At 41.2% G+C, this 246,316-nt stretch overlaps 1 protein-coding gene and 1 non-coding gene across 3 annotated transcripts; one reads left to right on the plus strand and one right to left on the minus strand.

Moving 5' to 3' along the window:
* The first annotated feature begins 36,130 nt into the window (after positions 1-36,130).
* Trnat-ugu lies at positions 36,131-36,204 on the plus strand. Its single transcript has one exon. It is a non-coding gene; the product is annotated as a tRNA-Thr (tRNA).
* A 53,816-nt stretch (positions 36,205-90,020) lies between these two features.
* LOC124593815 (protein O-mannosyl-transferase TMTC4-like) lies at positions 90,021-225,600 on the minus strand. 2 transcript variants are annotated; one of them, XM_047132163.1, is made up of 13 exons: positions 224,992-225,600; positions 215,045-215,276; positions 212,253-212,436; positions 199,728-199,907; positions 193,169-193,474; positions 179,746-179,954; positions 159,448-159,625; positions 140,976-141,175; positions 140,577-140,684; positions 133,615-133,756; positions 112,915-113,029; positions 92,298-92,480; positions 90,021-90,543 (listed from the first exon to the last, which is right to left on the minus strand). In XM_047132163.1, exons 1-13 carry the CDS (start codon positions 225,119-225,121, stop codon positions 90,350-90,352), a joined length of 2,361 nt encoding a protein of 786 aa, XP_046988119.1. In that variant the 5' UTR covers positions 225,122-225,600; the 3' UTR covers positions 90,021-90,349. The 2 variants fall into 2 exon arrangements, with proteins under 2 accessions (XP_046988119.1, XP_046988120.1); XM_047132164.1 differs by lacking the exon at positions 224,992-225,600 and adding an exon at positions 224,621-224,645.
* Between the last annotated feature and the right edge of the window lie 20,716 nt (positions 225,601-246,316).

Here is a 246,316-nt window from a genome sequence, read left to right on the forward strand (position 1 = left end):
TCATACTCAAGACAATACAAAAGTAATTAAATGCCACGAAATAAAAAGAAATAAATCTCACTACCCCAAATACACTAACTCTTATTCTGACAAAATAATAATACAGGGTGATTCAAAAAGAACACCACAACTTTAGGAATTTAAAACTCTGCAACGACAAAAGGCAGAGCTAAGCGCTATCTGTCGGCGAATTAAGGGAGCTATAAAGTTTCATTTAGTTGTACATTTGTTCGCCATTTCGGCCAATAAAGTTTTTGGTCCCTTTTTCTTCGAAGGTGCTACTGTAACTGGACTACAGTATCTGGAGATGTTAGAGAATTGGCTGTTCCCTCAGCTCGAACAAGAAGCACAACAATTCATATTTCAGCAGGATGGAGCGCCACCACATTGGCACTTATCTGTCCGTAACTACCTGAACGTCAACTACCCGAGGCGATGGATCGGCCGCCAGGCAGCCCATGACAGAGCACTTCATCACTGGCCTCCAAGAAGCCCTGATCTTACCCCCTGCGATTTTTTCTTATGGGGGTATGTTAAGGATATGGTGTTTCGGCCACCTCTCCCAGCCACCATTGATGATTTGAAACGAGAAATAACAGCAGCTATCCAAAATGTCACGCCTGATATGCTACAGAGAGTGTGGAACGAGTTGGAGTATCAGGTTGATATTGCTCGTGTGTCTGGAGGGGGCCATATTGAACATCTCTGAACTTGTTTTTGAGTGAAAAAAACCTTTTTAAATACTCTTTGTAATGATGTATAACAGAAGGTTATATTATGTTTCTTTCATTAAATACACATTTTTAAAGTTGTGGTATTATTTTTGAATCACCCTGTAATATGCCTATGTAAAACATCTAAAATGGCCTGCTATGACCCATACTCAAAAATACACAAAGGCAAGAAAACGTCCAATACTCAAAAGAAAACTGGTCAAAACTCACCATGTCTTGTGAATGTAATGCGGCTGGTGGGCTCAAATGTCGTGCTGGAGAGACAATGTCCGCTATTCTGACACCAAATGTAGTGGCAACTTCTATCACTGAATGTATCAGGACGACCAAATGTAGCAGGAAGAGGTAGAAGGCACCGTATTAAGACTCGTCCGAGCTTTCCAAGTGATTTATTGTTTCCAACTACAGTGCCCCCATTCTTCTCGATCTGCATCAGTGGGTCCCGCAATGCTGAGGACACCACTTTGCTGTCTGCAAATGGCTTGGCGTGGAATGGCTGCCTCAGCAACCCGTGCTCGCACTGTGTGTCGGCCTTGCACGCCAGCGAAGTTGCGGTGACGTCAGGATGCCAGCAGTCGACTCAGCGGTCTGTGTCCCAGCCGACTCAGCACTACTCAGTGTGAGACACAGGCAGCCAACTGCATGCTTCTTGCCGGCGTGGTTGAGATCGCGGCGACAAGAAGAGCCCGCGATCCATCATCCAAATCTGCGGCTGTAGCCTCAGGATGCTTCCCGCATGTGTTGGAAGTCAGGGCGCCTGTCTGTAGTAGCGAGCTGTGGAGTTGCCTGCCACTAGCTGGCTACGGACCCTGTGTTGCCTTCGGAGGGTCGAACCAGTGAGCCACCTTGGACTGGAATGCTAGTGCCCCATCTGCTGTTGCATGTAGCTGGTGGTGTGACATGCCCTGCGGTCCAGGAGAGCTGCCACACTTGAATGAATCTCGTTAGAAAACCGCACCTATTTATATGCAGCTGTGTGCCTCTGTTCATCCATACACGCCACTTGGCGTCACGTACTCATAATGCGCTAGGTTGGCCAGTGGGCCCCTTCTGCCTGTGATTTGTGACATGCAAAACTGCTACGTATACTCTTTCAGCAATTTGACGGCCTTATGGCCTCCATTCTACTTCGCAACTGTTGGTATGCATAACTCACTGCAATCTGGCCCACACCTGGCTGTAACTTGTGCTCAGAATATTGCACAAAACTAACTTCCCTATCCTAAACTGTGGTGCCGCTACAGTAGTAACAAACTTATCATGAAACATATAAATATTCAATACACTGAGGTGCGTACGATAATTCTTAGGCTGATGTAGCCGTATCCATGCATCATCAAATAGAAAAATCATTTTATGACACTTGTTTACAATAATTGTATGACTGCACTGAATTTGTACAGAAGTCAGACTGTACTAATACTCTCGTTATTTCATGTTATAAGTAACATACACTGTTAGATTTTCTGTGGAAATAAATGTACACTCCTGGAAATTGAAATAAGAACACCGTGAATTCATTGTCCCAGGAAGGGGAAACTTTATTGACACATTCCTGGGGTCAGATACATCACATGATCACACTGACAGAACCACAGGCACATAGACACAGGCAACAGAGCATGCACAATGTCGGCACTAGTACAGTGTATACCCACCTTTCGCAGGAATGCAGGCTGCTATTCTCCCATGGAGACGATCGTAGAGATGCTGGATGTAGTCCTGTGGAACGGCTTGCCATGCCATTTCCACCTGGCGCCTCAGTTGGACCAGCGTTCGTGCTGGACGTGCAGACCACGTGAGACGACGCTTCATCCAGTCCCAAACATGCTCAATGGGGGACAGATCCGGAGGTCTTGCTGGCCAGGGTAGTTGACTTACACCTTCTAGAGCACGTTGGGTGGCACGGGATACATGCGGACGTGCATTGTCCTGTTGGAACAGCAAGTTCCCTTGCCGGTCTAGGAATGGTAGAACGATGGGTTCGATGACGGTTTGGATGTACCGTGCACTATTCAGTGTCCCCTCGACGATCACCAGTGGTGTACGGCCAGTGTAGGAGATCGCTCCCCACACCATGATGCCGGGTGTTGGCCCTGTGTGCCTCGGTCGTATGCAGTCCTGATTGTGGCGCTCACCTGCACGGCGCCAAACACGCATACGACCATCATTGGCACCAAGGCAGAAGCGACTCTCATCGCTGAAGACGACACGTCTCCATTCGCCCCTCCATTCACGCCTGTCGCGACACCACTGGAGGCGGGCTGCACGATGTTGGGGCGTGAGCGGAAGACGGCCTAACGGTGTGGGGGACCGTAGCCCAGCTTCATGGAGACGGTTGCGAATGGTCCTCGCCGATACCCCAGGAGCAACAGTGTCCCTAATTTGCTGGGAAGTGGCGGTGCGGTCCCCTACGGCACTGCGTAGGATCCTACGGTCTTGGCGTGCATCCGTGCGTCGCTGCGGTCCGGTCCCAGGTCGACGGGCACGTGCACCTTCCGCCGACCACTGGCGACAACATCGATGTACTGTGGAGACCTCACGCCCCACGTGTTGAGCAATTCGGCGGTACGTCCACCCGGCCTCCCGCATGCCCACTATACGCCCTCGCTCAAAGTCCGTCAACTGCACATACGGTTCACGTCCACGCTGTCGCGGCATGCTACCAGTGTTAAAGACTGCGATGGAGCTCCGTATGCCACGGCAAACTGGCTGACACTGACGGCGGCGGTGCACAAATGCTGCGCAGCTAGCGCCATTCGACGGCCAACACCGCGGTTCCTGGTGTGTCCGCTGTGCCGTGCGTGTGATCATTGCTTGTACAGCCCTCTCGCAGTGTCCGGAGCAAGTATGGTGGGTCTGACACACCGATGTCAATGTGTTCTTTTTTCCATTTCCAGGAGTGTATGTGTGTGTGTGTGTGTGTGTGTGTGTGTGTGTGTGAGAGAGAGACTGCAGGCACAGATCAAGCGTTCGATTCTGGAAGCGGATGAAACTTTGTTAATGTCTCTCTCCAAACCCAGTATAGCATGGTGTTACTTTAAGCATGCTATGATTTTATTAATAATAGCAATAAAAATGTTTTAATGTAATAATAACATTGCTTCTTAACAAAAAATGTTTTAATATAATAAAAATAATTTCTTGAATTAGTGTTCAGTACATTGCTTTAACATAATGTCTAAGAAATGCGGTTTAGAAATATAACTCATTTGAAAATCATTCATCCAAAAATCTGAGTAGCATAGCTGTCATAAAATTAATTTTAAAACTATTACAGCAACAAAGTCTCACATCTTTGACATCATAATTTACACAATATAAAATCGAAGTGCGTACTCACTATACCTGTAGCTCACTACGCAGTATGATTGTGAACAATGAAACTGGAAGAAAAAAAAAAGAAGTTCTCGGATTAAAAAAGGGAATATGGCAGGGATGCAGTCTTTCGCTCCCTCTCAGCAACTGTATACACTGAAGAAACAATGATGAAAATTTAAAAAAGGTGAAATGATATCAGTGCAAACATTCGCTGATGACATTGTTATCCTCAAGGAAAGTGAAGAAGAATTACAGAACCTGTTGAATAAAATGTGGCTTAGCAGTAAACCTACTTATGGAAGTAAGAGAAGCAGCAGAAATGAAAACTGCGATAAAGTTAATGTCAAAATTGATGATCTCAAAGTAGATGAAATTAAAGAATAGAAGAATGACGAACCAAGGAGCACATAAAAAATGAATTACCACAGGCAGAGATACATTCCAGTCCATGCACTTCTGCTAGTATCAGATACAGGCCTTAATTTGAGGAAGAAATTTCTGAGAATGTACGTTTGGAGCACAGTATTGAATGATAGTGAATCACGGACTGTCAGGAAACCGGGACAGAAGAGAACTGAGCGTTTGAGATGTGATTTGAAGGTCAGTACGCTCATGCAACGCCGTAGTACCTGGACCAACATCATGATCATGTTTTGGCAATGATGAGTCAGTAAGATGCGATATTGTAATGACATAGCGGGAGGAGACATATCACACCAGATGAGTGTCACCAACGCAGAGGGTAAGAAGTATACTGGATTGTGAAAAACTGTTTTTTATGGAACATGATTATAAATACATTATGCCAATATTACCTGTTCGCGTCTATGGCGCCGGCCAGTGAACTGCAGATTATTATAACAGCATGTGACGATATTGAAGTTTATTTGACCTGTGCTGGGATTAAACGTCAAGAGATGTTCATGACAGTGGTAGTGACACATAGTGCAAATTTTTGGGCCCTTAATTTCTGCAAAACCTCTGTGCTCTGAATGCACCACTCAGTGGCGGATTTACATATAGGCCCACTAGGCACAGGCCTAGGGGCGGCACCTTAAGGAGGGAGGCATTTTTTGCTGTACTCATTTTAACCTTTCACGTTTTAAAATAACTGCGCTTACAATCGACAAAATTTTTTAATATAGTTAAACAACTTGCTAGTTTAAATAAGACTTAAGAACGAAATTCGACGATACAAGCTTGGAAATATACACAGTTTACTTGGTGACTGAATGGAAATTTAACGTTGGGTTTCTGTCTGGTATCATCTTCATGACTGTTCAAAATATTTTGAAGTAAGCTATCAGCATTCCGAGAATGTTGTTGGCTTCTACTTAAACCTACCATATTTTCCCCGAGAAAATACCGGGACTCCTATAATCAGCAGTTTCTTAAATACTGTAACATGTGTGAGTCTCAATATGTATAACCCGACTCTACTTAAATTTCTTATAGAAATTACGGGGAAGTATCAAATCAGCACGCCATTACTGTAATTAATGTGAAAGCTGTGTGGCCTTCAGTATCTGAGCTTTGATTTAATGACATCCGTTTAACAAAACATATTGATACTGGGAATGTTTTACTTTTTTAAACACATGTTTATACGAAAAGAATATAAGCAGAATATCTAATAATGTGTGAAATACACTTGACAACAATTTAAAAATTTTGACGAAAAAAGAAGAAACCAACTTTCGTTTCTCTCATTTATTGTGCTGCAGCCTGCACGATATCAAAGTTCCCACTCTGTGCAGTCGAATAGTACGTGGAATTGCAAATTTTATATTAAACTCCTTAACCCTCCTAATACCGTGGGGTCTATAATGACCCCAGGCCGTAATTTTCTGTAAAATATTCCCTATTTCCTATTCCTAAAAATTATGAAAAATTCGGACTTTTCCTGAATTAAGTAATGGGTTCGAAATATATTTATGTAATTTTTTGAAAAATATTTCTTTTTGCCGAAAATCAAAAGAGAACCACTGAATACCATTGGGGTTAAATGCGACCCCATTTCTCTCTTGTGGTATTGTTACTAGTGATGGGGAGCTCGTGAATGAGTCGTTCAGGAACGCTTCACTCCAGTGAAGTGTGAACTAACCACTCAATTTCAATGAACTGGTACTTCAAACTCTTCACAGATAACACGCTTTTTTCTAGTTCACTCACTCTCTTCCCCTCTCCCTCATCCCATTACATCGGCGCTACGTCACTCGTTCTCCCTTCACTTCAGTTCCCCCTCTACTGCCTGTCGACGAATCGCGCGGCGTTTGTGGGAAACGGTCGGTTTGTTGCTGGTTGTTGCGTTGAGGGGCGAGGGGAAGGTAGCGTCAGCTGCTTCCTGCAGTGCTGACGTCATTACCCGTGACTATTTGTGGAGTTCAGTTACACTTGGCGTCTACCGGTAGCCTACCGTTGGCAGCGCTTGCGGACCAATGAATATTACAGATACAAACGAAGAGGCTGGCTGTGCGAGCACGCACAGCCAACATGAAAATAAAAGGTTTGTTAATAACACTGAAAGAGAGATTTTACCTGAAATCGTACCAATGACTACAGGTGACAGTTTAAACTGTTTTGAATCTGGAGGGGTATTATTCTCAACAAAAATAAATTCTACAGGAAAACTTCTGAACAATTACTTAACGTAGATATATAGACTTTGTGACAGTGGTAAACATACACATTCTATTTTGGATTAAATTTTAAAAGGAAAATAAAATTGGACTGCATTTCGTTGGTAGCCCTAGTTTTCAGTCCATGAATACAACAAATAATGTTTCACTTGGCAGATAAAGACTTTTTTGGGCGCTTCATGAGGAAATGTCGAGCAAGATTAAATGTAATACCTTCTTTATATGTGACAGGCTTCTCTGTTTATCTTTCCTTTGTCCCCTTCGACCATGCTCTATTTAAGTTAGCTCAGACGCTGTAAGAGCGTAAAACGTTGCGTGCACGTTACAGCATAGTGCGGTCATCTGTTGGTAAAATTATGAAGTATTCCGAAGCTTTATTGTACGAGCGAGGCGAAGCGAGCGTAGCCGCGGTTGAGCGGCGAACTGGGCAACTTCGCCAGGCTTACGTACTTCGTGAATGAACTACTTCATTTGAACGCTTCACGGCAAAGAGTGAAATGAATGAAGTAGTTCACGGGAATGAACGAGTTCGACCCATCTCTAATTGTTACCCAATAATGCTGCATTGAATCCTTAACTGTTGCTGTACTTTGTTTTATTCTTGTAAATATTGTTGTGAGGTGTAATTGTTGCCAATACCTTATAAGCCGACAGTTATTTGTTCCATACGAGTTTATACTACTATTGTGTGTGTTGCACTTAGTGGAAAATGTCCCGTCACCTTTCCGAAGACGAAGTGCTTGAAATATTACTGCATGACAATCCTCTATCTGGAGAATCAAATAGTGATATCAGCGATATAGTTTCTGATGTCTCAAGCAGCGATGGAGAAATTGACGTCTCAGAAGAGAATATTCCTCAATCAGACGGAAGTCCAGAAGAAGATTTGGACAGCGCAGATGTCCAGCCTGAACCGGAAGTAACACATATTTCTGGCTGTTATATGTAAGTACACATCGTATTTTTGTAAATGTGCGTTAGGGTTTAGCGCCAAGATATACCCTTTGTATTTTTTATTTTTTTTAAATTTTGTTCGGGTCTAAAAGCAAAGAAGAATTGTGGCACAAACACGAGTTGAGAAGAGCTTGTGGATCAGAAGAGAAATGGAACATAATGCGAGTAAAGCCAGGTCCAACAAAATTCGCAGTGAAAAATGTAGACTCCATAGAATCAGCTTTTCAGTTGTTTCTTAGGAGAAAAATTGTTGATTTAATTCTAAAGTGGACTAACAAAAGGGTAGTCTTGTTTACAGTAGTAAATGGAAACCAACAGATACCATTGGACTGAAGTGCTTTATTGTTGTCTTGATCCTAGCAGGTGCTTACAAGGCCCATAATGTAGCAGTTACACATCTGTGGAACCAAGAGGATGGTAGACCCATTTTTAGTGAAGCAGTGGCTAGAAATCACTTTACGCAAATTTCAAGGTGCATCCGATTTGATGACGCAGATGTGAGACGTCACAACCGTGTGCCTGACAAGCTGGCTCCCATTGGAGAAATATTTGAGATGTGGGTACACACATTTCAAGAAGCATATGTTCCTCACAACAACGTAACAATTGATGAACGACTTGTGGCATTTCGTGGTAGATGTCCATTTCGACAACATATTCCTTCAAAACCAGGAAAATATGGGTTGAAATTATGGGCTGTATGTGATAGTGCAACGTTTTACATTCTCAATCTTCAAGCTTACACTGGTCGACGAGAAAATGAATCTCATGAAGTTGGTCAAGGCCAGAGAGATGCTTTAGATATGGTGAAAGGCTTAGAAAACAGTGGCAGAAATGTAACAACTGACAATTTTTTCACTAGCCATAGTTTGGCGAGAGAACTCTTGAAAATCAATCTGACACTCTTAGGAACAATTAGAAAAAATAAAGGAGAACTACCAAAAGCTTTCACTCAGACCAAAGGTCGACTCAAATATTCATCTATTTTTGGATTCCAAGAGCATGCTTCAATTGTTTCATATTGTCTGAAAAAGGGAAAAGTTGTAACTTTGCTCAGTACAATGCATTCAAGGAAGGAAGTGTAAGATTGTGAAGAATGCAAGCCTTGTAATGATTCTGGATTATAATAAAACAAAATCAGGAGTAGATATCATGGACAAGCTGGTTAGAACATACACTACAAAGAGGATGAGCAGAAGGTGGCCAATGGTATTATTTTACATGATTGATATCAGTGCACTGAATGCATTTATAATATGGCTACATCTTACACCAGACTGGGCAGAAAGGACGAACTAAAAGAGACAGGCATTTCTCATAGAATTAGGAAAGCAGCTCGTCGGAAGAAAGCCAGACAAGATTATTTCCCCAGTGCTTCCATCAACAGTACAGACAAAAAAAGAGGAAAGCGTCCGTTTTGTAAAAGGCCTGAAGATAGAAAATTCACCAATAAATGTTCAAAATGTGGATGTTCTGTGTGTAAAAACCACTCTTCAATTTATTGCTGTACGTGTAATGCGTCATAAATGTCAATTCGGGATTTAATCAAAAATATTTTTAGTTTCATGAGAATCGTTTGTAAATTGTATTGAAGTAAATAATTTTAAAAAATAAGCATTTTAATTTAATGTAATGTCACTGACATCATGTTTTAGATTGTGGAAAAATAAGGAATGTGATTTTATTCTACCATTATTAAAACTATCCTTAATAAAAAATAAATTCCGTTGGGGTCACTAAAGACCCCAATGGTACTCAGTGTAACAAAAAATACTCGGTATTAGAAGGGTTAACTAAGCTTATTTTCTTCGAGGAAAAGTTATTTTTATTTTATGTTGGAACAAAAGGTGCATTTGCGTGTAAACGTAACAGCAGTGTTCACACAAATGACAACACACCACATCAACTGCCAACAAGACTACTTAAACTTTGCAGTCTAGCTTCTCTGCCCACAGAAAACCCTGAAATGTTATAAGAGTAAGTGGGGTAAGAGTCGATCCAGCACACCTCACTGCAAGAAACTGCAAAAATTATTTGCGTTTTAAATTAGAAAGACAGTGTCAAGAACATTCAGAACATATTTTCGTCCCAGCTAAAATTCCGGCGACGTGGGAAACACAAGCCAAAAGGGGACTGTTACGTTTTCTTTACGAGACGAATTCCAGCTGGCAGGTGTGCTTCTACTATTCACTGACAACAGAGAAACTGCCGACAATGAAATCAAATTATTCTGCATTGTCGTTCTTTCATAGCACAGTCACGTCTCAAGTTGGTCAGTTCATCGCTCCGTGTTTAAAGGAAATATCTTTGTGCTCATGTGCCATATTTAAAGTAAAAAGCTTTGTGCTGATGTGCAGTGTAGTACGATTGGAACTGGATACAGTCTTTCTTTCCTTTTACAATTTTTTTTCTTTTGTTTTGACTGTTGGTTGACATTTTTGTAAGTGACTTAACAAGAACAACAGTGAAAAAAACAAATGTGCAAAATTGAGTGGGGGGGGGGGGGGCATTTCGGAAATTATCGAAGGAAAGGCGACAACGAGAAGCCAATGTTCTAAAAACGCTTGCCAGAGTAGATAAATGTTTCGCAAAAAAATTGCTGGTTCGACTTCGTGTTCCAGTAGTGTAGATGATATTTCTGGCGCGGCAGCTGTTGTAAAAGAAATAAATACAAACGAAACAAAAGTTAAAAATGGAGAACAGCAAATTCTTCCTGATTTCGAGTTTCACGAAAAACTAAGTGTCGAGTCAGACATTACAAAAAGAAATAACCTCGAAAGTGATGATCCTGCAGAATGGCGTGTCAATGAATCAGCAATCGCGATTCTCTTACAACGTGGCATCAATCAAAATTGTAACGGTGATTTTTCTAATTCAAGATCAATAGGCGATAAAACCAGATTTTTGAACAAAAATTTATTTTACCGTAAACCTTTAAATGGTGACTCAACTTTGCATAATTTTCTAGTACACCCTTGTAGCACCGTGTTGTTTTTGTGCACCATGTAATTTGTTCAAAGGTAAGGGCGCGACTGCAAATTGGATAAATATTTCTATTTTATCAAAAATGTTTCAAATGGCCCTGAGCACTATGGGACTTAACATCTGAGATCATCAGTCCCCTAGAACTTAGAACTGCTTAAATCTAACTAACCTAAGGACATCACACACATCCATGCCCGAGGCAGGATTCGAACCTGCGACCGTAGCGGTCACGCAGTTCCAGACTGAAGCGCCTAGAACCGCTCGGCCTCACCGGCCGGCAATATTTTATCTCATCATGAGAATTCACTTGAACACAGAGATTCTGAGTTATCACTATTATCAAGAAAAAAGTCACTTGGAACAATAGATAACCATTTCGAGTCACATGTTGAACAGAAAAAATGTACTGGCGCAGTGTGGTGAAAAGAGTGTTTGCAGTAGTGAAGAAGCTAACAAGTCGTGGACTTCCCCTGTGTGGACATGTTGTTAGATTCCATTCATTACATAATGGTCAGTTTATGATGTCTCTTGAACTTATAGCCGAGTTTGATCTTTTTTCTCGCAGAGCACATTGAACGATAGGGAAATCCAGGGCAGGGACATACGAGTTATCTTTCTTCAACAATCTGTGATGGAATAATAGAGCTTTTTTCTGAACGAATAAAGAGAATTATTATAAGTGAAATAAAACGGGCCAAATATTTCTCAATAATAGTAGATTCTACTGCAGATATTTCACATATTGATCAATTATCTTTCATATTAAGATATGTGAACGAGAATGGAGTATCTGTTGAACGTTTCCTTCTGTTTTTACCAAACCCAGGACACAAGTCTGAAAACTTAGATGAGGCCGCACTAAAATTCCTGTCTACAAATTCCACTGATATTACTGACTGTAGAGGCCAGTCATATGACAATGCGAGCAATGCCGGGAACCTACAATGGTTTGCAGCATGCATTACAGAACGAAATCCGAAAGCGCGTTATGTGCCTTGTGTAGCACATTCTTTGAATTTAGTCGGCAGTAGTGCTGCAAGCTGTTGGGAAGCATGTTCATTTTTCAATATAGTGCAAAACCTTTATAATTTTTTCTCTGCTACTACACAGCGCTGGGATAAACTTGTTTCTTTCATGAAACCAGGAAGTAAGTTAGTAAAAAGTTTATGAAGAACACGTTGGTCAGCAAGAGAGGAAGCGTCTGTAAGTCTGTATGAAAAGTGGGAGGGCGTTATCAGTGCCCCCACGCATATTGCCAACAGTACATTTGAACAACCACTTGCGCGAATATGAGGCTTCAGCTTTATTGAATCAACTCAGCAGACTAGAAACAGTTTTGGTGACGACAGTTTGGAAGGACATACTACAGGGATTTAATAGTGTAAATCTGAAATAGCAAAGTGTAACTATTGATACTAAAATAGTGAATGAATTATATGAATCACTTGTACGACTTATTGCATCTATTCGTGGTATGTTCGACTATTATGAAAATAAATCCATGGAGACTGTGACTAATATAGACTATGAATGCACCTATGAAAGATCACGAAAACGCAAACTTCATGATGACGAAGAACCGGACTCTGAAGAAATTTTTCTGACTTGAAGGGAAAAATTTAGGGTCGAAATCTTTCTCCCAGTACTCGACAACTTGTACGTTGAATTAGTGGGGAGAAAGGAAAGCTACAGAACACTGTTGGACTCCTTCACAGTTTTCAGTAACCTTAAGAACAGTTCACCTGACGATATTGCTGAACGTGCAACAAAACTCCAAGCATCATATGACACAGATTTAGAACCTTCCTTCCCTAGTCAATATGTACATTTCGCAGAACTTTTGAAATCTTCTGAGATTAGTGATATACCAGTCGAAATGAGTAAGTTTTTACGAAAAGAGATGTTACAGTCCGTGTTTCCGAATGTTGACATTGCTCTTAGAATATTTCAATGTATGGCACTTACAAACTGTTCAGCAGAACGCTCGTTTTCGGCTCTTAAAAGACTGAAATCGTTCTACGTTGTCTGAGGAGAGATTGAACGCCTTGTCCATTCTTCACATCGAAGCCGACCTCCTAACTGATAACCGTCTGAAGTATGAAGACACGATAATGAGTTTTCTGCCGTCAAAGCCAGACGTAAACTTTGCTGACTGATGAATTTGTTTATTTACTCATATTAGTTTTCAAAAATTAAGATTATAATGTGATTTTTATTATAACTTAGAGCACATTCATTGGATTTACAAACTGCGTATTACCTCCAGAATGAGATTTTCATTCTGCAGCGGAGTGTACGCTGATGTGAAACTTCCTGGCAGATTAAAACTGTGTGCCGGACCGAGAAGCGAACTCGGAACCTTTGCCTTTCGTGGGCAAGTGCTCTACATCTGAGCTACCCATGCACGACACACAACCCGTCCTCACAGCTTTAATTCTGCCAGTACCTCGTCTCCTACCTTCCAAACTTCACAGAAGCTCTTCTGCGAACCTTGCAGAACTAGCGCTCCTGGAAGAAAGGAAATGCGGAGACATGGCTTAGCCACAGCCTGGGGAATGTCTCCAGGATGAGATTTTTCACTCTGCAGCGGAGTGTGCGCTGATGTGAAACTTCCTCGCAGATAAAAACCTGTTTGCCGGACCGAGACTCGAAGTCGGGACCTTGGTTTTTCGCGGGCAAGTGCTGTTACGTTTTACCTGTTTATTTTTTCAGTTCTGTCGATAAATAAGTAAAAGCTTTTCTAATACCGTTTGAAAGATCTATGGTGAGAGCAGTAGCTGCAGCACAAAACTGTTCAGCCCTTACATGGATTAAAGGTATTGTGTACACTTATTATGCAGCATCTGACTACACAGACCCTAATGCTTTACACGTTAATTATTAGATTATAAAACAAATTTGATTTTTCCACACTAGTCTGTAAAATTAGATAACAGCAAATCCAGTTCTGTGTTTGTTCGTCTGTATTCAGTTATTAGTTCGTGCACCGAAATCTCTATTTCATTTTCATTTCTTACGCTTTCCTATAGATTCACATATTAATACCGAACGTGTTTTTTTTGTCTGCTACACATTCAAGTTAATACATCGTAAAACGACAGTTTAATTTTAATTTTGAACGAATCTCTGTAAAAGTATGAATTAATTCCTAGTGTATGACACGTTCGCTTCAATTTTTAGATCGTAACACAACTTTTTTGTTTTCATTTTCAACGGTTTCGTGTAAAAGAACATATTAAAAGTGATTCTATAACAAAAATTCATTGTCTCCTATACGCTCTGCTGAATTTTTAAGCCATAAAAGCTTAAGTTATTTTCCTTATGTTCGTTTCTGCTGTCTTTCGACAGAATAGTATGTTAACACAATGCAGTTTTAATTTTGTTTTATTCGCTCCCGTACACCAAGTACTGTTCACGAACCATATTACATTTCGATTGAGAGCGACTAGACCGCTGACGCGTCCGTTAGAACAACGATTAGAAGAGTACGGAGACAGCTCACAGCGCTCCCACCCAAAACGGCAATTGTGAAGTGATCGGGTAATAGATATTATTTAAAACATGTTTTCTATGGGGGAGGATGCATATAATATAGTGTGCCTATGGGCGCAAAATTTTTAAATCCGCCACTGGCTCCACTACTGAGCAACCAGAATCCGATTGCAGCAACTCCCATAGCGGTTGAAAGCGATTAGCACTTCTCCGTTTGGACACAGTCATTAAAATAAAGGTTAGGCTGCTACGTTGCTCGACCGCCAACAATAGCAAATTTAATCGGGGGTGTTTCAATGTGTTAACTGTGTGGGGAGGCATAATTTTGCATGGACTTATTGCCATCCAAAGTTTTGAATGCGCTACATGCAGCAGTCAACGATATTTAGACACTGTACGCCGTCCCCACGTGCGTACTTCAGGAGTACATGTGGCCCTACTTCACTTTTATGCTATGGCGGCTGCTGTGTAGGGCTGAGAGCTCATGAACACCCTAACTTTCGACACCTTGTGGATTTATTGGTTATTTTTCTTTGGATACTGTTAAACTTAACACAGATGCTGCAGCCTGAAAGACATGGCACTGAAATCTAGCGCGCTGTTGCTCGTTTAGAGTACGTGAAGCTTAGCATAAGTTGTGCACGTTTTAAGGAGCTTCCACGCACGCGCAACTTGCGTGACATTATTGCCTCATGAGCCAAATGCATACCGATTTCATCAAAAACGTGCACGGTTCGTGATGTGCACAGCTAGCCCTTGCCACTCAACTAGATGTTTACGTCAGTGCCACCAGATGGTAGTACACTGCGGCAGACTTTTATCCCCATTCGCTTAGCATAAATCCTGCTAGATGATAGCACACTCCTCGGATACATGCCGAAGTAAAATTAGATTGAACGCCAGTATATGTTAAAGTTGTACCAACAGTAATCTCTTTGTGGGTTTGTGAATGAGTTATTGTATATTAAGTTATGAATTTTATCACACAGGAATCCATTTGAGGCGCTGAGAATCATAACAGCCTAAAGCACATCACTGTCGATTGTGAGACTGTTTATTCATGTTTGTGAAATCTGTTGATCTTGTGGTGGGTCAGACTTGTGTGTGCTGTAGGCCCACATTGGTATATATGAAAATTCACGAAAAGTTGTATCACTGGTTTTGTAAGTAGGCTGTTTAGGTTTTCTTATTGGTAACGCCACGTAGCGCTCTGTGTGAGAATCACTGGCTGTGCTGTGTGCAGTCTGTGGCTAGTTTGCATTGTTGTCTGCCATTGTAGTGTTGGGCAGCGGCGGCTGGATGTGAACAGCGCATAGCGTTGCGCAGTTGGAGGCAGTGTTGCCAATTTAGCGACTTTGTCGCTAGAAATGACGACTTTTGCCTTCGTCTTAGCGACCAAAAAAACTTTTTAGCGATAAAAATTATTTAGCGACTTATCTGGCGACTTTTGGAGTACTGACGACTTTTGAAGTACAAATCAAAATTATTTTTGGGCCAGTATTTTTATTAACAAAACTAATAAGATTTTAACTATAGAATGGGTACTACACTGACTTTGTTCTAGATTTATTAAGTTAAATTAAGTTCTTAGCAGATCATGTAGCATTGTTCAGCATTTAGTAAACCTGAATGTGGGAATTGCCTACAGAATAAGAAAACCTTGACTATAGAACAATTCTATTTTGACTAAAGTTCAGTCTTGATCACATCATTTATGTTTCAATGATATAGGCAACCGGTTTCGGTTATTTTTACATAACCATCATCAGACCCATGGTTCCCTTAGGATGGTAGGCGGAGCAGCTGAGGAGAGCTCCGAAACCGGTTACCTATATCATTGAAACATAAATGGTGTGATTAAGACTGAACTTTAGTCAAAATATAATAATCTATTGATCGCTGTATTCCAAAAATGTTTAAAAAAAATAGAACAATTCATTATTCATTACCTACTAGTCTGTTATCGTCGATAGCGTATCGATCTATAATTCTTCAACTTTCGAACTCCCTTTATTTTTCGATTTGACAAAAAACATACGTAATATTAAATATAATAAAATACGTTTCTGTTTAGCAACCTCTAATTTTTCGAAATGTTAACTCGCAGTCAAATTATTACCACATGCACAGTGGTAAAGCAAGAACAATTCGGTGGGGGTATCTCAGACATTATTACGTTTTGAACAATGAACAACAGGACTGATATCGAGTGACCGAGTGAGTAGATTGTTTCATAACCTCTGGTTCACCTGAGTTTTAATGTATTTTCAGTGATTATAAATTGGTGAAACTTACGTTGTGGTGGCTTACATAATGGATTTACCGCAGAAGAAGAAGCAGCACGCTCAATAATATCAGGATGGGTGGGAAGCAGAACCTGAATTCAATGGGTGGCGGAAACCAGTCGTTGGAGACTTATCCAAGACAAGATGTCAAGTATGTGCAAGAGAGTTTTACGCTAAATTGTGTGATATTAGAAAGCATTCGAAAACTATTAAGCATAAACAAAAATTGATTAAAAAAACACAAACCACCTTATCTGTGAAAATTGTTCCGAAAACTATATTTAGAGTAGCAAGCAGAGCGGAAGGCACCCTTTCTTTATTTATTGCTGAACATTGTTCTATTTTAGCTGTAGATCATTTAGGAATACTGTGAAAGAAGGTGTTTTCCGGTGATGAGGGCGCTAAATACACTCCTGGAAATTGAAATAAGAACACCGTGAATTCATTGTCCCAGGAAGGGGAAACTTTATTGACACATTCCTGGGATCAGATACATCACATGATCACACTGACAGAACCACAGGCACATAGACACAGGCAACAGAGCATGCACAATGTCGGCACTAGTACAGTGTATATCCACCTTTCGCAGCAATGCAGGCTGCTATTCTCCCATGGAGACGATCGTAGAGATGCTGGATGTAGTCCTGTGGAACGGCTTACCATGCCATTTCCACCTGGCGCCTCAGTTGGACCAGCGTTCGTGCTGGACGTGCAGACCGCGTGAGACGACGCTTCATCCAGTCCCAAACTTGCTCAATGGGGGACAGATCCGGAGATCTTGCTGGCCAGGGTAGTTGACTTACACCTTCTAGAGCACGTTGGGTGGCACGGGATACATGCGGACGTGCATTGTCCTGTTGGAACAGCAAGTTCCCTTGCCGGTCTAGGAATGGTAGAACGATAGGTTCGATGACGGTTTGGATGTACCGTGCACTATTCAGTGTCCCCTCGACGATCACCAGTGGTGTACGGCCAGTGTAGGAGATCGCTCCACACACCATGATGCCGGGTGTTGGCCCTGTGTGCCTCGGTCGTATGCAGTCCTGATTGTGGCGCTCACCTGCACGGCGGCAAACACGCATACGACCATCATTGGCACCAAGGCAGAAGCGACTCTCATCGCTGAAGACGACACGTCTCCATTCGTCCCTCCATTCAAGCCTGTCGCGACACCACTGGAGGCGGGCTGCACGATGTTGGGGCGTGAGCGGAAGACGGCCTAACGGTGTGCGGGACCGTAGCCCAGCTTCATGGAGACGGTTGCGAATGGTCCTCGCCGATACCCCAGGAGCAACAGTGTCCCTAATTTGCTGGGAAGTGGCGGTGCGGTCCCCTACGGCACTGCGTAGGATCCTACGGTCTTGGCGTGCATCCGTGCGTCGCTGCGGTCCGGTCCCAGGTCGACGGGCACGTGCACCTTCCGCCGACCACTGGCGAAAACATCGATGTACTGTGGAGACCTCACGCCCCACGTGTTGAGCAATTCGGCGGTACGTCCACCCGGCCTCCCGCATGCCCACTATACGCCCTCGCTCAAAGTCCGTCAACTGCACATACGGTTCACGTCCACGCTGTCGCGGCATGCTACCAGTGTTAAAGACTTCAATGGAGCTCCGTATGCCACGGCAAACTGGCTGACACTGACGGCGGCGGTGCACAAATGCTGCGCAGCTAGCGCCATTCGACGGCCAACACCGCGGTTCCTGGTGTGTCCGCTGTGCCGTGCGTGTGATCATTGCTTGTACAGCCCTCTCGCAGTGTCCGGAGCAAGTATGGTGGGTCTGACACACCGGTGTCAATGTGTTCTTTTTTCCATTTCCAGGAGTGTACATGCAATTACATCGTAAAAAGTGCACTAACATTATAACTGAAGGTTTGGCTCAATATTTTACACAATCATTGGTTGAAGATATAGGTAACCAAAAATACAGTGTACTAATAGATAAATCCACAGATGTATCAATATCTAAAATGTTAGGTATCGTTATACGGTACTATAATGTAAGCAACCAAACCATTAGATCAGCATTTCTCAAACTCGCTGTAGTAGATCAGCATTTCTCAAACTCGCTGTAGTAGAAATCTGCAAGAAATCTGGCTGCTGTTCTTGTGAATTCTTTGAAAGATCTCAAACTTCCAATCGCTAATATGGTAGGAATTGGCACAGATAATGCTTCTGCAATGGTTCGAATAAACAATGGGCTTTTCGAACAACTCAAGAGAGAATACGGTTTGAAGCATTTGGTATTGATCCGCTGCATCTGTTACTCCCTTCAGCTTGCAGCTTCGCACGCCTCAGTGAATACCATACCTAGAAACATAGAGTTTCTTGTACGGGAAACCTACAATTGGTTCTCCATTTCACCCAAAAGACAGGAGGAATATAAAAAGGTTCATGAGACAATAAATTGTGGAAAACAGCCACTAAAAACTTTGAAGGTCTGTGCAACACGTTGGCTTTCAATTGAACCAGCAATTCGAAGAATTCTGGAGCAGTGGGAAGAACTAAAGCTACATTTTTCACTTGCTATGGTGCAAGACAACTGTTACGCTGCCGATCTTTTGTACAAGATGTATTGTGACGACTCAAATAATCTTTACATGTTTTACCTTAAACATGCTTTAAAAGACGTACAAATAACAATAAAAGCTTTTGAAGGAGAAGACAATGACCCCACTAAATTACTAGATACACTTGTATTACTCATGCAGTCACTCGGACAAAACAAAGTTTTTCCAACTGTTGATTTGTTGACAACACCAGTTCCAAGCGAATGTATGTACGCAAATCCCAACCTTGGCTTTATGTTTGAACAGAAATTGTCTGAGTCAAGTTTGTCTGAAGAAAATAAAGTTTATTTGAAGAAGAGATGCATTCAGTTTAGTCTGAAACTCATAAAAGAAATTCGACAAAGACTGCCAAGTAACGTTACGATCCTGAAAAAAAGTCAATGCTGAATGTTGAAGAAACACTAAAAGTGAATAAAAATAATGCTGTAACGGATGTAGCCAAATATTTGGGTTTTAGTGGCGATTTCATAGACGCTATGCTGCAAGAATGGCATAATATCAACTTCATTAGGTGGAATAACACTACTAACACTGTTGGATTTTGGAGTGAGGTTTTGCAGTATAAAAATGCCGCAGGGGAGAATCCTTTTTCTTTGATTTCACAGCTAGCAATGACTGTTCTATGCCTACCGCATTCAAATGCAGAAGTGGAAAGAATTTTCAGTTCTATGAACATTATAAAAACTAAACAACGTAACAGTTTTTCGTTAAAGACAATTAATGCTTTGATCATATTAAGAGACCAGCTGAAGAAACAAAATAAAGATTTTGCTTCATTTGATCATTGGAAGTAACTCTTTTGCAACAAAACCAGTAGAACTGCAACATCGCCTTTTGGGCGACGTTCAGCCCTCTACATCAACTACAGTTCTGTCAGAGCATGAAACAGAAGAGTTATTCTATCTTCTGAGTGATGACGATGGATAGCTCACATACCGGTATGTATATATTTTGCAACCTAATTTGAGTTCTTGATTTCTTTTGTTACAAATATAGTTGTATATTTCTAGTATATTTGACTACTGTGATTGAAACAACAATTTATGTGTTGCGTCAATTATGATAACATGTTTAATTAAGCGTTAGCGTATTTTATATGTATGTTGTTGCAAGCGATGCGTCATTTAATTAAGACAATATAGCAATTACGTATGAGACAATTTTTATTAATATTTTATTACACCGCCCCCCCTCCCCCCACTGGCTTATTGCACTATTCACAGCATGAAATTTTCAATGCACCCCTAGTAAAATCAGTTTTAGCGACTTTCTAGCGACTTTTGATATTCAATCTAGCGACTCGGGTTTTTTAGAGTTGGCAACACTGGTTGGAGGTGAGCCGCCAGCAGTGGTGGATGTGGGGAGAGAGATGGCGGAATTTTGAAATTTTCTGGATGTCATGAATTTATATGTATATTATGAGTTTTCAACATTATTAAAACACATCCACCACTGCTGGCGGCTCACCTCCAATGCGCAACGCTACGCGCTGTTCACATCCAGCCGCCGCTGCCCAACACTACAGTGGCAGACAACAATGCAAACTAGCCACAGACTGCACACAGCACAGCCAGTGATTCTCACACAGAGCGCTACGTGGCGTTACCAATAAGAAAACCTTAACAGCCTACTTACAGTTTCTCTGATATTCACTTATGTGGGATCGACGGTGGTGTGCTTTAGGGCGTTATGGATCTCACTGACAATGTAGGTAGACATTACTACTTGAGTTTAATCATTTTCACGGCACTTTGTACTTGGAGTTGGTTGTTTACTGAATCGAAAAATTTGTGAACACCCAGAATATATACTCACGAGCTGCCACTGATTTTATGTGCAACGGCATCACTCAGCACAGATGCAAGACCTTATGGAATGAGTGTGATGTGTGGCATCTTGCAGTGTGCCGGTAGAAGTTGATCAACGCAGATACCTTTGTACAGACGATGAGTCACTATTCTCGCGACAGAGCTTATTCTAAGCTAGTTCAAAGTAGTTAGTTGTTACGGTTGTGGCTGAAGGTTGTCACTATCATACAGACTATGAAATGGAAAGCAGTCAAACTAAGGTATTTCAAAAACTAAATGTTGTCTTCTGTGAGTATTATGTCTTTTATTAATTATAGCTAATTTAATATGTTTAGTCATTGGTATGAATGAAGGTATAAATGCGAAGTAATATGTGATAAAGGAATGTTCTTATGACTATTAACTGAATAAATGGTAGTGTGGAAAATGTATCTTCGCATCGTAAATGAGTAATACACTCACAGGAAATTTGAAATGTATAACTCGCCAGTTTATGGTACTGGGAAAACAAGAAACTTATTCAGATAATTCAGTTGGATAAAGAGAGGGCAATTTTGATATTTGTGGGTTTTCTGAATTTCTCCATTTAATAAATTGCTCTGGAAAGGTATTGCATCGAGATTGGTTCATACCAGCAGACTTGGAATAGCTCGGTTTAATACTGATAAAATAATATTAAGTACATATTAACATAGCGTTATGTACTGACGAAATTGTATTAATGGCAAATTCTGAAGACGAACTACAAAAATGAATCCATTATCTACATTTATACATCCAATATGGCGGATTTTGGCGGAAAGATAGGTCAATTGGGCTACTTCCACTTACCTAAGTCATCCGACCACCACCTCTTCCTAGGGATTGGTGAGAAAAGGATCCAGCCTGCACTGGGCTGCTGGAGAGAGAAAGGAGTGTATTTTATTTATTTTGGAACAATTAATGTAGGGACGAATTTTGAGAGATAGTATATTTATTACAATGATACTAAACACACACTCTGACATGCTTGTGGTCACACCACACAGCCTACAGACCTACAAACTACTCCTAAATAACTCATGTATAATGCACTGCAGATGCGCTTGCTAATTGTAAACTGTCGAAATAATGCATTGCACAGCCTACAGACTTGCGAACCACTCGTAAATAATCAAATACGTTTATGACCAGAGAGCCAAACAACTCGTAAATTGTCGAAATAATAATCCATCTAAAAGACTCCTCAAACATGTTTGCTAATTGTCAACTCTTGACATCCTGCACCAATCTTTATTTAAACCATTTGAGGCACTACTGGTATCCAGTGTACTCACCACGATGTCCAGAGTCCAACTAACCTAGTACACAGTACCAACACCAGAGGGCGCTATCGTCCGTTCTTTGGCGTAATCCACGATGACGGCCATGACGTCAGCTGATGTCACAAGTACCGTTATCGAAGATGGCGGATTTTGGCGGGAAACAGTGTGTTCACCACGAAGTCTGGACCTAGTACACAGTACTGCCACCAGAGGGCACTGTTGTCTGTTCCATGACATAACCCAAGATGACTGTCTGGAGTGGAAAATGACTCAGCCTGTGCTGGGCTGGTGGAGAGAGGAAGGAGTGTACTTTATATATTTTTGAACAATTTATTTAGTGATGGATCTGAGATAGCATATTTATCAAACGGATACAAAACACATGCCATTACATGCTTGGGGTCATGCCACACAGCCCACAGACCTGTAAACTACTCCCAAATAACGCTCTACAGACACGCAAATAACTCCTAAATTACCGAAACAATTTCAGTACACAGCACACAGACATGCAAACTCATCCGAAATAATGCAGTACACTGATGTGCAGACACGAAATCAACTCGTAAACTGTCCAAATAACGCATAGCATAGCCTACAGGAGTGCTTGCAAAATAATGCAACAGACACGCAAACAACGTGCACACCCCAGGCACCGCCTGCGCCCCCTGTCCACGGGGCCACACATGCTCCCAGAAGTCGGCATGCACTGGCACCCCCCTGCGATGTGACCCACAGGTGCAAGTTTGGGTTCCTCAAGCATGAGGCGGCAGCATCCCTTTCATAAGAGACACCTGACAAAACAGAACAAACGCTCTCCAAATGTGGAGGTGACTGGACACATGAGTACAGAGCTATACTACATCTCCCGATCAGTGTATTTTGGCTAGGTGTTGTCAGATGTACTACATTTGCAAGCAATTCTAGAACACAGAACTAGAGGTTATCTCATGATCGCATTGATGGTACTGACATAAAAAAATCGGTAGAATTGCGAAAAATTGTATGGGGATAGGTATAAATTGACCGAATATACAACGAAATGCGGGGAAATTGAGGAAGTACTTATGTATCTTCTGGACGGTGCAGAGCAATTTGTACATGGGAATAAGTATGCGGCACCAAGAGGAATCCGAGGAAACTTCAACATGGAAGGGAAGGGAATCAGGGAAGCCGTCAATTTTTTTCCATCGAGGCAGCATTACACTGTATTTATATTGAGGTACCAGTGATACACGTGAGTTGACTACTGTATTTGACGCTTTTCAGGAAGGCAGATAACCATCTGCCTCTAAACTTACATGCATCTGCGTTAAAGGATGACAGAAGGTGGACGGGGTGATCGATTGAGATGGAGCTGTAACGAGCAATGATTTAATGATAGACTGATCATGTCTTCCAGAGAAGGGGAAGTTGCTGTAGCTCAATTTTTCCACTGTTCTGTCAGGACGCATCAGTCGCTTGTCATAGCCTGCATTCGACTCGTATGCAGCCACATGTTCTGTATGTGATTTAAAGCACTGTCTGCTTGCGATCGTTAACGGTAAACCTGTCGGTCATCAGAGGATTTCCATCTCATGTGTGACGAAACGTGACACATTCCTCTAAACGAACTACGATTTATAAGATGTGTCGCATGTTAACTGTAAAATCGATACTTCAGTTACAAAATAAGTTAGGAGTAGGTGTTTGTGAGACATAGCAATCCCCTGTGTATACATCTGATTGACAGATGTGCTGTTTACAGAGTTAGTGGCGGAATGACTTGTAATTTTCACATGTCGGACGTTGCTGCTATCCGTTTATCTGTTTCCTTGTAAGAAGTATTCCCCGTTACTAACCACAATTTTATATAGGGGTGATGCAGGCATAAAATAAGCCCGGGTTCCCGGGTTCGATTCCCGGCGGGGTCAGGGATTTTCTCTGCCTCGTGATGGCTGGGTGTTGTGTGATGTCCTTAGGTTAGTTAGGTTTAAGTAGTTCTAAGTTCTAGGGGACTCATGACCATAGATGTTAAGTCCCATAGTGCTCAGAGCCATTTGAGCCATTTGAGCATAAAATAATTTCTGAAGCGTGATCGGGTGTGAACAGTGGACGCTATACATCTCTGGAAAGCTATATTGTGCTCGTATCTCACAGAGCCAATGTTTTAAGGAAGTAGTTTTTTCGTTTTACGGATCGATAACATAGTTTATCGTAGAGAAACTGGGAAGAAGGATATATGTCATGCACTTGAAATATATTTCTTACATTGGAATATTAACAGCGCCGCATTCCATATGACTGATAGTTTGAAAACGCAAGTGATACAACATATAGCCTGTTTTAAGTGTGGAATGTCGTAGCCTTAGGAGTGCATGTGCTTATGTTCTCTCTTACCAATACCTCCCAGGTACTGATTCTAGACTCTGGAATAATACTTTAAAATTGAAAACTTGGTTGATTTATGTAAAAATGCTTCGAACTCCGTCTGTCTAAAGCCCCATCATGCATAAAAATCACCCGTTTCCTGTCCTCCTTCAGTGTCTGCTATTATATCACAACACTTTCAAATCTTTTACTATACATCGATAAGGAGTGCTAACCTCCTCGACATGGCCGCATCTTGAGAAATCTTGTGCACTTGGATGGGCGAGGACCCGGCAAGCTCCATTAATTCATGAGACGTAGGATGTAGCGGTCTAATTCTGGTCGATTGCAGATTAAATCGGTGATGGTGCTGCAGGGCGGATTTGTCAATGAGAGTGTGAGGGGGGCCTTTCAGTCTCTAATTTTACCCTAAGACTGCACGAATGCTCTGTGACTCCCGTCAGCATAGAGATAGATCGTAAATTAAGCACTATGCTCGATGTGTTAGAAATATGTAGAGCACTGTCTGATATACTTTGATGATGGATGTGTTCGAGAATTAACAATGGATCAACGTACTGCACAGTCATCTATCCACATTTGCAATGATACTTGCGAAGTGGGGGAGGGGGGTAGTTTAGCTATGATACTGTAATTGGGAAAAATGCTGTCACATCATTTTTCGATGTTGAAATTACTGTAAAATTGGTAAAATTGTTCACACAGTCAAATGTAATGCTTCTTATTTCAGTACATCGGATGTGTCTTTTCCATACCATCTGTCCACTGGTACGCTGTTGGTTACCATATAATGATTGACTGACATCGCTTGTTTCAGTTGGAGAAAGAGCTTTGGTTGAGGGACAACACCTCTTGGGGACGGATAGCACCGAAACAGTGATTGCGTACATGACTGCAATATGAGGAATCAGTCGAAATGGAGTGCGGAGCAATCAGCTTTTCCGTCACTGTGACAGATGAGTTTAATTGTAGAAGTCGCCAACCACTTTTGGACAGCGATTTGGAAACTCTCCACAATGCCGCCAAACTCTTCCAGTTTCCTTGTATTGTAACCGTCTTTTATTTAAAATCATTCAGTGTGTGTGGCGTGTTATGGTCACAACATGATTTACACCATGTGACGTCTAGTTTTCTCCGAGCGGCAATGGGTCAGAAAGTGTTAATGTCAGTTTAGCAACTGACACAGACCTTGAAGTCATCGCAGAAAAACAAAATGAATGGCAGTGTACAGAGCGTGTTACAGCAGAAAAGAAACAATGTTTTAAACAACTCAGGGTCACAGGGAGCATCTCTTGTGACTTACAGTATAGTCTGCATCTACATCTACATCTACATCCATACTCCGCAAGCCACCTGACGGTGTGTAGCGGAGGGTACCTTGAGTACCTCTATCGGTTCTCCCTTCTATTCCAGTCTCGGGTTGTTCGTGGAAAGAAGGATTGTCGGTATGCTTCTGTGTGGGCTCTAATCTCTCTGATTTTATCCTCATCGTCTCTTCGCGAGACATACGTAGGAGGGAGCAATATACGCAATTTACTGCTTGACTCTTCGGTGAAGGTATTTTCTCGAAACTTCAACAAAAGCCCGTACTGAGCTACTGAGCGTCTCTCCTGCAGAGTCTTCCACTGGAGTTTATCTATAATCTCCGTAACGCTTTGGCGATTACTAAATGATCCTGTAACGAAACGCGCTGCTCTCCGTTGGATCTTCTCTATCTCTTCTATCAACCCTATCTGGTATGGATCCCACACCGCTGAGCAGTATTCAAGCAGTGGGCGAACAAGCGTACTGTAACCTGCTTCCTTTGTTTTCGGATTGCATTTCCTTAGGATTCTTCCAATGAATCTCAGTCTGGCATCTGCTTTACCAACGATCAACTTTATATGATCATTCCATTTTAAATCACTCCTAATGCGTACTCCCAGATAATTTATGAAATTAACTGCTTCCAGTTGCTGACCTGATATTTTGTAGCTAAATGATAAGGGATCTTTCTTTCCATGTATTCGCAGCACATTACACTTGTCTACATTGAGATTCAATTGCCATTCCCTGCGCCATGCGTCAGTTCGCTGCAGATCCTCCTGCATTTCAGTACAACTTACCATTGTTTCAACCTCTCGATATACCACAGCATCATCCGCAAAAAGCCTCAGTGAACTTCCGATGTCATCCACAAGGTCATTTATGTATATTGTGAATAGCAACGGTCCTACGACACTCCCCTGCGGCACACCTGAAAACACTCTTACTTCGGAAGACTTCTCTCCAGTGAGAATGACATGCTGCGTTCTGTTATCTAGGAACTCTTCAATCCAATCACACAATTGGTCTGATAGTCCATATGCTCTTACTTTGTTCATTAAACGACTGTGGGGAACTGTGTCGAACGCCTTGCGGAAGTCAAGAAACACGGCATCTACCTGGGAACCCGTGTCTATGGCCCTCTGAGTCTCGTGGACGAATAGCGCGAGCTGGGTTTCACACGACCGTCTTTTTCGAAACCCATGCTGATTCCTACAGAGTAGATTTCTAGTCTCCAGAAAAGTCATTATACTCGAACATAATACGTATTCCAAAATTCTACAACTGATCGACGTTAGAGATATAGATAGGTCAATAGTTCTGCACATCTGTTCGACGTCCCTTCTTGAAAACGGGGATGACCTGTGTCATTTTCCAATCCTTTGAAACGCTACGCTCTTCTAGAGACCTACGGTACACCGTTGCAAGAAGAGGGGCAAGTTCCTTCGCGTACTCTGTGTAAAATCGAACTGGTATCCCATCAGGTTCAGCCTCCTTCCCTCTTTTGAGCGATTTTAATTGTTTCTCTATCCCTCTGTCGTCTATTTCGATATCTACCATTTTGTCATCTGTGCGACAATCTAGAGAAGGAACTACAGTGCAGTCTTCCTCTGTGAAACAGCTTTGGAAAAAGACATTTAGTATTTCGGCCTTTAGTCTGTCATCCTCTGTTTCAGTACCATTTTGGTCACAGAGTGTCTGGACATTTTCTTTTGATCCACCTACCGCTTTGATATAAGGCCAAAATTTCTTAGGATTTTCTGCCAAGGCAGTACATAGAACTTTACTTTCGAATTCATTGAACGCCTCTCGCATAGCCCTCCTCACACTACATTTCGCTTCGCGTGATTTTTGTTTGTCTGCAAGGCTTTGGCTGTGTTTATGTTTGCTGTGAAGTTCCCTTTGCTTCCGCAGCAGTTTTTTAACTAGATTGTTGTACCACGGTGGCTCTTTTCCATCTCTTACGATCTTGCTTGGCACATATTCATCTAACGCATATGTACGATGGTTTTGAACTTTGTCAAAAATGGCTCAAATGACTCTGAGCACTATGCGACTTAACTTCTGAGGTCATCAGTCGCCTATAACTTAGAACTAATTAAGCCTAACTTACCTAAGGACATCACACACATCCATGCCCGAGGCGGGATTCGAACCTGCGACCGGAACTTCGTCCACTGATCCTCAACACTATCTGTACTTGAGACAAAACTTCTGTGTTGAGGCATCAGGTACTCTGTAATCTGCTTTTTGTCACTTTTGCTAAACAGAAAAATCTACCTACCTTCTTTAATATTTCTATTTACGGCTGAAATCATCGATGCAGTAACCGCTTTATGATCGCTGATTCCCTGTTCTGCGTTAACTGTTTCAAATAGTTCGGGTCTGTTTGTCACCAGAAGGTCTAATATGTTATCGCCACGAGTCGGTTCTCTGTTTAACTGCTCAAGGTAGTTTTCAGATAAAGCACTTAAAAAAATTTCACTGGATTCTTTGTCCCTGCCACCCGTTATGAACGTTTGAGTCTCCCAGTCTATATCCGGCAAATTAAAATCTCCACCCAGAACTATAACATGGTGGGGAAATCTACTCGAAATATTTTCCAAATTATCCTTCAGGTGCTCAGCCACAACAGCTGCTGAGCCAGGGGACCTATGGAGACATCCAATTACCATGTCTGAGCCTGCTTTAACCGTGACCTTCTCCCAAATTATTTCACATTTCGGATCTCCGTCAATTTCCTTCGATACTATTGCACATCTTACCGCTATAAACACGCCTCCCCCTTCACTGTCCAGCCTGTTTCTGCGGTATACATTCCAATCTGAGTTTAGGATTTCATTACTGTTTACATCTGGTTTCAGCCAACTTTCTGTCCCTGGTACTATATGGGCATTGTGACCGTTTATTAATGAGAGCAGTTCTGGGACCTTTCTATAGACGCTCCTGCAGTTTACTATTAGCACATTAATATTGTTATTCCCTGTTGCATTTTGCCTACTCCTACCTTGCCGCGTCTCAGGAGGCGTCTTGGAGATATGGTCATCCTCCTACTGGATAAGTGACGAAACTTTAAACTGGTCTGCGCAGTGGATCACTGCATGTATATTTAATAGGATCGTCACATGTGCTTGAAGGTGACATGCATGCGGTATTTGTTTTTGATATATGGCAGGAGAGAGATGCGGTAAATGGTTCAAATGGCTCTAAGCACTATGGGACCTGACATCTGAGGTCATCAGTCCCCTAGACTTAAAACTACTTAAACCTAACTAACCTTAGGACATCACACACTTCCATGACCAAGGCAGGTTTCGAACCTGCGACTGTAGCAACAGCGCGGTTCTGGACTGAAGCACCTAAAACTGCTCAGCTACAGTGGCTGGCGAGAGATGCGGTAAAAATCTTATCGAATTCTCTATCGGATGAAGTTAGTGGAGCTTTTATAGTTCGTAATTTTTCTCTGGTGGATCGAACAGAACAACGATGATAGAATGTTGGGGTGGTAGGCATGAATGGACCCTGAGGGATGTGGATCTGTAGTACCTGCTTGTAGTTTGCAGAAGCACCACAATGCGGTAGCAAATTCCACGTCCTTCCCCAGTTCCCATACTCTCTTTTATATACGTTGTGTTGCAGGAGCAGGCTTCATTTCCATTGAATGGTCAAAACACAGTTCTGTTGCAGTAACTCAGCTTTGCCGGTTTCTACACGGGTTGCAGAAGGTGGTAGATATAGCTTTCTCCAACTTCTACTCAGTTCCGACTTACATTGGAATAATCACATGCGTAAAGCTGCAGGGATGGTAGCGCAGAGTCTGAGGGGTAGTTGCAAGATGCATAGGGGCTACCTAAGCCCATGTTGGAATTTTACAGTAGCAGATAGGTTTGAGATATGAGAGTGCTAGACATATGATTCACTAGTGACTGTAATCGTCAGAGGACTTCTTCATAGGTATGTGGTTGAATGGAAAGACTTGATTCCAAATCATAGACAGCAGAAAGCATAACACTAGAGATCTGAAAAGCTAGTGTACATTTCTTACGACCTCAATCAGCACACCATCTACTACTGCTTGTGATCCTTCTCAGTCAGTCATCGCCTATAACTCAGTGGATATATTGCAGAACCTCTGACACGGTATTGAGACAGAATACGTTACAGATACTGGAGAAATATCTAGTGGCGGCGGCGTGGGGGGGTGGGGGTTTGGGGTTGCAAATAGCGGTTTCATACCACGTTCCTTAGCCGAATCACTTCCAAAATTCAGCTACTTTGTGACAGGGTTGCATCGTGGGCTACGTGTAACTGGACTGCTGGTCTGATAATATACACTCCTACGATCACCGTCTCGATATTTGTCCGGAAAAAGACCTATTCATTCAGAGGTAATGCCACACTGCGATTTATGAAGCCAATATTGCTTTTAAAATTGATACTTGCGTGCACCTGTAGAACCAAGACCGCTTGTGACAATAACATACAGTAGGTGCTGCAATTGGGTTTTTTAACATCTGGGGGTTTGTAAGACGATTATGACTCTCTTTCTAAGACACAGTGGTACCACTCACAAGAAAAACTTATGAAACATGTCCACCCATCGCTGATTTTCTCTCAGTATTATTTTGTATCGTCTGCAATCATTTATTGGCCAAGTATTATACTTAGTAGTAGTAGGGGGTGCGTGATAGGTTCACATTGAGCATCAGGCTTATAAAATATGTGTTTGTGTTCTGATATGTGCAAAAGGGAATGTCTATGTCCAGTCATAAGGGAGGTAGATATATTTCTGTTTCCAGAGCCATCAGCAGGATGCATTTCCGATTTTTTGCTCATTGTCAAATGTCGTTCAACTGAGATCATGATCGTAACATTTAGTTGTAAGTACAGGGATAAAATATATATGTGACCAATTTCTGAAGATGATGATTCTACCTGTGCATGCTTTCATGCAGCACCTGTGACCTATGCGGGGCTGATTCACATTTCCCGTTAATGGTAAGAGCTGTCCAAATGGAGAGGCCTGATGGAGTCTAGGAATGTAGGTGAGTTAAGCGTGTTGTCCTCTAGATGACAGAATAGCAAACTAATACTTAGTATGTGTTGGATAGATTTTGTGATCACATAGAAATTTTAGAAGACTGAATAGGGAGGTGTGTTTGCACTGGACCGTTATTCCCTCCCATGTAAATTGTTCGGTTGACTGCTTCTGCACATTTCGCGCCTTTATTTAGTTGAGAGAAGATCAATTGTGGTGTCTTCATCTAGCTTGTGGAAGACATGTTTGCTGGTTCACTAGACATGAGAAACACCTTAGCTGAGCTTGTAAATTATAGGGATGATTTGGAATGTGCTACATCACCGACATTGGTATTCGTGAGTGGAAATATCAGTTTTCTCTGGGTTTTTTTTTCAAGTTTTTATCACATAAAGGTCTTCACTGATGGGATAAGTTTCTAGTTACTCAGTGGTCTAGAGCACGCTCCATCTCGCTAAAGTTTGGGGTTTGTAGAGAAATAATTTCCAGTCTATATCTTGAGAATTATGTTGCATGAGCGATAGGTAGGATACTGCTGTGTGCTTGATATTGGGGAGTACCGCGAAAATGGTATAATATCATGGCAGACCATGTGAAAATACATGTGTTCTTGTAAACGCAGAGTCTGGAGATGGGTGTAGAAAAGCAAGCAAGGAAGCAGGTTCAGATCAGAAACAGTAGTGTGTTTGTGTCGAGGGGGAACATGCCCGAATTTGTCGAACAGTTGTGAAAGTGACTTTGGTCTGCTGAGGGTGCTCTGGTTACCCGTCGGGGGTGGATGACCGCCAAACTCGCAGAAAAATATCCAGTGCTGCAAGGAGTGAATATGGTGCTGTCTTCTTTGCGGTATATGTACAAATGATGTAAAAGGACTGATTTTGTATGGCGCAGGATACGAATTGTATGTTTACTACATCGACACACAACACGAAGATGTATTGCTGGGTTGGAGATCGGTTTCGTGCTCTAATGTTCAATCTCCTGTCCTCAGTGGGAGAGCAGTGTAATTGAGTAAGAGTTTTTCAATATTTGACGAAATGTAGGGGTACTGAGCAAGGTTTAATTGTCGGTGCAATATGCGCTCTGCAAATAGGTCTTCACCCCTGTCTGGATGCGTGAGCAATGGTGCCTAGGTGATCAGGTATTTCAAGAGGAATTTTCCAGGTGAAAGGGATGCCACCCCTTCATGCTTGAGGGACCCAAACAGGCACGTATGCGTCACTTTGCTAGGGCTGCCGGTGTATCCCGACTTCTGGGAGTGTGTGCGGTAGCCTTTTGTGCGCTCCAGTGGACAGGTGGCGGCGGGCAGTGCCTGTGCTGTGCCTGTGCTGTGCACATTGTTTGCGTGTCTGTTGCATTTTTTGGGAGCAGGTCATGTCTGCACATCAGTGTACTGCATTATTTAGGAGAAGTTTGCATGTCTGTGTGCTGTGCACTGCAATTGTTTCGGTAATTTACGAGTTGTTTGCATGTCTGCAGAGCGTAATTTAGGAGTAGTTCACAGGTCTGTGGGCTGTGTAGCGCGACCCCAAGCATGTCAGAGCGTGTGTTTAGTATCAGTATGATAAATATACTATCTCAAATCCATCGCTAAATAAATTGTTCAAAAATAAATAAAGTACACTCCTTCCTCTCTCCACCAGCCCAGCGCAGGCTGAGCCATTTTCCCCTCCAGACAGTCATCTTGGGTTATGTAACGGAATGGATAAGAGTGCCCTCTGGTGACAGTAGTGTGTACTTGGTCCAGACTTTGTGGTGAACACACTGTTTCCCGCCAAAATCGGCCATCTTGGATAACGGTACTTGTGTCATCAGCTGACATCATGGCCGCCATCTTGGATTACGCCACAGAATGGACGACAGCGCTCTCTGATGTTGGTACTGTGCACTAGGTCAGTTGGACTCTGGGCCTCATAGTGAATACACTGGGTGGTGGTAATGCCTCAAATTGCTTAGATAAAGAGTGGTGCATGATTTCGAGAGTTGATGATTAGCAAGCATGTTTGCAGAGTCTTTTAGATGGATTGTTATTTCGACGATTTACGAGTTGTTTGGCTCTCTGGACATAAATGTATTTCATTATTTACGATTGGTTTGCAGGTCTGTAGGCTGTGAAGTGCATTATATCGACAGTTTACAATTAGCAAGCGCATCTGCAGAGCATTATACGTGGATTATTTAGGAGTAGTTTGCAGGTCTGTAGGCTGTGTGGCGTGACCCCAACCATGTCAGAGCGTGTGTTTTTTGTATCAGTGTAATAAATATACTATCTCTCAAAATCCATCCCCAAATAAATTGTTCCAAAATAAATAAAGTACATTCCTTCCTGTCTCCAGCAGCCCAGTGCAGGCTGGGTCCTTTTCTCGCCAATCCCTAGGAAGAGTTGGCAGTCGGATGACTTAGGTTAGTGGAGGAAGCCCAAGTGACCTATTTTCCCGCCATTTTCTTAGGTTAGTAGAGGTGTGTTGCATTGTCCTGATTTAATTTGAACTCCTGGCCATTTTCTGGGGGAGGGGAGGAGGGTTAGGTTGGTAGAGATAGCCCAATTGACCTATCTTCCCACCAAAATCCGCTGTTTTGGATGACGTCATGGCCGCCATCTTGGAAGACGTCATGTGCTGTTTCCAAGTCTACTAAACACCGCCATCTTGGATGACGTCATCGCCGCCATATTGAATACATCTGGGAACAATGGAGAGTGGTTTGGCACCTCTGTAGCCCCACTGCTTGTGTTCTGCTACATGGTTGTGAAGCATGAGTTATGAAGAGGAAAGAGTCTAGAGATGACCAGGCAGCTAAAATGAAATTTTTACGAGCAGCTTTCATAACGAAAACAATAGATAAGAACTGAATATTTTTGCAGTAAATTACAAAATAGAAGATTATGAACAAAACTCGAAGGAACAGCTCGATAAAATAGAAGAAACAAAGACTCCAAAGCTATCCTTATAATACAAAACCACAAGAAAAACAGGGACAGGTCGGCCAGTTAAAAGATGGAACTGAGGTCAGAACAGGTCGATGGGCCTAATCAATGAAAGGCAGAAGAAGAAGAAAAAGCAAAAAGTCCTTTAGATGTTTTTTGAAATGTGTTGTTAACCACATAGTTTTCGTTTCCTAGGGTGGTATGTCGTATGTATATCAAGTTTATTTGGAACTGAGGGCAGGAGCATTGTAGATTTCCCACCTCTGCTCTAGTCCAATATGGATGAACTGAAAAGAATGGAGAAACTGAAACCTTATGCAGGCGGAAGTTGTTACCTTCCTGTCCCGATCAATACACGGCGTCCTATGTGAAGAACGGATTACTACTAAAGCAGAGAAGAGCCTCGGAATTTATTTCCAGAACACTGCCGTACAGTACACTGGCCAGAAACTACAAGTTATCCCTGTGGTTAATGATGCAAGTTGCACAGCAAACTCAGGAAGTTTACGCCATTCCTGTGGTTAAAGATACCGTTAGAACCGCAAAGTACAGGAAGGTAGCCTCCAGTATTGCAGATGTGTAAAGACACACCGCAAAGGGGAAATGAAGAAACTTTCGCCAACAATAGGTGACTTCGAGTGGTTGCAGTGGCCATTATTAACAACTTGTCGACAAAGCAGTGCAGTACACATCAAAACACATCCATAACAAATTTATTTTCACCTAAAAAGGAGTTTCGCACTCGTGTGAAATGATGTAGAAACGAAGCACATCTTGAAGAGCATCTTCATTTATGTTTGACTTTACTAGGTGTTACTACAGAAAGTGATCTATAGACCTGGGAAAGAAAAGGGGGCGAGGGTTGGCCATTCATATTGGTTTCACGGTCCATGGGGAAGTAAAATGGAGATTTTACGATTAATATTGTACATGTGCAGTGACATTTGGGGGAAAATTTAAGTGTATATCGAAAGAATATACAAATGGGAAATGGAAGGGTGTATTTGTTGCAGGAGACAAGAAGCTCAAATCCATCGAGATAGAAACTGAAGCTGAATTGTGAGATTGTCTGGGCAAGACTCAGTATCAGGGGTTGGCATAAAATGATAATTGGATCCTTCTATCGCCCACCAGACTCATCTCTTGATGTAACCGTAAACTTAAGAGAAAACCTCACTTCTCTTGTACGTTAAGTTCGCCGTCATACTGTAATCATCGGTGGAGACTTTAATCATCCGACAATTAATTGGGAGAATTACAGTTTTGTTAGTGGAGGGCGTGATAAGACATCATGTATTTATTAAATGCCTTCTCTGAAAACTACCTAGAACAGATACTTAGGAACCCCACTCATGATATAATTATATTGGATCTAGTGGCAAGAAACTGACCTGACGTCTTTGAGGATGTCAACTTCGAAACTGGTATCAGTGACCCAGACGCAGTTTCGACACAAATGGTTACCAAAATGTAATGCCATATCCCAGTGAGGAACTTGAAACTTCCAGCACAGGGCAGGAGCGTGTAGAGGAGCTATGGCTCAAGCTTAAGAGGGAAATCCACCATGCACTAGATAGGTATGTACCCAGTAGAGGAGTTCATAATGGGAGGGAACCTACATGGTATACAGTCCCTGTAAATAAACTTCTAAAGAAACAGAAACTACTGCAAAATAGATGTGTAACAAAGCATAGGGCTATAGATAAAGAGGGGCTGAATGAAACGCGTTTGGCTGTCGAGAGAGCGATGGGTCATGCCTTCAGTGACTACCGTAACAGAATATTGTCAAGTCATCTTTGACAGAAACCAAAGAAATTCTGGTCGTATGTAAAGGCTGTTAGTGGCGCCAAAGGTATTGTCCAGTCCCTAGTGAATGAGATTCAAATGGCTCCAAGCACTATGGGACTTAACATCTGAGGTCATCAGTCCCCTAGACTTATAACTACTTAAACCTAACTAACCTAAGGACATCACACACATCCATGCCCGAGGCAGGATTCGAACCTGCGCCCGTAGCAGCCGCGTGGTTCCGGACTGAAGTGCCTAGAACGGCCCGGCCACAGCGGCCGGCAATGAATGAGAGAGGAACTGAATCTGAGGATAGCAAAGCAAAAGCTGAAATGCTTAATTACGTTTTCAAATGTTCCTTTATACAGGAGAATTGTCCCAGTTTAACCCTGGTACCACTGAAAAGCTGAATGAAATAAGCATTAGTGTCAGTGGTGTGTCCCGTCCCCCCCCCCCCCCCCCCTATCAGATTCACTGAATTTGTAGCTGTTAGCACCTTTTCTACCTATAATCTATCATAGATGTAGTGCGGGACAATACATTGAGAATGTGGGTTTCTCGGGAGGTGAGCCAGAGATAAATCCCTGCAGTCGCGCTATTCTCTGTGTCCTCGGTGGCTCAGATGGATAGAGCGTCTGCCATGTGAGCAGGAGATCCCGGGTTCGAGTCCCGGTCGGGGCACACATTTTCATCTGTCCCCGTTGATGTATGTCAACGTCTGTAAGCAGCTAAGGGTGTTCATTTCATTGTAATATCATAGATCCCTCGAACAAAATCGGAGCTCAGTTCCTGGAAAAAGGCACAGGTCAAAACCGTCTACAAGAAGGATAGTAGAAGTGATTCACAAAACTACCGTCCAATATCCTGTACATCGATTTGTTATAGAATCTTAGAAGATATTCTGAGCTTAAACATAATTAGGTGTCTTGAACAGAATGACCCACTGAATGCCGACCAGCATGGATTCTGATAACATCGATCATGTGAAACCTAACTCATGAAACCTTTGGATCAAGGCAGACAGTCAGATGCTGTATTTCTTGATTTCCGAAAAGCCGTTGACTTAGTACCACACCTACGCTTATTGTCGAAAGTATGATCGTATGGGGTATCAAGTGAAGTTTGTGACTGGATTGAGGACTTTTTGGTAGGGAGGACACAGAATGTTATCCTGGATGGAGAGTCTCGTCAGAGGTAAATTTGTGTGTGCCCCAAAGAAGGGTATCGGGACCTTTGCTATTCATGTCATATATTAATGGCCTTGCAGACAGTATTTACAGTAAAATCAGCAGTTACCTATAATGAAGTACTATCTGAAAGAAGCAGCATAAATATTCAGCGAGATCTTGATATGATTTCAACGTGGTGCACAGATTGATAACTTACTCTAAATGTTCATAAAAGTAAAATTTTGCACTTCACAAAACGAAAAACAACAATGTATCCTTTGACCATAATATCAATGAGTCACTGTTGGAATCGGCCAACTCATAGAAGTATCTAGGTGTAAGACTTTGTAAGGATATGAAATGGAATTATGACATAGGTTCAGTCGTGGGTAAAGCAAGTGGTAGACTTCGGTTTATTGGTCGATTACTGGGGAAGTACAGTCAATCTTCTAAGGAGATTGCTTACAAATTACTCGTGCGACTGGTCCTAGAATATTGCTCAAGTGTGTGGGACCTGTACCAGATAGGACTAAGAGGGGAATTGAACCTATGCAGAGAAGGACACCACGAATGGTCACATGTTTGTGTAATCCATGAGAGAGTGTCACAGAGATACTGAAGGAACTAAACTGAAAGACTCTTGAATATAGACGTAAACGATCCTGAGAAAGTGTACTAAGGAATTTCCAAATGGTTCAAATTGCTCTGAGCACTATGGGACTTGACTTCTGAGGTCATCAGTCCCCTAGAACCTAGAACTACTTAAACCTAACTAACCTAAGGACATCACACACAACCATACCCGAGGCAGGATTCGAACGTGCGACCGTAGCGGTCGCGCGGTTCCAGACTGTAGCGCCTAGATCCGCTCGGCCACAGCGGCTGGCAAGCAAGTTTCAAGAGCCGGCTTTAAATGATTGCTCTAAGAATATACTACAACCCCCTACGTATTGCTTACATAGGGATCGTGAAGGTGAGATTAAAATTATTAGAACATGCACAGAAGTATTCAAACAATCGTCCTTCCCGTGTTCCACGAGTGAATGGAACGGGAAGAAACCCTAATAACAGGTACAATGGGACGTACCCTTTGCCATGCACTTCACAGTGGCTTGCAGAATATAGGTGTAGATGTAAATGAAGATATAGATGTAAGGTAGGCCACGGGCGGAATTAGAGCTCAATGAAATTAATCGAGAAGTTCATATTTCAGATACATCTACTGTACATCGGTGGCGGCAGGTAACCACACATTCGCAGTTGTTTCGCAAACGACTCGCTTGCGGCCACGTGTTTAGGACAACGTTTTTGGTTCGGCTACGATAAAGTTTCACCAGTCTCAGTTTTCGCTATTAACTGTGATCAAGCCTATAGATATAATAAGTTCTTTTAAGGGAGATTTATAAAGAACTCTGAAAATACATTAAAAAGGAAATGACTTCGTTTCTTCTAATATTCAGCACTAGAATAAGATTTAGAAACTTATTTCTCTCATAAGGGAATGAGTACGTACTACTTATATATAAAAAAAGAAACACGATCTCTAGCTTTAAATTTATTATTAAAGGTCTTCTTAAGATCCCAGGGGAAAGGCTACCAATATAGTATCTGAGCGGGAGGGAGCGACAAATGATATGGTGCTTGTCGGAGACAACTATTGTCGCGCCGGTTCTGTCTGTTTAGCAGAACCGTTTGACAGCTTGGTCCGACCGTAGTTCATGTGTCATCATGGCGGCTGTGACGTCCTGTGTCATCATGGCTTTGCTTCGTGAGGTAATCTCTCCAGTTCGTTCCTGAGTTCACTGTTGGCCGGTTTGAATGTAAACAGTGTCGGTCAAGGCATCACACCTGAGGTAAGAGTTAAATACAAGCAAAAGAAAATGGATGTCGCGCAGGAAGAAAACATGGGTATCAATAACGCTTGGGTAAACTCGAAGGCGAAAATGTTCTTTGCTGTGGCGAACCAACGAATACTTCGCTTTGTATATCATCTGCAGACGCACCACTCCCGAGATTTAAAATTTTATCGTATGCTTAACCCTGGATTATTAACCTTAGTAACATTTATATATCACGAAAAGATTTTTGAAATCGTATGTGCGGATTGTGGCATGCTATGGGTGTGAAACATGGACTCTCGGGACAGAGGAAGACCAGAAGCTAAATTCTTTTGAAATGTGGTGCTATAGACGCATGCTCAAAATAAAATGTATAGACAAGGTCACAAACAAAGTGGTTCTGGAAAGAGCAGGTGAGAAAAGAAGCTTCTGGAGTTTCATTGTTAAGAGTGCAATTTACAGGCCATCTATTAAGACATAAAGGACTCCTGAACACAATCATAGAGGGATATGTCGAGGGAAAAAGACCAAGAGGAAGACCACGATTGAGGTACATGGATCAAATCGTGAAAGATGTGGGATGTAACACCTATAAAGAAATTAAGAGAAAAGCTGAAAGACGCACAGAATGGAGACAAGCTGCCATTGTAGCTGTTGCAAACCAATCCTTGGATTGACCACTACAGAAGAAGAACATTTATATTGCAGTAGGTTATAAAACAATATATTTTGCATTTCATTTATTATCATCCTTTGCATCATTTACATGATATAGGAACTGTCATAATACTGTCCAGAATATACACAGAAGAATATTACAAATTTCTATCAAACACCTAAAATTAACATTTATAATATGTTGAAAATTAAAACATTGAATTAATGGGTTGTTCTTTTACATGTTCTTTTAACAAGTACCGTATGTGATGAATTTATATATATTTAGTACATTTTGGAAAACACATATTACACATACTTTAGAGTTAAAAAGAGTATAAACGAGACATAGAACTGACAATGAGAACAACATGATATTGACAATACAACTATCAGTTAGTGATTTAAGGATTCAAAATATTCCTCTATGCTATAAAAACATTTACTTATCAGATACTTTTTTAATTCTGACTTAAATTTTCCTTCATCTTCTGTTCCCCCGATGCAGAGTGGCAGAGCATTATAAAGCTTCATTCCATAGTGGCTTACATGTTTTTGAGTTTTTGTTTTTCTTGTTCTTTCTACATGCAGATTCTTACAGATACGTGTATTGTAGTCATGAAGATCTGAATTTACACTTAAACTACTCAAGTGTGTTCTTGTATGCAGTATGCTTTTTAATATGTACAAAGATGGTACTGTAAGTGTGTTTAGCTGCATGAACAAGGGCTTGCAGTGTGTTTGTGGAGAGCTGTGTGTAATAATCCTAATGGCCCTTTTCTGTAATTTAAAAACCTCTCTCAAGCGACATTTAGTTGCACCCCAGAATGTTATTCCATAGGATATAATAGAATTTAATTTGGAATGTAACGTACAAGTGGAGATATTATAATGGTAATTAACTAAAGCGTAATCTATAAATTACGTGTTCCTTTCAATAAAATGGTAGTAGTAAACACAGCAGTGCTTTGCTAGTAATGTAACATTTTCCCTCCTTTAGTGTTCCACGGTTAATGAAGGCATTACGAATACTTCTAATTTCTACATTCGCAACTGTCACATCACACTGTATGGCCATTCTCTACATACAAGTGCTTGGTCTCTCAAATCACAGTATTTATACCAGTCGCTGATTTGTTTCCGTATTTATTTTATTTAATTTATTCATTTCAAATTATTGGGGTAAGATCCAAAGACGGGGGAATAGAAGGGTTTATATAACGTATAAAGGGTGTCCCCAGAGGAATGATCAATGTTCAACGATATGACAGGAACGATCATTTCAAGTAAAAAAATTCATGTGGACTTATGCCCTACTTCGAATCTTTTACGACATAGAACACATTTAATGTACATTTGTTGATAGGACCTGTCATTTTAGAAGGGAATGACGGAAGAGAATAACTTGAATTTTTTGGACACTACTTTGGACGCGTGGACTATGATTTACGTCCAGCATGACGAACAGCATCCACATTTCACAGACATCTACATCTACACTCTACAAACCACCATGAGGTGCGTGGTAGAGGGTACGTCCCAATATACCAGTTATTAGGGTTTCTTCCTGTTCCACTCAGATATGAGGCACAGGAAGAATGATTGTTTGAATGCCTCTCTGCGTGCATTAATTATTCTAATCTTATTTTCACGATATCTATGTGGGCGATATATATGATGTTGTAGTATATTCCTAGAGTAATCATTTAAAGCCGACCCTTGAAACTTTGTTGACAGACTTTCTCAGGATTCTTTACGTCTGTCTCAAAGAGTCTTCCAGTTTAGTTTCTTCGGTGACACTCTTCCACGGATCAAACAAACCTGAGACCATTCGAGCTGCCCTTCTCTGTTGTTGTTGTTGTGGTCTTCAGTCCTGAGACTGGTTTGATGCAGCTCTCCATGCTACTCTATCCTGTGCAAGCTTCTTCATCTCCCAGTACCTACTGCAACCTACATCCTTCTGAATCTGCTTAGTGTATTCATCTCTTGGTCTCCCTCTACGATATTTACCCTCCACGCTGCCCTCCAATGCTAAATTTGTGATCCCTTGATGCCTCAAAACATGTCCTACCAACCGATCCCTTCTTCTAGTCAAGTTGTGCCACAAACTTCTCTTCTCCCCAATCCTATTCAGTACCTCCTCATTAGTTACGTGATCTACCCACCTTATCTTCAGCACTCTTCTGTAGCACCACATTTCGAAAGCTTCTATTCTCTTCTTGTCCAAACGAGTTATCGTCCATGTTTCACTTCCATACATGGCTACACTCCATACAAATACTTTCAGAAACGACTTCCTGACACTTAAATCTATACTCGATGTTAACAAATTTCTCTTCTTCAGAAACGATTTCCTTGCCATTGCCAGTCCACATTTTATATCCTCTCTGCTTCGACCATCATCAGTTATTTTACTCCCTAAATAGCAAAACTCGTTTACTACTTTAAGTGTCTCATTTCCTAATCTAATTCCCTCAGCATCACCAGATTTAATTTGACTACATTCCATTATCCTCGTTTTGCTTTTGTTGATGTTCATCTTATGCCCTTCTCTGTATACGTTCAATATCCCCTGTTACTCCTATCTGTTATGGGTCCCACACACTTGAGCAATATTCTAGAACCAGTCGCATAAGCGATTTGTAAGCAATCGCCATTGTAGAGAGATTGCTCTTTCCCCGTATTCTATCAATAAACCGAAGTGTACCACCTGGTTTACCCAGTACTGAATCTATGAGATCAATTCATTTCATATCCCTACAAAATGTTAACACCCAGGTATTTGTATGAGCTGGCCGATTACAACAGTGGCTCATTGATATTATAGCTATAGGATATTAAGTTTTCTCGTATTGTGAAGTGAAAAATTTTACATTTAGGAATATCAAAAACATGTTGCCAATCTTTGCACTATTTTGAATTCTTATCGAGATCTGGCTGAGTATTTAAGCAACTTGTTTCAGATAGTACTTCATTATAGATAACTGCAGCATTTGTGTGAGAGAACATCCCAATCCCACTTACATTAATAGCTAAATTGGTCGTGGTAGTACAATTAATGGCCACCAAGATCGCTAGACCTTACACTCTGAAATTTTTGTTTCTGCGGTTGGGTGAAATGTGAGGTGTACAAACGAAAGGCGAATTAGTGAGTTGAAACACTTGGTAGCATTATGGGCAGCGCTGTCCTCATTAGAGGATGTGCAGAGATTTTCAGGCAAGGAACACAACATGTTTTCCCAAGAGTGCACAAATGCACAGAAGTTGACGGTGGGATATTCGAACGTTTGCCGTAAACTGTACAACATCTGTAATATGACGTGTTTGATAATGGTTAGAGGTGAATGTGTTAAAACCATGTATTTTTCAATTGAATTTTTGTAAAATTCGTGTTATAATGTTTGCTAACTTACGTATATGTGTAAACCTGACAATGTACTGAATAATACAGAAAATAAAGAACAAACAACATTAAATATGTTCTGTCTCGGAAACCATTCGGAATAGGACATATGTCCATATGAAGCTTTTTGCTTCAAATGATCGTTCCCGTTTCGTCCCTGAATATTAACCGTTTCTCCTGGGGCACCCAGTATATCGATATAGACATTTCACAGTTAACTTTCAGAGAATAAAGAACCACCAAAACTACCAATTCTAAAAAATGCAAGCTACGCTTAATACAGGATGCGCTTCAGTCGCTTTCGTTGGGGACTGCCCGCGTGGGCGTAACTTCCTGATCAGCAACAGTGCAGCCAGGTAAAGGTGCTCATACCTGACCACATCTGCTCTCAACAAAAAATGCGACGTGGTTTGTGAGTAACCGGTTGATCCAGCAAATCACACGAAGTTGGGTGAGGCAAGATGGAAGGAGAAGGATCCGCCACTAAAACAGGAAGCTCGACATTCCGAAACGTAGACAATCCGCTCCAGATACGATCTAGAATGTATAAATACATCGAGGTGCGCTTTTCGTCAGGTTACAGTCGACAATATGCAGAATTTCCTGACATTCGTAAATGATTTTTATCTTTTGTAGTCGCCGAGTTACAACATCGATTCTGCTTTTTTTTCTAATGGAGCTATATACTTTATTCTGTGGCATTTGATAGAAGCTTCTAAGAGCACTTCAATGACGTAAGACGCATGGGACTCGACCAAGTAGCTTCAAGATAACAGCGCTTGAAACCATTGTTCCGCTGTCAGGAGTAGAGGTTCCACGAAGTCTGCACTGTTGTAACAATGCAAGTAAGCACGTAACTCAGGTACGTCTCTTGTGTGTACCTGTGCGTTTGAAGGCAATCAGACTGTGTTCTGCTATTGCAACAATCTGATAACTCGCCCGTAGAGCTGTTGAGTCGTTCACAATGTATACAACAGACGGAAAAGTGAATACCGTTAATGGCGAATGTCGTCAAACTGTTAGTACAACGGTGCGGGTGTATGCTGAACAGTATCCAGATCATGCCAAGCACTCACGGTCTGTCTTTGCAAACAATGCAAAAAGAAGTTCTAACTGGAATTGTGGAGGATAAAATACGCCAAGGAAAGAGACGAGCAACTGATGAAAGAAATGAAGCTAACATTTTAGCAGCAGTAGCACAAAATGCAAATGTCACTAAAGGACATCTCGGAATTACGAGAGGGATGAACGAAACGAGTGTTTTGCGAACATTATATTCCATCTCATTTCAGCCTCTTAAAAATTTCGCTGCACCTACAGCTTAATAGCAGTGACTTCCAAAATAGGTTACAATCTTGCAAATGTTAACTATGAACAGAACAAAGTGATGCAGCATACATATGTAAAATTTTGTTTAAGGAAGAACCATCGTTTATAAATCACGGGCAAGTCAATCTTCGCAATATGCGCTAATCGTCAGTTGAATATCCATTCTGACTCAGAGAAGTGGATAAAAGCAATGCTCTTGGTCCATCAACGTTTGGTACGTGTCTTTCGAGACCTGCCTCTTTGGTCCCTGTTTTATTGACGTGAATGTAAATACGCTCAGATATCTCGAGTTCTTAAGATATCTACATCGTACTTCCTAAGCCGCCTAATGGTGTGTGGTGGATGATAATTCTGGTACCACCAACTGATCCCCCTATGCTGTTCCACTCACGGATCGTGCATGGGAAGAACTATTGTCGGTAAGCCTCTGTATTGGTTTAATTTGTCGAATTTTCTCGTCGTGGTCATTACGCGAGATGTATGTGGGAGAAAGTAATATGTTGTTCGACTCTTCCCGGAAAGTATTCTCTCGAAATTTCACTAGTAAACCTCTACGTTACGCACAATGCCTCTGGAGGACGACGGTTCAAACCCGCGTCTGGCCATCCAGAATTAGGTTTTTCGCGGGGTTCGTAAATCGCTCCAAGCCATTGCCAGAATGGTTCCATTGAAACGGCACGGCCGATTTCCTATCTAATGACCTCGATTTCAACGGGTCGTTAAACCCAATCTTCCTTCCTTCGTTCCTTCCTTCCACAACGCCTCTCTTGTTCTGTCTGCCACTGGAGTTTGTTGAGCACCTTGGTAACGCTCTCGTGCCAACTAATCGATCCCGTGACGAAACACGCCGATCATCGTTGGCTCTTCTCTGTCTCATTTATCAGTCCTACCTGGTAAGGATGGCAGATAGATGAACAGTACTGAAGAATCGGTGGAATACGAGCCTTATACGCCACTTCCTTCGTGGGTGAGTTACATTTGTTATTCCAAAGTCACAGTTCACACAGAAAATTCGGAATTTCGCGCATTCGTCTTTATCACTCGTCCGCAATTACTTTACGGTGCCGCGCGGACGCGACCCAAGACACAGTGGCTCAAATGGCTCTGAGCACTATGGGACTTAACATCTATGGTCATCAGTCCCCTAGAACTTAGAACTACTTAAACCTAACTAACCTAAGGACATCACACACATCCATGCCCGAGGCAGGATTCGAACCTGCGACCGTAGCAGTCGCGCGGCTCCGGACTGAGCGCCTAGAACCGCTAGACCACCGCGGCCGGCGACACAGTGGCCTCGAAGGACCAGCAGATCCCCGATCAGCATCTGATTGAGCTGCTGATGGGAGAGAGTGGGGGGGGGGGGCAACATGCACAAACACAGACACACGCTCCACACACCAACGCCTGCCGCAAACAAGAGAGATATGCCCTTGCTCTCGCCTCTGGCGGCTCAGGCACCGACCCAAACGGAGCCAGAGCCGACAGAAGACGGACTGTGGCAGCAGGTCGGTCCACGACGCAAACCGCTTCAAAACACACAAACAAGTGAGTCCACAAACTCACGAGGCAACCGCAGAGTGCTGCTGCCAACTCAAACTACATTGGTAAATAGCAGCACCAGCAACACAGGGACCAATGCGAACAACCCTGCGACTGCAGCACACACAAACACACACGCAGCTACGCAGATTCCAAACAAGTCCTCGGCTGGCTTCCCACCAGTCATTATACACAACTACAGAGACCTTAGTCTCCTAAAAAAAGAATTTAATAATAAACACAACCCCCCAACATTCTACTTTAAACTCACTGGGGACCACGCCGCACTGTAAGTGGTGAACAAATCAGATTACACGAATCTACTGGAAAAATGGTTCAAATGGCTCTGAGCACTATGGGACTTAACATCTGAGGTCATCAGTCCCCTAGAACTTAGAACTACTTAAACCTAATTAACCTAAGGACATCACACACATCCATGCCCGAGGCAGGATTCGAACCTGCGACTGTAGCAGTCGCGCGGTGCCAGACTGAAGCGCCTAGAACCGCTCGGCCACTCTGGGCGGCTGAATCTACTGGAAGGTAGAACATTTTACGTACAGGACAGTCCTGGGAAAGACACAGCAGTACGTGATCAAGGAGATAGACTCAAGAACCTCGATCGAGACAGTACATGAGGAACTCACTGCCCTCAGATGGTAGTGCATTCACGTAAACCGAATGACAGAGTTTGGTACAGTGAGACCATCTCACAACTACATGGCGGAGTTGGCCGACATGGCCAAGTCCCGCGACCTGCTGAAGTTAAAATTATTTCTTCACCTGGTCGTCAATGAAGAAATCCACAACGTGCCGCGCATCCCCCAACAGTGCCACAACTGCCAGCGCTTTGCGCACGCGGGTGTCCGATGCGGTCTCGCTCCCCATTGCTGCAAATGCGCTGGTGATCACACGACCCAACAGCACGAACTCCCCAACACAGCACCACGAAAATGCACCAACTGTGGTGCATCTCATCCAGCCAACTATAGGGAGTGTACTGCTTACAAAGAAGCTTTGAGGCGCAAAATAGCGAAACGTACCAAAACTACCGCCATCACAGATCCGAAACCGGCCCCGCGCCCAGTAAGGATTGGAATATCCTTTTCTGGAGTGTTTGCTGGCAGCCCCAGCAGTGCGGGACGGTCAGAGGAGCCCCAGAACTCAGCACACGCATAACAAACACCCCCAATACACACGACGCCCAACACCACACCCTCACCATATAGACCATACAACACAAATAACAACACCACCCTACCCCGAGAGATCGTGGACTGCATCCCACCACAACCTACAGAAGACACACCAACACAGGGACAACCACAACGCCAGAGAAGGAGAGGGAGAAACAACCAGAACTGGAGGAACGCGACCATACCACAACAAGCACTCAGACAACACAACACCAATCCCCACGAATTCAATTCGGACACCAGCACAATGACCCACAGAACACATCCACTCACCACAGAGACCACACAGGCGCCCACAACCGTCACTCAAATAGCTGACACACAAGCCAGCCCTCACCAGACGCCAACACAAGCACCAGCAGCTGCCAACACAACCAACGTCTCACAGGCCGACACGTCCAACATTACCTCAACATTCCAAAGAATGATGGAGACATTGTTCCCTGGACTCACGACCACCAAAGTAGTCATGAAGATTATGGGGTGTGTCTCACAACTCTTCACGCAGTTCATGTTGGGCTCAATCAACTGGACCAGCTTACAAGCCACTATCACGCCACTATTCTACACCAATTCGTGAATAACACGCCACACCAGCCCCGAAATGCAGACGCCAACACAAACTCACAGATTCTGGTTTGGAATGCCAACGGGATCGCAAACAAAAGAGCCGAAATGGTTGTGTTCGTGGAGTGAAGGGTATCTGAATCACCCTAGTGCACGAAACACTGCTCATGCCTCGCAAACAGCTAAACATCCCAGGCTATTGCGTTTATCGTACCGACTGAGCGGATGGCAGGAGGGGTGGCAGCACTGCAATCATCATACACAAAGACACAGAACACACGAACATCGAGCTCCCAGTGCTTGAGAGACAAGAGACCACGGCCGTCAGGGTCAAGTTCAACGGAGCCAACACCGCACTGGTATCGCTGTACAATCCTCCTACAAACATAGTAACATGCAATATCAGTCATGGACTGTGTGGCTGGTCCCGGTGGAGGTTCAAGTCCTCCCTCGGGCATGGGTGTGTGTGTGTTTGTCCTTAGGACAATTTAGGTTAAGTAGTGTGTAAGCTTAGGGACTGATGACCTTAGCAGTTAAGTCCCATAAGATCTCACACACATTTGAACATGCAATATCAGCACAATTATCAACATAGCATCACGCTTAATCGCTGCTGGACATCGAAACGCAAAACACCTCGACTGTAACTCACGAATACGTACCTCCAACGGCAAGAAACTATACGAACACGCACTAGGCCGAAACTATATTATACTTGGGCCGGACGTCCCCACGTTCGTGCCTACACAGGCCCGACACAGGTCAGACGTGCTAGACATAGCCCTCATCAAGGGCATCACGTACACACTCAACCTTATGGTTGAAAACTCAGACGACATGCCTGTAATACTGCACACAGAAGAAACACTGTAGGAAACAGAACCATGAAGGATACTGAACTACAAGCGCGTGAATTGGACACTGTTCAAGGAAACGATTGATAGCCGTATTCCGGACACCCATGAAATTAACAACACGCGACAAATTGATGAAGCTGTGGAGGCTCTTACTATTGCCGTCCAAGATGCAATGACTGACACCATTCCACGTACAACACTAATACAACACTTGATGGCTCTGACCCAGGAAATCCTGGACCTTATCTCAATGAGGAACCGCCTCAGGAGATACTGGCAGCGTACCAAGAGCCCATTCTATAAACTGCACCTAAACAGACTCCAGGGTATAATACAGGACAAAAAAGAAACATTTCGAAACGAATAATGGAGACAAACTCGCAGGGCTAGATACCACCACACGTCCTGGCGTGTGGAAGCTAGCCAGACACTTCACCAGGGAGAAACATAACATTCCCACTCTACAAGGACCAGACGGCTCAGCTTACTCCACGATGGAGAAGGCGGAAATTATGACCACAACACTTGCAGCGCCTTTCATGCCGAATATGGCTCCTTCAGATTCAGTATTCACACTTGAAACAGACCAGGAGGTTACACGACTTTAGCCCGGCCCACACGTGACGAAATTAGACGCACTAGTACAAATGAAATTTCATGGGTTATCAAGCATACCAACGCTAGGAAAGTCCCTGGGCCTGATGGCATTCAAAACCGTGCCCTCCAGGAGTTCACGGTTAGAGCCATAGAATAACTTGCACACATAACGAATGCCATCCTAAAACACCAACACTTCCCTGAATTTTGGAAGGCGGCCAAGGTCCTGATGTTCAGGAAGCCAGGGAAAGACCGCTCCCTCACACAAAATTACCGACCCATCAGTCTGCTGTGCTCTCTCAGGAAAATTGTTGAGAAGGTACTATTAAAACCCATCACTAGGCACTGCACCGCCAATGACACCCTAAGACCGGAGCAATTCGGCTTTAGGAATCACCACGCAACAACACAACAACTCCTCCACGTAGTTGAACATATAACACACAGCTACAACATGAACAAAGTCATAGGTGCCGTGTTCCTAGACATCGAAAAAGCTTTCGACCATCTTTGGCACAACAGCCTTATACACAAACGAGGCGAAGCTGGTTTCTCGGACGGACTCGTACGTCTGATACACTCATATCTCATGAACAGATGTTTCAACACTAACGTGCGGGGCAAACAATCGACACAACGCGGTATACATGCTGGAGCACCCCAGGTAAGCATCCTAGGGCCCATCTTGTTCAACCTGTATATTAACGACTTCCCAACAACACAAAACACGACGTTAGCCATCTACACAGATGACACAGCCATCCTTGTGCAAGATTGGAAACTATCGAACATTAATTCAAGAATGCAGACGGCACTCAAAACTGCCAAGCCTTGGTTGGAACGATGGCTTATTAAAGCAACCGTCGACAAGTGCGAAGCAGTTCTGTTCACACGCAGGCCGAAACTACTGCGCAAACATCAACACTGTAGACAAATAACACTACATACACGCCCAATTCGTTTCTGAGAGAAAGCCAGATATCTCGGTGTCTGGCTGGACCGGAAACTTACATGGGAAGACCACGTCGAATACATTGCCAACAGAATGCATGCAAGGCTCAAACAACACTACCCAATGCTCAACAGAGAAAGTACACTGACTAGGAGGTTGTCGAGGTCCATATACATGACACTGATTAGACCTCTGATGACATATGCAGCTCCCGTGTGGGGATATGCAGCTCCTGCAGGACTGCGCCGCCTGCAGATCATACAGACAAAGTGCTACGCATCATTAGCAACGCCCCACGCTACACATGTACTGTGGATCTTCACAATGAATACTGCCTTGAAATCCTCAAGGAAGTATTCAAAATACACGCCACATGACTGTACAGAAACTCGAGACAATCAAACAATCCTTTCATACTTACTCTCGGAAACTATGATCACAACCATAGATGGAAGCACAAGTGGCCAAAGACACTACTACCTAGAGCATAACCACCTATGGCGAGCTAACATACACTAACAAGCGACTAAAGTCGGCAAGCCCCTGCATATCAGCAACGTTGACTGGATATGCCAGCTGCTATAAAAGCCGATCGACAGAGTAATGAGCTCGCCCACTAACACACAAACAAATTGCAAACATCACCCTACACTATGCATCTGATATATGACCTATCGGACACAGAACGATGATGAACCTAACTATTAGAGGTATGCTGACACTGACCGAGAGATCAACACCGGCACCCAGCGGCAGCCGCCGAGTACAGCACTGCACAACGTCGAAGGTATCGACATGCATGATACCCACTACTAACAAAGCCTGCCCTTGCATGACCTGCAGCAAGACATCTACTACTACTCTTACTACCCGACCTAACTATCGCAGAGGTTTTTTTTCCCTTGGCTCTTACCTTGGCACTTTTTTCCCTCTGCCCTTCAAACCACTACCCTTTGTTCGACTTTCGATCCAATGTATCTCCAGATGAGCGCTTATTAATGGTTAACCTTAACCAGACATACACAATATTAGTGAAAACTCACTCACATTTGTGAAAACTAACCCTTATGCAGAGATGGCAGTAGACCTTTTGAGTTGGCCATCATGCCAGTGTAGGCGTGGAGGGAGTCCATCTCTATTTAAAGGTGCCGCGCAGTTTTGAGGCGCCATGTCATGGACTGCGCAGCCCCTCCCACTGGAGGTTCGAGTCCTCCTTCGGGATGGGTGTGTTTTTTATTCTTAGCATAAGTTGGTTTAAATTAGCTTAAGTAGTGTGTAAGTCTAGTGACTGATGACCTCAGCAGTTTGGTTTCACAGGAATTCACACACGTTTGAACATTTTTTAACTTTATGGCACTCCACAGTCAAGTTTAACTCCGAATCCCCCAAATTTACAACCACATCCGAGAACTCTTACTAGACCTACATGTATCTGAACATTATGATGGTGGAGTTCTGAATCTTTTCTAGAGTCCACAAAGCAATTCTCCTAGCTCACAAAATACGCGCAAATCTTCTGACTGACTGAGAAACATCATACCAGTGATCATTATTAAGCCATGAAAGAGCTGTGCAATGTTCTAATACTTTGAGCAGTCTCATTCTGTTTTTGGCGCTTTATTATATAGCGCTTCGAGCTTGATAAATTAAAACAGTAGTCGTTTTAAAATGTCTCGGAGCTAGAACATGCAATCAATGGTTTATGATCGGTACGAGAAATATACTCAGGAAAAACATCATGGCAACCGCTTAGCGCAACGGAGAATTTAAGTCTGCGACACTACTGTCTTCCCAGTGACATCAGGGAGCGCAGGTCAATAACACCGTACTAAGGAGCCTCCCAGGGTGTGCCAGAAACATCTGACTGTTTTGAAAACAAAGCACATCAAGAGAAAAGTGGAAATACTTACTTTCATTTTTTTTATGGAGAATTAATATCACTATTTCTTGAAAATAACATTTAATAAGTGCCCACTGATTTATCTAATGCCAGTGAGACATCCACGAAAGAGGCAAGTAATTACAGAAACACAGGTTTATTTCTTGAACACAGCTTAATCACAATTTTCAGTGTATAGTGGAAGAAGGTTTCTCTTTAAGTATGAATTTTAAACAAAGTCCTGCCACAAGTGAAACAAAAATAAAGACTGTTCTCCAATAGCAAACACAATTGATGTACCTGATACCAAAATAAAATTATTAAGTTCCTCAACACTTGAAAATAATCACAACGCCCTTCACAGTGAGAAAGCCTTGAGATCTTAAATAACCTTAAAATAACCTAAAGCAAATTCTGCAGTTCTAGTTGCATTGAAGTTTTATTAACGAAAACAAACACTTTTAAAGTATCTTATAGCTGGACTTCACAGGAAAGTACCAGATGATCAAACGCACAGAAAAATTTATAATCCTGACGAGGATACACTGATGTGGCGTGACTCATGGGATAGTGAGATGCACATATACAGATGGCGATAGTACCGTGTGCACAAGGTATAAAAGGGCAGTACACTGGCGGGGTTGTCATTCGTACTCAGGTGAGTCAAGTGAAAAGACTTCCGACTTGATTATGGCCGCACGAGAAGAATTAACAGACTCTGAACACGGAATAGTAGTTGGAGTTAGACACTTTGGACGTTCCATTTCGGAAATCATTTGGGAATTGAATATTCCGAGATCCATAGTGTCAAGGTGTTCTGAGATTATACATCGAAGCGTCAAAGAAAATGTGTAGGCATACGTTTTCAAATACAGAGGTATGTGAACAGGCAGAATACGATGCTGTGGTCAGCGACGCCTACATAAGACGGCAAGTATCTGATCCAGTTATTAGATCGGTTACTGCTTCTAAAATGATAGGTTACCAAGGTTTAAATGAGTTTGAACGTGGTGTTATAGTCGGTGCATGAGCGATGGGACTCAGCATCTCCGAGGAAGCGATGAAATGGGAATTTTCCCGTACGACCATTTCACGAGTGTATCGTGGATATCACGAAGCCGGTAAAACATCAAATCTCCGACATCGTTGCGGCTGGAAAAAGATCCTGCAAGAACGAGACCAACGACGACTGAAGAGAATCGTTCAACATTTCAGAAGTGCAACCCTTCCGCAAATTTCTGCAGGTTTCAATGCTGGACCATCAACGAGTGTCAGTGTGTGAACCATTCAACGAAAAAACATCGATATCGGCTTTCGGAGCCGAAGGCCCAATCGTGTACCCTTGATCACTGCATGGCACAAAGCTTTACACCTCGCTGGGCCCATCAGCACTGACATTGGACTGGAAACATGTTGCCTAGTCGGACGAGTCTCGTTTCAATTTGTATCAGGCGGATGGACGTGTATGGGTATCGAGACAACCCTATCAATCCATGGACGCTGCATTTCAGCAAGGAACTGTTCAAGCTGGTGGAGGCTCTGTAACGTTGTGGGGCGTGTGTAGTTGGAGTGATGAGGGACCCCTGATACGTCTAGATACGACTCTGAGATGTGACACATACGTGAGCATCCTTTCTGATCACCTGCATCCATTCATGTCCATTGTGCATTCCAACGAACTTGGGCAATTACAGCAGAACAATCAGAACAATGCAACACTCCACACGTCCAGAATTGCTACAGAGTGGCTCCAGGAACACTCTTCCGAGTTTAAACACTTCCGCTGGCCACCAAAGTCCCCAGACATGAACATTATTGAGCATATCTGGGATGCCTTGCAACGAAACTGTTCAGAAGAGATATCGCACTCTCACGAATTTATGGACAGCCCTGCAGGACTGATGGTGTCAATTCCCTCCATCACTACCTCAGACATTAATCGAGTCCATGCCACGTTGTGTTGCGGCACGGCAGGTGTGCCAGTTTTTTTGGCTCTTCAGTGTAAAATTTCAGGCAATACGTCTCACCAAGGACAACACAGTGGCCAAAGACCTTCACGTAACGACAGAAAGCGGTGGCGTTTGTGTAGAGTTGTCAGCGCTATCAGAGAAGCAACATCGGATGAAATAACGGCAGAAATCAATGTGGGACGGTTGACGAACGTATCTGTTAGGACAGTGCGGCGAAATTTGGTGTTAATAGGCTACGGCAGCAGACCAACGCGAGTGCCTTTGTTAACAGCATGACATTGACTGCACTGCCTCTTCTGGGCTCGTGAGCATTTCAGTTGGATCCTAGATGACTGAAAAACTGTGGCCCGGTCAGATGAGTCCCGATTTCAGTTGGTAAGAGCTGGTAAGGTTCGAGTGTGGCGCAGACCCCACGAAGCCACGGACCCATAATGTCAACAAGGCACGGTGCAAGCTGGTGGTAGCTCCATAATGGTGTGGGCTGTGTTTACATGGAAGGGACTGGGTCCTCTAGTCCAACTGAACCAACCCATCAACTCGAAATAGGTGTGTTCAGCTACTTGGAGACTTAATGTTCCCAAACAAGAACTGAATTTTTATGGATAACAATGCTCCATGTCACCAGGCCACAATTGTCCATGACTGCTCTGAAGATATTCTGGACAATTCGAGCGAATGATCTGGCCGCACAGATCGTCAGACATAAATCCTGTCACACACCTATAGGACATAATCGAGAGGTCAGTTTGCACACAAAATCCTGCACTGGCAACACTTTTGCAATTATGAATGGCTGTAGAGGCAGCATGGCTTAACGTTTCTGCAGGAGACTTCCAACAACTTGTGGAGTCCATGCCATGCCGAGTTGCTGCACTATGCCAGGCAAAAGGTCTGATATGGTATCAAGATGTATCCCATGACTTTTGTCATCTCAGTGTAAAAGCACAATGTAAAGTCTTGGCATGATCTTGTTAGTGAGGGAAACAAAACAGTAAAATTATACCAAGTCCCAGTGCAAACAAACACATCACCGATAACTCTGAATCCCAGCAAAGGAGGTGGTGGACTTTAGTGGACGGTGGTGACTGAGTCCATGATGCAATGTGGTGGAGACCTTCTGCTCTTTTGTTCACCGTGACAGAACTGCTGTCTGGAGCTCGTGTAATGGCCTAAATAGCTGCCTCGCAGACATTATATAGGTCTTATTATCGGCACGTGACCTGTAGATACAGGAAATTGTGCTATCCAACAACATCCTGTACTGTCGCCATGCTTGCTGCATTGTGGCCCAGCCGGAATGGTGTTGTCACCCTCTGTTGGTCTAGCTTCGGTGTTGCGGCATTCTACACTCCCGGAAATGGAAAAAAGAACACATTGACACCGGTGTGTCAGACCCACCATACTTGCTCCGGACACTGCGAGAGGGCTGTACAAGCAATGATCACACGCACGGCACAGCGGACACACCAGGAACCGCGGTGTTGGCCGTCGAATGGCGCTAGCTGCGCAGCATTTGTGCACCGCCGCCGTCAGTGTCAGCCAGTTTGCCGTGGCATACGGAGCTCCATCGCAGTCTTTAACACTGGTAGCATGCCGCGACAGCGTGGACGTGAACCGTATGTGCAGTTGACGGACTTTGAGCGAGGGCGTATAGTGGGCATGCGGGAGGCCGGGTGGACGTACCGCCGAATTGCTCAACACGTGGGGCGTGAGATCTCCACAGTACATCGATGTTGTCGCCAGTGGTCGGCGGAAGGTGCACGTGCCCGTCGACCTGGGACCGGACCGCAGTGACGCACGGATGCACGCCAAGACCGTAGGATCCTACGCAGTGCCGTAGGGGACCGCACCGCCACTTCCCAGCAAATTAGGGACACTGTTGCTCCTGGGGTATCGGCGAGGACCATTCGCAACCGTCTCCATGAAGCTGGGCTACGGTCCCGCACACCGTTAGGCCGTCTTCCGCTCACGCCCCAACATCGTGCAGCCCGCCTCCAGTGGTGTCGCGACAGGCGTGAATGGAGGGACGAATGGAGACGTGTCGTCTTCAGCGATGAGAGTCGCTTCTGCCTTGGTGCCAATGATGGTCGTATGCGTGTTTGGCCCCGTGCAGGTGAGCGCCACAATCAGGACTGCATACGACCGAGGCACACAGGGCCAACACCCGGCATCATGGTGTGGGGAGCGATCTCCTACACTGGCCGTACACCACTGGTGATCGTCGAGGGGACACTGAATAGTGCACGGTACATCCAAACCGTCATCGAACCCATCGTTCTACCATTCCTAGACCGGCAAGGGAACTTGCTGTTCCAACAGGACAATGCACGTCCGCATGTATCCCGTGCCACCCAACGTGCTCTAGAAGGTGTAAGTCAACTACCCTGGCCAGCAAGATCTCCGGATCTGTCCCCCATTGAGCATGTTTGGGACTGGATGAAGCGTCGTCTCACACGGTCTGCACGTCCAGCACGAACGCTGGTCCAACTGAGGCGCCAGGTGGAAATGGCATGGCAAGCCGTTCCACAGGACTACATCCAGCATCTCTACGATCGTCTCCATGGGAGAATAGCAGCCTGCATTGCTGCGAAAGGTGGATATACACTGTACTAGTGCCGACATTGTGCATGCTCTGTTGCCTGTGTCTATGTGCCTGTGGTTCTGTCAGTGTGATCATGTGATGTATCTGACCCCAGGAATGTGTCAATAAAGTTTCCCCTTCCTGGGACAATGAATTCATGGTGTTCTTATTTCAATTTCCAGGAGTGTATTTCTGAGGTCCTGTGGCGTGTGCTTCAAAGGGTTTTAAGAATGAATTCAAAACAGTCTTGACTTCAATAAAATATTTATTAGTAATTTTACAGATTTTTAAAAATATTTTAGCCAGACTGCTGTTTTCGTCCATGAGAAATGTTCTCAAAAGTTACTGCTTGAAATCCTTCCCCCCTCCCCCCCCCCCCCCCCCCCCCACCGCCGCACATGCCCTAGGCAATGGAAGACGGGTGGAGGCAGATGTATGTCAGCCAGCAGAGTCGCTGGGGAGGTGGCACCTGTGGGAGGATCCAGGCTCAGATGCATTTCTGTAACAGATTGTGGTGTATGATTTCCAGCAGGAGACGTGAGACCTCGATGTGACCAAACCCAATTGCCATGTTTTCTGGACTGATGCCATCCTATAAACCAATTTTGAGCATGGCGCGGCCAGAGAAATGTGTGATGGTGGCAGGAAACTACTAGGGATTACCCTGGGAGTGTTCTTCTGTTGTCTTCTTGCAGGAGGATAGCCCTGTGGAGAATGGAGAGTTCCTGCTGTTGGGACCAAAACTCTGGAGATCTGGTGGACAGAAGGGCTCCTTATTGGAGGGCCATCCCTGGTGAATGTAGTGTAAAATTCCCACAGCATTGGGTCTTCTACTGCGTGACACTGGACAAAATGAACATCCTAGGGGAGCTTGGTGACTGTGTCATCTGCATCTGAGTCCAAGTGGAAGCATACTTCAGAGTCTGCATCAAACTCTGGGTCCTGACCTAGAGGCAGGTGTGACAACATGTGCTGCTTTTGTACCTGTATTGTATATCATAGATGTAGGTGGAAATAAACAGTGCCCATTGTTGGAGGTAATGTGCCATCTTGGTTTAGACAAGCTGAAAAGCTGAATATACATTCATGTAGTCTGTCTGGAAGAGATAATATAACTCACTGCAACATTTCAAGATTGCATTTGGAATATCTTGAATACACTCATGAATTCGATCATTTAGCTCATCAGTACTGGTTCGGAAATTAGTGTTTAAAATAGCCCTACAAAAAATAATCAGGTGCTGTGAGACTGGGTGAACAAGCAGGCCTGCTGACGCCTGCAAAGTAAAAAATTACTCTGCCTGGAAACATTTCATTCAGGACATCCCATGGAAAGACATGCATTATGGACTCTTGCTCCATCATTACAGTATGACCCTCATTTTCAAAAAACTGTGGACCAATAATGTACTCTGAGGAAATGGCACATCATACTGCCACTTTTATACTATGCATAGAATGCTCCAGCAAATCACATGGGTTGTGCACTGTCCAGAACTGATAGTTCTGGTTGTTTACATATTCAGCAGCCCTCATCTGACATCAGTAACATGTTCACAATGTCCTCTTCACTTGCAGTAGCTCCAAAAACTCTTTGCAGAATTGAAGTGTCATCAGCTTGTTGATTTCAGTAAGCTTATGGACAACTTTGATCTTCTACACATGTTGGTGCAGATCTTTGTGCAGGATTTGGTGAACAATTGTAACCACCAACCCAAGTGCGATAGCTTGCTACCGAGCTGACCATTGAGGATTACACAAGAGCTTGTCCCATTCACAACTCACACTTTTTGAGGTATGCACCGAATGAGGATGCCCTGCAACTTAAACAACAGTTCCATCCTCATGCTGTTTCAATATCCATTGCATTGTATTGCAACTTGGAGGAAGATGTTGAGCAAACCTACATCTACAGTTGCATCATGCAGATGTGATAGAATCTGTCTTTATGAACTGCTCTGCCACCATAAAGTGATATTCCACAGACCAGTTCTCCATCTCAACTAAACTCTAGAGGACAGTGTTCAACATAGAGAGTAGTATTACAGTGCGACATAATACATGTCCTGTGAATGAAAAGCTCCAAACTGTCTACATCTATGCTCCATAAACCACTGTGAAGTGCATGGCAAAGGATGTGTCCCAGTGCAACAGTTATTAGAGATTTTTCCTTTTCCAATCACATATGGAGTGTGGGAAGAATGATTGTTTAATTGCCTCTGCAGGCGCTGTAATTGATCTAATCTAGTCCTCAGAATCCCTGTGGGAGCAATATGTAGGGGGAGGGGGGGTTATGTATTCCTAGAGTCATTGTTTAAAGCTGGTACTCGAAACTATAGTAGTAGGTTTTCCAGAATAGTTGCTGGCTAACGTCAAGAATCTCTACTTCAGTTCTTCCAACATCTCTGTGGCACCCTCCTGTAGGCGAAACAAACCCATGGCAGTCATGCTGTCCTTCTCTGTATATATTCAATATTCTCTGTTAGTCCTACCTGGAAGGGGTCTCACATTCATGGGCAGTACTATAGAATAGGTCGCAAGAGTGTTTTGTAAGTAATCTCTTTTGTAGATTGATTGAATTTCACTAAGTATTCTATCAACAAACCCAAGTCTACCACCTTTTTTTACCCACAACTGAGCCTACATGATCACTGTATTTCACATCCCTACACTCAGGTATCTAATATTGTATTTATAGGATGCTATGTTCATTTTGTGAAGTGCACAGTTTTATATTTTTGAACATTTAGAGCAAGTTGCCAATTTTTGCACCATTTTGAAATCGTATTGAGGTCTGTATGTCCAGCTTCATTCAGACTGTAATCCATTGTAGATAATTGCATCATCTGGAAAAATATTGTCATCATCTGCAAAAGTATTGTCCACAACGTCACTAAGCAAGGGTCCCAACACACTTTCCAGGGGTACACCCAAAGATACTTCTACATGTGTCAATGATTCTGCTTCAAAGATAAGATGCTACATCCTCTGTATCCATCCAGTGACAAATTTCGCCTGATATTTGTATGATCATACTTTTGATAAAAAGTGTTGGTGTGGTGTGAGTCAAACGCTTTTCAGAAATTGAGATATACTGTTTCTACCTAAATATGTAGATCCATGACTTGCAGGATGTCATGTGAGAAAAGTGGAAGTTGGGTTTTACATAATGTATGTTTTTGAAATCCATGCTGCTTGACATGGAGGAGGATGGCCTGTTTGAGACACCTCATTGCATTTGAACTCAGAATATTTTCTAAAATTCTACAACAAATGGATGTCAAGGATAGTGGGCAGTAGTTTTGCTACCCTTCTTGTAGGCACGTGTGACGTGTACTTTCTTCTGTCTACTGGGTTCAGATTTTGTCTGAGGTATCCACAACAGATTATACATGACAATAATGTCTATTTCACTTATCTTTTCAGTGATAAGAGGGTTAAATTGGGGCAATACTTCTGTCCCCCCTTTTTTTAAGGAACATTTGAAAATGGTGTTGGCATTTCTGCTTTTGTTTTGTTTCAGTTTGTTTCTCTCTTGTCCATGAGTGCCTGGACACTAACTTTGGTGCTACTAATAGCCTTAACATACAACCAGAATTTCTCTACCTTTTGCAAAAGATCTTCAGGTGTTTCTGATGCAGCCAGTATGTACATATCGGAAGCCCTGCTGCAGTCAAAGAGAGGCCTTCTGCGCTTGCACGGAGGGAGTGGTGCTGCTGCTGGACACTGCTGTTGTTAAATAAAGACTAAATCATCTCTGAAGTGTTTTTTATTATGTCAGATGTCAGAGGTTCTTGTTTCTCCCATTTTAATTTAATGGCAGTCAGTGCTGGATTCCATGCAATACTGTATTTAACATGAGCTCATGCACCTCTGTTGGTAAGACAGTCTACTGTAGTGATATTTATGGCCTCTTTGATAATACACTTCCAGAATGATGATGCTGAGGAGAAAACATTAGTCTTCTCATAAGATATGCAATGCTCCATGGCACAACTTGATAAGAAGAAGGGATCGGTTGGTAGGACATGTCCTGAGGCATCAAGGAATGACAAATTTAGCATTGGAGGGCAGCGTGGAGGGTAAAAATCGTAGAGGGCGACCAAGAGATGAATACACTAAGCAGATTCAGAAGGATGTAGGTTGCTGTAAGTACTGGGAGATGAAGAAGCTTGCACAGGATAGAGTAGCATGGAGAGCTGCATCAAACCAGTCTCAGGACTGAAGACCACAACAACAATGTGTTCGGGCAGTGCTCCACTGCCACTGGTTTGTCATGTTGTCCAGGGCGTGTATGTCAGTGGTGTTCGGTAAAATGTTCTTTCACAGTGTGACATGTCTACCCAATACCACATTTTCTGCACTGGCATGGGATCTTATGTAGAACTCATTTTCTAAAGGTAAAATCATCTTCACAAAACATAATAAATTTCTCGGTTTTGCCTGTGGACCAAAAACACACTTAATGTTATATCTCTTGAAGAGCCTTTTGATTATTTAAAACATGTCACCAAAATACGGCAAGAAGATCTGTCAGTGTCTCCACATCTCCACTTACATCTCTACATTGAACTCTCTTTCATCAGAATGCATTACACTTCTATTTATCAGAATAACCATTTTATTGAAACACCATTTGTTGATCTTCCAGTCCATATGACAGAAGTTTTGCTGGGAAGCTCTTACAAATCCTCCATACAGTCCTGATCTCTTGCCACGTGATTTCCATATTTTTGCAGCCATGACAAAAGACATTTGTGGCCATTGATTTTCTTTGGACAAAGAGGTGCACTCATGGGTACAGTCATGGTTTCGTAGGCAACCGCAAACATTTTTCTATGAAGACACTGACTGCATTGTATCACAGTGGGATGAATGTACTAATCATTATTACCATTAATCTTGAAATAATAGACAGTTTAATTACTTTTCTTCCACCAATTTTTATTTGACTATCCCTTATACTTAAACAACAACACAGATATAATAGGTTTCCATAATATTTCAAAATCATTTCTGATGCTGTCTAAGATCACAGTTCACAGCTTGACAAGCAGTGTGAAAATCTTGTACCTACAAGCACTGCAAATAGCTCTAGATGTGGAAGAGTACCTCTTTCAATTGATGAAGCTCTCATCTTGTCGCATATTAGAGGAATCATGACAAGAGTCACAGGTTTGTGATCAAAAATAGATGGTAGCACAGTACACCCATTCAGAAGTTTTGGAGAGGACACGCAGTGAATTAAGAGTCAGTACAACAGCTGCATCATATGATTTGTGCCACCAACACTTCTTGAAAGTATCCACCAACCTCTGCAGTGAAGAACCTGCCATGGCAATCTTACTGATAGGAAGTTATTTTCAGTCATCAGAGATGTGTTAACACAGAAATGCACTAAAGCTATAACTTTCAAACGGTTGTGGGGGCTATTTCAGCCCTCTTAGTCATTAGGAATGTGACACTATTAACATTGCAATGCAGGAAATCTATTCCCAGTACCTGACATACTTTCATCCAACAATATTTTTTCTTTTTTCTTTATAGAGTTCCTCACACATTGGTGGCAAACTTTAAGGTATGCTGCAGCCAATGAAAACAATCAGCATTCAAATGAATCACGTGTCTAATTTCCACTGCAATACACCAGCAAAGCAAGACACATCACTCATCCACATACATATCACAAGGTGGTGACAGCATACTGGATCGCTCTAACTGTGTGAGCGCTATGCTGTCATACTTACGTGAATGTATCCTTCCTTACAATGTCCTGAAATGATGCTGCTCTTTGTAGCACATTCCCTGCAATTAATATATACATAACTGCAAAACTCTACATTCAATAGCACACAGTTAATATAATGGGTAGCAGGAGTGTATTGACTGCATGTATTAAACCACCATTACAGCAAATAATGTATAAACATAGTAACATGATTTGGCCCTTTATAACACAGACATCCATTCTGCTGGAAGTACAGTGCATACACACAGTGAATTTTACTGTGTAATTGGAATGGTTATTATCAACATACTGGACAGCACCATTTGACATCTGAACTTAATAATATGTTATCACATTACCCATTTGCTAATTTCTTTAACAGACTCCAATGTCAACTGGGAATGCAACTTGATTTTTCAAAATCTGCATGAAAATAAATGAATTTTAGGTTGAAATAGGTGTTCCGGCAGTTTGTATCTAACCTAAAGCAATCACGGAGCACATAGTCCCTTTCCTATGATCATAGTTAGTAACGTGAACATCTTATTTCTAGAAGTATTGCAAATTGCTCTAGATGTGACAGAGTAGTCCTTTTGATTGGTGAAAGTCTTGCATTGCTGCGCACTAGATGAACAGTGACAAAGTGCCACAGGTTTGTGGTTGAAGGGGACGAAAGACAACAATCCAGAATACCAGAATGGGAAATGGAGATGGACACTATAGTGCCTACATACAGCAACTCAGTCAATTTTGTGTTTAAGTGAGTGAATTTCAGGTCAAAATCAGCTAGTATAAAAGGTTCCAAGAGAGAAGTGCTTGGACTAAATGGGATAGTCACATTAGTCTATGTGATACACATCTAAAGATAAGCGAAGTCTCCACAGCATTTCTAAATCATGTTGTTATGGATGCCTGTATGATTCTTTTCACCAAGGACACTTGTGCAAGAGATCTTCTGCTGGTCAAACATGTGGGTGTCAGGAGATGTGATGTGAAATGATTGATTTTATGAAAGATACTCTGAAATATTTTGGATGAAGTTTGGGCTTTGAGATATCAAACAATTCTTAAGTTGATCTATGGACATTATATAAAATGTAACCCCATATGTCTACTTGTTATAGTGTAATTGTAACAAATAACACCCATGTTATAATGAAATTGTAACAATATGCCCCGAAAAGCATAACAAATTGTCACCAAAGTAAAACAAAGTGCTCCAAAACTGTAACAAACTGCCCCAAAACTGTATTGACTATCCCCAAGGCTGTAAAAAACCAAGTCATATTACAGTGAAATTGTGACAATTTGCCCCATGTTTCAACAAAAATTGTAACGAAATTCCCCTAGAACTGTGACAAATTTCCCCATATTACAGCAAAAATTGTAACAAATGGTCATGTTTCAGCAAAATTTATTGCAACATATCCCATATTACAGTGAATTTATAACAACGTGCATCTCAGTATACAGACTTTTTACAGGACTAGCACAATAATTGTTGCCTTACACGAATATTGCTCATCTGTTTTGGGAACAAAGTGTAGCTTTTAAGGCTTTTGTGAGTGGAACTCTACAGCCGACAGGAGAGTTGCCCACCTAAGCCTGTCCAGCACACATTGTAACATATCTTGATAGTTTTAATTTTGTTGCTTGAATTTTCACAAGTGGGTCAACTTATTGTGTAAGTGACAGTACAAACGTACTGGATTTGCATCTCCAGGAAATAGTCATGTATGGAAAAGCAATACTGGCCTCCCTAGTGTGATAATTATTTCAGGATGAGAGCTACGATCATCATAATGTTCTTACCAGGAAGCATTCTTCTGTCTGGAAAATTGTAGGGGAAATGACAACTGTTGGTCTGACTTTTAACCTGAACCAGCTTGATAGGCAAACTCATTTCTGTCTTTTGTATAAGAGTAAAGTGCTGAGGTTAACTTGCCTGATGAGCCTTCTGTGGTTTCAACAGTGAATTCGCAAATAATTTCTTATATTCATCTCACTGGATGCCTTATCTTTCCAAATTCATTTCTTGAGGCTTGACCATGGCTGCACTGTATAGGTTTTTGTAATGAGTATCTATAGAGTGTAGTGGTGTTTTGTTGATGATCAGAGAAAGAAAAATGGGGGGAAACCTGGTGACAGCAAAAGAGAAGAATCACTATGAGACACTGCAAAGACTTGCAAATTTTAGTCCCTTGTGAAGGACTCAGATATTTTAGAGTTGGGTACTCAAGCATCACCATGGGCACACACTAACCCAAAATTCTCCCACTTGACAGAATTTTGATATTGAAGTATGGACTGTTGTTAACAGATGATTGCAGAGAACACTGTTTTAGTATTTTATGCTAATGGTCATGAATATTTTGTTATATGGTTGAAAAACATGCGTTATTTGTCTTTAATGTTGCTTCAATGGTCTGAATATGCTTTATTTGTTACACTGACTGTTCTGTTTGATGCACATCCTATGATTTCCAGAGATTACCTATAATTGGCAGGGTTTCTTTCAGAACATAAATATAAGGAGGATCCTGGTTTCAATTACACAGAAAAACATTATGCGGCCTTACTTTACAGCTATGAGGCATTACTGTAAGGATGTAATACATACTGAAGGTAAAGATGACACCCCACATGATGTTCTGTGGGTAAGAAGGTTTCTGACTTTCTTCTGTCCTTGTGCAAAAAGCAGGGCACACAGGATGAGGAAATGGAGGGGGACATGGCCATTCCAACTCAAGCAGAGCACAATTTGTTGGTGAGCCACAAAGTCAGATATTGATAATATGACGTAAAATGCAACAGGAAGGTTTCGTAGATGTGAGAACACAATGTGTTTAACTGTAATTACTTCTGAACTACACACTAAGTTTAATTATGACACTTCGTCTTTGTATTCCAGCTATCATGTCACTGTGTTCTAAATGTAACCAAATTTTATAAGATATATTCATTTTAATTAGAAAACATACATTTATTTATCTGCAGTTGACTGACAGCTTTAAGCCACTTATAAATGTTGTTGTGGCCTTCAGTCTGAAGTCTGGTCTGATGCAGCTCTCCATGCTGCTCTATTCTGTGCAAGCCTCATCATCTCTGAATAACTACTGCAACCTATATCCCTTTGAATCTGCTTAAGGTACTCATCTCTTGGCCTCCCTATACAGTCCCCCCCCCCCCCCCCCCCGCCGACACACACACACACATACACACACACACACACACACACACACACTCTTCGCTCCAGTACTAGATTAGTGACACCTTAATGTCTCAGAATGTGTCCTATCAGCTGATAACTTCTTTTAGTCAAGTTGTGCCACAGATGTCTTGTTTCCTCAGTTCTATTCGGTACCTCCTCATTAGTTATGTGGGGTACAGAAAGGAGCCTCTGAGTAGATTGCGATGATCTGCGATCAAGATGATAAAAGCAACCGGGCGTACCCTGGACAACATCATAATATGATTCAAAATAATCTGATGACTGATCCTTTCACACCAGAAACATATGTACCTGAAGGTTTTTAACATGGCTGTCAATCAGCGACTGTTGTATAATACAAAATTTTGAAAAACACAGCCCTCAGTCATGAACACAATTAATTTGTGACCTAGGTTTCAGTGTCACAAGGGACACCTTCTTTGGACAAAATTAAAACTAAAAAGTTACAGCATAATATACCAAAAAATACAAAAGCTGTGGTCATACCTGACAGCTGACTATCTGATGCTGTCAGGTATGACTGCAGCTTTCGCATTTTTTGGTATGCTATGCTGTAACTTTTAGTTTTAATTTTGTCTGAAGAAGGTGTCCCTTGTGACACCGAAACCTAGGTCACAAATTAATTGTGTTCGTGACTGAGGGCTGTGTTTTTCAAAATTTTGTATATGTACCTGAGCCCTTTTCAGTGCCACAGTTAACTATTATATCTATTAACACAGAACACATAACACCAGCCAGAGAAGAACTGCTATGAGAACTATGCAGTTAGCACCAGTGCCATATACAGGGCATAGAGGAGACACATAGAAGTTGTGACATGAGCAGACCAAAAATATACAGAATGTGTCTCACCATCTAAAGACCACATGATAAATTTGGGAGTGCTATCTTTGTTGATCCAGATATCCAGCTCCTATCTACAGCAGTCATGGAAGAAAACAACATTGAAATTCTCACTCTAGAAACAGTTAACTGCACCATTACATCGCTTTATAAACCACCTGATGCTAAATTCATTGTTAACAAACCACTCAATTTTCTAACTAAACATGTGCAGACTGTGATCGGTGATTTCAACAGCCATAGTACCATATGGGGCTATGTTCATGAAGATGAGAATGGGACAGCAATGAAAGTATGGGCAGAACCAAGCCACCTGACTTTAATCCATGATGCAAAACTGCCTGGATCTTTCAACAGTGGCAGATGGAGGCAAGCTTACAATCCTACCTAATTTTTGGTAGCAGCAGTATCAGCCAACAATGTGTAAAATCTATATGCTCTCCAATACACAACTCGCAGTATAGACCAATAATGTGTTATTTATTTGCTGCTATAAGACCACAGAGTCTTTCTTTTCAGAGAAGGTTTAGTTTTAAGAAGGCTGATTGGTCAGGATTCGCAGAATTGTTGGACATCAAAGTATCTCATACAGAACCAATACCCGAATGCTATGACACCTTCATGGCGGCGGTAAAGAGATGTTCGAGAATGTCTATCCCTCGGGGCTGTCGAACATCTTATATCCCTGGGTTTACTTAAGATCAAGCCACCCTACTAGTGGAATACAGCTACTTATTTGAAGAAAACCCTTTCAGTGAAGCAACTGTGGAAGCAGAGAACAAGCTTATTTCTTCTATAAGGGAGACAAAAAGGGATAAGTGGATAAAAACTATAGAAAACTTGGATCTGAAAAGAGACAGCCATCAAGCTTGGAAACTTCTGAGATGCCTAAACAATGATCCAACTAAAACCATTACGCATCATAATATCACTGCCAATCAAACAGCACATCAGCTACTGATGAACTGAAAGCCAACACACAAATCAAAAAAACCAAAATTGCAAAGAGTAGCAATTCTGCAATTCAGCATGGAAGAACTACAGAAGGCTATCAAATAAAGTAAAAATTGCAAAACACCTGGCTTGGATTATATGAACACTTTGGCTTAAATACAAAGAAATGCATTCTCCAACTTTTTGATAAATGTGTAAGCAGAAACCAAATTCCAAAGATACGGCAGAAAATTGAGTGATTGCTTTGCTGAAACCTGACAAAGAAGGAAATTATCCAAAGAATTTCAGACCAGTTGCACTACTTTGTCATCTTTACAAAGTGCTGGAGACACCAATTTTAATTCATCTATCACCTGCAATTGACCCCTCACTTATAACTCAGCAATCTGGATTTTGTCCAGGTAAAAGCTGTACTGGACAATTGCTAAATATCACACAGTTTGTAGAAGATGGCTCTAAGGATCGGAAGGTGACAGGAGTTGCATCTGTCAACTTACAAGGAGCATATGATACGATCAATCGCCAGCTACTACTGGTTAAGGTCTACAATCTGACCAAAGATTTAGGTCTAACCAGAATCATCGCCTCCCTTCTGCAGAATCGCTGGTTGTTCATCGACTTTCAAGGACAGCATAGTCGATGGAAACTACAGAAGAAGGCCTCGCGCAAGGAGGTGTTTTGGCTACAATTCTGTTTAATATATACACGAACGACCAACTTATAGCCCCAAACATCAGAAGCATCTTATATGCTGATGACTTCACTCTAGCCACCTAGAGCACAGATTTTGAATCAGTGCAGAACAACCTCACAAATCCCCTTGAAGATCTGTCCAGATGCTACAACACAAACCAGCTTAAACCAAACCCTTCAAAGACCCAAGTGTGTGCTTTTACATTTGAGAAACAAGGAAGCCACTCTTAAGTTGAAAATAGTATGGTTGGGGGTTGAACTGTAACACTACAAGACTCCAAAATAGCTAGGAGTGACATTTGACAGATATCTCACTTTCAAAAAGCACTGCATGAAATGCAGATCAAAAGTTTCCACCAGGTACAATCTCCTGCAGAAATTGGCTGGATCACAGTGGGGTAGTCAACCTGAAACAATCAGAACATCTGCAATAGCACTATGCCATTCTACAGCAGAGTATGCCTGTCTTGTTTGGTATAAATCAGCTCATGCCAAACAGGTGGATGTAGCTCTCAATGAAACCTGCATTATTATAACAGGTTGCTTGAAATCCACTCCAGTTGAATGGCTTTACCACCTTGCAGGAACACCACCAACACCTGTTCAAAGAGAGATAGCTGTGAACAAAGAAAGAAAGGAAGTGGCACAGGAAATTACCCATCCTCTGTATGGGCATGAACTGTATCTGCAATGACTGAAGTCAAGGAAGAGTTTCCTTAGAACATCAAAGGAACTTAGAACCACTGCTGAAAAAGCTAGGTTACAACTATGGAGGGCTACAACCTACCTTACCCCTGGTTAGAAAAGTCATTGAAGCTTTACCTCCAGGCCATGACAGGGAATGGAAAGCTTGGAAGTCCCTGAATAGACTGAAATCTGGAGTTGGAAGATCAAAAGTTAACTTCGCAAGATGGGGATACACTGATTCAAATGGTATTTGGCGTGACTGTGGAGAAGAACAGACAGTTCGGCACATGCTTTGGTGTCGATTGTGCCCAGTCTCCTGTACAGAAGATGATCTTCTGCAAGCAACAGAAAATGCACTAGAAGTGGTCAAGTCTGGTCAAAAGTAATTTAACTGTAACTGTGTAAAATGTATGTAGAGTACCTGAATGTTTCTGACATGAGAATAATAGTAATTAGTTACTTGATCTACCCATCTAATCTTCAACATTCTTCTATAGCACCACATACCAAAAGCCTCTATTCTCTTCTTGTCTAAACTGTTTATATCCACGTTTCACCTTCACATGGCCACACTCCAGACAAATATCTTTAGAAAATACTTTCTAACACTTAAATCTATATGGATGTTAGCAAATTCCTCTTCTGCAGAAATGCTGTTTTTGCCATTGCCAATCTAATTTTATATCCTCTCTACTTTGGTGATCATCCTTTATTTTGCTACACAAATAGCAAAACTCATCTAATATTTTCACAGTCTCGTTTCCTAATCTAATTCCCTCAGCATCACCTGATTTAATTTGGCTACATTCCATTACCTATTTTTTGCTTTTGTTCATCTTATATCCTCCATTCAAGACAATGTCCATTCCATTCAACTGCTCTTCCAAATCTTTTGCGGTCTCTGACAGAATTGAAATGTCATAGACAAACCTCAATGTTTGTATTTCTCCTCCCTGAACTTTAATCCCTACTCCACATTTTTCTTTTGTTTCCTGTACTGCTTGCTCGCTGTACAGATTGAATAACATCAGGGAAAGGCTACAATCCTGTCTCACTCCCTTCTCAACCACTGCTTCCCTTTCATGGCCTTTGACTCTTACAAGTGCCATTTGGTTTCTGTAAAAGTTGTAAATAGCCTTTTGCTCCATGTGTTTCACTTCTACTGCCTTCAGAGTTTCAGAGAGAGTACCCTAGTCAACATTGTCAAAAGCTTTCTGTAAGTCTACAAATGCTATGAATCTAGGTTTGCCCTTCCTTCACCTATCTTGTAAGATAAGTCATAGAGTCAATATTGCCTCACATGTGCCAACATTTCTCCACAGTCAAAAGTGATGTTCCCCAAGGTTGGACTCTACCAGTTTTTCCATTCTTCTGTAAAGAATTCATGTTAGTATTTATTAAACTGATAGTTCAGTAATTTTCACACCTGTCAGCACCTACTTTTTTTTGGAACTGGAATATTTATATTCTTCTTGAAGCCTGAGGGTATTTTGCCCATTTCATACATCTTTCACACCAGATGGAAGAATTTGGTCATGGCTGTCTCTCCCAAGGCTCATCAGTAGTTCAGACGGAAGGTCATGTACTCCCAGAGCCTTGTTTCTCACATACATTTACATCTACATGATTACTCAGCAATTCACAGCTAAGTACCTGGCAGAGGGTTCATCAAACTGCCTTCATGCTGTTTCTCTACCGTAACTCTCTCAAACAGTGCGTGAAAATAACAAACACTTAAATCTTTCTGTATGACCTCTGATTTCTCTTATTTTATTATTATGATCACTCCTCCCAGAGTAGGTGGGTGCCAACAAAATATTTTCACACTCTGAGGAGCTAGTTGATGATTGACATTCCATGAGAAGATCCTGCCACAAAGAAAAACATCTTTGCTACAATAATTACCAACCCATTTCACATATCATATCTGTGGCACCATTTCGCAATAGGCCTAGTACAAAACAAGCTGCCCTTCTTTGTGCTTTTTTGATATCCTCCATCGATTCTATTTGCTGCACATCCTACACTGCACAGTGATACTCCAGAAGAGGACACACATGCACTGTGGAAGCAGTCTCTTTAGTAGACCTGTTGCATTTTCTCAGTGTTCTGCCAATAAATTGGTCTTTTGTTTGCTTTACTCGCAACATTATCTACATGACTGTTCTAACTTAAGTTATTCATGATTGTAATCCCTAAGTATTTAACTGAATTTACAGCCTTTAGATTTGTGTGATTTATTGTGTAACTGAAATTTATCAGATTCCTTTTGGTACTCATGTGCATGGCTTCCCCTTTTCATTATTTGGAGTCAATTGCTACTTTTCTAACTGTAAAGATATCTTGTCTAAACCATTTTGCAATTTGGTTTGATCATCTGATTCCTTTATAAGATGGTAAATGAGTGCTCTCAGATTGTCCCCTAAATCATTTATGTAGATCATGAACAGCAGTGGGCCTATAACACGCCAAATATTACTTATGTTTTATATGATGACTTTCCATCAATTACTGTGAACTGTGACCTTTCTGACATGAAATCAAGACTCCAGTCACACAACTGAGATGATAGCCCATAGGCATGCAATTTGATTAGAAGTCATTTATGAGAGACAGTGTCAAAAGCCTTCTGGAAATCTAAAAATATGGAATCAATTTGACATCTCCTGTCAATAGCACTCATTACTCCATGAGAATAAAGTTAGTTGTGTTTCACAAGAATGATATTTTCTGAATCCGTGTTGGCTTTTTCTCAATAAATCATTTTCTTTGAGATAACTTATAATGTTCGAACACTGTATATGTTCAAAAATCCTATTGCAAATTAATGTTAGTGATAAGGATCTGTAATTTAGCAGATTAATCATATTTGATTTCTTGGCTATTGATGTGACTTGTGCAACTTTCCAGTCTTTAGACACAGATCTTTCAACACATGATCGGCTGCATATGATTGCTAAATATGGAGCTATTGTATCAGCATACTCTGAGAGAAAGCTGACTGGTATATAATCTGGACTGGAAGACTTGCTTTTATTAAGTGATTTATGCTGCTTTGCTGCAATGAGGATATCTCATGTTGGCAGGTGTTCTTGGTTCGAGTTCTGGAATATTTACTTTCTCTTCTTTGCTGAAGGAATTTTGGAAAACCGTATTTAGTAAATCTGTTTTAGTTGCACTGTTTCAGTAGCATCAACATTGTTATCATGCAGTGAAGGTATTGATTGCTTCTTTTGCTGGTGTACAACAATCTCTTTGGATTTTCTGCCATATTTCGAGACAGAATTTCATTGTTGAAAGTAATAAAAGCATCTCACTTTGAAGTTCAGGCTACATTTTGAGCTTCTGTAAAACTTAGCCAACCTTGAGGTTTTTTGCATTCTTTTAAATTTGGCATGCTTTTTTCATTGCTTCTGTAAGAGTGTTCTGACATGTTTAGTGTACCACGTGGGATCAGTACCATCTCTTATTAATTTATTTGGTATATGTCTCTCAGTAGCCACTGATACTATTTCTTTGAGCGTAAACAGCATCTGGCCTACACCTACATATTCAGACTGGAAGGAGTGGAGACTGTCTCTTAGGAAGGTCACAAGCAAATTTTTGGTTTTTAAATAGACATATTTTGCAGTTATTTTTGATGGGTTTGAATGTTAGTCATCATGTTCCCTACTTCCTAAAGGATTATTTGTGGCTAAGAGGTCAAGTACACTTTCGAACCATTTACAATTCGAGAGCACTTCTGAACTGACTGTTTAAGATAATTTTCTGAGAATGCTTTCAGAATGATTTCTGATGACGTTTTATGCCTACCTCCTACTTTAAACATGTATTTTGCCAACATATCGAGGGTAAACTGATGTCACCACTGTATGGGTTGGATACTTACTTGAAATTAGACTCAAATTTTGTTTCAACTGTTCAGCAACTGTGTCATCTTGTATCATCCCCTCTGCGGAATGACAAACCCTAACTTATATCATACTGGATCCCTTGGACTGTCTGTTACGGTAAGTAGTAGATTTACAGGGGTGCGTGGCAGGTCCTGTTTGTGACTTACCTGTGCGGTGGCAGGATAGACAGCCTCCGCACTTTCTCGACCTGTAATCTTACCTGCCCTTACCTGTAGTTCAGCCGCTCGTAAGTTATTCAGCACCCTGTAGATTCTGGACTTATCAAATAAGTACAATTAGGATTTTGGAGAGGAATTCCAGTCCTACTAAAGAATGCAATGCAGCTCTGATAAAAGCAATTATATTCAAGGGACTCAATGGCCTCAAAATCCTTTGATACAATTTACTACAAACAAGTTGCAAAATCTTAGTTTGCATACCAGAACCAACTAGATAGCAGTCACATGGATATGCCCCTCAAAGTGGGTTTAAGACCACTGTTGGATACCAATTGCCTTTGGTTGTTGTCTCAGTCAGGCTAATCCCAATCATTCTCTCAGCTACCACGCAGGTCTTTTAGTGCACAAGGCCAGGATCTTGTATTACTGGATGCCACGGAACTCAGTCTTTACTTACACTTTATACCCCACATGAAAATAAGCATGATCATAACCAATTGGTCATAATGATCATTGGCAGAAAACAAAAACAGAATTTGCAACAGCAGGAGTGAGCACAGCAGCTGACTTACTGTGGTCAATGACTGTTGTGTTGTTGCACGCAATAAGCTTTGCTCTATTAACTATTTGCGTCTATACCTCAGTAATTGTCACATATCACATCATTCACAGTCAAAATAACAGCATCACCTATGCGAACATTACATTGTCACGGTTTTGCGCAGATTTTGCCAAAAAGCAAAGCTTCATTGGTAATCTTGTGGGAGCACAACTGCCGGCCATCCATACTGCTCCCCAGTCTAACCGCCAGTCCTCAACCATGGCGAGCTGTGCGCTCCTTCTCCCCCACTAAACTGCTTGTGACATCAGCCACCATCTCTGCCCTTAAAACAGACACATTTTACCTTATACTTTCCCTATTGGTTTCTGTGCAAATACACTTTTGATTTACACTCTTCTGCAAATTTTACTCAGGCCCTCTGCTCTAATTTAAAGTTTTCTCAAATGAACTACTTTTTTACCCTCCAGCAGCCTCTGGTCGGACCAGTCCACCTTCTCCATCCTCAAGGGATGTTAGACTGTGGATGCAGTGTTGTATTTCTAAGCTACCTCTGGCTTTTCTGTGTCCTTCTGCTTTCATGTTCTTGCTAGTCACCATGCTGGCCTACTGCGCCCGACTTGGCTCTTATCGTAACCCTTCAGCACGCTACCTCTGCTCTGGCCGTCCGCCTGTCTGCCATCCTGCTGCATTCTAATCAGTGCTCACTTAATTAAAAAGGCTGGAACTTTAGTTTTTTAAAATTATTCTTAAAACAATTGCTTATCTGAAGCATGGTCAATCTTCCACAGCATATTGCCATGTTTCATCCCGTCTCCACTCTTTGTGTAAAACAATCTTGCGTTTTTCAAAAACAATGTAATAGATATTTTACCTCTGTTGTGCTTTAAAATTATGCCTTTATGATTACCCAATTTCAATCTTTCACTCCTTTGTTTCTCATTAGGTACACCTTCAATCTGCCTTTTTGATGATTAAGTTAAATACTATTGACTCTCATTTCTCCTCCCAACACACCAATTCCCATCACACTTAATACTGTTGTCACTTAAATACTAGTCATCAATAACTTTCTTAATAGATACTACACAGACTATAACTTTGCTCTATGACTACTATCATTTCATGACTCCAGTTTCTAATTACTGTCTGGTTGTCTATCACACCAACTGTGAACCTACAAACCTACTGATCTGAGGCCTGGGCATCATTCATGCCACCTCTTACTCTTCTTTTTCTGTTTGCTTATATTTGTTACTTTATCCTGTATAATACACCTTTATTCACAACCTTCACACTGGCATATTACTTTTGTATGTCTGCCAGAACTGCACTTTCAGCTACTCTCTTGCATGCTTGAATTTTTGAATCACTTTAATATACTGAATATATGTACAAGACTATTCTAATTTGTCTCTGGCGCTCATGGCTGCTCACTCCATTCCACACATCCTACAGGGATCTACTTCCACATCTTACAACTATGTCAGAGCGTCTTGCTCCCTTAACTACCACAACAGAAAAACGATATGCTTCTTTAATAGCTAGTGCTTTCTGTGGGCTCTGATCATTATTCCTCACCTTTGCTCTCTACTTTCAATTCATCTCACATTCTTGCAGTGCCTCACATATAGTACTAGACTCTATTCTAAAAATTAAACATTTTCTTTAACTTTAAATACCCCTTTACTGCATGTAATTCCATTATTTTGCATTTCCACAACTACTTCTCTTCACTCGAGCTATTGTCCTCCCTCCTTTTACAGCACTGTGAAGAATTTTTTATAGACAAATGGTTAGTAGTAGAGATTGAAGCACAGAAAGGAAGAATTGCTTTAGATTGCTGAGGTGCGCACAGTTGCAAACTGTGGTCTCCCCGAGACTGAGAGACTCCCTACGCTTAATTAGCACTCTCTACAGTCACATACATCTTCAATTCTATTACATTCCTTAGTCCAAAAGCTTATTTGGAACTAGGATAGATGAGTCAATAGGCATTAATATGTGGTGAACTCTGCACCAAAAATTGGCCATGATACCCTAGCAAAAATTTCTTTATCTCTTTGGACACCTTATTCGATCACTCTTTGGTCTTAACTTATACCAAATCCCCTGGTTTAAACACAGTTGCCTGAGCCCTAGCATCATGTCTTTTCTTTCTTTCAGCTGCACGTTGACACATTCTTTCTCTGGCCAACTTTTCTATTTCATCTTTAGTTAGAACTCTGCTCACTGGAAAAACTGTTCACCCCCAATAACATTCATTGGTTTATGCCCAAATATAAATTCACATGGCGCAAAACCTGTTGCTTCATGCCATACATTATGGATTATCTCTTCAAAATTTACAAAAAAGTTTGCCCAAGTTGTGTTTCTCCTGTGACAATAAGTCCTACATAACTGGTTCAACTCCTTCATGACCTGCTCACTGGAATTCTCTTGATGGAAATATGGCAAAATTCTGACATGTCTCAGTCCATGTCCCTCCAACATTTCTGTAAACTTGTGGGCTGTAAACTGAGGACCATTGTCTGACAATAAAGCAACTGGCTTCCCCACCTGCACAAAATAATCTTTCTCCAGTGTTTCACTCAATATCCTGGAATTTGCCCTCCTGATTGGATACAACTTTACATGTTTCGCAAACACATCTATCTCTACAAAAATATAGGTTCAACCACCCCTGGATACTGGGAGAGATCCAAACAAGTCCACTGAAATCAATTCTCAAGGTCTTTCTACTTACACATTCTGTTGAAAACATTGAATGGGAACCGTAACTGCTCTCTCCTTTTGACATTGTTCACGAGCTTGGACTTGTCCCTGCGCCCTTTGCCACATGTTCTCAAATATTACCACTTCTTGTAACTTTCCAATCCACTTTCGTGCCCCATAATGTCCATGATTTTCATGCACTAGGTCTATTAATTCACCTACAAATTGCTGCAAAAACAGAGTTTCCATTCCTCCTGATCCCCTCTCCTCCTCTTAAACAATACCCCTTGATGAATTTTGTAAAATATTTTTACTTTGCGATGTTGCTTTGATCCTAAAATTTGCTTAACATATCTTGCATGTTCATCCTGATTCTGCTGTCTTCTCATATCCTTACATACTCACCTAATTACAGCCTCATGCTTTGATCCTCTGATCATCAACACCCACAAACCATCCAAGTTTCCCTTTTACTCAAGCTCTGTTCCTCCTACCGGCATTCTGGATAAGGCATCTGCAAAAATGTTATCCCATACTTTAATGTATCTAATTTCCATATCAAACTGCTGTAGATACATCGCCCAACGTCCCAATCTAGCATTACGCAAACGACATCTCTTCATAAAGCTTAATGACTAATGGTCAATAAGCGCTATTGTGTGATGACCCAACAAATAAGCCTCAAACTTCTGAAACCCATACCACATAGCCAGGGCTTCCTGTTCTGCAACACAGTAGTTCCTTTCAGCTTCCATAAGCGTTCTGCTAGCAAATGTGATGGTTGATGGCTGGGTTCTCCCTCCTGAATTATTTCTACCCCCAAAGCCATAGTCACTAGCATCAGAAGACATGTAGGAAGGTCTACTGAAATCTGGATGATACAGAATTTTGCTACTTAATAGTTGCATGTTCCGTTCCTGAAAAGCCACCCCACATTCCTCTGATCACTTCCAGGGCACACACTTTTTCAATAACTGATTCAATGCTGGGTTATTAAATGCTTGTGATGACACAAAACGCTGATAGAACCCAAGCAGTCCATACACAGCCCTCAAATCTTTCTTATTCTTTGGCCGAGAAAACTCCTCAATGGCCCTAAGTTTTTCACTCTCTGGTTCTATTCCTGTTTGATTAATGATATGCCCCAAAAATTGAATCTTTTCCTTCAGCCAATCTCCCTAACTAAACAAGTTTCATACCCCCTTCCTGCATGGCTGCCATTACTTTTTCCAATAATGCACAATGCTGTTCCCACATCTCTGTGGCTATTAATATATCGTCGACATACACAGTAAGCTGGTACATTAGCTCAGGTCCTAACACCTGGTACATGGCTCTTACAAAGACACACAGAAATGTAAAGACCAAATGGCAAGATGCAAAATTGATATCAGATTCCTTTATGCAGGAATGCTGTATATTTCCTAGATTGTTGTGCTAACCTTATATTCTAGTATCCACAGGTCACATCCACGGATGAAAAAAACTTTACTCCCTGAAACTTTTGGAAAAGTTCATCTATTGATATTGGCCTATCGGTCTCTCATTCCACAATTGCATTCAATCTTCTTGCATCCAAGACAAGTCCCACACTGCCATCCTTCTTGGGTACTACAAACAATGGATTGATGTACGAGGGCAGTTCAATAAGTAATGCAACACATTTTTTTTCTCGGCCAATTTTGGTTGAAAAAACCGGAAATTTCTTGTGGAATATTTTCAAACATTCCCACTTCGTTTCGTATAGTTTCATTGACTTTCGACAGGTGGCAGCGCTGTACGGAGCTGTTAAAATGGCGTCTGTAACTGATGTGCGTTGCAAACAACGGGCAGTGATCGAGTTTGTTTTGGCGGAAAACCAGGGCATCTCAGATATTCATAGGCACTTGCAGAATGTCTACGGTGATCTGGCAGTGGACAAAAGCATGGTGAGTCATTGGGCAAAGCGTGCGTCATCATCGCCGCAAGGTCAAGCAAGACTGTCTGATCTCCCGCGTGCAGGCCGGCCGTGCTCAGCTGTGACTCCTGCAACGGCGGACCGTGCGAACACACTCGTTCGAGATGATCGACGGATCACCATCAAACAACTCAGTGCTCAACTTGACATCTCTGTTGGTAGTGCTGTCACAATTGTCCACTAGTTGGGATATTCAAAGGTTTGTTCCCGCTGGGTCCCTCGTTGTCTAACCGAACACCATAAAGAGCAAAGGAGAACCATCTGTGCGGAATTGCTTGCTCGTCATGTGGCTGAGGGTAACAATTTCTTGTCAAAGATTGTTACATGCGATGAAACATGGGTTCATCACTTCGAACCTGAAACAAAACGGCAATCAATGGAGTGGCGCCACACCCACTCCCCTACCAAGAAAAAGTTTAAAGCCATACCCTCAGCCGGTAAAGTCATGGTTACAGTCTTCTGGGACGCTGAAGGGGTTATCCTGTTCGATGCCCTTCCCCATGGTCAAACGATCAACTCTGAAGTGTATTGTGCTACTCTTCAGAAATTGAAGAAACGACTTCAGCGTGTTCGTAGGCACAAAAATCTGAACGAACTTCTCCTTCTTCATGACAACGCAAGACCTCACACAAGTCTTCGCACCCGAGAGGAGCTCACAAAACTTCAGTGGACTGTTCCTTCTCATGCACCCTACAGCCCCGATCTCGCACCGTCGGATTTCCATATGTTTGGCCCAATGAAGGACGCAATCCGTGGGAGGCACTACGCGGATGATGAAGAAGTTATTGATGCAGTACGACGTTGGCTCCGACATTGACCAGTGTAATGGTACCGTGCAGGCATACAGGCCCTCATTTCAAGGTGGCATAAGGCCGTAGCATTGAATGGAGATTACGTTGAAAAATAGTGTTGTGTAGCTAAAAGATTGGGGAATAACCTGGTGTATTTCAATGCTGAATAAAACAACCCCTGTTTCAGAAAAAAAATGTGTTGCATTACTTATTGAACTGCCCTCGTATTAACTATTTGCTCTTTCAATTACCTCCCAGGACAACATGTGGTTTATCTCTTCTTGTATTGCTTCTCTCTGGGCAAACAGTATTACGTTAGTCTTGGTGGCATAGACCCCATGTGGCTTAATAGTCAAACTGCACTCAAAATTCTGTACTTCACCTGGTCCATCAGAAGAGACTCCACAATTCTGTTTTACATTTTCAATCAGTTCCCTTTTCTGTTGTTCAGACAAACTCCCCAACTCTGACACCCTCTCTCGTATTTTCTCTTGAATTGTCTCCACAGCATCGTTACCCCGACTCAAGCTATGTATCGTTACTAATTTCACTTCTGTTGAATCGCCTCCGTCTCCTACTATAGGACTATTAAATATCTCCTTTCTCTTAACAAAGGGGACCACTAGTTTTCTACCTCCTACTTGGAATCTCAACACACAGTCATCAAAATTTAGTTCATCTTTAAAAGCATTCAGGAATTCCAGGTCCACTAATAACTCTACAGTCAACCCGAGAATGAGGAGAAAGGAATGTTCTACCATTACTCCCTCTAACTGCACTGGCATTGCTACTTCCTATCGAATAGCCTTTGACAACTTCCCAGTAGCAACAAATATTTTCACTGGGGACACTGGCCACACTGCCATATCTTCTATTGCTGGCAAATTTGCAAAGCACTCTTCCAAAATTCTGGAAATTTCCAATCCGCTGTCCACTAACACCTGACTTATCTCTCTTCCAACCTTCACCTCGGCAATAGGCTCACTGTCTGCGACCATGAGAATGACTTCTGTTGTAACCACGACCGTTCCGGTCGCGGGGTTGTTGAGAACGAAAGCGCAGCGGGACCAAACAGGAGTGCCCCGCAAACAAACAAAATGAATGGGGAAGGACGGACACGAACAAAGACTGATGACAGAGCAAGACCTAACGAACAACAACACGCAAATAGCAATGGGGTCACAAGCAAAACCTTATGAGTTCGCAATGTCCACTTGCACAAGGAAACCAAGTAAACACACTGTCTGTAGGCGAGATGCCGATAGACTGATGCGAATATCAGACTTGCTGCTGAGCGAGAGGCAGGCACTTGAATACCTGTTAAGAGTACATTGCTATTGGCCGCTGGGACCATGTGCTTCACCGTGGCGCCCTCACATTATACGAGGGCCAGGAGTACTGTAGTGCCCCCAGAATTTTACGAAAGTCTGGAGACAATTGTGTTCCAGCCGTTTCGAACACGCGTTATTTTAAAGCAGGGTGTAAGGATGAGCATGGGATACTGCACCCATTTATTGTTTGTGCAGGCGAAACTGGAAGGGAGATAATTCGTTGGTACTGGCAAGTGTTCAGCGCGACCTGCCAAGAATAATTAAATACGGCCCGGAAGCTCCGTGGCCGGCTGCAAAGAGGAATGTAGCTTTGTACTGTTGAAAAACAAATGGAGTGACTTGAGATAATGACTGTTTATTAGACATTGAACTGCTATTGAGAGTACATGGACTGGACATGGATAGTCAGCCACAATAAAAGATTATGTATTAATTGTGTTCAAAAATGTGTAATTAACTGATTCTGGGTGCCCGGTAATGTGTGGGCTTACGTCATAAACTTTAGTTGTTTTTTTGTACAAAGTGGAAATAAACATGTTCTGGTGCATTGAATGATATTCCAAGAGTAGCGTATTTTTTAAATAAGAAGAGAGAGAGCGATAGAGTGAAAATTTCCCCTTCTTAGCAGTGAAATCTTTGGAGAAGCGCCCAGTGCTAGCAGAAGACATCGGCGCTGCAATAGAACAGAACCGGCATTCTTCAACAATTAAGTCCATGAAAATGCTTAACATTACACTGGGCCACCGCAGTACGCGTGCAGCATCACTTCTAGTGATAATCAAGGTCCATGCTGTTTGGCGTGGATTAGAAACCCGTGGCACTCGGCACCAGAGCTTTCTCCTCTGCTATCAAATTGGCAGTTATCTCTCGCCAGCCAAATTCTTGAACAACTCTAACAATTCCGGATTGAAAATTACCTAACTGCCAACCCAAAGAACCTTCAAGCAATCTGTCATGAAGCGACAGTTCGCACATATGCTCAACTTCTGTCCATTCAGCATGAGATTCGAGGAGCTCAACTTCTCCATCATTTAACCTTAAGGGTTGTCCATGTTGCTTATCTCCATTAAAAATGAACAAAAAAGCAACGTCACTCTCTCGCTATTTGCTTCCTCTGATGGTTCTGCTATTGCAACATTAACATTTCTATCCGTACTGCCAGATTCCACATTTGCTCTTGGATGCCATAGCTCCCACACTCTTTGACTAAATGAGATATTACTATTTTTATTGCCCTCAGGTCTCCAAACAATCAAGCTATTCCATAAGTTCGCTCGCCTCCTGCACTTAACATGGTGTTTTCATTATCTCTGACATGCTCCTGGTGCTGCTGATGGCCTGTCTGCTGCTTGTATTCTTCCCTGTGCAAGGGACCCCCTACTGCTGTTCTTCTCTCACTCTCTCCTTCTGTATTCGCTGCGCACGCATCCACTGTCACCTGTGTCCAGCCAGCACAAGCTGACTCTCGCTCCTCCAGTGCACCTTGCCAAGTGTCGAGGTCACCTCTTACAGCCTCAAAAATGGCTCTGAGCACTATGGGACGTAACTTCTAAGGTCATCAGTCCCCTAGAACTTAGAACTAATTCATCCTAACTAACCTAAGAACATCACACACATCCATGCCCGAGGCAGGATTCGAACCTGCGACCGTATTGGTCACGCGGTTCCAGACTGTAGCACCTAGAACCGCACGGCCACCTGGGCCGGCTCTTACAGCTTCTTCGCTCTTTCCTTCCACTTCTCCCCCCACCAGCTCACACAAGAACACCCGTTTCTATATGGGCCCTTCTTGTGAGCTGTCTCCAGTCGGCCCACCACTAAGACACTATTTAGTTTAAACTCTCTCCTCTCTCTTCCCTACGCCTGTCTCTTGCATTCTGAGCATGAACACCTCTCCCAACAAATCTTACCAGCTGTACGTCTTCTTGCATCGAAAGCCACTGCGACTGAGATGATTAGCGTTGCACAAATGTAAATGCTCGAGTCTCTCTAAGAAACTCACATATTTTTGATAGCTGACCTGTGGTGCTGCTACCGGTTCCTTCCTCACATAAAAAGGCAACATCCGCTCTATCCCAGCGGCAAACAATTCGACTGCCATACCTCCATCTATGTGCTTTATGCGGCGCCACCGCCAATCACAAAACTGTTTCATAGTACCACACTCTGCTTGGTACATCCTGCCTCCCCAAAAATCCACTAACAATTGTTGCTGAATTTCTCCAGACCAATATTCTTCTAAAAACCTTTTCTTAAAATCTGTGAGATCTTTGCAGTCCAGAGCTACCTCATCAGCCCAGTGAAAGGCATCACCCTTTAAGTGACCCACTACATACGAAATTTGCTCTCATTCTGTCCAGTACCCTGGCATTACCCCATCAAATTCCTTAAGGAATACTTTAGGATTAATGGTTCCCTGTAGCTCAAAGGCACTAAACTTATGACACTGAATACAAACTGCTTCTGCTGAATTGCTCGACGAAACGTGGCCTGCCCTTGTGTCCAGTTTAGCAATTGCTTAATCATTTTGCATTATTTGAGCATCCATCTGCTGATTATGTATCTCTTGATGTTTCCCAAATGAGTCACATGTTGCTCGACTAGCTGCCAACGCCTGAATCATATCCTTAACATGCAACTTAAAACTAGTACCTTATTCAGATCTTATCTTACCACTTATATTACCCACTTCCATATTCATTTTCGCTTTAAAATCCCTCTGTTTAACTACCAACTCAGTTGTGAAGTTTTCATATGCAGTAGCATGCTCAACCAATGTTTTGATTACTTGTTCTAACCCTTCTTGTGCCCTTTAGCACATTCCTTCTTCACTTGGTCCAGCTCAGTACCCACTTTAGATACTACTTGTTGTAGTTTAATGCCTACTTGCTGCTACAATTGCAATTTACACCGGGTGAACTGCTCAGCGATGTATTTCTTCACCTCCTTATGCAAATTCGACACTTCCAATGCAATACTGGAGTTTACTTGTTCATTACCTTGCTTAATATCTTTACTGATTTCTTCCTGAAATTGCGTCAAGGTTGCAAGAAGTGACAGCAAGAAGACATTTGTCTCTTCCCCTCGTACTGTCGAGGTCATCTGGTCTACTACTGACTCTGACCTGCCTTGAGTAGCCTCAACCCCTTCAGAGATTGAAACACTCAAGTTAATAGTGGCACCTCTTTTCTCTGTTTGGTCTCTACTTTGCTATCAACCGCCAATAAAATTCTCATTGAATGCAGATCGGGGCTAAACACCTCTGCTCTGTCTAATTCCCTCGTTTTAACAACCTCCTCAGTATCACCTTTGGCTTTCCCTGCTATGCTACTTTTATCCTGCGCAGCCATTCTCTTTTCTAAAGTTAACACGCTGTTCAACAGTTGGTAAAGCTTTTGGTTTCTTAGCTTTCGACAATTTTTCCAACGTACTGCCTGTTTGCTGCATGACCCACCGTCCACTTTGTGCAGAGCTTCTGCACCGGCTTCACCCTCATGTGGTCTGTTGTCCACTGGTCTTCTGCTTCCACCATGTGCTGGCGCCATTCCTCTTTGCGCGGCTGTTCATCATGCCCAATTCAAGGCTACTACGCAACCCTTTTCGACCGGTATTGTCACCATGTACAAAGCGCGCAAGCCAAACTACTGAGCCACTCTGCTGCTGCAATTACTTACAGTGCACTATCCTACTATAATGCTTATACTTTTGCATAAATTACTTCGTACTAGTCAGTGATGCATCTCCGTTTACTCGTTTCAAGGCTGATCACACTTGTAACACTTCCCTAGGCCTATGCACCACTTTGTAACATCCTCTGCAGAATGACAAACCCTAACTTCTACATCTACATCTACATCCATACTCTGCAAGCCACCTGATGGTGTGTGGCGGAGGGTACCTTAAGTACCTCTATCGGTTCTCCCTTCTATTCCAGTCTCATATTGTTCGTGGAAAGAAAGATTGTCGGTATGCCTCTGTGTGGGCTCTAATCTCTCTGATTTTATCCTCATGGTCTCTTTGCGAGATATACGTAGGAGGGAGCAATATACTGCTTGACTCCTTGGTGAAGGTTTGTTCTCAAAACTTCAACAAAAGCCCGTACCAAGCTACTGAGCGTCTCTCCTGCAAAGTCTTCCACTGGAGTTTATTTATCATCTCCATAATGCTTTCGCGATTACTGAATGATCCTATAACGAAGCATGCTGCTCTCCATTGGATCTTCTCTATCTCTTCTATCAACCCTATCTGGTATGGATCCCACACTGCTGAGCAATACTCAAGCAGTGGGCGAACAAGTGTACTGTAACCTACTTCCTTTGTTTTCGGATTGCATTTCCTTAGGGCTCTTCCAATGAATCTCAGTCTGGCATCTGCTTCACCGACAATCAACTTTTATGATCATTCCATTTCAAATCACTCCTAATGCGTACTCCCAGATAATTTATGGAATTAACTGCTTCCAGTTGCTGACCTGCTATATTGTACCTAAATGATAAGGGATCTTTCTTTCTATGTGTTCGCAGCACATTACACTTGTCTACGTTGAGATTCAATTGCCATTCCCTGCACCAAGCGTCAACTCGTTGCAGATCCTCCTGCATTTCAGTACAATTTTCCATTGTTACAACCTTTCGATATACCACAGCATCATCCGCAAAAAGCCTCAGTGAACATCTGATGTTATCCACAGGTCATTTACGTATACTGTGATTACTTCAGAAGACTTCTCTCCATTGAGAATGACATGCTGCGTTCTGTTATCTAGCAACTCTTCAATCCAATCACATAATTGGTCTGATAGTCCATATGCCCTTACGTTGTTCATTTAACGACTGTGGGGAACTGTATCAAACGCCTTGCAGAAGTCAAGAAACATGGCATCTACCTAAGAACCCGTGTCTATGGCCCTCTGAGTCACGTGGACGAATAGCGTGAGCTGGGTTTCACATGATCATCTTTTCCGAAACCCATGCTGATTCCTACAGAGTAGATTTCTAGTTTCCAGAAAAGTCATTATACTAAAAACATAATATGTGTTCCAAAATTCTACAACTGATCGATGTTAGAGATATAGGTCTATAGTTCTGCACATCTGTTCGACGTCCCTTCTTGAAAATGGGGATGACCTGTGCCCTTTTCCAATCCTTTGGAATGCTATGCTCTTCTAGAGACCTATGGTACACCGCTGCAGGAAGGGGGGCAAGTTCCTTCGTGTACTCTGTGTAAAATCTTATATCGTACTGGACCCCTTGGACTGCCTGTTATGGTAAGTAGTAGACTTACAGGGGTGCGTGGCAGGTCCTCTTTGTGACTTACCTGTGCGGTGGCAGCATAGTCAGCCTCCGCACTTTCTCGACATGTAATCTTACCTGCCCTTACCTGCAGTTCAGCTGCTCATACGTTATTCAGCACCCTGTAGATTCTGGACTTAGCAAATACACTACTGGCCATTAAAATTGCTAAAACATGAAGATGACGTGCTACAGACACGAAATTTAACCCACAGGAAGAAGACGCTGTGATATGCAAATGATTAGCTTTTCGAAGCATTCACACAAGGTTGGCGCCAGTGGCGACACATACAACGTGCTGACATGAGGAAAGTTTCCATCCGATTTCTCATACACAAACAGCAGTTGACCAGCGTTGCCTGGTGAAATGTCGTTGGGACGCCTCGTGTAAGGAGAAGAAGTGCGTACCATCATGTTTCCAACTTTGATAAAGGTTGGATTGTAGCCTATCGCGATTGCAGTTTATCATATCGCGACACTGCTGCTCGCGCTGGTCGAGATCCAATGACTGGTAGCAGAATATGGAATCGGTGGGTTCAGGAGGGCAATACAGAATGCCGTGCTGGATCCCAACGGCCTCATATCACTAGCAGTCGAGATGACAGGCATCTTATCTGCATGGCTGTAACGGATCGTGCAGCCATGTCTCAATCCCTGAGTCAACAGATGGGGACATTTGCAAGACAACAACCATCTGCATGAACAGTTCGACGATGTTTGCAGCAGCGTGGACTATCAGCTCGGAGACCATGGTTGCGGTTACCCTTAACGCTGGATCACAGACGGGAGCACCTCCGATGGTGTACTCAACAATGAACCTGGGTGCACAAATGGCAAAACGTCATTTTTTTGGATTAATCCAGGTTCTGTTTACAGCATCGTGATGGTTGCATCCGTGTTTGGCGACATCGTGGTGAACTCACATTGGAAGCATGTATTCGTCATCGCCATACTGACGTATCACCCGGCGTGATGGTTTGGGGTGCCATTGTTTACACATATTGGTCACTTATTGTTCACATTGACAGCACTTTGAACAGTGAACGTTACATTTCAGATGTGTTACGACCCGTGGCTCTACCCTTCATTCGATCCCTGTGAAACCCTACATTTCAGCAGGATAATGCACGACCGCATGTTGCAGATCCTGTATGGGCCTTTCTGGATACAGAAAATGTCCGACTGCTGCCCTGGCCAGCACATTCTACAGATCTCTCACCAATTGAAAACGTCTGGTCAATGGTGGCCGAACAACTGGCTTGTCACAGTACGCCAGTCACTACTCTTGATGAACTGTAGTATCGTGTTGAAGCTGCATGGGCAGCTGTACCTGTACACGCCATCCAAGCTCTGTTTGACTCAATGCCCAGGCATATCAAGGCCATTATTATGGCCAGAGGTGGTTGTTCTGGGTACTGATTTCTCAGGATCTATGCACCCAAATTGTGTGACAATGTAATCACATGTCAGTTCTAGTATAATATATTTGTCCAATGAATACCCATTTTTCATCTGCATTTCTTCTTCTTGTAGCAATTTTAATGGCCAGTAGTGTATGTACAATTAGGATTTTGGAGAGGAATTCCGGTGCTACTAAAGAATGCAATGCAGCTCTGATAAAAGCAATTTTATTCGAGAGACTCGATGGCCTCAAAATCCTTTGATACATTTTATTACAAACAAGTTGCAAAATCTTAGTTTGCATGCCAGAACCAACCAGATAGCAGTCAGATGGATATGCCCCTCAAAGTGGGTTTAAGACCATTGTCGGATACTGATTGCCTTTGGTTGTTGTCTCAGTCAGGCTAATTCCAATTTTCATCTTTTTAATATCATTCATTCAGCTGCCACACAGGTCTTTTAGTGCACAAGGCCATGATCTTGTATTACTGGATGCCACGGAACTCAGTCTTTACTTACACTTTACACTCCACATGAAAATGAGCATGATCATGACCAATTGGTCATAATGATCATTGGCATAAAACAAAAACAGAATTTGCAACAGCAGGAGTGAGCACAGCAGTTGACTTACTGTGTTCAATGACTGTTGTGTTGTTGCATGCAATAAGCTTTGCTCTATTAACTATTTGCGTCTATACCTCAGTAACTGTCACATATCACATCATTCACAGTCAAAATAACAGCACCACCTATGCGAACATCACATTGTCACAGTCTTATGCAGATTTTGCCAAAAAGCAAAGCTTTGTTGGTAATCTTGTGGGAGTGCAACTGCCAACCATCTGTACTGCTCCCTGGTCTAACCACTAGTCCTCAACCATGGCGAGCTGTGCGCTCCTTCTCCCCCACTAAACCGCTTGTGACGTCAGCCACCATCTCTGCCCTTAAAACAGACACCTTATTCTTTCCCTATTACTTTCTGCACAAATACTCTTTTGATTTACACTCTTCTGCAAATTTTACTCAGGCCCTCTGCTCTAATTTAAAGTTTTCTCAAATGAATTACTTTTTTACCCTTTGGCAGCCTCTGGTTGGACCAGTCCACCTTCTCCACCACAAGGGGATGGCTTTTCTGTGTCCTTCCACCTTCATGTTGTTGCTGGCCTACCATGCCCGTATCAACTCTTACTGTAACCCTTCAGCACGCTACCTCCACTCTAGCCGTCCGTCTATCTGCCATCCTGCTGCATTCTAATTGGTGCTTGCTTAATTAGAAACTCCAGAAGTTTAGTTCTTTTTCATTATTATTAAAACTATTGCCTATCTGGAGCGTGGTCATTCTTGCACAGCACATTGCCGCGTTTCAATCTGAGTCGGAGGGTTGGTAAAAGGAACCAATTATTAATTTATTCCAGTTATCAAGTAAAAATTCCACCCATACTAACTCACAGGAACTGTCTACTTCAATTTCACTACAAGGTAAACTACTACTGTCAGCAATAAACACTACAGCACCAACTGTATTTAATCTATCTTTTATGAACGTGTTTAGGTCCTTCGTAAAAATATCATCTGATTTTAGTTTTACCTTTGGCCACCTCTCTGCATGTGTAACACCTATCAGCCATCTAAATTTCCATAGTGTTAATTGTTTGGGCTGCCAATTTCAGCAATATACAGTGTCATCTTCAGGCCCCCTGACTGACATGAAGGAAGACTCCCACCTTTCGTCCAGCATTCAACGACTGGTATCCATAGATTTCTACTTGAGGCAGTGATCAAGTGATTTTGGAAGTGAGCACTGTCTCAAGTAGAAATCTACAGATACCAGTCATTGAATGCTCAGCCCTATTTTTGACTGGACCAAACATGGGGATCTTCCTACACATTAGTCAGGGGGCCTGAAGATAGCTTATTGTCAAAACTGGTAGCAAAAAAAAGTAACAATATGGAAATTTAGATGGCAGATAGGTGTTTCATTTGACATCTTGTTTCACAAGATGGCCGAAAGCAACACTGGTAGCAGCTGTCTCAGTAGAAACTGTGGGAAAAGTGTTAGCTGGTGACTGATTCACACATTTCTGATTTACACAATTGATCACGACAGATAACTTTGTCACTTCGAGTCACAACTCTTCATGGAAGTAATGAATATCTGTGGCTGCAACCATCTACATACAACCAGTTACCAGCTGTTAAGTAATGGGGCGCAGGAAAGGTTTCACTGTATGTTAAAGGCAGCACTTACTGGTACGTACTGCAAGGTGACATGAACCAAGGCATTACCACTTGTAGTATTAGGCTTGCATGCAGCAGTGAAGGAAGATATACTAAATTCACTGGTACACTTGCTTTATGGTGAATGGTTGTGAATTCCTGGAAAACTAATAACACCAGCGACACCCTCAGCTGCGCAAGAGCTGAGAACAGAATTTGAGCACATGAGACAGTTATAAGAAGTGTCACCCATAAGGCATGGGGACAGAAGGGACTTACAAACATGCCCCTTTGTCTGGCTGCCTGATGACACTGTGCGACTGCCACCACAACTGCCTTTTGTGGTTCCTCATACAGTAAAACGAAGGATATATTTTTTTACAGTAGACATAAATGGGAAGCAAGAGACAGTAACAGTTGAATGGTTGAAACCATGTTACCAGTGTACGGATGGAACATTATGATGTGAACAGGCAAACACACCTACTGGCAACAACTTGCTGACAGCAGCAAGTGGAGTAGACAGTCACTTGGCAGAGAAAACCTCAGAACAGGAAGAAGACACTCTGGTGCAGCAACCACAGGTTTTTATCACCAGGGCAGGCTGTTGTATCAGCTCCAGTGCCCCTACATACCTGTGGCACCAAGTATTTGTTTGTTTTTTTCTTTTTTTTTTTTTTTTTTTTAAAGGGGCGTATAGGGCAGAGGGGGGAGGGGGGGGGGGGTGTAACGATAGAAGCATATAAATGGCAAGTGTATGATGCAGTAGATGATGATAGCTGGTTGCAGTATGGAATTATTATTATTGTTATTATTATGGAACTTTTGTCCTTGTTATTTTTTTATGATGGAACTTTTGTCCTTGTTATTTTTTGATTTTCCTTAGTGTTTTGTTGATTGATTACATGAATAAGGTACAAAAAGATTACTTACCTGTTTCTTTCATTTGCTATTATTATTCTCACCAAACACTCAGTGGTTTGTGTATACCTTCCACTGCTCGTTCCTAGGTCAAAAACTAGTTCACATTCCAAATTGGTACTGTTAGAGCAGTACAGGTCTAATAGCAAAATGTGAACACTGTTGCCATTTGCAGCATTAATATTATGGAATATCCAAATCTCATGTTCATAGATAAAGAACATTACATTTTGCCACAGCAAAACTGATTGCTAACTCCTGCAGTTCTATTATGACAATACACAAACTGTAAAGTGTGATGGATATATTCTTTATCATCAACATAGCAGATGGCAGTGTTAGAACAGTTCTAGTGCATGTCTGGCTTTAATGACAGTATTCATTATATTTTAATAATAGTATACATTATAAAATTTTTAATGGGACTATAATCACTTATGTGAAGACAGATAACTGGGTGGGATCTGTTCAAAATTTATGTGCCACTTTTTGGGTTGTTAGCTCTGAGTGAGTGTTAAAACATACAATATTAGGATGAATGGAAGGGGAAATACATTACAACTGGTTAACACAATCCCAGCCTTTATTTCTAGTAACCAAACACTCGTTCTCCAGGAAGATTTGTTGGATCCACAGCACAACAAAGCAAGCCACAGCTGTAACTATTTATAAAAACAGATAAAAAAGACTAAACCTATCACTGACAATCTTGTATTATCACATTTGGTTACTGCATGAAACATCTACATGGGCAGTGACAACAGATATATTTCATTGTTACAACAAACTGTGAGGACTCCAGGAATAATCACTTTTCTGATTCCACACATGATTCAGTTACAATGAGAACATAATTAATCCAGTCTTTTCTTGATATTAAAAAAAATGACATTGTCAAGCATTACAGGTATTTACCTCTTTCTTTCCCTTTTTTGTCTGTTTAGCAAGTGAATAATCTTGTTTTGAACGAAATGTACGGACCACATTCAGATTATCTATTGTACTTTGCATTGTAGGGTCTATGGCCAGTGCTATTTTATACAACGTTTCTGCCTTTGGGTACTTCTTCCAGCGATGGTATAAAACTCCTGAGGAGAAATATGTATGTGAATACAAAATGAAAATGAATTCATGGAGTACATTCAAGTATCACAGTTTCATAATGGAATAAATTAGCATCAAATAACATGAAAATATATTAAACACAACTGTCAAATATAGCTATCTACAAAGCTACACTTAAAAGTTTGTGAGCAAAAATATTTCATTCCCTCTCCTACCACTGCCACGCTACACTGTTGTTGTTGTCGTCATCACTGTGGTCTTCAGTCCAAATATTAGTTTGATGCAACTCTCCATACTGATCTATTCTGTGCAAGCCTCTTCATCTCCAAATTACCACTACAACCTACATCCATTTGAACTTGATTATTGTGTTCCTCCTTCCACAATTTTTACCCCCCACACCTCCAACTATTACCATACTGATGAGTCCTTGATACCTTATCAACCAATCCCTGCTTTGAGTTATGTTGCCCTACAAATTTCTTTTTTTCCATAATCCATTTAGTACCTCCTTTATTACACTATCTACTCATCTAATCTTCAGAATTGTTCAGTAGCAACATATTTCAAAGGCTTCTATTTTGTTCTGGTGTAAACTGCTTACCATCCACATTTCACTTCTGTACAATGCTACACTCCAAATAAATACTTCCAGAAAAGGCTCCCTAACATTTACATTTATATTAGATGTTAAAAAATTCCTGTTTTTCAGAAATGCTTTCCTTGCTACAGCCAGTCTGTGGTTTACATCTTTTCTGCTTTGGCCATCGTGAGTTATTTTGTTGCCTAAATAGCAAAACTCATTGACTACTTTTAGTGTCTCATTTGCTAATCTAAATCCCCAGCAATGCCCGATTTAATTTGGCTACATTTCATTAACCCCCCCTTCTTTTTTACTTTTGTTCACCTTATAACCTTTCAAGACCCTATCCATTCTGTTCAGCTGCTCTTCCAAGTCCTTTCCTGTCTCTGGCAGAATTACAGTGCTATGAATATACAGATGAAAAGTAATGCAGTAGTGAAAAAAAAAAGGACTAATAACCAGTTGACACAACATGTCAAGCTTGAATAGAAAATTTAAAAAATTTAATCAGCAGAGCTACAGCATAATAATCTACAGATCCCATGATGATGATACAAGTTCTGAAAAATGATAAAAGAAATTAAAAAAATTATAGTTCTACTATTTCACCAAATTTTACTTGGCTCTTCTGGGTGTAAAATTGAAAAATCTTCTACATGTCAATCAACACTGCCAACTTAAAAGTGAGAGTTATATTAGCACAGATGATTCTCTATTTTACGCTTAACAATTTTGTTTCTAAAAAGATTCTCAAACTTATAAAATCATTTTTTGTCATATAGAAAAGTGAGTCATTCTCAGTTTTATGATGAGATAGAAGACATATTTTTTAATGCAGTGTCATATGGAATTTGTAACATCATTCTTTAACTTGTAATTACCTTACAATCACATTGGCAAAATGTATAAAAATTAACTCTTTTAAAACTATATTCAGAACACAATGTTTGTTGATAACATCAGAGGTAGGGAATTTCTCACTTACTATATTTTTTTCTAGTCTCTAAGAGACTTTTTACATCTTTATAAGTTTCACCTTGCTGTTGCTCATTTCTGAACTGTAAAACTGAACTAGAAAAACTGATGGAGTTAATGAATGAGGGCAAGTCCATGTAATGATTTAATAATAACAGATGGAACAAGTGTGAAAACTGTAGCAATGATTATATAATAAGGGAATACATTGGCACTTACCTAAATTTGAGTAGTACAAGGCATTATTTGAATCAAAGTGAATTGCCAGCTGGAAATGTTTTTCAGCTTCCTCATATTTCCCAGACTTGCCCAGAGTATTTGCCAGACTAAAATGCAAAGATGGCTCATGTGGAAGATGCGAAAGGGCTGACTGCCCCACAACTTCAGCTTCAGTAATATTGCCTAGTAAAAGGAAACCACAAATGTAACCACGCCATGAGTAATCCAGTCTAAACATTATTTTAAAAAATTCAATTTTCAGCTAATTATCAAGAATGAATGTCAGTGGTGCAATTATTTTATCTAAGACAAACATTTGAATTCCATCCATATATTCCATTACAAACTGCATTTTTCTTTCAACTTCACAAACTAAAATTAGCCACAAACTGTTCTCATTAAACCTTACACAGGCACGCCTATGTATACAGAGCACCAACTGCAAATTACATTGCCTTGTACTGTTCCATTGTTATTTCACCATTGTGAGCAAGTACCTATTAATTCATTATTTCTTGAGCTAACATAGTGGTTAGTTGTATTGTCATACATCCAAACGATCAGCAGTAATATAAAATAAACAGCGAACTAGCTGAGAAAAAATTTATGATCTGTGCTAGAAAATGACTCAGATTGGAAGGTAGCAGCACAATTCCACAATGAGGGTGTTGTCTACGAGATAATTAGTAAGCAAATAAACAGTTAGCTGGGGTCTGAAGCAAATGCTCTGTTTAATGCATTAGGTGGGTCACTACTGTGGGGTAACTCTCATACATGGAAAATATCGTATTCATGATCCATGGAACTAGTATTAATCTAATCTAATCTAATCTGAGCGATATAATGAAGAATCATTTTATTATATTTTAATTAAACAGTGAATTAGCTCATATTATGTAAGTTTATTTTATCATTCTTTAATTAAACTAAGATTAAACTGTGATTTTGCTCAGATGTTTACCTTGGTAACATAAAGACAGGCATTCTTTCTATGTGTACAAAGTACGCCGCATGCCCTTTTGTGTTATGAAAGAGGGTACCGCTAGAGGACTCCCTGAAACTACTTGAGAGCCATTTCGATGAAGACACAGTGGAATTATTCCAGCATGTGCTCACAACCATGTATTCCCAGTGTGGGGGTAAGTTTTATGAACAGGTGGGTGGAGTTGCTATGGGATACCCACTGGCACCATGTATCGCTAACCTGTACACGGCATACTTCGCGGATATCATCTTGGAAACAGCACGCCTTAAACCCAAGGTCTTTTATCAGTGCGTGGACAATACTTTCATGTTCTAGCCACACAGTGAGGACACTCTAAAAAATATTCTCTACCATCTGAACAGCATACATGAGAACATCAAGTTCACAATGGAATTAGAAGAAAATGGGTGCTTACCCTTCCTCTATGTCACAATAAAGAAAAAAACATATGGAATACTGTGACACTCGACTACCGAAAGAAAACACACACAGTTCTGTACCTCAACACCAACAGCTGCCACTACCCAGCACAACAGAAATTTGTGTTCACAACACTTGTCCGCAGAGATCATGAAATTTGCGACAAGGACAGTTTACCTACTGATATGCAGCACCTAAACAAAACCTTACAGAAAAATGGCTACACTAAAACACAGATTGCACGCGCTCTCAAGTTGGCCAAGAAGAAGAAGGAGGACCTTCAGGAAGGAAGAAGAGGACAATAAGGGCCTGGCATTCCTCTTGCATGTGGGCCCACTCACGGCAAAGATTTCCAGGATACTGGAGAAGAACAAGCCAAAACCATCTTCCATCCTCCAGCAAAAATCAGGAATATGGTGGGCTCAATGAAGGACAACCTGGATCTAAGAACATCGGCTTTCTACAGCATTTGATGTGATTTAGAAAACAATATATCGGACAGACACAGCGTTGCATCACACAACACTTCCCTGAACACATGAGAAGCGTTCGCCTTGGACAAAAGGCAAAATCTGTGGTAGCGGAGCACAGCTTTAGTGAAGAACACATGTTTCAGTTGGAACAAACCAGGATGATGTGTAGAGTGAATAGTTTCTAGGAGTCTATTATTAAAGAGACAGTGGAGCTGTGAGTCAATGACAACCTGGTCAACTGGGATAGTGGCTTCCAATTTAGCACTGTGTGAGACACGACATTAGCAAGAATACGAAAGAGTGCACCAGTGGAGGTAGCACAGTGGCAATTGATGGAATAAACAGGCTGCACCGAGATGAGATGCTGAGACAAGACACCAAAACCCACCGGCCACGAGCTCTCCCTCCCCCCCCCACCCCCCCCCCCCCCCACCCCATATGCTGCTGCACCGATTCCACTTGTGCTTGATTGGTCCGACTGGCATCATGTATGCAGAGAAGCCTGTGGTCCAGCAGCTATAAAGACCTGGATGAGACATGAACCTGACACTTCACCTGAAAATGGCAAGTAAGAAACTTGCTGAAATGTTGCCAGAGTATGATGCACCGACACAGCTGTCAACCTGAGAAGATTTTATCATCGAGATTCACTGAAAAAGCCTGCATTCTCACATGTGCACTGTTCTTTCAAGGCTTCTCTATACTCAAAATTAAAACACAAAACTTTAGGCATCACAAGTGCTTGTAAAGATGAAAGCTAATTTTTGGGGTTCCATACCTCAATCAGTATAAACGGAATCATTACTGGATTGCTTTGTTGTCAGGTCATCAGTCTGTCTGTCCGACTGTTAACAAACCTTTTCCTCACAAATGGGTAGACGTATCAAGCTGAAATTTATGTCACACACCCTGGTCTATAGTCCATTGTTAGTGTAAAAAATTGAAGCTTCTAAACTAGTGCAATCAAAAGATCCAGCAATTAATGTCACATATTTTAATACTCCAAAAGTCAATCATCAAAACTTCTAGGGTACTTCCTGTTGGCCTAGAATCATGAAATTTGACAAAACAGAAGATTTCATAGTGCACCCAAAGGAAAAAAGTCTGAAAACAGTAAATTTGTAATTATATCACACAATTTTTTTTGTCATTTCTTATCTGACTCTTGTCTGTTAGTCTGCTTGTTATGGCCCTTTTTCTCAGCAATGAGTACATGAATCGAGTTGACATTTATGTCACATACTAAGGTCTATAGGCTCTTGGTGGTGTAATAAATATAAGCTTCTAAGTCAGTACTATCAAAAGTTATGACCATTGAGGTCACATATTTAGATACAAACTCCCTCATCAAACCATACAGGGTGCTTCCCATTGGCCTGGAATCATGAAATTTGGCAAAAAGTAAGGTTTCACAGTACAACCAAAGGAAAAAAAAGTCCAAAAACTGTAAGTTTGTAATTATTTCACACGGAAAAAAAAATTTTCTGGCATGTTGTGTTATCAGACTGACTTGACTGTTAATCTGTCAGTTAAGACACCCTTTTTCTCAAGAACAGTATCAAGTTGAAATTTTAGTCACATACTAAGGTCTATGATCCCTTTACAGTATAATAAACATAAGCTTTGAAGTCAATGTAATCAAAAGGTACAGTCATTCATGTCACATAATTTGATACTCATAAATTCAGTCATCAAAAGCTATAAGGGTCTTCCTGTTGATCAACAATGATGAAATTTGGCAAGAAGTACCTTTTCACAGTATAATAAAAGGAAAACATCTGAAAAATTTTAATTTGTAATTATATAACATGAAAAAAGTATTTCTTTTGTCATTTGTTGTCTGATGTCCAACTTGAAATTAAAACAGTCAGTAGTTCTGCATTCAGGCTGACTGAGTCATAATGGTGAAAGTCAAACATCAGGCAAGGAATGACTTTATTGCTCGTATGATACACTTCGGAATCTGTCCATCATCAGATGTCCATGAACACAGTCTATGAATGTTTGTTTCACATACAACTTGAAATGCCATATCTACTTGCAGCAATCACTTCTGGATATCTAATGATGGATAAATTCTGAAATTCATCATATGAGCAATAAAGTCATTTCTTGCCTGGTGTTTGACTTTTGCCTTCCTCAATGCAGTCAGCCTGAATGGAAAACTACTGATTATAATAATAATGGTCACCTGCCTCTTGCATGACATTATGTCACATTTATATTATTGAAATTAAAACATTTTTGAAGTCATGGAATCCCTGGATCTTGCCAGTATCAGTGTCAATAACAGGCAAAAATGGTTGAGACTGTGAATTCCCAGAATGGATGAACTTTCTATATACATAATTAAGTTTGTACAGAACCCTCAGTGCACGAGCCCTACTCACCCCTGGCCAATTATTTAATATCTGCATAAGAAGTAAATATTTTATTACACTACTGACCATTAAAACTGCTACACCAAGGAGAAATGCAGATGATAAACGGGTATTCATTGGACAAATATATTATACTAGAACTAACATGTGATTACATTTTCATGCAATTTGGGTGCATAGATCCTGACAAATCAGTAACCAGAACAACCGCCTCTAGCCGTAATAACAGCCTTGATACATCTGGGCATTGAGTCAAAGAGAGCTTGGATTGCGTGTACAGGTACAGCTACCTATGCAGCTTCTAGGTAATACCACAGTTCATCAAGAGTAGTGACTGGCATATTGTGACAAGCCAGTTGCTTGGCCACCATTGACCAGACGTTTTCAATTGCTGAGAGATCTGAAGGATGTGCTGGCCAGGACAGCAGTCGAACATTTTCTGTATCCAGAAAGGCCCATACAGGATCTGCAACATGCGGTCGTGCATTATCCTGCTGAAATGTAGGGTTTCACAGGGATCGAATGAAGGGTAGAGCCACGGGTCGTAACACATCTGAAATGTAACGTTCACTGTTCAAAGTGCTGTCAATGTGAACAATAAGTGACCAATATGTGTAAACAATGGCACCTCATACCATCACGCCAGGTGATACGGCAGTATGGCAATGATGAATACATGCTTCCAATGTGCGTTTATCGCGAAGTCACCAAACATGGATTCAACCATCATGATGCTGTAAACAGAACCTGGAGTCATCTGAAAAAATTACGTTTTGCCATTTGTGCACCCAGGTTTGTCGTTGAGTACACCACTGCAGGCGCTCCTGTCTGTGATGCAGCGTCAAGGGTAACTGCAACCATGGTCTCCGAGCTGATAGTCCATGCTGCTGCAAACATCGTTGAACTGTTCGTGCAGATGGTTGTTGTCTTGCAAATGTCCCCATCTGTTGACTCAGGGATTGAGACATGGCTGCACGATCCATTACAGTCATGCGGATAAGATGCCTGTCATCTCGACTGCTAGTGATACGAGGCCATTGGGGTCCAGCACGGCGTTCCGTATTACCCTCCTGAACCCACCGATTCCATATTCTGCTACCACTCATTGGATCTCGACCAGCGCTAGCAGCAGTGTCGCGATATGATAAACTGCAATCGCGATAGGCTACAATCCGACCTTTATCAAATTCGGAAACCTGATGGTACGCATTTCTCCTCCTTACACGAGGCATCACAACAACATTTCACCAGGCAACGCCGGCCAACTGCTGTTTGTGTATGAGAAATCGGTTGGAAACTTTCCTCATGTCAGCACATTGTAGGTGTCGCCACCGGCACCAACCTTGTGTGAATGCTCTGAAAAGCTAATCATTTGCATATCACAGCATCTTCTTCCTGTCGGTTAAATTTCACGTCTGTAGCCCGTCATCTTCATGGTGTAGCAATTTTAATGGCCAGTAGTGTACATTATTTACAAAACATGTAATCAATTGTGATATGTTCACATATCTCCAATGCAAATTACATTCAAAATCCTGTTATGCCTTGTATCTTTAAACATAAAAAAAAGGTCACAATATTTCTCTAAATAACTAAAACCATCTTTCACTGAAGGAAAGATTACTTCATTGTCCAATATAACAGAGTGAAATGGTAAGCTAATGTAATGGGTGTATTACACAAAAAAAGAGTAATTATGAACTATATTATTACTTTTTATTATACTCTAATTGTTAACTACATTTGCCTGATAATGGATACATAAATGTATGCTAATATAAGTTCTACACTCATTGCACTACACAGGTTCTGTCACCAGTGTGGTGTAAAAAAATTTCTGGCCACATGTCATTTTGTACTAAAACTTCCTATCACTGTGAGCAAATCATCTTTAGACTTCTGCACAAAATTGTAGCAATTATATTTTATCTCTGTTTACAATAGAGAACTTCCCACCACTCTCATCCTCTTAACTAACCAACTAACCCCATCCAAACAGACCTCAGAAGGCCCAACAGTACTGACCAACAGCTGTATCATCCTCAGCTGGTAGGCATCACTGGAAGTGGAGAGACACAGGGTCAACGGAGTCAACACACCACTCTCCCGACCGTTCTCAGGTTTCATGACTGGAGATGCTACTTCTCAATCAAGTAGCTCCTCAACTGGCCTCACAAGGACTGAGTGTGCCCTGCTTGACAAAAGCTCTTGACAGACCAGACAGAAATCCAACCAAGTACTAACCAAGCCTGACAGAGTTTAACTTCAATGATCTGATGGGAACTGGAGTTTCCACTGTTGCAAGACTGTTGGTCCCTCATCCTCTTGTAACAGTGAAATTATTTTCCATGTATGGAAGAAAATAAAGCTACTAATTCATCATCTACCTGTATTAACATGACATGATGTGCTGTGATGTGATGTAATGTAATGTGTATCTCACTTTGCGAAGATGGGCAGAAGAAGATACAATTGCCGAAACTTAAAAACCACATTCTATTTAAACCTTTAAATGCAGAAAATGACTTAAGCAACAACCTTTATGCAATCACATAATGTCAAAATACTGTCTACCACTACAGCCAATGGCTCTACACTGCAGCAATGTGATGACATGTAATCAGTAACTGACAAATTTTATACTCATAAAACAAAAAGTTCTGGCAGAATGTAAATAATTTTGGAGTCTAGGAGACCACTCACCAAATAGTAGAAGTGTGGAGTTGCTGTCAGGTGCACATAAAAATAATTAAAACTGGCTAGATACATCGTGCTGGCTGAACACACAATGTCAGGATAGCAGTTTAGCAATGAGACCGATGTGAGGCATTGTGTCGGGTGGGGTGGGTAGAGGGAGGCAGAGGCAGCTAGCAGGAGGAGGAGGTAAGATGCAGTAGCTGACAGCTCACAGGGAGGCATCTAGCGTAGAGGTTAGCGATTAAGACACAGAGACACCAGAACCAAAGATTTCATGCAGTGCACAATGATGAGCACTTGAAGGCGTGGATTGGGTGGCGGTGACAGGACAGAGGAAAGGGAGACTGTTGGGTGGAGGGCCTGAGTGCATGAATGCAGTGAGTTAGCAGAGACTGTGGCCAGGAGGATTCAGGGAGCGAAGGGTATGTTGCAAGAATAGCTCCTATCTCCACATCTGGTGCTCTGGGTAGGTTCTAGATGCCATAGGTTGTGAAGTAAACATTGACCATGAGCACGTTGTGCTCAGCAGTATGTCCTGCCACTGCTTTGTTAACTCTGTTCTTTGTTAAAGTGTGGCAGTGTTCACCCATTCTGGTGGATAGGCACGCAGTGGCCATGCCCATATAAATTGGTGTGAAGAACTTGCAGTAGAGCCAGTGTACAACATGGCTACTTTCAAAAGTGTCTCTGCCTCCAATGGGATAAGATACGCCTGTGACAGGACTAGACTCGGATACGCTGAGCAGACGAATTCAGAAGGTCTTGCAACTGGAGCTTCCACAGGGATATGATTCATGTGGCAAGGGGGTAGGAGTGAGAATGGCATAAGTATGGACCAGGATGTTTTGTACATTGGGTGGGCAGCAGAATACCACTTTAGGATGGGTCAGATGTGGGATGCCCTTCATTTCTGGACAGTCCACCCCTGGCAGCTGAGTGGTCAGCATGACAGACTGTCAATCCTAAGGGCCTGGGTTCGATTCCCGGCTGGGTTGGAGATTTTCTCCGCTCAGGGACTGGGTGTTGTGTTGTCCTAATCATCATCATTTCATCCCCATTGACGCGCAGGTCGCCGAAGTGGCGTCAGATCGAAAGACCTGCACCAGGCGAACGGTTTACCCGATGGGAGGCCTTAGCCACACGACATTTCCATTTCCATTTCTGGACACAGTGATTGATAGTCAAAGCTCTCTTGAAGCGTATGGTTCAGTTGCTCTGGCCTGGGGTGAGATTGTGTGATGAGGAGGACACTCCTTTGCAGCTCCTTCTTGGGGTGGTGGAAGGATTAGGTGTAAGTGAGGATATGGTATGGAAAATCTGTTTGTGGACCAACTGTGGAGAGTAGTACCTGTCTGGAAAGGCTCTGTGAAATCTTCAGCAAAAAAATTACTGCAGATGGAAGGGGATGCAGTTGCCAAAATGCAGGTGATGTGGATAGTTAGTTAGCTTGTTATGGGCAGAGGTATGGAATGAATCCATCAAGAGGTGAAACTGAATCCATCAAGAGGTGAAGATCAAAGTCTAGGAAGGTGGCATTGGAAATGTGGATACTTACTAGCCATAAGTTTTTTTAAGATATAATGAAGACTTCAACAAGAACTCTCTGCAGATATATACAAACGTGACGAGAATTTTCCCATGGTACCACAATCAATGATCAGGGCCATGGTAGATGGTGAGCCCGAAAATACTGTTCTATATGCCAGAGCTTCTGTAAATGTGATGTTGCCAAGTTTTCTTCAAAAAATAATGGAGCAGAAGAAGTTACCTATATTCCAGGTTAGCAACTGTAAGGTTATTGGAGCTAATGGCACAAAATCAAAAAAAAATGGTTCAAATGGCTCTGAGCACTATGGGACTTAACATCTGTGGTCATCAGTCCCCTAGAACTTAGAACTACTTAAGCCTAACTAACCTAAGGACATCACACACATCCATGCCTGAGGCAGGATTCGAACCTGCGACCGTAGCAGTCGCGCGGTTCCAGACTGAGCGCCTGAACCGCTAGACCACCATGGCCGGCTGGCACAAAATCCCGGAGCATAAGAGTGCAGACAAAGATGATGAATTTCAGTAGGGAATGTAGTGGATGCATACAAGTTCCTAGTTCTTAATGGATTAATTGTAAACTAGACGTTGGGAGTGAGCTCTTTCTACGAAAAGGAAACAAAGTTCAACTTTTCAGTGGGCTACATCTTATTCTGGATTCATAGAGCTACAATCTGAATGAATGAACGAAGCAAGATGAGAGTCACTGAAGATACCGTATATGAAACCAGCTTCATCTTGTCTATGATCAACACTCCAAAACCCAAAATGTTCCTGCCACAGAAATCACTGAGCTTAATACGTCACAGGGGCAGCAGTTAGCAAATTTCCTAGTGCAAAATTATAAAGTTTTTGAAGAACAGCGAGGCATAATTAAAGGCCGCATATACCATATAACCATATAGAGGTGTTTTCTTACCAGACTTCCTGCCATACTTTATACTCAATTCCCTGGCCCCAATGGAAGCCTGTCAATGATGAGATTATGAGGATGTTACAATGGACCTTTTTATAAAAAAAAAAAGACTTGCATGAATCTTATTCATGAGTTCACGAGTGGAAGACAGAGATTTCTTCACAGACCTTTTGTGAACTTTTGTTTCGAGAAATGAAGAATAACTGTGATATGTGTCAACCTACACACTAGTGATTTATACTTTTATATTACACAAGTTGCATTAATATGTGCAGTTTTTCAAATTTTGTCATTCTGCTTAGAAAATAGATTCCTATTGTTGTGTAATGTCAATGAATGCTTTTCCCTGAAATGGATTTCCTAAGTAAAAATTAATACTCTGTGTTACATGAATTTTATTTGTGATAAGGAATCTCCAGGAGAGGATTATCATTTTTTAAAGTAATTAAATAATTTTCTTTGCTTTTATTTGAGAATTTGTAGGCTCAGTAAACTGAGCAAATGTTAGTTTAATTTCATCCAATAGTTCACAGTTCCCTAATGTTACAGGAACTGATCATTTAATTACTCCATAACAAGAATAATTTAAGGTTCTTAGATCTAGATTTTGCTCTAGTGTCTAAAAACATGGGATGGTACAAGTGAGCAGTTTGTCTTGACTGACGTGTAGTGCTATGCACACCATTCCATCTTCGTTACTTGAAAGGATAAAACATGAGCTGAATTTAGTTTGCTTCAGAATTATTTTTTTCCAGCTATGTAAAGATTAAAATGATACTATGGAACTGTTATTTAGAGAAGTGAGGGAGTGAGTTGTTTCGTGTGTGTGTGTGTGTGTGTGTGTGTGTAAAAACATTTTTAATTGAACATGAATATTTAGCTTATGGTTTGTGATGATTTGTGGAACTCTTTTAAGTATCAGCGGAAACATATCGCCCCTTTAATCTGTGTGAGACACAAAACCAATGCTGTACATTGAATTATTGGATAAAATGCAACATGATAATCAGCCAGAATAACTGAGAGCTTATGTAGTTATGAACATTGAATGTGACAAAGGTTTATTTCAACATTGAACTATCAGTGACTGATCGTTCTTTCACTTGTAAGACTGGTGAATTTGACGTCTGTAAGACAAGCACATTTGCATGTTTTGAAAGAAAATCTTCATACTTGTAAACATACCATTTCCAAAACAAACAAATTCAGGTCAACATAATTCAGTAGAAGTCCATATTTATGTTTAGACAGTTTCTTTCCAGCTCTAAAAAGGGTAGGTATTACGAAGTGATTCTGAATGTTTTCCATGTATCTACACCACCGCTACTAGCATGGCACTGTGAGGGTTATGGCCATCCTGAGGGTGGTGTTCATTCCTGACCATACAGCAATCAGCCAATCCACTCACGGATGACTACTACAATTATGTTCCAGATCCACTTTGCCAAGATCTACTTCCATCGTGTTACGGTACACTGAAATCATTGTGGTGTTTTTCTGTTCCAACTCTCATACCACAAATTTTCCATCCATAGCTCCTGTTTATAATCAGTATCCACTAGAATATTACATGAGTTTCCTTGACATTTAGTTCTCACAATATGAGAATGCACATTCATACAAAAGCAATTCACTTAACACAATTTCTTTGTTGAATTCATGTAGTAAATTGAGGTTGACCAGGTTATGGTCAAGGTTTTGCCATGGTTCCTTCGACCCAGTGCTGAATGGAAAACCCAGAATTCATTAGTTACTTCGACAGATGTGCTAACAGCTAAGGTGAAAAGTTTTGTGCTAACAGCTAAGGTGAAAAGTTTTGTGCTAGCTGCATTTTCAGAACTTCAATCTTGGTACCTATTTGGTAGCTTGTTATCATATGCTACCCTAAAAATAATCAATGAAAACAATCAATTATTGATAAAATTATTTAATTGGACAGATTAAAAAACCTACTCACCAAATGGCAGCAGAACACACACATAAAAGACTGTTGTGATTGGCAAGCTTTTGGAGTCAGTGGCTCAATCTTTAGACAGAAGGATTCAAGGGGAAGGAAGAAGGTTGAAGGAAAAGGATTGGAGAAGTCTAGGAAAAGGGGCAGATTTGGGGAATGTCACCCAGAACTGCGGGTCAGCGGAGACTTACCGTACGGGATGAGAAAGAAAGACTGATTGTTGGGGACTGCATGGACGAGATTTGAAAACCTGAGAGCTTAAAGGTAGAAGACAGGGTAATATGCAAGACTTTAAGCTCTCAGGTTTTCAAATCTCATCCGATGTACTCCCCAACAATCAGTCTTTCCTTCTCATCCCATACAGTAAGTCTCCCCTGACCTGAAGTTCTGGGTGACTTTCCCAAAATCTACTCTTTTTCCTAGACCTCTCCAGTCCTTTTCCTTCACCCTTCTTCCTTCACCTTCAACCATTCTGTCTGAAGAAGGAGTCACTGGCTCTGAAAGCTTGCTAATCACAATAGTCTTTTATGTGTGTGTTCTTCTGCTATTTGGTCCTAAAAAGAATCAGCTGCATTTATTCACTTAAGCATCCAGGAAAGAATAACAGTTGTTAACCTACTGAACTGAACAGTTACAAATGTTAATATGAATTCCGATAATGATTCTCTATTTAGCGAGCACTTAGGTATACGTACACATGAACAAGCAGTGACAGATGATGACAGTAGACAATTCTGCAATTAACTACTCATCCCTTACCATGGAGCCTTGTGCTGTCACCATATCTGAGTAAACTTTATTCCAAATGTATCTGGGTATACGCTTGAACTGAGGATACAGAAACTGTGACTTTATTAAGAACCTCTCATTTTTTTTCATATTTTATGGAAGCTTATTCTATATGAACATGTTTTGAACATGGCTTGGAATTCTCTGGGTACTGAATGAAAGTTACTCTCTGAATTTTGAAAAACTTTTTTGCTGGGACTTCTAATAGAATTTAAGTATGAGACGCATTAGAAATCAATGTATTAAAGAGATCAATATTAATTCTTCATTGTGTTGTAGAAAGCCATTGTACAAGAAATTGTAATGTAGTTAATTATATGCAATGTGTCTGAGTATACTATAATGAATGTTAAGGACATTGTTTGGGATTGTGAACTAATAATTAAAACACACACACACATACACACACACACCCACACCCACACACACACACACACACACACACACAGGTATGTTTAACTAATTTGTATTGTTGTTGTTTATGTCTTCTGTTATAACCTTTAATCACTAATAAATTGCGTGGATGTACAAAAGTAGAAACAATAGCGGGTTACATGCTATTAACTCCGTATCTGTCATCCGACTGCTGTGCCGTGACATGCGGCCGGCACCGTTCATAGCCAGGTGGCGCTCCCGCGCTCGGCCGAGCTGCGGAGCGCCTCTATCGCCGTGTTCGCGTACTGACGTAGCGGCACTTTTAAATCTCGTGGCACTGTCACAACACTTTTCCCCCCTTGAAAAAAAACACTCACTTCCTTGGAGACACAGACAGTGCGGAGACATCCATGGCCTCTTGGGAGGCCCCGAGAAGATCCCGCGGAGAAACACGAGAGTATGGTCGAAAATGTCCAGGATGGAAGCTTGCGCGTGGAACGCGCCTCCTGGACGAGATGATGGGTGAAAACTCCGGAGCAGCATCCATAGGTGTCATGGACCTGGGGGTGTGCCCCAGCGAGATGGGTCCCGGAGAAGGCGGCATCGCGACTGGGGCTGGTTCCGGCGTACTTGGAAGCAGTAGCGACGTTGGCTGCAGCAACACGCCCGGAAGATCGGCAGCAGCGACAGGACTGGCTTCTCGGGCTGGTGGAGACGAAAGAATGGGCGGTGGCACCGGCGTGGCCACCACTCGTGGGCGCATCTGGTCGTAATGGCGAACAACCATGCCATCGTCCGTACGTATTTCACAAAGCCGGCGGCCGCAAAGAGCCTGGACCACCCCTGGAATCCATTTAGGGCGAGATCCATACCTCCGTGCCCACACGTCGGCGCCCACCGAGTATTTTCCCGCACTAGGGGACACAGTACAAGGCCTGACAGAGTGAAGCAGGTGCAGTAGAGTGCGCGGTTGGTGGCCATGCAAGAGTACAGCAGGGCTGTGATCACCCAGAGGCGTGAAGCGATAAGAACTCAGAAATTGCAACAGAGCGTCTTCTGTGGAAAAATCACTAAGGAATTTTTTCATCTAGCTTTTGAAAGTGCGGACAAGGCGCTCGACCTCCCCATTCGATTGCAGATGGAAGGGCGGTGCTGTAACATGATGAATTCCTTGTCCAGTACAAAAATCACGGAAGGCCTGCGAAGAGAACTGAGAGCCATTGTCCGTGACAATCGTGGATGGAAGACCTTCTAGCGCAAAAATTTTGGACAAAGCCAGCGTCGTCGCCGCAGTGGTGGGCGACGGACATCGAACAACAAACGGAAACTTCGAGAAGGCGTCAATCAACAGTAGCCAATAAGTGCCGAGGAAGGGGTCGGCAAAGTCAGCGTGCACCCGTTCCCACGGCTGCGCCGGATCAGGCCGCGGAGAGGGCATAGTACAAGGTGCAGCCAGTTGTTGAGCACACTGACCACACGCAGCGACCATATGGGCGATGTCCGAATCAATACCGGGCCAATAAACGTGCCTGTGGGCCAAGGACTTAGTCCGAGAAATCCCCCAATGGCCTTCATGCAATAGTTTGAGAACGTCTTTGCGAAGAGAGGCTGGCACCACGACCCGTGGAGATGCGCCATCTGTGGCCAGAAGAACAACACCCTCACGAACAGACAGACGAAGGCGCAAGGCATGGTAGTTGCGTAGGGGATCCGATGCCCGGCCCTTGGTCCTGTCCAGCCAACCCCGTTGAACAAAACCGATCCCCTGACGCAGGACCGGGTCCCATGCAGTAGCCGACGCGACCTGCGAACCTGTAAGTGGAAAACCCTCGACCGCACGACGTTCTTCCTCATCAATGTGGAAACAGAGTAGTTCATCTCGATCGAAAACCGGGTCAGGGCCCATCGGCAAACGCGACAATGCGCCAGCGTTGGCGTGCTGGGCTGTGGGGTGATAGTGAATCTCATAGTGAAAATGAGACAAGTATAAGGCCCAACGTTGCAGGCGGTGAGCTGCCTTATCTGGAAACGATGCCGAGGGGCTGAACAGAGAGACCATCGGCTTGTGGTCGGTGATGAGGTGAAACTTAGAACCATACAAAAAAATGTTGAACTTTTTTAGAGCATAAATGATAGCGAGCGCCTCCTTTTCGATTTGAGAGTAACGCCGTTGGGCATCGTTGAGGGTCTTGGAAGCATAGGAGATGGGTCGTTCCGGCCCATCCTCATCCCGATGGGCGAGAACAGCCCCTAGGCCATACTGTGACGCATCAGTCGCCAGAACCAAGTGCTGACCCGGACGGAATGTGGCAAGACAAGGTGCCGACTGCAAATGAGCCTTCAGGCGGACAAAAGCCTGCTCACACTCGTCGGACCAACAGAAAGGAACGTTTTTGCGTAACAGCTGATGCAGAGGATGAGCCACCGCCGCCGGGGATGGAATGAATTTGTGATAATAAGCAATCTTGCCTAGAAATGCCTGAAGTTCTTTGCCTGTAGACGGCCGGGGTAGAGCGGTAATGGCCGCTGTCGTAGAGGACGTATACCCTCACGGGACAAGTGGAAACCAAGATACACAATGGAGGGTTGGAAGAACTGTGACTTGTCCAGATTGCACTTCAACCCAGCCAAATGCAGAACCCGAAACAGTGAACGCAAATTGCGAAGGTGCTCCTCAGTGGAGGCCCCCGTGACAACAATGTCATCCAGGTAGTTGATGCAGCCGGGAACGGAAGCCGTGAGCTGTTCCAAAAACCGCTGAAAAATGACCGGCGCACTAGCGACACCAAATGGTAACCACTGGTACTGATACAACCCACAAGGAGTGTTGATGACGAGAAATTCCTTGGAAGACGTGTCCAACGGCAACTGATGGTACGCCTCCGATAAGTCAAGTTTGGAAAAGAACTGGCCCCCAGCGAGCTTGGTAAATAACTCCTCAGGATGGGGAAGAGGATAAGTGTCAATGAGGCTCTGAGTGTTGACAGTGGCTTTAAAATCACCACACAATCGCAGACTCCCGTTTGGTTTAGAAACCACCACGATTGGCGATGCCCATTCGCTGGAGGTAACAAGAAGGAGAATCCCTGAAGCTGTTAACCTGTCTATCTCAGCCTTGACAGGTGCACGCAACACCATCGGAATAGGGCGTGCCCGGAAAAACTTAGGGCGAACTGTAGGTTTAAGAGTAATGTGCGCTTCAAAATCCTTGGCACGAACCAGACCAGCAGAGAACACGGACGAGAATTCAGAACACAATCCATCCAGCTGTTGATACGGAATATCCTCAGATATGAGGTGCACATCATCATCAATGGAGAACCCGAACAACTGGAAAGCATCATAACCAAACAGGTTTTCCGTGCCCGCATGATCCACCACATAAAACGTGAGGGGCCTAACAACAGACTTGTAGGCAGTGGAAGCATCAAACTGGCCAACGATAGGAATTTTCTGCTTATTATAAGTTCACAGATAGCGCGTAACGGGAGACAAGGGAGGGGAGCCCAACTCCAAATACGTGCGAGAATTAATGAGAGTTACTGCAGAGCCAGTGTCCACTTGCATGCGAATGTCTTTATCCAGAACACGAACAGTAACAAACAACGTATTTGTTTGAGAAAGCACACAGTTAACATCCATGTCCGATGCCTCGTCCTCGTCGACAGGAACTTTAGGGGACTGACACACAGTAGCAATGTGGCCTTTTTTCCTACATGAATTACACGTGGCCCAATGTTTTGGACACGCGGCCCTGTTATGCTGTACGAAACAACGTGGACAAGAAGGAAGTGCGGAACGAACCTGCTTCTGTGGTTGCTGTTTTCGCTGCGAGCGTGGTGGCCCAACGCAACGTTGTTGATGCGAGTAAACCGCCGCCACGTCGTCGTTCCCCTGTGAAACAGGCAAAGTGTCCGCGTCGAAAGTGGTCTGTACAGCGCCCACATCACACCACGCGTCTATTTGCGCACCAGCAGTGTGAGACACTTCAAAAGATTGAGCGATGCTGAGAACGTCTGACAATGACGGGTTTGGCAGTTGTAAGGCACGTTGCCGGACTTCTTTATCAGGAGCAAGCCGTAGAATAGCGTCCTGAACCATTGAATCAGCATAAGACTCAAGATGAGTGTCCGTGACAAACTGACATTTCCTACTCAGACCGTGTAGTTCCGCCGCCCAAGCCCGGTAAGATTGATGGGGCTGTTTACGACACCGGTAGAACGCCATGCGGGCAGCAACTACGTGGGTGTTTTTTCGGTAATAGTGAGACAATAATTCAAACATTTCTTGGAAGGACAGAGAGGCAGGTTCCCGCAGAGGGGCTAACTGAGATAGCAGCTGATAGATCCGTGGGGAAATCCAAGATAGAAATAACGACTTACACATAGGAGCGTTGACAACACCGAAAGCCAAGAAGTGTTGCCGCAAATGCTTCTCATAATCCTCCCAGTCTTCATTGGGCCTCGTCGTAAGGAGGGAACGGAGGCGGAGAAGAGGAAGACAGACAATGAGTAAGCAACATCGACAACGCCTGAATAGCAGCCATCAGCTGTGTTTGTTGTTCAATGAGCGCTTGAATAAGCTGTTCCATGTCTGCCCCGACACGAACACACAATTCCACAACGCAGGAAAAAAAAATATCCGACCTCGTCGCCAAAAAGTGTTATAACCTTTAATCACTAATAAATTGCGTGGATATACAAAAGTAGAAACAATAGCGGGTTACATGCTATTAACTCTGTATCTGTCAGTCGACTGCCGTGCCGTCCTGAGAGTGGTTTGATGCAGCTCTCCATGCTACTCTATCCTGTGCAAGCTGCTTCATCTCCCAGTACGTACTGTAGCCTACATCCTTCTGAATTTGCTTAGTGTATTCATCTCTTGGTCTCCCTCTACGATTTTTACCCTCCACACTGCCCTCCAATACTAAATTGGTGATCCCTTGATGCCTCAAAACATGTCCTACCAACCGATCCCTTCTTCTAGTCAAGTTATGCCACAAACTTCTCTTCTCCCCAATTCTATTCAATACCTCCTCGTTAGATATGTGATCTACCCATCTAATCTTCAGCATTATTCTGTAGCACCACATTTTGAAAGCTTCTATTCTCTTCTTGTTCAAACTATTTATCATCCATGTTTCACTTCCATACATGGCCACACTCCATACAAATACTTTCAGAAACGAATTCCTGACACTTAAATCTATACTCGATGTTAACAAATTTCTCTTCTTCAGAAACACTTTTCTTGCCATTGCCAGTCTACATTTTATATCCTCTCTACTTCGACCATGATCAGTTATTTTGCTCCCCAAACAGCAAAACTCCTTTACTACTGTAAGTGTCTTATTTCCTAATCTAATTCCCTCAGCATCACCCGAGTTAACTCGACTACATTCCATTATCCTCATTTTGCTTTTGTTGATGTTCATCTTATATTCTCCTTTCAAGACACTGTCCATTCTGTTCAATTGCTCTTCCAAGTCCTTTGCTGTCTCTGACAGAATTACAATGTCATCGGCAAACCTTAAAAGTTTTTATTTCTTCTCCATCGATTTTAATACCTACTCCAAAGTTTTCTTTTGTTTCCTTTACTGCTTGCTCAATATACAGATTGAATAACATCGGGGAGAGGCTACAACACTGTCTCACTCCCTTTCCAACCACTGGTTCCCTTTCATGCCCCTCGACTCTTATAACTGCCATCTAGTTTATGTACAAATTGTAAATAGCATTTCGCTCCCTGTATTTTATCCCTGCCACCTTCAGAATATGAAAGAGAGTATTCCAGTCAACACTGTCAAAAGATTTCTCTAAGTCTACAAATGCTAGATATGTAGGTTTGTCTTTTCTTAATCTAGCTTCTAAGATAAGACGTAGGGTCAGTATTGCCCCACGTGTTCCAACATTTCTACAGAATCCAAACTGATCTTCCCCAAGGTCGGCATCTACCAGTTTTTCCATTTGCCTGAAAAGAATTCGCGTTAGTATTTTGCAGCTGTGACTTATTAAACTGATAGTTCAGTAATTTTCACATCTGTCAACACCTGCTTTCTTTGGGATTGGAATTATTATATTCTTCTTGAAGCCCGAGGGTATTTCGACTGTCTCATATATTTTGCTCACCAGATGGTAGAGTTTTGTCAGGACTGGCTCTCCCAAGGCTGTCAGTAGTTCTAATGGAATGTTGTCTACTCCTGGGGCCTTGTTTCGATTCAGGTCTTTCAGTGCTCTGTCAAACTCTTCATGCAGTATCATATCTCCCATTTCGTCTTCATCTACATGCTCTTCCATTTCCATAATATTGTCCTCAAGTACATCGCCCTTGTATAGACCCTCTATATACTCCTACCACCTTTCTGCTTTCCCTTCTTTGCTTAGAACTGGGTTTCCATCTGAGCTCTTGATATTCATAAAATTGGTTCTCTTTTCTCCAAAGGTCTCTCTAATTTTTCTGTAGGCAGTATCTATCTTACCTGTAGTGAGATAAGCCTTTACATCCTTACATTTGTCCTCTAGCCATCCCTGCTTAGCTATTTTGCACTTCCTATCGATCTCATTTTTGAGACGTTTCTATTCCTTTTTGCCTACTTCATTTACTGCATTTTTATATTTTCTCCTTTCATCAATTAAATTCAATATTTCTTCTGTTACCCAAGGATTTCTACTAGGCCTCGTCTTTTTACCTACTTGATCCTCTGCTGCCTTCACTACTTCATCCCTCAAAGCTACCCATTCTTCTTCTACTGTATTTCTTTCCCCCATTCGTGTCAATTGTTCCCTTATGCTCTCCCTGAAACTCTGAACAACCTCTGGTTTATTCAGTTTATCCAGGTCCCACCTCCTTAAATTGCTACCTTTTTGCAGTTTCTTTAGTTTTAATCTACAGCTCATAACCAATAGATTGTGGTCAGAGTCCACATCCGCCCATGGAAATGTCTTACAATTTAAAACCTGGTTCCTAAATCTCTGTCTTACCATTATATAATCTATCTGAAACCTGTCAGTATCTCCAGGTTTCTTCCATGTATACAACCTTCTTTATCTTTCCTTAATTCCAAATTTCGTACATAATGACTCTTGTCAGCGTAGGTTACAGGCATGTGTGAAGGATGACGAGTTAGTAAAATACTGCTCCACTGTACCTGGAATTCTGCATGAGTTTATAATTCATGTAATTGCACATCATGGTACTACACAGTGCTCCATACTGGCACAAATCTACAGACACCCTGTTTCTTTATTAAGATGCAGCAAATAAAATCCAGAGATCATCACTTCACTAACAAGCAGTATTAGCACAATTTCAGCCTTTATATAGTATAGATATGCAGTACTGGTGAATGCAGACGCCTCAAGGTAATGATATGTAAAAACCTGGAATTTACAGAGAGAGATTTAGTGAGCCTTCTTGATATGACAGATTAAATTATTCACACTTATTTTACAATCTTACATGTATGTTATTGTAATTGCTGCTTTTCATGTAGAGATACAATAACATCAGAAGAGTTAATCAAAAACATGATGTCCATTGAAATATTTCTGAGAACACAATGGTGATTGTGGTGGTGGTGGTGGTGGTGGTCGGTGTCACAGTCTGATATAGGATTAACACCATCTTGCTCTTTAGCAATGAAAGACGTAGTGCAGGACTTCTGAACCACTCATTTAAATGGAAGTCTTAGAGTATCTACTTCCACAAAATCTAAATTGTGCATTATCTGATCACCTATTTTCATCAAAATTAAATTATTTAACATTAGATACATATTCACATAATTTCACATGTGGGCCACACTAGACATGAATGCCGACATTTATTCTTTCTGGGCAGCTTTCACCAGGTAATTTCTTTTCCATCACCTTGACCCATTTCTTCTATCAGTGGTACTCTCTCATCAGGTAAAACATCTGTTGAACAGGCTACTGAGCTTGAAGTCTGCCTTTCATGAGCAGTGCTCTACCAAAATAATACAGAATGTTCTTGTGGGACAATGTCTTTAAACTGTTCCAAGTATTTAGATCCTCTGTTTTATACCAACATTAAATAAACAATACCAAAAAGTCAACATACCTATGTTGTCCAACATAATTATCATATTATTCCATGCCAGACTGTGCAGTGGCTTAAGAGTTGTAGCATTATTCCAAGCTTCATATGCTGCATTGTATTTTTTTAACTCCAGATACTGTAAAGGAAAAAAAATCCTTCTTCTGATATGTTACAGAGGTAACAAACATTAATGATATTGCACAATATTTCTACTCAGTAGGCTTAACTACAACATAATTATCAAAAATTTACTCATAGAATTCACCTGAGGAAGCTATAAAAATATGAGACAGAATTAATTGTCAGTATTTATCCTCAGGAGATGAAAAATTGAGCATTTGTAATAGGCACATATTAAATATACTATCCTAGATTTCATAATAGTTAGTTACTTTTTTGGGGGAAGAGAGAGAGGGATGGGTTGGGGAAGGTCAGAAAGGCAGAGCAGACACCATGATGAGATGGAGCCATCTGTTATGAGGACGAGGAGAGGCAAAGGATAAATTGTGTGTGTGTGTGTGTGTGTGTGTGTGTGTGTGTGCGTGTGTGTGTGTGTGTGCGTGCGTGCGTGCATGCGTGTGGAAGGATATTTCACTTTGTATTAACTTTGTAGGGAAGATGTGTACGCAATGCCAACAGACAACAGCACATTCATTGCAACAATAAAAAATTTACAAGAATGAGTCATTTAAAAATATGCAAGCATTATTGTGGCAGTCACGAGAAAGTCATAATGCATATATGCATATCACTTTACTAGCTCTGCGACTATGAACAAACAAGACATGAATAACACAGTAGAGAAAGAGACAGGAATAATATTAAGATCAAGTTCCTTGATGAGCTTACATTTAAAATTCAAAATTCAGGGTTAAAATAAAAACTTTGACAATAAAACAGATGAAAAGAGAACTTGCACAAGAAAATACAGGAAGGATAAAACAGAAAAGAAAAGGCACACATCATTTGGCTCTCACATTGTATCATAATAATGAAACCTTCCTCTTGCACAGATGAAAATAACAATAGAAAACAGAGGGTAACATTAGCAAATGAAACAACGTGAATAAAATTAAATCCACAGCAGGACACATTAAATATAATGTGCCACAAAGTTTGGTGTTTGGCCCACTTCTGTTCTTGATGTACATAAATGACATACCGGGGACACTGGATGACTCATCAAAAACTGTACTATTTCCTGATGACACAAGGATATTGACTTTGACTTACCAATGTAACATCTGTGTAACTCTAATATGTGTCTGAGATAAATCTGGGTTTTATCATTACATAAATAGCTAATAATAGTGTGTGTAAAGTAAAAATTCTTTGCTTGCTGTATCAAAAAATAATAGCAGCTGAATAGTATAGGAGGAGGAGCAGTGCTTTTTCAGAGTAGTTGTTTTCTTCCTAACATTAATGTTACATAATCTACACATTATTACCATAAATATCAGTTTGAGTAGACTGATGCTAGTAATAATATGTTGTTACTGTACTTTACAGAAGTGGCCTCCATTGGTAGCTTCTGCCTGTTAATGGATAGCTTAATTCGTTCCACGTCCCTGAAGGGACTGACAGAACATGATGTGTGAATGAATGAATAAATAATTTGGTGACTACTTAATGTGTTATACTTAATATCTATCCTGATTTTACTATCTTGACCAGAAACTGTAAGAAACATGTCCTTTAGTTTATGAACAGGTCCAATTTGCTTGGTCTTTTCTTCATTTGACAGAGTAAGGAAACACCAGTTTCCAAATTCTTGCATTTTTGTCATTCATTCAATTAATTAAAATGTTTTATGGGTTGGAGAGTTGAATGTTAGATCTTTTATTTGGCTAGGTAGGATAGAGAATTTAAAAATGGAAATGGATAGGTGGAAGTTAGATATAGTGGGAATTAATGAAGTTTGGTGGCAGAAACAACAGCACTTCTAGTGAGGTGAGTACAGGTTTATCAACACAAAATCAATTAAGGTTACTGCAGGAGTAGGTCTGATAATGACTAAGAAAATAGCAATACAACTGAGTTACTATGAACAGTGTAATGAATTAAATATAATAGGCAAGACAGACAGACAGCCAACATTCACCACAGTAGTAAAGATTATATACACCTACTAGCTCTGCAGATGATGAGATTGAAAGAATTTGTGTTCAGATAAAAACAAAAAAAAAAAAAAAGTTGTTAAGAGAGACTAAAATTTAATTGTGATGGAGCACTAAAATTCAATGTTAGAAAACGGAAGAGAAGGAAAAATAGTAAGAGAACATGACCTAGGGAAATGGCTGAAAGAGGAATCCATCAGGTAGAATTTTACACACAGCACATTTAATAATTGCTAAAACTTGGTTTGAGAGAAGGTTGTATATGTGGAAGAGACCTGGAAATACTGGAAGGTTTCAGATAAGTTACATGATGGTAACATGTATACTTCAGAAACAGATTTTAAATTGTGTACCATTTCTGGGAGTAGATGCGGACTGGGATGATAATTTATTGGTTATGCTCTGAAGATTAAGACTGAAGGAAGTGCAGAAAGGAAGGAACTTAAAGAGACAGGACCTGGATGTATTGAAAGAACTTCCAGTTATTGAGAGTTTCAGAGTAAGCTTTAGGTAGCAATTGACTGAAAACAGGGTGCAAGAAATACAACAGCAGAGGAGTGTGTTGCATTGAGAGATGAAACAGTGAAGACAGTAGAGGATCATATAGTCAAAAAGACAAGGCCCACTAGAATTCCTTGTGTAACATGTGATGAATTAGATTGATGAAATGAGAAAAACACAAACAAAAATTGTAGCAAATTAAGTAGAGAAAAGGGAACACAAAAATACAGAAATGGGATCAACTGAAAGTGCAAAATGGTTTGACAAGAAATACAAGCAAGCATGACTATGGGAAAGATGGATGCAGCCTATAGAAAAATTGAAGACTTCTATAGAGTAAAAAGAAGCAGCTAGATAAATATCCATAGCTTAGATCGCAAACCTGTAAGCAAAAGGTACAAGTTATACACAAAAAGGCTGTACAAAGGAAACAAACTTGAAGATAATATTATGGAAAGGAAAATGGAGGATATAATAGAAGAATCTGAAAGACCTAAGTCACAAGACACTAGGAATAGAAGATATTCTTCAAAATTACTGAGATCCTTGGAAGAACATACCATGATGAATCTACTCCACATACTGTGGGACAGATGAAATACTTTTGGACGCTAATTCCAAAGAAAGTAGGAGGTGGTACATGTGAATTTTACAGAACAATCAGTTTAATAAGTCATGTTTACAAGATTACAACATGAATTACTTAGCAAAGAATGGTAAAAGGGTAGATGCTGACTTCGGGAAGGATCAGTTTGGTTTCCCAAGAAATGTAGGAACTGAGCTTATGACTTTTATTACAACACTATCTAGATGACCGTGCTTCTCAAAAGAAGTTAAAGAAAGGCCTGTGCATATCATTACTTTTTATTGGATGTGACAAAGCAAGCTGGGATATTTTTACTTCCCCTCTTGTTTTGCCATCTGCCTCCTTAAAATTCATTTTTTCAATTTTAACTAATTATGATAACATACATGAATATTATCTGCATTTCCATAAAAGAGAAAGTTTGGCCCTCAGTTTTGAAGAATATAACACCGGGTCTAATTTTGTGCTTAGTTTTATGTAAGTAATTGATTTTCTAATTTATTTTGACTATTCCAAGTTAGTATCTTTCATTATAGGGTGAAATCAGTAATTGTTTCATAACTTAAATTCTATTGTTGACTTCTTGTATATACACGCGTAGATGCTGGTACTTAAATATACATGTGTATCAAAATATAAAGTGGAAGTGTTTGATTTCAGGATAGTAACCCATTACATTCCCACATTGGTGACCTCGTTACGAATTTCGATTACATTCCATGTCTCCCGCGCCTGTTCATTGTGCTACAAGTGATTGTTCGCTGCCATGTCTTCTCTGTACAATGCTTTCCTCATGGACTTGGAAGCTCAAACCAGCTCTCTGGATGTACTCATCATGTCTCCTGTGACATCCATGTTCTACACCCACATCACATGAGATGTTGGTCTTGCCACAACAGCTGTTAGCTGCACCTCCAACAAGAACAATGGACTCAGGATTTGTATTTCCGGATTGTGTTCGTCACCATGTGCATTTCAACTAAGACGATAGTCAGAATAGTGTTTCATGTGATCGTAATCCAAATGCACAGGTTAGGTTGCCTCCACAGCGGAATGTTCATTCATAGTGTGCTCCTGTGACCATTACTGTGGTGCCATGTGCAGTGCTGCAATTACCGTAACATGTAACATGTTTCAATCAGCTGTCCTTCAAACCCGTTATGACTTCTGTGAATACTAGCCAAGGACATATCATCACTAATAGTGCACCATCGGTATTCCCCAGGACTTCTTCGCAGGCAGTTGACCATAATAGTGCGAGATCAGTTTACAAGCCAGCACCTACTGTTGGTGTTGTGTAACCAATGGACGCATACCCCCACCCCTATCCGGCGACATACATCACCACACAACAAACTTTGCCACCATCATATGTCGTGGACTTTAATTCATGTCGCACATGTTCACAATCTGCCCCCCCACCCCCTCTGCCCGCACAGAGGGTTCTGGTTCCTGCCATAAGCATGCTCGCTGTTTCCACAGCACCGGCTGTGCCTACTGTGATGGCCTTCCGCGTTTTCTCCGAAGTTGGACAGTTCAATGTGACATCCCTGGTTGGTGCATCAGTTTCGGGGACCCCGGCTCCTGCTGCCCTTCTGCCTGTTCATTCCATGGTACCAATTGTGCCTGCCACAATGGCCTTCCCCGACGCAACAGGTATGCTCAGTGATCACACACATGGCAACTGTGACAAACATGTTTTTGGACCTATACCCCCTCCACCGTTACACATGCCATGCCGAACTGTCATGCTACCATTCTGTGGCCAGAATGGGATTTCGCAGCTCACATAAACAATTCATTGTTCCCAGAGGTTCCTAATTCTCCTCCATCTCCTCCTCCTGGACGGCTAAAGGAGTTACCGCTGCTGTCAGAAGACAACCTTGTGTCGTGGTTCGTAGAGCACATTTTCGAGCAACGTCACGTTGCTGATGACAACTCCAGGTTCATGTGCCTCATGTCACAGCTTCATGACCACTCACACCTGATCTGTGACCTGCTCCTCTCTCTGCCACCGGCTCTGAAGTATGACTTCACCAAGAACATGATTATTGAGTGCCTCGCCTGTTCCCCACCATGCAGTCCCTCTGCTGGGTATTTTCACATTCCTCCAGGACATCTCAGGCACGTCCATATCAATCTCAATGGCCCTCTTCCACTATCAGAAGGTTTTTAGACATGTCGTGGTTTCTATTGACTGCTTGCCCAATGGGTGGAAGCCATATCTTTGCCGAACATCATGACCGAGACGGTTGATAAAGGTTTTGTCTCCTCTTGAATCACCCAGTTCGGCTGCCCAGCCACAATCACAACAAACCAAGGCCAGCAATTTGAGTCATCCCTGTTCGTCTTGCTGTGTCGCATGTGTGGTATCCACAAAATCCACACCACCTTGTACCCCCCCCCCCCCAGAGCAACGGTTTGGTGGAATGGTGGCACCACACTTTAAAGACCACCCTCAGATGCTATAACTGCCTTTGTTCGGATGCTCTACCTTGGGTCTTTTTAGGGTTGAGATCAACGCACAAACCAGACATCCAGGGAACCATTTGAGAGGTGGTTTATGGGGAGGACCCCGTCCTGTCAGGTGAACTAGTCCAGCCCATGGCTCAGGAGGATTTCCCCCCCCCCCCCCCCCCCCTGCCCCACCCTCCCAGACTTCATTAGCCACTTGTATATGCATTTCGAGCACATGCGCCTCTATCCACTGGTTAGCCATACCCAGCCACTCTCCTACACGCCCGCTTCTCTTCAAGACTGTTCCCATGTCATGTTACGGGACGACACAGTACGCCAACCTTTACAACTCCCTACCCGGGCCCCTTCAAGGTTCTGCAACGTGGGGATTCAACATGAGACCATTCTCGTCAAGGACACCACACAGACAGTTTCACTGCGTCAGGTCAAACCTGCATTTGTGGACTCCAATTCTCTGGCACCAGGCTCTCCCAATATGGCTGATGACCAAGGCCCCCACCATGTTTCATACTCCTTGAATGATACACCACAAGTCACTCAGGCCCATGGTCTCTCACCGGTGTCCAGCCCTAGCGAGGCACCTTTTTCTGGTTTCCCAAACAGTTTAAGTGACTCTGCATTCATGGGTTTTCCAACCCATGCCACCCATGCTGAGGTCAACCCTCCTACGATCGAGTTTTATGCCTCAGTTCTGCCAATCCGCGTGGAAGACGTCTTGCTGGTAGTAGATCGCGACCATGTTCTCGTCCTTCTTATGGACACAATCCTCCATTATCAGATGAGTGCCTCAAAGTCAAGATACTACATTGTTTTGTCCTCTCTCAACACTGTGACCCCACCATCCTAAGCACCTTCATCTATCCACTCGGTGAGATTTGAATCGTCTCTCCACACTTTAGTTCTTCTCCATGCTTCGGCCCATCGGCTTTCTCTCGAGCCAGCCGTCGCCTCACCTGACCATGCCATCTGCAGGACTTCGTGATGGACCTACCACTTCTTGTTCCACCACAGACTTCATCGCCAGATGACATGGAGGTACCAATCGTCCAGCCCCCGGACCCCAGGATGTCCTTGAAGCAGACACTACCCCACCCCCCAGGACCAATCACAAGTACTTCGTATAAACATTGACCTGTAAATGAGAACACTCTCTCTGCTTGTGAGTTTTTTGGACAAACAGTTTGAGATGATTCAGTTTGTTTATGTGACTTCTTGTATCCACACATGTAGATGCTGGTACTTAAATATACAACTACATCAAAATATAAAGTGGAAATGTTTGATTTTGGGATAGTAACTCATCACATTCCCATAAGCCTGTTCAAACAAATAAACAGAAAGACACAAGTTTATAGTTTTATTATTGTCTTAAGAGAGACAAATCTACATTTAAAGTGTTTGCAGATTTAAAGGAAAGCTGTTGACGATGTTGACTGGTATGTGCTCTTTGAAATTCTGAAGGCAGTAAGAATAAAATACAGGAACAAAAGATTATTTGCAACTTATAGAGAAACCAGACTGCAATTATAAGAATTGAAGGACATGAAAGGGTAGCAGTAGATGAAATGGAGTGAAAAAGATTTGTAGCATACACAAAATGTCATTCAGTCTGTACATTGAGGAAGCAATAAAGGAAACAGAGTAGACATTTGATGAGGGCATTAAAATCCAGGGAGAAGAAATAAAAACTATGGGGTTCATTGATAACATTCTAACTCTGTCAGGGATAGAAAAAGACTTGAAAGATAAGCTGAACAGAATCACAGTGTCTTGGAAGGGTGCTGTTAGATGCATTTCAACAAAAGTAAAACAAAGGTAGTGGAATGTAGGTTGACTCAGTCAGATGATGCAGAAATAATTATATTAGAGAATGAGACAATAAAAGCAGTAAACGTGTTTTGCTATATGAGCAACAAAATAACTGACACTCACTGAAGTAGAGAGGATGCAAAACACAGAACGGCAATAGCAAGAAACTAATTTCTGAAAAGAGATGTTTGTTAACACTGTTAACAGTTAGGAAGTCTTTTCTGAAGATATTTATGTGGAATGTAGCCTTGTACAGAAATGAAACATTGACAACAGTTGAGACAAGAAAATAATTGAAGCTTTTGAAATAAGATGAGAATATATTAGATTATACATAATTTTAATTCCAATTGATACATAATGAGGAGACGCTACAGGATGTTGAACGTGCCAGAAAACAACAATACACACTAAATATTTATGAAGGAAAAAACAGATAAGCTAATATCTTTCACAGATTCCAAGTGAAATAGTCCTTATGGATGTGGAACACATAAAAAATCTTAAACCTATTTACATTTAAAAAGTAATAACATATATGAATATTCAATACACAGAAGTGCATATGATAATTCTTAGGCTATTGTAGCCATGCATCATCAGATAGAAGAATTATTTTACAACGCTTATTTACAATGATCACATTATGGCACCGAATTGGTACAGAAGTCAGAGTGTACATAATACTAGCATTATTTGATGTACTAATAAGATATATACATCAGTTGGTCATGCTAAGAAATTCATCAGTAGAGTAGAAGTAGTTGGCTACTGAATAAATCCTTCAATTTCCTTTTAAACTGAACTTTGTTACTGGTTAAATTTTTCATGACTGCTGGCAAGTTATTGAAAGTGTGTGTTCCTGAACAATGGACACCTTTCTGGACCAAAGTAAGAGACTGTAAATCTTTGTGAAAATTATTTTTATTTCTGTTACTAGTTCCACGAACTGAACTGTTGGTTTGAAAAAGATATGTATTTTTAAAGACAAACTTCATTGAGAAATAAAATTATTGGGAAGCAGTAGTCAGAACTGCCCTCTGCAGAAAGTTCTTGAGTTCACATCACAAATAATTCATTTTACATGTTTCTGGGCTCAGAAAACTTTTGTTTGGCTTGATGTGTTACCCCAAAAAGTAATCCCATATAACATTATAGAATGAAGTTAGCAAAGTACGCTAAGTTTATTTTTATATCACCTATGTCTGATAACATTCACATTTCAATAGAGATTTGTTAGGTGCTCCTCCTTGTTGTATTTATTATCAAGCAGTAATCCCAAGAATTTAACACTGTCAACTTCTACCATCTACTTGTCATCATATTTTATGCATATACTGGTGGTGAACCTCTTACAAGTTCTGAATTGCATACTGCGTGTTCCTTCAAAGTTTAGTGACAAAAAGTTGGCTAGGAACCATTTACTAATGTCCATAAAAATTTCATTGGAGAAGAATGCTGAGTATTAGATGGGCAGACCGAATAACTAAAGAAAAGGCCCTGAATAAAACTGGGGAAAAAGAAATTTATGGGCAAATTCAAAATGAGAAGGTATCAGTTGGTAGGCCACAGCATGGGGCGTCATGGAATCGTCAATTTGGTAATTGAAGAAAGTGTGAGAGGGCAAAAAATCTGTAGAGGTAGACCAAGGCTAAAGAGAATTTCTCCAACAGCATACCCCACCAACTGATAATTCTCGATAAATGACTTCAGAACTCAAGTATCATGTCAATAAGAAGTTTCTTCAGCATCCAAAAGACATCATACATGATACGAACATTTCAAAGATGCTCAAAGAATATCTAGTGAAAACAGAATACTGCAGTATTAACTGCAGCTTAATAAGTTAAATCTACAAACATTGTTACATGTAATTAACAGTGCTCAAATATCAACTAAAATGGTAAAATTCTAGTAAAAATATGTTACTGAATGTTTCATATGTGTGACTTGTCTTACATTAAACTAATATTTGCTGTATACAGCATCATCTCACAAGATCAAAATATTAGTAATTTACTTGTGTGCATGTCTGCTGCAACCAGAAAGTATATGTTCTTTCTATCTTCATGTGTCAAAATTTATAACTGATGCATATTTACTTGAAGACAAAGGAGTAGTTATTGTTTGGATCAATATCTTCAATTACAAACAAAATCCTTGACAAGTGTTCTCCATCTGGACCACAGAAAAGTCTGTCTTGTGTTTTGTAACATTCTGTGGGAATATATCCACCGCAGTTCTAGATGGTGACAAATAATGTGGTTATCACTGAACTGAATCAGGCGACTGGATAAAATTCCATGTAGTATCTTGGACAATACTTTCACTGGGAATCCTCAATGATTCCTTTCTCTTGGAAAGCATCTTGGTGTCTACAAATATGGAGTTCAATCAGCTGCTTTGGGCAGGTACTGGGTCAGACATGGGTTTGGTTTCCACTGATGCAATTAGTAGGTGGAATTTCACTGGGCATGGCCTGCATCTCTATAGGAAAGAAAAAGGTAAATTGGCTGAGGTGATAGCAAAATCCTTAAGGTTGGTTGGTTGGTTGGTTTGTGGGATTGAAGGGACCAGACCGAAAATCCTTAAGTGTGGGGAGCGGGGGAGGGGGGAGTGTGGTAACTCATGGGAGAACCTCTTTCTTAGGCTAAGGTGAGTGTTCAGTTATTCAACATAGAAAGGAATTAAGCCTAATGAGAAGGTCAGACAGGCAGGTACTAAAGGTGTTACTAAATCAAAATAGTCTCATAAAGGAATAGCAAAAAATAATGTTAGTGCATTACATCAGAATATCAGGGGATTAAAATATGAAGTTGATGAACTACTTGTTCATTTCAAATAGTCTCATAAAGGAACAGCAAAAAATAATGTTAGTATATTACATCAGAATATCAGTGTATTAAAAAATGAAGTTGATGAACTTCTTGTTCGTTTCGAAGATTTGGAAACTGAGGATGTAATAGATGTAGTATGCCCATCTGAACATCTTATAGTCACAGATATAGAAAAGTGAATATAAGCATTTTGCACATGGAAGTAGACAATATGAAGAAAGGACGAGTTGCTATATATGTTAAAAGTTATCATAACAAGAAAAATTTAGAAACTAAAAAATTTTATGTAGAGCAATATAGAGAAACATGTGCTTGTGAGTTCAAACTAAATAATAGTACCCTTAATTGTAAATGTGTATAGGTCCCATTGCAACAATTTCTGAAAAACTTGGATTCTTTCTTGTGCTATCTGTCAGAGAGAGGGAAGTAAATTATTATTTGTGGGGATTTTGATGTAGGTTTTTTGAAAGATTGTGGTAGGAAGAATGAACCTGAAGTGTTACTCAGTTCTTTCAATTTGACATCAGTTATTGATTTCCCAACTTGGGTAGGACAGGAAAGCAGCACACTTATAGATGATATTTTCATAAACCAAGATAAATTTTGATCCTGTTAGGAATGGTCTTTCTTGTCATGTTGCAAAGCTAGTTATAGTACATGACATAGCTCCATGCAATAATGTAAAACAGTTCACCAAAATGGTGCATTCAATTAACAATTTAACATGCACATTAGTGCAATGTCTGCATTTAAAAGTGCCTGTAAAGTTCGATGCACTGTTACTTTGGAGATGCATGCATATCCAAAGGAACAGACATGGCTGACAATATATAGCCGTGTTAAATCATGAAACATATTCACAGACTGTGAATGTGGTACCACCACAGCTATACAAATTGCTGGAATCTGTCAAATACAAACACTGCATAATGTATTTCATGCCAAAGCAGTCTGATGAGAAAACTAAATAAGTCTCTCTCCCTGTGCAGGAATCACATAACTGTGTAAGCACTATCTGTAGCAGATACTGGGACATGTGGAAGTTAATGTCTGTCTGTGAAATGCACTTGGATAACCAAAGTGGTTAAGGCAACCGCTTACATAAAATGGGAAATCTGGGCTCAAGTCCTGGTCCATCACAAATTTTCATTTGTTTCCATCAATTTGTATAGCTGTGGTTGTGCTGTACTTGCAATTTGTGAATACATTTCATAACAATTTAACAATTGAAAATTTTACGCAAAGCTTGCAGCAGTCAGATTGGGATGAGGTCTGCCAGGAACCGTATGCTAAATTAAAGTACGACTGATTTCATGATGCGTTTGTGAGTATATTTGAAAACAGTTTCCCTGCAAAAACAGTGAAATAGAATTGTTAGAAACTATTAAAAAGCTATGGCTTACTAAATGGATAAAAATATCTTATAAACATAAAAGGTCTTTTATTTATGAAGCATTTTCAGTGGTGTGTAATACATGTTAATTTTTATATACACACATCAAAAAAGGCTTTGCATCACGCCAGTTCCCAGAGCTCCTGAAGATGGACGTTGATTGTGGATATTGTATCAGAGACACAGTCCCTTTGACTGTTTTCAGAGATGTCACTAAACCCACCCAAAGATGTAAACAATCATGCATGAGCAGCACCTATTAGACGGAGGGGATCCGACAGCCGATCAGTTCCAGTCATTCCACCAGCAAAGAGGCACACAGTTCGTGCTGCCTGTAGTTCAACCATGCCTAAATGGTCAATACCATGGTTTGATTGCATCTCGGAGGGAATCAAAGCGATGTTGTTTGGACACGGAGTAGATACAGAGAGACAGGAACTGTTGACGACATGCCTCACTCAGGCCACCCAAGATTATGGCTCACAGGAAACCTAACAGCAACACCACGATGATGAATAACGCTTTGGATGCAGCCACAGAAAGTCGTATTACGACTCAAACTGTGTGCAATAGGCTGCATGATGCACAACTTCACTCATGATGTCCATGGTGAGGTCCATCTTTGCAACTATTACACCATGCAGTGCGGTACAGATGGGCCCAACAACATGCTGAATGGACCGCTCAGGATTGGCATCATGTTCTTTTCACCGATGAGTGTCACATATGCCTTCAACCAGACAATTGTCAGAGCCGTGTTTGGAGGCAACCCAGTTAGGCTGAATGCCTTACACACACTGTCCAGCGAATGCAGCAAGGTGGAGATTCCCTGCTGTTTTGTGGAGGCAGAATGTGGGGCTGACGTACGCGGGCTGACGTACGCCGCTGGCGGTCATGGAAGGTGCTGTAACGGCTGTATGATAAGTGAATGCCTTCTTCTGACCGATAGTGCAACCATATCAGCAGCATATTGGCAAGGCATCCGTCTTCATGGACGACAATTCGCACCTCCATCATGCACATTTTGTTAATGACTTCCTTCAGGATAACGACATCGCTCAACTAGAGTGGTCAGCATGTTCTCCAGACACGAACCCTACCAAATATGCCTGGGATAGATTGAAAAGGGCTGTTTATGGACAACGTGACCCACCAACCACGCTGAGAGATCTACGTCTAATCGTCGTTGAGGAGTGGGACAATCTGGACCAACAGTGCCTTGATAAACTTGTGGATAGTATACCACAATGAATACATGCATGCATCAATGCAAGAGGATGTGCTACTGTGGATTAGAGGTAGCAGTGTGTACAGCAATCAGGACCACCACCTCTGAAGGTCTCGCTGTATGGTGGTACAACATGCAATGTGTGTTTTTCTTGAGCAATAAACAGGGCAGACATGATGTTCATGTTGATCTCTATTCCAATTTTCTGTAAAGGTTCTGAAACTCTTGGAATCGAGATGATGCAAAACATTTTTTGATATGTGTATAATAAATGCATTATGTAATAGTTACAAGTATGTGATTATGCTACATTTTCTCATTTTTTCAGCTTAGAAAAAACTTTTGCAGCACAAGTATTGTGAGGTTAAATTATCATTTTGTGTTACTTATGATTTTCAAAGTTGCTAGTCCATGTGTGTGGTCTTGGAGATGTGTTCATTCAGTCCTATGCCGCAGATGGGCGATTTCTAGTATTTTTTCACCCACTTTATCACGACAGCTCACTTACACTTTTCATTTGTCTTACAATGTGTATGTTTACAGTGTGTAGCATTGCCAGCTGTCACTGTATGTTTGTCTTTTGTTTGTGTGGTTTGATATTTATTCATTTGTTTTGTTGTGTGTGTGTGTGTGTGTGTGTGTGTGTGTGTGTCTGTGTGTCATTAAATTAAACGGCTTGTCTGGAACCAAGGTACCAGCAGTCCTGTACTCTCTGCTATACTCCAAGTCTTCCAAGCCAAAATGTTTGCGTCAGGGAATGCTTCAAGGCCACCATAACAAATTGCATGGTTCCCACATACAACAGCCAAGGTCATCCATGTACTGCTGCCAAAGACAGCACTAACATCACACGTGAACTGCATTCTCAGTCCACGAAAGACATTTGGACCACCAATAAGCTGCTGCTTATTGAATTGGCCAGCAAGGTCAATGTCTATTGCTTTCAAAGACTTGTACACAGGAACACTGCGCTGCCAATGGCGAGACAACCACATCGTACAGGCATTGCAGTGGTATGTTAACACAAGGGAACATTGTAGCTGATGTGTTTTGTCTGGTGATGAAGCATTTGGCTACCTTAAGAGAAGGGCCTCTGCACTCAGGAACATGGCGCTACTAGTTTTACTTAGTGCCGCTAAGTTGATAAGCAGGCTGCAGCTGCATAGCTCGTAAGAGGGGGAAGCGATAAACGTCACACTTCCGGCCTGTCGGAACTGGCCTGCGCTGCAGCACGCCGCGTCATTATCTCTGTGGCTGCTGACACGTGCAGATGCTTTGCTCTTGGGTGTCACTGGGTGTTAGCTTGCAATGTTCACTTGTGTTAACGTACCACTGCAATGCCTGTGCGACGTGGTTCTCATCACCGTTGGTGGCGCAGTGTTCCTGTCTACAAGTCTTTGAAAGCAATAGACATTGACCTTGCTGGCCAATTCAGTAAGAAGCAACTTATTGCTGGTCCAAATGTCTTTCGTGGACTGAGAATGCAGTTCACATGTGATGTTAGTGCTGTCTTTGGTGGCAGTACACGGTTGACCTTGGCTGTTGTATGGGGGCACCATGCAGATTATGGTGGCCTTGAAGCATTCCCTGATGCAAACATTTTGGCTTGGAAGACTTGGAGCGTAGCGGAGAGTACAGGACTTCTGGTGAAGTTTCCCTATGGTACCCTGGTTCCAGACAAGCCATTTAATTTGTCTACAAGGAGAAAGAAGAAGCACAATGCAGATGAGTACCTCTTTGTTTGGGCCAACGTAGGCAACAACAATTGTAAAATCCTAAGAAATTTTGGTCTTATGTCAAAGCGGTAGGTGGATCAAAACAAAATGTCCAGACACTCTGTGACAAAAATGGTACTGAAACAGAGGATGACAGACTAAAGGCCAAAATACTAAATGTCTTTTTCCAAAGCTGTTTCACAGAGGAAAACCGCACTGTAGTTCCTTCTCTAGATTGTCGCACAGGTGACAAAATGGTAGATATCGAAATAGACGACAGAGGGATAGAGAAACAATTAAAATTGCTCAAAAGAGGAAAGGCTGCTGGACCTGATGGGATACCAGTTCGATTTTACACAGAGTACACGAAGGAACTTGCCCCCCTTCTTGCAGCGGTGTACCGTAGGTCTCTAGAAGAGCCTAGCGTTCCAAAGGATTGGAAGAGGGCACAGGTCATCCCCGTTTTCAAGAAGGGACTTCGAACAGATGTGCAGAACTACAGACCTATATCTCTAACGTCTATCAGTTGTAGAATTTTGGAACATGTATTATGTTCGAGTATAATGACTTTTCTGGAAACTATAAATCTACTCTGTAGGAATCAGCATGGGTTTCGAAAGAGATGATCGTATGAAACCCAGCTCGCATTTTTCGTCCACAAGACTCAGAGGGCCATAGACACGGGTTCCCAGGTAGATGCCGTGTTTCTTGACTTCCGCAAGGCATTCGATACAGTTCCCCACGGTCGTTTAATGAACAAAGTAAGAGCATATGGACTATCAGACCAATAGTGTGATTGGATTGAAGAGTTCCTAGATAACAGAACGCAGCATGTCATTCTCAATGGAGAGAAGTTTTCCGAAGTAAGAGTGATTTCACATGTGCCGCAGAGGAGTGTCATAGGACCGTTGCTATTCACAATATACATAAATGATCTTGTGGATGACATTGTAAGTTCACTGAGGCTTTTTGCGGATGATGCTGTGGTATATCGAGAGGTTGTAACAATGGAAAATTGTACTGAAATGCAGGAGGATCTGCAGCGAATTGACGCTTGGTGCAGGGAATGGCAATTGAATCTCAATGTAGACAAGTGTAATGTGCTGCGAATACACAGAAAGAAAGATACCTTATCATTTAGGTACAATATAGCAGGCCAGCAACTGGAAGCAGTTAATTCCATAAATTATCTGGGAGTAGCCATTAGGAGTGATTTAAAATGGAATGATCATATAAAGTTGATTGTCGGTAAAGCCGATGCCAGACTGAGATTCATTGGAAGAATCCTAAGGAAATGCAATCCGAAAACAAAGGAAGTAGGTTACAGTACACCTGTTTGCCCACTGCTTGAGTATTGCTCAGCAGTGTGGGATCTGTACCAGATAGGGTTGATAGAAGAGATAGAGAAGATCCAACGGAGAGCAGTGCGTTTCGTTACAGGACCATTTAGTAATCGCGAAAGCGTTATGGAAATGATAAATAAACTCCAGTGGAAGACTCTGCAGGAGAGACACTCAGTAGCTCGGTACGGGCTTTTGTTGAAGTTTCGAGAACATACCTTCACCGAGGAGTCAAGCAGTATATTGCTCCCTCCTACGTATATCTCACGAAGAGACCATGAGGATAAAATCAGAGAGATTAGAGGCCACACAGAGGCATACCGACAATCCTTCTTTCCACGAACAATACAACACTGGAATAGAAGGGAGAACCAATAGAGGTTCTCAAGATACCCTCCGCCACACACCGTCAGGTGGCTTGCGGAGTATGGATGTAGATTACTGGTGACTGTCTGTTGTATTATAGACAATAAAAATTTCTTATCTCCTTTCCTAATTCTTTATCTTTCAATGCAATAGACATAGACATTGACCTTGCTGGCCGATTCAACGCCTTAAAAAATGTGTGTGTGTGTGTGTGTGTGTGTGTGTGTGTGCGCGCGAGAGAGAGAGAGAGAGAGAGAGATTTGGGGGGCGGGGGGGGGGGGGGGGGGGGGGGGGAGGGGAATTCATTAATTATTTATTCTGGTTATGCTTCACATTTTTGTTTGTTATTGTTTTAGTGGCTAAAATGATCAGTGAGTTACTGCTTATATTGATTTGGTCACTAATTATTTTCTTTTTCATTGCAAGGGCTCTTTGTATATGAAAGTTTTCCTGTTACATCAGGAGTTTTTGTTGTAAATGTTCACTCTAATAATTTCTATGTCCTGTTCTAACATGGAACAAGACACAAAAGCTGTTAAGAGTGAAGAATTACACAAAAAAATTCCTGACATGACACATATGGCAAAAAAACAAACTGCCTTTATTTAGTTGTGAAGAAGGAGCATGCCTCTACCAATCTGGAATATTATTGAAAGGGAAAAAGGGAAACGTGGCAACCAAGACCACACAAAGCTTGTGCTAGCATCAAACTAAATGAAAAGTTTATTAACAAATAGTCAGAAGTTGAAAATATTTTTAATAATGATTTTTTAAATGTTGTGGAGAAAGAAGAATCTAGATGCTCATCAGAAAAGGCAAGGTTATGGATGGAAGATGCAATACCTATGCAGTTTGATAAAATTGAAATTCTATCCACCTCTTCTGAATAGGTAAGTAGAACTCTCAGCCACATATGTATCAGCTCAGTGAAACAGAGCATTTTTCCTGATAGACTGAAATATGCTACTGTTAAACCACTTCATAAAAGAGGGGGTAGGTCTGATGCTGACAACTACTGCCCAATCTCACTTCTGACAGATTTATCCAAAATTCTCGAAAAAGGAATGTTTTCAAGAGTAGCTACACATATTGTAAAGATAAAGTACCAACAAAATGTCAGTTTGGTTTCCAGAAATGCTTTTCAACAAATTATATTTAAATGCTCTGAATAACTGAACATTACCCACTGGGATTTTTTGTGATCTCTAAAAGGCTTTTTATTGTGTATATCATGGAATTCCTCTGCATAAGCTTAAGTAGTGTGGTATTAGTGGGACAATGGTCAAGTGGTTTAGTTTATATTTAACTGGAAGAGTGCAGAAAATTGAAATAAACAGCTCACATAACACACAAAAACTCAGCAGATTCATCAAACTGTGGAGGTATCAAGAATGGGTCTCATGTGATTCAGTCTTGGATTCCTTATTGTTCTTAAAATCATTAATGACATACCACTCTATACTTCTGAAGATGTAAAACTAGTTCTTTTTGCTGATGATACAAGTATAGCAACTACACAACAAACACGAATTAGCCAAGGAAATTGTAAATAATGTCTTTCAGAAAATTACTAAGTAGTTCTCTGCAAATGGACCCTCACTAAATTATGATAAAACAACACAGTATACACAGTTTTGTACAACAAATGACATAACATGATTAATGAATACAAATTTTGAAGAGAAGTCTGTAGCTAAGGCAGAATATTCAAAATTTTTAGGTGTGTGCACTGATGAGAGACTGGATTGGAAGAAACACATTGATGATCCACTGAAATGTTTGAGTTCAGCTGCTTATGTTATTATTACGTAGCGGGATAGACAAGTGCAAGCTTTCGGAGCCAGTGGCTCCTTCTTCCACTTGAAGGGTTGAAGGGGAAGGAAATGGGTTTAATGGAAAGAAACTGGAGAGTTTTAGGAAGGAAAGACTTCTTTCATTCTCATTCCATCTGGTAAGACTCCTTTAACCTGAGTCCTGGGTGATTTTCTGAACTCTACCCCTTTTCCTAAACCTCTCTAGTTCCTTCTCTTCAACCCTCTTTCTTCCCATTCAACCCTTCTGCCAGAAGAAGGAACCACTGGCTCTGAAAGTTTGTATAAGTAATATATGTGTCTTCTCTTGCCGCTGCTTGGTGAGTATCATTTTTTATCTATCCAGTTACATTATATTGCCAAAAATTGATTACTTTAGTTGTTATACTTACATTATTAGCATTATTAAAAATTTCTGGCAATAAACATATCAGTAAATTAGCTTACTATGCCCATCTTCATTCACTGCTTTCCTATGGTGTCATATTTTGGGGTAATTTGTCATTAAGGTGAAAAAGTATTCATTTAAAAAATGTGTGTAATCAGAATAATAGCTGGAGCCCACTCAAGATCATCTTGCAGATTTTTATTTAAGAAACTAGGGATATTTACAGCTGCTTCCCAATGTGTGTGTGTGTGTGTGTGTGTGTGTGTGTGTGTGTGTGCGCGCGCACGCGTGTGTATTTATACAGGATGGAGAAAAATTGTGTCATGTAATTTTAACCCTGGATAGCCGATGCCAGTAGGAAACAAAATTACTGATGTTGTATAGGTCAACAACACACCATTTTTAAACTGCGGAAACTTGATGCCACGTGCTCTGATTGGCCATGGGATTGACCTGTTGTCGTTCGTCAGTTGTCAGGCAGTGCTATGGTTATCGGTTCACACATACAGAAGACCCTCGCCCCATCACTGCCCCAATGTGATACGTGCACATGTCAAACAGGTCTTGCTGTTTGTCACCACCTCACATCTGAGGCATTCACACATAAGCTTTACTTCGGAGCACACAAGTCACCTGCAATCTCTGGCAAGCAAAGCTTTCATGGTCATGTGTTGTCCAGAGCATCCGGCAACAGGGCAATCCTGCAGAGCGTGTGGTGCCAAGTTTCCGTTATTCAAAAATTGCGTGTTGTCAACCTACACAACATTAGTAATTTTTGTTCCTAATGGCATCAGCTATCCAGGGTTAAAATTTCGTGACACAATTTTTCTCCACCTTGTATGCATGTGCGCATGCGCACACATGCACGCACACACACGCGCGCGCACACACACACACACACACACACACACACACACACACACACACTTATGACATTTGTTATTAATAACACATCCCAATTCAAAAACAATAACATTGTGCATAGCTACAACAGTAGCAGGAAGGCTGATCTTAACTATTCTTGATTAAATCTAACTTTGGTACTAAAAGGGGTAAATTATGCTGCCACAAAAATTTTTGGTCGCTTTTCCAATAGCATCAAAAGTCTGACAGATAGCCAACTAGTATTTAACAATAAATTAAAAGAATATCTGAATAACAACTTCTTCTACTCAATAGATAAATTTCTAGATATAAATCAGCAACTTTACAATAAAAAAGGAAGAAAAAAGAAAGAAATTTAGGTATGTTATGTAAAGAGACTAACTGATGTGTTCCACATCATTATGATGTGTCATATTTGTGACCTAATATAATCTAATTAAGAACCAAAGAACAACAATATTAGGAAAAGAATAGATTGCTACTCACCATTAAGATTACCCGTTGAGTTACTGACAGACGCAACTAAAGACTCTCACACATTACAGATTTTGACCAAAGCATTCTTCAGCAATAAAACAATACCACACAAGCAAGCACACTTCATACTCACATGACCGATGTCCCAAGCAAGCATTATCTGGCACAGATTGACCTGATACACATGATAAAACAGAAGGCAGAAAATGGAAGCAATATGAATACAGGGAGGAACAAATAAATATCACTGCAAGTAAAGAAGTAAATTACACTATCCTATGATGATGCAATAGTTGCTCCTGAAGAAAAGAGTGATTTTTGTTATGCTTGGCTTGTCCCCCCAATGTTTTATGTTAATGCAAGGTATTATTTAGGCAGGAACAGGAAATTATGTGCAATTAAACTTTTCCCAGAAAATACCTAAAAGCAGATCTAGACGTTGTCCCATTTCAACTCTGAATGTATTTGTGACTCACATACTCAAATTTCAGCTTGTTCACATCCCTCTCAAATGAATTGAATATATAATTGGTACTGAGAACTGAGCTTAAGTTTAATGGTTGTTGTTAAAACATGATACAGTGGTTGTTATAGTTCCCCTACCACAGCAAAGAACACAACTACAGGATCAGAGTTCTAGTTTTGTACCTTTTTACACCCAATGCTTCTTCTCATCCCTTCAATACTTCGGTTACTTGATGATCAGTAGTAGTACAGTTTGTTTTTAATAAATTTTTTTAAATGAAACAAATCCTTTTGAAATGGGAAGCAGAGCCATAATTGTACTAACCAAGTTTCCTAAATTGTAATAGCAGTCAGGATATTTCCGTCTATGCTTAAGAGCTGTTATGTAGCATTCTTCTGCTTCTTGATAGCGTTTTTGTCCTGAAAGTACAATGCCCAAATTCATCCAGGCAGCAGCAAAATCATTTCTGTAAGAAACCAAATGTATCAAATTTATAATCACACAACAGGGGGACTACTATTCCACAATGAAACGGAGAGGCACAAATGTAACAACAAAGCTAACATACAGCTCACACTACAGTATTTAAAAATATATTAATGTAATTTTTATTAAATTATTACTGGCTGAGGAATACTGGCTTAAATCAATTTATGGATCAACACTCACCTTTTTGCATGTTTTACCTTTTATGGGAGAGAGATAATACATAGTCTGATAGTACACCAACCTACACAAGTATCAGTTTATCTCCCCTAATCTTACTGTTGAAATAAAAATAACTTTCACACTTATTGCTGTTCTCCACTCATTGTAAAGCCACTGTGGCATATTTGGCACTAATGCTATATGGTTATTATAAATGTTTCCCGACAGATTGTGGTAAAGTAGATGTTATGTTTGTGGTGGTGTCTGTGGTGACAGTGGACACTGCAGGATTTTTTAGGCACACTGCATGTTTAATATAGCAATCATGCACTAAATTATGGAAGTACTTTACTATGAATGTGATTAAAAGGAGTAAAAATCACACACTCATGAAAAACTTCCTTATCAAAATCTGATTAACACTCTCTTTCTTGCTTTCTCTTGTTAACATCTGAGTCTTCAATATTTAAAACTTTTTGTAATACAAACTGCGTAAAATCTATCCCCAAAATATAACAAAAACAACACATGAAAAATAAATCTAAATGCTGTGGCTGGATGTTTGATTATTAAGGGAATTAGCCATTCACCTCCACTGCCACATTTATGTTTTTGTAAGTTCATGTGATGTTTGCTCAACAGGATATGAAATACAATGAGCTAAAATAGAACGTGTTGTAATTAGAACACTATATGAATTGGCATGAAGCCCCAGTCGTACAAGTTTATATGCCATCTAGCTCCGCAGATAATTAAGAGACTGAAGAAATATATGATGAAACAAAAGAAATTAAACAATGGAAAATCCAGGATGGAATAAAGACAATGTTATGAAAAGGACAGATTGCTACTCACCATATAGCAAAGATGTTGAGTTCCAGACAGGCACAACAAAGAAACTACCAAACACACAGGCTTTAGATCAGAAGAACTTCTTCTGAAATAGACAACACACACACGCACATTCAAGCAAATGCAACACACACACACACAGGATCACTGTCTCTGGCTGCTGAGGCCAGCCTGTGAGCAATAGCACATGATGCGAGCAACAGCCTGGGTGGTGGAGGTAAGGAGGAATCTAGGACAGGAAGAGGGAGGGATAGAAGGGTACAGGTGGGGGACAGTAAAGTGCTGTTTGTGGGAGCACGCAGGGATGAGGTGGAGAGAGAGGGTAGGGCATAGGGCAGCTAGGTGCTGTCAGGGGGTTAGACAGACGAGGTGTGGGGGGTGGGTGGGGTGGGGTGGGGTGGGGGGGGAGGGAGGCTGCGGAGGAGAGGATGGAGCGGAAAAGGAGAGTAAAAAGATTGTGGGTATGTTTGTGGAATAGAAGGCTGTGGAGCGGGAACAGGGTAGGGGATAGATGGCTAATGGAGAATGACAAACAGAGGTTGAGGGCGGGAGGGTTACGGGAACATAGGATATATTGCAGGGAGAGTTGACACCTGCACAGTTCAGAAGAGCTGGTGTTGGTAGGAAGGATACAGATGAAACAGGCTCTGAAGCAGTCATTAAAATGAAGAACACTGTGCTGCGCAATGCGCACAGCTACTGGGTGTTCCAGCTGTTTCCATACAGCCTAGCCATCCGTGGTTGTCACATCCGTAGTGACAAGTGGTCCCTCTCAAAATATATCGAAGGTCTCACTGAAGCCTTCACAGACCGCAATTATCCTCCCAACCTTGTACAAAAACAAATCTCCTGTGCCTTATCTTTCCAGTCTCTCACCACCTCCAAAAGTTTCACCATGTAGCCACAGAAGGGCATTCCCCTCATAACTCAGTACCACCCAGGACTGCAGCAATTGAATTACATTCTCCACCAGGGTTTCAACTACCTCTCATCGTGCCCTGAAATGAGAAATGTCCTGCCCACTATCCTCCCCACCCTTCCCACAGTGGTATTCTGCTGTCCACGAAACCTACAAAATATACTCGTCCATCCTTAAACAACCCCTGCTCCCAATATCTTACCTCATGGCTCATGCTCCTGTAATAGACCTAGATGCAAGACCTGTGGAATACATCCTCCCACCACCACCTACTCCAGTCCGGTCACAAACATCACCTATCCCATCAAAGGCAGGGCTACCTGTGAAACCAGCCATGTAATTTACAAACTAAGCTGCAGCCACTGTGCTGCATTCTATGTGGGTCTGATGACCAATAAGCTGTCTGTCCACATGAATGGCCACCAACAAACTGTGGCCAAGAAACAAGCAGACCACCCTGTTACTGAATATGCTGCTAGACATGACATCCTTCATTTCAATGACTGCTTTACAGCCTGTGCCATACGGATCATTCCCACCAACACCAGCTTTTCTGAATTGTGCAGGTGGGAACTCTCCCTGCAATAAATCCTACATTCCCGAAACTCTCCTGGCCTCAACCTTCATTAGTCACTATCCTCACCCATCCAGTCCCTTCCCTGTTTCCATTCCAGCACTACATAGTCATCATTCCACCATCACACTCAGTATTTTTACTTCTCTCCTTTTCCACTACTTCTGCGCCTCCCTCCCCACCTCTCCCCAACACTCCATCTAACCCACCTCTCCCCTGCCCTCTGTCTAACCTGCAGCACTTCACTGTCCGTCACCCCCACCATACTATCCCTCCCCCTTCCCACCTCCTCCTTACCCCCACCTGGTAGACATTCCCATCATGCACTGGTGCTAGCTACTGCTCGCAATGTGGTTTCAGTTGCCTGAGTCTGCGGTCATGTGTGTGAGCATTTGTGTGTGTGTGTGTGTGTGTGTGTGTGTGTGTGTGTGTAATGCTGTTACAATCCATCCTGTATTTTCCAATGTTTGATGTACTTTTATGATTCTTTTCTGACTGATAACAAAACATCAGTATTGTATAGTTCATTGATCAGTATAATACAATACTATGATTTTGATCAAAAATAATCTTGTATATGACTGAAGTGTAATGAGCTATTACTGAATATTTATGTGAATATGTTATGTGAGTGAGTTTTATAAATGGAAGGGAATGTCAAAACTTCTCTCAGTTTATAATGAGATCATGTCAGAGTTAGAACTGAAGCTACATTCTTGCTCTTGTGTCATCCTATTGAAGATGCATTTGTGTAAGAGTTTGAAATGAGGATATATGCCTAGAAATTACCAAGTGGTTTAAGCCGATTAGTCGAGAAACAAACAATCAAGTCACAGCCAAATGAAAATTACGAAATAGTTTGAACCGAAGAGGACAGATGTGGATGAAGCAAAAGTTATACAAGCTTCAGAAGTTAACTCACCTGCTGATTGCCACCAGCAAACAGAAGCCACACACAAGAAAGATACCAAAAAATTTTTAGGGTAAGTGCTGTATTAGAAATGCCATTAGATAAAGAATCAGAAACCGTTTCAACTAAAGTTACTAAATACCCAGATTTTGCTATACTACACCATAACGTTCAGTCACTCACAAATAAAATTTCCATGTTGGAAGCACTACTCCAGTATGCACTAAATGTGACCATAATTTGCATTACTGAACATTGGCTATGAAATGACGAAGTAAAATCAACCTCAATCTCAGGATATAGATTAGCAAATCATTTTAGCTGAGAATTTTCCAAACAAGGTGGCTCTGCTATCTTTGTGAAAGAACAAATAAAGTTCTGTGATGTCAGTAAAAGTTATATTGACTCAATTGAAAAAGACTTTGAACTTTCTATTACTAAACTGCCAGAGCTTAATTTCATAGTTATTAACATGTATAGAGCACCAAGTGGAAACCTGCTAGTCTTCATGAATAAACTAGAGGTTCTGCTGAACAGGATCAGTACACTAAATATGAAGATAGTGTTTTGTGGGGATTTCAATATTGATTTTTCAAAAGACAGCAGCACCAGAGATGCTTTGATAAATATGACCAACACATTCAATATGAACCCCACAATACATTACCCATACAAGATTAACAGAATGCAGAGATTCCATTATTGACCAAATATTCATCTCCGAAACAAATTACAGATTCACAAGCAGAGTACTGAACATGGGTTATAGTGATCATGAGGCACAGCTGCTGTGTATAGAAATGCCAACAAGTAGAAGCAGTTCCAAAAAAGTAGTTAACCTTTTCTGAAGATAACATTAGAATTTTTAATCTCTTACTGGTGAAGGAAAACTGGGAAAGCATTGCCACTCAGAACAATTTTAATAGCATGTACACGAGTTTTCAGAGCATCTTTCTTCACTATTTTAATATAGCATTTCCAAAAGTAGTAAAAACAGTAAAACCTAACAATAATAAGCAATGGGTAACTAAAGGCATAAAAATTTCCAGTGAGAGAAACAGATTTCTGCAGTACTGTTGTAAGAAATATAGAGTAACCCAAGAATTCGCAGATTATTCAAAAGCCTACAAAAGAATCTATGGTAGAGTAGTCAAAGAGGCAAAAATTATGTGAAATGACAATTTGATAAGAAACTCATGTAACAAAATGAGATCCATGTGGAGAGTTATAAAGAAAGAAACTTGTAGTTCAGAGCCAAAGAAAAAGAATGTATCATTAACACTAGAAGGCTCAAAAGTGACAGACCCAAATTCAGTTGTGGAAAAATTCAGTGAATACTTCACTTCACTAGCTGAAGACCTTATTCAAGTACACTGTCAAGGAGCAGTCTCAAGTTTCTCCAGCAAGTCAGTGATCTCGACTGCTTCTATGTATGTTTATGAAACAAACCCCAATGAAATTATAAGTAAAGTTAAATCATTAAGCAATAAAATGTCAAGTGGTCTTGATGAAGTATCTGATTTCATATTAAAAGCACGTGCTCACCACATAGCAAACCCCTTGGCAAACATTCTCAACCTCTCTTTAAAAACTGGTGTATTTCCAGATATTTTTAAAATAGCAAAAGTTTCACCACTGCTAAAAAAAGGTTCTTCTGAAAAAATATCAAACTACCAACCCGTGTCACAGTTACGTTCCTTCTAGAAAAACTCTTCTATGACAGGCTTTTAAGTTTCTTGTTTCTTAAATAAATATGCACCACTTACAGTACAACAACATGGTTTCAGAAAGTCTAAATCTACACAGACAGCAATTTTCGAATTCTCAGTCTGCATTTTAAAATCCCTTGATTAACATAAATTAGCTGCAGGTATTTTTCTAGATCTATCAAAAGCCTTTGACCCACAGGCAGAAGGTATCACTTCAACAAAGTGAATAAAACAAGAAACAACTCCTTTCTTTCTAGTGAATTACCAATAAAATATGGGGTACCACAGGGCTCAATCTTAGGTCCACTACTCTTCATGATTTATGTGGATGACTTAGTTGAATATATGAGTCCCACAAAAACTATCCTGTTTGCTGATGACACCAGCATATTGCTCACTGGATCCAGTCCAGAAACTTTGCAGTCCACGGCAGAAAGTTCTATGAAAAGACTTTCTGAGTGGTTCACAAAAAACAAACTCATTATAAATACTGAAAAAAACTGTGTGTCGATTTTCATTTAATTCCTCCAACTAACCAAATGTTTATTCAACCACAATTAAAAAAATGATACCCTAAAAATGTGTCACAAAATTTTTGGGCCTATGGGTTCAGCAAGACTTAAAGTGGGACACACATATAAATAATTTGTCTAGAAAACTATCATCTGTGTGCTATGGCCTAAGAATTTTAAAGGCTACAACAAGCTAAACAACAGTATTGCAGGCATACTATGCACAGTTCCGCTCACTAGTCCGATATGGGATCATTTTGTGGGGATACTCAACTCACAGTGTAAAGGTTTTTAGAATGCAAAAAAGAGTGCCAAGAATAATTTGTGGCCTTAAAAAGATAGAGTCCTGTAAATCCCATTTTACTGAGCTTGGTGTTCTAAATGTTCCAAGTTTATTCATTTATGAAACTATCTTGTTCACTACGGACTACCTCCTGAAAACAGGCAAATTGCTACAGAACAAAAATGTACACAACTATAGTAACAGAGGGAAATCAAATATACATCAAAAATATCACAGAAAAACCACTTATCAGAGGAGCATAATTAACATTGATGTACTACTACACAATAAGATACTAGAGGAAATAAAAAAATGCTACTCATCCAATATTTAAAGCTAAACTAAAGGCATTTCTAATAAAGCACTGTTTCTATTCTGTCAGAAAATTTCTGAACACGTAACAAAATTAATTGTAATAGGCACCTATTTTTAATTTGCCTACTATTCTGCTAATACTAAGTATTATTATAACTTATCTTTGACCTGTCCAATATCAATTGTACAATTTGTGCTGTATGATAAAACTGGACCAATAAAAAATCAAATCAAACCAAAAAGGCAACTGAAGGACTAGCTCACTTGAAACTTCCTTTAGTATTTTAGTTATGCACATGAAGTCTGGTTCTTTAGCACATGTCACATTATACAGTTCACAAGATCTTTACTGTTAATTGTGAAATAGCTTTGGGTTGTATTCAGTAACAAGTGCACAAATATTGAGCAACTGGAAGTTACTTCTTTTGCTTCCTTCATAACTTTATAGCAAAATTAGAAGGTGCTTGATTCATTATTGTTGATACATAAACTATTTTTTTTCAAATTTTTCAAAATATTTCAGTACTTCAATTTACATTTTAGGAATCAAAAGTTTCAGTTCACCTCAACGATATGGCTTTTCGGAGGAGGCTTTCTGCTTCATTCAACTGTCCTTCATCTCTGAGCATATTGGCCAAGTTGTTCATTGCCTGATCATATTCTTCATTTAACCTGGAAAAAAAAGCATTTAGTTTTAATGCAGGGAAACAGTATAGTCTACAAAGTTGTTCATCACAAATATTATGTATTCTGTTTTGGACCTTAACACTAAAAACTATTACAAGTGGCTGAACATTACAAATTTATGAAATACACATAAAAGATTCTCTTTTCATTTATGTAAAAAAATTTTGATGGGGTGAGAGCAATATAAAAATTCACCTATTGCTTCAAGTACAGAGGATTCCCATATAACTGTCAAATGAAATTAAAATAAAACACAGGAAGTTTTGAGCATGTTACCTGAGAGCCGTCCTGTAGCCAGCAATGGCTGAAAGTTTATGCCCAGCATCACCTGCCTTTTTGGCGATGTTGTAATGAATTTTGGCATTAAGGGGGCAGACATTAAGACCACTCTCAAAAAGAACCTCCTCTGTCTTCCACTGTGCACTCCTTCGAGTTGCACGGCTACCAAAGGCAATCAGCAGGTAAAGAAAACCTACCTGTACATAAATGAGAGTAAATAACAATGTAAGTAGCAGAGCACAAGCAAATGACTACTGTATTCAAAAAAAATATGTGATACATGCAGGGGCACAGCAATAAAAGGGTGGTGGCAAAGGAAAATGACTGCAACTTGTTCTTAGTTGCTCATACACCGAGACAATGTCTAAGCTGTTGCTTATTATGCGCTGTTTAGATGTTCACCTAAAGCATCCTTGTACAGCACCTGCTTTCAAACACAGAGCTCCAATATATATTACACATAACAGCTGCAATGCCAATACATAGGAGGCTCACATAGGCACTTTAATATTCTCCTCTGTGCTTACAACACTCATATCCATGACATTTATGTCCCTTGTATTGATTGATGATCTTTAACCTTCTTTTACCTAGCTAAATAAATTGACCATTTTTTACACATTAAATTTTGAAACATGTTATTAAAAAAACACACACACACACATTTTGGTGGTTGTTTCCTAACATGCTAGTGGCAAAGTTACCTGCTGGACAACTGTCCCAGCAGTGTGGGTTCCTATACAATTGTTTCTTTGAAGAACTAGCTATAACCTAACTCTGACAGTGTGGATCCCATACACTTGTACCTTCTAAGAACTAGCTATAACCTTACTATTGTTAACTTATCAATTACAGCCACCCATTAAAACTACCGTCCACCTAATATTACAGAAAAAACTAATACTAATAACAATAATGATGATGAGAGAAGTAATAAAAATACAAAGAGAGAGGTAGAGGAGGGAGGGAGAGAGATGGATGGAGGGAGGGAGAGAGAGGGAGGGAGGGGAGGGAGAGGGGGAAAGAGGGAGAGGGAGAGGGGGAGAGAGAGAGAGAGAGAGAGAGAGAGAGAGAGAGAGAGAGAGAGAGAGAGAGAGAATAGAAAGGAGAAAAATGTTGTCGTCATAATAAAATCATGTTGATGTAGTGTTGTTTTTATTTTTTTTACTTTTTTTTATTAGTAATCTGAGGTAATTTCACTGGTTAGGGTATGATACATCCAGTTTCCTTTTCACACTGGCTTTAGGAACCTTATAACCTGAAAGCTAGACGATGATGTACTGGAATACTTCACAACTGAATACCTGTATTACAGATGAGGGACTGAAGATCAAGTCTCTCTTTCGCACTTGACTTCAGATCAGATGATAACTCAGCTTTGGAAATGGGGTTGGGTTGTTTTGAGGGAGGAGATCAGACAGTGAGGTCATCGATCTCATCGGATTAGGGAAGGACAGGGAAGGAAGTCGGCTGTGCCCTTTCAAAGGAACCATCCCGGCATTTGCTTGGAGTGATTTAGGGAAATCACAGAAAGCCTAAATCAGGATGGCCAGGTGCAGGATTGAACCGTCATCCTCCCAAATGCGAGTCCAGTGTGCTAACCACTGTGCCACCTCACTTGGTGCTTTGGAAATGAAGAGAAGCTAATGGTCTACTTCACCTAGATGCAGAACACACTGTCTGTGACAACACATTCAACTTCATATGTTGCCTTGCAACTCATGTCACATTGGTTCCTCCCAGAAACATATCTTCTGAGCTGCTCATATGATAAGTGCTCTTCCAGCATATTCTACTCCCCTGCAATGTCCCTAGACTTAAAATCTGTTAGTCTTTGTGTTGGCCTGTCCATTCTTCTCTTCCTTTTGAACTTCTAGTTTTCCCCAGTCATTTCTATTTGTTTTCCTTGCTATTTTATCTTTCTTAGGCTGCACACTGTACTTCCCTTTCCAGTTCTCTGGGCATTTTCGTGAAAGGCTCCCACTTTCTTGCTTGGCTTCTCCCTTCACATGTGTATCCTGTCTGAGGCCATAACTCGTTGCTGGAATCCACCATGTTGTTGTTTTCTGTCTACTCCATCACCTCTCTTTGCAATCTTTTGAAGTCTCCCCTCTTCCACCTCTTCGCCCTTCCCACCCTTTTCAACTTCTACTACCATCTACACCAGTTATGCTGCAACATGAAAAGTATGTATGCACATCTACATATCCAGAACAACAAGAAGTATCCCAAAGATAAGCAATTAATCACTTTTCTTTTATGTTTTTCCCACACTGTTACTTCATATTTACAGTGTGTCACGGCCTGTCCTTGCTATATTTATTTTTATTATTCACAAGGTGGACATAAAAATGCAATAACCTGTACATTCTTGGTGGAATCACACCATTAAATTCCTTTTGTATTAAATACATTAGCAGGTGGTACATGTACATTTATTTAACAGGTTGAGAAAGAATTCTTAGTATGTATTAGTAATAATGTGGGGTAGGAGCGGGGGGGGGGGGGGGCGGGGGGGGGGGGGGGGGGGAGAGCTAGAGCTATATTCTGGTTAAAAACAATTTCACCACACTTCTTATACTGCAATGGCAATGTACCAGGGCACTTAGTTTCAAGTGGCTAGTGCGAAGATAAAACAATGGAAACTCCAGGTAGGAATATCAACAATGTAGGACAAGATAGATTGCTACTTACCATAAAGAAGACATTTCAAGTTGCAGACAGGCACAGTTAAAAGACACTTACATAAAGCTTTTGGCCACAGCCTTCACTGGAAAAAGAGAAAAAAAAAAACCACACACACACACACACACACACACACACAAAAGAGAAAAAAAAAAACCACACACACACACACACACACACACACACACACAAAAGTAAGCACACCTTCCGGCCTAAGATGCTGGAGTTGGCAGTTGTGTGTGTGTGTGTGTGTGTGTGTGTGTGTGTGTGAGGTGTGCTTGCTTGTATTTGTGTGTATGAACATTGTGTGTGTTTCTCTCTTTACTGACGAATGCTGTGGTCAAAAGCTACATGTGAGTGTCGTTTAAACGTACCTGTCTGCAAGTTACTCTGAAGATAATTTTAAGTAGCCAATGAGATGTGCAGAAACAGATTTAATGTTCTCCAATATTTCAGATGAACTGCTGCATTTCTTCAACTTGCTGCCACAATATTTTGGCACATAGTCTTTTGGCCATTGTCAGGTGAATACACACAAAAATGCACTGAGCTCCCATATTTAAGACCCTGCTGGCAAATGCATGGTGTATTGAGCTGGTATTGTGCATGTGCTGCTTGAGTGAATGCGTTTCTGCTCCAAGTCTGTGCACTGTGGTGTGCGCCCTCCGTGGTGAAATTGGGTCAATCTTTGCAGTCTGCCTTGTTGTCGCCTATGTCACACTATCAATGGAAAGCAATGATTTGTTGGTCAGTTTTGATGTAGTTTTGCTTTTTACAAATGTGCCTCTGATGAACTTAATACATCTCATCAGCAGTAGGTTTGGGGTTGACATTACAGTGTTGTTCGAGCACACTCTACCCTCAGCATACTTTTTATTTAACAATGATGTTTTTTGATCAATTGGATGATGTCGCCATGGGGAATCCTTTGTCTTCCCTGGTGGCCATCCTTTTATGGAAGATTTTGGGGAGCAAACATCCCTCCAGTATACGTTGATGACACTTTTATAGCTTGGCCTCACGATTTGGACATTCTCCCAGAGTTCTTCAACACCTGAACTCAACGCATGAAAACATAAAATGTACTATGGAGATTGAGAAAGATGGTTGGTTGCTTGCTGCTTTTACATCTCTTGGTGTGACATAATACCTATGGTACAGCACTGCATCAGCATGGCAAAATCGCAGGAGTAGTCTTTGTCTACATCACTCGCTATGCATGCTCATGTGGCATCATGCAGCTGGCACTTCACTCACTCGGTATCACATAATGCTTGACAGGTAACAGCCGAGTGGCCTTGCCATATGGGTAAGGAAACACAGGATCTACCAATACAGCTCTGACACAAATAGTGGCCTTAAAGGAGCTGGCAAGCATTCAAATGCATTTAGAATTATAATTTCTTTTTAGTGGTTGATTTTCCATGTTTTCTTTGGAGGAGGTGTGTTTTGTATACCTGAGATTCACCAAATATTACCACACTATAATGAAAATTAAAGTGATAACCAAATATTGAATGTTATTGAAGATTATTGTTTCAGTTATGGAACTATATATTTCTGTGAAATAATACTTGATAAATTAATGCTCAGTTTCAGTCAGCTGCTAAAATTGCGCTGACATTTAGACTTTTTTTGAACAGGGCAAATTAAAAGGATTTACATTGAGGGGTGTGACAACAGATTATAATTATCAGCTTAGTTTATAATTACCAAAAATCTTAAATCTGGCTACATTATAGGCTTTCATGAGTAAACTGAGTAAGTGAGCAACCAGGACTCATTGCATTTGATAATATGAACAGAAAATCATTCAAACAAATTTATTCACCTGTGAATTATCTGTAAATTAAATAATGAATAACATACAATGCCACCATATTTTCTTTGTTTACTTCTTGCACAGAATTAGTATTTGTTCCCTTGGCTCAATGCAATTTCTGTTGGATAAATAAACTTATTAATGGTTTGTCTAGAAATGCGCCTTTGTGGTTCAGTGGTCAAGTTCCACACTACAAAACTTAGGCTTACATTTCAAACCCCAGCTATCCAATTATTTTCTCTGTTCTCATCAATTCTTTCACCTACAACAATGACAATAATGCCAAGTCAAGTTGCCACGTATTTTGGAGTACATGTTTAAACGTAGACTCCCCTCTAACTGGATGTGTGCTCCCTGCCGCCGTTGGATAAGCAGCTGCAGCAGCAAGTCGTATACTCCTAGCTCACTCATTTGTTACATAGTTTAATTCTTAATTTCTTTGCGTGTTTTTGGTACTTGCATTGGTTAATTCATAAATTTCAGGCGTATTATAGTATTTGAGAGTTGTAGCATCGCATTTTAGTACCTGAATAATGTAAAATCGCGTAGTCTCCTTCCGCCGCCGAGCAGTGTGTCAGCAGTGCGCAAGTAGCAGCATTACTGCATTTACTAGGCAATCTTGTATTTTAATAACCATTTAAATTTTGTGTCGATTTGTTTGCGCTCTCTGTAGATTAGTTCAGACGTTCTTTGCACAACAGTTTTTAGCATGGATACGGACTGCAACTGCTGTGTTCGGATGCAGGCTGAGTTGGCATCCCTTCGCTCCCAGCTTCAGGCAGTGTTGGCTTCGGTCACACAGCTTCAGGCTGTTGCCAATGGGCATCACTGTGGGGGTCCGGATGGAGGGCTGAACGGAAGGCCTCTCCAGTTTGTCTGACAAACCGGTTTCAGGCTCTGTCTCAGGCTGATACTGATCTTCGGCCTGACATGGCTGCTTGTCCTGTTCCAGAGGTTGCCCCTCAGTCTGCAAGATCTGGGCGGTCGCAGAGGGTGGGCTTACTAGTAGTTGGGAGCTCCAGAGTCAGGTGCGTAATGGGGCCCCTTAGGGATATGGCAGCAAGAGAGGGGAAGAAAACCAATGTGCACTCCGTGTGCATACCGGGGGGAGTCATTCCAGATGTGGAAAGGGTCCTTCCGGATGTCACGAAGGGTACAGGGTGCACCCATCTGCAGGTGGTCGCTCATGTCGGCACCAATGATGTGTGGCGCTATGGATCAGAGGAAATCCTCTCTGGCTTCCGGCAGCTATCTGATTTGGTGAAGACTGCCAGTCTCGCTAGCAGGATGAAAGCAGAGCTCACCATCTGCAGCATCGTCGACAGGACTGACTGTGGACCTTTGGTACAGAGCCGAGTGGAGGGTCTGAATCAGAGGCTGAGACGGTTCTGCGACCATGTGGGCTGCAGATTCCTCGACTTGCGCCATAGGGTGGTTGGGTTTCGGGTTCCGCTGGATAGGTCAGGAGTCCACTACACGCAACAAGTGGCTACACGGGTAGCAGGGGTTGTGTGGCGTGGGCTGGGTGGTTTTTTAGGTTAGATGGCCTTGGGCAAGTACAGAAAGGGCAACAGCCTCAACGGGTGTGGGGCAAAGTCAGGACATGTGGGGACCAAGCAGCAATCGGTATTGCAATTGTAAACTGCCGAAGCTGTGTTGATAAAGTACCGGAACTTCAAGTGCTGATAGAAAGCACCGAAGCTGAAATCGTTATAGGTACAGAAAGCTGGCTGAAGCCACAGATAAAGTCTGCCGAAATTTTTACAAAGGTACAGACGGTGTTTAGAAAGGATAGATTGCATGCAACCGGTGGTGGAGTGTTCGTCGCTGTTAGTAGTAGTTTATCCTGTAGTGAAGTAGAAGTGGATAGTTCCTGTGAATTATTATGGGTGGAGGTTACACTCAACAACCGAGCTAGGTTAATAATTGGCTCCTTTTACCGACCTCCCGACTCAGCAGCATTAGTGGCAGAACAACTGAGAGAAAATTTGGAATACATTTCACATAAATTTTCTCAGCATGTTATAGTCTTAGGTGGAGATTTCAATTTACTAGATATAGACTGGGACACTCAGATGTTTAGGAAGGGTGGTAGGGACAGAGCATCGAGTGACATTATACTGAGTGCACTATCCGAAAATTACCTCGAGCAATTAAACAGAGAACCGACTCGTGGAGATAACATCTTGGACCTACTGATGACAAACAGACCCGAACTTTTCGACTCTGTATGTGCAGAACAGGGAATCAGTGATCATAAAGCCGTTGCAGCATCCCTGAATATGGAAGTTAATAGGAAAATAAAAAAAAGGGAGGAAGGTTTATCTGTTTAGCAAGAGTAATAGAAGGCAGATTTCAGACTACCTAACAGATCAAAACGAAAATTTCTGTTCCGACACTGACAATGTTGAGTGTTTATGAAAAAAGTTTAAGGCAATCGTAAAATGCGTTTTAGACAGGTACGTGCCGAGTAAAACTGTGAGGGACGGGAAAAACCCACCGTGGTACAACAACAAAGTTAGGAAACTACTGCGAAAGCAAAGAGAGCTTCACCCCAAGTTTAAACGCAGCCAAAACCTCTCAGACAAACAGAAGCTAAACGATGTCAAAGTTAGCGTAAGGAGGGCTATGCGTGAAGTGTTCAGTGAATTCGAAAGTAAAATTCTATGTACCGACTTGACAGAAAATCCTAGGAAGTTCTGGTCTTACGTTAAATCAGTAAGTGGCTCGAAACAGCATATCCAGACACTCCAGGATGATGAAGGCATTGAAACAGAGGATGACATGTGTAAAGCTGAAATACTAAACACCTTTTTCTTAAGCTGTTTCACAGAGGAAGACCGCACTGCAGTTCCTTCTCTAAATCCTCGCACAAACGAAAAAATGGCTGACATCGAAATAAGTGTCCAAGGAATAGAAAAGCAACTGGAATCACTCAACAGAGGAAAGTCCACTGGACCTGACGGGATACCAATTCAATTCTACACAGAGTACGCGAAAGAACTTGCCCCCCTTCTAACAGCCGTGTACCGCAAGTCTCTACAGGAATGGAAGGTTCCAAATGACTGGAAAAGAGCGCAGGTAGTCCCAGTCTTCAAGAAGGGTCGTCAAGCAGATGCGCAAAACTATAGACCTATATCTCTGACGTCGATCTGTTGTAGAATTTTAGAACATGTTTTTTGCTCGAGTATCATGTCGTTTTTGGAAACCCAGAATCTACTATGTAGGAATCAACACGGATTCCGGAAACAGCGATCGTGTGAGACCCAACTTGCTTTATTTGTTCATGAGACCCAGAAAATATTAGATACAGGCTCCCAGGCAGATGCTATTTTTCTTGACTTCCGGAAGGCATTCGATACAGTTCCGCACTGCTGCCTGATAAACAAAGTAAGAGCCTACGGAATATCAGACCAGCTGTGTGGCTGGATTGAAGAGTTTTTAGCAAACAGAACACAGAATGTTGTTATCAATGGAGAGACGTCTACAGACGTTAAAGTAACCTCTGGCGTGCCACAGGGGAGTGTTATGGGACCATTGCTTTTCACAATATATATAAATGACCTAGTAGATAGTGTCGGAAGTTCCATGCGGCTTTTTGCGGATGATGCTGTAGAATACAGAGAAGTTGCAGCATTAGAAAATTGTAGCGAAATGCAGGAAGATCTGCAGCGGATATGCACTTGGTGCAGGGAGTGGCAACTGACCCTTAACATAGACAAATGTAATGTATTGCGAATACATAGAAAGAAGGATCCTTTATTGTATGATTATATGATAGCGGAACAAACACTGGTAGCAGTTACTTCTGTAAAATATCTGCGTGCGGAACAATTTGAAGTGGAATGATCATATACGAGGGCAGTTCAATAAGTAATGCAACACATTTTTTTTCTGAAACAGGGGTTGTTTTATTCAGCATTGAAATACACCAGGTCATTCCCCAATCTTTTAGCTACACAACACTATTCTTCAACGTAATCTCCATTCAATGCTACGGGCTTACGCCACCTTGAAATGAGGGCCTGTATGCCTGCACGGTACCATTCCACTGGTAGATGTCGGAGCCAATGTCGTACTGCATCAATAACTTGTTCATCATCCGCGTAGTGCCTCCCACGGATTGCGTCCTTCATTGGTCCAAACATATGGAGATCCGACGGTGCGAGATCGGGGCTGTAGGGTGCATGAGAAAGAACAGTCCACTGAAGTTTTGTGAGCTCCTCTCGGGTGTGAAGACTTGTGTGAGGTCTTGCGTTGTCATGAAGAAGGAGAAGTTCGTTCAGATTTTTGTGCCTACGAACACGCTGAAGCCATTTCTTCAATTTCTGAAGAGTAGCACAATACACTTCAGAGTTGATCGTTTGACCATGGGGAAGGACATCGAACAGAATAACCCCTTCAGCGTCCCAGAAGACTGTAACCATGACTTTACCGGCTGAGGGTATGGCTTTAAACTTTTTCTTGGTAGGGGAGTGGGTGTGGCGCCACTCCATTGATTGCCGTTTTGTTTCAGGTTCGAAGTGATGAACCCATGTTTCATCGCCTGTAACAATCTTTGACAAGAAATTGTCACCCTCAGCCACATGATGAGCAAGCAATTCCGCACAGATGGTTCTCCTTTGCTCTTTATGGTGTTCGGTTAGACAACGAGGGACCCAGCGGGAACAAACCTTTGAATATCCCAACTGGTGAACAATTGTGACAGCACTACCAACAGAGATGTCAAGTTGAGCACTGAGTTGTTTGATGGTGATCCGTCGATCATCTCGAACGAGTGTGTTCGCACGCTCCGCCGTTGCAGGAGTCACAGCTGAGCACGGCCGGCCTGCACGCGGGAGATCAGACAGTCTTGCTTGACCTTGCGGCGATGATGATACACGCTTTGCCCAACGACTCACCGTGCTTTTGTCCACTGCCAGATCACCGTAGACATTCTGCAAGCGCCTATGAATATCTGAGATGCCCTGGTTTTCCGCCAAAAGAAACTCGATCACTGCCCGTTGTTTGCAACGCACATCCGTTACAGACGCCATTTTAACAGCTCCGTACAGCGCTGCCACCTGTCGGAAGTCAATGAAACTATACGAGACGAAGCGGGAATGTTTGAAAATATTCCACAAGGAATTTCCGGTTTTTTCAACCAAAATTGGCCGAGAAAAAAAATGTGTTGCATTACTTATTGAACTGCCCTCGTAAAATTAATTGTTGGTAACGCGGGTACCAGGTTGAGATTCATTGGGAGAGTCCTTAGAAAATGTAGTCCATCAACAAAGGAGGTGGCTTACAAAACACTCGTTCGACCTATACTTGAGTATTGCTCATCCGTGTGGGATCCGTACCAGATCGGGTCGACAGAGGAGATAGAGAAGATCCAAAGAAGAGCGGCGCGTTTCGTCACGGGGTTATTTGGTAACCGTGATAGCACTACGGAGATGTTTAGCAAACTCAAGTGGCAGACTCTGCAAGAGAGGCGCTCTGCATCGCGGTGTAGCTTGCTTACCAGGTTTCGAGAGAGTGCGTTTCTGGATGAGGTACCGAATATATTGCTTCCCCCTACTTATACCTCCCGAGGAGATCACAAATGTAAAATTAGAGAGATTAGAGCGCGCATGGAGGCTTTCAGACAGTTGTTCTTCCCGCGAACCATACGCGACTGGAACAGGAAAGGGAGGTAATGACAGTGGCAAGTAAAATGCCCTCCGCCACACACCGTTGGGTGGCTTGCGGAGTATAAATGTAGATGTAGAATGTAGATGTAGATGTATAAGTCTGTTCAGAGGTGTTGGTCGATTGGTTGGTTGATTTGGGAGCAGGGGACCAACCAGCAGGTTCATCGGTCCCATTGGATTAGGTATGGATGGGGAAGGAAGTCAGCCATGCCCATTCAAAGGAACCATCCCAGCATTTGCCTGGAAATCATGGAAAACCTAAATCTGGATGGCCGGACATGGGTTTGAACCATTGTCCTCCTGAATGAGAGTCCCGTGTGGTAACCACTGCACCACCTCACTCAGTTTCAGAGGTGTGAGGAAGTCAAGAACACACAACTATGCCTAGTAAAGTGCTGCAGTGCTGTAACCATCCTTCAAGTTGAGCACAGATCTACTTGATTTAAATGAAATATAAAAATGCTTATATGTGGATGGCCTATAATGTACCAGGGCTATAATGCACTAGGCAGCCACAATGCTTAACACCCAATTTAGTCACCCATCTGACGGTCAGTCATGAATGATCAGCCAAGCGAGATGTACATAGAATACATTATGCTTTTCCTCATAACAAACACACTTTACTATAACTATAAAAATTATTTTTCCATCATTTTATGTACTTTATGCACTGTGGATTATAAGTTCACTTAAGAAATGTTGGAGCTACGGAAAATATAGTAACTCGTCTATAGGAGGAGGAATTCTGCCTTATGCAAGACACCTTTTCAGTTTCGTTTTACCTAGACATGTTTCAGCACTTTTTTGTGGTATCTACAGTGGATTGTTTGGTCCCATAGAAATTTACCATCTTCAGTGAGTTGCTTTATTTTCTTACTTAAATGAAGCTATTGGTTGGTTATGGTGGTACCTAGTCTGCTACACAATCTACAACTTGTCATAGCTATGATGTCGTAATGTTTTCTCTTATGTTTTGGTGAGGTGAATACGCTGATTTCTGTCTCACCTCACCATAACATACGAGGAAACACTACAACATCAAAGCCATGACAAGCTGTAGATTGTGTAGCAGACCAGCTACCAACATAAACACACAATAGCTTCATGTAGGTAAGAAAATAGAACAACCCACTGAAGATAGCACAAAAAGTGCTGAAATATGTCCAGGTAAACGAAACTGAAAAGGTGTCTCGCAAAAGGCAGAATTCCTTGTCCTATTTTCATAGCAAGCACAGACATATGAAGAACTGCAACACCACAAGATGATAACTCATCTATTTTTATGAAATCAATTTTGCATGAAAATCTCATCAGTAAAAATTTATGAATATTGGAGGAAACCCCATATCAAGCAACGGAGTACCAATGCCTTGTGTCATTGTCAGATATGACGCATTTTGTGTATCTGAAATTTAATGCGTCCTTACACTCTGGCAAGTACATGGAGAAGGGAGACTTTTTCATTGCCCAATGGATGTTTGAGAAGAAATTGCAACTGCCATAATAAATGTATGCTGTGTTTTACAAAATAATGTGCCCAAAGGAGATGGAAATTCCCCCAGGTCCTACAAGATGTTGAAAGTTATCATGAAATTTGTTTCAGGATGCAAAAAAGGTCTGGCTGCTTCAACAAGGGAACGGAGACTCCTCTCCATGAAATCACAGTGGCCCAGCGCACAGGTTACAATGCACATATATGTTTAGTTAGCTGCCACAGATGGCCTGCTTACTGCTTTACAGCACTTATACTACAGACTCAGCCCCATTCAACTGTCTCTGCAGTGCCAAAATGTCTCCCCCTCCTCCTGCTAATATGGTGCAAAAACTCTACATAAGCAGCCAACAATGAGAATGCAGCCAACAAAAGCTCTAAATCTTCAATGCCTTTCTTACACTGCTAACACCATCAGATAAGCATGTCTTCTTGATACGACGACACAATTCGTTGTAGAGTGAATGATGCAAGAACTCACTGGTTCCTAATGATTATTATCACCAGAATTTTAATTAAAGTCTCCTAAGATACTTATGGAATGCTGCTGGATGTCCAAAGTCATCCAAAGTGTTTTAGGATTAATTCTGACTAACCTTGCTGTTTGAATATGGAAAAGAGAAGATTTTCCTTGGAATGTAATTTGAGAAGTGAAGTTAAAGTTGAATCACAATAAATTATTAGCCACAAACTGCAGTGGAATCGATAATTTCTCAGTTTTTGCTGAAGAAGATTGTGAGCTGAAAGTCATACATTGAATTCATGACTGAAGATGAATTCAGGAATACATTGCATGTGTAGAACATATTTTCTTTAGTGTACAATGGGAAATCTCCATAAATCAAATAGGTTTATGAGGAAATCAAACAATGGAAAATCCAGGATAGACTATGACAATATTAAGAAAATGACAGATTGCTACTCACCGTGCAGCAGAGATGCTGAGTTGCAGATAGGCACAACAGAAGGATTGTCAAACGAGTGGTTTGACAGTCTTTCTGTTGCTTTCTGTTGTATCTATCTACAACTCAGCATCTACACTGTATGGTGAGTAGCACTATATCCTTTTCATAACATTGTCATATTCTAGCCTGGATTTTCCATTGTTTGTTGAAGTCGAAGTCATTTAGATGTTGTTCATGCTGCTGGAGGGAGGTGGGGGGGGGGGGGGGGGGGGGGCACACAGAGCATTTGTAAAACACAGCTAAAGCTAAGACTTTAAGATTTTGAGAGTATTTTGTGATTCATCCATTTGTTTGAGGTATGTTTTCATCAACAAATATGAAGTTTTGAAATCAGGTCATTCCTTTTGAAACACTCTGTATTAGTGGAAAATCTACCATCAGAGGTACATACAGTAGCTTGTCATGAGTTTAAGAAATATTTTAAAGACATGAATGAAAATTTCAAATCAGTACACAGTGAAATTTTGAACATGAATGAGAGAGTAGAATTAATTAAGTGTCTATAACAATCCATTGCTAGTGGTTAAGAAGGCTGCAGGCAGGATCCACCTTGTGTTGGATGCAAACAAACAAAATAGGCACACAGAAATGGAATGTGATAGACGTGTTGGTATCGATGAATTATTGAAATGATTTGAACAGCAAGATAGTTTAGCTTGATGGAATTGATGGTTGGCTATTGGCACGTAAAATTAAATGAGGACTCTAAACTATATACAGTGCTTTTATACAATGGAAAATGTTATCAGTTTAGGATATTACCTTTTTGATTGAATAGTTCTGTTTCAGTATTTATTAGAGCCCTTGATCAAGCTCTTGGGAAACAATTATTGTAAGAATTTTCAATTTATGTAGATGATATTTTATTGGTAATCAAGACATGGGAACTGTCTTTGATATCTCTTTTCTTCTTAGATTTCAAGAAATCCATGCTTCATTTCCTTTCTTTAATCTCCTTTAGGAGGTCCAGTTATATCTTTTCTTCTTTCCATAAGCAGTAGTCTTCATTGTGGAACCCTTCTTATTTCTGCTTAGTTTCAACTTGTTTTCACAGGATTGATGAGATTGATCTGCATGCATGAGACATGAGATGATGACAATACAACAAATATTCAAGTGTAGAGATGTTCCCAGGTATCAAAAATTTTTGGTGGCGATAGCCATGCATGAAGCAACAGCTGCATTGAAGAAGATGCACTACACTTGTTCAAACAGCAGATGCATGGGCACAATAAAACAAGATTGATTTCTTAAAGATAAGAGTGTGCCAAGGGCAAATCGAATTCATAACCAGGAAAACTGGATATTATTGATGCATGACAACATATTACAAGTATGTATGGATATGAATAGTAGCAAATTGGTGTAATGTAAGTACTGATATAAATTTTTCTATGAATATAGATTAATTAAGAACTCAAGATAATTTTATCTCACAGATACTAATGAGTAATGTTGCCTAGTTAATTACATGCATAAAATAGTGAAAAGTGAGGAAAATATTAAGAAATAAGGAACAAAGTCTGACTGAATGTAAGTGCATGAGTCGTGGTAGGTAATGCAAAAGTGGATATGAAACTTTCAACTTTAAGTAAACTGATAGGCCTGGGAATTATTGTATAAAATGTTATAAGTATGAGGATTTGCTAAATGGAAGTAATTAGAGTATAAAGAAATGTTAAGCTATAAGCTGAAGAGTAACACAGGTTGACATCTCAGTACAGTCAAATATTAAGTGAAGAAATCCCTTCAAACTGATGTAAGGAGAGAAGTAGAAAATAAGCTGGTAGAGGCTGTGTGACTGGTTTGTACTTAGCTTAGGAGAAGGTAGAAATGGGAGACGGATGGACAGATACATGAGAGACTGAGGTATGCTGTGGTTCAGGGAATGGTGGTAGTATATATTTGTAGAGAATTTAAATGGGGCATTTTCACATGAGGTTGAGCAGTATCTACCCACAGAAGGCAATGAGCAGTTCTTTTATTAAACAATTTACACAGTTACAGTGGCAAATGATCATGTCAAGGAAGAGGTTTCTTAACTAGCTGAGATAGAGTTTTTTCCTAATCACAATGTAAGGGGACCTTTAAAATCTCCATGCATATTAACATAAAGGTATTTGAAATTTTGATGTGTACTCGTAAGGAACGATGTACCATCAGCATAAGACTCCTCTAGAAAAGGCAGACATAATAAAAATTTGTATAGGGGAACTGAGAAGTAAATGAGTTAAATTTTAAATAAGTTAATGCAAACTGATCTCTTTATTGAGAAACAGACTAAGGAAACAAACAATACCCACCTACAGAAAAAAGTAATAAGTATTTTAAAAGAAATAAGGATATATGCATTGTAAAAAAAGGTGTGACATGGTATAAAGTTTAAATATAACACGACACTTATAGTGAACAGAGCATGTTCTACAAATTTTGTTAAACATGAGCTGGAATAATAGTCACTAACGATATATATAAATGATGTACCTGTTGAGGAAATGAAAGTATTGATGCATATGAAAAGCAATTATGCACATCTTTAGCTCGATTGTGGGGTGTGTAATGCAACAGAATGTTTCATCAAATGCCCTGGCCCACTATCACACCAGCTTAAGATGATTGTGATAGTAGATATTTGTTAAGTTGTGTATAAGAAAGGAGCAAATACTGTGCATCTCTGGCTGTGTCTGTACAGAGGGTGCATGCACAGTAACAAGTGCAGTGGCAAGCACATATGTGATGCACTGTGTTCACTTGCTGTCCGAGGCCGTAAGTATGCATTGGCACTTGGTGTCATGAACAACTCAGAGTAAGAGGGCTGCCGAAATTGTCAGTGGGGACCCAAAACAAATTAATCTCTTTTATGTTATAAATAACTTTGATGTATGGCCTAAGAGTCAGATGTTACGTATAGGGATGTGTTAATGTTATCTTGAGTTACTTTCACTGGGATGTGTCATTATGTGACTCAAAAATTTTACATATAGAGAAAAGGAAATGAGAGTTTGGGGTTCATTTAGTAGCTAAAAGTAGTCATCATGCTCTAAAATTTCAGCATCAACCAGCAAGGATCGAAGCCCAGAAGAAAAGGAAGTTTGTACACAGCAATGCGATGGAGTAACTGGACCACCAGAACAATTTCTGAAGGTGACTGTTCATCAGCAAGATTTATAACAGGTAACTGACAGATCCGACATGGTGAAAATGTACCAAGTGCAGACAGCAGTTGAAGTGCACCACTGCAAACCTGTCTTCTTTGTTGTGGGTTGGCAGGAGAGCCAACACCGGGTACTAGAGGAAGCCGAAAGGCACGCGTTTTAGTTCACGCAGGCTGGCGTGAGGTCTGGAACAGGACAAGGAATTTAGACTTCAGAAAAACGGACTTAGCATGTGGAATACTTAACTTTAATCCATTAATGATGAGCGTTGCTCTTGACTGTACATGACTCAGTATCAATAGTAACTGGTAATGGCGCCTTGCTGGGTCGTAGCAAATGACGTAGCTGAAGGCTATGCTAACTATCGTCTCGGCAAATGAGAGCGTATTTTGTCAGTGAACCATCGCTAGCAAAGTCGGTTGTACAACTGGGGCGAGTGCTAGGAAGTCTCTCTAGACCTGCCGTGTGGCGGCGCTCGGTCTGCAATCGCTGATAGTGGCGACACGCGGGTCCGACGTATACTACCGGACCGCGGCCGATTTAAAGGCTACCACCTAGCAAGTGTGGTGTCTGGTGGTGACACCACACTCTTCACCATGCAAACTCTCACCACAGATGGCACACACCACAGCACATGGACTTGCAGCAGAAATGCATATGCCTATGCAGCATTTTTGCAACACCAACTGGATACACCACACATGTGCTGCCTGGGTCTTAAATACAAAAGCTCAGTGCATTTTTGTCTGTATTCACCTGAAGATGGCCATAAGTCTATGTGCCAAAATATCATGGCAGCAAGTTGCATACATCCAGCAGTTCACTCAAAATTTTATGAAACAATCTGTACACCAGAAAGTTTTAAATTTCACAATAGATAAAATGTTTCTAGTGTCAAAATTGTGAGGGCACAAAGTAACAATACCTTGCACAGCCCAAAGAAGTGGATAATTTGGGCATGAGAAGAAACTTGAACTCCTTGCTGAAAACACGTGGCCTGCCTGATTTTCTCCAGTTGGCTATTCAATAACTTGGTTATTACATTTTCTGTGATACCTCACAGAAACCCTATAGATGTTATTCTGTACAACAAGCATTTAACATTTACTTTATCTAAATACAATGAGTGGGAACAGAAGTAACCAACGGGTTTTAAGTACTAAATGTATGTTTTTATTTAAGCAATGGTGGCTAAACATAAACCTTTGTACTCACTAGAAGGTAGAATAAGAAGAGAACTCTATATTCATGTTATCATAATAAAGGTTTGACAAAAAAACTGGATTTTTTCATACTTTTCTGAAACTTATAAAAGTCGCAGAGACAAATAAATTTTAGTTTATATGAGGCTTGTTCAAAAAATGCCTGAACTTTGTCCACAATTTTTTTCATTGCTTACCTTTCACTTATTTTATACGATCTCCTTCGAAATACTCTCCTCCACAACTAATACACCACTCCCAACACCATTTCCCCTTCCAGAAGCAGTCTTGGTACACCTCTTGCTGGATCACGTGAAGCGCCACCAACAAATTTTCTATTATCTTGTCTATTGTTATAAATCTCTGCCCTTTTAAAGGGGCTTTCAACTTTGGAAATAAAAAAAAGTTTGCAGAGCCAGATCTGGACAGTACAGAGGATGAGGCAGGACAGTGATTTTGTCTTTTGTCCAATAGTCACGCACCAACAGGGATGAATGTGTGGGTGTGTTATCATGATGCAAGAGCCATGAACTATCTCGCCACATTGCAAACCATTTCCTTCTCACATTCTCTGACAGGCATCACAAGACATTCTGACAGTACCATCAATTATCAGTTTGTCCCTGTGGCACAAATTCATGATGAACTAATCCTTTAAAGTAAATTATCAGCATGCCTTTGAGATTTGACCTGACCTGACGAGCTTCTTTTAGTCATGGAGAAACTTTCCCAACTCATTGTGAAGACTGAACCTTGGTTTTAACATCATATCCATAGACCCACGTCTCATCAACACTCTAATTCTTTTAAGGAACATCTTCTTGTTCTCATTTGCGCAATCCAAAAGATCTTCACAGACTGTGAGGGGAAAATCTTTCCGGTCTTGACTCATGAGCCGTGGGACGAGATGCTGTATCAGGATTTCATGACATGATCCAACTGAAACGTTACATTCTTCTGAAATCTCTTGGACAGTCAGTCTTCTACTGGCACGCACAATTTTGTTGACATTCCTGACATGAGCATCGTCAGCAGATATTGAAGGGCATCCTGAACAAGGGTCATCTTTAACTTCCAACTGGCCACTTTTAAACCATGTGAACCACTTGCAACACTGAGTATAGCTTAAGCACTCATCACTGTAGCCTTTCTGCACCATTTGGTGTCTCTCTGTAGAGGTTTTCTTGAGTTTCATGCAAAATTTAATGCAGATGCATTGCTCCTCTAGCTCTGCCATCTCAAAGTTTGAAACCTGTGTGACACAATGTTCTGCGCACTATAGCACTGATCAATAACTAACAGACAAACAACAATGAAACTTCTGGCAGTTCACTTTAAATAAAGGCATGTGAAGGGATGACAGCTACATTTTGCTCCAACTCACCACTGGTGAGAAATTACGAACGTTCCGGCATTTTTGAACAGACCTCGTAAGAAACAGAGACAACTAATAGCATTAGTAGTACATATTACCCGTGCTAGTGATCTATCAACTTGGGCCAGCTGTCGAAGGCCTATCACAATAAGCATGCAATGGCCAGCACTTGGGAGGTAAAGAACGCGCTCAGCCACAACAAAACCCACACGGAAGAATATATTTGAAGCTGGGAGGAATGGAATCACTAGCAGTCCCAGACTCAAGGTCATGCACCTGTAAAAAACAATATTCAAGTAAATCAATGAGTTAGGTAAAGTGCTGCTTTAATGGGGTATTAGTGCATGTTCAATAAATGGGCAACAATCCTCTTTGTCGGTTGTGTATATAGTAACTGCATTCTGTATCTACAGCCTGCACCAACATTCACTTACTATATTGTTTCATTTTATGTTTTTGTTGTTGATCATTTGTATTGTGAGCCAATGTGTGAGAGGTAAACATATTGTACTGAGTCAGCAGATAATGTAATAGTCTCTGAAGACTTCCGTGGAGTACTGGGAGACTGCAAAGCATTTTGTCTAAAATGAGACCCATGGCGCAAATGTGAAGACCTAAAAATTATATAAAAACATGTCTGGAAGTAAATGTATATGATGAAGTTCTGAAATCATTTCTGCATGGACCATGGGCGGTGACATGTGTTTTCATTTTGAAGTAAATTGTGAGCATCCAGGAGAGAGAAAGAAAACAACATTTTCTGGGGCTTTCCTGTGGTGAATAAGATATGGGTTCCAATATCATTTTCCATTGTGTTGCTCCATATTTCTGATAAATGTAAAATAACAATAATATCATAATGTGAATCAGTGCTACGTAGGCAGAAGAGGAGCACTTTGACTGCTGATGCAGGAAGAATCTGAGTTAAAGTCTTCTATACACAATCAAACAAAAGTAGGTTAAGAGACATGGAATCTCTTGCTTTAGAAACATCTGGAATAGGTCGTTCATCAAGAAAACAAGGCAGACATGAAACTGGAAAACATATGGATATACTGGAAAACATATGTACCAGTATATGATGTATAAGAGCTGGTGAAAAGGAGTCCGTCTGAACTCTTTATTAGTGGAAGAACTGAGGGTAGTGTGTATGGTACAGAAAAGGAACATTTTACACTCATGCTTATTAGCTATTCCATTTGTGCACTGTGTGCCTCTCTTGATACAAATTCTGCATAATATTTCCTTCCCTACAGTGTCATCTGTGTATTATATTTTACCTTCTCCATTGCTAAGTGCACCTCTTTCTTTCCTAAAAGAACAACATTTAAGCTATGTGGCCTAAAATCTAAATCCCTGTTAGAGATGTTATTTAATTGGATAGATAAAAAATCTACACACCCAGAAGCGGCAGCACCCACACATAAAATACTGTTGTGATTGGCAAGCTTTCGGAGCCAGTGGCTTCTTCTTCAGACAGAAGTGGTGAAGGGGAAGGAAGAAGGATGAAGGAAAAAGACTGGAGAGGTCTAGGAAAAGGGGTAGATTTTGGGAACATTACCCAGGACCATGGGTCAGAAGACTTTAAGCTCTCAGGTTTCCAAATCTCATCTGATGCAGTCCCCAATAATCAGTCTTTCCTTCTCATCCTGTACGGTAAGTCTCCTCTGACCCGCAGTTCTGGGTTACTTTCCCAAATTATACCCCTTTTCCTAGACCTCTCCAGTCCTTTTCCTTCACCCTTCTTCCTCCCCCTTCAACCCTTCTGCTGGATGAAGGAGCCACTGGCTCCAAAAGCTTGCCAATCACAACAGTCTTTTATGTGTGTGTTCTGCTACCACTTGGTGAGTAGATTCTTTATCTATCCAATTAAATAATTTTATCAATAATTGACTGTTAGAAATGTGATATAACGATGCAAGTAAATGAAAGGTTGTTTGTTTTGTGTCTTGTAACATCTTCAATGGCTTATAGTACAAGTTTGTTTTATGAATATAATAATGGTGTTGTATAATAATTCACATCTGTTGCTATAGTACAGTTTTTTTGTTATTCTCATATTTTCAAGTAATAGGCAACTTTTTGGAGCACAATTTTCATAATGTTAACCAAATGTTAATTTAACCTTATGAAAATTGTGCCCACAAATTGCTTCTTTCCCAAAAATTGAAGAATAACAAAAAACTGTAAGGTAGCAACATATCTGAATCATTACATAATGCAATTATTATATACATCATACACACATGTATCACAGGGCACTGAAGATGCTTCATAAACAGATACAACTGAAAAGTGTATAGCATAAAACAAACCACATTTTATTAAGTTGCATAGATGGACAACATCTTCAAGAATATAGTTGCAACTAACGAACAACAGAAAATGTAAAAAAAATGACAAGTTATTAGCTTCTAATTACAGTAGGAACATTCTGGTACAATGAATGAGGGCATGGTAGAAAGTAATATTTCTGTATTTTTTATGTGAAAACCCTTAAAGCCTTTTAAATAAAACAAATGTTATTAACATTCTACATCTTTATTCTTCATGTCTACATATGTGCAGCCCTCTGCTGCTACAGGGCTCCCAACTGTAGCACCTAACATTGCTGTTGCATCGTAACTATGTAGGGGCATAAGAAACAGTGTGCTGCAATCAAGTTTCAAATTTGAAGAGTTCATCCACACATGTAGCAACCTCTCCTTGAAGTCCAGAGTGAGATTTTAACTCTACAGCAGGGTGTGCACTGATATGAAACTTCCTAGCAGATTAAAAGTGTATGATGGACCATGACTCAAACTCAACACCTTTGCCTTTTGCAGGCAAGTGCTCTAGCACTTGTGCAAAGTGCAGCACACAGTTTTAATCTGCCAGGAAGTTTCTCTCCTTGAAGTGTTTCTATAGAGTACCTAGTTATGGGCTGTATCTAAGTTCTCAATTGATCTGTCACTTCGATGTTGTTCAAGAGTACTTTTACCTTACTGAAGATTTTAGGTTGCCTTCTCATTCTTTCTTGAAGCAGTGGACCTACTATTCAGTGCCACTAATTGTGCCATGGGACTTTGTTTCCAGCTGCAAAAGGTCAAGGGCTATAAGAAAGCCCACAACTACACCAACTCATTATGAAATGGCGTAACTGTCTTTTAGAGAATTCCCCTGTACTTAGTTGTTCTTGTATTCAATAATTATGAGTGGTAACAAATCTGTCATTACTCAGAAGAATGTATCTGAACTGTATCTCTGAACAGTACATAAGAGAGTGACATTTTTCCACAGCTTCTATCAGATGTTTTTGGGTGTTCATATTGTCAGCAGAAGTGTTTCCTCTGTGCTTTCCAAAACACTGCCAAGCCATGACACCAAAGCATAAACATCACATCCAGAGCAAGCAGAGACTCTTAACAGCATCACACCTCACTGATATCCCGTGCTCATGCTTCTCGAATCTTCTCTGCACAAACCAAAACCGAAGCATGCACAGTGGATATTTCTTACGTGCTAACCACCTAAACAATGTTTTTAAACCAGCAACTTTCATAAGATTGAGTTGAAGAGGCAGAAGAACGTGTTATACCACATCCTTCAGCTTGACAATGCCAGATCATACATGAGTGCTACGACACCTGCAACAATCCAACACCTTGAGTTCACTGTCACTGAACATCCTCCATACAGTCCCGACTTGGCTCTGTCAGATTTTTAGATTTTCATCTGTTTCAAATACTTAAAACAATGAAATAGTGCAAGCAAATGTGATGTTGTGGCTCCATCAACTAAGTCAAACATTCTACAGTGACGTACAACAAACTGGTCTCTCATTGGGAGAAACATGTTTGTTGGCAGGGTGAATAAGTTGAGAGATAAATCTGTGGATGTAAAGATTTAAGATGTACAATGTTAATAACATTTGTTTTATTTAAAAAGATTTAAGAGTTAACACACAAAATATTTGGAGTTACTAGTTTTTAGCCCACCTTGTTACCTACTTTGGAGACCACTCACCAAATATCAAAAGCATTGATTATTGAGTCGTCAACGGGCACAAACACAAAATAATGAAAACTTGCTAGCTTTTGGATTAAGAGATACAAACACAACACAAACCCACCCACACACACACACACACACACACACACACACACACACACACACACACAAAATATTCCAGTACTGCAGTTCAGCAGGTGGACTATGTTCAGGTGGGATTTGTGTCAGGTTAGATAACCGGGGAGGGGGGGGGAGGGGAGGGGGCAAGGGGGGGGGGGGCAGGGAGGGTTCGGGTGGGCGGATAGCAGCTCGAAGGGAGGCAGCTGCTCTGCTGGCTACAAACATGGAAGGAGGGGTGGCAGTTGCACGGGTTAGGTATGTAATGCACAGGTGTCAGAGCCAGCGGAGAATGGCACATGCTGAAGGTGAAAATTGGTTCAAATGGCTCTGAGCACTATGGGACTCAACTGCTGTGGTCATAAGTCCCCTAGAACTTAGAACTACTTAAACCTAACTAACCTAAGGACAGCACACAACACCCAGCCATCACGAGGCAGAGAAAATCCCTGACCCCGCCGGGAATCGAACCCGGGAACCCGGGCGTGGGAAGCGAGAACGCTACCGCACGACCACGAGATGCGGGCTGCTGAAGGTGACATTAGGATGTGAATTGAGAGGGCAATAGGACCGAGGAAGGGGAAACTGTTGTGTGGCAGATGTGGGACTTGCAGGTATCTGGAGCTGAGGCCACGGTGATTACGGGAGCAAAGGGTGTGCTGCAAGTTCAGAGAAGTTGGGGTGGAGGAAAGGATCCAGATGGCCCGGGTTGTGAAACAGCTACTGAAATTGAGCATGTAGGCTCAGCTGCATGTTGAACTGCTGGGTAGTCAACTTTCTTCTTGGCCACAGTTTGTTGCTGGTCATTCATCCAGCTGGACAGTTGGCTGTTAGTCATGCTGACATAAAAAACTGTGCAGTATTGGCAGCAGAGTTGGCATATAACATGACTGCTTTCACAGGTGGTCCAGCATCTGATGGGGTAGGATAAACCTGTGACAGTACTGTAGTTGGATGTGCTGCATGGGTGGATTTGCCATGTCTTGCATCTGGGTCTCCCATGAGGATATGATCCCTGTGGCAGAGGTTGAGAGTGGGAATGGCACAGGGATGGACTAGGATGTTGTGTAGGATGCATGGGGGAGTCAACACCACTTTAGGATGACTGGTAAGGATCTTGGGTAGGATGTCTCTCATTGCAGTGCATGATGATAGATAATTAAAATCGTGGTGAAGGATGTGGTTCAGTAGTTCTAGTCCAGGGTGATACTGGATGACGAGGGGGTGCTACTTTGTAGCTGATTTGTGGGACTGGGCGGAGGATTGCGGATGTGTGAACATGTTGTTGTTGTTGTGGTCTTCAATCCAGAGACTGGTTTGATGCAGCTCTCCATGCTACTCTATCCTGTGCAAGCTTCTTCATCTCCCAGTACCTACCTCAACCTACATCCTTCTGAATCTGTTTAGTGTATTCATCTCTTGGTCTCCCTCTATGATTTTTACCCTCCACATTGCCCTCCGATACTAAATTGGTGATCCCTTGATGCCTCAGAATATATCCTACCAACCGATCCCTTCTTCTAGTCAAGTTGTGCCACAAATTTCTCTTCTCTCCAATTCTATTCAATACCTCCTCATTAGTTATGTGATCTGCCCATCTAATCTTCAGCATTCTTCTGTAGCACCACATTTCGAAAGCTTCTATTCTATTCTTGTCTAAACTATTTATCATCCACATTTCACTTCACTACAAGGCTACGCCCCATACAAATACTTTCAGAAACGAATTCCTGACACTTAAATCTATACTCGATGTTAACAAATTTCTCTTCTTCAGAAACGCTTTCCTTGCCATTGCCAGTCTACATTTTATATCCTTTCTACTTTGACTGTCATCAGTTATTTTGCTCCCCAAATAGCAAAACTCCTTTACTACTTTAAGCGTCTCATTTCCTAATGTAATTCCCCCAGCATCACCCGATTTAATTCGATTACATTCCATTATCCTCGTTTTGCTTTGGTTGATGTTCATCTTATACCCTCCTCTCAAGACACTGTCCATTCCATTCAGCTGCTCTTCCAGGTCCTTCGCTGTCTCTGACAGAATTACAATGTCATCAGCGAACCTCGAAGTTTTTATTTCTTCTCCATGGATTTTAATACCTACTCCGAGTTTTTCTTTTGCTTCCTTTACTGCTTGCTCAGTATACAGATTGAATAACATTGGGGATAGGCTACAACCCTGTCTCACTCCCTTCCCAACCACTGCTTCCCTTTCATGCCCCTCGACTCTTATAACTGCCATCTAGTTTCTGAACAAATTTTAAATAGCCTTTCGCTCCCTGTATTTTACCCCTGCCACCTTCAGAATTTGAAAGAGAGTATTCCAGTCAGCGTTGTCAAAAGCTTTCTCTAAGTCTACAAATGCTAGAAATGTAGGTTTGCCTTTCCTTAATCTATTTTCTAAGATAAGTCGTAGGTCAGTATTGCCTCACGTGTTCCAACATTTCTACGGAATCCAAACTTATCTTCCTCAAGGTTGGCTTCTACCAGTTTTTCCATTCGTCTGAAAAGAATTTATGTTAGTATTTTGCACCCATGGCTTATTAAACTGATAGTTCGGTAATTTTCACATCTGTCAATACCTGCTTTCTTTGTGATTGGAATTATTATATTCTTCTTGAAGTCTGAGGGTATTTCTCCTGTCTCATACATCTTGCTCACTAGATGGTTGAGTTTTGTTAGGCCTGGCTCTCCCAAGGCTGTCAGTAGTTCAAATGGAATGTTGACTACTCCCGGGGCCTTGTTTCAACTTAGGTCTTTCAGTGCTCTGTTAAACTCTTCACGCACTATCATATCTCCTATTTAATCTTCATCTACATTCTCTTCCATTTCTATAATATTGTCCTCAAGAACATCTCCCTTGTATAGACCTCTCTACTCCTTCACCTTTCTGCTCTCCCGTCTTTGCTTAGAACTGGGTTTCCATCTGAGCTCTTGATATTCATGCAAGTGGTTCTCTTTTCTCCAAATGTCTCTTTAATTTTGCTGTAGGCAGTATCTATCTTACCCCCTAGTGATACGTGTCTCTACATCCTCACATTTGTCCTCTAGCCATCCCTGCTTAGCCATTTTGCACTTCATGTTGATCTCATTTTTGAGATGCCTGTATTCCTTTTTGCCTGGTTCATTTACTGCATTTTTATATTTTCTCCTTTCATCAATTAAATTCAATATCTCTTCTGTTACCCAAGGATTTCTATTAGCCCTCGTCTTTTTACCTACTTGATCCTCTGCTACCTTCACTATTTCATCTCTCAAAGCTACCCATTCTTCTTCTCCTGTATTTCTTTCCCCCATTCTTCTCAATCGTTCCCTAATGCTCTCCCTGAAGCTCTCTACAACCTCTGGTTCTTTCAGTTTATCCAGGTCCCATCTCCTCAAATTTCCACCTTTTTGCAGTTTCTTCAGTTTTAATCTACAGTTTATAACCAATAGATTGTGGTCAGAGTCCACATCTGCCCCTGGAAATGTCTTACAATTTAAAACCTGGTTCCTAAATCTCTGTCTTACCATTATATAGTCTATCTGATACCTTTTAGTATCTCCAGGAGTCTTCCAGGTATACAACTTTCTTTTATGATTCTTGAACCAAGTGTTAGCTATGATTAAGTTATGCTCTGTGCAAAATTCTACAAGGCGGCTTCCTCTTTCATTTCTTCCCCCCAATCCATATTCACCTACTATGTTTCCTTCTCTCCCTTTTCCTACTGACGAATTCCAGTCACCCATGACTATTAAATTTTCGTCTCCCTTCACTACCTGAATAATTTCTTTTATCTCGTCATACATTTCATCAATTTCTTCATCATCTGCAGAGCTAGTTGGCATATAAACTTGTACTACTGTAGTAGGCATGGGCTTTGTGTCTATCTTGGCCACAATAATGCGTTCACTATGCTGTTTGTAGTAGCTAACCCGCACTCCTATTTTTTTATTCATTATTAAACCTACTCCTGCATTACCTCTATTTGATTTTGTATTTATAACCCTGTATTCACCTGACCAGAAGTCTTGTTCCTCCTGCCACCGAACTTCACTAATTCCCACTATATCTAACTTGAACCTATCCATTTCCCTTTTTAAATTTTCTAACCTACCTGCCCGATTAAGGGATGTGACATTCCACACTCCGATCTGTAAAATGCCACTTTTCTTTCTCCTGATAACAATGTCCTCCTGAGTAGTCCCTGCCCGCAGATCTGAATGGGGGACTATTTTACCTCCGGGATATTTTACCAAGAGGACGCCATCATCATTTAATCATACAGTAAAGCTGCATGCCCTTGGGAAAAATTACAGCTGTAGTCTCCCCTTGCTTTCAGCCGTTCACAGTACCAGCACAGCAAGGCAGTTAATCATCCAGACTGTTGCCCCTGCAACTAGTAAAAAGGCTGCTGCTCCTCTTCAGGAACCACATGTTTGTCTGGCCTCTCAACAGATACCCCTCCATTGTGGTTGCACCTACAGTAAGGCTATCTGTATCACTGAGGCATGCAAGCCTCCTCACCAATGGCAAGGTCCATGGTTCATGGGGGGGGGGGGGGGGGGGGGGCGGTGAACATATTGGATCTGTTTGTGGACTAGTGTGGGGAGGGGGATAGTTCCTGTCTTAGGTCTTTGTGAGATCTTCAGCATACTTGGCAAGAAAGTTCTCATTACAGCAGATATGTTGTACATGGGTGGCTAGTCCGTAAGTGAGGATTTTTTTTTTTGTATGTGGAAAGTATGCTGCCAGATGTTGAAATGCTGGTACTGTTTGTAGTTAGTGGGTTTAATGTGGACAGAGTTGTTGACCAGAGCCATCAGAGAGGTGAAGGTCAACATCCAGGAATGTGGCACATTGAGTTGAGGAGGATCAGGTGAAGAAGATGGAACAGAAGAGAAGGTGTTGAGGTTGTGAAGGAATGAGAATAGTGTGTCCTGGCCCTGAGTCTAGATCATGAACATATCGTCAGTCAACCCAAACCAGTCTAGGTTTATTTTCCAGGAAGCTAGGAAGGTTTCCTTTAGATGGGCCATAAACAAGTTGGCATGGAAGGATGCCTGCTGGGTGCCCATGGCTGGGCCATGGATTTGTTTGTATACCTTCCCCTCATAGGAAATGTTGCTGTGTGTCAGGATATAGTTGGCAAGGTGTGTAAGGAATCATGTAGTGGGTTTGGAGTCTGAAGGACACAGGGAGAGATAGTGTTCAATAGCAGCAATGTCATGGGCATGAGGGATACTGGGGTGCATAGAGGTGGCTTCAACAGTGACAAGTAGGGATCGAAGAGTTAAATGGAGTGGGGTTAGTGGAGATTCGGTGAAGGAATTGGTTAGTGTATTTGATGAGGCAGGCTAGCCTGCAATGACTCTCCACCATCACCATTGCTTTACCTTCTGGGTCCCTACTCATCACTGTTGATGCCACTTCCACATACACCGACATCCCTCACGCCCACGGCCTTGCCGTTATTGACCACTACTTCTCTCAATGTCCTTTAGACTCCAAACCCCACTACCTTATTTCCCATACATATTACTTACCTTATCCTAACACACAACTATTTCTCCTTTGAAAGGAAGCTATATACACAAATCTGTGGCACAGCAACATGAATCCATAAGGCACCCTCCAATGACAACCTGCTTACGGGCCTTCTAGAGGAAACCTTCCTAGCCTCCCACAACTTCCAACCCCTAGTCTTGTTGAGGTTCACTGATGACATCTTCATCAATCTGGACTGATACTAATTAATACTTTTGTTGATTAACATTATCAAATGTGGAAGTTTTGCTGAATAACTTATTTTTTACTGAAAAAATTAATAGTGAATAATAGTTTTGTGGAGGAAAATTACTACGAGATATACTGTGTAATTCAAGAAATTCTACCTGATTGTATTAGTGAACAAGTACCAATTACGATGAAAAGAAAAAAAGGTATAGATGACTAGAAGGAACATGTGTAACCTTTCTTCTTTATTGAGTGTAAAATTGTGATTGTTTGGCTTAGACATTTCATATTTTGCAGGTATGGACTATTTATGTAAACCTGATACAAGGCTCACCAATATCCGATCAAGGAAAGAGGATCAGACTCTGTGACGAATAAAATGTCCTTGGCACAAATATTGTGTAAGTGAGAGAAAGAAAGGAACTCCCCCACCCCAGTTCCACTTCATAATAAAGTAGGTATTGTAATGTTACAAATTTCTCATAAACTTTTTCCATAGCAAATTTTATGAACTATCCAGTTTATGGAGAGTGCATTTAGTATAGATGTGAGAAAAAGAAACAGCTCCTACATTATCTCTTTGTAACATAGGCTTTGTGAAAATTATTTTTAATACATGCTCCTCATAATAATTTTAGCAATGTACACACACACACACACACACACACACACACACATATATATATATATATTCACATAAGCACAATTCAAGTGACCACTGTCTCTGGCCACTGACAGAAGGCCAGACTCAGAGACAAGTGGTCATGTGCGTCAGTTGTACCTGTGTGAATATGTGTGTGTGTGTGTGTGTGTGTGTGCGTGTGTGTGTGTGTGTGTAGTAACACTGTTCACGTTTACGTATCACTTCACTTAGCATAGACCGGGACTGTGTCCTAGGCAGGCCCGATGTTAACTGACTGGGCACAGCCCATGCTGCCTGAGTTGTTGTTGTTACGCCAGCAGAGGTCGTGTCCGAATTCTCGCGTGCCCTCTGGTGGACGGGACTCCACTAGCGACAACTACCGTCCGTGAGGCGCCGTGCCGATGTGCGCCTCCCGCGATCTTTCTGGTGGCTATTGCACTCCTCCTCCTTCGGGGGGTGAAGCCACTGTGATCCACTGCATCAGAAGGTGGAGCGTCGGGGAGGAGCGATGACCTCCACATCCATTGGAAGACCGGAGTCGAGGGGATCTGCCAACCCTCGAGCCGGAACCTTCGAATACGGCTGGAAGTGACCCACATGAAGAGGCCCCCGTCATCCCACCACCGGAGCCCGGGACAGAACGGGTGACAAACTGTCGAACTCCGGATCCTGTTCCACCTCAGGAGTGGCAAGACCCAGTGGCGGGAACGATGGGGAAGGGACGACCACAGGTGAACCAGCCTCCTGAGAAACTGGGCCTGCGAGGTGGGCCGGCTCTCACTGGGGCATCTCGAACGATGGCGATGCCGGTGCTGGAGCTACTGGAGGCTGCCAAGGCTGAGAACCATCGCAGTGTGGCGGAGTCACAGCGGGGAGAGGCGGTAACGTCCCCTGAGAAACCAACACGGGTGCCGGCAATGGGGAAGCCGGTGTCCGAGAGGTCGGAGGGTGGGTGCCCAAACGTGGACGTAGCTGATTTTGGTGACGACATACCACCCGGTCCCCCGCCCGCAAGGTATAGAGCCAGCGGCCATTTCGGCGCAGGACCACCGCCGGTATCCAACGTGGATTGCGACCAAACCCACGGGCCCACACCAACATACCCAGTGGAAAGCCAGGTACTCCGTTTTGCGAAGACTGGCGAGGACCAGGCTGGAGGAGGTGCAGCAGAGTCCTAGGTTGGCGCCCATGGAGGAGCTCTGCGGGGCTACGTTCTCCCATTGGTGTGGTCCAATATGCCGTCAGGAAAAACGTCAATGCTTGCTCCGCAGGAAATTCGTGCACATACTTTTTTCATCTGCGTCTTAAATGTGCGCACCATGCGCTCGGCTTCCCCATTCAATTGTGGATGGAAGGGGGGAGAGCAAACGTGCCGAATACCGAAGTGCCAACAAAAATCCTGGAAGGTCTGCGAAATAAACTGCGGTCCATTGTCCGAGACCAGGGTGATTGGCAGACCTTCCACAGAAAAGATTTTTGCTAGTGCCTGGATTGCAACTTCTGAAGTGGTTGAGGAGCAGCGAACCACATATGGGAATCGGGAATAAGCATCAATGACAATGAGCCAAAAGCCACTGAGAAACGGGCCCGCAAAATCGATGTGAACACGTTCCCATGCTTGGGTTGCCGGCAGCCATGAAGAGAATGCTGCCCTGGGAGATGCCTGTTGGCTCGCGCACTGGGAACAGGCAGCCACCAAGTGCTCAATTTCTCTGTCAATACCGGGCCAGTACACATGTCTGCGAGCCAAGGTTTTAGTACAGGAAACACCCCAGTGCCCCACATGTAATAACGTGAGGACCTCCCTTCGTAAACTTGCAGGAACAACCACGCGAGGAGCTGTATCATCGATAGGCAGAAGGAGAACTCCTTCCAAGACCGAGAGGCAGTCTCGTAGAATAAAATAATTGCGAAGAGGGTCTGAGGCCCGGCCTGGAGGGCGGGATGACCACCCCTGCTGAATGAGGCGAACTACTTGCCGGAGAACCGGGTCAGCTGCCGTTTCCCTGGCGACTCGAGAACTAGTGATTAGGAAGCCATCAACCGCTTGGCAGGACACCACATCCAAATGAAAACACATAATCTCCTCTCGATCGAACGTAGGATCCGGGCCCACCGGAAGACGGGAAAGAGCGTCGGCGTTGGCATGCTGTCTGGTAGGGTGAAAATGAATGTCATAATGGTACTTAGAGAGGAACAAGGCCCAGCGCTGTAGTCTGTGGGCAGCCCTATCTGGAATCTGAGAGGCGGGGCCAAATAACGATATTAACGGCTTATTGTCAGTGATTAACTGAAACTTCGTGCCATAAAAGAAAGGGTGAAACTTGGTAACATCGTAGACAATGGCCAAAGCCTCTTTTTCCACCTGGGAGTAATGGGCCTGCACGGGACTAAGAGTTTTAGACGCAAACACCAGTGGTTGCTCGGAACCACCTGCGTTGCGATGGGCCAGGACCGCCTCCACCCCATACTGCGAAGCATCTGTAGCCAGGACCAACGGCTTATGGCGGTCAAAAGTAGCCAAACAAGGCGCTGGCGTGAGGAGGCCCTTCAACGAGGTGAACGCTCGCTCGCATGCAGGCAACCAATCAAAAGGAACACCCTTGCACAGAAGGCAGTACAGGGGCGGGCTATGGTGGAAGCCCTGGGAATGAACCGGTGGTAATAGGCTATCTTGCCTAAAAAAGCTTGTAACTCTTTCAGCGAAGCGGGCCGAGGAAGGTCGACGATACCTTGGACCAAACTTCCTAGTGGCTGGATGCCGTGCCAAGAGATGGTGTAGCCCACATACTCAATGGACGGCTGGAAGAAGTTTGACTTATGCAGGTTGCAACGCAAGCCCACAGACCTGAATTTGAGAAAGAGGGTGCGAAGGTTGTGCAAGTGTTCCTTCATACTGCTGCCCGTGACAATTATGTCATCCAGGTAATTAATACAATGAGGGATTGTCGACGTGACGCGCTCAAGATAACGCTGGAATATCGCCGGGGCACTGGATATTCCAAAGGCCAACCGCTGGTATTGGTAAAGGCCAAACAGGGTGTTGACGACTGTCGGCTGTTTGGAGTCCTCATCAAGTGGTATCTGATGATAAGCCTCCGAAAGATCGATTTTCGAAAAATATTGGCCTCCCGCCACGGCAGAGAACAACTCATCAGCACGAGGCAAAGGATAGGTGTCCACCACCAATTGGGAATCAATGGTGGCCTTGAAATCACCACAAAGACGTAATTTTCCCGAGGGCTTCCTTACAATAATGAGGGGCGAAGCCCACTCACTAGAAGAAATGGGAAGAACGACCCCTAGGGCTGTCAGCCGGTCTAGCTCTTCCTTTACCTGAGCGTGGAGAGCCAAGGGGATCTGCCTCGCACTTAGAAAACACGGGCGAGCCGACGCCTTCAACGTTAAGTGAGCTTCAAAATCTGAAACACGCCCCAGGCCCTCCTCAAAGATATCTGGAAAGTCTGAGATCAAAGATTCCAATGATTGATAGGGAACGTCTTCGGAGACCAACTGTATGGTGTCAGCGATAGAAAAACTGAAAGCTTGAAAGGCATCTAGGCCAAAAAGGTTAGCAGAGCTCGCATCACTGACAACAATAAAAGTAATAGGCCAAGTGACTGATTTGTAAGTTACGTCGGTAGTGAATTGACCCAGTAGGGGAATGAACTGTTTACCATAACTGCGTAGATGCCGGCAAACTGTCGCCAATGGGGGCGATCCAAGGTCAGAATAAGTTTGTGCATTCAACAACGAAACTGCCGCGCCCGTATCTACTTGCAGTTATAACCGGCGCGACCGAACCGACACCTTGATAAAGAGTTTGCGTGCTGATGTGTCAGGATCCTGGCCCGATGAAACTTCCTGAATGTCAACGTCCAGGTCCTCTGTACCTGTTTCCTTTGATTATTTTGAGGCTGAGTGGCAAACTTTAGCAATGTGACCCTTTTTATTACATTTGCGACAAACAGCCCAACGCTGGGGGCACTCTGACCGATCATGATGTACACGGCTATTACAAATGATTGAAGCGATTTCATAAATTCACTGTAGCTCCATTCATTGACATATGGTCACGACACACTACAGATATGTAGAAAAACTCAAAGTTTTGTTCGGCTGAAGCCGCACTTCAGGTTTCTGCCGCCAGAGCGCTCGAGAGCGCAGCGAGACAAAATGGTGACAGGAGCCGAGAAAGCGTATGTCGTGCTTGAAATGCACTCACATCAGTCAGTCATAACAGTGCAACGACACTTCAGGACGAAGTTCAACAAAGATCCACCAACTGCTAACTCCATTCGGCGATGGTATGCGTGGTTTAAAGCTTCTGGATGCCTCTGTAAGGGGAATCGACGGGTCGGCCTGCAGTGAGCAAAGAAACGGTTGAACGCGTGCGGGCAAGTTTCACGCGTAGCCCGCGGAAGTCGACGAATAAAGCAAGCAGGGAGCTAAACGTATCACAGCCGACGGTTTGGAAAATCTTACGAAAAAGGCTAAAGCAGTATCCTTACCATTTACAATTGCTACAAGCCCTGACACCCGATGACAAAGTCTAACGCTTTGAATTTTCGGCGCGGTTGCAACAGCTCATGGAAGAGGATGCGTTCAGTGCGAAACTTGTTTTCAGTGATGAAGCAACATTTTTTCTTAATGGTGAAGTGAACAGACACAATGTGCAAATCTGGGCGGTAAACAATCCTCACTCATTCGTGCAGCAAATTCGCAATTCACCAAAAGTTAATGTGTTTTGTGCAATCTCACGGTTTAAAGTTTACGGCCCCTTTTTCTTCTGCGAAAAAACGTTACAGGACATGTGTATCTGGACATGCTGGAAAATTGGCTCATGCCACAACTGGCGACCGACAGCGCCGTCTTCATCTTTCAACAGGATGATGCTCCACCGCACTTCCATCATGATGTTCGGCATTTCTTAAACAGGAGATTGGAAAACTGATGGATCGGTCGTGATGGAGATCACGATCAGCAATTCATGTCATGGCCTCCACGCTCTCCCGACTTAACCCCATGCGATTTCTATCTGTGGGGTTATGTGAAAGATTCAGCGTTTAAACCTCCTCTACCAAGAAACGTGCCAGAACTGCGAGCTCGCATCAACGATGCTTTTGAACTCATTGATGGGGACATGCTGCGCTGAGTGTGGGAGGAACTTGATTATCGGCTTGACGTCTGCCGAATCACTAAAGGGGCACATATCGAACATTTGTGAGTACCTAAAAAAACTTTTTGAGTTTTTGTATGTGTGTGCAAAGCATTGTGAAAATATCTCAAATAGAGCTGTGAAATCGCTTCAATCATTTGTAATATAGCACGACGCACGGGACGGCAACAGGGGCCGGCGGCCGGAATTCTGTTTACGTGCCGTGCGGGAGCGGCCGTAACGGCCGGATTGTACCGCTTGCACGTCGTCCACCCCGGACACAGTGGACGCGGACGCGCCGCCCTGAACCGCCGTGACGTCACACCACGCTTCCAGCTGTTGACCTGCGGCATGAGAAACTTCATAAGATTGAGCAATGGACAGGACTTCCTTGAGGGAAGGGTCTTCTAACTGCAGGGCCCGTTGCCGGACCTCCCTATCAGGGGCCGAACGAACAATGACGTCGCGTACCATAACGTGGGCATACGACTCTCGCGACTGCTCCGTGACAAAATGACACTTGTGACTAAGACCGTGCAGGGTAGCGGCCCACGCCCGGTAAGACTGATGGGGCTGTTTCTTGCATTGATAGAACTCGACCCTAGCCGCCATTACATGCGTGAGGCGGCGATAATATGAAGACAGTAATGAACACAACGCATCAAAAGACAAGGATGAGGGTTCCTGCAATGGCGCTAGCTGATACAGTGAGGGAGATATCCAAGACAAGAAGAGAGCACGACATACCTCCGCATCGGCAACATGAAACGCCTGGAAATGCTGCCGAAGGCAATGTTCATATGCGTCCCAGTCCTCTGCCGTCTCGTCATACGGGGGAAAGGGAGGAGGGAACGGCGCTGGAGCAGACTGCGTGGAGAGCAACGCCGGAAGCACTTGTTTCATGGTGGCCATGAGCTCCGTCTGCTGCTCAACCAAAACCCGCACTAAATCCTCCATGCTGTGGAGAAGCTGCGAAACCGGAACGACGACGCAACATGCGAAAGAACGACCCTACTCATCGCCAATTGTGTAGTAACACTGTTCACGTTTACGTAGCACTCCACTTAGCATAGACCGGGACTGTGTCCTAGGCAGGCCCGATGTTAACTGACTGGGCACGGCCCGTGTTGCCTGAGTTGTTGTTGTTGTTATGCCGGCAAAGGTTGCGTCCGAATTCTCGCGTGCCCTCTGGTGGACGGGACTCTACTTGCGGCAACTACCGTCCGTGACGCGCCGTGTCGATGTGCGCCTCCCGCGATCTTTCTGGTGGCTATTGCAGTGTGTGTGTGTGTGTGTGTGTGTGTGTTTTGTCAACTTTAAAAGAAGGCCTCTTGGCAAAGCATAGCAGAATTTTTGCTGTGTCCTCCATATGATAACCACCAATCCACCATAGTGACTTTGGTAATAGCTAATAACTGTAAAGAGTATGTTTAATGTAGAAAGAGAGATGCCAATCATAGTGCCTCTTCATGTTGGAAGTGTTCTAATATTTCTCAATAGGTACTCACCATAGCAATTTTATTGAACAGCTTACATTGTTATAGAAATTTATTTGTTGTGATAAAGAAAGGACATCGACTATATTGTCTTTATGTAAACTGTTTTGAATGATGTAATTGGGTATGTTTCAAAATGACAGAATGTTTGTAATGGGAAAAGTTAAAAGGAAATTTATGCTGGAGGATATTTAAAAATTTCAAATGTAATTTATTTGTGATGTGGACATTTATTTTGTTGAAAAGAATCTCAATATTATTATTTTGTTGGAAATATATTTCTCACAAAAGTTTGTAAAATAATTTTGATGTATTACTATCGAGTCCAGGGTGTAGAAATTTGATAATACTGTAGAAGAATTTCATGTAGTTCACCACTTAATTTTTTGATGGTTAGACTCGGTTAAAAAAGTCTGCGGTTAATTTGTTTGACTTTCTTCAGGTAAAAAGGTACTTTATAATAATCATGCTCTTCTATGGACCTCAAACATACTTGAAAGTAATTTTCAGTTCATAGGAGGTGTGTAACGTAGCAGAGTATACCGAGTATTTATTCCTTGCAGTGAAGTATGTGATCTTAGAGTATGTCTATTCTGGAGCCAGAAGGAAGAGCAATTTTCTTTGTTCTCAGCTGAAAGGAGCTAATACTGAGCACCCAAATTCTCAGCCAATAGGAATTAAACATTTCCTGCACTTAGGAACAGCTTTGTATGGTGAAGTTCTGTTAGCTCTGGAACCATCTTACTGTGCAGGTCATGTGCCCCACAGTTTTCGGCTAAGATGGAAAGTATCATTTATTCTTTTGCTTTTGTTACTGTAATTATGAGGCAACTATAGGTCTAAACAGTTTAGTGGAAGTCTGGAAATTTTGAGTAACTTAGCCTGGAAGTTATTTGCATGTGAACTTCCCCCAAAACAACTTCACATGGTGTGTTTCATGAACATTCTTGGAAGTTTTGGGTGAGCACACCTTCTTAAGAAGACATCTGAATGACTTGATACAGTAACTCATAAAGAACTGTGCGTCAGTGGCTGTATAAACCATAGAAATTATTCGGGTTGGACTGATAGATTTCTGGCTCCTTTCACATGTGAAATCTTCTAGTAAAACAGTAACCAACTTGCATGATAATTGTTTCAGTACTAAGTACAGATTTGGTAGCCATTTACAACTTCTTTCAGAGGCAATAAACCTTAATTAACTGAAATTTAAAAGCTTTTATGCCAGTTATTAAAAACTTAAAAGCCCAATATTTTTTACAAAACTTACACATGCTGCCTCCAAGCTTGAGTTATACGTCTTTTGCCGGTACGTATTTAGTGAGTCTTTCATCAGCTGAGACAGTACATATCAAGACAGAGTGAAGGGGGTGTACATCACGAAGCCTTTTGGGGTAAGTGGACTAAAATTTCTGCACTGAAACTCCAGGCACAGACTTTTATGTCGAATTGTTATCTGAACTAGATGTAGAAGGGTGTTGGAGGTATGAATGTGCCCTGCTGATTGTTGGAGTCAGAAACATGCCACGTTGAATGCTGGAGGTCTCACAAAGGCCTTCACAAACAAGCACCCTCCCTGCCCCCTCCCAACCCTAGCCCACAAACAGTTTCCCCATGCCATATCCTTGCACATTCCAAATCCTCCCTCCAACCCCAAGAATCATCTACAAAGCAGTGCCTCACCCAGTACCATCCTGGAACAGAACAACTGAACCATAACTTTTATCAGGGTTTGACCCTACCCAAGATCCTACCCACCCCACCTAAAGTGGTGTTCCGTCGCCCTCCCACCTACACAAAATTCTAGGCCCTCTCTGTGCCTCTCTCACTCTCGACCCTTGTCACTGGGACCATTTCAATGTGGAATATCCAGGTGCAAGACCTGCCCAACCAAACACCACTTATTAATCCAGTCCTGTCAGAGGCTTATCCCACCCCATCAGATGGCTGGGCCACCTATGAAAGCAGTCATGCCATATACCAACTCTGCTGCAAACACTGCACAGCTTTTTGTGTTGGTATGACTAACAATGAACTATCCACCAGGATGAATGGCCAACACCGAACTGTTGCCAAACTTGACCACCCAGTGGCATAGCATGCAACTGAGCATAACATGCTCTATTTCAATAGCTGCTTCATAGGCTGGGCCCTTTGTGTCCTTACTTCCACTTCCAGTCTCTCTGAATTATGGAGATGGGAATTATCCTTGTAGCACACCAATAATCTCGAGTCCCCACACTTGCCACACAACAGTTTCCCCTTCCTCAGTCCTATCACCCCCTCCCAGGTTCACATCCCCATGTCATCTTCAGTGTGCACCTCTCACCGTCGCCCTCGATATCTATACATCACATGCCTAGCCTGTGCACCTGCCAACCTTCCCTCCCAAATTCCCAGCCAGCAAACCAGCTGCCCAAGAGCCACTAGCCACATACCCTCATAACTTCCTGCCTCTTGCCTCTCTCCTCCTACCAACCCCATCCAATACAACCTGCACCCCAACCTAGTCCACCTACCATGCAGCAGCAATGGCATTGTGTGTGTCCAGCTGGTGCCATGCAAGGATATAAGAGTGAGTGTGTGTGTGTGTGTGTGTGTGTGTGTGTGTGTGTGTGTGTGCGCAAATGGTAGGGAAATGTGTGTGTGTGTGTGTGTGTGTGTGTGTGTGTGTGTGTGTGTGTGTGTGTGGAAGGGGGGGGGGGGGGGGGGGGGGTGCACTTGAATGCTTCTACATGTGTGTATATTTGAACTTTAGCATGAAAAATAATTATTTCGGAAGCCAGGAACTTTTCTTTCATTTTTTGTGTTTGGCAGTGAATATCTGATTACAGAGTGAAATTTTTTCATTCTGGAAATAAATCAGTTTTATCAGCTCTTACAATACAGTTGAGTTTCCTACTTAATAAAGAAATAACAGGCACCACACATTTTATAAAATTGATATGTTGTGTTCTTGACAATGGAATCATTGTAATTCAGTCAATATTAAACCAGTACCTACTAATAGTACGTATGCCCAATGCTGCCTTTCTCAGTTAGTTTCACTGACAAAATTTTCTTGGATTGTGGTGAATAACAACACTGTCTAGCAAAAAAATATCAACAAGCTCTGTATTTGTCAAGAAAATCTGACTGAACTGATGAGTCGGAAAATTGTTGATATATTATTTCATGATGCTGCTGTTATTTGAATCTTATCTAGATAGCTGAAGAAGTCATATACATTACGAATACAATAGGAAATGTCTCAAGATTATCAGGAGAACATACCTCACATTTCTTGAGTTTCTGCTTGAGAAACACTTTCGCAGCAGCACTGCCAATGAAGTCCAGAAGATAACAATGGTCACAATACGATAGTCAAATGGATTCTTCATGGAGAAAACGGGTATGCAACCCATGGACCAATCAAAGCACAGCCATTCAGGGCACAATAGTAACCAGGCATTGAGAGCATAGATGTAGTTGTAAGTAAGAAACTAAATGAACAAAAAAAGAGTTTTTGTTAGATATAAATCTTGATTTGTTTCCTTAGAGTAAATATTTAAAAAAAAAATAAAATAAAAAGAATGAATAAATAAAGCTCAAATGTGAATCAACAACAAATAGCTACATCCATCAGAAGGAGGTCCAGTAGAGCATCAATTATCCAAATACCAATTACCTGAAACATTAGCTAAATGAAAACACTCCAATCAGTAAATTCAAATTTGCACACACGCCATGCAGAAGTTTCAGTGGCACTGGGCTGGCCAGTGTAGCAGTAACCACCTCCCTGCTAAATGTCATTTTTGATGTTCTGTGTTGATGCCTAAACCTTCCATGTGGCTGATCATGCTGTTGAGACATTCACAAAACATATTGTTCCTAATATTTTCAATAAACTACAGATAATAGATCAGTTGAACAAGGCTGCCAGTGGATCAAGCTTATCTCAGGAAGATGGTTCAGAAATGCAGTAATGCTGGGTCTTAAAAGGGACAGAGATGTCACTACAAAATTTGCAAGTGTACTTCACAGTGTAATGGTACAAAACTCTGCCACAGTCCACAGCCATAATTACACCATGGTCACCTCCAGCAGCCACAGAGACCTGTCCGCACAGCAACCCTCTGCTGTCAGGCCACTTTCACGTCAGCCTCCTTCCGACTGATGACATCTGCATCTGTAACACAGGCCCTGTTTGAGACTTTTGACATGATCCAGAAACACACCTTCTTCTGTACTGGTCATCATTTTACAGCAGCACTTAAACATCAAAGACCAGCCCATCATCACTGAACAGGTTGGTAGTAGTATGAATTCCAATCTGTTCTGCCCGTGCCATACTTACATCGCAGCTGCCATTGCCGTCAATGAGACGTGAACTGTCGTCAGCTAACTGGCTGCGTGGGTTGCTCACAGCCAGCCACCCCACTGCCAACACCACCACATGGTCCAAGACTCAAAGTGAGGTACGGTCACTTTGGCACTGCTACTACATGGACTCCACGGTCTGTGTTTGACACCCAGGACAGTTTTACTGGAGACGAGCCCATCTACCCCTGGGCAGTTGTTGCTCCACCACCCCCGCTGTCCTACATAGCCATCGTCACTTGTCACAATGTGGCAGGAGTAGTAATCAGTTACAGAATTCAAGTAACTGCTGATCAAGTTTTTGGACCTGTCTGGTTGTGTTTTTTCCTTTGCTTTCCTTTTTGTTTGGGTATATTGTACTTGTGTGGCAGTAATAGTAAGCAAAATATCTGTCAGTAAGAGGCTGATAACCCTGGAGATGATTCGGCATTTGGTGGATAAGGTAGTTAAAGTTCAAACAGATAATAAAGCTTTGCATAGAGAAACAGATCGTTTAAAGGGTGAAAGCAAGGAATGGTCATCTTCTAACATGTCCCCACACATCTTTGATGCTAGTACTGCCTAGTTAGTAGCCCCATTTTCTGGTAAAAGAGGGGAAGATCTTTTTATCTGTTTTGATAGTTTGCACATGAGTTATGGAACTGGTGTACTGAGCAGTTTCAAATTTAAAATTAGTGGGACACTAGGAAATAAGTAATATACAATGAGAAGTTGTGGGATGCTCTGTCCAGAGACTTTCAGGAAGAGTTAGTGGATCATTACAGGAAAAAGGATGCTTCTAGGAATTATCATGAAAAACTTAACGGTGTAATTAAAAAACGAGGGGAATCAGTAGAAAGTTGTGTAGACCGTTTCAGGAAAATCAATATTTATATACATGAAATGATGGAAGGTGATAGTGTCAATAAGCCCATTCTGTACGAAGCAGAACAATGGACACTTGATGCATTTTTATGGGGACTATTGCCTGAAATGTCATGAAAAGTTGCATGGATTTCCCAAAAACCTTGGAATATGTGGTAGAAACTGCGGCAGCTTCAGCTGAAATTTACTCAGTGACTAGGCGGAGGGGGCAGCAATTAGTTTTTACATCAGTGCACAATGCTCCCAGTAAGTCTGACCACTTGGATATCCATGTGCAAAACCAATGACAGGCATCTGTCTAACTGGCTATGTAAAGGGAAGATTGTGTAAGTTTTTGTTGGGTACAGGATTACAGGTATCCATGACAAACAAGTGTTTATTTGGTGCCATAAATTTGAACCACCACATTTCAGACTAAGTGGTGGGGTGGTAATACTGTTCACTCCCTCTGTTCAGTGTTACTGAATTCCCGAGTGAGTAAGAGGGTTGAGAGGGTGGGGGGTGGAAGAGGTAGAGGGATTTTCAGGTGTGTGTTGAACTTCTCACAAGCTACGACATCATTCTTGGGCTAGATTTCCTAGCAAAACTTCACACCAAAGTCGATCTATAACAACAAATAGTGGAGCTGGGTGGGACATTGTTCAATCTTGATTTTACTTCTGAAAGATATGAACTGTCATAAGGAATATCTGCGACATCAAGCAGGTAATTTAAAACTGCATACATGATCTCTCTTAACTTGTGGGATGTAACAGTGAAAGGTAAGGGAAGGCTGCTCTGGATGAACACAGGAGCTGATCTGCTGATTAATATTTATGTGTGAGAGAGTCCCTATCAGAAAATGGGAAGTTGGATCAGGCACTATGTTTACCCTTAGTGCTGGAAATTGACAAAAGTCAAGGGACGCCTTTCAATGTAGACAGTATTAGTTTGGAAGAGGTGAAGTTATCATCAAGAGGTGCACTGACAGGTAACTTAGAGGTGTTATAAGAGGATGACTTGAATACGGATTTTAGTGCAGAATACTCACTATAGGTGTCACATCCAGAAGGATGGCATGCTGTGGGGTATGAAACTGAAGTAATGCATGCACCACCTAGATGATATCATTCTATTCTGCAAGGACAACCAAGAGCACATGGTGCATCTATCAGAAGTCTTTGGTTGATTAAATGTGGCACAACTGACCCTTAGCTTACAAAGTGTCACTTTGTATTATAGATGGTCCACTGTTCAGGTCATGTTACAAACTGACCTATGATTTGTATAAGTTGTAAAGGATTTCCCAGTACCTAACACAGTAAAGGATTTACAGTCATATTTTGTGATCACTAATTTTTATAGAGAATTTATTCCAAAATTTGCAGATGTAATGAGACATCTTATGCATTTGCTAAAGAGTAAGTAAAGTTTCACTGGACTCTAGATTGTGAAGCATCATATAAACAATTAAAAGATTTATTAAGCATGGTCCTATCCTCGCATTTCTTGACTATGAAAAACAGTTATACTGTTGTGTGACTTAGGCAACCACCATATTCTTGGCTCTGTTTTGAGGCAAGAGGTAGATGGGAGGGAACACATAACAGCTTATGCTTCTAGACTGTTCAATAAGGCAGAGAACAACTATTCATCTAAAAAAATTTGCACCAACTTTCAGCATCACCCATTTCCATTGTTATCTGTATGGGCAACAAAAAATTTGCACTAACTTTTAGCATCAACTATTTCCATTGTTATTTGTATGGGTGACATTTTAGGGTCATAATGGATCATGCAGCACTGAAATGGCATCTGGGACTAAAAGATAGAACCAGTTGTTTGACACACTGGGCTTTATGGGTAAATTAATTTGATTTTGAGGTTGTACATCATCCAAGGAAATCTCATGGAAATGGATGAACTTAGTAGCAAAATCTCTGCAGTAGAATGTATTGGGGTAAGCACAGAAGAATGTTGCAGACTCAGGCCACTGACCCAACTTGTAAGCTCTGACGATAGAGTGCTGTACATGCAACCAAGGTCCGGCTGCCACATAGATGCACCAGTAAGTTTACAAAAAAAGTTCTGAGGCAGGCTCAGAATTCCATTTTGGCAGGACATTGTGGATGATGTGCCACGGAATGTCCTATTTCCGGAAATTACTGGTGGCCAACAAGAAGCAAGATGTAGAGGGTTTCATGTAGAACTGCATTCACTGTGCTCGAAGAGACAAGCTGAGTCGTCAGTGAATCCCATTACAAAGGTTACCTGAGGTGGATAGACCATTTTAAATGACTGGAAGGGACATTCTTGGTCCCTTTGCACAAACACCACCAGGGAACTGATATGGATTAACTATAAGTGATTATTCCTCACATTTATTGACTGTCATCACCATGCCAAATCAACAGGCAGAAATGGTGGCATAAGCTATGGTCAGTCAATGTTTACACAATTTGGAGCACCAGAGACTGTGTTAATTGACCATGCCACTAACTTTATGTCTGAGTTACTGAAGTAACTGTGTCAACTATTACACATAAAGATGTCACTATACCCGTAAACAAACAACAGGACTGAAAGGCTACACTGAACAGTAGAGAAATGTTATGTTATCATGTAAATAGTAGTCATAATGATTGGGACACTCTAATACCAAATGTAGTAGCAGAATGTAACTTGAAAGTCCATGAGGATATGGTCTTACCACTGTATGAGGTTGTTCTGGCCAAAAAAATGCCCTCCCCTTTTGAATTATGCAAACCTACCCCAGGAGAAAATATATTGTTTGTTTGAAACTTTGCTGAAAAGTTTTAAAATATCTGGTGCCAGATTACAAAGATCAGTGCAACGGCTCTAGAATAAGAGCGGGACTCACAACAAAAAGGAAAAATTGTCCAAGTACCAAATCAGGCAATGAGTAATGTTATCTAACCCTTGATGCTGAAAGAAAAAATTAAAAAGTTCATTTTGTGTTACCAAAGACCTTATCAGGTAGTCAAGACAATGTGTCTTGTTAATGTCAAACTGCAACTTCCGATCTTAAGCACAGTGGTGTTAAGTAAGAAGAATTCTGAACTGAAAGTACTATGTCAAATTGCTGGCAGTTCCTTACGAAGGAAAGGGTTGGTAGTAATATGAGAAAGAAGGTAAAATTTTGCACGTAAAGCATGGTGTACCTACAGTTGTTCCAATGCATCAATACACCTTGTCATGAGATGGCTTTGCGAGCTAATTTTTCATGTTTTCCTATTAGCTATTAGAGATATTTGTGATTATACATTACTGTTATGTCTGTGTTTGCATTGCTTTTCTGAAGGAGGCTCATGTGTGAGTGTGAAGAAAAATTTTGCTTTGGTAATAGATTAAAATAATTTTCACATAAAATTTTATTTGCAATGTTGGTAGAACATTAAGTGCCTTATTTAGTATAACATCGTGCAGCACATTTATTGTTTGGTTAAGTATGTGGTTTGTGTAGAAGCAGTTGTGCAGACTTGCAACGTGAAATAGGTTGGCAGTAAATAGAGAGAGAGAGAGAGAGAGAGAGAGAGAGAGAGAGAGAGAGAGAGAGAGGTACACCTTTTACTAAATTGTAGACCTATTTTAGTGCCCATTTTGAACTTTTCAAACAGGGATGTGTAATTAACAGTCTGCATTATTTGCAAGACATGATACAAGATATAAATGTACATTTTTGTGTTTAATTTTGTGTTTCTTTGTTTCATATTCCTATGGCCAAAGGTACAAAATGTTTTCATAAATGACTGGTTATCTTTAAAAAAATCAGTTATCTGAACATCTTCCACCCTCAACTGTTTTAGGTAACTGGTGCTCCATTGGAAAAACTATTAAAGTCATGATACTAAACAGGCAATAAAATCATCACCATTTATATATTACAGACACTAATCACCTAACCATATTCCGATCAAAACCTGTAGTCATATCATTCCTACACTACAGCTTGGCCGTCATCTGTGGTTCGATTTCTCTCCACAGGGTCATTTTTCACATGCACAGCTGGCCTACCACTGAACACTTCCACAACCTGTGATATCCTTTCCACAAATCTTAAATTCATATTCAATAATAACTGTTTTGACTTTGAGTGACAGGTGTTTAAAGCTCCCTCTTATGCTAAACTTCTCATTCCCACTTTGAGAGTTTCACTAAAGCCCAAGAACAATAAGCCACTAAATTTATTCAAATTATTGATATTTACACTATCTAGATCTAAGCTGTCTTACAACACATCACTTTGTTTATAAAGTTCAGCTGATTTAAACCTAGAGTGCTAGCACTATGAGAGCTGTCACCCTCTGTGGGTTAAACACTTCCTTCTTTTGGAACTCAGCAGTTGTAGTAAATTATCTATTCAGACAAGGACTTGGCTCATAAATATACTCTTTAACATCGCCAATGAACTATTTAACCATCTAACAACAAAGCAGTGTATTTCTCTGGTATGGATATAAATTTCTTATGTCATGACACAGTGTTGTCACCTCCCAAACCTCCATACAAGCTACTCACAGCCTTTATGTATCTTCGATTCATGTCACTGCTATATACTCCACAGGTTTAGGATAGCATCCACAGCCAAGCTTTCTTATACATTTTCTTGTCACTACTTTCTCCAGCCCTTTACTAGTAAGAACTCTTTCAAAGGCACACAGTATACATCCAATAATATGCAACCACAGTTTGTCCTTTTCTTGAGAATAACTATTTCAACAATGACATATCTACAACATTCTCTCAGTACTTCTACTTCCTTACAAATTCTGGCACAAATATCTAATAAAGAATGGCATGAAATTTGAAATAAAATTTCTATGACAACTACACAATACCCTTTCACTGTTCCTACAATACTACACAATAGCTGTAACCTTATTGTTGCTAGTGGTTGTTTACTGTTTCCCAGCACGTGGAAAGTTCTCAGTGAAAGTCAGATTGTCGTGACAGCCATTTACAACACAGCAAGTTGTCATTATGACTAACATACTAACACTGATGAATGTGTGGCTCTTGGTCGAAAGTGAATATCCATTGGCATTACTCTCTTCTCATTTGGGCCTTCTTCTTGCAATGTCATCAATAATCAACCATGGTAAAGCAACAGTCAATCACAGCACAGATGCTGCACACCGAAACAGCATATACAGGTGCCAATCATAGTTACAAGGCACCACTGCCAAGGCACACTCTTCAAACACTGCCATGTAGAACAAGACTAGCCAGTTCTATTCTGCTCTGTCTTCAAGTTGTGTATCTCGAGTGCAGTCAAACCCTAATGTACTGCTTCTGGCTCCAGAGGACAGTGGTGTTGTATCATTGCTGAGTCAAATCTAGTTCCATCTTAAATGTGTTGAGTGTCATCAATGGTCACATATCCATCACAGCTGCAGCAAATATTCAGAATTCATTATCTGTAGACCTGTACTTTGACTCAGATCAGTGTTTACAGCTGCCTTTTGTGTATTTGAACATCAAGTCATTTAACTGCATAACTAATTCCAGACATGTTCACATAGCCACGGTAGGGGAGCGCTACAGATAAGAGTATTTGTTTGCTTCAATGAAGTGTTGGGTATTTGACTGTTCATTTAACTGACTGTTTCATTTGTTCAGAGAAGAACACAACACCTCCAATCACAGAAAATTTCAATCATTCCACTTCTATCATTCCCTTGTCGTCCTCCAGTATTCCTGCATTCTCTCACTGCATACCTTCTTCATTACATAGCAACATTTTGTGCCTATCTTCTTCTATTCCTAACATGGATCCCTTCATTTTTCAAAATTCTTCTTAATCTCCATTTTTACCACATCTTATTCTCTTATGTTGTGTCTTTCATAATGTTTCTTCCACTCTTTAATGGAGGTTGTCATCATCTTCCTAGAAAAACATTTGAAAATCTGTTAATTTCATATCAGTCATTCTGCACAGGTATTAAAATAACATCACACAACATATTTTTTCTTTGTTTCTGTTTCATTTTGTATGTTCTATTCTACAAGAACTTCTTACTATCCATATCTCTTGTTGTTGGTGTATATAGTACCTTAGTCAACAATTCTCATTTCAAGTATAGCACTTTTAATTCAATATTAGACATCTGCTCAACTATAAGCACCGTGGCTCTGTTAGTTTAGTTTGGTCATGAAAGAGATTGCAGCTGACAAGAGGGCTGCCAAGGAAGTAAACAAAGACAACTTTTTTTACCTATATATAGCCACTATTCAGTGCAATGAGGTATTGTGATTATGCGTGCCTGTAGATGAAACTTGTTCATCTGACATATATCAGTTTTAATGTGATCTAATTTTAAGGTAATTAATGTTCTAGGTGTGGTCCGGTCAAAAGATATGTTTAAATTGTTAATTTCTGACTTTTTCAGAGTTCTCACAATTAATTAGACTGATTCCACTACACTCATCTCTGAATATTTGGTGCTCAGTGGCCTTTAACATCATTCTTTAATGGTCATCGTTGAATGTCGTAGAGAAGTTACACAAATTATTCTTTATAGCAATGAAAAAAATCAGTTTTTTAAAATGTAATGTGATTGTATGGATAAAACATCTACTCAGCAAGTGGTGACAGGCGAAGATACACATACAAATTTCAAAGTCTGCAAGCTTTCGGAAACAGTGGCTCCTTCATCTGGCAAAAAGGGGAGAGTTTGGAAAAGGTGCTCAGAACCCTGAGCCAGGGGAAACTTACCAGACAGGATGAGAAGAAAAGACTGACTGTTGAGGAGACATTTAAAACCCTAAGAGCTTAAAGATGAAAGAGGGGTAGGGTTAGAAACAGATTATTGACACATCATCATGCACATGTTAATAAGAACAGGAAGCTAAGTGCATTTTATGTGCTAGAGGTGGGGGACAAGGAAAAATGGACAGGTCAGAAAATTAAGGATATAGAAAACTAAAATGGAGTGAAGAAAGGAACAGTTGCTGAGAAGAAATACTGGGACTGAAGAAATTAAAGTAAATTAAGGCCAGGTGGGTGGCAAGAACCAACGAAATGTTGTAATGCCAGTTCTCGTGTGCAAAATTCTGAGAAACTGGTGGCTGGGGGAATAATCCAAATGCCACATGTGGTGAAACACACACTGATGTCACGACTGTCATACTGTAAAGCACGCTCTGCAACAGGATACTGTGTTATGGCAGTATACGCCCTCTACCTATGCCCATTCATCCTAACTGATAATGTGGTGGTATTCATGCAAATGTAAAAGCTAAACAGTGTTTACTTAACAGCCAATACACAACATGTGTCATTTCACAAGCAGCTCTCCCTTTGACAGTACATGTTTTTCCAGTACACGGTGGATATAGGTGATGGTAGGTGGGTGTATAGAGTAAGTCTTGCAGCAGGAATGGACGTACGGATAGAGGACATAGAATAGCTCTGGCAAGGATGTTGCAGAGATTGGGAGGGTGATGAAAAGTTATTCCAGCTGCGGTAAGCAAAATGTCAGACAGAATGGACCTCATTTCAAGACATGGTTTTAGGAAGCCTTAACCTTGTCAAAGTAGCTGGTTAACACATTCAAGACCAGGATAATGCTAAGTGACAAGAGGTGTACGCCTAAGCTGTTTTTTGGAGGGATCAGCGGTACCAGGAATGGATATGATGGCCCAGGAAATCTGCTTTTGAACTAGGCTGGTGGGGTTATTATGTCCAGTGAAGACTAGGGTGAGAACGGTGGTGTGTTTCTGTAAGGAGTCTGCATCTGAACAAATACACCTGCCTCAAATGCCGAGGCTGTATGGGAGGGAACAGTTCATGTGGAAAGGATGGTAAGTGTCAGTATGTAAGTACTGTTGTCTGCTAGTAGGTTTAATGTGAACTGAAGTGAGTAGCTGACCCTTGGTGAGGGCGAGGTCAACACCAAGGAAAGTGGCATGGGATTCAGAATAGGACTACGTGAAATTTAGGTGGAAAAATGTATTTAGAGATTCCAAGAATTTTAACAGGTCTGCACCGAGCGAGGTGGCGCAGTGGCTAGCACACTGGACTCGCATTCGGGAGGACGACGGTTCGATCCCGCGTCTGGCCATCCCAATTTAGGTTTTCCGTGATTTCCCTAAATCACTCCAGGCAAATGCCGGGATGGTTCCTTTGAAAGGGCACGGCCAACTTCCTTCCCCGTCCTTCCCTAATCCAATGAGACCGATGACCTCGCTGTCTGGTCTTCCCCAAACAACCCCAACCCAACAGGTCTGCCTGACTATGAGTCCATATTGCAAAGTTGTCATCAATGTATCTAAAGCAAACCAGGGGCCCTCAAGTGACACACCAAAAGGTTGACTTATAAAGGAGCCATCCTGGTTCCTATTGCCATGTTGTCCCTCATCTGTTTATATGTCTGCCCATCAAAGGTAAAGTAGTTGTTGGTAAGTATCAAGTCATTTAAGGCGAGCAGGATGGGTGTCATACATTTGGAATCAGGTGGGTGAGTAAATGCTCAGCAGCAGACAGAGCTTCTTTGCTGCTCCCACCTTCTCTAGCACTCCAAACCCTCCTCTCTTGCTATGATAAATCCCATCACATATTACATATGGTCCTTTCGAAAACATGCTTTTGAACAATCAAAAATAAGGCCCAACATTTTGTTTCTTGAAACTTGCTTGTCCCTATGAGTTACCCTCAAAGGCCTAAAATTGAAAGTTTCTGTTTCTGGATGTAACCCTACTTGACAAAGCCCCTTTTACAGTTTCAAATAAAGCACTCTCTTGCACTTACCTAACTAATCTGTCCCTATACACCTCATCTGTCAGTTTCCACACCACCAGACTTTCTGCCTTTACAAAATCCTGCAGTTATCTGTCCCTCATCTTTCCTTGGATGTTATCCATCAACCAGGCCAACTTTAGACTGCAAAAACAGGCTAGACTTCATCTCAAAAAGCTTTCCCACCTTCTGCTAAACTAATTCACCACTGGTGCCCAACTTCTTTCCCTTTGAGAGGCAGACATATTGATAGATCAGAGGAACAGCCATGGGAACTAGGATGGCTCCTTGTTGCACCAACCTTTTCAGGGGTCATTTGGAGGGGGCTTACCAAGGACCCATAAGCCTTCAGCCCCTGGTCTGATTTAGATACATTGATGGCATCTTTGCCATGTGGGCTCACAGTCACTCTGTCCTGTTAAAATTCTTGGAATCTCTAAATACATTCTCCCACCTAAATTTCACATGGTCCTATTCCAAATCCTATGCCACACACTATGCTACACACTTCAGTTCACATTTAACCTACTAATAGACAACAATACTTACATACTGACAGTTGCCAGCCTTTCCATGCCAAGCGTTTCCTCCCATACAGCCTTGGCATTTGAGGCAAACATATTTGTTCAGATGCAGACTCTTTACAGCACCACACCACCATTCTCATCCCAGCCTTCACTGGACATAATAACCCACCAGCCTAGTTCAAAAGCAGATATCCTGGGCCATCACATTCATTCCTGGTACTGCTGATCCCTCCAAAAATACAACTTAGGAGAACAACTCTTGTTACTTAGTATTATCCTGGCCTTGAATGTATAAACCACCTACTTTGACAATGTTAATACTTGCTAAAACCATGTCTCGAGAAATGAGATCCATTCTGTTCGACATTTTTCCCATCACACCTTAAACAGTTTTTCGTTACCCTTCCAATCTCTGCAGTATCCTTGTCAGAACCTATTCTATAGCTCCTTCCCCTGTGTCCATCCCTGCTGTAAGACTTACCCTATGCTAGCCATCTACCACTGCCTATAACAGTAATTGGCAAAACATACAGTCTCAAAGGGAAGGCTACATGTGAAACAACACACCATGTACCAGCTGTTGTGTACACACTGTTCGGCTTTTGCACTGGCATGACTACCACCAAGTTATCAGCTAGGATGAATGGGTATAGGTAGAGGGTGTATACTAGCAACATACAATATCCCATTGCAGAGCATGCTCTACAACATGTCAGTCATGATCTCAGTGCCTGTTTCCCAACATATGGCATACCCAGATACCAGTGCTCAGAACTTCACAGGTGGGAACTGGCATTGTAACATGTCCTTGATTCTTGCCCCCCAATGTGGCCTTAATTTATGTTAATTTCTTCAGTCCCAGCATTTCTTCTTAGGAACTATTTTCATTTCCTATATCTTTTACTTTCCAACCTGTCTATTTTTTCTCATCCCCCACTTCTACCACATACAATGCATTTAGCTTTACACTTTTATTACTCATTTACGATGGTTTGTAAGTAACCTCTGTCTTGCCTTCCTTCCCACTCTACTCCTCTGCCAGAGGAAGAAGCCATTGGCTCCCAAAACTTGTAAATTTCAATATATTTATGTATGTATTCTCCTGTTGCCTACTGGTCAGTAGATTTTCTTTTTGTATGCAATTACATTACAATTTATTCTTTAAAACATTGTCCTCAATTTCAACACATTGTGATTATGCAGAAGTCCTCTTTATTAATTTGATTACAATTCTTCTTGTATTGACTACAGTGTCCACTCTTTCTGGAAATTTATATTTACTTCACAGTATCATGTTTTCTTTTACTGTTCCTCAGTTTCATTTCTTTTTAATTTTGGCTTGGCTAAACACCATCTTTGGTGCCATACTGATTGTGTGTGGATAATCTTTGCAAGTTTCATAGTTCAATCCCTAGAATTTCTTCCCAAAAATGTTTGGTTTCTGTGTGATGCTTAGCTTCTGTTATATTACATGTTTTCTTTCGCCTTATATGTTCTTACTGGGGTATCCCCTGTAGCTTGACTTTGCAGGAATAGTGGTATGAACTTTACTTCTTACTACTTTGTCAACCATGATTTCTTTAAAATAACCTTGAGAAATAAGTGAACTGCGTTAAGAACTGTGGACAATATCAGGTTTGGCAGCATCTATGTTTTAGCTTTCCTGGGGAGTTTCTTGAAGGTGGACATAAACTTCAGCTGGCTTTAATGAGATTAATTAGTGTCATACCATTAGTCCTTTGGAAAGCAGTTTATTTTCTTAAACGATTTTTCCTTATCTATTTGTGCACTACCTAGTGCCTTGTAGCTGCATTCTTGATGTCTCTAAAAAAAACTGTATAGTTTTTTGTTTCTGACATGTTCTTGTCAAGCAAAATGGTTGCTTCCACTGCTGAGATTTGTATTTACACTTACTCAAGAGGATTTTCAGTTCTTGACTAGGTTTTCCCTGTAACCCCTGAAACCGTCTTAGAGCGATTGGTACCATTCAGCACGACATGATCTCATAATCATTAATATTCACTGAATCTTAAAAATGGCATTTCTCTCCTTGTATCCAAATGATTTGGTAAAAATGCAAACTTTAACAAAGAGTTACAGAATATTTACTTCACAATACACAATGCAAGTAACGATTTGAAAATTATCTTCATTTCATCTTAACTTTTCCACAAATTAACATTCACAATCAAAGTTTTAACATCCTTACCCTGGCTGTAAAACTTTCGGCAAATGAGGCCGGATTATCTGACTTCTGAAATGTTGGAAGAGTGGAGCCCATTACTTTCCAGCGGAGCAGTAACAACAAAATTCCTGTGAGAAACAGTATAGCATGTCTCTTTAACAAATGCTTGCTTCTTCCATTAGAGCTGCTTTTTCTTTCATCTAAACCAATTGTCTCCACTTGTACCTCTTGACTTTTCTGAAAAGCACTGATTTTACATGCCAAGCTTGATATGACATCCACAGGAAGAATTTTAGCTGTTTCTATTACATCGTACAAGCTGCACAGACCCTGCAAAACCAGTGATCCTGAGTATGATATGTAACAAATATTGAAATAAAACACATAATAGTACACAAAGGCATGGCTTATGTTGATATGATGCACAATATAGAAATATTTTGTACATGGTTTTGTAAATATTTACTACAACTATTATAATTTTTTTGTAATGTGAACTGTAATTAAATATTTTATTAGAGGAAGAGAGTCAATGAAGTTTTGCTATCACTACATTCTTAGCCGATATTATCCACATTCTAGTTTTGGATACTACTTGCTCCCTTCCTGTTTGATGAAGATTTCTCAGGTTAGCTGCAAAGGAATCCCATGGTCATTGCCCTACCTTGCTTTACAGAGGCAAAGGAAACATGTGGCATGTTTTTTGGTATTACAAAATCTTTTTTTGTGTTGTTTCAAGGCTGATTTCCACTTCCATAATTACATTTATTCTTTGTAAATAGCAACATGTGTGATTCGATGAATGTGACAAGTATCACAGAGCTGCCTTTCTGATTTGTTCAGCAGTGGGGGGGGAAAAAAAAAAAAAAAATAAATAAATAAATAAGTCTAGCTCTTATCAGTTTTTACTGCAGTTTATGTAATTTCTGTCAATGTGATTTGTGTCTTTGGAAATGGGTACATTCATGAACTGATGAGGTAGATGAAAGATTTTCCATTGAGCTCAAAGCCTTTCCTGTAACCTTTATATTCACATGTCACCATTTGCAAGGGGACCAGTCCAAACAGTCACCAGAGACTGAGTGACAGTTGAACTGGTTGTGGAAATTATGAGAAAAAGATGGCCAAATGACAGTTATTTACCTGAAAACAACCTGCTTCTTTGAGAGCCACCCTAAGATTCATCACATCCACCGTCCCTTACTCATCCTGACTGCACCCTATAGTGTCAGATAACCCGCACATGTAGGATCAGTCTTATGCTACTTTCTAATCTTGGAGAGAAATGTGAGTGAAAATATAGTTATTGTTAGTGTTTATTTACAGCTGAAATTGGTATAAAAATAATAATTCAGTGAAGAGAACAAATGATAATATCAGTTTTATTTGTAAAAATCTGTGTACACATACTTATAGCTCTAGTTGATCTGCATGTGATGCAACAACTTGACACACACTGCTCCTTCTCACAAAAACAAGGCAAATGGATGGAAAGCACATAATTCCACAATCATTAGCATCCAAACAATAATATAAGTGTTAGAAAAGCACTCCCTAAATAATGAAGCAATCAATTTAGCTGTTAACACTGACACAAGAAGATATTGCATTAAAAATCTAAAATATTCACATAAAGTGACTGGCAAATACACACAAAAAGATTACCCAATCACTTTCACATATACTAACCCTCCTCTTTTTAATGTTTTGGAGAGAAATTCAAGACACACCAGAAAACTAAAACCTCATGGTAGACTCTTACCATCATCCCATGGTCCATCTGCATTACTAGGGAGAACAGATTCCAGTAGGTTAGAGAGAAGATAAACAAGCAAATGGCTTCACTGAAAGAGCTCCAGTTGCTTTATTTACACTATAAGGTCACATTCTTGTGACGTGGCCCAAATTTTCTGCAGCACGTAACTATTGATGTGTAACATATCGCGTTCCATGGCAAAATACACTGACAGAAAGAAAAACGCAGCACCAACAAGGAATTTTGAAACATAAACAAAAGTTGCATGCGTTATTTCTACATCGGACATATGATGTCTTATACTAATTTCTTGCCAGTCACATAAGAGTGGTGCTAGCAGTGCCACTATGAGGATGCCAGTCAGGTTTGCTTTAAACACATACTGTAATGGTTGTGAGTGTTACTTCCTTTGAGATGGGACATGGTATGTTGATATTAGTAAAAAATGCCTTTAAGGTGACATAAAGATGCCAGAGTTTCACCGAGGTTGTGTAATTGGGGTATGAGAAGCTGGATGTTCCTTCTGTGATACTGCAGAGAGATCTGGCAGGAATGTAGCCACTGTACATGAGCACTGGCAGCAGTGGTCATGAAAATGTATAGTTGCAAGAGTGCCAAGCTCTTGACAGCCACGTGGCACTACTGAGAGGGAAGAGAACTGCATTCAGTGTATGGCTCTGGTTCATTGCACTGCATCTGCAGCAGCAATTTCAGTAGCAGCTGACACTGCAGTGACATAATGAACTGTTTCAGCTCTGAGCCAGACGGAGCCAGATGCCCTGTTGCATGCATTCCACTGTTGCATGCATTTTCGACTTTAGTGGTGTCAAGTGAGAACTTATTGGAGGGTAGGGCGGCGGTCTATCTCCTTTTCTGATGAAACCTGGTTCTGCCTCAGTACCAGTGATGGCTGTGTCTTGGTTACAAGAAGACCAGTTGAGGGCCTGCAACTACCCTGTCTGCTTACTGGACACTCTGTACCTACACCTGGAGTTATGGTCTGGGGTGTGATTTCGTGTGACAGTAGGAGCACTCTCGTGGTTATCTCACACAGCATCACTGCAAATTTTTATGTCGATCTGGTGATTCGACCTATTGTGAACAGCATTCCAAGAAGTGTTTTCCAATAGGATAACACTTAGGCACACACTACTGTTGTAACCGAACACACTCTTCAGAGTGTCAACATGTTGCCTTGGCCTGCTCAATTACTAGATCTGTCTCCGATTGAGCACATATGGGATATCATTGGACGACAACTCCAGCATCATCCACAAACAGCACTAACAGTCCCAGTATTGACCAACCAAGTGCAACAGTCATAGAACTCCATCCCACATCCAGTACCTGTACAACACATTGCATGCACATTTGCATGCATGCATTCAACATTCTTGAGGTTACAGCAGTTATTAATGTGCCAGCATTTCACATTTAAAATGGTTTGTCTTGCACTTACATTAACCTGTGATCTTGCAATGTTAGTCACTTAAATATGTTACCAAGACAATTCTATTCCAAAAATTTAATTACTCTACATTAATTATTTTTTTGGTGTTATGATTTTTTTTTCCACCAGTGTCTATATGGTGACCGGAAAGTTGTTTGTACATATACAGCTCACTGTGGATTGCACAGTATAGATGTAGATGGTAGATAGGTACAGACAGGAAATGATTTGTCCGAGCTACAAAAAGGGGCTATAATCGGCTTTCAGACAAATGAGAGCATAAGAGGCAGCTTTGTTTAAAGGCTTCAAAAAGGGCCATCATAGTGAGCCAAAATAGCTTTGTTGCAATGATATTCACAAGAATTACAAAATAGCTAGTATATCAACACTACAGCTTCTTTAAAAAAACTTTAGATTTGACAAATCATCTTTCATAGCTGAGTGGTCAGCACAGCTGACTGCCACGCAGGGGGCTGCGGTTCGATTCCTTGCCAGGTTGGAGATTTTATGCACTCGAGGATTGACTGTTGTGTTGTCATCATCATCATCATTTAGGTGCAAGTCACCAAAGTGACATCAGATGAAAAGACTTGCACCGGCGGTTGAACAGCCCCAGATGGGGTTTCCTAGCCAATAACGCCATATGAACATTTCATTTCATTTATCCCGAAAAGAACTGCTATCTTTTTATAATGTAGGAAAAGATAGATTGCTATTTACCATATAGAAGACATGCTAAGATGCAGACAGGCACAATTAAAAGGCACTTACACAAAGCTTTCGACCAAAGCCTTCATTAGCAACAGAGAAACACACACCATTCATACACACTCACAAGCACACTTAACAAGCACATGACTGCCAGTTCCAGCAGCTCAGATCAACATTTGGGAGTACACAGTATTCATCTTTATAGTTTTGTTATTGCCTCTTTGTTATTATCCAATTTGTTTATGAGAATTTTTTTGGTATTTGATGAGGTCATTAACTCGATTTGCTATCAATTTTCTGATCAGCCCTTCATTTATACTATGGTTTTTGTTTCTTCCCTCAAATGCTCTGCTACAAGATGTTGCAAGAGGTAACGTTTATTCTTATGTACCTGGCTCCAAATATTAACAATATGAACAAATTCATTTTATGTATACCAATATTGCTACAAATTCAGGCTTTGTTGATGAATTTTACTGATAAATTCTTCCTGGGAAATCATCAGAAACTTTATTATTTTATGTGTGATTTTCATCCTGAAATTCCAGAGTTCCATGTTTCATTAACGCACTCAGTTTTCTTTCAGACTCAACATTGTGTTTGGTTGAGTAGAAATTGAATAATTAAACATGAATACTGAAGTTTCAACTAGAGTAAGGGAAAGCATCAACTGTGCAGCTATTTGAGAGAAAAACCAAAGGCATATGGTGATGTAGGTTAAAGTCCCAGGTATGACATCCTGCAGCCCTTCATCCTGGTGGGCCCTCCTTTGCAAGTTATCAACACAAAAATTTAGGAATGTAGTGTGATTTTGTACTTTTGTGAAAAAAGGATATGTATCAGATTGGTTGCTCAGCATAACAATTAATGCTCTGGCTTTCCGCATAATAGGTTTTTGACTCAAAACTCATGGGGAGCTATTTAATTTTTTATTTTTAAATCTTCATTGGAATGCATTTTCTCATTACTTTTAGTCAATTATTTGAGTAAAATGTATTTTTTTTTTATTTCGGTTCCTTTTTCACATCATTTTAACCACTGTATTACCTTTTTCAATTGCTCTAATTTTTTCTTCCTATCATTCTTTTTCCACTTGGAATCTTTGCTCATGTGAATTTAATTCTTTCTTATTTATCTATCATAATATTTAAACATATCAATATAATAGAGGGAAACATTCCACGTGGGAAAAATTATATATAAAAACAAAGATGAGGTGACTTACCGAACGAAAGCGCTGGCAGGTCGATAGACACACAAACATACACACAAAATTCAAGCTTTCGCAACAAACTGTTGCCTCATCAGGAAAGAGGGAAGGAGAGGGAAAGACGAAAGGAAGTGGGTTTTAAGGGTGAGGGTAAGGAGTCATTCCAATCCCGGGAGTGGAAAGACTTACCTTAGGGGGAAAAAAGGACAGGTATACACTCGCACACACACACATATCCATCCACACATACAGACACAAGCAGACATATTTTTAAATATGTCTGCTTGTGTCTGTATGTGTGGATGGATATGTGTGTGTGTGCGAGTGTATACCTGTCCTTTTTTCCCCCTAAGGTAAGTCTTTCCACTCCCGGGATTGGAATGACTCCTTACCCTCACCCTTAAAACCCACTTCCTTTCGTCTTTCCCTCTCCTTCCCTCTTTCCTGATGAGGCAACAGTTTGTTGCGAAAGCTTGAATTTTGTGTGTATGTTTGTGTGTCTATCGACCTGCCAGTGCTTTCGTTCGGTAAGTCACCTCGTCTTTGTTTTTATAAATAATATTTAAACATATGGAAATGCCAATGCATACGTTAAAAACAAAACACGCAATATTCTCTTTATAATGACTGTGCGGTGGCATCAAGAATGTATTTTTCCTTGAGATATGTACATTTTTTTGCATGGTAATCATCACACAAACATTAGATCTTATTTCACTATGGGCAAAGTGACACAGATGAATATTTAATGAAAGAAAGATTTATAAATGAAACGAAATTCAAGCAAAATGAGGACTAGAAAAAATGAATGCAATAGCATGGGCAAAATATACGATGATAAAATGCTAGATATCTAATCGAAGTTAATAAATAAAAATAATTATAATCACATGAACAAAGATTCCAAGTGGACAAAAATTTTCGGAACAAAAATAAAAGCAATTGAAAAAGTTAATTGACATGATGTGGCAAAGAAACACAAATAAAAAAATACATTTAACCCAATTAATTGAATAAAAATAATGGCCAAAGTCCTTTCAACAAAGATTTAGAGATAAAAATCCAGACAGCACCCCACAAGTTTCAAAATGACAGCCTTCTGCCCAGGAGGCAAGAACTTTAACCATTACACTGTGCTACCGATCTGCCACATATCACTTATTCGCAGCTGCATAACATCAATCAAAATTCAGAAATTTCTTATGCCAATTATTTGCAAAGGAGGGCCCACCAGGGTAAATGGTGGCATGGTTTGATCCCTGGGTCTTAAACTACATCACCATATAGATGATTTCAAAAAAATTGATCCCACCATTGTGGACCTCTCCTTGTACGATTATTACTGTTACATAAATAGATTTGTACAATACACTATACAGAAACAGAGAGAGCATGTGGGATTTTTTTTTTACTACACCAGTTCCAAAAAATATTCTCCGATGTACTGCATACTTACAAGCACTGTGATGCCTTGTTCCTTACAGAGCATCGATATACAGCAAAGAACCATACTGACAAAGAGGGCCCAGAGCTTTTCAGTCTCACTCTTATAGTGAATTGCTCTGCAGTACATCAGAAATGATAGAAGGAAGAAGACAGCACATAGTAAATCAGCTCTTCCCACAACACCTGCAACCTGAAAAGTTCATAATTTAGCAACTGAAGAAATAGTAAACAAGGTTTTTAACATTATGGCAACAGTGGGAGTTATGCAATGAGTGCTGATTTTCAGTGACTAAATCGCAACCAACCAATCTATCACCCGCAGACTCCCATCCTACATCAAAGACACAAACCATTTCCTAGAACGCCTCAAATCCATTCCCACTCCTCTCCCACCTGAAACCTTTCTTGTCACCATAGATGCTACATCCCTTTACACAAACATCCCACATACCCGTGGTCTCTCTGCCCTTGAGCACTACCTCTCTCAACACCCACCAGAAGATCTTCCAAAAACCTCATTCCTTATCACACTTACCAACTTCATCCTCACCCATAATTACTTCACTTTTGAAGGCCAGACCTACAAACAAATCAGGGGAACGGCCATGGGAACCAGGATGGCTCCGTCCTATGCCAACCTTTCCTGAAGACCCAACAGCTGCTTCCCCTGGCCTGGTAAAAGTTTATAGATGACATCTTTGTGGTCTGGACTCATGGTGAAGAAACACTCTTTAATTTCCTCCATAACCTCAACTCCTTTTCGAATCTGAATTTCACCTGGTCCTTCTCCAAAACACAAGCCACCTTCCTGGATGTTGACCTTCATCTTGTTGAAGCTCACATCCACACCTCTGTCCATATCAAACCCACAAACAAACAACAGTACCTTCACTTTGATAGCTACCATCCGTTCCACATCAAACGCTCCCTTCCCTACAGCCTAGGTATTCGTGGCAAACGTATCTGCTCCAGTGACGAATCCCTCAACAATTACACCAATAACCTGACCAGTGCTTTCCTCTACTGCAACTATCCTGCAGACCTTGTCCACAAACAGATCTCCCGAGCAATACGTTCCTCCCAGTCCAACAGCAATGTTCCTACCCCCAGACCACACAGAAGCATCCCCCTTGTCACCCAATATTATCCTGGCCTCGAATACATCAACAAATTACTCCACCAGGGATATGGCTTTCTCAAGTCAACCCCTGAAATGAGATCATCCCTTGACAAAATTCTCCCCACACCACCCAGAGTTGCCTTTTGTCGCCCCCCTAACCTCCGTAACATCCTTGTCAAACCCTACAATATTCCCAGACTACCTTCTCTACCCAGCGGTTCCTACCCCTGTAACCGACCCCGCTGCAAAACCTGCCCCATGCATCCCCCCACAACCACCTACTCCAGCCCCGCTACTGGTAAAACGTACACAATTCAAGGCAGGGCCACGTGTGAAACTACACATGTCATTTATCAGCTGACATGCCTGCACTGCAGAGCCTTTTACATCGGTATGACAACAACTAAACTGGCTGAGCGCATGAACGGACACAGACAAACTGTCCGCCTAGGAGATGTTCAATACCCAGTAGCGGAGCATGCCTTCCAGCATAATTCTAGGGACCTAGGAACCTGCTACACTGTATGTGCCATTTGGCTGCTCCCACCCAACACCAGTCCCTCTGAACTGCGGAGATGGGAACTTGCACTCCAACACATCCTTTCATCCCGCCATCCCCCTGGACTGAACCTACGTTAAACAACCTCACTCCCATTTACTCTTCAGTCCTCTCCTCTTTCCCTTTCCTCTTTAGCCATTCACGCATCTTTTCATTCTACATAGATGTGTTTATCTTTATACTATATACCTCTTTACTTCTGTATGCGTCCTCTTTGGTTTGAAGCTGGCACAGTACTTACAGTAGAATATCTTTGGCTTCCCTCTGACAACCATGCCTCCATCCTTGCTACCCTCCCTGTTTTCCTTTCCCTGTTGCTTCATAACCTGGGCTGTGAGTAACTGAATCCACTTTCCCTTCTTCCCTTTCTTACTCCTCTCTCCTCCCTGATGAAGGAACATTTGTTCCAAAAGCTAGAAACTGTAACAACGACGACGTTGTACTATTGTACATATAAATAATATTTTTTTTTCCATCTGATTTTTCGTTAAACTTGAGTAATTGATGTTCTGATTTCATTTGTTTTCTTGTTTCATGCCATTGTGTTAAGAAAACTGTAAACGAGTTTCAATGTGAAAATTAATGTTTATGTCAAATGTCAAGCAATATTGTAATAGAATTGAAATGTAACAAATGTTGAAGCTGTTGTAACATGTTTAAAATTGTAACTGTGCGTCTGGTCCATACGTAGGCAATGTATTAAGATATGTAGAATGCAAAACCTCGGGTGAATACCCTGTCTGTAAGTGAGCGGTAAAAGGTGGATGGCAGGCGAGCATGGGAAAATGCACACGGGCACTGCACAGCACAATGGGCTCAGTAGTAGTAGTTGGAGTTTGGCATTCGTCTGAGCAACACGTTCTGGATCGAGGAGGCTCTCCTGGAAGACGTAGTTTCATTGAGCCTCGAGTATGCCGTTCCAACGCCCATACAGCATGGCAAAATACCATGTAGGCACTAAATGGAAAAGTATTGCGACGCTATGAAGAAATAAAGTGCCGATACGTCAAGAGCCATAGCTGTGGTTGTATGTGTGCTTTGTGCCTCGCCATCTCGCCGCCCGCCAACCGTCGCATCGATACAAACAGGTTGAAACTTTTAGTACTGTATTCGTATGGACCAGTGTTACTTTTGTTCCATACTGTTCAATAACAACTTAAATTTTACCAGAACTTTCCTATCATTTAATTATCCTCACAAATAACCTAGATAGGGTCCTTACCAAATGTTGTGCAATCCGAGTGTCCCGAGATGAAAAATCAAATTTTGTGTTAATAATAATTACTTGCAGACCTAACTATGTTAGAATGGTGTTTAAAGAACTGTTTTGTTAATGAACCAGTAAATGAATAACGAAGGTCTGATAAAGTTGGAAGATAACTTTAATATTGATTTAGTAATGAAGTTTAATTATTTCGAGACAGATATAAATGTATTTAAATGAGAAGGAAATAAGATAAAGAGAGTAGTAACTCATATATTGGAAATCTTGAGCGCATAACGGTGTCAGTAATCAATTTTTGTAATACAGTGATCACAACAGTTTCAAGGTCCCCCCCACCCCCCTTTTTTATTCATTTGAATTCTGAAGTGCTCTAAATTGATTTGACCAGAAAAAGTTGAAGTCAATATATATGTCAAAAGTTATCAGTGTTTTATCTTTATCAACAAAATGACATTTTGTGTGTGGCCCCAAAGTGCTATTTCTAGGGTAACCTAAGCCCAATTTTAATCAGATCAATAGACAGTACGGAGTTTGGTGGTATACATTATAGTGTAGTGTTATGTATTCATGGTTTTTCCATATCAGTACAGAAAGTGAAACTATCAGTTCAATAGATTTTCTGGTCATAAAATTTACTATATTATGCAGTGTTACTACGTGTTGTTTTGCATGAATGTACATCAACTTGTACAGGGAAGAAACTCAGTTAATGCCTAATTAGGCTGGCGACCGTATTATTAACAAATTGGTAGTATCTTCTGTGTTACTTTTTGTCCGTCCTGACGTGTAGTTGTATTTCGGACTTATTTGACGTATCATTGTTATTACCGAGTGGGTGTAAGTCTGATTTGCCTACATTCAAGAAGATGCGGTCAATATCTATACAAAAATCCTGTCTCGTAAGGTAAACCTCACTCACTTACCATAGTACAGGCTTTAATGAGTATTGTGTGCCCCACGCGCACGTTACAAGTGGCTCCCGGTGACAGGACATCCAGTGTTGTCGGTCACAAATTAATGTGAATACCGAACAGTGGATGTTCAGTGGCACGAATTGTAATAATATTCAGTAAAGTAAATAGCAGTGAACGTCAAGTACGGTAGTGAGGCGTAACTTGTGTTCGGTATGGACAAGAACGTAGACACAGTAGATGTGCCGAGCGTAATGAAAAATGCGGCTGGCAATGACAGGAGTTTACGCGGCCAGATAACAGATGGCGTTAGCGGTAGACAATTGGCGTACATACAATATCACGAACATGTTAACGAACAGATTGAAATGTCGAGATTGCCTAGAACACAGCAAGGAATAAAACAGGAAGTAGAGGATGACTTTGTAGATGATAGTGGGTATGTGAACGAATCCACTGAGATGTTTGATTCACCACAGATAAAGAAAGAATCGAAAGAAAATTTTGATGTAGGATTGGAACACACCGATTTAGTAGAACAAAACAGCGTAAAAATTTTAAGCATGAACGATTTATTCGAACAATTAACCAAACAAATTGCAGGACAGAATGATCAGCTTAAAACACACATTGACAAGCAGCTCAAAACATAGAATGATCAGCTTAAAAAACACGTTGATCAGCAGCTTAAAACACAAAGTAGTCAGCTCAAAACACAGAATGATCAGCTTAAGGCACAGGTCGAAGAACAGGGAATTAAAATTAGTAAACAAATAGAACAGGTAGAACAAAAAGTGGGTAATTTAAGCTCTGTAGTAAATACTATGAAGTGTGAAATTGACGCAATTAATAAAAATATGAATACTATGCAGGGGGAAATTGATAACATTAACAGTAGGTTTGATGTTGAGATTCTCAACATCCAAGAGAAAGTAGAGCCTCTAGTTGAAACAAAAGTAGACGAAAAGGTTTTCGGTCTTAAAACTGAGATCGTAAACGAATGCCAACACGGAATCTCACAGTTGAAAAAGGCAGTTTCAGACACTGAAAGAGATTTAGGCGAAAAAGTTACCGGATGTGTACAAAAGTGTGAACAAAATACATCGAAAATTCAAGGCAAAATTTTCGATCTCGAGAGTAAAATCAAAGATAGGCCTGGTGTTGTTTGTAATGGCACACCACTTACGAAGCTGTTGGAAGGTGAGGAGCGCTTCGATCCCGCCAAGAAACATAACGGATGGCATCCGTTGGATTTCATTAAAATTGTGAGAGGATGTTTCCTGAACACTTGTCTGGTCAGGAGAAAATAAACGTAGTAATTAGCGCCTTAGCAGGTGATGCTAAGCGCTGGGGAATTAACTTGAATACTGAACTAATGACGTTCGAAGAGTTTAAACAAAAGTTTACAGAAGAATATTGGTCCGAACAAAAACAGGATCATTTGTGGCGCGAGTTTATCATGGCCAAACTTCATGATAACAGGGGCAGAAATTCTTTGAAAGATTTCTGCGAATATTGGTACCAAAAGTTGACACATTTAAGAGGGAGAAGATCCGATTCAGAAATCGTATGGGAGCTATATAAAAAGCTTCCAGAAGATTCGAAGAGATACGTGGGAAGCAATCATCGTAGCTTCCAAGCGTTTCTCGAAAGGGTCGAAGACGAAGACCACTGGCGCGAAAGTCGTGCCAATTATCACAATTTTAGTAACAAGAATAACCGCAATAATGACGAGAGAAATGACGGCGATGGGTTTCACGTCAACGTGATACAGAGAGGTAGAGGAAGAGGAAGAGGGAGTTATCTAGGTCACGGTAGAGGGTACACCGCACAAAATAATAACGACGCGGGAAACTGATTTCCGCGAACGTTGCGGGCCAAACGGAAGCGGACAGAACATACCGGCCCCGATTTAAGAAACATTACCGGACTGACAGTAAAGTTATGAGACAGCTTAGAGACAGGCGTGGAACGACACAACGTGTTGTTGCGGAACAAGTGTCAGGTGCGAGCGCAGATGACTCATCTTCGCCGCGCAGAGCGATACACGTTAACAGGCGAGTGGAGCATCAGAGGGCAACGGCCCAGCCTAGCAGAACAGATGTTCAGAGAGAAGCCGCTAGCAATGCGGCAGCATTAGGTACGAACATTGCCGTAAGAACTGGTGAATACATTACGAGTGGTAATTCCGTGGCGAAGGAAATAGTAGATGGAACAGTGGATACACAGAGGTGCGGTTAGCAGTGTTAGCAATGAAGTAAATGGCGAGAATGAATTAGCAGAAGTAACTGATTGGCGTGTGCGGATCGATGATCTGTACAAGGGCCTCAAGCAATGTGAGTGGGAGGATTTTAAGGAGGAATATGAGGCAAGGAGGTTAATTAGTGAAAAAGGAAATAGTAGGGATGTCGATAAGGTGACGTGGCCCGAATTTGAAGAGGAGAGAGTAAATAGCGCCGTGCAAAGTACGCATGCTGCCGATAGGACGAAGGTTAAAGATAGGAAGGAATTGGAGGATGAAATCCTAAGCATTGATGAGGAAGTAACTTCTGTTAATGATCCGCCAACAGTACAAGCTGTTACCAAAAGGCACCGTGGGAAAGGGGTAAGAGTAACTGAAGTCCACGAGGATTACACTAAATATGAAGTAGCAGTGGATGTGAATAAAGCTGATAATGAGGTCGTTTTGCCAAAAGAGGATATTGAGTTAAAATCAAAATCTGACGAAGATGCAGAGGAAGAACTTAGTGCCTGTCTCAGAAAAGCTTTTATGTTAGAAACTGAAAGCGATCCAGAATGGTCGGATTCTGACGATAGTTCAGATGACGAGTATTTCGGTACTAGTGAAAATAATGGGAATACAGCTAATTGCGATATTGTACCTACTGATGACGAAGTTTCAAAACAAAACCCAGATGTTGAGACTGAACAAAGAAAGAAAGAATCACCTGACGACTCAGTGTTTATTTTGCAAAGAGTTCAAGTAAGTAAAGACTTTGAACTCCAGAAACCTAGAAAGCCACCAGATATAAATGGTTCACAGGACAGGAACTTATCTTGGGATGATGTCACAGTCGACCAAGGTGCATTGCGGAAAAAACAGGAAGGGGCATGATTTAGAGCCTGGGGCAGATTTATATTGGACTTTGAGAACGTCATGAACACAGTACATCATGAAAATACTGGGTTCCGACCGGAAGAAATTTTGTTAGACAGCAGAAGTAAAAGTTTAATTGAGGAAAAACTAGAGTTTCCACCTTGTATAAGCTTGGGGTTGAGTCAAAAGAAAGAATTAGTCAGAAAAAGGGCAAAGCAAAAAGCTGAATCTAGATCTAAAAGACATGATAAAAATCTGAAAGTTTCAAAATTCAAAATTGGGGATTATGTTCTTTTAAAAACCCACGAAAAATCTAGTGAACTGAACCATGAAATTTCCAAATTTAAATACATTTATAATGGACCATATATAATACAGAACATTCCACACGATAATGCTTACTACCTGATCTACCCAAAATCCAAAAGACCTTTAGGTGTAAGAAACGTTGTGGACCTGAAACTGTATGTTCCTAGGAGTGAGTAACCTAAGTACAATCAGAAAGCAATCTGCAGTAAATGTGCTGGATCTAATGCTGAAACTATTTTATTCCAAATGTAACAAACCTTTGTAAATGTATGTATACCAATGTCAGTGTGCTAATGTACTTATGTGAGTTTCAGATTACCAAATGTACTATAAATGTAGAGGTGTATGGAGAAAAGAGCTGAAAAGAAAGAGTAAATGCTGCAAGCCAAATAAAAGATGGGACTGCCAAAAACCAAAGAGGGCAGATAAATAGTCAAAGAAGAATTGTAAGTGTGGTACAGGAGATGTGATAAAATGATGCGAAATGGACTGCCCAAATCTGAATAATAGGCAGTAAATATATGTAGCGATTTTTCTAAATATTATTGTGTGTTTATTAGTAAATAAGGAAATGGACTGCCATTCAATGCAAGCAGCAACAAATTGTCTTATAGTGTATATAGGTATTTGTATATGCTTTGTAGTTAAGTGTTTGTGTTTCAGCTTTTGAATTTATTTTTCTGAGAAATTTAATAATAAGTAATTTGCTATTTAAATTATGTTGTGATAGGAGGTTGGACTGTGCAAAAGGCACTTAAGTAAATGATAGGTAAATGTTCTCGATATATTAAAAAGTATAGACCTATATGAAGTGAGTGAAAGGAAGTTTTGTGGTATAAACTTTTATGATGGCACATTCACACAAAGATTCAGAACCACTGTATAAATATAAAGTTTAGTGTTCCCATCAAATTTGCACTTAGTGAAATTTACTGGAAACAGGGACATGTATAACAACAACAACGTTGTACTATTGTACATATAAATAATTTTTTTTTTTCCATCTGATTTTTCGTTAAACTTGAGTAATTGATGTTCTGATTTCATTTGTTTTCTTGTTTCATGCCATTGTGTTAAGAAAACTGTAAACGAGTTTCAATGTGAAAATTAATGTTTATGTCAAATGTCAAGCAATATTGTAATAGAATTGAAATGTAACAAATGTTAAAGCTGTTGTAACATGTTTAAAATTGTAACTGTGCATTTAGTCCATACGTACGCAATGTATTAGGATATGTAGAATGCAAAACCTCGGGTGAATACCCTGTCTGTAAGTGAGCGGTAAAAGGTGGATGGCAGGCGAGCACGGGAAAATGCACACGGGCACTGCGCGGCACAACGGGCTCAGTAGTAGTAGTTGGAGTTTGGCATTCGTCTGAGCAACACGTTCTGGATCGAGGAGGCTCTCCTGGAAGACGTAGTTTCATTGAGCCTCGAGTATGCCGTTCCAACGCCCATACAGCATGGCAAAATACCATAGGCACTAAATGGAAAAGTATTGCGACGCTATGAAGAAATAAAGTGCCGATACGTCAAGAGCCATAGCTGTGGTTGTATGTGTGCTTTGTGCCTCGCCATTTCGCCGCCTGCCAACCGCCGCATCGATACAAACAGGTTGAAACTTTTAGTACTGTATTCGTATGGACCAGTGTTACTTTTGTTCCATACTATTCAATAACAACTTAAATTTTACCAGAACTTTCCTATCATTTAATTATCCTCACAAATAACCTAGATAGGGTCCTTTCCAAATGTTGTGCAATCCGAGTGTCCCGAGATGAAAAATCAAATTTTGTGTTAATAATAATTACTTGCAGACCTAACTATGTTAGAATGGTGTTTAAAGAACTGTTTTGTTAATGAACCAGTAAATGAATAACGAAGGTCTGATAAAGTTGGAAGATAACTTTAATATTGATTTAGTAATGAAGTTTAATTATTTCAAGACAGATATAAGTGTATTTAAATGAGTAGGAAATAAGATAAAGAGAGTAGTAACTCATATATTGGAAATCTTGAGCGCATAACGGTGTCAGTAATTAATTTTTGTAATACAGTGATCACAACAGTTTCAAGGTCCCCCCCACCCCCCTTTTTTATTCATTTGAATTCTGAAGTGCTCTAAATTGATTTGACCAGCAAAAGTTAAAGTCAATATATATGTCAAAAGTTATCAGTGTTTTATCTTTATCAAAAGAATGACATTTTGTGTGTGGCCCCAAAGTGCTATTTCTAGGGTAACCTATGCCCGATTTTAATCAGATCAATAGACAGTACGGAGTTTGGTAGTATACATTATAGTGTAGTGTTATGTATTCATGGTTTTTCCATATCAGTACAGAAAGTGAAACTATCAGTTCAATAGTTTTTCTGGTCATAAAATTTACTATATTAAGCAGTGTTACTATGTGTTGTTTTGCATGAATGTACATCAACTTGTACAGGGAAGAAACTCAGTTAATGCCTAATTAGGCTGGCGACCGTATTATTAACAAATTGGTAGTATCTTCTGTGTTGCTTTTTGTCCGTCCTGACGTGTAGTTGTATTTCGGACTTATTTGACGTATCATTGTTATTACCGAGTGGGTGTAAGTCTGATTTGCCTCCATTCAGGTACACGCGGTCAATATCTATACAAAAATCCTGTCTCGTAAGGTAAACCCCACTCACTTACCATAGTACAGGCTTTAATGAGTATTGTGTGCCCCACGCGCACGTTACAAAACGTAAATTTTCGGTTCTGTTTTTTGTGTATCTATCGGCTGTACTGAGCTGAGGTAAGTACTGGCCAGCCCCTCTATCTCTTTGTTAGTATTTGTTTCACATCTTTATATGAGATTTTCCATTAATCATTTAGATCAACAATAATAATTTGTACAAATATACTTCAGCATCATTTGTTCACTGGCAAGCACTTCTTTGACATCATGGATATCGTATTCTCTCCCTTCACCTGTGGCACCACAGAGTAGGCAACACCACCCAGGAGGTGCCCTCTCACAGCCCTCCCCCCTCGCTGATAGCACAGGATTGGTACAACTCTCATCTGCACAGACTACAAAAAAACACCTCCCAAAAGTGGTGTGCTTCCTACTTATTAACCACCTTAACTCAATATCTTTTATCAGCCGATCAAGAGCAAGGAAGTGTGACATCTCATTCCCAGAATGACATCTCACATTTCACTATCTGAAGTAAAATTCTGTTTCTGCATGCTCTTGCACAGAGGCACGACATCACATTTGAGCACAATTGGCTGTTGTCAATTGCTGTTGTCCACCATGGTGGAAGACTGACACATTCTTCAACACCAGTATCCAGAAAACATTTAGTTGTCACACCCTTCTCCTACTGATTAAAATTACTTGTGTGTTTAATAATCTCTATGGCCTTCCATATTACCCACTTGTAGCTGCCAGTAACTGACTCTTATCAAATCGAATTGTTGGGTATCAAAAAGAAATTCATCCAACCATGGCATAATAGCCAGGAATATTTTAATAAGTGTGTAAATTCTGACCATTAAAGTTTATATTTTCCAATTTCCTTCAAATGTGGGAAAAGGAACTTTTTTATAATGGAGGGCTGTCTTGAAATACTAGTCATAGTGGAAGCAAATAGTAGACATCATCTGGTTAAGAGCTTGTCATTGGCTACTTCTGACCAGACATATAGGTGCATTGCCATTATAATTTATGTGCACAGGCGTAGTGTGTGGATGAGGGTTTAGCCAAGCTTACTTATAAAAGACTCATCAGTCACCAGAAAGAACACTGTTCCACTACGTTAACCTACGGTAATTTACATACATTGTTGCTTATCTACTAATGTGTGTAACAAACTGTTGAATGTAAGTTCTGCACCACCCTCATGATTTTCACTGTATGTGCATGAAGTTTTTTAATTACTTTTTTAAAAATCAGTAACATCTTTCTGAATACTCTTTGTAACCACAGTAAATATATACACACAACCACCTGTATATTGGAGAAAAAAGAGTAAATCTGCATTCTTGGTGCAGTATAGTAGGAGGCATGTAATCTCCAAATGTGAACAAGACTTTGTGCCTAGAGTTGCCTTGAAGGTTCATTTCAAAATAAAATCACGTGTGTATTGTCACTTTACTGTAAAAAGGGCTGTTGCACAAGAAATTTATATGTTGAACTACTATCATGAGATACAGAACACTGAAGCTGTGAAGGTGTCATAATACCAGCTGAAGAAAGCTACCAAGAAATTATAGCTCTTGCAAACTTTAAGGAGAACAGGAGAAAACTTTGCAATACTTTTTGGAGGTGACTCAGAAGGCTTTGTTGACTCAGACAGTATGCAACCGTCTCCACATCATCAATTTGACCTCTGCGTGTCCATTAAAAATAGCAGTACAAACTCAGCAGTGCTGTGGTGCGAGAAGAAGGTGGCCAAGGAAACTACTGGGATAGAACATGGATCAATGGCATTGAGTTTTTTTCATTGTCAAGTGAAGAATTTGTCTGATACCTGACAACTGTCATAAAAGAATGTATGGGTGGTTAAATAGCAATGCATACTTTAGGCAAAGAAGTCCCACAGTTTCGAACGGGATTTAGGTCAGTCATGTTTTCAATTGCTACCATGTTTGGATGCTGGACACCTCTCATCACTATTAAATGGTAATTTAAGGTTTTTTTCTGTATCAGGACACAATCCTACATCCCATTATACAGGAATGCAGACAACATTTCAGTGATGGATTCACATCTTAAGACAATAATGCATGACCATTCAACATTCACCTTGTGAAAACCTATTGGTGCTGAACAAAAGAAATGTAAAGACCACAGGAAATACACGCTTGTACATAAATGAATTGTATTTGACCACAAATAGCACCTCTGCAATGCCTTCAACTGGTTGCAAGTGTCAGCCATGGTCAGAACAGGTTCTGTGTAGCTGTAAGTGCATTATGTTGGTGCAAAGTGAATTCAACTGTGGGCAAATTTTTGGTACTCTTATGGTGGGTGTTTCCATAGCCAAGGTAGCCAAAGTGTTTAGTGTTTTAAGAGAAACCATATCAAAGTTTATTTCTCTAACAAAAGCATCACAATCTGTGTTTGCCAGTCAACAATTTTAAGGTCTCCACCATAAGTAGAATATTACAGCTTAGGATCCAATAATAATGTAGCACATTATAATGAAATAATTTTGTTTTGAAGGATTTAACATGCACTTACTACATATGAAACTGTTCACATATGAAGGGTAACACAAAAAGCACAAAAACAAATTTTAACCAACTGGGCATCTACAGAAATAAAAGTACTTGATAACTCACAGCCTCTGAATGCACAGGATGGACAGCAAAAAGCAATGCAGTCAGGAACGATGCTCTTGGGCATCTGCCACCATAAAGTATGTCACAGAATGGTAAAAGTAGTACAGATGCAAGAGCATGCAGCCATATGTTGGTCACATGAAATCCCCATGGCTTCAGTCCTCCAGATAACCAGTAATTCCACCTACAAAATCAGCAAGCAATCAATAAAAGAAATAAAAAACAAAAATTAAAAAATACAGATTCCAGCTGGGGCCAACTGAAGGAGCTGATAATGTTTGTGTCACGAACAAGTATGGCAGTAAAATGATTATGACTTTAAACTGCGAAAGGGATTATGCAAATTCCTGTTCCATCACATGGACTGATTTTTTCCTCATTTCAGGCAAATTGCAAAATATTTCCTTCAAATATGTGTAGTTTAGGTTTGTTGGGGGACATTTATGAAAGTGTAGGGCATCTGTAAAGGAAGCTGTATGCACAATGCTAGCTCAACCAATTTTACAGTACTGCTCCAGTGTCTTGAGTCATCATTAAGTACCTGTCACAGCAGACATTAGATTAAATTCAGACATGTGACACTAGGATCATAAGTGTTTAAGTTTACTAGAAAACTTAAATGGAATTTTTTGGAAGAAAGGACAAAGTGTTCTTGTGAAAACTTGTTGGATAAATTTGAGGATTCTACATCAGAGGAAGACTGTGCAGTAGCTACATTGTCTCCACCATACATGTGACATACCTGGCCACACATCAGCTTGTAGTTTTTCGGGGGCAGCGATCATGGCGAAAAATGTACAAAAATCAGACCCCCTCACTGAATTAGTTATGGCCAGTCCATGTCTTAATTATGCAATTAAGTTGCATTTATCTGGTATGCACATACTGTGCCTTCTAATTAGACAATAGTCACTGTCCAGTATAACCTAACCTAACCATCCAACAACAGTCTCACTCAGATGACCAATGTGTATGGCATTTTTATATTCAAGTTGATCAGCAACCATTGTTAACTGTCCTACTTCACTGTACACTGTCTTATTCATGACAACATATCATTGCACCTTTACATTATTACAGTTCAGATTGACATTGGTTTCGTGCTCACAATCTAGGCACTGACTGTCTTTCATATTCAAGTTAATTCACATATGTTATTAACAGTTCTGATACACAGTCCAGTTTCATATTAAGTTAAACACATTATTGCATAAGTACATTATGGCTCTTTTGACTGATGTGAGTTCACACTCAAAATCTCGTAACAGACTGACTTAAAATGGCATTAGGCCCAGTGTCTATATTAGCTCTGCAAACATGGCTACTAAAGTTTCACGTTGTTAAACATGTAATTTTGATGATTTACAATTAGAATTTTACATCTCAAATTAATTGAATAGTGCAGAAAAATTGGTTTTGGTCTGAACTTTATGTTACAATAAGAGTTAAAATTGAAATAAGCCTTCTTGACAATGAAACTGGATAAACAGCTAATTAAATGATGCCATACACAAAAGTGTTAATTAACTGGACACTAATTAAGTGCTGATGTTCCTACAATGTTATGGAAATTAGCTTCTTGAATACTTTAATGATGTCTATGGGTTGTTTTCCTAACTTGATCAGTAATATAGTAATTTCATATGTTTACATGTCAACAATGTGACTGGAATAGGAAATAATTACTGTTAGCTTAGTGAACTGAACTTTAGCAAAACTTTTTTCTTCAAATTGTTCAAATTAATTAGGAAATTGTTCTGACTAATGTAATTTAGCAAAGTTGGGCCTGATGTTATACTCAGAATTACAGAATGACAGCTATATCTTATGGCACATCTCTCAGTAACACTAATGATAATTAAGAAGAAAAAAATTCAATCATTAAAGGATGCAAATAACAAAACAAAATGGGAATGGGTCCCAGCTTGCTTTGCTACAAAATCTTTGTAGCACCACGAGCATAAGATAGGAGAATTTAGTACATGTAAAAATGCATTTTCCCCTTGTTCTGTATGCAAGTGGAATTGCTCAGAGTGCCATTAATATTTGCTTGTCAAGTATAAATGTAGACAGAATATTGAACTCTAACCTTCTTTCTTTTTTTCACTCTATACTTTGATCAATGACATCAAAATTATCTCTTCACTTACCGCTTTGCGTGCCTCTTATGACAACATTTGAGTGTGTCTGAAGCTTTACTTTTAAATTTTGTTTGATTCTTTAAAGCCCCATTCACTTTCTCTCCAGAGATTTACTGAACACCATTATACTAGATACTGAACATAGACTGAGGTATAAATCAAACTGAAATGTGATACCCTGATCATTCTCATTGCACTGTGAGCATAATACATGGCAAGTTACCAAACCTCTTGATAATTTGTTTGATACTTTCTAGTACTGTATACTGAATTTTCTTGCACAGCCCACTTAGGTTATCTGAAAATATGGTGGCTGGCCATTTTTTTTAGTTACTGAAGGTGTAGATTAGTAGTAGAGTATCATAAAATAAATTTGCATCCTCTTTACCTTACAATATAATCTTATATATTTACAGTTAGATGGTATTCCGTGTGTGTGTGTGTGTGTGTGTGTGTGTGTGTGTGTGTGTGTGTGTGTGTGTGTGTAAGCAATAACAAATCATTAAAAAGAAAATGTACATGAAAACTTGTGCCAGTCTATAGTTGTTTCATATCTACAAATCTCTAATACATAAGTATATACAGATATAGTATATATAAGTATATATAGAATGACACATATAAACAAGTGAAGATTATATTTTTTTGTACCTGAAAGAAAGGACAGTCAGTGGTCTGTATGACTTGTGGCTAGTCTTGTCTGTAAGTCTCGTCCCCCAAAAATCATTGAAAAATAAATTCCAAACTGGAGTCTCAGGCCGCAAATCTTCATTATTCACAATGGCTTCAGTGTCGTCAAACACAAATTCACCATCAACTGAGTTTTTGTAGCAAAGTATTGCCACCAGGCCAACAATAACTGCTGAAAATGGTCCTGAGAGTTCTGAAAAAGATGGAGAAACTGATTAAGATGTCTGAAATAACAATATTGAACCAAATTTCACTCTCCTATACTGCAACATAATATATATTGAAAAGAAACTTTCCCTGGATTTGAATTGTGATTTGTGGCTTGTGCAGACTGTGTCCTATAGAATAAGCTAACCAAGCATGACTCATGAAAAAGTACAACTTTTGTCAACACAAAGATTGATTTTAGCACGACAGTGAATTATTAGGTGTGGTCCTAGTGTAGGCAGTATGCCCATCCTTTTCTCCAAACTTGAAATGACTTTCTCAGGCATTTATGGGGGAACCACACTTTAATGTGTGGACTCTATCATGGTACAACTTGGTGTTTATCACATTAATAAATCAGTGACCAAGATGAGGTAAAAAATGTTTTACCTGAGACCATAATGCAGTTAGCTAAGTTCAATTTTCTTAGGGATTTTCTGTGCTGACCTATTACTTCCTAAAACAGTGAAAATGACATGGTTATACACTAACATTAATTCCAGGGGTATGAGAGTGTTCAAAAGCTAAAATAATCTTTATTTTTCATATGATACTGTAAGGTCAGTAACAGCAATATGGATAAACATCTCATCTTTCTATATGTCAAAAACAAAGCAACCTTCCATCTTTTTTACGTACTTCTCCACACGTCAGTCCTCCTATATAAAGCAACTAGTAACAACATAATCAAGTTTTCAAGAAGGTACTATCCGATCACTTCTTTAACGGGGTCTATCTAGTTTAGAATTAGCACAAGTCTGAAGCTTTTTGGCGGTGCAGTAGAAAGCACTGCTTCATTTTCCCTTCTTTGCCAATGTTGTGTGGGGAAAAACAGATCCCTGTTGCTGCTCATCTATACCTGCAGAAGGCCAGTTCTGCGCAGTAAATGGTATAACACCATTGACTAATACAGACTTTGAACAGAATTCTGTTGCTACGACAGAAACATTTATGATCTGCTGAAATATTCAGATTCGGCTGCTTATGCTGTTAGGGTTATTGCAAATAACAGTGACAAACATATCAGTAAATTATCCTACTATGCATATTTTCATCCAATGCTTTCATATGGAATCACATTTTGCAGTAACTAATCATTAAGAAAAAAGTATTCATTGCAGAAAAGCATGTAATCAGAATAATAGCTGGAGCCCATCCAAGATCAGCTTACAGACATTTATTTAAGGAACTCAGGATATTCACTGTACCTTTGCAATACATATATTCACCTATGAAATCTGATATTAATAACCCATACAAGTTCAAAAATAATAGTGAAGTGCATAGCTATAACACTAGAAGAAAGAATTATCTTCACTATTCTGGGTTAAATCTGACTTTGGTACAAAAAGGGGTTAATTATGTGGCCACAAAAATCTTCGGTCATTTGCCAAATAGCATTAAAAGTCTGACAGATAGCCAACCAGCATTTAAAAACAAATTAAAAGAATTCCTGAATCACAACTCCTCCTTAATTTCCTCTGTGAGCTGGACTACTTTAGGACAAGGCTACAGATTCTCTTAACGAACAATATTGGTGTTTGCACATAGGGATACACCCTAAAAGGATGGGGAAAAGATTAAGGTTTAATGTCTCATCAGTGATGACATTGTCAGAGAGGAAGTACAAGGGCCTTTGTATAAGTAATGCAACATATGATTTTTCTCAAAGCAGGATCATTTTATTCATGATTTAAATACACAGTATTTTCCCCCAGTTCTTTGGCTACGAAATGTTACTTTTCAACTTAATCTTAGTTCAATTCTATGGCCACCTTAATGTGAAAGCATTACATCATGGTACTATCCTACTGGTTTGATCTCTGCCAAGTTCTAGCTGCATCAGCAACTTTTCTGTAACTGCTCTCGAGCTTCCCACACAGTCCGTTCTTCAGTGGGCCAATGAGATGGAAGCCAGAATGTGAAAGATCTGGGCTGTAAGGCAGATGGAGAAGAATAGCCAATCAAATTTTGATCTCTGCTCGGGTGTACAGACTTCTGCATGGCCTTACGTTATCATAGAGAAAGAGAAGTGTGTTCACATTTTTTGCAGCCATGAACACGTTGTAATAATTTCTTCAGTTTCTGAAGAGTCTTGTGATGGACTACAAAGTTTATAATTTGATAGTGAAGGAGCACATCGAACAGAATAACCCATTCAAAGTTCCAGATGACTAAAGTGCTGACTTCACCAGCTGAAGGTCCTGTTTTGAACTGATTCTTTGAAGGAAATCCAGAAAAAAAAATGGGGAATTCATGTTTCATCATTTGTGACAATGTTTGATAAGAAAACCTCTCTTTCAGCTTCATAACAAGCAAGCAATTTGGTACAGATGTCCCTTCTTTAATCTTTACGCACTTCAGAATGGTTTTGGGGAACACAGCAGGCACAAATGTTTGAATATAATGACTGGTGCACAAGTGAGTCAGCACTACCAACAGAGATGTTAAGTCGAGCACTGTGTTGCGCAACTGTCATTCATCAGTCACTTCAAATATGTTTCCACACACTGCAACATTGCAGGCATCATAGCTGTATGTGGCTGGCCTGCGCATGTGGATAAGACAGATTTCCTTCTCCTTGTTCTGTTGACAACAGACACTTTGCTTGGTGACACTGTGCTTCTATCCAGCGCCCACTATCCCTAGTTATTCTGAAAAAGCCTGTGAATATTTGTGATGGCTTCATTTTCCGCTAAAAGAGTAGCTGCTCTTTGTTTAGAATGCACCTTAGTTGCAAATGTAATTTTGAAGGCATAGTAGTATAGCCACCTACTGAGAGTTACTAGAAATATACGAGATGATGCAGGAATGTTTAAGGATGCTGCAAACAAACTTACAATTTTTCTGAACCAAAATTGGCTGAGACAAACAATTTGTTGCATTACTTGTTGAATGCCCCTCATACAGGCTTGTATTGTGGAAGAAAATCAGCTGTATTCCCCCCCCCCCCCTCCCCCCGCTGAAAGAAGCATTAGATGGGCAGTCACTGTGAAAACAATGCAGGTACGTGTGCACAGAAAAATAACTGCAACTATTAAGACATGGAGAAAAGTTATTGGCCTCACATGGAACTGATATTAATGAGATTTTCTTCTTGGTATACTGGTGAATGTTGTAGCATGCAGTTATGTCTCCTTGCCTCCTCTAGCTGCTCCTGGGAGTTCTGCGTGTTCTTCACTTTTCTGGAAACAGCCACAGCACCACCACTCAGTTAACCAAACACTGAAAGACCTGTGTGGTCAGGAATGACAACGGGGGTAATTCCACCTGATGGCTTGGGTATAAGCAGAACCTGCAGTGCTTTAACTGGTCCTTTATGGTTCAGGGTGCTTTTAGCCTCATATATTGCTGTCGGGATTAAGTTTTTTAAACATCCCTGCTCTGGCTTCTTCTTCTTCTTCACCATTGCCTTCTTTTCTTCTTCTTCTTCGGTGCTCAATGTGTGGCATTCATAACTTGTTGGAAATTTACACCCATGCCCAACTTAATTTTACCACACATGATTTTATCAATTACAAATGCTGAAATCATGTGATGCTTTGATCTGCATGCAAATTTTGTTTGGACAGCTTTTAAAGTATGTCTGTCAGTTTTATTCATATGGATAAGCTGAACTAACAAAAATTTATTATTAATCGAAATTCATCCAAAGTTGGTATTGGTTTCTAAGGAATCTGTTCCTACACGAGCTGCTGAATTTGTGTGTGATCATGCTCTTAAAGACAATTCACTTGGGACATGTGAGAACTGCAACAACTGTGGAAGTGCACCATCTGATACGCAAAAATCAACAACTAAAAGTGCAATGAAATCACTGTTGCCATAAGAACATTTACACGAAAAAGTGGCTATGGAACACATTTGTGCAAGATGGGTGCCAAATCTACTGAATTTTGACAAAAAGCAAAAAAAAGGGTAAATGTCTAAAAATTAAGAAAAAAGACCTATTGCTTTAGTATGCTGATTTGAACTTCAATACTGTGCATCAAATTTGACAATGCCACCACTCGGCTGATCACCTGAGAAGACTTTATCACTCGAATATGCTGAGAAAGCCTGCAGCCACATATGTCCAATGACTAGCCTACTATAGTAGTGAATGAGTATTTTCGGAGAGGTTTTGGCAGTGCACTTCAGATTAGGAGGCTGTTCACTGGAAAAATACTGGAGAGTGTGAAATGATCTGATAGTGAGTTACATATTCCACAGATCATTTGAAAGATTCTTTTATTGAAATGATGAGGAACAATTCAGTTTACAGGTTATGTACACATGATTAATGTTAAGATTAGTGAACACACATTATTTTTTGTCCTAAATTTAATTTAATTTTCTTTTTTCTCTTTCATCTTTACTGTCGAGCAATTTCTAAGTAGAAATTTGTCAATGGAATAGGGGGTGTCCACGAGAAATGAATCTAAACTTGCTTCGCTACATGTCAGACATTTTATGTTATTGGGCAAATTATCAAAAATTTTTATTGTTGCATATTGAACTCCTTTCTGAGCCACTGACAGCTTTAAGAGTGAGTAATGAAGGTTATTTTTCCCTCTAGTGTTGTAGGTATATATATCACTGTTCTTCTCAAATTATGATGGATTATTTAAGATGAATTTCATTAGCTAATATACGTTTGTGATGGCACAGTTAAAATGGCTCCTCCCCTTAAGAGGTCCATGGGTGAACACCACATATTATTCTTACTACTCACTTTTGTGCAATCAATATTTTCTTCCTAAGTGATGAGTTGCCCCAGAAAATTATTCCGTGTGACATTATTGAGTGGAAACATGCAAAATATGTCGCAAGGTTCATATGTTTGTTTCCAAGATTAGCAATTATGCGAAGAGAAACAGTAGCTGCACTTAATTGTTTGTGAAGCTCAGGAATATGCTTCCACCAGTTAAAGTTTTCATCAGTCTGTATATGACTGTTGCATAGAAATAAATGTAGTGTGTGCTTTTTTTTCAATATTTAAGGAGAGTATATTTTGAGTACCATGTTTGCTCAATGAATGTTAAGTGGAAGGTCATTCCCAAAAAATTGGGTATGTGTTAAATCACCAGTTCCACATAACTTGAGTTTTTCTAAGAGAGTTTCATGATCTACACAATCAAATGGCTTGGAAAGATCACAAAAAATACCAACTGGCAGTACATTGTTATTTAAGGCTTGTACTATTTGATGAGTGAATGTATACATACCATTATCAGTCGAGCAACTCCTCTGGAATCACAACTGTGATAAGTTAAGTAAATTGTTATCACTTATGTATAGGCTACTCTTGAGTAGATCACTTTCTCAAATATTTTGGAAAAAGATGACAGTAAGGAAATTGGATGATAATTATTGAAATCCATCTTGTTATCTTCCTTATGAGGTGGTTTAATAATTGTATATTATAACCAATCTGGAAAAATTCTCTGTGCCAATGAAAAATTGCGAATATCAATAAGGACATTGCTTATTATGTTGGAACAACTTTTCAGAATTCTGTTTGAAATTTCATCAACTGCACAAGAGCTTTTGTATTTTAGTATTTTTATAATTGTATTAATTTCAGTGAAGGATGTTGGTGCTACTTCTAGATGCTTAAAGTTTTATGGAGTGACATTTTTAATACATTCTCTTGCTTTTTCAACTGAACCGTTACATCCCACATTTACTGCTAAAACATAGCAGTGAAAGTGATTGTTAAATGTACTTGTAACTGATGAATTATCAGCCACAACATTGTCATTTAGTTTATTGCTATGGAATTTTGTATTCTAATTGGCTGTTCTGTCTCCTGTTTGACAATGTCCCATACAGTTCTAATCAAGTTATCTACACTGTTTACTTCTGTCACAACATGCATACTTCTGGACATTTTAATGATTTTCCTTAAAATATTACATTACTTTTTGTAGTAGACAAGTCATGTCAGATCTTGACTTACTCTGGCCTCTACATAAATTTCCCTTTTCCTGTTACACGAGATTATAATTTCCTTAGTTATCCACAGCTTACCCCCCCCCCCCCCCTCCCTTTTCATAGATGCTCTGGATAATTTTTTAGGGAAGTGACTTCCAAATATTGACACAAATTTACTATGGAATATACTGAATTTGACATTGGCATCTCTTTCTACACATTCCTCACCCCCCACAGCCCCTTTCAGTTTACTCTTAAAACACTGCATTCTGTTCTCATTATGAAGCCTCACTGCTTTGTATGAGCTTGCCTTAGGGTTATAAAGTGTCATACCATTTATTTCCATTACTTGTGCATCATGATCAGATAGTCCATTACCAATATGGTACACATCAATTGTTTCAGTCTGAGCACTGTCTATGAAAAATGTTATCAGTTAGTGTCCTATTTTGCTGCACAGGAGTTGGTAAAGTGACTACTGAAATTATACTGAAACACCCAAATAATAATTCTGGTTCATTTTTCCTGTCTGTGTCTTAAGAAATCTGCATTGAAATCTCCACAAACTACTAACTGTTTCTTCTTGTCTGACTGGTTACTCAGTAATGCATCTAATAGCTGAAAGTAATGCAGCAAATAGCTAAAAGTTGCCTAGAGGGGATCTGTACACTGTTACAATTATCAGAGAAGTTTTCTGCAGTGACAACCCACAAGCACATGCTTCTAGGTTCTGATCAACAGAAAAAATATTTGTTTTAGAATTTTTCACTTTGTGTCCAACTTTTATAAATGTTGCAACTCCTGCTCTTTTTCCAAGTTGACTCTACATGAAAAATGATGCAGGTCTATAATCCCTGGTATGTAATATCTCCATCACTGTGGTTACATGATGTTCAGAGATTGGTGGAACAATTTTCCACATCTTCTAGGCATACAATAAGCTGATCTATCTTGATTTTCAGACTTCTAATGTTCTGATGAAACCAATTTTATGGTCTCACATCCCTTTAATTTCTTTCAGTTATGTCAATCTGCAATGTGACTCTAACCTAAAGAATGTGCCCCTTTGATTCCAACAATTAGAGATTATCTACATGCTTGCAGCCCCCTTACACTTTCTGCAAGGTGCTCAGCTAATCTTTATCTTCCCTCTCCTACTCAAGTGGTAGCCATGATTAGTGTATCCCCAACTACCAATCACAGCAACAGGCAGGGAACAGATATGCGACTTTGTTTCAGTCAAAAACAACTAGCCCAGCTCTTTTTACACACAGCTAACAACCGTGTTAAACCAGGACTGGTTGTGTTGCTGCAAAATCTCAATAAACCCCACATGAGTATGTGCTGTTGCTACTCCTACTTCCTCCAGGTCATCCTTAATGTTATATTCTAAGTTGCTAGCTAAGCTGTATCCTGCTCCTTCAACTAAGAGTACCTTATGCTTGCCATCAAAATCTGTGCACAAGGCCACTATGTTCTCTGTCACCTGGCTAAGTTTGGCACTAGGTTTCACAGTGCTTGTGACCTGGTATTCTACACCTTGCACTCCCTGTATCAATTGGCCTTCTGTAACTGCTCCCTAGTAGGCAGATTCTTTTTTTCTAGGTGATTTTTCTACTGAGCTAGCATTAAAGTCATTTCTACAAGTCCACTGCATCCTATTAAGCAGAAAAACTGATTTAGGCCCATCCCCTACTTACAGTAACATGTTAAACTGATTGCTAACCAGAATTTGAAATGTTATTTCTTAAGTTTTCTCCTTTTGCCTATTACTCGTCATCTTCTCCCAGCTCCCATTGTCTCTTTCCCCCTTCAACCTATCAAATTCAAAATGTGCCATGTCTAATTATGCCTGGAGGACACAAATCTTTCTTTCATTCCACAATTTTCTTGTCTCGGCTACATAATCTACAACTCCAAAGAACAGACTCATCTGTCACTTTTGTAGCTTCCCCACTGCATTCTCCCTAGTGAAACACCAAAACAAAGCTGAGGACTAAATTGATAAATAAATGTATTGTTAACCTCACCGCCACATCAAGATCATTTCTCACTAGTGACGTAAAATGGGGTAGGCATGAGTGTCGTTCTGGTGGATTAATACACTGAGGGTAGTGAAGCACCCATTGTAGGCTAGTATGCTCTGTGACTGGATGGGCAGTTTGGTTCTTTACCAAAGTCTGTCAGTGACCGATGATACAGATGGGTAGTGGGCAGCTTATAAGTAGTTATCTCACATGAAAAGTTGTACAGTAGTTGAGAAAAAATGAAACTCTGCCAGTGGATATTGTGACTGACTTATTATTTTACTCTGCTGTTTACAAAATAACAAAAACATTTCATTACATAACTAGTTACACTGGAAATTGTTCTCATGATTGTGGCAATAACAGAGTAAAATAATATTTGAAGCATTTGTAGTGAATTGACATACAACTTGACTGTCTTTAGAGATGTGATTCTGCCTCTGCAAATGAAGGATATGCCAGTGACAGACTGGAATAAGATGTGCTGGCAGTCCTCAGCTCAAACACTTGTGTCTATTTATATTTGTATATATGACCTGTAAGAGATTTTCTTTTTATTAAGCTGATCCATCCTATACAACTGTCAAGTGATTCTTGGACAAATAAATTACTAATTCTAATGGATAAGGCATATATGCTCATATTGCATAGAAATGACCTGTGTGGTGAAGAGTTTAAAACACAAAAGACAAAAATGTGAACAGGGACATAACTTCTTTACTCAACCAATTTCCTGTAAGCCATCACAATACACCATTATCGTATTAATTCCCCATTTATTCCATTTGCTAATGGCATTTAAAAGAATCTGTTTTGCGTGTGACGCTTAAAAACATTTCTTTTTTGTTTTGTTTTGGCAACTCTTCCGCCATATGTGGGTAAAATAAAGCAAGTTACTTTCAGATTCTTACTTTTTCTAACAGACAACCTCATCCGCTTTCAACATGGTATTTGTTTATTGTTTCAATAAAGCCTCTACCCGTATACACTAAACTGAACTCTGTTGTACTGTCATGCTAAAAGGCATTGGCCTGCTGACAGATCACTGCTTCATTCTCTGTCATAAGAGAGCAGTATTGCTGATTTGCCAGCTATAATTGTGTATTCCTATAACCCTGCCAGAGTTCTGGCATTACACAAATAATTGTTTAGTTTTTGTTTCGTATAATGCTGGTGTTCATTAGGTATATGAATGTGGCTTCTATTATTTACAGACCTGGCTTCTTGGCGGAGAATAGCTAAACAAAAATCACTCCAGGAATTCCTACCACAAAGTTGCTATGAAGCTGAGATAGAGAAGAGATGCTATGTCACCTACCTAACTAATAAGAAATGCAATATTGTTAAATAGTTATCGGCAAGAGAAACCACACAACAGCACACTAACCACAAAACATTCGATGGCAATGCACTAACAACAACTTGTTACCTATTACTGTGATTTCAAAGAGCAATCAATTCAATATACACCATGCTTACGAGCAGCCAATATCACTCATCAATACAGCACACAAGTTGCTTTACACAACAGGCGAAACACAGAACATTTAAAAAAAAAAGAAAAGATATTAGGTTTTGGCAGTAGCTTCAGTACGATACAAAAATGAGACAATTGGTACATTATTTTCAAAGTAACTTGTGGAGCATTAAATTGGAACTCCTCTTGAAACTAGTTATACTGTTACAATAGCTATTAAGTTCCCTATATACAACACATATATAGGAAATTTCGTCACATTACAACTGCAATTTACGCACTCGGGAATGGTAATCCTGAGTCCCAGGAGACTTCTCTGCGTCTTGAGCCGCGTTTAGGCTTATCGTCATCAGAGTCATCTGACCATCTGTCACCTATTCTCTCAAACAACTTTTGATTCACATTTCTCATTTTGGTTGGTTCTGTTCTCGTTATAATACTATCTGGTGGGCCTCAAATTTGAAGATTTTTTTCTAATATTTACGTTATTTATGTTTTGCAGGAATAAAAACATAAAATTTCCCACAGCGACAACAGGATATAGTTTTATAAGTACAGCTTTCTCCAAAGGATTACATGTAATTCACGAAAAAACTGCATCCAAATACATTATTCCAAAAATTTCAGTCTTTCATTTGCTTTAATAAAAAACACAGGAATTTAGCTGACAGTTACGTCAAGTGAGCACATCTAGTTAAAACTGCCATTTCAACTTGCTGATTTATTTCAGTCCCTCCAATGACTCGTGGAATTACTATCATTTTCGATTATTTGAAGCGAGTTTCATTACGCCAAAAAAGCAACTACTCCATCCACGACGTGAGCAAGCATACCGGCTTCTTAAGTACGTAAGTGCAGATTATCACTGATAAGACACACGACGCAGTCGACATTTTCGGCACTTCGATACTTGATTCTACTCTGCAATCGACTAACTTAGCCCTATCAATCCTGGCGGCGTATGATATAGGCGGCCGTGGATTACTGGTGATCTTAATTAGTATCAAAGGCGAGAAATCTACAGCTGTAGATAATATTATTAGCTGATAATGTACAATATTATTGAAACTGTCAGTAGACGTCGGTCTCAAGAAAATTGCGCAGTTATTTATTTTTGTTTGTTACGACGCTGCCGTTGACACACATTGCTATAAGAGACTGAAAACTATACGAAAAATTGATACATGGAGCAGCAGTAAGCCAGGTTTCCACAGGCATGAATTTCTTACACGTGCATCCCTCTAATCGTATGCTTACACACACATTAAAAGCCGGGTTCACACACGCTTGTGGCTTTCTGTACTGATGCCTAGCTAGCCTACGTATCACACAAGACGCCACAAATTATCTGTTATTGCACAGCTTTCGATATTTTTACAACTGAAAACATACGTGCAAGCATTAATGTTATATAGTGCAGGTTACAGCATTAAAGCTGTGAGAAGTGTCAACTACAAGGAAGACGAAATCCAAATGTTATGCCTGAAAATATATTTCGCGCAGCGATAAATCAGGGATCGCAACACATTTACGAAAGAAATAAACACTCGAAGACGAAAATGCTGTCTGCTATGGAAAACTAACGGACAGCTGGCATTTCAGAATCATCTGCAGACACGTAACTCTTCCAACAAATGTATTCGTTTCTGTAGGCATTTCTAAATAGCTAACTTTTAGTTTAACAGCTGCCACGTCACATTCTGGGGCTATTTCCCCGCATATGATCCACAATTTATACAATGCGTGGTCTCACAAATTTCATACAACTCGCTTTTTTTGGTAACATATTACGTTTATTTATTTTTCATCTAAAAATTGTTCAAGGTTATTGGATAGGCCTACGTCATCGATTTTGAAGTATAGAGCGCACAAGTATAGTGCCCACGTGCGCGCGTACACACACAAACGCACACACATACACTGCTACCGAAAATTAAACATAGGTTGTTGTTCGTTTAGTTCAAGAAGCTGTGAAATTGTACCTGCTAACCACTGTTCTGACTTTTTTCAGTAATAAAATAAAAACACACTGAAATGGAATGGAGAACAGCAGGAATTACTTCACGTTAACTGCAACAGAAAGCTCATGTTCCGAAATACTGACACCAGCGTGCAGTGCTGGAAGAAAAGTGGTGTCACAAAGTACAACCAAGCTGAACTTTTGTGGCATGACAAAAGTAGCGTCTCCTAAGTTGTGCCATTGAAAACTGGAAGTTCACACATGCAGGTGCATTGCAACTGTGGTATGCCACTAGGTGTGGCGAATTTCTGTTGTGTAGCCTATGCGAACCCGGTTTAGCGTATCCACAGGTCCAAGTTCGAAATGCTTCTTACACGACTTTCAAGATGGCAACAAGTGAAATTATAAACTACAAGAGTTTAGTAGCTTTTGGCCAAGAAGCTGATAGTCATGTTAATGAACAAAAATCAGACAAACAGGTGTTGGGTATGGAAATGGGCATCTCACAGGAATCGTTTGGCAGCATACAATACGGTAATAAAGAAATTATCTATCGAGGACGGCATTTCGTTAGAAATTCATTTTCCAAGGAATAAAATCAATGGTGTAGTCTTTTTGAGTCGTATTTCTGGCTCTGGAAGGAGGTAAGATTCCGTGTCACCTTGCAATAAATTACAAATAGCACTCGTGTATCTGGTAACTGTACGGTGCAAGAAGAGAACTGTTTCTAAATTATTACGTTATCTACTACACACTGAAGGGAGATGGGGAAGTAAGGTGTTTTTGTCTCAACGTTCAGCTTTGTTTTTATTTCCAAGGCGAGTCGAGTTTTTTTATAGGTCACAGGTGCTATAAATGTAAGTTTGTTTTATTGGTGCAGTACTTAATTTTGTAACCAACTTGGTACTACTGTGCAGAACAGCCATTACTCAGTGATAGTGCCAATATGAACACTGTTATATTCACATAGGTTATCAATGAGAGTGAAAACTAGTTTCAGATCTATAAAGCTACAAATAAATTTCTATTTCACCGCAATATTTACTCACAATGACTAAAGCTGCAATGATACAAGCCATCTGACTTTTCTCCTCACATTTATGCTAAATTTGTCCGCTCCTTGTCACGACTGCTGATAGGCAGGACGCTTTAGCTGCATATAAGTAAAGTCTCATTACCTTGATTTATTATGGGGAAATCCATTTTATATTATTTCAGCGGTCGTCGTTAAAGGGGCTAACAGTCCCAGTCTGTGAATACGTGAGAAATACACAGCCCGCACACTGCTCTGAATGCGGCAGATGTATCATGAGCACTCAAAGCTTTGTGCTGTTTTGCTCGTGTCAAATGGCCACTGACGGAGGGTCACGGAACCTACAGGTCCTTTGCACTAAATCAGCGTCTGCGGCCTTTGGCACAACTCGTTTCTTCAGATGGTCTAACGTAAGAATTTCAAGTGCTTGCTCGGACACCACAATTTATGGCGGAAAAGTACAAGCCTTGGAACGTTGGGCGAACTGAGGTGAGAGCACCTCACAGAGTGCACGTCATGTTGGTTTGCCCTCAGGAAATTCAGAAGCATTAAACAACACTCTGATTTGCTCATCTCTGCCTGACCTCAAATGAGAATTTCTAGGGCAAACTAGTTAGAAAGATGTACTCTGGTCCATGACTGACGACATTCCAGGCTGGGGATTTGTTAAATGTGGCATTAACACTCTACTGGCGGAAAATAGTTACATTTTTGCTGATTGGCGTTTGCGACCAGATGGACGCAAACTGCCGAGTTGGGAGCTGGTGAATGAGAAAAGGTCAGTTGTTTTGGTGGTGGATGGAAAAAGATTGCTGGTTGGAGATGTCATGGCACCTGGACAGGTCCGAGTCCTGACGAGCAAGATTCTAATTCTCCACTATGACCATGGCACTCCGACTCACCGCCACAGCAGATTGGTGAGAGTACACAGCAGCACAGTTCACTAGATGGGGGTTGTTAGGTAGCGTACTGTTGCCACAGCTTGGCTAAACTTAGGTAGCATACTGTTGCCACAGCTTGGCTAAACCAGATTCATGTATTTGTATCGTTTGGTGTGGTATTCAATTGACCACTGGAGTTTCTAAATAAACCGTTGGGTTGTACTGGATTAATTATTTAATGTACAGCTACGATATGGTAGCCATTCTTCCGTTTGCCTACCATGTTAGTTGTCGTCAGCAGTTAACTTTGTTTTTCGTAGAGTTTTGATGCCAGTACTCTGTAGTTGTTTAAAACAATAAATAATCTGTTTACATTTCATTTGCATTTTTGTTTGAAAGAGCACATAGTTCCCTTCAGTTCACTGATTTATTCTGTTGACTGAACGGATAGTTATAGAATAGGATTATTTTAATTTCTCACCTTATGATACTATGTTAGGGCATATCAAGATAGCGATTCCTTTATATAATTTACAGTTTATGTGGAGTCTTAAAGGCAGTGTGGTGGAGTCTGGGTAGGTTCATTGCCCTGGTAGGTTTCACAGTCTCACTGTAGGGCACTTCAGAGCAAAAAATTATCGTCATTGTACTGACATAAAAAATTTCTTCACAGAATTGACTGTTCTGCAGTTCTCAGTAAGTTCCAACTCTCAATTACAGTACTTCTTAATATATTTCATCATTTCAAAAGATTCTGTGTTATTCCATTACAAATAAGTGACTATGAAAATGTCCTTATTCCACTGTTTAAGAATATTTTACCGCTTTAGAGGGTATTTATTTATCTAGCTGAAGGCTAAGCCCATTATTTTGGCGTTACGCTAACATTCCATGCTCATAAACAAAGAATTCTAGATCTGTGCAGGCGAAAGAACCAGAACAAAATGAGAGCATATTCACCTACTGGCAGTTGCTGAAGCTCGGAGGTGATAGTGATGGAAGCAACATCATGCAGGAAAGTAGAATGCCTTCCAACTTTCGTAACTTAAGCGTAAGTTAGCGTGACACAGTGCAAGAAGGGTGTTTCCACATGTAAGCTTACTTATGCAAGTGGTGGTGTGGGGTCGCATGTGCATGAAAATTATGTCTGTGGAAACCCAGATGTAGAGTATCTCTACCATAGAGTAGGCCTACATACATCTATGAAGTGAGCATAGCCTATTGCACATGTTCTCAACATCAAACCGAGCCAGTCATCTGGTTTTGGGATGACGCTGCTTGTCTACATTTTGTGGTAATAGCGAAACTTGAATATTACAGTATTCCCCTTGTTTTATATGTTTCTGCACATATGAGTAACAGCTATGGTGCAGCATTGTTGTTGCTGCAGATGTAAAGAGAAGTAGACTATGTGAAAGGAGGACAGTTACTTTTCATAGGCGTGTACAAAAGATGTATAATTGTAAATGTCACATTAATATGAGGCACTTTGTATGTTGGAAAAGTACCAAGACATGGTATTTTAAAGTTATGTACTGCAGAACTAATTTCTGTGATTTCTTGGCCATGTGCTTACGAGACAAGTGCTAGATAAATTTGCAAGTGTGTTTGAGTAAATTGCCAGACAGTGTATACAGATTCACACTATGCTCATAGGCAGATGAAATTTATACATGACAGTCTGATTAATTTCCTCCAATTTATGAAGGTTCTCAAACCACTGTATGTCTCTAAACACGTCTGCATGAGACAGTTTTCTCCTATATGTGATTTAATATTTTGCTTCCTAAAAGATGAACAAAGAATCAAAATATGATTGCACAAAATAAAAAGGAATAATTTCACCCCTAAAAAATATTTAGAAGTGTAAACATAAATAAAGCAGAATCTGAGCTCCACATTGTGACGAAAAAGCGCAATACTCTTGATCCTCCCATCACTGAGCTGATTTCACTTCCAGGTGTGAAATTGTAAAGGCGTCTATAAAACACATATACCAAGTTTCACAGCACAATTAAAGATGATCTATCTGTACCAGTGAAGTAATAACGCACAAAATACGCTAAGCGCTAAGTGTGCTAAAACGTGCCGTCCCAAGATCACGTAACTTGAACGGCAAGAGATGTTGCAGACAGAATTGTCATTCCAAGCGTCTGAATGCTCACTCCATAGAGATTTATAATCTATGATTTCTACAGGGAACACATCAATATTCGCAGAGAGATACTTTTTAACAGCAGTAAGGGTAATAAAAAAGTACATTATTTTACGTCTATTCTTATGATACAACACACTATAGTTTTCACAAACCATAGGAAAAAATGTATTGTTGCCTTGTTCAAACTACTAAATTGTCATCCATTAATTCTTCAGTAGAATAATACCACTTTTCCACTAGAGGAGACAAAAGCAATCTTCTTCGTGAAAATAGACCCAAGTTGAATGTATTCCTATCTATTAGTTTATTATAAATTTTAATTAAATATACTCTGAGTTCTGGAAATTGAACTACAGACGGCCAGTACAAACTTTAAAATTTCCTCTATGATGTAATTGTCCTAGAAACTGTTTATTGATTGTTGTACTGGAAATTCAGGATCTTGCAAATGTACAGGAAAGAAACTATTTTATGGGATGCCAATATCGCATCCATTAACGCACAAGCTTGTTAATACAAACACTTTACTATGTCCTTCCACATCACACAGCAACATGAGACCCAGAAAACATTACTATTACAAGAGAGAGAGAGAGAGAGAGAGAGAGAGAGAGAAAGAGAGAGAGAGAGAGAGAGGGCAAAGAACATCATAATCAACAAAGCATAAAAGACAAAGATCTTAGGTCAAGGATTGTTTCTACCTTAATGACTGTCCTTAACTTCATCGATTCTCAATGCCTCCCCCAACCCCCACCCCCACACTCATTTTAAAGACCTGTACCTCAGTCGCAACTGCCAAATGTTACCTTTATGTTGATCACTATGGTGAAAGTTGACCAGCTACATTGATTGAAAAAAACCACACGCACTGTGAACCCATGGAAGCCTGCACGTCATCATTCAGCCAGATTACGTCTCCACAACTTGTGGGATAGACTGTGTATGAGGAGGTACCCATAGGCACACGTCCAAATGACCCTGATGTCCATGAACAGATCCTCACCTGGACCTACATGACAAGATAGGTTGGTTGTCATCAGTAAAAGCAGGCTTAAGATGATCCCCCATCTTCTTATCCTATCGATAATGAATGTTTTGTGATTCATATCAATTACTCGAAAGTGATCAGCATACTGAGGAGCAAGTGGTGATCTGACTGCATTGTCCCTCATCCAAACTAAACTACATGCAGAGAGATTTTTGTGGTGGAAGATTGGCCTGTTACCATGCAGCACAGGATTCATAGGTTGGAGACAGTCCATGTGCATTTGGAAGTCCACAAAAACTCAGCACACTCCACAACTGATAAACTGGGAGGAGGCAGGAGGGAAAAGAACTCATACAGTATTTTTAAAGCTTTGCCGTACACCAGCTGGGTGGCAGAACATCCAAAGTCCTTCTTAACTATGGTTCTCTACCCATGTAGCACTAACGGAAGTGCACCAGCAGAGTAAAACACCTTTGAAGATGTTGTGCATTTGCTCCACCATCCTTTTATTGTGATCCTAACATGGTTACAACCTCACAAGTTCATAATTTCCTCAAATAGTTGGCAATAAATTTGCCTGCCTCTGTCTGATCTTATCACCTGAGGATTAGTAAACTGGGAAAACCAAGACGAAACAGCAGCAATAGCTGAGATGTCAAGGACAGGAACCACATCAGGCCATCTAGTAAATCTGTCCACCATTGTAACCATGAAACCAAAGCTCTCAGATTGGGGTAGGGGATCGAAAATATAAAAATGAAGATGAGCCAACTTCCCAGATGGCGAAGGAAAAACTTCCACAGGGGTCGATGCGTGTCGAGATACTTTACAGTTTTAACAATGAATGCAGCTCCAAGACCACCGACAACAATCTTTATGCACCCCCAGCCACACAGCTTTGTCTGACACCAACTTTGTGGATGCCCTCATCCCCAAGTGTGATAAATTGTGGGATGCATCGAAAACAGTTCAATGGCACCACATCAGGATGAATAGATGGACACCGTTGTCCTCAGTATTGCACCAGATCCATTGCACAAAGTCATTGCAGCAACATGTCAAAGCACACTCTGGGTGGCAGTGCAAGAGGAATGGGTCAACCCCCAGCTTGGTAGCCACCATCACCCAGTCAATAATGGAGATAGCTTCACAGTTGCGATACAAACTGTCAGCTACCACATTCAGCTGCTCTGCAGTGTGATTGTTATCTATAAAAAACTGTGCAATTTCAGCATCAGACACCTGCTGGGGATAACTGAACTCAGTCACACATATGTGATTTCAGTCTTTCTCGGTGTATTCCACTGGTGAATTCTTCTCGGGTTATCAGTCGAGTGGTGGCGTCGTCTTGTCGCAACGTTTCAATTGAGTTTTGTACCCATCATCTTCTAGCGAAGAAAGCAGTGGAGGCATTTAAAAGTCACAGGCAGTGGAATCTTCGTCAGAAGATAATGGGTACGAAACTCATTGAAACGTCGCTACAAGACGACGCCACCACTCGGCTGATAACCCGAGAAGAATTCATCAGACAGTCACACATTTAACAATAGAAGTCTCTGATTTGCGATCAGTGTAAATTTTAAACATTTGGCTGTCTAGCCACGGCTAAAACTGTTTAACTACCAAATAAATCTCCAATAGCTCTCTGTCGACAGTTCTCCAATTTTTTTGTTGCTCTGACATGTACGTTGAGAAATATGCCAACAGGTGCCATGTTGGCGAAATCATTTGCTGCAACACTGCACCCACAGCTGTCTGACTTGCATCCACTACCAAGGCAATGGGTACACTGGGAACAGGATGGATTAAGAGAGTAGCGTTTGCTAAAGCTTTTCTGACGGCCTTGTATGCTTCAGTGGTCTCAGAATTCCACAAGACTTTCTAACTTCCCGATATGTTCGTCTCCTTAAGTAAATCATTGATTGGCCCTTGCGTCTGTGCAAAGTGGGGCACAGGCCTATGATAGTAATTCAGAATTTCAAGAAAGCAGTGGAAGCATTTAAAAGTCACAGACAGTGGAATCTGCATTATTATGCAGATTACTTTATCACGATTAGAAGAAATACCAGCCTGGGAGACGACAATATAATCAAGGAATTTAACCTCTTGTTCATCGAACACACATTTGTCTCCATTAATCTTAACCCTATAACTGTCCAGTCTCTTTGAGTAATGCTCAGGACTGCTTGATCTGCTCCTCTTTTGTGTGAGAAAATACCAGTAAATCATCAGTATAACAGGAAACAAGAGGTAGTCCATGCAGCACCTCATCCATGAAACTCACCATTTAAATTGCTATTGAAATTCGATTGGGCATGGGGCATCCATCAGGGGTGGTATGAGAGTTGACGCCTCAACATTTCTCACAAATTCACCATGATCCATCTTTTATCTTCACCGCCTGTAGTGGTGACTCCTATGAACTACGTGATCTTGACACCACTCCATCAGCAATCAGATCATCAAATACGGCTTTAGTTGTGTGCAGTTTCTCAGAAGGCAAAAGTCTCAGCCGACTAGCCGCATATTGACCAGGAGTAGGTCTCCTGTGATGTGTGATAGAATGCCTCAGTTTACCCTTAGCCGCAATGGGATCTGTCAGTGCTGGGAACTACCTGCAGGAGCAGTTAACTGCGATTATCATCCACCAGCAGCACACCTCTAGAGGGGAGTGAAGAAGGGGGGAGGGGGGGGGAGTTCAGCCCTCTCACACACGCACCATCACAACTCCTTGAGCGCCTTGCAGCCGATTTTCACTAGCTACCACACTCAGTCTCAAACAAACAATTTTCTCAATTTGCATCTTACTGCCCTTCACTTCCTTCGTGTATAATACGTTGATCTCGCAAATTTTTTTGTCAGGCAACGTGTATTTTTCATGTAACTAAGTGAGCTCACAACAGTAATAGGGCGAGGAGAATTGTGGCACACTTTGTTTGTTCATGTGGCATACATTCAGGGGCAAGTTATTACCTTCCCGCTCCCATTAACCTATTGTTATGCTAATTGATTTATGTCCCCCTCAGGGTTGATGTATGAACCCCTGGGGATAATCTGTCCTTCTGAGAAACCCACCACCACTCCTTTGCTCCTTCTATACCATTCCTCTGGGAAATTCCCCAGCCATCCTCTCCCCTCATCCCCTCCCCCCAACCCTACCCCTATCTGGAAATCGGTGGGAAGAAAGACTCAGTCTGCACTGGAGAGGATGGATCCCACAACACGAAATTCAAATCTGTGTCAATGATAATAACTTATTGATGCACATTCTTTATTTAATCAGTTTGCAGAACACGGGGCTGTTCCGCTTGGGAGAGCTCATAGCTGCCCCCACTTCCCATGATATAAAAGCTGCAAGCAATGAAATAAAGTGAGTTATATTAGCTACTATTTTGGGCTGCTTGTGTGTGTGTATCTGTTGTCCGGGCACCGTCACAGAGGTCAGAAAACGCTCAATATCATAATTACAGATTACAGTACCAAATACCGCCGACTATGGATCAGATGTCTGTCTCATTTGATCTCGTGACACCGAAGAGACCATCAGGTGGTGACATTCTGTTGATCGGGAAATTCCAGATGTGCTTCCTGTCTCTATCTCTATCTCTTGTTTGTGTGTGAACCAACATCTCCAAAACATGCAGTGGAGAATTTCATCCATCCTTAGAATACTGTGTTCCTATTGACTAATGCTAGGGCCAAAGGAAGAGCTGGTGGAGTTACAATACCTATAGTGGTGGGAAATGGTACATTTGCACTGCCCTATTAAATTAATTGTTTAACATTTTACAAGAGTCAAAGATTACTTAAAACACTGTCCACCACCTTACGATTATCCTTTTTCATAATAAAAACATATTTTCAACGTCTGAGAATCACATGCAAATATTATGCAAACCACATTATCAAAATTTCTGTCACAAATAGATCATATAACTAAATATATTCGAGTTTCTGTATCGATCCATGTTTGCAACACATATATGGCGAAAAAATCCTTCTAATTGCCTCTTAACACTTACCACAGGGCAGACATGCGGGGAACTGCAGATTCGCATGTGCACTGGTTGGGGGAGAGATCTGCACACAGGAGATTAGATTAGATTAGATTTTAGTTCCATAGACTCAGGAAATGAAATTATTCTCGTGAGTATGGAACATGTCAGAAAGCATAACATAAAAAACAAAAAGCATTTGAATATAGTACTTGCTACCCTGATCATTTGTCAGGAGATTGTCAAAATAGGTGAATCCATTATAATAAACTGGAACTGATAATATTTATAGAAGTAATACGCTGTCAGAATGAAACATTGTTATACACTTTTAATAAATTTATCATATACAAAATACCTAATCTTGACCATTGTGACCAAGTGCTGTCAAAACTGAAATCTAAGAGACATTTTTACCAAAGCTGGTCTAACAGTCCCTGTTAAGTTGCCTATCAAAAGGTCTTTCAACTTCTGTTCAAACAGTGCTTTATCTGAAACCAAGTTTTTAATGGTTGCTGGTAATTTATTGAAAATATGTTTTCCTGAATATTGGACCCATTTTTGGACCATAGTAAGTGATTTTAGGTCTTTATGTAGATTGTTCTTACTCCTAGTATTGGTACTATGTATTGCGCTATTTGTTGGAGACAGAGACATATTACTTGCAACAAATTTCTTTGAAGAATAATCATAGTGAGAAGCAGTGGTTAGAGTACAAAGTTCCTTGTACAGGTTTCTCCATGATGTTCTTGAATTTACATCACAAATGATTCTTATTACATGGTTTTGCACACTAAAAACTTTTGCTTGACAGAATATGATCCTGTATGACATAACATATTGAAAGTAAGCAAAGTATGCAAGTTTTTTTTATATTTATATCTCCTACATATGACATCATTCTCACTGCAAATACAGACTTGTTTAGGCGCTTAAGCAGTTCTGTGGTATGCCCTCCCCAACTGAATTTATTATCGAGTTGTAAGCTCTGGCCAGCCGGAGTGGCTGTGCGGTTCTAGGCGCTACAGTCTGGAACCGAGCGACCGCTATGGCCGTAGATTCGAATCCTGCCTCGGGCATGGATGTTTGTGATGTCCTTAGGTTAGTTAGGTTTAATTAATTCTAAGTTCTAGGCGACTGATGACCTCAGAAGTTAAGTCGCATAGTGCTCAGACCCATTTGAACCATTTTTTTTGTAAGCCCGGAAATTTAACATTGTCATCCTCTTCAATCTACATGTCTTCATATGTTATCAACATGCTGGAAGGAAATATCTTACATGGTCTGAAGTGCATATAGTGGGTCTTTCGAAATTTAATGACAGTGAATTTGTATCATCTGCAAACAAAACAGACTTAGCAACTGGCAATGTAACAGATGAGAGGTCATTAATGTTCACAAGAAAAAGCAATGGACACAAGATGGAACGTTGAGGGACATCAAATTTAATTAATTCCCTTTCAGACGAAGACTGAGTGCTTACTTCACAGGTATTTCACAACGACAACCCTTGTTTCCTGTTAGTCAGATAAGACTCAAACCATTTTGCAGCATTGCTGGTGACACCATCTAAAGTGTAAAGATACGACATTTCATTCTTAAGTGCAATCATTCTAGTGATATTTTCTTTTGTTTATGGTACACGAATTTTGGTTGTGCTATTTACTTTTGCTGTAGATGTTTTACTCCTGGCAATTGACTTTACATTTTCTATCAATCAAATTCGAAAATGTCTCTGTGTGAACGCTTTCAGAAGTAAAGATTGGAAACCAACTAAGCATAGTAAGGTATGTCCTCAGCATTGTTGGGAAGACGACATAGACTGAACCTCAGTTTCGTAAGTCCGTATTAAGTTTAGGAAAACAGCCTTCTCATACCATATACCTCTCTCTTGTCTATTCGATGTATATAAAGGAAAATGAAAGTTACATCAAGGAGGCGAAATGCGTCGTATTACTGGTCCAAAGATGCATTTAAGCCTATTATTGGTTCAAAGATGCATTTAAGCCCAGAAAATAGTCTGATAATTCTTTCCTGTCGACATGTTATTTACGAAAGCACTGCAATATTTGATATTTAAAACAACTGTTGCGTGCACACAACAGAATTTAACCCTTTCCAGCCCAGTGATGCCATATGGCATCATCATATTTAACTTTTTCCCAAGACCAAACTATTTGTCCAAAGATTATGAACAAGTGTGCAGGGCTTTCTAAAGGTCGTTGTTCTTAGGTTGGCTACCGTGAATTCGCTGAAACAGAAAGCACCAGGCTACAATGCCTTGACAAATGTATTGTTGCATGGTGTCTACGGTACAGTGCAGCCAGCTGGACTTTCAAAATATTATATCAAGGTAAAGAAAGCAAACTAATATAGAAGTTGCAGTAATAAATTATTGTTGAAAGTGTAAATTAACTAGTAAACACTTTGAAAATAATGCTAGTTACGGTAATTTTCTGCTTGGAAGTCACAAACATGTGTGATTCCATTTGGCATCATTGGGCATTTGTTATGTTACCAAATGTAGTACATGCTATAACTTCGACTAAAGTTTACCATAATGTGTAACTCAATATTTTCCAGTTTCTTTTGAAGCTTTATTATACTAATATTAATATGTTAAAATTTTTTTGATATAATTTACTTGTTTTTTTGCTGCTTTAGTAAAAAATTCCTGAGTTGTTTACCAGATGATTCGCAATCACAAATCATTATCAGAAGAAGAAATATTGCTGCTTCTCAGTGATTTATCTGATGTGGAGGAAGAGATTGAAAATGCTCGGCAGCAGTGGATATACAGTTTCTTCAAGGAATGGACCTTGATATGGTTGTACCCTCAAGCCAATGATGAAGATGATGTTCCCTTAGCTTCAAGATTACTTGCTGAGCCAAACCTTGCACCAAGTCATTCAGCTCAGAAAATTCAGTGTGTTACTCACCGGGATCTTTGGTGGAGAATGAAGGACATTGAAGAAGTGGACACATCATGTAATGCAGTTTTTTCTGACCCTCCAGGAGATGAACTGACACCTTTGCAGTTTTTCAGAACAATGTGTAGTGATGACATTATCCAGAACCTAGTTGAGAAATCTAATCTATACTGCACACAGAAAACAGGTGCATCTTCAGATACAAATGTTCGTGAAATAGAAAAGTATATAGGGATAAACATCCTAGCAGATGTTGTGAAAATGCCTAGTTACAGAATGTACTGGGCAGAGGCTACAAGTTTTTCACCAATAGCTGACTCAGTGCCTAGAAATTACACTCCTGGAAATGGAAAAAAGAACACATTGACACCGGTGTGTCAGACCCACCAGACTTGCTCCGGACACTGCGAGAGGGCTGTACAAGCAATGATCACGCGCACGGCACAGCGGACACACCAGGAACCGCGGTGTTGGCCGTCGAATGGCGCTAGCTGCGCAGCATTTGTGCACCGCCGCCGTCAGTGTCAGCCAGTTTGCCGTGGCATACGGAGCTCCATCGCAGTCTTTAACACTGGTAGCATGCCGCGACAGCGTGGACGTGAACCGTATGTGCAGTTGACGGACTTTGAGCGAGGGCGTATAGTGGGCATGCGGGAGGCCGGGTGGACGTACCGCCGAATTGCTCAACACGTGGGGCGTGAGGTCTCCACAGTACATCGATGTTGTCGCCAGTGGTCGGCGGAAGGTGCACGTGCCCGTCGACCTGGGACCGGACCGCAGCGACGCCCGGATGCACGCCAAGACCGTAGGATCCTACGCAGTGCCGTAGGGGACCGCACCGCCACTTCCCAGCAAATTAGGGACACTGTTGCTCCTGGGGTATCGGCGAGGACCATTCGCAACCGTCTCCATGAAGCTGGGCTACGGTCCCGCACACCGTTAGGCCGTCTTCCGCTCACGCCCCAACATCGTGCAGCCCGCCTCCAGTGGTGTCGCGACAGGCGTGAATGGAGGGACGAATGGAGACGTGTCGTCTTCAGCGATGAGAGTCGCTTCTGCCTTGATGCCAATGATGGTCGTATGCGTGTTTGGCGCCGTGCAGGTGAGCGCCACAATCAGGACTGCATACGACCGAGGCACACAGGGCCAACACCCGGCATCATGGTGTGGGGAGCGATCTCCTACACTGGCCGTACACCACTGGTGATCGTCGAGGGGCACTGAATAGTGCACGGTACATCCAAACCGTCATCGAACCCATCGTTCTACCATTCCTAGACCGGCAAGGGAACTCGCTGTTCCAACAGGACAATGCACGTCCGCGTGTATCCCGTGCCACCCAACGTGCTCTAGAAGGTGTAAGTCAACTACCCTGGCCAGCAAGATCTCCGGATCTGTCCCCCATTGAGCATGTTTGGGACTGGATGAAGCTTCGTCTCACGCGGTCTACACGTCCAGCACGAACACTGGTCCAACTGAGGCGCCAGGTGGAAATGGCATGGCAAGCCGTTCCACAGGACTACATCCAGCATCTCTACGATCGTCTCCATGGGAGAATAGCAGCCTGCATTGCTGCGAAAGGTGGATATACACTGTACTAGTGCCGACATTGTGCATGCTCTGTTGCCTGTGTCTATGTGCCTGTGGTTCTGTCAGTGTGATCATGTGATGTATCTGACCCCAGGAATGTGTCAATAAAGTTTCCCCTTCCTGGGACAATGAATTCACGGTGTTCTTATTTCAATTTCCAGGAGTGTATTTACATGTGAATGACAACACTAAAATGAAACAAAGAGAGGACCCTGATTATGACAAACTGTTCAACGTGAGAGCATTTGTTGACAAAATCAAACAAGGTTTTTCAATTATTGAACCTGAGGAATATCATTCAGTGGATGAATTAATCATTCCTTTCAAAGGTCATTCATCCCTGAAACAGTATGTAAAAAGGAAACCACACAAGTGAGGTATAAAAGTTTTTGTCCGAGCTGGTTCTAGTGGAATTGTGTACGATTTTGAAATTACTGAGGGAAAGGAACTGTACATAATAATACTGGTCTTGGTATAAGTGGTGATATTGTGATAAGGCTTGTGGAAGGACTGCCAAAATATAAAAATTTTAAAGTGTTTACAGACAGTTGGTTCACCTCTTACTATCTTATTTCTGCCCTGGAAAACTATGACATTTTGGCTGTTGGAACTGTTAGACCCACATGACTTCAAGGCTGCAATCTAAAAGCAGACAGTGAGCTGAAAAAGCAGGGACGAGGATCATACGATTATCGAACTGAAACAGAAAGGAATATCATATCGCTGAAGTGGTATGATAACAATCTGTTGTTCTTGCATCATCATACAAAGGAGTAAGTCCAGTAGAACCAGTGAAACGTTGGTCAGTGGTGGAACGAAAATACATTGATGTTCCAAGGCCAGACATTGTTAGAGAATATAACAGTTCGATGGCAGGAGTTTATCTGCACGACATGCCGGTTGCTTTGTATAGGAGTAATATTGGTGTGAAAAGATTTTAACTAAGGATCGTATCCCACCTCCTTGACATGTGTGTTGTGAATGCGTGGCTCCTATACCGCCAACATTGCAGACAAATAGGAATTACCAAACACATGTCTCTGTTGATTTTTCGGTCTGATGTAACTCATGGACTACTAAAAGCAGGAGACATTTTGGTAAGAACACGAGGACGGCCATCAGATGACAGTCCATCACCTACAGTTGTGAAGAAACGAGCTCCATTGGCTCCCAGGCCAGTTGATGATATAAGGTATGACAACACTGGACACTGGCCACAGCATGTAGAAAACAAACAGAGATGTAAATTGTGCATTACAGCATATTCTCGAACGAAATGCATCATATGTAATAACCTCTTTGCTTTACCAAAGACAGGAACTGTTTCTTAAACTTTCATGTAAAGCAACAATCACGCTGTAAAAAAAAAAAAAAAAAAAAACATAAAATTGTCCTGAAATGCAAGTTGTATTATTGGATGTACTAATTTTTCTTTAATAAACTGCATCAAATTGTGTAATTAAAATATTCATTCAAGTTCCATTACCAAGCACTGTGACATCCCAACCACCTGACTGAAGGAAACAAATCCTGCCCAGTGATGCCATATGGAGTCATCCCAAATTTCCCTCCAAAAACAAAAAAATAACAAAATTTCTTATATATTATTCCAATCGTTATGTAGGGAAATACGCGAAAAAATATTTTTTCCCACAAGTAAATAAAAGTTGGGCTGGAAAGGGTTAAGTACAACAAGAAGCTGTAATAGAAGTTAACTGTGTTTCAGAGCATCTAATATGGCGGTGCCGGCTTCAAAGCAATGCACAGTTTAAGTCTACGCCATCTCCACGTATTATAAGTCCATGCCCTGACTAAAACCGCTAGACCTGTGTGGCCGGCGACAGCAGTGTAATAGAAGAGAAGAAGTGGTGATACACATGTCTTCAATATGTAAATGTCAGTCCTTTCTCCATTTATCTCTCGGTTTCACTCTTTTAAAGCAAAGAGAGAAAACATCTCGACGTACAAAAATTGTCGGCCCTATATTCAGCCCATGCGTTTCAACTTTACATGTGGAACTTCATTCAATTGTTTCCAAAAATATAGTCTTGTCAACCGCTCTTTCAGCAGACAGATTGTTAGTCTATCCTTGACACGTGCAAGGGGAATCGTTATTTAGATTATTTACTTCGATCTCTGGTGAACTGTAAACCCAATACATTATTTCGCCTCGATTCAAAATGAATTGTAACTTTTTCTAGTGAGCGTTTTTAACTGCCACCAAACCATCCACGAACACTTTGGTAGCACGATGCTTTTCTAAAATTTCAGATCTCTTGGGTCCAAATGACTACTGACCTTTTGCTAGAAAGGTGATTGCGCACCACCAATGCAACGTTTGTCGCGCTGCAATGGCTTCAAATACATTGTTCTTGGATGTGAGACACATTTCTTGTTTATATCCCATTAGTCGCCACCCATTGTTTCAGTGATATGTTGCCAAGAGGATTTTTATATGCAATCTCCGCTGCTGTTTGCATACAATGAGGCACGTATGCAGGATGCAGTATCTCTGCTCTTCACCGTGAGAAGTGAAGTTCCTCGCCTTGATTCGGTTTCACCATCTCGCCGACAGGAAGATTATTACAGGCGGAGTACTAATTCAGTTTGTGTAGGATGAGCAGAAGAGAGTACGGCAGTATTTCCATACGAAGGATTCAGCCAGAATGATTGTAATTAGGATTTTAACTCTTCTCGACTGTGACTGCAGTGTGGTTCAGGAGAAAGCCTTTTACAGTTTTTCTTGGCACTTAATTTACTTACTGTAAGAATTATTACTTTCTCCATGTCTGGGTAGTGCTGTTACGATGCAGCTGTATTTCCATTTAAGGAAAGCACACCCCCAGTGGCTGATATCCATTTTATTGAAGCGCACGAGTGAATTCAGCCTTTACTTACAGGCCATCTTCAGGTGGATCTGAAACTACCGTTGTTAATACATAGTATTATGGATGCGCAAATCTTTTACGTAATAGAAGATGAAAAACGACACTTACGCGTGTACAGTATAAGTGCTGTTGTGAAGCGACATCAAATGATTAAAAAGGTAAACCTCTGCTGAATTTAAAAGCTATACGCTCATTGATGTCATGATAAAAATGTGCGTCTCATATAGCAGAAACTGTTCAGTTCGTTATACTGGAAATACTGGCATACTTCAGCTTTAAAGGTGTTATGTTCTGACGGTTCTATGGCCAGGTCTCAAACGTAGACAGAGCAATATTTTTTTTAAAAACATAACGTACACATTATGTATAAATCTCAACCTTCACTGCTACGTCTCGTAATACACGACGTTAACACAATGCAAACCTTAAACTAAAACGGTGGCATATACAAAATGTACGTCTCTGACTAATTATAGTTATGAGGTTCATTCAAATGAAACCTGGTCAGTGGGTCTACCTTTCCCTTAAGCGTAAGGCGGCACAGCGTAACTGCAGGTATGGTGGCGCCGTCTGTTGTTGGAGAGACTGATGCGTGCGCACCGTTTGATGTTGCATAACGCCAATGTGGTTTCACGCCGAAGAGAAGGTGGTCACACAAGTTAATGTCCGCTACCGAACACGCAGGCGAGTAAGCAGGAACAAATAGGAATGATTCGATTTTTGGCGGCGGAGAGAGTTGGAGGCCGTGAAATGTATTGACGGATGGAGGCTGTGTTCAGTGAGTACAGTCGGAGTCGTTCGAGTGTCGTGAAATGGCGCAAACGATTACCTGAGGGGTGCGAGTCCTGGACAGACTCATCCTGTCATCACACCGGAAATAGTTGCGGAAGTGAATGCTTTAGTCTTGGACAACTGCAGAATCATCGTGGACGAGATCCATCGGTTACTGGGTATTAGCGTGGGCACTGCCCACACAATAATGCATCAACACTTGAACTTTCGAAAACTCTGTGTGCAGAGGGTTCCCCATCAACTGGCCGCCGAACAGCGCAATACTCTAATGGCGCTGTCTTTGAGTCATCTGCAACGTTATCATGAGGAGGAATACGGCTTTCTGTCGCGTATTGTCACAGGTGACGAAACATTGTGTCACCATTTCGAACAGGAAAGCAAGCGTCAGAGCAAGCAGTGGAAACGTGCGACTTCACCACCTCCAAAGAAATCAAAGACCGTGTACGTCAGTTCTGGTAAGGTTATGATGTCTTTCTTTTTTGACCACAAGGGCCGAATGCTTGTCGAGTTCCTGGAATGGAGAACCACAATCAATGCCCAGCATTATCAAACCACTTTACAGAATCTTAGTCGAGCCATCAAGTCGAAACGCCGAGGCATGTTGTCCAATGGCGTTATCCTCCTGCTTTGTAACACGGCCAATGCGGTGAAGACGACGTTGCAGCAGTTTGGTGGGAAACGCTGGAACATCCACCGTACAGTACCGACCTTTCACCGTGTGACTTTCATGTCCTTGGACCTCTAAAACAAGCTATTTGCGAACATCGATTCGCAACGGACGACGAAATGTGTGACTGGGTCCAGGCCTGGATCCGACAGCAGCCTACTAGCTTCTTCAAGGATGGAACCGACCGGCTAGTGTCGCAATGGGATAAATGTCCAACAGTTTTGGCAGCTATTTTTGAGTGTGTGTACTGCGTATAACTACATTTTTTGTTAATAAAGTCGTTACTGTCACTTTATACTAGTGCCCCTTAATTTATACATTGGACAAACGGGAAGGAATTTTAAAACGTGATACCAGGAATGCACAAAACTAAAAATAAAGAAACATAGGAATTAAATCCACCTCTGCGGTTCACCTCATAGATGACAGTTACATTACATTAGTACTTGATCACGAATATGACATCTCGTTATGATGCAGAATGTGTCAGTTTAACATAAGTTTCCTTTACACGATTTTTAAAATATACACTCCTGGAAATTGAAATAAGATCACCGTGAATTCATTGTCCCAGGAAGGGGAAACTTTATTGACACATTCCTGGGGTCAGATACATCACATGATCACACTGACAGAACCACAGGCACATAGACACAGGCAACAGAGCATGCACAATGTCGGCACTAGTACAGTGTATATCCACCTTTCGCAGCAATGCAGGCTGCTATTCTCCCATGGAGACGATCGTAGAGATGCTGGATGTAGTCCTGTGGAACGGCTTGCCATGCCATTTCCACCTGGCGCCTCAGTTGGACCAGCGTTAGTGCTGGACGTGCAGACCGCGTGAGACGACGCTTCATTCAGTCCCAAACATGCTCAATGGGGGACAGATCCGGAGATCTTGCTGGCCAGGGTAGTTGACTTACACCTTCTAGAGCACGTTGGGTGGCACGGGATACATGCGGACGTGCATTGTCCTGTTGGAACAGCAAGTTCCCTTGCCGGTCTAGGAATGGTAGAACGATGGGTTCGATGACGGTTTGGATGTACCGTGCACTATTCAGTGTCCCCTCGACGATCACCAGTGGTGTACGGCCAGTGTAGGAGATCGCTCCCCACACCATGATGCCGGGTGTTGGCCCTGTGTGCCTCGGTCGTATGCAGTCCTGATTGTGGCGCTCACCTGCACGGCGCCAAACACGCATACGACCATCATTGGTACCGAGGCAGAAGCGACTCTCATCGCTGAAGACGACACGTCTCCATTCGTCCCTCCATTCACGCCTGTCGCGACACCACTGGAGACGGGCTGCACGATGTTGGGGCGTGAGCGGAAGACGGCCTAACGGTGTGCGGGACCGTAGCCCAGCTTCATGGAGACGGTTGCGAATGGTCCTCGCCGATACCCCAGGAGCAACAGTGTCCCTAATTTGCTGGGAAGTGGCGGTGCGGTCCCCTACGGCACTGCGTAGGATCCTACGGTCTTGGCGTGCATCCGTGCGTCGCTGCGGTCCGGTCCCAGGTCGACGGGCACGTGCACCTTCCGCCGACCACTGGCGACAACATCGATGTACTGTGGAGACCTCACGCCCCACGTGTTGAGCAATTCGGCGGTACGTCCACCCGGCCTCCCGCATGCCCACTATACGCCCTCGCTCAAAGTCCGTCAACTGCACATACGGTTCACGTCCACGCTGTCGCGGCATGCTACCAGTGTTAAAGAC

Source organism: Schistocerca americana, chromosome 2 (assembly GCF_021461395.2).
Source record: "Schistocerca americana isolate TAMUIC-IGC-003095 chromosome 2, iqSchAmer2.1, whole genome shotgun sequence".
Lineage (NCBI taxonomy): Eukaryota > Metazoa > Arthropoda > Insecta > Orthoptera > Acrididae > Schistocerca > Schistocerca americana.

Excerpts from the sequence above, each read along its gene's own strand:
- LOC124593815 (XM_047132163.1), bottom strand. The coding sequence starts at position 225,121 with ATGAGAAATGTGAATCAAAAGTTGTTTGAGAGAATAGGTGACAGATGG. Across the intron at positions 199,908-212,252 it reads ATCCTGTGCATTCAGAGGCT|GTTGCAGGTGTTGTGGGAAG; the intron begins GTGAGTTATCAA and ends TGAACTTTTCAG. Across the intron at positions 90,544-92,297 it reads CTTGTACTACTCAAATTTAG|GAGTTTTATACCATCGCTGG; the intron begins GTAAGTGCCAAT and ends ATTTCTCCTCAG.